A 238,061-nucleotide genomic window follows, 5' to 3' on the forward strand; every position below is an offset into this window, starting at 1 on the left:
CTAATTAGATGGATGGCCACACGCATTCAAGGCACATACAACATTGAAATCTATCTAAAAATAGAACAGGTTTTTCCGAATTGGTCACCTGGTTTTACCTCATCAGGTAATGGGATAACCACATCAAAGAATGACAGGTCCACATCAAAGAATGACAAGACCACATCAAATAATGAAACAAACACATCAAGTAGTGTAAAATCGTCACATTTTGAAACATCATTACGTAATGTTAAAACCATATAAAGAATAGACGAATCATCTATACGAAATAACAAAACCACATCATGTAATGAAACAACTACATTACGTTAAGTCACAACCACATTGACTAATGACACAACCATATTAGATAATGGTGAAACCACATCGAGTAATGACAAAACCATATTGAGTAATGACATAACTATATCAAGTCAATCCGAAAACATATCGTGTAATATGGAAATATCATTAAGTAATGAATATTCCATATTGAGTTATTTTAAAACATCATTACGTAATGTCAAAACCATATTAAGTAAAGACAAAATATCATTAAGTAATAATAAAACAACATAAAGTAATATCAGAGTTCCACATAAGACAGCTGTGGCGTTCCATAGTATATAGATCTATGGTTTATTATACGATGTGATGATTTTGTATTTCATTTTAAATACGCATTCATTACTTCATATCACTTTGGCGGATAGTTCAAGCATATTATGCAAGGCTCTATTCTTACGGTATTAAATTAAAAGATAAATGTTCATCCGATTAAAATCGAAAACAGTACACTTATATTATTCCTTATAAACTGCGACATTTCTCACAAGTATTTATTTATAATTTAGTTCCACACATGCAAAAGAAATAATATTCGCCGATGTAACATGGTCAGGATAATAACGTAGCGCTAGTAAGAAAGAAATTTAAAATGGTTCATAATTATTATATGCATTCGTATAAAAGCGGCACATGTATTTTATTTTATCCATATATTTTTCAAAATTCGATACAAGATAATTGTTTTGCGGCATGCATAAACTGAGAACAAAGAATATTAATTTATATAAATATTTCGACCCCACTATTTGAAATTCACAAAACATTTATCTAATTTCTTTTGACTAAAGATTTGTAAACTATTTACGTTCGTAGTAACATAGTACATTCCATTGTCGGTCACGTGTGTCAATTCACATGCATACTACGATTGTTGTTGAAATTGAATCTTTCGGCCAATGAAATGAGACGTTACAAGTTGTTTGTTTGTGATACGACAGAATGTTATCAATGAACTATAAAACTCTAAACTTGACTGCATTTTAGTGTATAACATGTGTGAGTGTGAATACTTGTGAATAGGGCTTGTTTTAACAAATGATCCTTTTCTAAACCATTAATTCTGTGCAAAAACTTACAAATAGAACAAACAATGTCAATATGCAATGGAGTACGACAAAACTCTCCAATTACAGCTAAATTACATGACTTTTTATTTACCTCGAGATGTATTTGTAAATCTTTTAAGCAAACTTACTAAATTATTTAAGGCATAGACCCTAGATAGATAAAATTCAAATACAGGCGCTGTATTTTTACATCCTGTCTTTGTATTATTGTGTTATATGCTAATATTTTGTATTCTTGTCTTTCATGTTTTCTAATGTGTTTTGCCTACATGTCTTTTTGTGTAACATAATGTTGACTGCTGTACCCCAATGTTTGATAATTGTACTTTCTATGTATGTATGTTTGTTTTGTTTTGCACATCGTTGTCACAATAATGGAATTTTATGCGACTGCCATACAAGTGAGAGGTTTAGCTAGCTACAAAACCATGTTCAATACACAATTGTCTGCAAAAGAAAATGCATGTACCTTCTACATAAGAAAATACATGTACTAATTCAGGAATATGACAGTTTTTTTCAATTCGTTTGATGTGTTTGAGCCTTTGATTTTGCCATTGATTAGGGACTGTCCGTTTTCAATATTCCTCTAATTCGATGTTTTTGTGATTTTACTTTTATGCTATAAAAAATAAAAAAAATCTTACTAAATGTTGATATGATCTTAATGCCGTCGCTGCTGAAGATGATAAAATTGAGATCGGTTGAGTTTTGCTTAACATGTTCCACCCAATGAAAAAAATTAAAATAAAAAAAAACTGAACTCCGGGGAAAATTCAATCGGAAATTCCCTAATCACATGGCAAAATCAAATGACAAAACACATCAAACGAATGGACAACAACTTGTCATATTCCTGACTTGGTACAGGCATTTTCAAATGTAAAAAATGGTGGATTTAACCTGGTTTTATAGCGCTAAACCTCTCACTTTTACAACAGTCTCATCAAATTCCGTTATATTTACAAAGATGCGTAACAAAACAGACAAAATAAATAAAATAGTCAAAATATGGGTACAGCAGTCATTTCTGTGTTTTAATCTTAAATCAAACAATTTTACAAAAAAACACAATTATATAGTTCATATCACTAATTATTGTTAGTTATACATGTCCGTCTATTGTCAATGTCAAAATCACACCCATTTTAATTTTTGTTGTGCGTGATGCTCAGTCTTTGGTGATTTTCCAGTTGTTTGTCTGTTTCAATATTTCTTTTTAAGCGTTTTCACTTAATTCTCGACTTATGAGTTCGGATGTCCCTTTGGTATCTTTCGCCACTTAAAATATGTTTTCTTTTTACACTTTGTTTGATAAGAAAAAAAATTCCCAATACTTGTACATATGAAATATGTGCAGTTAAACAGGATAGTAATGTCAATACATTATCCGATCTCTGTATCTAGAAATATTTCAAAATCTAATAAACCCTTTTTGTTATTTTGTAGAATAATCAGTTCCTAAATTGAACTTTAATTTCTAAACAGCTTTTATACAACAATCGTTTCTGCAATAAAAACTATTTAGGGAATGACTGCAAGGTTGACTCCAGTTAGGAATTGCTTTAGTCACGGTTTTGTTCTATTCTTATCGTGTGTTTTAAAGACAGTCACAACTGTTTGGTCATTGAACAAATTCTCTAAATATATTTGAAGATTTAAGATTTTCAAAACCACACAACTGGGGTTTATGAGTCACAGTATCAAATAAAGGGGAATCAATGGGTTCTACAAAGACAAGACGAAGCAATAATCAATGTCTTAGCCGATGAAATAGATACATTACATTCAATAAAGTATGGATGAAATTCATAACTTTTGTTGTTGTGGGGTGAATCGTATCTATAGGTTACAAGAGCGCAATTATATGTTTACATTTTACCGGCAAGTTCTTTACCCCCAAGATGGTACTCACAATAGAATCCTATACGGCGTCATTAAGCGAAAAAAGTAGACGATCTTTTTCAACAGCATTTTAAGTCAATTTGAGCCGAATGACCCTATATATTTTCCTGGTTGTAATGCAACACTGGCATTTCTAGTAACAGGAACTGCTACCCGTTTTTCCCTAGTTTGTGTAGTCTTCGAGAAAAAAAATACGGAACACTAGTGGTACCCTATGGAAAATGCATTACGAATAATTGCGCTCTTGTAACCATTAGCATTTAAATTACTGATGACATAATTATTTTATTTATCTCCGAGTCATTATTTTGTGTTTTTTTTTCAGTATAAAGATAGCAGGTCATGTAAGTATTCATCAGACAAATTGCTGAAATGATAAGCAATTATTTGAAATATGAACTATAATTGATTGTAAATATTATTCTCATTTTTTAAAATGCGCTTTATTCCATATATACTAGTCAACAAAAGAAACGATACACGACTTTAGAATAAAATTTATCAAAAAGCATTAAAACTAACACAAAACGAGATACACTATTGTAAAAAGCTTTCATTTGCAATGTATGCACATATGATAATGAAAATCAAAACCTGTCGGAAAGTAACTAAATTCCATGTAAACGATCATAGGGTGCAAATAATTTTTGTGGAACAAACACAAAATCGACACATAATTTTTAAGTTCTAAATGAATTTTCAAATTTGTTTAAAAATATTCAATATCCTAATCAAGTAATGTTCATATTGTTACTAATGAGTTAAAGTATTGGTTTTTTTTTAATTTTTGGTACAAAGTGTTTTTTTGAAATCTCAAAAAATAAAAGAAAAATAAAAAAAAATGTTTTCGTCTCAAATCAATGTTTTAGATATGAAATTAACACCCTGTAAATTTGGAACCTTTCGGATGAGTTTTAAGAGTATTAACGGTTTTTTTAAATTCTCTTAACACAAACTGACAATGGTAAATCAATTGATAATGTTTACATTTTAACGATTTCTTGTTGCTTTACAAATAAACAAAGAAACTACCGTAACGATTTAAAAAGAATTGATGGCAAACATTGTCTTTATTTTTAAATGAGAGGTTGGCATCATTAGTTGGAACTACTGTTTTTAAAATTGTCGATTTATGTAAATTTTGTCACAAAAAAAAAATTTCGCCAATTGACGTAATGAGAGCAAAAAAATATTTTTTTTAAACGGATCTATATTTCAATGGTCATTAAATATTACTACCTTCAATATTAGTTCTATAAACGGAAAACTTCATCTTTAATTTGAAAAAAAGTCGTGTATCGTTTCTTTTGTTGACAAGTATAGATCTGAAACATGTATGTATGAATATACTGGAAAATACCTGTTAAGTTCAGATAGCTGTCAAATTTTGAAATTTTGAGAAAAAAAAATAATTCTGAAACACATATCAGCAGCAAACATGTTTTCATGCATAGAAATAAAAAAAAATATGACATTTCTTGTGAATATCTAGAAGCTACCAAAAGTTCTTGGTATTATTAAAATGACGTTTATAGTTGTGATAAACATGACCCTAACACCAGCAAACATTTTAACAAAAAACCAAATACCATAATTACTACAAAATGTTTGCTAAAGGAAGTATTTATCAAGTTAATTCGAAAAGTTACTACGGTTGTTAACAAAAATGAGTTAATTTATATACGGCATTTAACCGAAACAAGACCTTCGGGCCTCTATTGCGTTTATATTTCAAATTTCCCTATTCTACTTTTCTGAAAGATTTCAATTCAGTGTTATCTGTTTGTTAACAGTTTTGTCGCTATATATTCCGTGCTTCAAGACATTTTTGGATAGCAACAACCATCTATAAGCCTTAGCAGTACACGTAAAGTTGTGATTTAAAATTTAAATCAAGCTTCATATAATGTGTTTTGTTTATATTTTAGGTCTACAAACAATGCTACCGATGTCTCTTCCGATGATACAACAACGGGCCTATCATTTGGGGCACTGGGCATAGCTGTAAGTAGATTCACATAAATCAACAATATAAATGACAATGTCCTATGCGGTAAAAAATACAGCAGGTTAAAGTTTTGTAACGGTACCTTGTCAAGAACTTGAATTCACTAAAATTGGTACATATTTTCATTTTAAGGTTAACATTTGTCCCAATGATCCCAAATTGGGTTTTACTCTGATTTTACTAATTACTGTAAAGACAAAAACGAGGCGAGAATGGGGCATGAATTCATTTGGATTCTTGCTTTAAGTATTTTTTTAGTAAACTAAAAAAAGATGTTTATCATACCTGAATTACTATCAAGATCGTGTTGAAATATATTTGAACATCATATAAGTATCTTTGCACATCATATAATGACAAGTGCTCATCATGTAAGGGTAAATGCACATCATATAATGAAAACTGGCATAACAAGACAGTTTTTGGCGTTCCATACCCTAGGTTATATAGCAACTTATGGTCTTTAACCATAGATACGTGTTTATACTGGAAATTTATCCGAGTTTTGAAAAAAAATAATGAAAATAATTTTAACAGAAACAATAAAATTATAATTTAAAAGACTAAATAATTAAACATTATCATTTGTATTTTCACATATTTCAATTATTTCACATATGTCAGTATAAATATATAGTTTAAAAGTAACAATGTTAGACCTGTAAATTTGCTTTCGCTAATTTTTTGTTCTTCTCTCGCCGGGATTCGAACTCGTGCTACTAAATATAGTGACACTAAATCGCCTTGCACTATATCCGACGTGCATTTTTTTTGTATCTGTATTAATATATCCGACGAGCTAGACCACACGACCACCTAGGCTTCATAGATATATATATGTTCCATATAGATGAATGGAACCGTTACTTTTCCAAAGAAAGTTGAAAAGTTTGTTTGGCCTATATAAAATTGATAAGTATCAACCCATTTTGAAAGGTACATTCCTCAAAGCCCCGGTCACACCTTATCGGATAGCGCGAACGTACCCCGAACGGATAACTTTTTTTGAACCCGTTCATGTCTGTAAGACGTCCGTTCTAATCCGTTAGTTATCCGTCCATATCAGTTTCATGTCCGTTTAGTGTCTGTCTTATCTGTCGACGTCCATTATGTCCGGTGGAAAAGTTTGAGCATGTTCAAACTTTTGAACGGACGTCAAACGGATAAAGTGTCTGTTGAACGTCCGGTAGGCGTTCGTTTTTAAGGTAGTCGTCCGTTCTATTTTCGTTTTGTATCCGTTGCTTGTCCGTTATACATCCGTTGGAGGTCACACTTATAGTCTCCTCAGTGATGATTCAGATATTCACGTTTAAAAATCCAGAACTTAATACATCCTCTAAAAAGCTTATATAGGCTTATAAAACCGATAAAATAAAAAACTGTAAAAAAACTCGGACACAATAAAATCAGAGAATGCATGCAGGAGTAACATTCTTTAATTGAAGATTATATTCGAAGATTTAGAACAACAAAATATAGACCAATAAAATAATTTCCGTATTTACGTGACACTCTCAGAGATTACTGTTAGCATATTTTATTAAAGAAATTTATATATATATATATATATATATATATATATATATATATATATATATATATATATATATATATATATATATATATATATATATATATATATATATATATATATATATATATATATATATATATATATATATATATATAGCTACAAGGGTAAAGACAAAAATACGAAATATACATTATATATGGGATTAGGAAACAAGAACAGTGCTCTAATAAAAATCCGTCTCCCTAAATTCATAAATAACATAACGAGCTATGAATACATGCTGAATAGCAAACGAGTATGTATGTAACAAAATACAGCCAATGATTACAATAACATAACATCACCTTCAGAGATTTACCGTGAATCAACCAGCAGATGTATCGACTCAGTTATAATGATAATAATTAATTTCACTGCACCAGAGAGATGATGAGCAACGAATGTTAAAACACCACCCGAGGTAAAGCATACTCTGACTTGTAGATCCAGAGACAAATGCGAAGACATACATGTATAGGTTTTCGGTTAATATATAATTTATCCGTAAACATGTACTTGAATACGAATCTGAAGTTAAAGAATGCTTACATTCAAGAATGTAAGCATTCTTTAAGAATCTCTGACTTATAGTCCTGAGAAAAATGAAAGGACATTTTCATAAGGAATATATAACATACAGACAGGATTGAAACGGTATATCCCCTTTTTATAAGTGGACACTCTGGGATCGTCAATTGTAGTCACATACCAACCGCATTTATCTGTGTAAGGATAACATTATTTCCATAATCCATGCCACAAAAACTTGAAAAATCTATGTGGTTATTGTCACAGCATTGTAGCATGTCGCTTTTATGTTAAACTATCGAAATAATATTGCCATCTTGCTATTTCAGGGATTAGCTGTACAAAACTAATGTATATATTTTGAAATAATGCTTGTAATTAATTGAAAATGATGCGACTGTCATACAAATTAGAGGTTTAGCCAGTTATAATAAAACCCGGTTAAATCCACTATTTTCTTTTTCAGGAAAATGCCTGTACCTAGTCAGGAATATGACAGTTGTTATTCATTATTTTGATGTGTTTGAGATTTTGATCTAGCCATTTGATTAGGGACTTTCCGTTTTGAATTTTCCTCGGAGTTCAGTATTTTTTGTTTTTACTTTTTTTCCATTACTGGTTTAATATAATTTCAGAAGTGTAGGCATATGAGCAAAAAAACGAAACATAGGGTAATAATATAAGGATATATAAGTTGGAGTTTATGTCAGTTTCTTAAGTGATATATGTTAGTTACAACCTTATAAAACACAATAATAATAAAATGCGCTTTAGTGACTTATGGAGATTTAATGAATCTTATTCTTTATGGCCGACATGCATTATATATACAATTGTACCTTCTTCTGTTTTGTATCTTTGTTGTAATGCTGTATAAATGTTTTTCTACATTTCATATCATTGGATTGTACCTATATTAAATTATTATTTGCAAATCTATCACATCTATATGTACTGTATCAAACAAAGAAGAGCTTTTCTACATCCTCAAATGAAGAAGGTATCTTAAATCTTGAAGATGCAAGCTTCAACTGTGCATTCATCATGTTCATTCAAAGCATTCTTGACCCCAAAAAATAATACTTACCAGAACCATCTAATTTTTGTACGCTTTTTTGTTTTTGATTTTTTTTCCTTTTTTTGTATTTTTGCGTAGCTAAAATTTGACTTTCTACAAAGTGGGTATGCATCTTAAACTAGTAATCGAATTAATAATAGACCTGTCATTGCATTTGTACTGTGGTATTGACCTGAATGATTTAGTATATTATTGATAAACAGACTTTCCCATTAAATGCAAATTGTAAAGGGGACATACCTTTTTTTATTCTTTTGCAGCTTCCCATTATTAAAAAAAAAAACTGAATCTCTAGAAACACATTTAATGCTCCTTAGAAATAGAACATGTGACCGTGCTCAATTCTGTAAAATATTTTCATTCAAAGGTAACATCAAGACAATACCACCGAACACTTGTTAACGCGCATTTACATACATACTCTGATACAACTGTACAACAAGATATTCTTATTTTTCAGATTTTACTTTCAATTTTTCTTTCCTTTTTTGAAACAAACAAACGGGGAGGAAGACCAGGTATTGTAGTGTAAGTATTCCAACTGAATATTCATCTTCTATAACATTTGTATAACAAATTAAAATGATTTAACAGATGGGTATCAGACATCGTTTGCAAACAATTCTGTTCCTGAAAGAATGGATTTAAAATGAATGGAATAGCGTACTTATTATTTATTTCAGAAACGAAATCTTTACTTTTTTTTTATATAATGACAATTATCTGAATTTTTATTTCATAAAACCGACATAAAATACTAATAAGGCAAACAAAACAAAAAGCCAATGAAAGACACTGATAAAGAAGGTAATAGACACCATAATAGTGTACAGTACAATGAACATCACACACAAAACTATAGATTCAACAATTCAAACGCATCAAATTGTTACCAAGGACTGCAATATATCATGATATAGATGCCCTTTAATAGTCCACATAATATAATTATATTGCCCGTTAAATGTGTGAAGAGATGATTTCAATTTTAACTTAAGATTATGTCTTGAAAGCCACTTTATCAAGATATTTTTTGCTGGAAACGAGGTAATTTTTTTTTCAACATGGAGATATTCATCCAATACACAGATGCTGTTGAAAAAGAAAGAGACGGTATATTCAACGAGACATTTATAACTAATGTTGATAAAAAACTGACAGCCCCAAAAATCGGATAACGGAGAATAGACCATAACACACTTCATAGAAAACTGAAGACTTATAATCACGAACCTAAATGAAATACAACACAAAGATAAAACAGCTTTTCACTGTCAATTTTCAGGATATGAGATAGATATACTGTTAACTTTGGTATCTTTATTTTAATTTCAATGGGATATTTTCAATTTACAAGATTAAACATATTTCTATAGTGTGATAAAATCATCATTATCCCAGAATGAGAAGTGCATGATGATGTTAACTTTTTCTACTTGATTTGACTGTCTTCAAGAAGATTTGTGCCATATAGAATTGTAGCACGTTGTGTTCCAATAAACATACTGTGGATTCATTTATTTTCGTTGGTTCCAATTTTCTTGAATTGTTGAGGAAAAAAATCCTGAAATATTTTTGATTTCAGCTTATAGAAAATTCCTACTTCGTTGAGTTTTGAAATTCGTGGTTCAACCATGAAATCTTACAAAATTAATGAATACGCCGTATCATGTTTTTATTTTTCTAATTTTTGAAGAATGTAACGTGCCCGATAGTTGTTGTTATCTATAAAAAGAAAATATGATTTTTGTTTGACTTTTCTTTTTTTTTTCTTTATATAAAAAAGGATTGAATAATAAAAATGTTTCATTTTTCATTCTTTTACTTGCCATTATGAATTCCGCCACTTTATTTTTTTCAATAGAAAAATGACCGGTCCCGCCGTATTTCTGACATAAAGTGCTAGCAAAGCAAATTGCAAAAACAAAAAGACCTATACAGTTAATTTAACATTTCCCTTCATAGAATCTGTGCATTCATACTTCAAAAGACCATGCACCTTAAATGGGTTTTTAAAACTTTTTTTTTATATTTTTACAATGCAGAAAAAGAAAAAAAGTCTCAGTGACTCTTTTGTGCATGACATAAAAAAACTAGAAACGCTTACTGATTATTGCAGAATATAATAAGTTAAAATATTTCAGGCCGATAAACTTCCTGGAGGATGACAATTTAGCCATTATTTATACAGCTGCGTTTGGATGTACTTCAGTGAACCTGGTGTCTTTAATATTTCAAAGCGGATTAGTTTTAGACTCGTTGAATATTCCAACATTAGTAAGCCCCTGGGTCAGAGGTAAGCGATCAACGTTTTTTTAAAGTTTATGCTCAATACAAAGCAATAACATGTTGAATCGTTAATACGGTTAGATATATATGAGAAATTGGCTACACATGGCATACATTATACAACTCACATATCTTCGCTATGTTGTATGTAGAAGTCCCCGACTTTTTGTGCAATTAATTGCACTTTGTTAAAACAACTGTTTCACATACAACGCCTCTTTTTCGGAGATATTGTTTATCTACTATTTTCAAAGTATAATCTCTATGTTTGACCTTATAGAGACACAATATAGGAGTTTTACCAGTATTTACATTTTGTATATACATAGATAGCGCTCGAATTTGAATTTCTTTCTTCTTATTATCATATTTTAGAATAAAAAGTAGAGCTCTAATTACTATCCTTATGCTAAATTATATCGATGTCAAACATATTATTTGGAGGTTTCCTTATATCTGCAGTTAATTCGGGATAAACTAGTTACAATAAAACTTGAAATCTAATAATTGTTTGTCATTCTGTCATACTAAGTGCTATGTGTTTCATTATTCTACATTGGCTAGATGTATACGAGGAGGGTTGAGATCTCACGAAACATGTTTAACCCCGTCGCATTGTGGCGCCTGTCCCAAAGTCAGGAGCCTCTAGTCTTGAATGTTATTTTTTTAAATTTAGTTCATTTATATTTTTTGGTATTTATTGTGACGTCCATTTTCACTGAACTTGTAGACAATTTTATGTAGGGGCCAACTGAGGACCGCCACCAGGTGCGGGATTTTCTCGCTGCGTTGAAAAGCAATTGGTGGCCTTCGGCTGATGTCTGTTCTTTGGTTGGTTTGTTGTCTCTGTGACATATTCGTCATTTCAATTATCAATTATATGAATTCATTCGTGACAGTTGATCAATTCAAAGATCTCAATTAAATTTTAGTTCCAATATGTCTTTTGACTATATATCACCACCGTGTACAATGATCACATAGGTCTTGCCACTAATGCCAAAAATTAAAATAAATAGCCTAGGCTAGAAAATATGCTACTAAGTCAAACCTGTTCAGCCACTAGGACACATGCATTACGTCATATTACCATGCACACCGGCTCAGTATACGCCTGTTTGCTTACTTTGGGCAGACAGATTCAGACAGATTCACCTTGGCATCAAATGACATTCCGCAATTCGTTTGTCTTTAATACAAGTAACATTCTAAGTTGGACAAAGGTGTTGTGGTTGCGGGCTCGGTATTTAAAGGAGTAATAGGGTGTAAAAAAGACGGAGTTTAGCCATAGTCGTAATGAAAATTGATTTGTAATATAAACATTTTAATTTAAAATACCAGTTATCTAATTATCACTATCAAATGCATGTGAGTTAGAATACTCTTTCATGAATATTTGAAAATGGTGCTTCAGACGATTATATGTTACAGTTTAGACCTTTTATTTGTTTAAACTATAATTAGCTTTCTAAATTTAGTATTGAACGGATATTCCCTATGTTGTACTAGGGATAACTCCTGCCTTACTAATTTAAAGGCATTTGACTGTCTGTTGTTGTCCAAGAGATTTAAGAGTAAAGACAAAAAAATGATTATCGAAAGCATTATAATTATGTACCACACTTCAGTGCCTAGCGGGGCCAGGGAAGACTCTGTCCAATACTTTGTTCTTCCTGTTTATTACGAATTAGCGTTTGAAAGAATTACTTGCCAAAGAATGGAGGTTTGGAAGACTTTTGTGTTCATCTTATACGTTGTTACTTTTAATCATACCATTGTTTTTTTCAGTTTTTGTTTGGCTGCTGATGGCACTGTTTGTGACCCTAAAATTTTATCCTGTATTTGCTGTTATAAGATGCAAAAGAATTATCATTGAACCTTTAATTGGCTTTTTCTACACTACATTCATGTAAGTCAGTTACACTTATTTTTTTAAAATACACTATGATATAAAATAGTTAGAATTTTTCCACGGTCAAGATAGTTTAGCAAATAAACAATTTCTTCACTCTTTTAAGGATTAAATTTAGATAAGCACATACCCTTCTTTCTTTCTTTGGGGAAACTCGAATATCAATATGAAATATATTTTCCTTAAACACTTAACAAATTGTATAGACTACTCAGTGATCCTCTTAACAGAACCTAATTATACGAAGAAGAAAAACTATGAAACCATTAACTTTATAAAAATACGTTGAATATATTCCATTGAATGCGAAAGACCGGTCGCGACATTCTGTTGTTATTTTGTCTCCTTTTGAACTTATCATATTTCATTTTTGTCATTTCTGAGTTCCAAGTCGTTATTTATTTTCTGACATGAATGTGTTTGTTTATTGTTATCGGCATACATCAGTCCGTTTGTTTCCTCTTATGAATTTCTCATCATACAGGGACCTCAAATGAGCTTTTCTTTAGTTGTTGACATTCTCCTCTTTTGCTTTAAAAAAAGAGGGACGAAAGATACCAAAGGGACAGTCAAACTCATAAATCTAAAACAAACTGACAACGCCATGGCTAAAAATGAAGAAGACAAACAGAAAAACAATAGTACACATGACACAACATAGAAAACTAAAGAATAAACAACACAAACCCCACCAAAAACTAGGGGTGATCTCAGGTGCTCCGGAAGGGTAAGCAGATCCTGCTCCACATGTGGCACCCGTCGTGTTGCTCATGCGATTACAAATCCGGTAAATAGTCCAATTCGGTAGGTCACATTCATGAAAGGGAAGGGGACTGCAGTTACGACGTAAGGAACATATCCGATATCATTTGTGAAACGGTTATTCCATAACGGTCACGGGGACAATGTCTAATTGTCAATTTACAAAATACCTTTTATTTTTATATTATAAATAACAATGTGATGTTAGGTGGTGTTGTAACATCTTTTAAACATCTGTGCCTATTGATGAGTCCTGAGTGTAAATGATCATCCACTTATTTTTTTATTTTTTTTTTCAACTCAGAATGTATTTTGCATTATATGCAAGTTATAAATAACTGAACAAAATTAAATGCATTTGACGAACATCATACAGATTATCAAAATGGAGACATAAACTGAAAATTATTACTGGTTTGCTGGTATTTATACTTGTCACACCCTTTGGAAATTTAGAGTTATGCCAGTTCACATCGCAAATAACTATTTTTATTTGGCATATCTTTGTAATCTTTGCGCCGTGTTTTGAAATTTTAAAATTGTACCAGCGTCTGTGGTGTTCACTTAAATTGTATAAATTTCAAGATTTTGATAGTTTCTCAGTTTGAATATATTGACATGATTCATTTGACATCGTGCTATTATTGAAGAAGGATATCTGTTATCCGAAATATCTAATATTTGTTCATTTTATAGTTATTTAATGGTGATGTTGTACCCTTTTTGACTTGTTATATATTATATTTTATAGTGTACAGAATCATATTACATGATCCATCGCCCTGTAAGATTAATCGTTGACTATTTATTCAATCATTTTATATATATATAAGTACGTCTGAGTCAGTGACAACTCTACAACAGATGTATCCATCGGATCGCCATCAATGATGGTGATACATGGCTGTGTACATAATGTATATACAACTCGTCTAAACATCAACCCAACAATGTTAGATCTGTAAATTTGCTTTCGCAAATTTTTGGTTCTTCCCTCGCCGGGATTCGAACCGTGTGGTCTAGCGGGACGGCTGCAGTGCAGGCGATTTGATGTCACGATATCATAGTAGCATGGGTTCGAATCCCGGCGAGGGCAGAACCAAAAATTTGCGAAAGCAAATTTACAGATCTAACATTGTTGGGTTGATGTTTAGACGAGTTGTATATACATTATGTACACAGCCATGTATCACCATCATTGATGGCGATCCGATGGATACATCTGTTGTAGAGTTGTTACTGACTCAGACGTACTTATATATATATATATATATATATATATATATATGTGTGTGTGTGTTGTTGTAGAAGTTAGAAAATAAAGTGCAGGTTCCAGCCCCGGCGCCGGGGAGGAAGTTACGAATCAAATCTACTCTAACATCGTTAGGTTGATTTTCTAGGCACTTTATACATATATATATATACAAGAGTCTAAATTGAAAACTACGTTCAAACCTATATAAATATATGAACTAACACTTGGAAATCTAGGGATTTAGTATAGTTATAACATTTTCATTAATATAGCAATAATAGTAATAGTAGTACAAGAAATATATGAGCATACATATATGGTATGGTATAACTGTATACAAATAATTTCAAATTCTCATATACACACATGTATGTACATTTTCCTCATTTAAATTTAATTGATGACCTTTGCACAGGGGTTTCAGTTTAAGTTGTGTTCTTCCACACTTACATATCTCGAAGAAATATGTTTCTCTTAAATCAAGTTTTCTTTTATATAATTTTGAAGACCTTTTATATGAGGTTTTATATCTTGCATCTTATATCTATAAATGAAGTACTTTGTCAGTTGGATAACTTTATTTTTAGTAAAATTCAGTTGATAATTTTCATAGAGGCCAAAAATTACAATTTTCAAATTTAGAGGAATTTCGATAAGAACCTTATGAAAAATCCAAGAATTTAGATTGTGCCAAATGTCGGCTACAATATGACAACCCCAAAGTGAATGTTCAATAGTTTAGGGCTCTTCCTTTGTTAAATTAAACAAATTACAAAAAACTCATTTTCGGACATGATGGTTTTTTTTTTTTTTTTTTTTTGTATTTTTTTTTTTTATCTCTTTCAATGATGATTCCAATGACATAAATTTGTTATACTTCATTCATGTTTTTCTAGCAGAATGGCTTGCTCTTTAAGGTCATCAATTTGCTTTTGTATCTCAATTTTTTTTCTTCAAGTTTATCATTCTCTATGAATTGTGCATCCATACCTTGAACACCTCTTTCGAGCTCTGTGAAATCATTACGAAGAGTGTTTTAAAGCCCTTTGTGGGAGGTTTCGTACTTAACATTAATCACATTTACATCAGCCTTTACCTCATTTATCATACTTGTCAAGTTGCGTTCAACTTTATTCAGTTTGTAGAAAAACAGTAAGTTTCTTATCTATTCCCATAATAAGAGTCCTCAAATCATCAAATTGTTCTTGTGATGCCATGTTGGATTAGAAATAATCGAATTTTACAGTTTCATCTGACTACTGGTACTGCACTACTACAGGTACATATATGACGTAGTTTTCTTTTGTGTTTAGAATTGTATCGTTATAATACCACTGGTTATATGATTATAGAAATCTTTAGGTTATGTCAGGGAATATATATATTTGCCTTTGGTTCTTGTAATAATATAGAAAAGTAAAAAATTACGGTCAATAATTACTTCATTACTCATTATGTAATATACTTTTTGCTCAGCTCATCCGTGGTGCATGGATATGGGCCTATATTGCCTAATAGTGATAACACACTATGTTTATGTATATAGTAATGTCAATTCATTGAAACAAAATCATATGTACCACTTTTTAAAGACTATACATCTCCGTTATTTCTGCTACAAATTTTTGTTCATGGACGCAGCCATTACAGGGGAGGTATTATCTGTTACCATCAACTTATACTTATCGGTAATACGAGTAAGTATAAATAAAATTGTTCAATCCTTTTTTTCGTCAGTCCTATTCATACTTTAAAGACTTTTAATCAGTTTGAAGAAGGTGTGAGCATCTGTATTGGTATGTGCCATATCTGGTATATTGTCGTTACTTAAAACCATACTATATCTTCATAGAAACAATGTTACAAAATATTTTACTAATGATACTTGGAATATTTTAAAAGAAATGTATGGTGGCTTGAATTTTACGTGATTATACAACGGGCTGGCTCTTAATGTTTATTCAAGTATCAGCATAACGGACCAACCCGTTGTAAAATTGTAAAAACAGTTCTTTTAAAATATAACAAGTGTGGACACATATCAGTATTGATAGTATGTGTGGATGTTTGACAGTGTTTTCCGACACAAAGAGTTCTCTGGTTTTTCCCCATATATTATATGTTGAACAAATAAAGCTATAAACTGAAAATTTGTTCAGGATCTTCCAAGTATCATTATTAAAATATTTTGTTAAATTGTTTCTATGAAGATATAGTATGGTTTTAAGTAACGACAATATACCAGATATGGCACATACCAATACAGATGCTCACAACATCCGATGGATACAATCTGTTGTAGAGTTGACACTGGATATGACGTACTTATGATATAGTTATTTTTGTGACTGCATCTTACATTCATTTGTAGAATCTTTTACAATAGATAATTCATCCGATTTGTAACAATTCCATCTGTATGCCTTATACATTATGTACTGTATAACACAGCGAGATTAAAACTGACGAGGAAAGGTAACACCCGGCCAGCGAAAGCTTTATTATTGAAGAGCCTTGGTGGTCGAGTGGTTTAGCGCGTCGGAAACAGTGTAACGCGATTTAGTGCCTATATATCTCAGAAGCATTAGTTCGAATCTAGGATAGGGAAAACAATCCTAACGTAAATTTACAGTTTTAACATTGTTGGGCTGTTATATAGAGAAATTATATATACAGAATGTCTTTTCAGCCTTGTATCACCATCACTGCAGTCTACTGGTGATCCAATGGATAAAATCTGTAGTAGAGTTGTCACTGATTCAGACGTACTTATAATATAATTTGTTTATGACTGCATCTTACAGTCCTTTGTAGAATCCTTTACAATAATTATGTAAAGTTTACACTGAATCAATCAAAGCAAGCTCCAATAATGTTACAATATGTGTTGACTTTTACTTAAATCTAAAAAAGAAGATGTGTAATGATTGCAAATGAGACAACTGTCCACAAGAGACCAAAATGACACAGAAATTAACAACTATAGGTCACCGTACGGCCTTCAACAATGAGCAAAGCCCATACCGCATAGTTAGCTATAAAAGTCCCCGAAATGACAATTTAAATAATAATGTGGCAATTAAAGTTTCCCAACTCTAATGCAACAAACCGGACATTTTGATAAGAGATAAGGTAGGTTCCATCATCTATCCTAACAATGATGCAAAGTTTGATGCATGAAATTAATACAGGAATACTGGAGTAAATGTACTAAAAAATTGCCTTAAACGTGAGAGTTAAAAATCTGTAACTCTGGTCCGATAAACCGGAAACTAAACCAAATCAAAAGAAAGCGTCCTTTTCTCAATCCCCACAATGGTGTAAAGTTTTTGGGAAATCCAACAAGGTATATTGCAGTGCACCACTTATAAAAAAATGTGTGAAATCTAAGTGCCAAATTTCCGTTACTCTGAATTCAGCTGTAATACCGCCATTGGTTTTCCCCTATTAGTCTTTGTTAATTTGCGCTTTTCAAAAAGTTGTGCAGAATTTATCTTTGTTTCAAATAAAGAAATACTTGGCATGAGTAAAGTTTAATCCTGTCCAGTACTATAGAAAAAAAATTCACATAACATTTCATGGCATATAAGAAAATAACCATCACTGTAAGTTAACCAATCAAATCTCTCTCTTTATTTAACCTGTGGACAAGATTTAGTAACCATGTAACCCCAGGTTTACAAAATATTATATAGAAACCCCCCCAAAAAAATGGTGCTTTGAAATAACCAAGACATATGTTTATGACACAGAAATGTTTTACTGCAATAAAATGTAGGATTAATTACCTACAACTGTCAAATTCAAGGGAATATTTTTTTCGACCTATTTTCGTATACAACAGGCTGTGACGTACCATAATAATTTGGTGGTATAACACCAGAAACAACAGATCCAAAAAAAAAATAAAAATCAAAAGTCAATCAATTATAATGTCAAAGTTTTGGTTAACGCGAGTTTCAGTTATATAACGAAATATCAACGGACGAACGGACGCACCGACATTGGTATTCCATAATGCGTCCCGTCTTAGACTGGCGTATATGTCGTTGTTTAAAAATGACCAACACAATAGAATCGATAAATGAGTCAATATGGTCAAATTTGTCAACCCACTCCTTATACTAATTCTTATTATTCATAAGTAAAACTGATCATCAATACAAGATCTACAAAAATGTAACTTAATAAGCAGGTATAATTGGTAACATGTAATTTCAGTAAATATCAAAATGGCAAATTTCTACCTCCGAGCGATTAAGGCTCATACAAGCCTCTTGTTTACCTTGAAATGTTGAGATTTAGGGGGATGTTATAATTATTTTATGTTTTGTCATATGACTTTGATCTTGTAATCTTGATTCTGTGGGAAGGGAACTTGCTTATTAGAATAGAAATAGTTATTAGTACGAAATAACAGTAACTTCAAACATTACAATTGTAATAATATCATTTTTTCATATAGATTTTCAATCTTAATTTACCAGCTGACCGATTCTGTGCTCGTAAGTATACCCCTTAATATATATTATTCAGACAAGTTCTTACCAACCGAATGAGACTTAACTTATCCTTGAAATTGATATAAACACAACTCGTTCTTTATAAGGATAAATATATTTTGATTCTAATGAATTAAATACATTCAGCAGACTCATTTACTCTCAGGTATCATGTCAGGACCAAATAATAAACTAGCTATTTCGAATGAACCTTTCATCATATATCTACAGTCCGTTTTATATACATAAATGTGAATGCAAATATTTTTGGGAAATCAGATTTAAGACAATGCTCACTTTGAATATAGTATTACCATTAGTGTAATGCTAGCTACATGTAAAATATATGAGTTACACATATATTTTAATTTACTACACGAATATACTCACGCTTAATATGGCATGCGGTCCAATAACACCTTAAGTACATAAGATACAGTTACAATTGGGGTCGGAAATCTAATTTGGTATTTCGGTTAGAGGTTTCTAGACATCCCGTTTTTCAATTTCATAATACACAATGGCAGTATCATGCTTTACATATGTTAATTATTGTGGCTTTATTTTTCCATCACTATTCACTTATCATGAAAGACTATATACAGTTTTACAATCACTTCAATTAAAGGAAGCACAAAACAAAGATTTTTTCATCCCAATCAGACTTCAAACTGATGTATTATTTGAGAAAAGTACATGCGTTAAATATCAATATACAAATGTGTTCATTTGATTTCAAAGACGAATCAGTATATTGATACAGTTTACATGTTTTGTATTTTAAAACATCCCGACGAAATAAGTTTCAATTTGAAAATTTAGATTTACAGTTTTTATCATTGATAACGTTTTGTCTGATATTTGTTTTAGATACGAAGCATAGACGCCTACTTTTTAATTTATATGCCAACGATATTGATTGGCTATTTTCTGTACAAGTCCGTTCGACATACATATAGTTTTGTTAGACGTCTTAAACAGGATACAGATTATGAGGTAATAAAATATTTATTGTACTTTTAGTATGTCATTTAAACAAGTTTATGAAAATATGTTAAAACGTCGTTTCCTTAGATACTAAACATTTTCATACACCAGCATTGCAGCAGCACGATTACATATGGGTACTCGTACAATATTTGAGAATATGTGTTTTCTTACATGTAATTCTTGATAAAGCATTGTTGTTTCAATTGAGCAGTTAATGAGTTCTTAAAAATAAAAATTGAAGTTTTCCAACGCAAGCTAGTATGCTAAGCTTCAAACTTATGGTGTCTCACATAACCTTTGATATTTAACATTAAAGTCATAGCCACAACCTGTCTTCATTTGTTATAACTCTGTTGGAACAAGTTTTGTGTAATGATCATATCCCTGTTAATGGGTTGGGTGTGTACAAACAGGCTTAACGTACTGAACAGGGAGAGTATTTTTGCTTAGAAAATTTGGAAATTATAAATTTTCAAGGTTGTCATAGCTTTTTGTTTAAAGCAGGCCATCTAGATCAATATCGAGGGAAATATATATAAAAAAAAACACCCAGCAAACTTTCTACTTTCGGTTATATCTTTCATTTTAATTCAACTAGGACATGAGATGTCAGCATACAATGAAATTTAGGTTATCAAACTTAATATATAAAAAAGAAACGGCAATGGGGTCAGTTGAGTACAAAACTTTACGACAAACGGGATACTTTCAGTTTTCCAATTGAGATTTTTCCATTTTTATGTAGTAACCTTTATGTAGCGCTTGTTTATCGATTATTAATCTCCAAATTAATACAATATTCCAGAGGTTGGGTATCCAATCGGGATTTCCTTAACAAGGGGTTGCTTTTAACATGGAAGCCATCCTATGTCAAACATAGCCAACTTTGATTCACATGTCACAGTCTACACGGTGAAAGCGTTTTCCGGTTTTACTTTCATCAGAGACACCCAGAATACTTGAATGCCAAGTCATAAATCACGTCAGTACTATATTACTCAGTACTGAGCTGATGATACAATCGGGATTTATGTTTCATTATCTCTCTTTGAAAGAGAACGGTGTTGTACCTCTATTTATCCTGCAATTAGGCAGTGTTAGGTGTCCTACTATACAGATACAACCCTACAGATATCGCTATGCTGTATCTGTATACCATACAGATATCGCTTAAAAGCTCCGCCCACTGCCGGACTGTGTATTGTAGGAACCTGCGTGACCTCAGAATGTGTATTGAAGTCGAATTCCAATAACGTATCAATTGCGAATTAACGATTACTTTATACGTTCTGTTTGTTTTCTAACATTTCTTTAGAGCAATAAGAATCCCACCAATTTTCTGATAACATACACACAAGAACAGCAGTCTTTTCTACGATGACAACTATCGATTTCAAAACTTGAATGTGTATGATTGTGTAACAAAAACAACCATGTCAATTTCAGCATGCATGTTTAGTGAATGTCAAGTCTAAAGCGTAGGACAACTCGTACACTCATGTTTCAAATTGGACAATGTTTTGTTATTTGTTTTTATTGTTGAATTTAGTTGTTATGTTAAAATAGATAATTATTCACTTTGAGCGATGTATTATTGTTGAACATTCGAGATTCTTTTTTTGCGAACCCGTCTTCAGTTGAATGTGTGATTACTGTATCGTATTACTACACGGGCCTCAAGGGATTTCAAAGAAAAATCAATGCAAAACATGTGTTTTGTGTCTCTAAAACACAAATAATATACAGAAATAATTGCAGGATAAAGACAATAACTGTTTAGTGTCTTTAAATATCAGCTGTATTTGTACTCGGCTCGAAACAGGTGTAATAGCTCGCTAAAAGCTCGCATACATCTTGTTTCCTAGCCTCGTACAAATACAGCTGATATTTAAAGACACTAAACAGTTATTGTCTATATAAAACCAGTGACAGTGTCACAGATTATCGAATATGTTTCATTGTCGTGAGCATGATTAAGTCCTCTTTTCTTCATCATCGAATTTGTACTTCTCGCATGAGCAACACGGCGGGTGCTTCTATTGTATATATGGCTTCCCTTTCGGAGCACCTGAGATCATACCCAGTTATTGGTTGGGTTCTTGTTGCTCATTCTTTAGTTTTCTATATAGTGTTGTGTGAACTTGTATGTCTAATTGTCCACTTTCGTTTTGTGTCATAGCGTTGTCAATTTTCCTTCAACTTATATGTTTTGAATGTCGCCTTAGTATTTTCCACTGCTTTACACATTTCGGTGTTATCGAATCTTTATTAGATGCAGTTTTCCTGCAATTTCATGGCTGATTGATTACCGATTTTCTGAGTCATTAACAAACTTTTGACTTTATTTTTCTAGTGGACTAATATTTAGCCAATGTTTGAATTATATCAGGTATGCAAACCATGTGCAAGTCCGCCACAATATAGTTACGTTAAGTGGTTATTGAAAAAACCAGAAAGGGACATTAAAGAAACATGTACGGGGTTGAAGAGGTAAGAATTCACAATACAAAATTCGTTATGCTTTATTAAAGATTATTGATTATCTAACGTAAGAAATACATTTACGTTAAGTGCTCCTATTAAGAAGTTTCACTCACAGCTGATTTACATGATTTTCCGTAGTAAGTGCGACATCTTTCACTACATGTTCTTTCCTCCTAAGAATTATATACGTTATAATTGCCTGTGTGTTTTTCCATAGAAATATATTTGTTTATGTACGTCATGTTATACGTTAAGCCCCAGTCCCACTAGACCCCGATCGTACCAAGCTCACCGCGATCTAAATAATTTCAGATCGTAGCGAGGTCGCGGTATGAAAATGTAAATTTACGTTGCTTTCACGATGATACGACGTCCTCATTACGCTTCTACAACGATCCCGCTACGATTTAACCACGTTCTCACCGCGCTTATTCTGCGACCTCACTACACTTATCAAGATCTTTCTACGCTCATCACGTTCTCACTACGATCATACCACGAGTTACCCGATTGCAACACGATCGTACCACGCTTCTACTGCGATTGTAGCACGTTCTTAACACTATTATACTACGTTCATACCGATCTTACCACATTCTCAGCAATTATATCATAATCGTGTTCCATATCAATACAGGTCCATTCCTTCTATTTCTGATTAATACGTAGATTTCTCGGGAACAATACAGTCATGCCACCAAAATCAACTAGCACACGTGCGAGTGGTGGTAAGGGTTGATTCAGAGGCAGTGACAGCTCTGATTACGAACCCTGATCCAGCAAAGATGTCGGAACGACCAATACAACCCGAATTACAACCATACCTGGTTCATCAAGCTCAAATGACGATATTTTAGTGAACGATAGTAGAGATGACGCAGATGTGTGAATATACAAAAAAAATAGAAAATGTGGTATGATTGCAAATTAGACAACTCTCCACAAGAGACCAGCATGACTCAGAAATTAACAAAATTACTAACCACGACCGTAATACGACCTTAATGCGATCTACACGATCGCACTACGATCGTCAAAATTATCATTTTTTTCACAGATCGTAGTGCGATCGTGGCCTAGTGGGACTGCGGTATTACCTATACACTAGTAGTCGGACTTAAAATTGTTTAACACCTTTTTCTGTGAGAAGAAATAAAATGTATGGAAATGAACTGTTCGCCTCTATTTGTCGACCGCTTCATATTTTCATTTGAATCAGAGTTCCTTCAGACACTTATCAAAAACAAAAAGATCATAGACGCCAGTTCATTTAATTTCACTTTCAAATATATTGATGATGATCTTTCCATTAATTTTTCTGATTGAATTTCATTGATATATCCCAAGAACTTGAAATCAAAGAAACAACAGACACGGCTTCCTCCGCCTCATTTTTAAACCTATACCTCGAATTTGACATACACGGTCATTTCAGTGCCAAAATCTATTAATTTTGAAATTATCAATTCCCCCACCTTAGTAGCAATATACCAACTTCACCTGCATATGGGATATACATTTCCCAACTTATTTGGTATTCTAGAGCTTGCATATCTCGTCATTTCCCCCCAAAAAGGTCATCGTAAGGTACCAAGACATTGTTGATAAATATTTCGTATCAATTTCACAAATAGTACACAATGGTCTTGAAGTATAGAATCTGGGTACTGACGTTGTTTATATATATTTGATTTAATGAATACTACTTTTACTGTTTAGTCTGTTTTTATTGATATTTATTTGACGTGGCTCGGTACTTGTACATCCTGTCATAGTGTTATTGTTCTCTGATACTTCTTGTATTCTTGTCTTTCACTTTTGTTAATTTGCATTGTCTATAATATGTCTTTTGGTGTTTCTTTGATACAAATGACGTTGCTTTGTACTTTACATGCCGGAAGTGTGCTATTGTAAAACATTTTTGTGTTCTTGTCTTTCTTTTTTACCCATGTGCTTTGTCTGAAATGCCTTTTATATTCCTTTGATACATATATGTCGTGGCTCTGTACTTATACATCCCGTCACTGTGTTATTGTACTATGGTACATCTGTGTATTCTTGTCTTCAATTTTTGCTAATATGTTTGGTCTATATGCCATTTTGTGCTTCTTTGTTACATATTTGTTTGCTTTCATAGTGATTAAGATTATAACACAATGTCGACTACTGTGTCCCTATTTATGATATTTTTAGCTCACCTTGCCCAAAGGGCCAAGAGAGCTTTTCTCATCACTTGGCGTCCGTCGTCCGTCGTCCGTCGTCCGTCGTTAACTTTTACAAAAATCTTCTCCTCTGAAACTACTGGGTCAAATTTAACCAAACTTAGCCATCACGATCATTAGGGTCTCTAGTTTAAAAATGTGTCCAATGACCCGGCCAAACAAACAAGATGGCCGCCATGGCTAAAAATAGAACATAGGGGTAAAATGTAGATTTTGGCTTATAATACTGAAACCAAAGCATTTAGAGCAAATCTGACATGGAGTAAAATTGTTTATCAAGTCAAGATCTATCTACCCCGAAATTTTTTAATGAATCGGACAACTGGGTGTTGGGTTGCTGCCCCTGAATTGGTAATTTTAAGGAAATTTTGCCGTTCTTGGTTATTATCTTGAATACTATTATAGATAGCGATAAACTGTTAACAACAATAATATTCAGCAACGTAAGATCTACAAATATGTCAAATGACTAAAATAGTCAGTGACCCCTTAAGGAATTATTGCTCTTTTTATTAATTTTTTACCAATTTTTCGAAAATTTTTGTAATCTTTTACAAAAATCTTCTCCTTTGAAACTACTTGGCCAAAAACCAAACTTAGCCACAATCATTATTAGGGTATCTAGTTTAAAAAAATGTGTGTGCTGATTCAGCCAACCAACCAAGGTGGTCGCCATGGCCGTCATGGCTAAAAATAGAACATAGGGGAAAATGTAGATTTTGGTTTATAACTCTGAAACCATTTTGAAGCATTAAGAGCAAATCTGTCAAGTAGTTGTAATGTTTATCAAGTCAATATCTATCTGCCGTGAAATCTTCAGATAAATTGGACAACTGGTTGTTGGATTACTCCCCCCAATTGGTAATTTTTAAAGAAATTTTGCCGTTTTTAGTTATTATCTTGAATACTATTATAGAAAAAGATTACTGTAAACAGCAATAATGGTCAACAAAGTAAGATCTACAAATAAGTCAACATGACCAAAATGGTCAGTTGACCCCTTAAGGAGTTTTTGCCCTTTATATTCAATTTTCATTAATTTGGTAATTTTTGACGTTTTTTTACAAAATCTTTGCTTGTAACTAAAGGGCCAAGTTTATTATAGATAGAGAAAATTGTAAGTAGAAAGAATGTTCATAAAATTTAGTTCGTCGTACGTTCATGAATATTCATGACAGGTGACCATTTGTCCGCACTTAAAAACCCGTGCGGTCACCTTTCTGACCATCGACTTTCGCTATGGCCTAAAGAAGACACGTGTATTCACGGATGATTAAATGTGAATTTGTAATTGGAATTATGATATTTTTTATTCTGTTTGTATTTGATAAATACATTATTGTATTATATAGAATAAAGGATATAGCGAGTAGCACACCTACATTATGTCGTTTGTTCTTTGTTAAGGCCATAGAATATAATTACTTTATATTCGGACGAACGTAGTGAGGGAGAATATAAAGTAAAGTAATATCTACAAACACATCACCATCACAAAAACACAATTTAGTCATAAATCCATCTGTTTCCTTTGTTTAATATGCACTTAGACCAAGGTGAGCGACACAGGCTCTTAAGAGCTTCTAGTTACCTATTGTGTTTGTTTGTTTTGTTCACACATCATTGTCAGTAAAACAGAATTTCATGCGACTGTCATACAAGTGAGAGTTTTAGCTAGCTTAAAATCCAGGTTTAATCCATCATTTTGTACATAAGAACATGCCTGTCAGGAATATGACAGTTGTTATCTATTCGTTTGATGTGTTAGAGCTTTTGATTTTGCCATTTGATTACGGATATTTTTTTTGAATTTTCCTCTCAGTTGAAGTTTATTTTTGATTTTACTTTAAACTCCTAGTAAATTAACAGAAATATGCGAATACATAGATGCTGACAAATTTATATAAATATATAGCCCTTATCCATTACACACCAAAGAAAGATTGACCACATATCCAAAGGAAGCACCTTTGTGTATATCTTTGGTTCTTATATCGTGAATCTATACTATGAAAGATACCATCATTATGTTATTGTTCTATTATATGTCATTATGTAACAGTTACTGTTCTATTATAAATTTGGAAATACTTTAAACGACAAAATTATTCAACTCGCGTAGTGGTATTAAACATATGTGGATTCTTAAAAATTCTAAAGAACTTCTGGACAATTTTAAATCTCGGTCTATTTCTTAGAAATTAATTCTAACATAACTTTTGATTTTTTAACCCTGTACACCACCATTCCCTATGTGACATTATAATTGTTTTGAATATAAACATTGAACGAGTCGACAAAATTTCTTCCTATGTGACGTTTACATTTTCTGACGTCAGAAGCAATAAATGTGTTTTTTTTTTTAATTTGATAGATGTTTTTGTGTTTTTTTGTAAACGATTGTTTGTTTTGTGATTGTAACACAGTAATGACTGTTGTACCTATATTTTAACTATTTAATTTATTATGTCTGTTTTGTTCATGCATCGTTGTAAATATAACGTAATTTGATTCGACGGTCATACAAGTGAGAGGTTTAGCTCTATAAAACCAGGTTTAATCCACCGTTTTCTACATTTGAAAATGCTTGTACCAAGTTAGGAATATGACAGTTGTTGTTCATTCGTTTGATGTGTTTTGGTATTTTATTTTGCCATTTGATTAGGGACTTTCCGATTGAGTTTTCCTTGGAGTTCAGTTTTTTAGTCATTTTACTTTCTGCTAACATTTTGAAAATCTATTGTTAATTTCTAAATTTACAAATGCAAAAGAAAACTCAAATTCTATTTTTTTTATACTAGAATTTGTGGGTAAAAAATATAGATAGATCAGAATATGGTGAACCATTTCTCTTATTTTCAGATAAAAACATTTAAGAAAGGCAAAACCTAATCGACCATAAGGGATACTGGGATATGGTAGTATGCCACATTGGCAGTAAAAGCTTATTAAAGTTAAATGTCCGTTTGGCTGAGCGTGAATTTCATATCCACATCCGGTCTGAATGAGCTAGGGCGTTTAAGACGATGCCTCGTGTAGAAATGGTGTCACGATATCTGGATGTTAAAAAGCTCTTAGGGGTGCGTAGGAGGCAAAGGTTAATTTGTATCTCTACCAATTTATCATAGTTAATCAGTAGAATTAAAATTTTATGAGGTCAATTCGTATTACTGATCATTACTAGACTTATGCTTTTTTACACAGGAACTATTTGCGAATGGAATTTAACAAACCACAACCAATTAATCAATACTCAATTTACCTTATTAGTTCAAAAACTTGTGTTGTATAAGCTGTAACCATTGTCGAGATACCAAAACGTTTCCATCTGCAAAATTTGAAAAAAGACCTGCCATAACTAAATTCTACTGAACAAGAATAGATGCGATGCTCTGTTTCGCTAACACAGTTACACCATTCTTAATGAAAATTAAAATCTCGATCAAACCCTTATTGAACATTATTTATTTACCCAACATCACATCCTATAAATGAACAAGACCGAATACTAAAGATATGTCTGCTTTTAGAATTTTGAAATGAACACCGTTAACATGGAAATAGCAAAAATATGAAAATTTCAAAATGCTACAAACTTGATGAGACTTTCGAAATATGTTATTTGGCATGTATAGATAAGCTGTTTGGCATTGGAACTTTCAAATGGCTTCCATTATCCTGGCAATGAGGGGAACAAGGGTGCCATCTGTTATTGCTAGTTACAAATCTAGTTGAATATACTGTTTGTTTTCCTAGGTAGTAAATCTATGTTTTGATGGCTTGGCCATGTCAACATTATCGCAGTGCATTTTGGGTTGTTGTTTTGTGGTGCTGACGGATATTATTTCTATCTAATACGTTTCTGAAGTAGATGGTTTTGATACAGTGAAATATGACTCATAGACATATTTTTCAGGACCTTCTTGGTTCATAGTAAAGGTATCAAGAACAAACTTGGTGTGAAGTCCCCCTTACATGCATCTCCAAGAGTAATTGCAACATTAGTTGTAGCATCAATTACTTTATTTCAGGTAAATATATTTTATTTCGTTTTCGAATATGAGAGGCAAGGGTTTCACTTTTATGTAGATTGTTATATACACACAATAAACCACCCGAATTATCATAGAAATACATTAACAAACAATCACAAAGAGACAAGTAATGACGGAACTACACAAGGAATATTAATAATGGACGGTGAACCGGTTGGAATATATACAGAAAATACAATGACTGCTAGATATTGTTATGTGTCCCCAATTTAACTGGTACTTTTGATACTATATATTCATGCACTCAATTTTATACATTGTATTTCATTTGACCAATCCAATTTAATTTTTAACTCCAATAATAATAAAGGTCTTACGACTTAAAAACGATTTTAATGACCCTACTACTATTCATAGAATCTAATCCGAATGAGAGGCGTATTTGAATATTCTGCCCAAATTTACGATTTCTGACTAACTGAAAAGTAATATACACATTGTGTACGATTAAATAAAACAAAGTTTACTAATTTGTTAATATTTAATTCAGTCTTCTTTTTCAGCTCGGTGTTGAACTGATAACTGTTTATGTACAAATAAGACAGGCAATGCAATTGTTATCCATAAACGGAACATCTGATATCCCGTTAATACAACACAGTAAAACGTTATTAACTGTTCTAGATGGTATTTATATTTATATTTCTACATTTTTAGTTTTTTTCAAGAATAAATAAAAATGATAAGGTCCAAGTAACTGTATTTATCGGTCGTCCAACTGTCTATATCAATCTGCTCAGCTCTTAATAAAACTCCATAACACGGCTTTGTGACGTCAAATACGTTGACCTGGCCTTAATAACTTTGACCCGGACATATCAGCGACGTCATAATGTTTGAACCGACGTTGATAAGTTTGACCCGAACTTATCAAGTCAACTTCCGGTTGCTGGTGAAACTAAGACAATACTTCCAAAAGACGCAAATACAGCCCGATAAATCGATTATCAGGTTATCGGCATATTAATATTGTAAAATATCAGCTGCTCGACATAATATGAAGGTTTTTTGATCTCGTTCGCTGCGCTTACTCGACAAAAAACTTCATATTATGTCTCGCAGCTGATATTTTACGATATCAACATGCAGACAACCTGATAATCGGTACAGATCTGGATATATAAATATGATAATCCCTTGATTTCTCCGTCCGACAGTTTAATATAGCGAAGTGGTGACTCTCTTTTTTTGTGCAGGAGAGGCAAAGACGTACACAGAAAGATTACAAATATATTTCTAAATTACATCCTGACTCAAAATATCTTGATGGATACAGCCTGCCTCGTATCTAAATATCTAAACGTCACTGACGAGTCTTATGTAGAAAAACAGCGTGTATGGTTTTTCAAATATTTCTGTACAACAGTTATAGTTGGCCTGTAGCATTCAATAAATGATGATTTCAAAATAGGTTGGCACTAAATGCAAAAAAAAATCATTTCAAAATGTTTATATAAAAAATATTTAAAAAATTTAAAAACTGCTTTATTGATGAGTTATGTCTTAGCACCATTTGAAGTATAGTTATTTGATAAATCATTATTTTTTCATGAAATATAATAGTCACTCATTGCTCAAAGATTGATTTTTTTTAATCTTTCATACAATAATTGCACCAACCAGACATCATGAAATAAACACTCGCGGCCTTCAATAAGTGTTCTACAACTGATCTTTCAGTGCTTTTAACAAGTTCCGTAACTACTTTCAAAGAACTTATCATAAACTATTACAATAAAACATATGAAAAAACTAGAATTATCTATTTTTGGAGTGAACAAATTCTTTGGATGTTTTATAAAAAAGTCGTGCTTTTGATGGTCCTTTTGATTCGGTTGGCTGCTTTGATTTTTCTACTCTTTACACTACACTTCTACACAATCTTATCAAACAAAAGTTTTCCTATTTAATTTTTATGACCAAACTCAGTAAAGACCCGTCTAAATTGTATTTAAAATTCATAAATTCTACAACACTTACAGTTATCTGGATGAATTATTTCAATAAATAATCAAGAATTTTCTCAATTATACTGCCGAAAATTACCCAAAGGAACTGACTTTAAATCAATTAAATTTAAAAACGGTAATAACTGTCCATTCCTAGATTTAGATATTCCGGTTTAAAACGGGAAACTCCACCTTAAATTTACGACATCATCATACTTTATATCCTCCTAAAGGAGATTGACAAAAGGCAAAAAATTATGTACAATTACAAAGTTTTGAAATTAAATAATAGAATTAATGACACTTAATTTTTTGGATTCAAAAGTATTTCCAGTCTACAGTATTTAAGATAGGACAATCCTTCGTAAAGGACGTCTAAACAATGCTCTGAAAAAGTTCAAGAAAGCTTCATGATTGCCAAGCAGAAAACAGGACACGTACTCGTCTGATTTTGAAAGCAGTGTGTATTAGAAGTTGTCACTAGTCATTTCTGATAATCTTTTATATAGCAAGTGTCTTTGTGTTTGAAGTTCTGTGTACATTCTAATTTGATGGTAAAGTGTATCTTTAACAAAGTGTCCACACAAGTTGCAGTTTCCGCTAGTCGGGGAAGTAGACCAAAGTTTAGCTACATGTTTAGCGGTTCGAAGTCTGCCAGTATTTTTTGCATATTGCCAAATAAAATATAGCCATTGTTCTCAAACAATCTTAGAAATCGTGTAAAATCGTTGTCACTACGCATTTATCTTCTTTTCGATGTTTCTCATCCAAGTTAGACTACTTCTCATCCGAATTAGACTATTTACCGGATTTGTAATCACACAAGCAACACGACGGGTGCCACATGTTGAGCAGGATCTGCTTACCCTTCCGGAGCACCTGAGATCACCCCTAGTTTTTGGTGGGGTTCGTGTTGTTTATTCTTTAGTTTTCTATGTTGTTTCATGTGTACTGTTGTTTTTCTGTTTGTCTTTTTTATTTTTAGCCATGGCATTGTCAGTTTGTTTTGGATTTATGAGTTTGACTGTCCCTTTGGTATCTTTCGTCCCTCTTTTTTTAATCGCATGGTGATAAAATTGAGAATGGAAATGGGGAATGTGTCAAAGAGACAACGACCCGACCAAATAAAAAACAACAGCAGAGGGTCACCAACAGGTCTTCAATGTAGCGAGAAATTCTCGCACCCGGAGGTGATGTTCCTTTGACACCATCTTACGGTATTTATATTTCACAACTCGTTCTCTATGGTCTTGTCTGTGGGATATTTTTTATTTTGATGAATATAATCTATGTATTACTGGTAAATAATTAAGCCAGGGATTTCGTTACCACTAATTACTTAAAACCTGTACTAAATTCTTAAAATAAAATTGAGAATGGAAATAGGGAATGTGTCAAAGAGACAACAACCCAACCATAGAACAGACAACAGCAGAAGGTTACCAACAGGTCTTCAATGCAGAAAGAAATTCCAACAACCAGTGGCGTCCTTCAGTTGTCCCCTAAACAAATATATATACTAGTACAGTGATAATGAACGCCATACTAAACTCCAAATTGTACACAAGAAACTAAAATCAAAAATAAAGCAAGAATAACAAAGGCCACAGGCTCCTAACTTCGGACAGGCACAAAACTGCGGCTGGGGTAAACATGTTTATGAGATCTTAATCCTTCCCCTATACCTCTAGCTAATGAAGGAAAGTAAACGCATAACAATACGCACATTAAAATTCAGTTCAAGAGAAGTCCGAGTCTGATGTCAGAAGATGTAACAAAAGAAAAATAACAAAATGACAATAATACATAAATAACAACAGACTATTAGCAGTTAACTGACATGCCAGATCTACACTTCAATTAAACTGATTAAAAGATGTGTCCTCATCATATGTATATCAGGAACAATCCTTCCCGTTAGGGGTTTAGTATTATACCATCATAACATATATGAAAAGAACACAACCCGTGTTATTCCAACAACTGGATTTTAAATACATGTGTTTAGTTCCGATGCAAAGACCCTATAAGTGAATCAATATTAACGCCAAAATATGCAATCTTTAATGACCTGACAACAGTATCGTAACTATATCCCTGCTTAATAAGTCTGTTTACAGGTTTTGTTTGCTTCTGAGGTGAACACAGATATTTTTGTGCTTTATGAAGAATAATTCCATAAAAAATGGATGTGAAATACATGTACCTGAACGTATAAGAAGTCTGCATGTTGAGCTATATTTATGAATGATGTCCTTATACCGATAGGAAAATTTAGTAAATGTTTTGATTAGTTTGTGATATCGAAAATCCTGGTGGAATAATTTTCTACAATAATACATAAATTTCTCTCGTTGAAATCTAAAACATTGTTACATGCACGAGCGAATCGTACAAGTTGAAATATATAAACACCGTAAGATGGTGACAAGGGAACGTCAACACCTAAAAATGGATAATTAACGATAGGAAATGAAAAATAATCTCTTTTATCATAAATTTTAGTATTAAGCTTTCCGTTAATGATATATCTATCAAGATCGAGGAAAGGGCAGTGGTCATTGTTAGTATTAGCTTTAATTGAAGTAAGTTCAACAGGATACATTTCTTTAGTATACATACTGAAGTCGTCATTATTGAGGGCCAATCTTTGCTGATTATTGTCATAAATTGTAACTCATAGCAATACAAAAACAGGTCCGCAATAAGTGGTGCACAGTTAGTCCCCATAGGAATTCCAATAGCCTGACGATGTACGGAATCTCCGGAGCGAACAAAAATGTTATCTAGCAAAAATTCAAGGACAGATATAGTATCAAAGCATGTCCAATTGACATAGTTTTTTGTTTATTGCTACTAAAAAAATACCTAAAAGAGTTTGAACATATATAAATTCACATTCTGACTTTTTGAATGCTCATTTAATTAGGTGTGTGAATTTTTTCTTAATGAGAATGTGAGGCAATGTGGTATATAGGGTAGAAAAATCAAAACTTTGAACAGATTTAAAATCACCAATATAAGCTGCAACTTATCAAGTACTTCCAACCAGTTCTTGACACTCCAAAAGTAATTAATTCCACTAATTTCGAAGGCCTTTCTTGAACAATTTATTATCAGGTTTTTGTTTGTACCAAGTGTACTGGTAAGTATAATAGACAATTTAGTAGTGGAAAAATGGCTTGAAGAGGATACAAAGATTTGGTATTGAAGTTTTATTAGTGGTTGTCGTTTGTTTATGTGTTGAATATTTGCTTTTTCGTTCATTTTTTGTACATAAATTAGGCCGTTAGTTTTCTCGTTTGAATATTGTTTAACATTGTAATTTCGGGACTTGTCATTGCTGAATATGCGGTATGGGCTTGGCTCATTGTTGAAGATCGTACGGTGACCTATAGTTGTTAATTTCCGTGTCATTTGGTCTCTTATTGAGAGATGTCTCATTGACAATCATACCAAATTTTTTTTATATACTCATGGTACACATAAGTTTTCTCATGAAGTAAAAATTCTGTTTCACTTTTAACATTCATCTTTTCAGCTGGATTTTATGTATCATTCTCTCTGTCCAGTATATTCATGGTATTTTACGTCCTTGCAATCTTCATTGGTTATCGTAAAGATCTCGAAAAGATGCAAAGAGGAGACTACACATTCTTGCCAATGAAACTCAGAAAGAGTTTAAATGATAATCTAGTTGTAAGTAAAAGAAACTTTTTTGTATAAGTGCAGTGGAAACCGGTCAATAATAAATGTGTCAAATACAAATACAATGAGCAAAGATTCAAAACAAAAACGTTCTGTCATGTATAATAAACATTTTGACATACCAATTAATGGTCAACATATTAATGAAAGTCATTGTTAACAAATATTTTGACATATCAATTAATGGCCAACATATTATTGAAAGTCATTGTGAACAGGTCCATTGGTATTTTGTTGACTCAACTATGAAATCTGTTTTGATAATTTCAATTGTGTCATAATAACAGTTAATTCTTCGTTAAGGGACCAACAGACTGGATGAAGATTGCGCTACGATTTGAAAAAAGAATTTGTGCAGATCGTGACAGATCATTGCATAGAGTACCATATGTTGATCAGGATTTGCCTAACCTTCCGGAGCAGCTGCGATTACCCCAAGTTCTTTGCGGAGTTAGTGTTGCTTAGTCTTTATTTTTCTATATTGTGTGTTTGTGTACTATTGTTTGTCTGTTTGTCTTTATCTTTTTTAGCCATGGCGTTGTCAGTCAATTTTCTATTTATGAGTTTAAATGTCCTTCTGGTATCTTTTGCCCTTCTTTTACAAGGCGTGGCGAAGTATATAAGAACCGGATATGCAACTTAGTTTGGTCGGCTTTGTGCATGGTAGTGCGAAGTGAAGCTACGACAATATGCACAAATCCGGTTATAGTCTTAATTGGTTGTTACATTTTTAAGAAATAGAAATACATTTTATAAATAAGAAAATCACAAACGGTTCAAATGTTTACACTGCAAAATATGCCTATTTGTCTAACAGTATGATGCTATCATTGTCTCAAACTTTATTCTTGAGTAGAATGAAAAATTATCAGTTTAAATTGCGATTTTATCTCATCATTTCAAATACAGAGAACAAGCCAAAAGCTTCCAGTCTGATCAAATCCTGTCTTGATTGTATTGAACCAAGACGACTGTTGAAATATAATCCTCTGTCTCTTGCCTGTCGTAGTGTCACAGTTGGGTCCCAATACTGTATGCTGTACAGTACTGCATGTTAGCCTGATTTCTCCATACTCCATGAATCAGGTTGTACTGATCGTCTTCTCGGTCAAGAATTGCATTTTACTGAACTAGATACCGTGTTCGCTAAAGAAAGATTTCAAATACACACACAAGAGGAAATTACATCTCCTCGTTAATCAGATACAATCTGCATAGTGGAAGGCAAAACTAAAATCTCCAAAACCATTATTAACGACACGTCGACCCCTTGAAATTTTGTAGTTATGCTTGCGTTGTTCTATTGTAAAGCCCCTCTGTAAACAAAGTGTCACGTGAAACGTTCACAAAACGAACGCATCATCTCTTAGAAAAAAAGAGACATATTGAAGACATTGGTTCAATTCAGACTAATGAAATACTAGTATCTGACAGTCCGACATGGACCCCAGACAACCGATTTCTCCCGCATAAAAATGACACAGATGAGGTTTTTATAATTGTTATAAAAAATCCAGAGTTTGAGTCCCTAAATGCAACCTGTTTGTGGTCGTTGACAGAGCTCAGGCACGTTAATGCAGATGGGGTTGTCGGCTACTCTAAACCGATACCGAAGAGTTTGGTATTTATCACCAGTAGTCGTGAAAATTATGAGGCAAAACCTGATTCTCTTGCTGGCAGCAGAGTATTTCGATAGTATAGCACGTAGCAGTATCCAAGCATAGTCTTATGATATTAAAAAAATATCGGGTTCGCATCATGTTTTTTCGGATGTATAATCGTACTGGGAAATTATCGATGATATGGTATTAGCGCAGGAGGACTGCGTGGTTAGGCAAAAAACAGCACGTCGTCATGACATGCTAGTTCGTGCGTAGTAGCAGCGTAGCAATGTCTTGTTAGCCTTCGGATTGATCGCAGTTTTATACGACCCTGCTACGCCTGTTCAGTTTATAGAGATAGCAGAGAGTGTAGTAGATTTTCATCCACTGCAAAGGTGCCTTTAAAATAACTCGAATTGTAACGCAAGTATTATTTGATTACCATGCATATATTTTCCTACATTTGCAAACATTTTGTTCAGTATTGTGACACTGAATCAAATCATATAATTGTATACGCTATAAATTTTTTAACGACAACGATATTCGGAAACGCATTTCACATTATATTATTCTTATTTTAGGCAGCAAGTTTACGGTATTCGGGTGCACAGATTGTATACCTAATATGGTGTAAGTAAGCGTAAATAAAGGCCACAGAAACATACCTCTACCGCTAGAAAAGAAATCCGTATTACAAACTAAAACAGAGGGAATCACGTCAACTATTAGAGGTTAAAAAACGGGACACAGAAACACTGGAGTGCATGCAACAAAAACAAACGCCAACAAGCATAGAATCAAACTATTTGATAAAAAATGCCATATTCCTGAATTTGTAAAACATTTTAAGTAAATATGGTTTGTTGAACCTTGTTTAATTTGCTAGCTAAAACCTTCTGATTATATGGATGGATATATTAAAATAAATTAAAATGCAAGAACATTCAGCACAGAGAAAATCACAAATAAATAATATAATAGACCTTACAACATGTAAACCACAGAATAACAACGAACATCTTCCATTTACGACGTCACAACAGGACAAAACAAATAGTGAGGTAATTTTGTGACGAACATATAATTTTCAACTTCATACAATTATTTTTACAACATTTGTCAAATTAATTATTATGATTATGAAAGTTGGTGCTTTATCAAATCAAAATAGCTGCCTCTCGAGTTTATAGGTCCGCTTTGTGGTACAAAAACTGTGCATTTGTCTTTTAGAAGCGGTAAAAATGTAATGCATACTCTAATTAAAATGAGTATAGAACATAGTATTATAGAATTATTTATTTAATATAAAGCGTAATCATGTTAAAATAGTTTAGGTTATATATGTTGACGATGCAACTGATGAGGACATTCATGCTATAAAGTCTTCTTAAACTAGTTGATGTTTGTCTAGTGGTAGAGACAGTTCAATATTTAATTGGAACTGTTGTATACCGCTGTTAAAAAGAAATAACTCGATTGAGAGAAAACAAATCCGGGCCACAATATTTATTATCAATAGTTGTCAGAGGACTTGGCCGGCACAAGCTAAATTTTATTTGTTCAAAAATGTATATGCTTATCTTTTCGAATTGTTTTGTAAATGAGCGCGCATTGAAAGTCATGGGTATAAAACTTACCTCAATCCTTGTAGTACAAAATTTGTGCTCCAAATATTGAAACCAATTAAAATTATGAGTTTCCTTGTGATAGTTGTATTTGATTTTTATTATGACCGTACTAACTGGTATCTTTGACAATATTGTATGTATAATTATCATAACTTCGATTATTTCCTTTAATTTTTCGTGTTTTTTTTCAGCTTATTAATGTCAATTTTATTTTGATTTAAAAGTTCGTGTTTTCCCATGGAATGAGTCTTAGTGAAAGGAAGGATCATAACAAGGCTAAATAAAAAGAATGCAATTCAACGAAAACATCATGCAAATAATTTTAGGCAGTATTCCTCATGAAAAAAGGGATAGAACGAAATCTTCTCCGTTATTTCTGATGATGATATTAAAAACGTACCAGTCAAAAAGACGTATACAAATTCAATTATTATTTTGATTTATTCCAGGTTACTTATTACTTCTTCTGATAGCATGGATGGCATGCATTGCGATTGCCTATATTGTAGTGTTGCCTCTAATGGGAAATGTCCCATTTTGGTTTTTTAATCCAGTTCTTATTTTTCTGTGAGTATAAAGCATACATTATAAGTTTCATGTGAACAGAATCTAAACTTATCGTCGAATGTTTTGTAGAGTAATGATGTATCATGTGGTATTTCATATAAAAAGGGTGTTAGATGAATATAACGTATCGCTTCCAAAACCATTTACAGACTTATAGAGTAGAAACACTGGAGGAAAAGAAATTTGAAACTTATTGCATTCAGTTTTTTTAATAAGCAGGTTTTCTTCAGCATGAAACAAAATATTAAACATAAAACAAACCCAGAAACATCATTAGTCATATACTCAACGCTTTATTGCATCAGCATTTACCAAGCTGACTCTAGGCACAATGATTAGATGTATTGGGGTCCAAATTGTATTTTTGTAGCAATAAAGAAAAAACTATCATTTATAACACTCACCAATACGACATCTTGTTTTAAAAATTAAATTATCCAATTCAAAGTTCGATGGAAAAATGATAAAGACACCAAGTTATTTATAGGAAATTTATATTTGATATAAACAGACAAAACATAGTTAAACGTCGCAGTGTCGTTACTATTTCCTAATTATGCCCCACCTACGATAGTAGAGGGGCATTATGTTTTCTGGTCTGTGCGTCTGTTCCTCCGTTCGTTCGTCCGTCTGTTCGTTCGTCCGTTTGTCCCGCTTCAGGTTAAAGTTTTTGGTCAAGGTAGTTTTTGATGAAGATGAGGTCCAATCAACTTGAAACTTAGACCACATGTTTCTTATGATATGATCTTTCTAATTTTAAAGCCAATTAAACGTTTGACACCAATTTCACGGTCCACTGAACATAGAAAATGAAAGTGCGAGTTTCAGGTTAAAGTTTTTGGTCAAGGTAGTTTTTGATGAAGTTGGAAGTCCAATCAACTTGAAACTTAGTACACATGTTCCCTATGATATTATCTTTCTAATTTTAATGCCTAATTTTATTTTTTACCCAATTTCACGGTCCATTGAACATAGAAAATAATAGTGCGAGTGGGGCATCCCTGTACTTTGGACACATTCCTGTTTTTTAATGCTTTGGCAATATGTATTTGAGATAAAATTTTATAAAAAGTATTCTTAGAATAAAATACAATAGGAAATAACCTGATTAAAGTATAATCATTTAGTTGACAAGCAACGAAAGACCTTATAAAACAGAAAACGATAAACAAATGGATCCATATTTTTTTAATTAGAATGTCCTAATAAAACTATTTAATGTTATCGAGAACGATTATGACAAAGTGACGATTTTGCAGTTTTTACTTTTTGCTAAATATGTTAGTATACCTTGTATGTTCCAATCGATAAACGGAATGTATGGTCCAAAACCTCTTCCAACCGAGGATAACACAATTTCTTTTCAAGTTACTAGGACCTAATTTTATAATGAACTAACTATCCCAGAAAAAAGTAAACATATCTCTAATACTGGTATTTTTTTTGTGTTTCGTGCTGTTTTGTTTCAGTGTCGTTGTATACCTTCAATTCTCCTTTTGTTCATACTTTTTATCCTTGTCATTTTCAGACCATTGATGCTAATGAATTTCGGCTTTATGAAACTGCAAATCTTCTTATCAAGAAGATTCTTTCTACAGGATTTTTCTGTCATGATGCCTAAAGGGTTAAGGACTCAGAAAGCGCTTGCATTGGATAATATGTAAGTTTATGATTTTGTTTAATATATTCGTAACTGAAATAAATGTGTCACATTTTGTTTATGGTTTAGGCGTCGTTGGGATATCTACTTTTTTACGGATGTCATCTCGAGTAGGTTGACTGTTAACGAACATTTGATTCACAGATGACGACGAAATCAAAAATCAATCAAATCAATATCAAGGATTGACATTTTTTATATCAACAAAAATTAGACATTTTTAAGGAGAACACATCTTTTTTATTACAGAAAACGTACAGTGTCCTTATCTTTATTATTGTCATGAGTTACCAACTGGTATTTTAAAATCGATTCAAATAAAGATCGGTTGAATTTCGTTCAAGTGTAAACGGGGCCATATGATTCCTCTCAGTTTTGACTTATATGCAGGATAAGGATACGGATATATTACTGTTACATATAAGACGAAATTTCGACATACTGAAGTATAATTAAGCCGTGTGTTTGAGTGGACACAGGAAAAGATTTACATAAACCGAGTAAATTGGCTTATAGATTGTTTGTTTTTTACATTTTATTTTACATTTTATTTATTATTATTTTAAATCAGCGCATTGTAATATAAAAAAAAAATAGTTTGCAACATTGCCATTCGTGTATACTTTTTGTGTTCATAATTGAAACATACGATATTTTCATTTTCACGAACATAATTTCACTATTTTGGACAAATACAAAAGGTTATATTGATTAAGTTTAGGAGATCTGGAACTCCTTGTATTACATCTTGTAAAAATATTTTGTCTTACAATTTTTATATAGATAACACCAGGAATGCTTAATTGTTCTACAAACTAATTTAACCTGTCTTTACATGTTTACGAAATTGATATGGCTGTTTTAATGATGTGCATTGTGACACTATTAAATTATAACTTTGTCATTTTTTTTAGAAAAGTGTTCAACATATTGTCCTTCTTCATGTTCTTCTTCCACGTCATCATTGGAGTTGTTGGCTGTCTTAATCGGATTATGATTGGTCTCGCTATTGGTTTAATATCCCTTGCCAGGTTAGATAGGTGTATGCTTCCGATGGGATTTGAAAAGTATGACAAAGGTAATTTTTATTAATAAATATTGAAATCATATTTCGATGGGTTCTTCGACAATGTTTATGAGCTCATACTGCGTAAAGATCAAAATTCATCTTAATGCCAGCAATAAGGACATAAACCACAAACTTAAATTTAAACAAGACAATACAACAAAGTATGTACCAACGGAAATTAAAAAAAAACAACACTATTTTATCTTTGATAAACGTTACAAAAAGCAATTTCAGCTGGCAAAAACCGGTCACTTCATTCATTTGACAATACTCGTAATAACTAAAATAATAACAAGTGAAAATACCAACAGTATCAGTTGAAAGTTTAGGTATGGAAAAAGGTAATGAAAGAGCTGCGAAAATAATGAATAATTCCCCATGAATTTATTACATATTACTTGTTAAACATTCTTTCAATCTACTTAAATTCACACTACCACAGTGTCATGTGTGTTCATGGTTCTACAAACAATATGATTAAGCCGAAGACCATATCAAACACGTAAGAAGATATATCAAAACTAAAATTATGTTAGACGTAAAGTTGCATTTAGTCTTTTTGAAATTCATGTTGATTTAGAACGTCCTTTGAGGTCATATTTTACAAAAAAAGTAAATTAGCAATGTATTTGATATGATTCTTATTCTTATTCCGAAGAGCAGAAAACAGCAGAAGGCCACACCTGGGTCCTCAATACAGCGAGAAAATGCCGCACCCGGAGGCGTGCTTCAAGTGACCCCTAAACCAAAAACAGTGATTTATAACAAAATATGTATTTACATGAGCAACATGAAATTTGGTCTTAGTACAAGAACTTGTTAGATGACTTGATTTTTTTATGGAAATCATTGAAAAATAACCGCACCTTATCAGTATGTATGATCAGTGGATTTCCCCCTGCAATGTTTAAAATAAGATTTTGAATAAGACAAATCGTTGCAAAATACAATTTCAATATTGAAGTCTATCTTATATTTATGTCTTTAAAGAAGGCATGTAGGACTGTGCATCATAGTATTATTATAGTCGGTGTTCAAATGATTGATTAGCGATCATTACATGTATTATAATGAACTTTTATAATCAACATTACTATTTGCCAGGTTATTCGACTTATCTTGGTATGTTAATGGTAGAAGTTCATCACAGAAATCCAGTAGCGTCCGTATTTTGTAACGAACTACTAGTTAGCAACAGAGAAAAGGGTTGTGCTAACGTTTTACTAGCACCTGCCAATAATATACAAGGGAATGTCGAAACAATCAGTCAAAAATACAGACGTATCTGCCGTAAATGGGCTAAGCTATACACACTAATTAACAATCCATCGGTCAGACATGTAGTTGAAAGACCGTGTTGATGAAATGATTCATAAAGGAGTGGAATTGTTGTAATTTGGAAATGGTCGTTATTTCAAGGATTATTAGCAATACTTACAAAGAAGATGATAACGTGTACGAAAATTGAGAGATACAGTTATAATTTGATTAAGGAAACGTGGTTTTATTACTAATATATATTTTTTATATCATATCTACCTCCGGGTATTGATATAGTATATTATATACTAGTAGGTCCATACATGTATCGGATAATCTGTTGGCTCTAAAGCTTTTGATTATTATGTGAAAGTTATATCTGGAAGTTTGTTAAGTATAAAACCAGGTTTAAAGGGACACTAGCTATGATATATTTAAAAAAAATCTAAAGTATTTTTTTTTGTTCGATCAATATCTACAGTGGACGTGTTTCCCTCGGTCATAAAGTTTAAATTCCATAATAGTTTAATGTAAACCTATTGCACAAACCAAATTGACACAACAAGATATTTCAAAAAGAACTATGTTATCACGATTTCATTTATGAAAATAAAAATTCATATTATTTGTAGTGTAGTTAAGATAAAAAAAATATGGTATGTATAAAAAAAGGCACAGTAGTTTAGCGCAGTTAAAAATGCATTAATCGATTGAAAGAAAACAAATCCTGGTTATAAACTAAAACCGAGAGAAATACATCAACTATAACAAAAAAAACCCCAGAACAATAGAAAAACTGAAGTGCAACAAAAACCAACGACAATGCAACATACATAAAAACGAACAATTAGATATCAACTGCCATATTCCTGACTTGGTACAGGACATTTTTAAAAACCATGGTGGACTGAACCCCGTTAACTCGTTAGCCAAACCTTGTGCCTTATGGTAACGTTAAATAAGTAATATAACAGTACATTTCGAGATGTTAACCACAGAATAACAACGAATAACTATATATATATAACTAAAACTAATTTAGGGCAGTTAACAGAAACAGCATATCAAAAGAATTTCGAAATGTGCATTATACCAATATATATCAACGCCACAACAAGTGACGTCACTGGTAAATTTCAAAAGATTGGATATAAATTGAGGTTAGGTTTGTAATTATGGGTTTTAATGTATTTAAACACAATAAAAGAATTGCGTTTGTAATTGTGTAATCATTGTATTATCAAACTATGTCGGTTTTCTTTAAACTGTGTAAGACAAATACATTCTGTGCTTTTAGTTGCTTTAAATTAAATCATATAAATGTACTTGGTGATCTATTATCTTTACTGTAACAAACGAATATAAAATAACAAATAGAATTACTACAAACAATAAGACATAAAACAATATCTGATCAGAATTAATAATAAAACATCATATCTCAATACATGAATGTTGGATATACTGACACATGTATTATAGCAATGCGAATTCACACTCAGCATTCAGGAAAAATTATTATTTTTGTGATATCTGATGCCATAATAATTACCCGCTATAGTTACAGATTGATATTTTTGTCTAAATTTATAGTCTATTTACAGAAAACATCCCTTAAAAAAATCCTGTCAGCTATTTCATGTTTTAATACTGTACTTTTGATACACTCGGGACGAAAAGTCCACCAGCAGATGCATTACCCAATGCAGAGGTCAAAAGTGATCAAAGGTACCATGCTCACTATTCAAAAAGTAAGTCACGCGCTTCTCCTGCACAAGACTTGTCGGCTGCGCTCGGAACAAACTGATGGTTTTCGAATAAACAAAGTTTTTGGAAGGGATGCAACATTTGTCGAGTAGTTAATGTGTATAAAAAATAGTTGCATTACTAATAGTTCATGTCGATATTGGTGTGTTGATTATTGGCATATAAATAGTGAACGAAACATCCGCCAGCTGTTAAATCATTCTGGTTCAACAAATTGATAGCTATGTCTATGAATAGCACGAATTGAATTCAAAATTGAAGTAATAAAATTGTAATATTGTTTTCAATATTTTGCATGGAATATAATGTATGAAACGTCAAAATTTCAAATGAAAATTCAATCCAATTTTTATATATGAATATTAACAATCAAATATATCTCCTTGTTTTAGGGAAGCATAGAAATTAGTACCATAAAATCTTTATTTTTCGACTACACCTTGTTCAAAAGACTAAGCTTTTGACTGACAAGTAGCAGCCAAGTTGGTTTATTTTCTTAGTTGGAAGAACAAAATAGGGACGATAGATACCAGAAGCACAGTCAAACTCATAGATTGAAAATAAACTGACAACGCCGGAGCTAAAAATAAAAATTCAAACAGAAAAATTATAGTACAGAAGAAACGACATAGAAAACTAAAGACTAGGCAACACGAACCCCACTAAAAATTGGGGTGATCGCAGGTGATCAAGAAGGGTAAGCAGATCCTGTTCCACATGTGGCACCCGTCGAGTAGCTTCTTTTATAACAAATCCGGTTAAAAGTCAAATTCGTGAAAAGGGAAGGGTTTTGTAGTACGAGATAAGGAACATAGCCAATATCATATGTGAAACGGTTATTCAATAACGGTCAACCAACTCGTGCTGGCGTCCGTAAAATTTACGAAGGGATGATTTCAACTTCACCATTTGGAACTCTTGGTTTAATAGCTTCCCAGTGAGCAGCAATCCTCTATCGAGGAAATCATGATAGGAAACAAAACTCCGGGAATATCGTATCTATTGGGAGATATATACTCCTTATGCAGACGATGCTGGAATATTTCTCACAGAAATGGAAAGTTCACAATTTATATAGGTCGATTTATTTGTGTTAATGATGTATGAAAAGCAATGTAATACTTATTATAATACATAATGGTCGTGGAGTGAAGTCGTCACCAGTATTTTGTTTAATCTCCTTCTCCATCTCCTTCTCTATCTAGATGAACATTTAAAATTTGAGTGATATCATATTTAGAATAGACTATTTCTGTTTTATTGTCGAAATCATCAATGTAAGAACAGATAAAACAATTGAAGATTTATAACTAAATTTAACAGCTTTTTACTATGCGATGTATGTGACAATACGAGTTTTGTATTTTATCGATCATTTTAAAATATATCTATATATAAGTAGGCAAATATCGAAAACTAACGTGTTTGACTACCATTTTATATAGGTATAACATAATAATCTTTACTATTACAGTTAAACGATTTAAGCTTAATATTGTGTGTAAGTTGAACTATATATTTCCGCTTTCTGATTTATAAATACATTTGGAAGTTACAATTTTAGAACCAATAAAATTGAGAATGGAAATGGGGAATGTGCCAAAGAGAAAACAACCCGACCATAGAAAAAAACAACAGCTGAAGGTCACCAACAGGTCTTCTATGTAGCGAGAAATTCCCGCACCCGGAGGCGTCCTTCGGCTGGCTCCTAAACAAATATATACTAGTTCAGTGATAATGAACTAATAATGCATGATAATGCATGATAATGCATGGGATAAACTGTAAAGAAATACGGTTGAAATGGATTTTTCAAGAGGACGTAAACATTGCAAGGTAGATTGTGACAGTTAAACAAGTCATTTACAACCAATGCATTTATTGGTCTCTTATATTATAAGTGCATGTTTTACTTTCATATGACATTTCATCCAATCGGATAAAATATCTGTATCTGTGTCAGATATTAAGACATGCATAGTCGTTTCAAACGTAGCGACCGTATCAACATAAGGACGACATCACCAAGTAAGTTCAAATCTAACAAGATTTTTAACAGTCCTACATTAAAAAACTGCTGGTTTTTTTTCTTTAAATTTTGATCCTGGTATGTATTATGAATTTATTTTATGTATTGTTGTGTCTTATTGACCATTCCTGGTAACCATTTTTAAATGAGAATTGCGTTTTTTTTTACATTAAAAACTTCCACTGACCGAATCATATAAAGAAACATAAGTCGTTTTAACAAATTATAACCTCAGATTAATTTAAATTGATATATACATACTACTGTAATATTATTTGTTACGATATATTAAATGAGATACAGCGTTATTTATTGTTTATAGCATTTTCTGTTTCTATGCCGACAAGTATTCACTAGATCTCATTGAATAATAATTACAATCTTTTTTTTATTGTAACAAATAGATTAGCACAACATGTATGAACAAAGGTATACAGAATGACATTTTCACACAAAGGAAATATTAAATAATAAAACAACAATTGAATATATATGATGGTGCAATAAAAGGTTGAAAATAAATAAATATTTTATAACATTGAAATCTTATGTGTTCTTGCAATATACATAAGTGGTGTTTCAATCAAATTTTAACATTTATTATTTATTCTATGATAGGGGCCCAGGGACTCCAGTATTTGTTTTATTCCTCTACAGAGAGGTTTTTAAATGAAATGTATTTTTCTAAGTTCAAGTGTTCCTTTAAATGTTTTTTAAAGCATTTAGATTTGGCAAAACTTCTTGTAGTTTTGTTCTGTAAATGTAGTATTTTGAAAGTAGAATAATCTTGTTTTTAACAAAATTAAATTTAACATTTTCGTAGATACCAAATAAAATAATCATAATATTCAAAGGCAGTTCAATATTTGTCCTTTCAAAAATCCAGATGTTAAGTGCATGCCAGAGACTGGCAACCATCGGACAGCTCCAAAATAAATGTTCTATGGTCTCTGGTCCTTCTTTACAAAATGTACATATGTTGCTTCTATTTATTTTAATCTTGTAAAGTAGTGAATTAGTTCCCAAAATTCTATGGATAGTTCTATATTGGAACCAGCAAAGCTTAGTGCTTTTACTATATTTTGTACACGAAGTGTGTATTTTTTTCCAGTTAATACCAGTCATATTAAGATGGTTCTCCCATTTTTCCTTTGCAGCAAATGTAACATATTTTTCATTCAATACTTATGTTAAAAGGTAGTATTGCATGATTTTTTTCTCTCTTTGATTTCAATATTAATCGTGTTTAACCACTCATTAAGCGAGTGCGCTATTCCATAATAATGTAAAATATTTGGCCTAAATTGATATAATTGTTGGAAATTTTGAAATGACATAACTTTGCCCTGGTCATCTAACAAATCCTGTACTGTCCAAATTCCCGCATTTGCCCAGTTTTTATAGTAGACTCTTGAACTACCAATTTTAAAGTTTTCTACCTCCCATAAAGAATACGATAGAATTTCATCAATACATCTTGGTTTTCTAATTTGATTAAGGGTTTTCCAAGTATCAAAAACCTCTTGCCAACATTTATTTGTTGACCTTTTAATAGGCCCAATAGAACTTATTTCAATAAAATTTATTTGCTCCACAATAGAGACTAATCTCACCCACTTTGTGTTCGAATTATACAGACGTTTTATCAATGTAAGTTTTAGCCCCTGTATAAATGCTTTTAAATTTAGCATTTTTAAACCACCCTTATAATAATCTTGACATAAAAGATCTCGCTTGACCTTATCTGGTTTATTATCCCAGATGAAAGCATACATTTTATTTGTTAAGTTACGTAACATATTCTCATCTGGACTAGGGATAGATAGAAACAGATGATTTAATTTAGCTATGACCAAAGTTTTTAAAATGGTAATCTTTCCAAAGGGGGTGAGATACTGTTTTGACCATTTTTTCAAAGTGTTGTCTATATTATATAAAACTGGTCTATAATTTAAATTAATCATTCTATCTAGGTCGACTGAAAACGTAATTCCAAGCAACTTAAATGTACTGGAGCCCCATTTCAATCCCCACTTTACACAAATTTGATCCTGGCTATGTTTTTTGCTACCTATCCAAATAACAATTGTTTTTTCTATATTAATCTTAAGGTGGTGTAGGAGTCTAAAATAAAAATGATAGAATTTGTTCATACTTTGCCAAAACGTTGTATCTATTGATACATGTTGAAAAATATAATAAAAATGATAGGTCACCGCGCATTTTCTCAAGCTACAGGACGGGACAAAATGACACATTTTGTATGGATTATACAGGAAAAAACACCATTTTGTGATTAGAAACTAAACAAAATGATAGAATTGTTAAATACTTCAGGAAAAGATAGCTTTCAAACACTGCTTTCAGAATATCAAAAGAAAAGATAGGGTCACCGTACGTTTTTTCCGGCTAAAATACAAAATAGGAAAATTCCATACAGAATCCTTCGGAAAAATCAATTGATACATGTTGAAAAATATAATAAAAATGATAGGTCACCGCGCATTTTCTCAAGCTACAGGACGGGACAAAATGACACATTTTGTATGGATTATACAGGAAAAAACACCATTTTGTGATTAGAAACTAAACAAAATGATAGAATTGTTAAATACTTCAGGAAAAGATAGCTTTCAAACACTGCTTTCAGAATATCAAAAGAAAAGATAGGGTCACCGTACGTTTTTTCCGGCTAAAATACAAAATAGGAAAATTCCATACAGAATCCTTCAGAAAAATCTATTGATACATGTTGAAAAATATAATAAAAATGATAGGTCACCGCGCATTTTCTCAAGCTACAGGACGGGACAAAATGACACATTTTGTATGGATTATACAGGAAAAAACACCATTTTGTGATTAGAAACTAAACAAAATGATAGAATTGTTAAATACTTCAGGAAAAGATACCTTTCAAACACTGCTTTCAGAATATCAAAAGAAAAGATAGGGTCACCGTACGTTTTTTCCGGCTAAAATACAAAATAGGAAAATTCCATACAGAATCCTTCAGAAAATGCACTTTTTTTTAGAGTGACCTCCCCTTAAAATGCCAATTAAAAAAAAAACAAAAAAAAACAACCAAAAATAATTAACATTTGCAAAAATATCAATATTTAGAAGTTATATTCTTATAAATTGGTACTTTTAAATGAAAATGTACATTAAACATCTGCATTCCTGCATCAAATTTTGCTAACTTGATGGAAAATCTGGACCCTTGATTCTCTGTTTTTTACAATCCAAGATGGAGGAAGACACTCATACCACCTTAAGTCCCGAGATTTCAGCATACAATTGGAGAACACGAAGAGATGCATCGAGCGATTCTGGCGAGCCATCTAATATCAATGATGTATCATCCGCATATTGAGAAAGTACAAATTCTGTATCATCTATAGTAATACCCTTTATCTCCCTACTATTTCTTACCAAAATGCCTAATATTTCTGCACATAGCAAGAAAATATAAGCTCTCTATAGTGAAGAATTCTGACAGACAACAGTTTTGTGTCACCGCAGCTGTTATATTGTTATAGAAGGTTTTAACCCAGGATATAACGGATTCACCAAAATTAAAATATCTTAATGTATCATAAAGAAATGACCACGATATGGAATCGAATGCCTTCTCAAAATCAATCAGCAAGAGAATTCCTGCAATATTATTTTCTTCATTAAAATGTAAAATATCATATATTAAACGACAATTTTCGCCTATATATCTACCTGGAACAAAACCAGTTTGATCCGAACTTATTAATTTTGACAAAACAGATTTTATTCTCTCTGCTATACAGCTTGATGCCAATTTATATGTAGAATTTAGTAGAGTAATAGGTCTCCAATTTTTAAGAAATTGTTTTGGTTTACCTTCTTTTGGAATACATGTAATCACTCCCTGCCTCTGGGTGACAGATATTTGGCCCTTCCCATATCCAAAATTTATAGAGCTAAGGACAAATTTACCAATATCAATCCAAAAAAATTTGAAAAATTCTGCAGTGAAACCATCAGACCCCGGACTCTTGTTATTTTTCATCCTCTTTAATTCTGCAGTTAATTCAGAAAAAATAATATTTCCCTCCAATAACTGCTTTTCATCCTCGCTAAGCTTCGGTATCTCGTCATAACAAAAGTCCCGTGTTAAATCAACCTTTGTCAAACAATCTTGTTTTCTATAAAGTTTTTCATAAAACACCTTTGTCTGATTTAATATTTCTTTTTGTTCTTCCACTATAACAACATTTTCTAAAGTAAGTTTTTGAATAGTCTTATTTATATAATTTCTAGTCTCTAGATTTAAAAAGAAATTGGTAGGTTTTTCTCCTTCTTCAATCCACTGACTTCTTGACCTAACATATTGTCCCTGAACCTTCTTTTGTCTATAAATTTTAAGTTCTGCTTTTTTCTGATCAATCTCTTCCAGATTTTCTACTGTTAGAGCATTTTCTTCTAATTGTTTTAATTTTGAAATTATTTCATTTTCAATTTTTATACCCGCCTTTTTTTTTATAAGAGGCATATGAAATAGTTTTACCGCGTATTTCTGTGAGTAAAGTTTCTAAAAATAACTGGTCATCAACAGTAAATTCAATTTCAGAGTTGTCAATATTTTGTAAATTTTCATCTCTATATATCTTGACAGCATATTGTTCTTTTACTATACTTATGAGGTTTTTTATCTCTTTAACATAGTCAGTATCATGTAGAAGGGAATTATTAAACTTCCAAAGGCCTCTGCCTTTTATAAATTCATTAATCTTGAAAGAAAAGACCACAGGTGAATGATCAGACCTGTAACTATTATCAATTTTAACATCGCTAACAAAGTAAAAAATATTATCAGAAATCAGAAAAAAATCTAAACGAGATTGTTTAAAGGTTTTTTTTCCCTCCAAGTAAATCTTTTCAAATTGGGGTATAATTCTCTAAATGGATCAACTAGATTAAAGTCTTCCATTAGCTGTAATACTTTTTCTCTAGACTTTGGGTTGTTGATATTAACATAATTATGGGTGTCAAGATTTAAACTTTGAATGAGGTTAAAATCACCACAAAGAATACAAGATTGGTTATTAAATTCCTCAATAATGTCTGCCAACTTTTGATAAAAGCAAGGAGTGTCTATATTTGGCCCATAAATATTTACTAAGGTAATTCTTTGTTCTTCAATTGTAATGTCCAATCCAAGAAGATTTCCACCCTCATCTTTTTTAACTTTGTGAATTTGAAGATCAAAGTTTTCATTAAAAAAGATGGCCACACCTCTTTGATTGGATGTAAATGAATTGAAAAGGCATTCTCCCTTCCACTGATTTTTAATGTTTAATTCATCTTGTTCTGTAAAATGTGTGTCCTGAAGACAGTATATTTTAAAATTCTTTGACTTTAAATAGTTCAAAACATCTCTCCGTTTCTCCTTTGTATAAAGACCTTGACAATTATAAGAAATTATTTTAAGAATATCACCCTTCATGCATGGATTTAGCTTTATCAATATTTATAACTCTAATGATGAGTGAGTATACATGAATATACCATGAAATTTGTGAAATCAAGGGACTTTTAAAATTCTTTTCCTTTAAAACTGTATAGTTTTTCCAGATCTGTGAAACCTTAAGACATATTTGTAATTTACAATAAATACATATATATGAAAGCATAAAATACAATAGCAAGACAGAGTCCAACATTAAAATCAAATACTAAATCTGCACTCTGAGACATTCACTGTTGTTGTATAGGATATTCACTCTAAATGGTCTAAGGGAGATAACTCAGAAGAAATTTTATTAAATACATTGGATGCAGATGGAAATTTAATTTGAGCAAAACCAACAGTGAATATCTGTATAGTTCATGCTATGTACATATTTTGAAAGATTATTTCATTCCTATAATTTCATATTACATTTAATTTCCTTACTGTCATTCTTTCCAACACACAAAGACACTTGTCCATTATATGTGGTTATGGCAAAAAAGAAAAGATCACACAAGAAGCACAAGTATACAAATGTCCATTGTCTTCAAATCTGATCCATTCAGATTTGTCAATATTTTTATCATAAGATGTTGTCTGTCTAACGCGTTCATTCTTTTTGAAAACAGTTTTAGTTAAATGAACTATATATAATCGAAATAAGCCTATTATGTACAATTTTTCAAGACTGTCAGAGTTGTTCAATTGACTACATGTAGATATTGAAATTTCTATGTTTGTCCTTTGTATCTATGTATTAAAACTCCCATGTCAAATATACAGATTGATATGATCCTATGTCTATTTACAAGGCAAAGATGTTTTATACTCATTATATCTCTGATACATTTGTACAATTAAAGATCAATATTCTTTATGCGATGTAACTGTAAATATATAAGATTTATCTAAATGTTAATATTTCTTGTTTAAAAGAACAGTGCGTAGTTGAGACACGATTAAAAACAATTAAGAACTCTGACTGACTTCAAATGTAGTATCACTATATATATATATGTAGCAATACTTTTGTATCACAGTGTAAATCAAAATAATGCATGATCAATATATCTTAAAAACTAACAAAACTATCTAACAATCGAACACAGACTGCACATCCTGAGTGTGTGAATGCTTATCATATTAATGAGTTAGTTTCAGCAAAGATTGTGCAAAGCTTACTACAGTAAGGTCATTTCATTATAATGTACATGTACCATCAACACAAACGAGGAAAGATAATTTTAAACAAGTGTCTCATTCTTAATTTGAAATAAACATCACTTTAAAAGTGGTCTGTACTTTACATATTCTAACTTCAACTCATTTGTGTCAGTCTGCATTTGATTAAATAAAGTAAAGCATATAGCAACCACAGCATTAAGCACATTATAGCAGTTTAGAATAAAACTAGCAAGAGCAAAATTATAAATAACTATATTAGCAGCAGAGAATAATTACAATCTTTGATTAAAATGGCCTTGCATGTAATAAGAGCTTTTACAATAAAATATGTTATGTACATGGTTGAGTCTTACATGTCTTAGTTCTTTGTCTCTCATGACGTTCATCATTTTGTAGTTTACACTATCAGGTCATTAACTAGGACAATTGTCACTAACTTTTTCTCTTTTTTTGAATGTTGTATGGTCGATTTGCATGTTTCGAATACTCTTCTTAGTTTGAATATCGGTGGTTTGTTTTAGGAAATATTTTTTGTTGGTTTATATAACTTTAATTAATTTTTTTGAATTGATAGTTTTGTTGTTATATACAAATTAAATCCTTCGGTCACGTTTCAGACCCGGAATATGGCACACATTCACAGTCCTGTTAAAATATGTCCATCAAGCCCTAAACGAAGTAGCAATGAAATAAGTGTGTTATATGTAAAGCTGGGGTCGCACATTCACGATTTTTACTGCCGTCCTTGACAGAACCATTCCCGATTAAAATTTATCAGATGTCTGATCAAGATCCTATGAATCGTGGATGTAAATTCAAACTTTAAAAATTTAATCACGACAACAAGCAGATATTGTTCAGGAAGCGTCGATATTCAACCGTTTCCAAGGGAATTTATCCCGATAATCCCGTTCTAAATCCGCTTCTTATCCGATTTTTATCTTTCGCCAGGTAAAATTCGACCGAGTCTGTCACGACTGCGTCCCGATTCTACCGAATGTAATCCGACAGAGATCAGATAGTGACAAGACAGTGAACCGACGCTGACGGAAGTTATCCGTTCGAACAAATTTCTCCAGATTATTCCCGTTCCACAGGACACCGTTCCGAATACACAGAACATTGTTAGGAATTCGATCCGATACAGCAGAATCTGTCACGACATAGGCACGATTGTAATACGACTAGACAAAATCGGCTGAGTTTCCCCGAATGTTACGGGACGCACCTAACTGTCGGGGTGCTTTGCCGAACTATTCGGACCCTTCCCGACCAGTAGGAATCTGTTACGAACTAAAACGACTGCATTCAGACAATAATAGGACATTCCAGATAATTGAGGATACTAATCCGACTTTTTCACTTTTCGTGTCGTATCGCTGTCTGATCTCAAACGGGAGGTATAATCGGCAATGTGTGAACCCCGCATTAGGATTCTTTTACTGAATTACTTATTAATATGCGAGGAATTAGTACCAACAAAAGCGTTATCGAGGCTATTTGAGCACGGAAAGATCATGTATATTTAAGTATATTGCATGATGCTTCAGACCTCGACCATCTTCGTACTGATAATTGCAAAATATTGTACCACCATCATTGCTATAAATCTTACACTAGCAGACAAAACTGAAGTTACTTTAAAGCTGAATCAAGTTCTTTTTCGTCTGTAAAAGTGTTTCAGGTCATATATAGAAGGTCGTCAAATTCCTGACTGGAAAAAAGTATCTGTGAGAACCATCAGGCCTTAATCAGATTTCTTGGCGAATCGATTGTTCAGCATCATGGTATATCAACAGTTACTATGATACTTTAGGAAGTTATTTATCTAGTTAGGACTTCCAAGGACCCTTAATCTGCTCAGAAAGAGTATTCAGGTTTTAAGAATTATTTTGTATACCCGATAAAGTAGATACCCGCATGATTTTACATGATATATATTCATGTAGACAAAGAGTTCTGTGTGACAGGCATCAAGGGTGGGATAATAATAAAGTCACGAGATACAGATGTTCTGGTTTTATGCGTTCATTACTTCCCCTCCATGCAGCATACGCGTGAGCTATGGTTTCAAACAGACACTTTAACTTGCACACAAGATTTGTGCCGCTATATACCTGTCCACGAAATATGTAAAAGTCTCGGGTTTGCCATCTGTTACATTCTTCTAGCCGCACATGTTTTAACATGATACGATACAAAGTCATCCCTGTTTGGGATCGATAAGCGCACTGTTTTTTTAGTCTTGAAGGACAACCCATATGATTTTTACGATTTGTCAAACCTTTCTAATTGTGACATTGATGAATCTATAGATGCAGCTCGAGATCTTATAGTTACGTTGAATGATCTCAAGTCAAAACTCAAAATAGATAATTGTGAACTAAACAAATTGAAAGTAATATTGGCTAAAATTGTCTGTTCTATGATCGCGTACATCCCCCTGTTCAATTCTCAATTTTACAATTTTTAAAAGATTTCTCCCTTGTCAAACTGTGAATCTACTTTTTAAACATAAATTTGATGTCTTCCCATATAGCAAAACTATCCCACATTCTCCTTTTCAGTTCGATGGGAAAAGACGAATGACTTGTTCCTTTCGATCTCGAAGGTCAAATGTCGTATGAATTTCTGCAAAATCTACCATGTCAGGCAAATGACATTTGTCAAAATATAAATACTCGTCTGGTTGCAGTTAGAAACATTGATGACGACGAAGATGTAGATGTATAATACTTCATTTTTCTGTTTGTACCTTATGAACCATTGTAAGCTATGTAATGAAAATTAAACGGTCCATAATCCTTTCTAAAAAAATAAATATAACATCTACTCAATTTTGAAATCGTGGGAAATATAGTAATAATCTATCTAGTGGGGAAAGATATGTAAAAAAAACCAACAACAAAAAGCCCTGTCGTATGGTCTCTGACCTTGACGTGGTCGGTGGGCTTAAACTACATGAAACCATAGAACGTTGTAGGTTATACCAGCTTCAATCATAATTTTCTATTTGCATTCCTTCTTTTTTTCGTGTTTTTGCAATGCTGTTGTCAGCTTGTCTTCATTTTATAAGTTTTTTTATGTCCCTTTGGTTTCTCACGCCTTATTTTTACAATTGTTTGTAAAATACATCTTTGCTGTACATAACCCCTTTCCCTTATTATATTTTTGGAATACTTGTAACATTATAGCCAAATGTTGCTTATTTAGTCATCTGTATATGTAGGATGGGATGTTTTATCCGTTTCTAATAGACGTTTTGTGTTATAACTTTAACCCCCCCTTTTCTCCATTTGCATTAATTTTTACTTCTGTAAAGCAAAGCTAAACACAGAGCTTTATATTCAACCAATTTTGTCGTTAATGTTTCACAAATTTCGAAACAAATCATTTATATATACTCTTTCATAACCAATAACAGAAATTTGATATTTACCTAGAAATTGACACCTTACTACCAAAAGACGTAAAAAAACACATTTTGTTTTAGACAAATTATTAAAGTTAAGATCTAAAAAACATCTTTAGATCTTACTTGTAATGAATTGAGTACAACAATTTCAAATTTAGAACTTGAAATAGGTCAAGGACACTGTTATTTAACAGCTGTTTGAAAATTTCAAATTTGCACCCTATAAGCAAAAAAGTCAATCTAAAGTAATTTTTGGCGATAAAAATATGAAATAAGTTTTAAATGTAGAAACGAAAGATATTTTTCTGTAAATTAGGTGGTTTGTTTTTGCTCCAAACGCATTTATGTAGGAGAAACAAGCTATCTAAATGTGACTGTGTATTTTTCTGAAATGTTTGCTTTGACCTTTAACCCTGATTTAAAAAATAAAACGTGACCACGTCAGACAACGACGACAACGGTATTTCGATGAGGTTTGTTCTCCTCTTCCCAACGATATAAAATGTAGCCGTTTGTTATTCCGTTACGGCAAATCGATCAAATTTGTTGATTTGGCATCCTACTTTAAGTACCGCGCTCATCATAATTATGCTCGATTTGTATGAAAAGAAAATCAACTTTTTACTTGTGTCACTTGGGCATATCGTATGATTTTTTTCAGTGCTTTTATTCTATAGAGCGAACATTTAATAAACGATACATACAGCTCGCGAACGGCACTAATTATTAATTTGATTATAATTATGACTGTTTATAAAGATCTATGTAAATCAAAATTAAACTGCGCTACAGTAGTTTAAAACGCAAACTAGGGTTGATAAATAAACGTGAATCCTGCACGCCATATATAGTTATGTTTTGGCATTTGCATGAATAAATGAAAAAAAAAATTTTAATTGGCTTCTTCCATATAAATCCTCGTCAACCCGGAATGCCATTATGCAATTATTTTGGGTTATGGTTGTTACCGTGTGTGGTATTGATAAGCAAAATCACATATTTTAAACAGTTATTTTTTTGTTGAGAGATGATGAAGTTTGTGAAACCATGATTGATATCGATATCACGGATGGCTGATATAGAACGACTGTGCAAATTCTGTTAGGCGAACAAAAATGCCTTGACATCTAGTAGTTGTCTTTTCTCTCTAAAATTTCTTCAGTTTCATATCATCTATAATTTGAACTCTTGTATTGGTGTGCATGGTTGATGAAAATAAGCTATGGTTTTCTATGCTGTGTTTTTGTTTTTTGCCATAGCGTTGTCAGTTTGTCATTGCATTTTACAGTGACTTGACTGTTAGTGTTGCTATTCACCAATTGCAACTCATTCAAAATTTTGCCCCAATTGCAATTTGTTTTATTAAATCAAATTGTTCAACTGGTCAAAAATTTGAACAAACTGTTCAGCCAAAATGTGAAAGTGCAAAGTGATAAAATAAATCATACTTACAATCCTATAAGTCTGTAACTCCACTGTATTGATGTAATTCCTAAATCAGTCTATCAATCTGTATAGTTATATTACAGCCATTACCATACTAAAGGTGAACTGTTTTATTTTGAATTGCTATAAAAATGTCAAAACTAAGCTTTTATAGAGTTTTTCTTTCGAAAAGTATTCTATATTTATCAGAATCACACATTATGTGAATAAAAAAATTTCATATTCAGTAAAATATTTGAAATTGCAATATGTTTGTAGGAAGGGGAGATAATCGCTTTTTGGTTTCAAAAAGTCTTTATTCAAAAGAATAGTATTTTAGGTTATCTCCCCAAGGAAGCATATTGTTATTTCATACATATTTTACTGAATATGAAATGTTTTTATTCACATAATGTGTGATTCTTATAAATATAGAATACTTTTCGAAAGAAAAACTCTATAAAAGCGGGTTGTTGTCTCTTTGACACATTCCCCATTTCCATTCTCAATTTTAGTTTTGACATTTTTATAGCAATTCAAAATAAAACAGTTCACCTTTAGTATGGTAATGGCTGTAATATAACTATTCAGATTGATAGACTGATTTAGGAATTACATCAATACAGTTGAGTTACAGACTTATAGGATTGTAAGTATGATTTACTTCATCACTTTGCACTTTCACATTTTGGCTAAACAGTTTGTTCAAATTTTTGACCAGTTGAACAATTTGATTTAATAAAACAAATTGCAATTGGGTCAAAATTTTGAATGAGTTGCAATTGGTGAATAGCAACACTAACAGTCAAGTCACTGTAAGTTTGAATACCCCTTTGGTATCTTCCGCATCTTTTTTTCGTTTATCAGCATTGAATGTTCCTTAACAAAAACGACGTCTTAAATTGTGTTTTTCTTGCATGAAATAAATTAGTAATCCTTTTTTTTTCTCATTTCAGCAAATGATGTAAACACAAATTTTGACGGAAAAGTGACAATCTATGAATTTATGTCTGAAATGACCAATAAAGGCAACAGTAGTATACCGCTGTTCAAAACTCATTAATCCATGGACATTAAACAAAATCGGGGTAACAAACTAAAACTGAGGGAAACGCATTAAATATAAGAGGAGAACAACGACACAACATTAAAATGTAACATACTCAGAAACGGACTACGCATTAGACAAAATCCTATGAGAATAACAAATATAACATCAAAACCAAATACATAAATTTGGGATAGATAAGTACCGTGACACGTCTTATAGTAAATTGAATTCACACTAAAAAAGAAGAGAAAACAAACGACACAACGGAAACACAACGTTAAAATATAACACACACAGAAACGAACAATAATATAACAATGGCCATATTTCTTACTTATTACAGGACATTTTTAAAGGAAAAAATGGTGGGTTGAACCTGGTTTTGTGGCATGCCAAACCTCCCTCTTTTATGGCCATGTGAAATATAACATTAAAATGACAACACAACATTATAGGACTACAATATAAATAAATAGGAGAACACAATTGACAAAGAAACACACGAAAAATAGCTAACAAAAGGCAACAAGTTTAAAATTTTAATACGCCAGAAGTGCATGTTGTCATCACAAGACTTACTGGTGACGCCCAGATACAAAAGTTTGAAAGCCGAAACAAGTAAAAAGTTGAACAGCATCGAGGACCAAAAGTTCAGAAAAGTTGTGCCAAAAACGGCCAGGGTTTTCTGTTTGGTACCAGAACATCCCTATTGTTTAGAATAATTTATACTTTTGCAAACAGTAAACATTAAACAAAAAGAGACCCAAGAACAATGAGGCAAGTATCCTTTCGACTTTTATTTATATATCAAGATAATTGTTTTATCTAAATGTGTTCGTTATTGCTTAACTATATATAATTTTGATATTGATGGATTTTTATAAATATTATACTCCTAGGACATATCACATATTTTCTTTAATATATACGAGTCATTAAATACAAAAATAAATCTTCAAAACCCAAATATATTACTAATTATATACGAATAACAAAGTTGCAGTTTTATTTATCAAAGTTGTTGCATTAAGTTGCATAAATTTTTACATCAACCATAATGTCATATAATTTATACAACACCACGTCCATGCATAATGTATGACATATTGACAGAAACTATATTTTATTTAAGACCGTATGTCATTTCTGAAATGTGGCACTATTGGACATTGAATACATAACAAAGGACGAGCTCGGAAAAACACTGGACGGAAGTAAGATTCGATGGACACATTTTTTTTTATTGAAAGACATTATCAGAAAGACAGATTTTGATGATGATGGCAAAATATCATGGGATGAATTTCAAAAATCTTGTCATTATAAACAGATCATAGTGTGAACAGGACTGGATTTCAATAGGTGTAATCTTTTTAGACTAAAGAAAATCACAATGATGCGTTTAACAGAATCCAGTATATATACACGAAAGCAGCTAATCACCATTCCGAAAATTATATACGTTTATATAATGTATTTATCAGGTAGATTTGGGACAATTCTAAAATGGAAGTTTTGCATCCTCAATGCATGTTATTCATTTAAAAAAAAAGTATTAATGCTTATTTTTGTTCCTATGTTTTTTTTCTCATAAGGAAAGAATAAAGGATATTACTTTGTTTCAAATATGAAGAGCGTATAGCAAAGATATATGTCAATTATTGTCAAGTAACAAACATGGGGTTTAACGATTTATACATAGTATGATACAAGGCAAACGTCCGCACAGCTTTGCAACCAATCAAATAAACCATACAGGATGTTAACCAGTCTCCAGAACGAAAACAATACTTAATTCTGCGATACCCCCCTCCCCCTTTCCGAAAAAAAACCAAAAAACTTAACAAACAAAACAACATAATATCAGGGAGATAGCAAATAAAATTAAATAGCAAATACCACATGCATTTGGTGCGTCTGAAGCAATTAGATAAAATATAAATGGGGAAATCGGGCATGCTAAGAGACCCGTTTGTGATCTACAACTATGAAAGTGTGTAAATATGATGAAACCAATCTAATATTCGAGTCTGGTTAAGGAATTAATGATACGATAGTCTGACGCGTAAAAAGCAACAACCACCAGGCGCAAAAAGGCTTTACTCACCAGAACGATATTTAACCCACCAAAACGCCTGTTATATTGAAGGTCTTTTAAACCCGTGTATTTCTATAACAGATTCTTATTAACTATTGCCTGTTGCTTCGACTATTGCAATAATTGGTCAAATGGCATTTAACGTAATGCATGCACTTATCAATCAACCAATCAATCAATCAATCAATCAATCAATCAATCAATCAATCAATCATCGGTCTATGGCCTTGCTTTTCTCATGAACTTTGTGAAAGCCGGGTGTTTTAAGAATCGAATGCTTCTTATTGGGTTGTAAATGCGTTGACCGCAGTTCAATTTGTATAAAGGTTTGGTTTTTCAGACCAAAAAATTTGCACACGTTAAATAAACTCATCATAAATACCAGGATTGAAATGTTATACATCAGACTCGGGTTTCGTCTAAAAATACTCATTCGTAAAGGCAACAGTAGGATACCGCTATTAAATAGTCATTATTCGATTGAGCAATACGAAAATTAAAAACAAAACGGGTGACAAAATAAAACCGAGGAAAACATAAACAATAAGAGGAAAATAAAGGATCAACAAAAACACTGCACTACAACAGCAAACACCAACATATATTGAACAGGACTGCAGATAACATGACGTGGCTATAAGTGTCGCTTGGAAAGTTAAAAGTTAAACGCTTGAACAGCACTGTTAAATTACAAAAAGAATCTTTCAATTCATACAATTTCTTTTTTTATGCATGAAATTACGAGTTCAGTCAAGACATTCGTTTGTTTATCTTCTATTCGTTGTTTAAATGTTCTCACAAATAGCACGTGCAATAACAAATGTTGCATTTCAACTGTTTCTGCTCTTATACACTAGGGCTATTATGCTTTTAATTGTAAGGTTTGGTTTGGTTACCTTGCGTGCTTTGTTTGTTTGAATTTTGACCAATCATTGTAATTAAGATTAAGACAACTGCAATCAATAGATAGGAGGGGCTTCAGCTTGTATACGTTATACTGAACATCTAATAACATTTAATTACAAATTATATAAGCATATCTTATGATTGCAAATGTCAATCTTAATTATAATTGCTTGAGCAAAGTTTTTTTTGCAAACAAAGCAAGCAAGACAACCAAACCACTGAATTACAAGCATTAGGAAATTAGCTTCACTGGCTTTCAAATATTCACCTTTGAGTGTGTCAGGTGAAGGTAAATTCAGAAAAAAAACTCTATTAACCCATTACAATCGATAAAGTGTTGTAATAACATATATGCGAAAATACCTCTGTAATGCTACGTCCAATATCACAGAATCGTACGAGACTTCTACGAAAAGTCGCGTAAATATTGTCATTTAACGTGTGACTGTGATATATACTGATATAATACTCGTCAAATATGTCTAATTGTACCAAAAAACACTGCTTTATGTTTATTACTTACTATTGTTGACAAGTAAAATGTAAAAATGAAATACTGTTTTTATATTTGAGGAGGAAAAAAGGTGTATTCAAGTTTGTAGTTGTCAATACATAGTTTCAATTGTGTGACTATCACATAATTATACATTTTGAATATACGGATGGACATTGGCGTATTATGGTAATATGAGGCAGGCATTACCTGTGAATGAGGACGAAGTTTGTTAAAATTATTTTTTTTGTATTTCAAATATTTGTTAAAAAAAAGATACGGAAATACCGTAACGTTTCCGATTTTGGTTCTGTTGTTAGGGATTTTACTTGTGACGTTATTTAAGTTATGACGTCATCTTCAATGTAAACAAAGAAACGCAATGCACCAAGTAGGCCTAAAGATTATTCCTACCAAAGACAAAGAATGATTAAAAATGAAATATTGGTATTGTGTTCCTTGAGTTCCTATATTTTACTAGACTAATCAAAGTCTCACGACAACAAGACCGGAAGAAGGAAGTAGAGTTATGTGTTCTGCGCAGATCCAGAAATTAAAAAACACGACAAAAAAAAAATTGAACGATTTTGAGTTCATTTGTACAATGAAAAATTCGGGAAATTTTCCCGATTTTTTTTTTTTTTTTTTTTTTTTATTGAATTTTCTACTTTTATAGGGGACTTCGTCCCCATATTAAGTTCATCTACTGTACAAATATGTTATAAAAATTATTACCCGGATTTTAAGCAGCAATCTAATTTATGAATAGTTAGATAGTCCACACAAGTATGATTTTAACCATGTCAGTACCGAAGAGCTACGAATACTCTCTGGTACTTACAATTATCTGATCAATTGTAAATATATGCTTTGCTGATTTTGTGTCGTTTGGTTGCTAGTTATTACACATTTCCACTTATCTGAATATATGCTTTTACGGTAACAAATGTATGCTGTTTGTAACGATACTTGTATAACAATTTTGTTTATTGTCAGCCATTTAAAGATAAGAACGTACTGACAACCCAAACTTGGAAAAATGAAATTAGAATTATAAGTTTAACATTGTGCATGGTCAGCGAAATAATTAGTACAATACTTAAACAGTAAGTTACATACACACATCAATGTTTATTTTGTACCCGAATTATGTATTGTTTATAACAGGCTCAAAATTTTAAGACGTATACACATATATAAATATTACATTTTATCAGTAGACTGTAGATTAAACAATCACACATTAACTGGAAACATTTACGTCGACAGTTCGTATGAGGAATAATAAAGGCAACAGTAGTATACCGCTGTTCAAACATCATAAATCAATGAGAGAAAACAAATCCGGTTAACAAACTGAAACTGAGGGAAACACATCATCTATAAGAGGAAAACAAAGAAGTAAAAGAACACAGAAGTTCAAAAAAAAAATCACACACAACAAATAAACATTTAAAGAAACGAACTGTTAGGAACAGGAAACTGATTGAATGAATAAAATTATCAATTTTCATGTATTTTGTTAACCACCGTTTGTTCTGAAAACCTATTACAAAAAGTTAGCAATATGACAGTTGCTTTTTCATTCGTTCTGTTGATTGACATCGTTTGATATTGACTTTCCCTGTTTGAATTTTACCTGGGAATTCATTTTTATTTGTAATACTTTATAGATGACCTTGTTAACGATAATTACGTATATTCTAATAAATGATTTTCACTAAAAGGGGATGACATTATAGGTCAAGTGCGTCATTTTCGTTGATATTCACTGATGAAACCCGATCATAAGCTCGTTTTATAGCAGCACAGCATAGAAAAGTCCTTTGGTCATTCATTGCTCGATAACAATTTATTGTATTTATAAGGGTAATATTGATAGCTTACTAATAGATTAACTGAAATACTGTTTATCTTGTTATATGAATACACACCTTAACCTGATAAATACTGTTAATAGCTTTCAGGGAAATGGCAAAAAAAATACAAAATTATCTTTAAAGGGTAATTGCTCTGATCATATGACAATTATTAACGACATATTTTATGTTGTCCAATTTATCATATATTCTCCGATAAGATTAAACATTTGCTTTTCTTAAAGAATGGCATAGTAAATAAGACCGAAAGCCTTACTGAAATGAGGCCCCTCAAGGAAGTGTCCAGGTTATCACATAATCACAGATTGTTTGCCAATTTGATAATCATAAACAAGATATTCAAATAATAATAAATACAGTTGTATATTATCAAATAATCAAATAATCATGAAACATTTTGCCTGGTAATCCAATAATCACTATAAAAAGGCACATTAATCACATAATCAAAATGAAAGTCCGTAAAGTGTAAATTTCAAATATCAAATTGGCGTCAAGGGTAAAAAACTGCGTTGGGTGGGGTATTTGAGTGCAACAATTAAATTGTCTTTTATGGTTAGGTTGTCAGGCGTTGTCAGTTTATTTTTGATTTATGAGTTTGACTGTCCCTCTGGTATCTTTCATCCCTCTTTTTTTTCCTTTGTCGTATATCACATGAAAGGTCATAATGTGTACATTTCAAATATCAAATTTCTGTCCTCCAAAAAACGAGTAGAATGGGGTTATTTAGTGCAAAAATCAATCTTTCTAGAAGATTGTGCTGTCGCATAGCAAATGAAAGGTCATTACGTCTATATTACAAATATCATACTTCTGATCCCGAAAATTTAGGTGGATATTGTAATTAAGTGCGAAAAGTGATTTTTTTTTTAGCAAGTATGTGTTTCGCATATCAAAAGGAAGGTAATAAAGAGTTATTACAAATATGCATCATTCTTTAATGGGGAAAGACTTTTCTAGTTTATAGCTTCCTGGTATATCTCTTGTTGTTAAAATATAGGACACAATCAAATATCTGATGACTGACAGTTTTGAGGAAATTAAAAAAAGATAAAATGTTCGGTGGATGGTAACAAACTAGGAATGTTTGACAAAAGATGTTTTAGTCAGTTTGATGTGAAATATACGTAATACAAAATTTATAACATTACATCATCATACGAGCTATAACAACGCACAGTCAGATACGGAATACTTAATTACCCTTTTAAACTTTCTTAATTATGTTCATTGCACAAATAAAAAGAAATTAAATAAAAACAAATTCGCATAATATATTTTTTCCTCATAATTCTGTTTTTGACAAAAGTTGTATAGTATATAATATATTGAATCTTCACACATAAATTTCACTCATGATACTGAACAGCAGACATATACAATATATTTGATAAACTTTCAGTGATGTTCAAGTCAGTTTCAAATCCTAGCACATCGGCATTTTACAGTAGCACTGACAAGCGCATGTTTTACACCCAATTTAATACATGACAATTTTACAGGTGAATTAACCACAAGAACCACGTAGATACATGAACCAGTTTTCTAACGGTAACTGCAAACTTCATTTTTAAGGTGTTGAGAGAGTTTTAAAAAGTAAGATAACAAAGTGACAAGGAAAATTATAATTGGAAATTCCATTATCAAAAGGCAAACGAAATGGAACACAACTGTCATATTGCTGATTTGGTACAGATATTTCCCTAGGTAGAACATGCAAAAATTGCTCTTCCCGGTATTTTATATTTTAAATTCACATCTTTGATAACTCATTGCTATTCATTTAATAATTGTTAACTTTATTTTATTTTATAAAATTAGTTGAACATACGCGTTTCTTGTTTGCAATGTAAAACTATTCAACGTTACATCACACGCAAATGCATCAAGACATCTTGAATATGAAATATTACCAAATTTAATGTTCATTGATATGTGTAAATTCCGTTAAGGATAAAAGAAAAAAGTTATCAAAGATAACAGGCTTAAACCCATTTAAGATATAGCACTGGGGTATATTTCAATTCTGTTATGAATGTTAAATTTCAGGTTTATTGTACTTCGAAGTTTATTGTTTATAAACTTGGAATAACATATCCCTATATATGAACTATTAAAATATACACATCACCTTCACCTCATTATGGAGTTATTCTTATTTGGGGTGACGTTTCAAAAAGCAATTCTCGGATCGTGAAGCAATTATTTGTTGTTGACACCAAGGAAAAATATCAGCTCATTACGAATTAATTTATAGATAGATTATATCATCAAATTGTGAATATCGCATATCTTTATATTAAATAAGTTTGGAAAATGCTTTGAAAGCAAGGAAACCCAATGTAAAAGTACGAATGGCACGAGAACTCCGATATCTTTACCAAAAACTAGGCTCTAAGAACATTGTTACAACAACTTTAAAATAACGACTGTATAAAGATTTATCAATATTAAGCAAAACTTTTGCAAAATGTATGAACTTGTCAGAAAAAAAACTCGCCACCTAATTTAAAACATCTGAAAAGCAACAATGTATTAGTTTGTGATGGTGAACCACTAGTGGTAAGTCAAAGATATTTGGTATGCAGTTGTAAAATATTGGTACATCTCATTACCATGGAGGTTATTTGACCCCACCCCTTCAGTCATGGTCTATTTACTTTAGAACCTTTGCTTAGTTTTAATGTATTAATTTCTGATTATGTCAGTTTTTGGGGAACCACTTGTGGTAAGTCAGAAATATTTGGTGTACAGTTGTATAATAGTTATCAAAGGTACCAGGATTATAATTTAGTACGTCAGACGCGCGTTTCGTCTACATAAGATATATATGTCTGTATAAGCATTGGCATATCTCATTTCCATAGAGATTGCTTGTCTATGTACCTCCAGTCTTGCTTCATTGACTTTGAATATTTGCAAAACTTACAAGCTTAAGTGTTTAATTTTAACATTTGCATTATCGAAATTACAAAAAAGCGAGAGATATCTCTGTGATAACAATTTATTTCTTGTTCTTTAACGAATAAAAATATCAACATATACTATGAATTAACTTTTCTTTATATTTTCTATTATTGATTGTTTTTATAACAATGCACACATGATAAAAATCGTTGCTCAGATTCTTAAGATAGGCTGAGCTGATTTGTCTGTAGTTTATCGCTTACTCGTTACGCTAACAATCATACATCAGATTTATACGGTTCAAAAATTATACTTCCAACATTTAAAAACAATTTTGAAATATAAAAGGGTTGACCTACATTTCCATGATTTTGATAGGTATCACGTTTGTGCGAATTTTGGTCAAAAACTGATAATATTTATTCTAAACAGAGAAGTCTTTGTTTGTTTAAATAAACATTAAACAGCACTACATTTATTACAACAAAGTATTTCATAAAATACAGTGTGTATTTCCTGAAAAAATTACGTATTTTAACCATATTCTCTGATCATATTTAATACATATACACAAAACTTTCTACCAACAGGAACAATCTATAAGCCGGTTCATGCTGTGGTAAGACCCTAGTCTATTGTTACTACGTCTTGTGATTTCATTTGTAACAGATTAATTCTTGGCGGAACAAAATAGTTTGCTCACTTGTGGCGTAACCAACAACTTAAAGACTGGCAAGTCTCCTTGTTTTTGTAAGACTTAAAAGCTAACGTGATAAACAATCAGTTCATGTAGTAATAAAATCAGCATCTGTCCTTTTGTTGGAATGCTAGTTGAGTAGAACAATATATATCCGTATTTCAATATTTTATTCAGATTTATCTGGGATATATACAGATATTCATTTTCAAAAAATACTTATTTACATAATAGGTAAAACCAAACGACAAAACGATTGACATTGATATCCAAAAAGGAAGTATAACCGAGAAAGGTAAAAAAGATAACAAATTCTTTTAAAAACGACATATTGTTGTTCTTATAATACATTAAATAACTGTATTTAAGGATTTTCATAAGACATTTCTTCAAATTGGATTAACATATCTGTGTTAGTCATTAAGACACATTCATAGCAATAATTTTATATACATGAAAACAAGGACGATTGCAACAGGTCAGTTTAAATTGAAAAAATATGAAAAGGCATCATACATTACATATACTACATAAACAAAGACTACTGATACCTCTATGGACAAATTTAAACGAAGCAGTTCATAAAAATACATCTGGTGTTCTGCGCATTTTTAAGCATAGTCAACTAACCAATCAACATCTTAGATTACATGTTTGCGATGTAGTCTCCTTTTTTCAAGAGCTAAATCAAAATGTTTAAGTGTGTTTTTTTTATATTGTAACAAACAAAAAATGAGGGAATCACATATACCCCTTACAAGATGTAAACCCGGATGCGTTCGCAAGGTGATCACTCAGTCAAAAAGTCAAAATCGGTCAAATTACAGAACAGAGTTATATTGTGGTACCTCACGATCTTAGCCTGCGAACAAATGTTCATAGTCAGTTTCGACACAGACACATCGTATGAGTTAACTATTTCGTGACCGTGACCGTAAATCTTACGCAATGTCGATTTCATCCGTTTTTGCACAAAACTATGTTTGGGTAGTTCAACTTTTTAGAGCACTTTATAGGTTGTATTTGATTTTCATATAATGAAGATATAATCTTTCAATCAGATATTTGAGGTGTGGAGCTGGCATGTCAGTCCTTTCTAAATTTATGTATCATTGTCAGTTTGCTAGGTTTCTTCTGTCAATGACGTTTTAATATCTTGTTTTGGGCTGGAATTCAGCTTATTTTGTGAATATCATACAGAGCCAAGGAAAAATATACCGACGAGGATATCACTGCCATGCTGGACTTTTTAATTGACAACATATTTGTTGAATTTGAAGGTTTGGTCTTCCAACAGACTATTGGAATCCCAATGGGTACCAATTGCGCTCCTCTATTTGCAGATTTGTTTTTATATTCCTATGAAGCAGAATTTATCCAAGGTCTTGTACAGAAAGGAGGAAAAGAAATTAGCCCAGTCTTTTAATTTCACCTTTTGGTATATTGATGATGTACAGTTTCTTAATAATAATAGATTCAGTGATCACTTACATTTAATATATCCAAGTGAACTTGAAATTAAAGATACTACCGACACAGATAAATCTGCTTCATATTTAGACCTTTTTCTCGAAATGACTACTGATGGTAGGATGAATACCAAAATTTATGACAAACGCGATATTTTAATTTTCCTATAGTCAACTTTCCATTTCTGTGTAGCAACATCCCAGCGGCACCAGCATATTATGGAGTATATGTGTCTCAATTGATACGTTACTCTAGAACTAGCTCAAAGTACGTTGATTTTGTTGAACGAGGAATACTGCTTTCTCAAAAGTGGCTAAGACAGGGCTATGAATCAATCAAATTAAGGTCATCACACAAGAAATTTTACGGTCGCCATTATGAGCTGATTGGCCATTATGACAAAAGTGTGTCAGAAATCATATCTGATATTCTTCCTCAGTCATAATAACCTTCCATCATTACCGAACTGAACAAAGAAATAACACGACGGGTGCCGTATACGGTGCAGGAAATTCTTACCCTTCCGGAGCACCTGATTTCACTCCCGGTTTTTAGTGGAGTTCGTGTTGATTCTTAATTATTATTTATAACTGTTGATGTAAATGTCCTATGGTTTTATGAGTCTTTGTTTACTCCTTGGTTTTGATTGTAATTGTCTTTCTGACATCGAACTCGGACTTTCTTTGTCTTGTATATTATATTATTTTTAGTTCATTTATATGTTTCGGAGTTAAGTGTGAAGTACATTTGTACTGAACGAAAAAATTTAAGGGCCAGCTAAAGGAAGCTTTTAAACCAAAAGTTCCGAAATGGTGAAATTGAAATCCTTCCTTCGTTAATTTTACAGACGCCATCGAGTAGTTGACCGTTATGGAATATTCGTTTCACAGATGATAGCAGTTACCGGTATTTTCTTATGTCGTAACTAGAATCCCGTTCCTTTTTCATGAAGGTGACATACCGGATTAGACTTTATACTAACATTACCAATACTACGGTTGCAATATGTGGAGACGGATCTACGTACCCTTCCAGAGCAGATGAGACAACCCCCAGTTTTTAGTAGGGTTCGAATGTCTTAGTCAAGAGTTTTCTATGTTGTTTTTCTTTTTCCTGTTTAGCCATGTCATTGTCAGTTGTCAGTTTATTTTCGATTTATGAATTTGAATTTCTCTCTGGTATCTATCTCCCTCTAATTAAGCCTGGCTGCGGGTACAGTAAATTCTTGCTGTGTTGAAGACCAGTTGGTGACCATTGAATGGTTCTGCCCTTTGGTTCCTTTGTTGTCACTTGAACACATTCTTCAATTATATTTTCATTTTTATGAACAAGCGTAACGTTTTAATTGAAATATGTAAACAATATGAATGAAACAGAGAGTATGTTACTGATGAAAAATGAAAAGTTTCTATAATATCCTTATCTTTAAGATCACTACTGAGGTATATGATATGTAAGCACTAACTGAAATGTACGAAATTGAACGACAAGACATCATCAATTTATCTAAAAGTGAAACGAAAGAACCTTGCATTATGCTTTTTCTGTAATATTTCAAATAAACAAAAACGAAATTGGTCAGTAGTTATGCAAAACATATATAAGCATTGATCAATAGAGTGCCTGTTACAAAAAGGTTGACAAGAACACACCTGCGAAATCGCAGGTATTGAGAGCGTATTTGAAAGTTTGTAAACTGTTGTAGGGTTTATCGATTTGGTAAAAGATGTAATGACTCGAGAATTTCGGGATAGGTATCATTTTGTTGACAGGATACATTATATTAGCCCTCTCCCTTCTATCCAAACTCCGTTTTTGTTTTCTTTTTTCTGTATACTATAAACATACCTATACCATAAATAAAGTCATTATAGAGACTCTCTATATAATATATTGGTAAAACCGGCGGATAGTAAACTTGGAATTAATAGTAAATGGATGATACACTTTATTTATAGTAAATGTGTATTCATAGAAAAAAAACACAAAACAAAAATGCGTGTCCTCAAGAACTTGTGAAAATTATGTGCAATAAAAAAAACAGTCTTAAACGGAAGTATTGTCCATAACATTAAAGTCCGTCCGATGACGGAAACAATATTCGGCAGCCTTTATTTTTGCTTTCTCCCAAAAAAACTCACTGAATAATCATAATCGAGGGGGACAAATACGATTATGCATGGTACCCATAGGTCAAAGGGGCATACAGATAAAATTGTGGAAGAAAGAGAAGCGACACATACAATAATGTCTCCCAATTTAATTGTAAAGAAGATTGCGGGTATTTTAAAACGCAAGAAGGGAACACTACTGTTGAAATATACATTTATATTCATTTCTATCTCATCCTTCTTTAATTGTTTGTTATTTGTTTTCAGTATAAAAGAAACAGGCCATGTAAGTATATACAAGATAGATGACATAGATATAAGCAGATGTGGTACGAGTGCCAATGAGCCAACTCTCCATCCAAGTCACAATATGTAAAAGTAAACCAGCATAGTTCAAAGTGCGGACTTCAACACGGAGCCTTGGCTCACACCGAACAGCAAGCTATAAAAGGCCCAAAAAATTACTAGTTTAAAACCATGCAAACGGGAAAACAAAATTTTGATCTATATAAAAACGAAAAAAATATGAACCACATTAACAATCAGATTCTGACTTAGGACAGATGCAAACAAATGCAGCGGGTGTAAATATTTTAAAAAGTACCAAAAGGATATCAGAGGGAGAGTCAAACTCATAGATAGAAAATACACTGTCAACGCCATGGCTAAAAATAAAAAGACAAACAGACAAATAATAGTAAAGAAGACACACCATAGAAAACAAAACGAACCCACCCAAAACTGGAGGTGACCAACTTTCACCCTTATACAACAATAGTATACCATCACAACATATAAAGACACACTATAAAATATCAATTAAAATGGCTTAACTTAATCAAAAGACATATTACCACAAGTGAATATACACTGAACGAATAAATTTAATCTATGACACACTGTCAATACAAAATCAATAAAATAAGGGGTTAAATATTAAACAATTTCAGAAAATTAACAATAACCTTGAACAAAATGCCACCAAATAGAATAATGTAAACAGGTAAATGAAAATATTTTGTCGTAAGATATACAGTACAAATGGAGGTCTGAATTTTGTTTTTACAAAATTATTCATAGTTCGAGAAAAGAAGTGAAAGTTTATAGTCATACAAAACACTTATCAAAGGCTAAGCTTGTATATAAAAAATAGAGAGATGAGACACAACACCGAATTAGTAAACATGAAATAACAAAAAAGCATTACAATTTGTATTAAAAGGCAAAAAAAACCAAATAAAGTACGATTAGAGAGAGGAATTTATAGATAACACCGAATCAAAAATCACAAAATATAATATATCGCGAAGAAAAACATGCTACAAAGCCAACTTACATTAAGGATGAATAACTCTAGTCGTTTGGAAAGATATGATGTTACCAGAAACGTAGTTTTAGTTCAATTTATCCTTTCATACTATATTTGAAAATGTTTTACGCATTTGTATCTGTGTTTTTATATTTGTTATGGTTGAGGAATTTTGAGAAATCACATGATCTTTTGTTTCAATAAGTGAACTTATTTATTAATACACAATCTGTTTTCGATATAAATCAAAGCTTCAGAGTGTGCATTAGTTTGTTTAATAAAGTTATTTTTTTATTGAAGGTCTTCCACTACTGATGATGTAGCTACCAATGTTGCTGTGTGGTTGGATGTCGGAGCATTCTTCATAGCTGTAATTTAGTTTTGCATGTTTACAGTATCAACAATATAAATGAACTCATTCAAGATTATAATTTGCAGTAAAATGTATAAAATATTTTCTTCATTCTTAATATATTAATGTCTGATATTTAGTGTTATCCATTCCTTTTTGTGTCGACAAAAAAGGCACATGTTACACGTCTAAGGGGTATAATTTTAATACGATCGTTTGACAAATTTTAACATTTGAATTTGATTTTACTTAAAAACAAAATGTCCTGCTTTTGTTTTCTTAAATCTAATTAAAGATGTTTCTCTTATTTATGACATTCAGGCATTTATACATATATATATATATATATATATATATATATATATATCTTGGATATGCATTTCAATCACACACAATTCATTATCTTGGTTAGGAAACCCCTTTAAAAAATTCTATACTGAAAAATACAAACTTACAGCTAGCATTTCAAATGTTTTGGTCAAAGATTCTGGTAGACCGGTTGACAAAGGAAATGATGTAATGTGCAAACAAAGTTTTGTTTAACTTTCCATTACAAACAAAGATAAGCTGCAATCAATTAAGGCAATATCCGTCGTCATAAATTGGTCTTATTGAAAATGCCCAGTCCTTACTCAGTTACTAAAGATCACTCGGTTCCTCTCGTCTGCTTAACCTTTACTACACCTTTTGTTACTTAATTGTTCTATATGTTGCAGGACTTCAATATTGACGACTTAATTTTCTGATTGTACCGGTGATAGCTCCCAATTCATGTATTACACTTTCGGGGACAAATAGTCCACCATCAGTGGAATTGATCTAATGCTAGTAGAACAAAAATTAATATACCTGGTATAATAAATTGCACTTGTCCAAAAATCACAAATAAAAAACATGTTTCTAAGATATGCTCCTATGAACACATATTTGCAATAAGACGTTAACACACATATACACAAACAAACAACAAGCAAATATTTTATTTGCCAATCATGGCGCCCAAAATGAGCGGAATAATTACAATATAATTTTCAAGTAAATTAGAAATAGGTTAAACAAAGTACATAATATGATTGATTTAGATTTAATTGATTAATATAAAATATCAAAGCAAATAAAGTAAGTAATTTGTAATAATAAAAATATATAATATGATATGACCCATTGTTTGTTACTCTGGTTCCTTTATTGGACAGCACACCTCATAGTTTACTTATAATTTATTAAATGTAAAAGAAATAACTATGTAAATGAATATATGATCATAAATATCATTCTATATCTTTATATAGAAAAACTAATTAAATATTGTATTCCTGTTTATATTTAAAACCTCTAATAATTGACAAATTATTATCAAAATATTTTTATCTTCATTTCCCATTAGCCAAATAAAAAGAGATTTAAATTTTGTTATCCAGTTTTGAAATATTTTTATTTTTACTATATATTTTGCTATGAAAGGGATTTCTGACATTATCATAAGTTTTACATGTTAAAAGAAAATGCATCTCACCTTCTATTTCCTCATTACAGAGTTTGCATATTCTATTTTCTAGTTAAAGTAACGACATTTTTCTATTTTAAGTTTGTGAGCTCCAATTCTAAATCTGGTTAAAACACATCTTTGAATACATGTTAATTTCAATAAGTAAGGCTCAAAATTAAAATTTGGTTTGAATAATCGATAAGTTCTAAGTTTTTTTCCAGATGTCTTATTTTGTCTTTTATCATTAAATTATTCTTTCTTCCATATGTTACAATACTTTAAATATAATTTCTTTTTCGCCATATTTTTAATGTTTATTTTAAATGAGAGTACATGGTTCTCTTTTAGATTTAAGTAATTTTAAGATAACATCAATACTACTAGCCCAAGAATTCTTTCCATCTTTAGATAGTGTATTTGAGAGAGATTATGCATTTGTTAATAAGATATTTTTTTTAACCTTAATTCTTTTCCAATATTTAATTATGTTTGTTCTATTTTTTTCAGATTTTTCTCTCAATTTTTCTTTCTTGCTTTGAAAGAAATAAACGTGGCGGAAGACCTGGTATTGTGATGTACGTATCCTTATTTTATTCTACTTTTTATATAAAGTAAATGTTACTAAAATGAAAATTAATAACATTTAGCTTGAACCAGAGATGGAATTAGGTGTTCAATGCTTTGAATTAATTTTATCAACTACATGACATTTGAACCTCAGATGAGTAATGCTGTCTATCTTACTATTTTGACGAGATACATTTTATTTACAGCTAGATGATGATAACAAACGATTTAAATTGTAGCACGCATTAAAGTCTGTTGTATATATAACACTTCAAAAATAACTTTGGAGTTAAATCATTGTTATGTTCATTGAGGTCAGTTAGATTCATAAAAACATATTCTAGCAAACCGAACAATTTTTTTAATGTACTCGTCAAGTGGAACATCACGATCTGCAAAACAGAAAGTGTCGTATAGTATTGATATCCTCTATCATATATCTTAATTCTATTTGTACCATACACTCATCATAGATGCGAGGCCAAAATTTAGCATTTCAGACGCGGGTTTTAAGAATTTAATGCATAAATACACGGAGTAGGAGTGATTGTATATGTCTCATGGATCAAAGTGTCCGTGTAACACCCGTAAATGTACTGTTTTCCTTAGATCTGCTCGTACAACAGTGGTTTAAAGCAGGTCTTATAGCGAGTTAAACCTCATTGACAGCTGTTGAACAACAACATGTTGATTATAAAAATCAACAAATCAACCGGATTGAAAAAGAATAACTCTGTTTAAAGTAATAGAATGTTTTTTTAGTTTGATCTTATCTAAGAATTATAATCTTTAAATAACGATAAGAGTTGCCTTTGGTTAAAAATAAAATTAAATTTCTTTTTGATCCTTACTCAACACTAGATTGACTTTAAGTTGGAAATGGGTTACGTGTACCCTTACCGTGTTCAATTATAAAGAAGAAAAGAATGCCATCACATTAAAAAGTGACATAAGCGAGCCATCAGCAAAACCAAAAAACAAAATAATTTTGTTTTACTGTTCGGCCCACAAGAACCATTTGTATACAGTTAAAACCTTTTTTTAAATCTATGACATGAAATCAAACATACCTGGAAAATTTGTTCCATATCCTCTTGTATACGTTTACGCTCAACGCTTTTTAACCCAATTGATGTTATTAAAAGAAGCATTTAATTCTTAAATGAAACGGATTTCTTGCATTTATAATGATGAAGATGTTTTTGAACCAAGGCATGTGTTAAACACTGAACTCAGTTAATTCCTACAAGGAAACTTTCACAAAAGTAATTCATGATTAACTTTTATTTAATATTTCAGACCGATAAACTTTTTGCAAGATGATAATTTAGCCATTGTTTATACAGCTGCATTTGGATGTACTTCAATTCAACTGCTGAATTTGATTTTCAGGAGGGGATTAGTTTTAACTTCGTTCAATATTCCATCATTAGTTGTCCCTTGGGTTAGAGGTAAGATATGAATAAATTTACGTTTATCTACTCAGATGGAAACATTAGTTATACAATATAAATATGTTAAGCCTTTCCAAGTGATATTTTATCGTATGTTTTATGTTGTGATGTTATGCTATTGTTTCAGAAAAAAGGGAGAAGGTTTGGTACCATTAAAACGTTAATCCCGCTGCAAATGTTTGCACCTGTCCTAAGTTAGGAATCTGAATTACAGTATTTGTCGTTTGTTTATGTAATTTATACGTGTTTCTCGTTTCCCGTTTTTTATATAGATTAGACTGTTGGTTCTCGCGTTTGAATGGTTTTACACTAGTAATTTTGGGGCCCTTTATAGCTTGTTGTTCGGTGTGAGCCAAGGCTCCGTGTTGAAGGCCGTACATTATCTATAATGGTTTACTTTTATAAATTGTTACTTGGATGGAGAGTTGTCTCATTGGCAATCACACCACATCTTCCTATATCTAAGTACGTCAGAACCATTGACGACTCTACAACAGATTTTATCCATGGGATCACCAGCATTGATGGTGATACAAGGCTAAAGATATATTCTGTATATATAATTTGTCTAAACATCAGCCAAACAATGTTAGATCTGTAAAATTTTTTTTCTTACCTCTCCGGGATTCAAACTCATGCTACTGAGATATCGTGGTACCAAATCGCATTGCACTATGCCCGACATTTTTGGGCTGATGTTTAGACAAATAATATATACAGAATGATCCTTTATTTAAATAATAATATTGAGATGTAGTATGATGGTCAATGAGGAGTCTATTAATACCGTGAAGATGGCTATAAAAGGCGGCGGGGTTGAACATTCTTGAAGGCGCAAACCTCCATCTTCGACTAGAGAAGGGTTAGGCTAACCATTTATTATCATATTTGAAAAAAATACTATGTAATATCAATATCTTTTCAACACTATAAACAGATTAAAAGCACCAAATATTTGTAAGTAATTACAGTTGGTATTTTTTTTCAGTAGGATTTCATATAGTTCAAACGATTACTGTCGGGTTGTTAAATTGGTTTTTTTTAACAAGGTCCTAAACTAATATTTGATTTATTGTGTGGTGATATTTTTCAAGCAATATACTGATTAAGTTCCAACAAAAAAGACTATAATATAAGTTTTTTATAATTTACTAATTGCATTTTAATGCAGAAGAAGGGTGCAAAAATTAAATGTAGTTATTCCTTAGAAATCGTTCCCATTATCAATTATAATAATTATAATTTTCATTTTCAGTTTTTGTTTGGTTAATTATGGCCCTGTATGTTTCGCTCAAATTTTATCCTGTATTTGCTGTAATAAGATGCAGAAGAACTATAATCGAACCATTGATTGGCTTGTTCTACACTGCATTCATGTAAGTATGTTATATTTTTGAAGAGTGAACACTTAATTTCAAGTCGCCTTTGCTATGTAAAAATATTCTGAATTTAGAATGGTTGCAATTCCCAGAAAACAAACACAGCCGTTCACTGAACTCTGTTGTTTTGTTTGAACATCGGTGTCAATGTAATGAAATTTGATGCGACTGTTATACAAGTGAGAGGTTTAGCCAGCTATAAAACAGGTTTAATCCATAATTTTCTACATCAGAAAATGCATCTATCAAGAAAGGATTATGACAGTTGTTATTCATTCGTTTGATGTGTTTGAGCTTTTGATTTTGCCATAATTATAATGAGTGATTTTCCGTTTTGCATTTTCCTGGGAGATCAGTATTTTTGTGATTCTACTTTTTTCTAAAATAAATCCTTATGTTTTTCATGTACAGATTTTAGGACTTCAAATAATGTACAGATTTTAGGACTTCAAATACAAACTTTTGGATAAAACCCACTTTTCGGCGATTTATTTCCGTACTAAGCAATAAAATGAATTTAAATCATAAAATCAAACATCCCACTAACATGTTTAAATCTACCACATTCCGTATACATATGCCTGTCACAAGTCAGAATCCTGTAATTCAGTGGTTGTCGTTTGTTGCCGTGTTACATAATTGTTTTCCTTCATATTTTGTACATTAATCATGCCGTTAGTTTTCTCGTTTGAACTATTTAAGATTCGTTTTTAGGGGCCTTTTATAGCTGACTATGCGGTATGGGGTTTGCTCATTTTTGAAGGCCGTATAGTGACTATTATTTGCTACTTTTTCTGTCATTTAGTCTCTTGTGAAGAGTTGTATCATGGGCAATCATACAATATCTTCTTTTTTTTTATATAATACAAGCTTTCGGGTCAACTTTTCCTGGTTTTAACACTTATTTTTTGCCACGGGGTATTGCTTTTATCAAAGCAATGATCAAGTTGCTTGTAATTCTACCTAAATCAAAATGTAAAAGGGATATACTACATGTATTAACAGGCTGTACCTTAAATGTCAAGAAGAAAATCATATTACAAATCTAGTGGAACAAATTTTCATATCTTTGAATTGACAAATTGTTCTGCATTCCAACTTTACAAATCTACGAGATAGTAAGCAAATTTACATAGTTTCAGTTTTGTTACATCGTTAATATGTGACTACAATTTTAAATTTAAGTCAGCAAGTTGAAAATTGTAAAGTCCATAATGACATAACTTTCAAAGGTGGGTGTTGCTCCTGCTTCAGTTATAAGTGTCATTCTTCGTGCTGTTTTTAATTTCTCATCTCAGCAACAGTTTTGTACAAGTTCTTCAGGCAAAACGTGCCTTATTTTCAAAGTTTCAAAACATACAATTTACGTTGGCCGATGGTTTACGAATTTGGTAATGTCTTAGGGTTAGATTATAGTCAATTAATAATCTGTCATTGTGTGATCACTTATCAATGTATGTTCTATGAGTAATACGTCAAGAGCACATACGATCACTTCGATTTGTTAGGGTTTCTTGTAGATTAGTCTTAATGTCTTATGTTATGTTTTTAGTGTATTGTTTGTCGTTCCGTCCTTTTATTTTCTTGGACGTTTTTAGTTTGTCTTTGGGTACCTTACACATAAAAAATAGCCATAAACATGAAATAAAAGGAACATCAAACATAATAACTGGATTTGATTAAAATGACGATTATTGTTTTTTGCAGATTTACATCCTTAATTTATCAGCTGGCAAATTCCTACATAGTAAGTTTATCTCTTAATAAAGGGTTTCCAATGATGGGTTGGATCAGGTACGTTGGTACGTATCTCAACCATAGGTGTGAGTTTGGAGGACTCACTGAATAAATACAATCATCATATTCATCGAGATGAATTAAAAAGAAAAATTAAAGGCAGTTATAGATATAGGAATAAATTGGAAATAAATCATTCCAAAGATGTTACATATTTTTCAAATTTTACTCAGACTTAAGATTTGTAACATAGATTGTCCTCTCTGATGTTTCTTCGTCTCTTTTTTTTCGATAAAAAAATACGAAATGTTTTTGGAAGAACTATTGCATAATAAATTAAAAAGCTATTTTCTTAACCGTTGCATTACTACTGATATTGTATTGTCATGACGAAATTCTGTTAAATTGTCAACAGTTTGCTCCTTTCTTTTATCTTAAAGCACTAACTGTTGTCTTGCAGAATAGATAGCAGTGCTGGGATTTTATATTTAGCGCAATTTTGTTTGGTTGCAAAACCACAATATTGATTTGTTTTAACTTTTTTTTCTAGAAATGCATGAATAAATTGATATTGATAATATAGTATCGTCTATGTTCTTTCAACAAAAACAGACAACACCGTGGCAAAAAAAAAAGAAAAAGGTGAAAGGACAAACAACAATTAACAAAACATTCCATATTAACTGAGAGGCTGAGCAACACAAATCCCTTCAAAACGGGATGATATGAATTCCTGCTCTACAAATGACACCCATCGTGTTCCTCAAGGAAGTGTGAAACGGACAATAAATCTTGCTGTCAACAATGTCATACTTCGAAAAGAGAATACAGTATTGTGGTTATTTCATATGGATCATATACAGTCATATGTGATACAGATAATCCATAACGGTCAATCAAACCATGAAGCCATCCGTCAAAATGTTCGAAGGAATTTCTTCAATTTATCAACTTATATTACTAGATGAGATAGCTCTATTATAAGCAGTAACTATCCAAGCACTTGAGTATCGTATCCGTATGCAGGCGCTGCTAAAATGGTGAAACAAGGAAATGAAAAATTCACACAATTGAAAAATAAAAATTATTAATTTTAGTTCTTATCTGACCTAAATTATCATTTCTTATTTCTGTATGCAAGTCAAACTATGAGACAAAATTTACTTTATTTTAATTTCATTAAAGTGCATAACAAGATTTTTTTTAGGTAGACAAAATTGACCCTTAAACGATCGTTTTGAATTTTGATGTCCAAAAGTAGACAGATCGGACATATTTTGACTTCGTTTACTTGCTTCTTTTGTTTGGAATCAATCGTCATTGTAGATCTAGAATGGTTTATAAGATAAACATTAATTTTACCTGGCTTAGCCGTGCGTTAAATGTATTTCGAAATGTCCTCTTCAAAAACTACTTGTTTAATGAAATGAAATGTCTAATTTGTAAACCTGCACTTTTGATCTCTGAAATAGTCTATTAAAAATAGATTAATATGTTCATATGACTACGTCTGTTCGGTATTCAAACTCAAGAATTAGAATTTTATTCTTTTTAATGATTGCAAAATTATAAATGTTATACTTAAGCTCAATCAGTTTATCACAGTGTTATTATTTTTTTTTCTTCTTTTAGATTAGAAAAGTAGATGCTTACGTTTTAGTTTATATACCCACATCATTATGTTATGTGATTTTGATTGGATATTTTCTGTACACGTTAGCTCGTCATATTTATAGTTTTGTCAGACGTCTAAAACAGGATACAAATAATGAGGTAAATAAATATTTATTGTAGATTAGCAAAACACAATATTTGAATGTCATCCTTTCGTGAAGACAATTGAAAATTGAAAACAAATTTAAATGAATTGTTCTATATCAACATTTTAAATGACAATGGTCAATTTACGTTTCGGTCTCGTTTCTTATTCAAAGACTGACCACATTAACAAAATATATATTGATTCACTTTTGCCATTTTTTCCACCTGTAACGTTATTATGTTCAGGATGTCATATGGAAATAAAAAGGTATGCAATCATTGTCATTTAGATAACTCTCCACCAGAGACAAATTACGTAGAAGTTAACAACTATAGGTCACCGTACGACTTTTAGCATTGAGCTAATGCCATTACCAATAGTAAGCTATAAAAGGTCACAAAATGACAAATGTAAAGCAATTCAAACGATAAATCTAACTGCTTGATTGATGTACAAAACTATAAACAAAAAACAAGTATGATATATACAGCAACAAACGACAACTTGTGTGTATGCTTGTGCTTAACAACACTGACATTACACATATATTCTGAGTAACCATTTCTTTCAGAGTAATAAGCAACTACTTTCTATGACTGCATTAAACTTTTTGTATTTAATATTACCATTCCAGAAATGGTAACTTCACGTTTCTGTGTTTTAACAGTTTTTTTCATTATATCAGGGCTCAACCCCATGCTCAAGTCAGCTGCAATATAATTATGTAAAATGGCTTTTGAAAAAAACAGAACGCAACACTGAAACAGATACCGGTCTGACACGGTAAGAATCTGAATTTCATCAACGACAAAAACTGTACCACATGTGGTCCGAGAATATAGTCCCTAGTGTTGAAAGTGGGTTATTTGCCATTAATTTTTATATCCCTTCCAAATTTATTTCTCCATGTTAAATGCCTAAAATTGCAAGAAGGTGGGTGAAATTACACTGTAAAAATCTTTGGGTCCCGAATTTTAAAGGAAAGTAGTGATTTGGTCCAACTGAAAAAGGTTATAAATTTGCACTTCGGAAGCTGTCAAAAGATTTCAAGACGCCGTAAACATAAAATTGTCCATATTTTGAGTTAGAACAGATGAAGTTTTCTATAATTTTGATATAACTTGTCCCAAAAGTAGTACAACACAGTGTGAAAATTTCATTGAGAAAGCGCAGGTGGGATTTTTTTAATTTTCATTTATGTTTTAAAAGAAATGCACTACGAAATAATTGGGGTCTCGGACCATGTACTACAAAGTTTCGTAATTTATTTTATCCTAGAATAGACAGTTGGTATGCACTTCCTTTTCTTTTTTAATCAAAGGGTCAAAACATAAGGCTGTGCTGCATATTTTCAACATTAATATGCCCCGAACTTTTAAAAGTTTAAACTTATAAAAATATTCTGCTCTATCCCTAACTTCATTTTACATCTTTCTCAGAATTCATTTTCACCATGACAGGATACGTATTTCAATATAAAAAGTTACATTTTAATTTATGATTATAATATATGCGTACAAAAAATACTACATCTATTGCTTAAACACTTAAAAAAATATAAAAAAAACCAATTCAAATCCATAACGTTAAAACGTCCATTAAAACTGACAAAATCTAATATGTAAAGCTTTAAATGGGCCTGACAAGACTAGCAAAAATGTATTCCCTCAACGACATATCATCAGACTTGATTAAATAACAGCTCTAATGAGTTTATTAACTTAATTAGGCCAGATGCTATCAGATGCATGAACAAACTGGTTTCTCGATATTTCAAACCTACCCATTTAAATATTATTGAATGGAGTAACATATATATCATTCAACAAAAGTCAGTAATTGAAAAGCATAATAATTAAGGCTTATTGCCTTGACTGAAAAAAAATTCACATATATTAGTACCGTTATTCTATCTTGTGTCGTATTGTGTAAATTGTCAAAAACAGGAGTAACACCGTTAAAAATGTCCACTAAAAATGTAAAAATATAAGAACTTTTTTAAGTCAAAATGTTCAGTAAAGTAGTACTTTTATAAGCTGAATGTACAATTTTCATTTAAAGGATAAATTAATAATGCTATTATTTAAAAAAATTGGTTTTCTGGGCGTTTCTTGACCTATTTTTACATCTCTTGGGTGAAAAATTGTGATTATTCCATGAAAGCAAACATTTGTTTTTTGATTAGTATTCAAACACGTTAATTCCAGTACTATTAATGTTCTTGTCTAGGGTCAATGTTAACGATGTTTCTTTTTGTGTAGGTCAATCCAGGCTTGCAGTAAAAAGATAAAGAACAAAATTGGTGTGAGTTCACCTCTACATGCCTCACCTAGAGTGATTGCAACATTTTTTGTAGCAGCAATTGCTTTATTTCAGGTAAATTCATTTGATTTACTTCCGATTATTGTATTGATCGTAATGTGAACAGTAAAAAAAAAGAAGCAAAAATAGCAAGAGATTTATAACTTGCTATGATATTTAGGTTTTATCGACGTCCTACAGTGACCTAAAGTTCCTAACGTCTGGTTGCTTGGTGAGAGTTGTCTTATTGGAAATTATACCATATACTATTTATATTTTTTGTATTGTTGCTTGCACTGTGTGGATTCAGTAGAATATTTCCTCGTTTTGTTTGTGTGAGAGTTGTCCTTTTATACCTAACAAGGGGTTATGGGTTTTGGTCATTGATGAAGGCCGTACTGTGAACTGTAGTTGATTACTTATACGTATATTATAAGTTTCATTGATTAACACTTCGATATCATATACTCCCCTTTCCTTGTTTTGTTCAATAATGACTCATGAGTAATGATTAGCAATTATTCTCATTAACTCATTTTGTGTTATGTTAAATAAACCTGTTCCTTTTGCCTTTGGTTAAAGTACTATGTTCGTCCTTCTTTGTCTTATGATATTAATTACTTATGTGATATTTTCTTACGTATTCTTATTTAATTTGAAAATACCTAATGGTTTTGATTGATAATGTAGTTTAACAGGAAAACAATCTAATGATAATGATTATTGAAAGGGATTACTTGTTAAGGTAAAATAGAAACACGTAGTTTTGCATTGCACTAGAGAAGTCCCTTTGATGGGATGTTACTCGTGACAAATCAAGGCTACGGTAGTAAACTGATGCTCAACTCGCATTATAAAAAAATAAGATACAAAAAACAACAAAACCCTAAGGAAATTGCATGAACTCCAACAGGATCGAAACCGTATAAGATTTAGAATAAACTCATCATAGATACCAGGAAAAAAATTATTATTTACGCCAGACGCGTGATTCGTCTACAAAAGACTCATAAGTGACGCTCGAATCAAAAATGATATAAAAGGCCAAATAAAGTACGAAGTTGAAGAGCATTGAGGACAAAAAATTCCTAAAAGTTTTGCCAAATACAGCTAAGGTAATCTATTCCTGAGGTTGAAAAGCCTTAGTTTTTCAAAAATCAAAGTCTTGTTAACAGTTAATTTATAATCATGAACATATTAATGATAACTCAAGTCAACACAGAAGTGCTGACTACTGGGCTGGTGATACCCTCGGGGAAATAAATCTCCACCAGCAGTGAAATCGACCCAGTGGTTGCAAATAAGCTCATGATAGATACCAGAAATAAGATTTAATATTTACGCCATAAATAAGCATTACCCTGTTAATAAAATCCATATAGTGTGAACGATGCAGAGATACTAGGTTCGATATATATTACGTAATGTTTTTATATAAATTGATGGATAATTGTAATATATCTAATGTTGTTTTAGGTTGGCATGGATTTACTCACTGGTTATATCTTCTTGAAACCCGGACTTCTGTTTACCACATTCTTCAAATTAAAATTCTTCAACACATCTGGAGAAGCATTTTTACCTGATATTGAAACGTTTTTTACTGTTGCAGATGGTATATATATATTTTTCTTCTAATTCTTCTTACACGATTAATCCTTTTCCTGACATGTGATTTATTTTCATTTATTCAACTAGTGGTGTTTAATATCAATTCTTCATTCGATTATGACTTCCATTTTTTTTTTTTGCATTCTTCTGAATTTCCTATTGTGACGGCATGAAAATAGGCTACCATGCATGGTGACGTCACAAAGAACACTTTTGTTTGCAAATCATTTAGTTTGCCTGCATATTGTTTTATCAAATCTTTAGAGAAACAGATTTCACAACCATATCTTGTGTTAAATCACAAAAACATTGAACGCCGAGGAAAATTCATACGAAAAATACCTCATCAGATACCATCATCCCGACAGCTCAATCGAATTGATAACAACGGTCACATTCCTCAACTGGTACAGGCATTGTATCGTGTTGAACCCCTTAAAGATAAAAAGCAACGATATATTGTACCTTCAAATCTATGTCATGAATCCAACCAGATCAACTGTTAAAATGTATATTACGGACCGAAATATTTTTTCACAGATTTTGTATTTGATATGTTTTAAACTTTCCTCTTTTTAGCTGGTTTTTACACATCAATCTCCCTGTCCAGCATATTCATGGTTGTTTATGTCATTGTTATCTACATCAGTTATCGGAAGGATCTAGAAAAGATGCAAAGAGGAGACTACTCATTCCTGCCAATGAAACTCAGAAAGAGCCTAAATGACAACCTAATTGTAAGTGCAATAATCATGACACAATAAAGGGTTCTTGTTGAAATATTTACATTATGAATAGATTCAATGTAATTAAGATAAAATTGAGATTGAAAATAGGGAATGTGTCAAAGAGACAACAACCCGACCATAGATAAGACAACAGCAGAAGGTCACCAACAGGTCTGCAATGCACATGGAAATTCCCACACCCGGAGGCGTCCTTCATCTGGCCCCTAAACAAATATATATACTAGTTCAGTGATAATAAACGCCATACTAAACTCAAAATTGTACACAAGAAACTAAAATTAAAAATATTACAAAACTAACAAAGGCCAGAGGCTCCTGACTAGTACAGGCGCAAAAATGCGGCGGGGTTAAACATGTCTATGAGATCTCAACCCTCCCTCTATACCTCTAGCCAATGCAGAAATATAAACGCATAATAATACGCACATTAAAATTCAGTTCAAGAGAAGTCCGAGTCTAATGTCAGAAGATGTAACCAAAGAAAAAAAACAAAATGACAATAATACATAAATAACATCAGACTCCTAGCAGTTAACTGACATGCCAGCTCCAGACTTCAATTAAACTGATTGAAAGACTATGTCTTCATCATATGAATATCAGGCACAATCCTTCCCGTTAGGGGTTTAGTATCATACCATCATAACATATATGAGAAGAACATAACCCGTGTCATGCCAACAACTAGTTTTCAAATAAATGTGTTTAGTTCCAATGGAAAGACCCTATAAGTGAATCAATATTAACGCCAGAAAACCTACATATTTATTAACAATTGTCTATCGTTGAATATCGGATATTTGGATATTTCAGAATTCTTTATTTCATTGTGGAATGTATATTATATAATACATTTATTATCTCTAAAAACATAATAAAAACAAAGCTTTAACTTTGAAAATTCATTGTTTACGACATATTACCCTTGTTTTCAGTCATTAAACTAATAACCATTGTCCAGAGGTGACATTTCACTCATCACTAGTACATTTCAAGTGACACTTGACTTCCAATCCTTGATTGCACTTAAATGTTGTAGATTTTATGTGTTACATTTTGGTTGTAATGCTCATATGTTTTATTGCCTGGAAAAAGTCATTCTTATGATGTGCTGTTACAATTGTGTTATAGATTAATTGGAGGTTTGAGAGCTTAAAATCATTTTGAACATTATTATGTGCATTACTATGTGCCGGTCCAAAACTGAAACAAATAGTTTAGTGCTTGTGGTTGTAAATGTCATGTCATGTTAGTTTTTCGTTTATTCGTAATGTTTTGTTATAATACCCCAGTCCCACTAGGCCACGATCGCACTACGATCTGTGAAAAAAATGCAAATTTTGATGATCGTAGTACGATCATGTAGATCGCAGTAAGGTCGTATCACGGTCGTGGTGAGGTCTTCAAGATCGTGATGAGCGTGGCAAACTTTGAACATGTTCAAAACAATCGTGGTGCGGTCGTGGCGAAATCAGGTCGTAGTAGAAGCGTAGTGAGAGCGCACTAAGATCGTAGTAAGATCGCAAAGGTCGCTGTACCATCGTAGTGAGAGCGTAGCGAAAGTGTGATTCTATTCGGAGAAACTGCGCTACAATCTCATTGCGACGTTATTACGACCTCACTACGATCATCACGTTCTCACCGCGACCAAACTACGCTTCCACTACGACTATACCACGGTGTTCACGACCATAGTACGATTCTAGCACGCCCTTGCCGTCCTCATCACGCTCTTCTTACGTTCTGACTACGTTCATACTAAGACCATTATTCTCATTGTCATTTTCCAATAAAATATATTAATTCTCTCCAGGTTTTGTTTGTTTGTATGTAATTGGGACTTCTTGTCAATTTTCTCTAACGGCTCAACCATGCTTCTTGTTTTCATATAGATTAGACCGCTGGTTTTCCCGTTTGAATAGTTTTACACTAGTAATGTTTTGGGCCTTTTATGTCTTGCTGTTCGGTGTAAGCCAAGGCTCCGTGTTGAAGGCAGTATCTTGGCCTATAATTGTTACTTTAAAAAATTGTTACTTGGATTGAGAGTTGTCTCATTGGCACTCATACCACATCTTCCTATATCTATTGACACATCTGTTTCATATCTGCTATCGTTCACTAAAATGTCGTCATTTCAGCTTTATGGACCAGCAATAGGTTGTAATTTAGGTCGGATTGGTCGGTCCGACATCTCTACTTGATCAAGTTTCGTTACTATCAGAGCTCCATCCACCTCTACATCAACCCTAACACCACACCCACGTGTTCTAGTAGATTTTGGTGGCATGACTGTATTTTTTTTCTCGAGAAATCTACGTTTCAATCAGAAATAGAACTGAAGGAATGATACTGTATTGATATGGAACACGATGTTGACGTTATTAGTGAGAGCGTAGTAAAACCGCGGTTTGAACGTGCTATAATCGCAGTAGAAGCGTGGTAATATCGTGTTGCAATCGGATAACTCGTGGTATGGTCGTAGTGAGAACGTGATGAGCGTAGAAAGATCTTGATAAGCGTAGTAAGGTCGCAGAATAAGCGCGGTGAGAACGTGTTATAATCGTAGCGGGATCGTTGTAGAAGCGTAATGAGGACGTAACTTAGCATCGTGAAAGCAACGAAAATTTACATTTTCATGCCGCTCATACCGCGACCTCAACACGATCTGAAATTAATTAAGATCGCGGTGATCGTGGTGCGATCGTGGTCTAGTGGGACTGGGGCTTTAACTAGGTTGTTTGCTTTATCATTTAAATTGTTTCATATTTTGCCATGTCGGTGCCTTTTTTATCGGACTTTACTGTATGTGATTTCTCATTATTGACTATAAAAGCAACAGTGGTATACCGCTGTTCAAAAGTCATAAATCTATGGAGAGAAAACCAAACCAGGTTTCAAACTCAAACCCCGGAAAACACACCTACTTTAAGAGGAAAACAATGAAACAACCGACGTGCACTTGAGACAGGTGCAAAAGATGCGGCGGTGTTAAACATGTTTTGTTTAAGATCTCAATCCTCCCCCTTTTCCTCTAGCCAATGTTAAAAAAACACACTACAATGCGCACAGTAAAACTCAGCTTAAAAGAAGTCCGAGTCCGATGTCAGAATAGGTAGCAAAAGAAACAAAACTAAATGACAATGATACATAAATTAACCAAGGACTACTAGCAGTTACTGACATGCCAGCTTTAGACCTCAATTCAACTGATTGAAAGATTATGTCTTTATCATATGAATATTAAACACAATTCCTCTCGTTAGAATTTTAATATCATACCATCATAAAATGCATGAGAAGATCATAACCCGTATCATGCCAACAACTGGTTTTAGAATACATTTGTCTTTTTGATGCAAAGAAATAAGTGAATCAATATGTCAATTTTGTGCTTTGTAAAGAATATAACCTTTAAAGATAGGTTGCGAAATACCTGAAAGTAGATGATTTATATTTAAAATTGATGTCCTTGTACCGATGATAAAATGCAGTAAATGTTTGACTAGTTTGTGATATCAAAATCGTGGTGTAACAATTTTTCAGTAATAGATATATTTCTATCGTTAAAATCTAATTGATTTACTAGTTACAATATATGGGCTGTGCTTTAAACGTTATTGGGATTGATAAAAAGAACTTAACTGTCTATTGTGTTTAAAACACATCGGATTTCATATTCTTAATTATATTTTTTTTCTTTGTAGGCCTCAAGTTTACGATATTCTGGGGCACAAATTGCATTCCTTATATGGTGTAAGTAAACGTAATAATGAAATATAGTCAAAGCGAAATACGTTTAACAGCATCATATAAAGCAGCAAAACCATCAAACTTACAAACTGCATGTCTGACACCCCTGGAATGGAACATTTTAGCCATGGCGTTGCCGGTCTATTATCGATTTAAGAGTTGTAATGTCCATCTGATATCCTCTGACGCTCATGTAACATATGCGTTACAGTGTTATTTTCGTTGTATGTTGGGTATTTCAATAGTTCCTAATCGAGATATCAGATATCGAAATTTAACAAGCCAGTCTGACTCTATGTCAGCTCTATGATCTTGGATAAACACTGTGAAAAACTGTTTTCTGCTCTTTGGTCGTGTTGTTAACTCTTTCACACATTCCCATTTAAACTCTAAATTTTATTGTATATGAACCGTGACGTCATACTTTAACATAATACTCAGTGATAATCAACAATGTAGCAGCGTGAGAATGTAATTTATCTTAGGTCCACTCTTATTTAAGTTCAAACCATATTTAGTAAAAAATTATTATTTTTGTGCAACAAGCAAAGTCTTTTCAAACACTTTCCACATAACATAACAAATATTAAACGAGCACATGATATGCCATATATGAAAAATAAAAATCACAAAAATACTGAACTCCGTGAAAAAATTCTAAACGGAAAGTCCCAAATCAAATGGCAAGATCAAATGATTAAGCACATCAAACGAATGGACAACAACTGTCATTTTCCTGACTTGATACAGACATTTTTAAATGTACAAAATGGTGGATTGAACCTGGTGTTATAGCGCTAAACCTCTCTCTTTTAAGTACATATTAAAACAAGTAATAGCCTTTCAAAAAGGGCTAGTCGACTATTAGCTGATGAAAATGGAAAGTGCTTTCGCTTTGTAGATTAATTCATTTACTAGAATAGCCACGTGCATCAATCAACAAATTTTACCACACACGTTATGAAGTAGTATGTATCGTTTAACGTTGTTGTTCACGAAACTCCAGAAGATTCGACTATTTATAGATAAAAGTTACTTGTGTACCAATATCATGAATATGCATGATTAATGACCAGGCAAAATCTAATTGCTAAATTAGAGAGGCCAAATCCGACTCTACGGGATTGAAGGACATTTACTAGGTTTGGATTGTCCTAACCAATCAATAAACTTTGATTATTCACGTCTTGTAATATCTTCCAATCAGGTAGCAAGAAAAATTCACGCACTAACTGTCCATCGTTCAATTCTTAATCTCGACTCCTAGAAGTCGATAACAAAACTTTTTATTTTATTTCAGGTTACATATTGATAATACTGATGTTATGGGTAGTATGCTTTATGATTTCCTACATTATAATTTTGCCTTTAGCTGGAAAGGTTCCATTTTTATTTTTTGAGCCAGTTCTTGTTATTCTGTGAGTAAAAATTGGTATGAATAAGTTTCAATTTTTTCCCTTTTTATCAAAGATATTGGAAGATGTGGTATGAGTGTCAATGAAAATTACTAGTGTAAAACCATTCAAACGGGAAAACCAACGATCTTATATATATAAAAAACGAGAAACGAGAAACTCTTATGAACCACATAAACAGACGACAACTACTGAAAATCAGATTCCTGACTTAGGACAGGTGCACACAATTGCAGCAGGATTAAACGTTTTAATGATACCAAACCTTCTACCTTTACTGGAACAATATTATTACATCACAACATAGAAAGACGTACTATAACATATCAATAGACCACTTTCGAGTTGATTCGTCACCGGAAAAAACTCGTCAATTATGCGCGCCTTTATGACGTCATTAACCAGATAGAGGTGATCGCCTGTATGCCTGCACTATAAACTTCATCAAGCGTCTTAGTGGTCGTCATTGAGCAGGATCAACTAAAAATTATGTTTGTTTTGTAAGTACTTAATCACAATTTCTTAATGACAGCAGTGCTTATTGTCAATTATGAGAATTTAATTTGCCGATTAATACGTGCAATAAAGTATTATAGTTTTCCAACCACTCGCTCAACATTAGAACGGAAGTGACGATGCCCCTAAACGCAACAATGATGTTCACTAAAACCATAGTTTTTGACGGAAATGCATCGAACTCGAAAGTTGTCTATTGGAATGGCTAACTCAATCAAACACAAATAAATACACAATGAACGAATAAACCTTATCATTGATACAATGTAAATACATAGTTAATAAAAATAAGGGATGAATAGTTTGAGTGAAAGTATAAAAACCCTGATACAATCGCTGTGAAATGTTAAGCAATATTAGAAAACATCAACTTTGAAAATAAATTACGTCATAAAATACACAGGTAAATGAAAATAATATGTGGCTATGACGATTGTATCGAAAGTTAAAAATTGTGATCAATGAATATTTCATATTCTTTGTAGCCAGGATGGTAGATCAGGTAAAGGAAACAGTTTATAGTTTTTCCGTTTCGGGGATACAACTCCCCCCGCATAGTAGTCTGACTATGTTGGATGTTTAAATGCGTTCGTTGGAATGGTGGAATTGAGTCTTAGATAGGGGAAAATATATTTCAAGAAACCATGTAAAAAATCTTTGCGGGGTCCATTGATAGCCTATTGTAAGATGATTGTTGTCCTTTACCAAACTAAACATTATGTGCATGTGGAAGTCCAAATCTTTAGATCTTTAACCCCGATCAATACACGACTACTTAACTTGACCGTTTTATTAATTTCCAATTTATTCTCGTGCTAAAAAGGCATGACAAAAAAGTTAATAACAAAAATAACAAACTCAAACGAAGGTGCATTTGAGGTGTTGTTTCTAATTTTTGATGTACATTCAAAAGTTATTTAGAATCTAAAGATACTTGCTTAATTTGGTATTGAACATATATATCAGGTTTAGATCAATATCTAATCAAATGGTTGATAAAAGAAGAAAAACAATCTACACAAATCCAAACGTATGTCAACAAGGATTTTTAAACTCCATACATGTAAGGAGACAAGACGAATGAAACTTGCCATTTCCATTGAGAGATTTTCTTTTGGCTGTAGTGAGAAAAATTATTAAAATAAAACCCAATCAAAGCGAAAAAGTATCCTCGTTTGCAATTACTTATTACAGAATGATATTAATTAAATCAGATGAATTACCGTGACGACGATTTAGGATTACCATGTTGCCTGCTTTACTCGAATGGTCTCTCTTTATAAGAACGATAACTATTTTGGTCGGATAAATCAATTTATAAACCTGTTATCATGAGGGAAAAAAAGTTGTGACCAATTTTTCCTTTACTGGTTACTGTTATGCACTCTTAATAACCAATTTCCACATACAAAAATGCCTGTTCGTAATTTTTGCTATTTTACTTTTTAAGGTATTCAATTTTCTAATCGTTTTTATAAGAAAAAAAAAACAAATTAAGATGACAATATTTATTATCCTCCATAGCAGCTAAGCTCGTAGCATAAAGTAATCAAAAGGCAAGTATTTTTTCAATAACAACGCGTCGAAAGACAGTCAAGGCAATGCTTCTTTTTCTACTTTTTAAAATTATAACTTGCACCTTCATTAAAATTTTATATATTTCTCAATGATTTTCTGTGCTGTCTGATAAAATGATAGTAAAACGTTGACTTCCAAACTGGGTCGTGTTTTTCTTTCCATAAATTTATTTATTGTTGATAGAATTACTAAACTTTTCACGTTTTCGTCTATTATCCGGATATAAACTTATTAAAATTGCAAAGACCAAGTTCAGCCACACCCACCTATACGACGGCATGTTTTAAAATGTTATCCGATGTTACTGGCAACAAAGTTAACTGACACACATTTAAAACAAGCACTACAGTATCTAAAATTTAGGATTACATACCAAAAGTTATGGGAATAATTGAATTAAAATGCCTTTTTACTTACTGTGTCTTTTGTCATTTTGTAGACCGTTGATGACGATGAATTTCGGCTTCAAGAAACTGCAAGTGTTTTTATCAGGGAAATTCTTTCAACAAGACTTTGCTGTTGTTATGCCTACAGGACTAAAAACTCAGAAAGCTCTTGCATTAGACAATTTGTAAGTATTTCTTTTATTTAATTTTATGTATTCGTAACTGAAATAAATAAGTGATAAAACTTATAAGTCGCGAACTGATAATGCAATAGGAAGAACAATCAAAACACACAATAAAAAACAATACGATAAACAAAACAAACATGATTATGTTTTTTTTTTCTTCAGTTTTTAAATCTCTAAAATGATTCAAATAGCATCATCATTTATTCAAATATGTTTAGATCATTTCTGTTTTGTGTTGTATTTTTTCTAAACAGTAAAATTTTGTTTTTTCCTATGAGCTATATGATAATTATATGATTTTTAGGAAAATATGTGTGTAAATTACAAGAAATCACAATATTCCTCTTGGTATATAGTATAAACGTTCAACAAAATAAAAAGAATAAAGGAAAAAAAATGTTTAGTGTGAGTGCTCGCGAGAACAAAATAATTAATTTTTAACTGTCATGTTTTTTTTCTTCAAATCTACAAATCTGTCGGCTTAAAAAGTTAGAATTAAATGGAATTACGTGTATTCTTTTTATTACTCAAAGCTGATTTCTTAAAAAATTCAAACAGATACATAATTTCGTTTTTTTCATCAAAAAATTTATACTTTTAGTCGTTATAGTAAACTTTTTATCGGGTATTTTCTATAGAATATAATATATAATATACAATATAGAAATTTATTTAAAGGAAAGGTCACTCTAGTTATTTTTTTATATGATCATTTTAACAGTATGTTTATCTTTCTTATTGTGTTGACAAAACAAATTTGAAATATGATCCTGTTTTTTCCTTTATTCTATTTAAAAAAAAAACAATAATGTTACCTCCTTATATACTGTTTTTGTAAAACTGTTGTAGTTGGGTTTTTTTTTTTTTTTTGACTGGTTGTGTTTTCTTTAAAATCCTTACCATAAAAAAGAAATTTTGCACAGTTGTATTTCAAGAATTAAAGTAAGATACTAATATCCTTGTTATACTAACCTTTTTAACAGCATAATACGATACTACTTATTTAGTTAAAAGTTTCGTCATTCTTTATATTTCATGTTATCATCTCTATTTTTTATTTCATTTCAACACAAATTACCTCCTGTGATGAATGTTTAGAAATTACAGTCTAATTAAATATTTATGAAATGTACTTTTAATGAAATTTACGAATTCAGGGCCGGTTCAAGGATTAGAAAAAGGTTGGTGCAAACCTTAAAATTTGTTGACGTTTTTTTATGCCAAAAATATATACAAGAACGTCTGTTTGAATTATCTTATTGGTACTATGAACTTGTACTCTTTCTATTTTCTATCGCTATCATCTATCTAATATTTGTTCATTTGTATTCATTTGTAGGAAAATGTTCAACATATTGTCTTTCTTCATGTTCTTCTTTCACGTCATCATTGGATTTATCAGTTGTTTGAATAGAATTTTGATTGGTCTTTTAATCGGTCTGGTATCACTAGCCAGGATAGATAAATGCATGCTTCCAAAAGGTTTTGAGAAGTTTGACAAAGGTAATTCACGTACTATCATATTTTATCAACCAGTTTAATACAATATGCATGAATCTGTCACTTTATCACAAAAGCAAAACTGGACTATTACAATTAACAGGGAATTAAGACAGGCATAATGCGAAAACAACAGGGCCAATATGAATAATCAAGGCCATTACAGATTTTTCAGTTGTTATCAATTTAAATACATTTCTTGGGATAAGAAACATCAAGAAATTAAAAGTTCCCAAAAAATCATGACTTACAAATGTACCTTATTTGACCCAGTTTTTAAGTTAATACTTACATTATAAATTCCATGATGTCTACCAATTTGTTTAATTTTGAGTTTTGAAATCCAGAATGAAATCTTGTATTGTGTATGCCATAGATTGCTTTGAATAGGTCAAAAATTAAATTTTATTTACATTTACATATTATTCACTCACATTACTTTACAAGTTACTTTTTTAAAATATTGAATTTTGGTAAAATTATATATATTCAATTTCTCCTGACACATATGACACATTTGCGATTTGGTGAATGAAAGCGCTAAAAAGGGTTTTTTCAAATTGACCCTGATATTTGTCCACGGTCGGCAATAATGGCAACGGAGGCTGTTGTGTAGGGCCATTATGCAAACGCCCATTAATTAAACCGTTCATCTAAATTAGCTCACATAAATCATTATTTACAGTACTACTAGTATTGAAAAAAGACAAGCAAATATTCAAACCTACGTTCATGTATATACATTATTTTGTTAAAATCAGAATTGGCTATTACTACTTAATGTGAATTAAATGTAAAAGAAGGAATATTCGTTGATGGTACATACAAACATACGTGTACACCCTTTTGTTCAACTGGACGAAAATGTCAGGAACAAATACGATGTGGCGCAGTAAGTATCTTAAAGTCTTAAAGCGAATGTCAAAATACAAAATACAAATTATTTAGTTTGACAATAAAGCCGATAAAATTCTAATGTTCCAAAAGTTCTAATAGGATAAGATATATAAAACCTGTAATTTTTTTCCCTAGGCTATTCAACTTATATTGGTATGTTGATGGTAGAGGTTCATCACAGAAATCCAGTTGCGTCAGTATTTTGCAACGAATTGCTTGTTATCAACAAAGAAACAGGATGTGCTAACGTTTTATTGACACCAGTTAAAGCAAAAAAAGGGAAAGTCGAAACAAATAGCCAAACATATAGACGAATTTGCCGAAAATGGGCTAAACTATACACCCTTATTAACAATCCATCGATCAGACACTATTATAATAAACATAACTCTGAATGTTCAATCGATCAAGTTGAAATCGCCATGTAGTTGCACGACAATCTTGAGGAAATGAATCATAAAGGAGTGGAATTTGGAAATTGTCGTTATTTCAAGGATTATTAACAATACTTACAAAGAAGATGATAACTGGTACGAAAATACAGTGACAGTTATAATTTGATTAAGGAAACGTGGTTTTTATTATTCATATATATTTTTTTATATCATAACTACCTCCGGGTATTGATATATTTCTGTATATTACGTGTATCGGTCCATGTATCGGTTAATCTGTTGGCTCTAAAGCTTTTGTTTATTATGTGAAAGTTATATCTGGAAGTTTGTTTAGTACAGAACTTGGTTTAAAGGGAGAGTAGCTACGATATATTTAAAACAATCTAAAGTATAAATTTTTGATTGTTCAATCAATATATTTAGTGGACGTGTTACTCTCGGTTAGAAAGCTTAAATTACATTAGAGTTTAATGTAAACATATTGCACATTCCAAATTAACACATCAAGATATTTAAAATAGAACTGTGTAATCACGATTTCATTTTTCAACAAAAAAGTTCATATTATTTGTAGTCAAATTAAGATAAAAAAATATGGTATGCAAAAAATAAAGGCACAGTAGTTTAGTGCAGTTAAAAATGCATAAATCGATTGAAAGAAAACAAATCCGGGTTATAAACTAAAACCGAGAGAAATACATCAACTTTGAGACAAAAACAACAGAATAACTGAAGTGCAACTAAAAAAAAAGCCAATTCAACCTACATAAAATACGAATAATTATATATCAACTGCCGTATTCCTGACTTGGTACAGGACATATTTGGAAAAAATGGTAGTCTGAACCTCGTTTATTGGCTAGCCCAACCTTTTGCTTTATGGGTAATGTTAAATGTACCTCTAAAATGAAACATTACATGACAGGTTTGCAGTGCAATGCAAGAACACTCATTATAGAGAAATACATAAAATAAGTAATATAATAGAGATTATAAAAATTTTATATTTTCAATAATCTGGTTTAATTCAATCGAATATTTGTGTGGGTGCGTGGGTGTTGCAGTCTGTAGCTCATCGCCATATTCGGCATGGCCATAGATGGCGCTCGCAGCTTGAATCAGAATTTTGGAATTTCCGTATCAGCTTGAATTAGAATTTTGGAATTCCCGTATCGGGCACTTGTTAATTTGCTGTCGACTTGAAAGCAGGTGTTTCACAAATAAGTTAAACTATTTAAAAGAAAAAGAAATGATGCCAAACAAGAGAAATGCCATAGGATCGCCATCCAGGGCCATGGGAAAGAAGAGAAGAACGGCTAACAGGACAGGCTGACAGAGAATGCAGAACGAGGAAATCCCACAAAAGAAGGACGGAGCTGGACGGAGAAGAACTGCAAAAAAAACACAAGGGGTCGGACACGTGGTGGCAGAAGGACCGGTGGAAACTACTGATTTCTCATCAGGTAATGAGTCGGAGGAGGATGCACGAGCGTTCCCCTCTTTAAGGCACGACCCGTTACACCAAAACTTTGAAATTGCAAATAATTCCATTGATTTCACTCCGTCACAAGAATCTAGCATTCATGACACAGTGGGGGAACACGTGTCTTTTAAAATTAAGAAAAAAATTTGGGAGGGAAAGTTTATTGAGCTTCATTCTCTTTTGAGAACGCGAAAAGCAATGGAAGAGGTGGACGAGGGCGATTTGAAATTAAAAAGGGGGAAAATTTGCATTGAAAAAAGATCGTCGAGTGTTTATTTGTCCATAAATGAATGGACTTCAGCATTCATGGTTTTTATGAGTGTCTACATTGAGAAATACAGCACACGGGCACAGGAATTATTAAAATATATGCGCGATATAAGACTAGCGGCAACGAGGTCAGAAAACTGGGCCACCTATGACGAGCAATTTAGGCTAAAAATAGAAAAGAATCCAAATTTATCTTGGGGAAATATACACGGTGAATATTGGCTATTACACATCACATCAAACAGTGTGTCAGTGCAATCATAGGATTATAGAACAAATACACCACATCCGCTAATCTGATGATTATAAATTCCTAACTGTCAGTATTAATTATAAGTCAATTCAACTATAAAAGTGATAACGAATAATGTTAACATAACAATCCTCCCTCTTTTAATTTAGAAGATCAAGATAAACAAGATTAATCTCTAGTGAATGAAAGTAATAAATTCAATTTGCAATCAATTGAACTAAATAACTACAAGTTTTACTATCTATATTTTTAATGTTCAATTATGAAATCCTAAACCTACAGTGATATCACTACACTAACTTAACCACAAATATTTACAGTCATATGTTTCTAATAAGTCTCTCTGGTGCCTTTCTTACTATTTCTGTGCGGTGCATAACGATAGTATCATCAGTATTTTCAACTGTTTTATTTTTAGTTATTTTAGTTTGTTCGGATTCATTGTTATTTTCAGAGTTTTCGGTATCGCAATTGAATTACATGTTGGTATTGTTATGAATTCAGTGTCAATATCAGATATGGTAATTTCAAGTATGTTTGGTATGTTTTTTTTTTCCTGCGGTACGAATTCACGAATCTGATCAACATGTCTCTTCCATACTAAATCTCCAAATTGGACTTGATAAGTTACTGTTCCGAGTTTATAACGATAGTTTCTTGTTTCCACTTGTTATTGTCTCTATAGTCTCTTTAAGATTTGGACTCCCTAATGGATGCAAAAAGAATATTTGTTTTTTACCATCTCCTCATTTTATTATTATTCTCTGTGGAGCTAATGATTTGACAGATTTAGAATTGACAGGGAATGGTTTAATTGAAAATGTAAAAATGGTCTACCCTACGTTACCAGGCTTTATTTAAAAAGGTTATTATAATATGGTCTTTAATGCTACAGTGCGATACTGGCATGTTGCCCCCTTGAATGCGGGTGCAATAATAGAACAGAACAGAAAAAGAGAAATTTAGTGGCCAAAAACTTTGTTACAGAAAATGGGGGTAAAGCTATATTACATGAGAACATTAAGGCAAGTGAAGTGTCTTTATACAGAACAAATGGAACTAATTTGTCACAAACTGGAAATCAGGTTTTCTTGAATAATATACAAGGGTGTGGGGTTGAGTCTTTCCTACGCACACCATAATCAACTTTTCCTAAGATTCAATAATGAAATTTTGTGGAGGTGAGAACCCATGTCAGATTTGGTAGCTGACTTGGGCCCTCATGTGGCGGTCCAGGGAGACTGGTAGTGATTGGGGGATTATTTCACTCGGCCCTTGCTCTGGGCCTGACAAGTTCTAAAACTTGCAGGTTTGGAAAATGTGGTTAGTGGTAACGGTGGGGTCTACAGATGGGTGACTCTGGGACCTCCTCCACCTCATCTTATAGAGGGGAGGCCTACACCTGCCAACAGGTGGGGCACTAATAACTGGAGCATTGGTAATACGAGTGTTTTCCCCGGTCACTCCCCATGGTAGGTGGTGGTGTAACCGTGTTTAACTACCAGGGGTTTTATGACACTATGTCAACATAGGTCAGCTGATAGCCATTGTGTATAGGTAATCAGTAGTCACCCTGGCGCCTCAACAAAATATTATAGAATACTCTGTAGCCAAAGTAATGCCACAAAGTAAAAATGTATATTCTAGTCATGAAAATGTAAATACAAGTTGGTGTAATAAAATGTATTTTTAATTCAAAGGATTGTTTTTGTATAAGTTGTAAATGAAATACAGAGGATGGAACCTCTACACAAATGAGTATAATATACATTAAGTCTGTACAGTATTTTAATTTTGGTATTTGTGAATTACAATTAACAACACACAAAGAGAGACAACTCTAGTTTAATTTTTATCATAGTTTAGAAAATACGTCAACAACTCTTGATCGTTGTTCTTCGTCTCATTGTTATTCGTTCAGTATTGATATAGGGTCTTCTTATATGAGTATTGCAATTAACAGTACATTTCGAGATGTTAACCACAGAATAACAACGAATACCTAAAATTAATTTAGGGCAGTAAACAGAAACAGCGTATCAATATAGAATTTCGAACGGTGCATTATACAAATAAATCAACGCCACAAAAAGTGACATCACTGGTAAATTTCGAAAAATTGGATATAAATCGAGATTAGGTTTGTAATTATGGATTTTAATGCATTTTATAACAATAAAACAATTGCATTTGTAATTGTGTAATTATTGTTTCATCAAACTAAGTCGGTTTTTCTTCAAACTGTGTAAAACAAATACATTATGTGCTTATAGTTGCTTTAAATTAAATCATATAAATGAACTTTTGGCGATCTATTATATTCACTGTAACATACGAATAGAAAATAATACATAGAATTACTACAAACGATAAAACATAAAACAATATCTGATCAGAACTAATTATAAAACATCATATCTAAATACATTAAATGTTGAATGTACTGACACACGTGTTATATCAATGCGAATTCACACTCAGCAAAACAGTCATATTCAGGAAAAATGATTCTTTTTGTGATGTCTGATGCCATAGCAATTACCCGTTATAGTTATAGATTTATATTTTTGTCTAAATTTATGAAACATTTACAGAAAACATCCCTTAAAAAAAAATCTGTCAGCTATATCATGTTTTAATACTGTTCTTTTGATACGCTCGGGACGAAAGTCCACCAGCAGATGCATTACCCCATGCAGAGGTCAAAAGTAATCAGAGATACCATGCTCACTATTCAAAAGTTAGACACGCGTTTCTCCTGTATTAAACTTGTTTGTTGCGCTCGAAAAAAAAACAATTGTTTTCGAATAACCTAAGTTTTTGGAAGGGATGCAACATTTGTCGAGGTGTTAATGTGTTTAAAAAAAAAGTTGCATTAATAATAGTTCATGTCGACATTGGTGTGTTGATTATTGGCATATAAATCGTTAACGAAACATCCGTCAGCTGTGAAATCATTCTGGTTCAACAAATGAATAGTTATGTCTATCAATAGCACGAATTGGATTCAAAATTGAAGTAAGAAAATTGTAATATTGTTTTCAATAATTTGCATGGAACTAAATGTATGAAACCTAAAAATTTCAAATGAAAATTCAATTCAATCTTTATTTAGGAATTTTAACAATCTAACATATCTCCTTGTTTTAGGGAAGCATAGCAATTAGTATCACCATAAAATCTTATTTTTTTTCGACTACACCTTGTTCAATAGACTAAGTTTTTGACTGACAAGTAGCAGTCATGTTGGTTTATTTTCTTAGTTGGGAGAACAAAAGAGGGACGAGAGATACCAGAGGGACAGTCAAACTCGTAGATTGAAAATAAACTGACAAGGACATGGCTAAAAATAAAAAGTCAAACAGAAAAATTATAGTACAGAAGAAACAACATAGAAAACTAAAAACTAAGCCACACGAACCCCACCAAAACTGGGGGTGATCACATGTGCTCCAGAAGGGTAAACAGATCCTGTTCCACATGTGGCACCCGTCGAGTAGCTTCTTTATAACAAATCCGGTTAATAGTCCAATTCGGTAGGTCAAATTCGTGAAAAGGGAAGGGTATTGTAGTTACGAGATAAGGAACATATCCGATATCATCTGTGAAACGGTTATTCAATAACGGTCAACCAACTCGTGATGGCGTCCGTAAAATTTACGAAGGGATGATTACAACTTCATCATTGGAACTATTGGTTTCATAGCATTCTAGTGAGCAGTAATCATCTATCAGGGAAATCATGATAGGAAACAAAAGTCCGGGAATATTGTATCAATTGGGAGATATATACTCCGTATACAGATGATGCTGGAATATTGATCACAGAAATGGAAAGTTCACAATTTATATAGGTCGATTTTTTTTTGTGTTAATGATATATGAAAAACAATGTAATACTTATAATAATAATAATACAGAATGGTCGTGGAGTGTAGTCGACACCGGTATTTTGTTTAATATCCTTCGCCATTTTCCTCTCTATCTAGATGAACATTTACATTTTGAGTGCTATGATATTTAGAATAGACTTTTTCTGTTTTATTGTCGAAATCATCAATGTAAGAATAGAACAATCAATTTTCGATTGATAATTAAATTTAACAGCATTTTACTATGCGACATAAATAAAGGCAACAGTAGTATACCGCTGTTCAAAACTCATAAAGCCATGGACAAAAAACAAAATCGGGGTAACAAACTAAAACTGTGAGAAACGCATTATCAGAGGAGAACAACGACAAAACATTAAAATGTAACACACACAGAAACGGACTAAGCATTAAACATAATCCGACGAGAATAACAAATATAACATCAAAACTAAATACATAAATTTGGGATAGACAAGTACCGTTTCACGTCTTATAGTAATGTGTATTCACACTCAAATATAAGAGAAGACAAACGCACAGCAAAAACACAACTTAAAATGTAACACACACAGACACAAACTATAATATAATAATGGCAATATTCCTGACTTGGTACAGGACAATTTTAAAGTAAAAATAGTAGGTTGAAACTGGTTTTGTGGCATGCCAAACCTCGAACTTAATGGCAATGTTAAATATAACATTAACATGACAACATAATATTACAGGACTACAATACTGTAACGCCGCCTCCCTGGTGCTAAAGTCGGCCACCAATGAACACAGGGTCACAAAAGAAAAGGGATTTAAAGGATCTATAAAGTGTAAGGTTCGACGTCCACTATTAACCGTCGGACCAAAACACGTTACAGAAAGGGAAAATGTATACTTGTATTTATATATAATTCTCAGTTATGAAATAAAATATCTGAATAAAATAAAGTTTCATATTTTATTAATATCAAAATAATCCACGCCGGAGAGAATTGCAGGGTACGTCACTGTTCTGGTCAGGTCCCCGGTTAAGGTTGGTCTTACATAGACACACACAACTAGTACATGTTTAATTCAACAGTCAAGTAACAAGGTTGTCACTTATTTTGTATCTTTCTATAATCTCAATTAAAGGATAAAACACCCTTCTACATTATAGAACTAAGAAGACAACAAATTAGTATAACACATTCAATGACATATTAATCATGTCAGAACTTCCAACAGAACTCTTAATGTGCACCTTCATTAGCACTGTCACCGTCACCGGTAACCGACAATCTTAAATTAAAACAAAGTTAACTTTCAACGCGTGTCTGTATTTCTCAGACATATTCAGCTTTTATTTAAGTTTGTCACTACCCATTCATTGTCAAACCCAACACTCCGTCGATTCTGTTGTTGTTTTTGTATTTATACTTTCGACTGACCAATGGCAGATCTTGTTACATTTTGTTTACCAATCGGCAACCATGGATCACACAATGGAAATTCCCGTTTTGTTGATATTGTTTGTAAACATGGATTGATCTTCATCAATAAAGATGGGTTTTGACTTTAAATTTATTAGTAGATCATTAGAAGAGTTTCATGTCAGTTTATAGTCAAATAAGGTAACTACCGCCAAAATATAGAATCAAGACGTGAAATTAAACTTCTTAACAAACTAACATACACAAATCTGTCGTATCATGGAAAGAACAGCCAAAATAACAAATTACAAGTCTTACATGACTTGCAACATAAGACATCTCACTAACATCTATCGTTTATCCTCAATAATTTCAAGATAATAAACAGACATAGGTTTACTATAAAAGGAGGGGAATGCCGGCATTGCATTGCCCCCCACCTTTAATGATTTGGTCCCCAAATAAATTCGTCTGTAAAGTTTAATTCAACCGGAACCAATTCATTGTTATAATTTTTCTTAAGCTGACGAACATACAAAAGGAATTACACGAATAAATTCATTCATATTTACCACGTACACTTACAGAACTTTTGTCCTTTGATTTCTGTCAACTCTGGTTTCAGGTTTTTTTTTATTCTAATATTCAGGCTTGCAAACATTGTGAAATATTTCTCCACAAACTCATTTGATAATTCTTTGCTCCATAAACACTGACCAGTAGTTAGGTCACTCATGTGTATATCTCTATTGAACTAATATGTCGTTTTTATCGATTCCTAAATAATTATTACTTTTTTCCCCTTAGTTTCCTTTACAGCCCTTTTTTGTATTACATATTCTTATTTTACTTATCATACATTATGGCTTGCAAATATTGTAAAGATATTTAAGCAAACCCGCTTTTACTAAGCTTTACTCCATAAACATCGACCAATAATGTGGTCACTTGTGTTTATCTCTTTTGAGCAAATTTCTCTTTCTATCAATTGATTATTCTTTACTATTCTTCCAGTTTTGACATTATTTGACATCGCCTAGACTTTTCTCTATTTTATACAAGTACTTATATTCGGGCTTGCAAACTTTGTAAAATGCTTCTCCAGCAATCCCGTTCTTGTCAAGCTTTGCTCCATAAACACTGACCATAAATTAGTCAAACCTCTGTCTATCTCTTTTGAACAATCAATCACAATTTTAATTACTATCTGATCTGGGAAATATGACATGTACACGCAGCCTTTCTTTCGGAAGGTGCCTCGTTGTGTACCTATCATTATCTTCTGATTTACTACATTCTTACTGCTCAAGTCTCAAGAATCATACCTTCAAGGTATATATTTGACTGGCCAGGCCAACATATCTACATTAACAGTATAAAACTAAGACAGTCTTGTCATTTATTGAGCTTTCATCATCTAGCTCAACTCTACATCATATACTTTTATATTATTATTTTTTATACTTTACTCTATTTACGAGTTTTGAGAACAATTCTCTTGACAGGGCCATCGATTAAGAACGTAATAATCAATTTTCATCCTGCTAGTGTGCTGAACAATTGTATATAGCACTACCTATAACCAGAGTTTCTAACCATATTATCAGTTGACCTTCTATATATATATATATTCATATATATTTTCTAAACAAGAAGTGACCATTACAGATCAGTATATTCACCGAAAGTGTTTATAAGTTTTACACAAATGCAACAAAATATTTAGCGCCACTGCAGGCCTTGTCTTTATTCAATATTTATATCTAGAGCGGAACTTCTACAATCTCTGCTACGGAGATTCTACAGTAAGAGGCATGACTTCTGATTTTGAGACAAAGGACAACATCATCTTTAATTATTAAACAATCCTTAGTGAATGGAAATCAACATAATATTTATACATATAAAAAAAGTAAAATCACATAAATACTGAACTCCAAGGAAAATGACATAATTAAGATCTGTTTCGGTATAATGATTGTCCAAAACAAATCTGTCTTCAAAATCAAACACTAGCACCAACTTAAACGAGCGTAGGAACTTTTTATTACATATATAAATCTATAGTTGCCGAAACAGAACAACCGTCGTGCTGGCACAACACAATATTAAAATAATAGTATTTATAGTGTCGAGAAATCATTCTCGCTCCTGACTGGACATTTGTCCGTTTTCCTAACGACGAAATGCTCCTCTATTGTTAAAATTTCTATTGAAATTATTTTTATTTCCTCTATAATTATTATCTCCTCGGAATTGCTGATCATTTTGATTTTTGATAATAAGTACTTCACTCATCAGATTCAATACTTTGTTTGATTTCATTTATTTCCCGTTTCAGATCAGGCTCTTGAACGGTTTCAATATCGACAATGCGAACATTTCGACCTTTCCGTATATCGCCAACTCGTAATGCTTCGAGTCTAACAGCAATATTTTCTGCCTATTTTATTGATTTTGGTCCAACCTCCCTTAATCTGAGACGTACTTCTGTCTCAGGTATTGCATCAATAAAAGAATCTAAAGCTAATGTAACCCTAACCAGTGGAGAGGTACCAGGATAAGCCCTATGAGTCAGTTTCTTAATAGCCTGAGCTAATTCAGGCAGACTTTCATTTTTAAATCGTACCCGTGTTTGCAACTCTGCTCTAAACACTTCAGCTCTATTGACTGAACCAACCCTATTCTTAAGAGACATGACTAAACTGTCAAAATCATGACGATCAACGTCCGTGATTTCATTAAGAATTGCCCGTGCTCCGCCAGACAAACTACTAGCCAATAACAAAGCTTTTGTTTTTGAATTCCAATTGTGCAATTCTGCTAACAAATTAATTTGAGTTAAATACTCTTCTTAATCATCATTACCGTCATAAACTTGGGGTTTTATTTTACAACTCAATTCATAGTTGCCATTTGACCTATGGCTATCAACTGAATTACTGTTATTACTTATATCATCCCTTTCTCTAGAACTTACTACGTCTCTACTAATATTTTCGGATGGTTTACTTGATATTGTTGAGACAAGTCTCGTTTTAAACTTTGATAACATTTCTTGCATTTTATTAGTGAAATCTGACATACATTGGTCTAAAAACCTTCTCATTTCCACTCTCGCCTCTGTAACTATTCTATCCGTTTTTCCCTCACTTTCAGACATTCTAACAGGGGAACTTTCAAAATTATTTTCAGGTAGCGTTTCTTCATCGTCTTCCCTATTGTCTAGATGGGGCTTGAACGAAATTACATCCGAATCGTCACTATTTTACAAAATAACAGCCTAATACAACCAAGCTGTATCAATTCCAACTTTCAACTCCACTCTAGTATTAAATCGCACCGCTGCCACCAAATTGTAACGCCGCCTCCATGGTGCTAGAGTTGGCCATCAGAGAACACAGGGTCACAAGGAAAAGGGGATTTAAAGGATCTATAAAGTGTAAAAGAGGGACAAAAGATACCAAAGGGACAGTCAAACTCATAAATCTAAAACAAACTGACAACGCCATGGCTAAAAATGAAAAAGACAAACAGAAAAACAATAGTACACATGACACAACATAGAAAACTAAAGAATAAACAACACGAACCCCACCAAAAACTAGGGGTGATCTCAGGTGCTCCGGAAGGGTAAGCAGATCCTGCTCCACATGTGGCACCCGTCGTGTTGCTTAAGTGATTACAAATCCGGTAAATAGTCTAATTCGGTAGGTCATATTCATGAAAAGGAAGGGGATTGTAGTTACGACGTAAGGAACATATCCGATATCATTTGTGAAACGGTTATTCCATAACGGTCAACCAACTCGTGATGGCGTCCGTAAAATTTACAAAGAGATGATTTCAACTTCACCATTTGGAACTTTTGGTTTAATAGCTTCCTTGTGAGCAGTAACCCTCTATCAAGAAAATCATGATAGGAAATGCAAGCACGGGAATATCGTATCAATTGGGAGATATATACCCCGTATGCAGGTGCTGCTGGAATGTTGCTACTTAGAAATGGAAACTTCACAATTGGAAAGCTGAAATCATCTCTTTTGTCGTAAAGTTTTGTTTTCAACCGACCCTCATTGTCAATTTCTAGATGTAAGTCAAGATATGACTTAACTGTATCTGTAGTATCCTTTATCTCCAATTCGATGGGATAGATGCGTTCCACATAGTCACCAAATTTTGAATTGTTTAGCAAAAGAACGTCATCTATACAGCGGAAATTAGAGTTAAAGGATATTGCTAACTTCTTATCTTTCTTCCTAAGAAGTTCCTGCAAGAAGTCAGCCTCATAATAATAAAGAAACAAGTCGGCAAGTAGAGGGGTACAGTTTGTTCCCATTGGGATGCCGACAGTCTGTTGAAAAACACGTCCTCCGAACGTTACAAATATGTTGTCAATCAAGAAATCAAGCATCTTGATAATATCGGTTTCAGAGAATTTTTTGTTTGAATCAGAGTGATTCTTTACAAAGTATGATTTATCCCTCCCTAAGACAAGATACTTGTATCTACGTTGGCCATTCTTTTTTATGAAGCAAAGTAATACCAACTCTTTCAATTTGTCTTTTAGTTTGGAATGTGGAATATTTGTATAAAGCGTAGAAAAGTCAAATGTTTTAATACTGTTACAAGATGAAAGAGAGTTAGATTGTATGTACTCTAAAAGATCTTTGGAATTTTTAAGTATCCACATCTGATTCACGCCACCTAGAATAGGCAGTTTCACAATAACTTTGAAGCCCGTCTTTGATTGCTGATAAAATAGATGTTAATAATTTAGAAAGAGGTTTCGTGGAGCACTTAGAAGACCCAGCAATATACCGTTGTTTGTAAGGACACTTATGTAGTTTAGGTATCCAATACAGTGATGGAAGATCCAGTTCTTCATCTTTGGTTGAAATACCAAAGAAACAAAGAACAGACCTATGATTATCCAGGATTTCCTCTTTGGTAAGTGTCGTGAGGGTATATGTTGAGTTTCCAAGTGAATTGTCTATACCTAATTCGTTTATCAAGCAATTAATGTAGTGACTTTTACAGACAAAAACGATGTTATTTGGGGCTTTGTCTGCGGGGACAACAACATATTTATCATGGAGGTCGGATAAGTGTTTAGCAACATTTGGGTCTTTAAAGATTGACGTAGCATGGGCATTGATGGACCCATTCAGTTTCTTGATTCTGATTTGTATTAACGACCTCACTGCCTTAATCCATTCGGATAGAGTGTCTACGTCTTCCTTTTCACGTTTAGCCCATTGCCTGGCATAATCCTCGAGTCCATCAAAATTTTAAAGTTGTATTTCCAATTGATGGATTTAGGCTCACGATATTTCGGACCTTTCGATAACACATTTCGTAGAGAAGTGTTATTAACAATGTTAAGGTCACCGGTAATAACGTGGCCAGCAGGATTATATATGAATTGGGAACTAGCACAAGTGCAATCAGGAGGTTTAGACTTGAAGTCGTCAATATCGAGATTCTGCAAAACGCGTTTGTAATTGAAAATTTTAGTTGCAATAGGTTTGGTATAGGTATAAGAAATTATTGGTACAGACTGGTCTTTGAAATAAGGAGGTATTTTCGATTGAACTAATTTATGATGAAGGATATTGCCTATGTTGACGCCATCGAGACCTTTGTTGGCAAAGGAAAGATTTAGAAAAGATCTTTTCTCTTTTTCATCTTTTCCAATGCGAACTGGCTTGAAAAGTCTGTGACTTGCAATATCCGAAATTATAGCTTGAAGTTTTTATTGGTTTGAATGAGGGTTTGAACCAGTGGATTCCAAACATAAATTGAACAGAGAATGAGGTTTTGTAAGGGGTAATGAATAAAGTTTCGTGCGAATGTGATGAATACCTAACGGCTTGTGTATGAATGACAGCAAGTCATTAATAGAGACATCATGCAGAGAAGGTGATATATAATGACGATGACCATGACTGCGTCTACGTCGAGGAGTCGAGTTGAAAATATTCATCACATTCACCGAGCTACACGAAGTCTAATCCAGTAGTCTTCTTTTTGTCTACGGAGAGTCGTTGAAAGATTAGGATTGTTAGAGCTATGGTATATCTTTTCGATAATGCGAACTGTCATAGAAACGATGGAATGATCAGGCTGATTGAAATGCTGGTATACAATGTCGTTAGCATTGAGGTTAATGTCTGATCTATGACCGCACATACGTTTGTTTAGCCTTCCTTTCGTTTCACCGACGTATACCAATCCGCAAAGGTTGCACTCTAATCCGTAGACGACATTTATCGATTTACAATTCAGATCATCGTAACTTCTGATAAAATATGACTTCTTCGTCAAATTGCTAGTGAATTCAGCATCTGTAATTAAAATAGCACATGTTTTGCAGCATTTGGTCTCACATTTTGAAATGCGACAGTGTTGTACTGTGTCATCAAAAACCAAAATGTCTTTAAGGAGAACTGAACATGGCTGTATATGTGTAATATTGCTAATGTCACTAGGACGATGATCTGAATGAGTCATGTTTGAGATATTTGTCATGTCTGGTGATGAGGGGACACCTGCCATATCAGACGACACCGTGTCCATGGTGACGTCTGTTTCGGACCTTTTTATACTGGGCGACGTCCGAGCCAGTTTCCTGTTTGATCTTCGTAAGTTCATGCAATTGTAGTTTTGCTACTGGGCGGATGATGTCCTCGGGGACAAAATGTCCACCAGCAGAGACATCAACCCAGTGGTAATAAAAGAGGGACGAAAGATACCAAAGGGACAGTCAAACTCATAAATCTAAAACAAACTGACAACGCCATGTAAGGTTCGACGTCCACTATTAACCGTCGCACCAAAACACGTTACAGAAAGGGAAAACGTATACTTGTATTTATATATAATTCTCAGTCATGAAATAAAATATCTGAATAAGATAAAGTTTCATATTTTATTAATATCAAAATAATCCACGCCGGAGAGAATGGGTCTTGCAGGATCCGTCACTGGTTTGGTCAGGTCACCGGTTAAGGTTGGTCTTACATAGACACACACAACTAGTACATGTTTAATTCAACAGTCAAGTAACAAGGTTGTCACTTATTTTGTATCTTTCTATAATCTCAATTAAAGGATAAAACACCCTTCTACATTATAGAACTAAGAAGACAACAAATTAGTATAACACATTCAATGACATATTAATCATGTCAAAACTTCCAACAGAACTCTTAATGTGCACCTTCATTAGCACTGTCACCGTCACCGGTATCCGTATTTAGCACCGTCAACGTCACCGTCACCCGTATTAAGCACCGTTACCGGCACCCGTGTATAACACCGTCATCGGCACCGACAATCTTAAATTAAAACAAAGTTAACTTTCAACGCTTGTCTGTATTTCTCAGACATATTCCAGCTTCTATTTAAGTTTGTCACTACCCATTCATTGTCAACCCAACACTCCGTCGATTCTGTTGTTGTTTTTGTATTTATACTTTCGACTGACTAATGGCAGATCTTGTTACAAATTGTTTACCAATCGTCAACCATGGATCACACAATGGAAATTCCCATTTTGTTGATATTGTTTGTAAACATGAATTGATCTTCATCAATAAAGATGAGTTTTGACTTTAAATTTATTAGTAGATCATTAGAAGAGTTTTATTTCAGTTTATAGTCAAATAAGGTAACTACCGCGAAAATATAGAATCAATACGTGAACTTAAACTTCTTAACAAACTAACATACACAAATCTGTCGTATCATGGAAACAACAGTCAAAATAACAAATTACAAGTCTTACATGACTTGCAACATAAGACATCTCACTAACATCTATCGTTTATCCTCAATAATTTCAAGAAAATAAACAGGCATAGGTTTACTATAAAAAGGGGGGATGCCGGCATTACAATACAATACAAATAAATAGGAGAACATATATATAAATAGGAGAGACAAAGAAACACATGACAATAGCTAACAAAAGGCTTCGTATTTAAAATTCAATAAGTGACAATACGAGTTTGTATTTTGTCGATCATTTAAAAAATATATCTATTTATAAGTAAGCAAATATCAAAACTGACCAAACTATCAAAAACGCTAAAAACAAGACATCAACCGACTCCTCGAAAAAAATCAGACATACATTTTGAACTAGCTTTTTGTAATTTGGATGTCTTACAGATTGGTAATTTGTGTCTGAAATGTTTTTTTGTGCTTTATATCAATATGATAGGTCAGTCCATTTTAACTGAGATTTATCGCTAATTTTGTGCTGTTACAACACTGTGTGATAATAAGGGTAGAGTTTATGCCCGCAAACATGCTTAAAGTCAGTTGCATTCTGTTAATGTCTGGCCCATGTTAGAAGCCTGTAATAATATGGTTATCGTTTGTTGCTGTATATGATATTTGTTTTTGTTTTCCCTTTGTTGTTTTGTAGATAAAACAGGCTGTTGGTTTTCTGATCTAAAATTATGATGATCCAAATAGAGATTGTCGCACGATAAAACAGTATTTGAAATCTGGAGAACTTTTGACAAGATATTGACATGATTTATTCACTTGTGATTACTTGTTATTGCACGCGACAACTTCTATTTTGGAGTATGTTGAAGTTTGAACTTAAATACCAATATTCAAATCGTCATTTAAGACTCTGTTTAGAAAATGTGACGTTTTCAAAGGTCAAATGTCTCACCCATCCTTGATTTATTTCCAAGGATTCATGGTGGTCTTTTTCAAAGATAAATATAGACAAAACAGACATATATTATTGATTTATAAGTACTTGGGGAAAGAAAAAGCTTGTTCGCAGTCTTGTTATCTGTGACATTGACCATGATTAGAAACATGAGAAATGCAGAAAAACGTAGACTGATAATAATGAATCGTTTCGATAAAAGTGATCGAAACGGTTGATAAAAAGGTTTTTTTTAAAGAAAAAATCCAAGCAGTTTTTTTATATGGTCGCTACGTTTGAAACGACTATAAAGGTCTTAATATCTGACACATATACAGATATTTTGTCCGATTGGATGAAATGTCATATGAAAGTAAAAAATACACTTATAATATAAAAGACCAATAAATACATTGGTTGTAAATGACTTGTTTATCTGTCACAATCTACCTTGCAATGTTTACGTCGTCTTGAACAATCTAGGTCAACCGTATTTTTTTTTAGAATTTATCCAATGCATTTGTTCAAAACATGTAAATTCCAAATAAAATTGAGAATGGAAATGGGGAATATGCCAAAGAGACAACAACCCTACCATAGAGCAGACAACAGCAGAAGGTCACCAACAGGTCTTCAATGCAACGAGAAATTCTCGCACCCCGAGGCGTCCTTCAGCTGGCCCCTTAACAAATATATACTGGTTCAGTGATAATGAACACCATACTAAACTCCAAATTGTACACAAGAAACTAAAAGTAAAAATGATACAAGACTAACAAAGGCCAGAGGCTCCTGACTTGGGACAGGCGCAAAAATGCGGCGGGGTTAAACATGTTTGTGAGATCTCAACCCTCCCCCTATACCTCTAGCCAATGCATAAAAGTAAACGCATAACAATGCGCACATTAAAATTCAGTTTAAGAGAAGTCCGAGTCTGATGTCAGAAGATGTAACCAAAGAAAATAAACAAAATGACAATAATACATAAATAACATCAGACTACTAGCAGTTAACTGACATGCCAGCTCCGGACCTCAATTAAACTGATTGAAAAATTATGTCTTCATCATATGAATATCAGGCACAATCCTCCCCGTGAGGGGTTTAGTATCATACTATCATAACATATATGAGAAGGACATTACCCGTGACATGCCAACAACTGGTTTATTAAGAATAAATGTGTTTAGTTCCGATGCAAAGACCCTATAAGTGAATCAATATTAACGCCTAAATATGCAATCTTTAATGACCTGACAACAGTATCGTAACTATATCCCTTCTTAATAAGTCTATTTAAAGGTTTTGTTATCTTCTGAGGTGAATACTGACATTTTTGTGCTTTATAAAGAATATTTCCATAAAATATTGGATGTGAAATACCTGAACGTATAAGAAGTCTGCGTGTTGAGCTATATTTACGAATGATGTCCTTATACCGATGATAAAATTTAGTAAATGTTTTGACTAGTTTGTGATATCGAAAACCCTGATGTAATAATTTTTCAGTAATACATAAATTTCTCTCGTTAAAATCTAAAACATTGTTACATACACGAGCGAATCGTACAAGTTGAGATATATAAACTACGTAAGATAGTGACAAGGGAACGTCACCATCTAAAAATGGATAATTAACGATAGGAAATGAGAAATCATCTCTTTTATCATAAGTTTTAGTATTAAGCTTTCCGTTAATGATATATATATCAAGATCGAGGAAAGGGCAGTGGTCATTGTTAGTATTAGCTTTATTTAAAGTAAGTTCAACAGGATAAATTTCTTTAGTATACATACTGAAGTCGTCATTATTGAGAGCTAAAATATCATCCAAATATCTAAAAGTATTATTTAATTTGTGTATCAGATGTTGTTTCGATGGGTCTTTGCTGATTTTTGTCATAAATTGTAACTCATAGCAATAAAAAAACAGGTCCGCAATAAGTGGTGCACAGTTAGTCCCCATTGGAATTCCGATAACCTGACGATATACGGAATCTCCAAAGCGAACAAAAATGTTATCTAGTAAAAATTCAAGAGCAGATGCAGTATCAAAGCATGTCCAATTGACATAGTTTTTTTGTTTATTGCTACTAAAAAATGACCTAAAAGAGTTTGAACATATATATTCACATTCTGACATTTTAAGTGCCCATTTAATTAGGTGTGTGAATTTTTTCTAAATGAGAATGTGAGGTAATGTGGTATATAAGGTAGAAAAATAAAAACTTTGAACAGATTCAAAATCACCAATATAAGCATGCAATTTATCAAGTTCTTCCAACGAGTTTTTGACACTCCAAAAGTAATTAATTCCACTATTTTCGAAGGCTTTATTTGAACAATTTATTATCAGGGTTTTGATTGTATCAAGTGTACTGGTAAGAAGAATAGACAATTTAGTAGTGGAACAATGGCTTGAAGACGAAATAAATCTATATTTGTATGGTGTTTTGTGTAGTTTCGGAAGTCAATACATAGTTGGGACTTTCATTGTTTTTGGTTCTGCTTGTAAAGCGGTAGCTAAAAGTTTATGTTTGTTACAGATGTCGTTTTCTGAAAATGGAGTCAGTTGGAATGTTGGTGAATTGGTGATCTCTTTTTGTAGAACCTCAATGTAAAATTTACGTCAAACAATAATAATATTATTAGCAGCTTTATCGGCCGGGACAAAAACAAATTCCTTGACTAGTTCTTTTAGTTTATGTTTGATACGAGAAATAGGTTTATTGTGGTTATTTTTAAGATTAAAATGTTCTTTAAAATGTTGAATACGTATATCAACAATGTTTATTACTGAATTATAAAAAGAGTCCAAAGATTTTTTGTCAGCTTTTTCCCGTTTTATCCATTTCAAACAGTAAGTACGGAGTGAGTCGTGGATGATATCACGACACTCATTCCAATTAATAGTTGAAGGGGGACGATATTTAGGTCCTTTACTGAGGAATGATTTCAACTCTCGGTCTTGAACGATGTTAAGATCTCCTGTTATAACATGGGAAATGGGTCCATAAATGTATTTGGAATTACTGCAATTACATGAAGTAGGTGTATTTTCACTGATATTAACATCTTTACACAATTGGCTATAATTAAACACAAATTTCCGGGTAGATTTCTTATAAATATAACAAATAAGAGGGAGCTCAGTATTATCAAAATATCCAGGAATTTGTTCTTTAACACAATGGTGGTTAAAAATACCAGCAATATTAACAAAATCAAAACCTTTATTGACATACTTTATTTTAATAAAATGTTTTTTTTTATGATCTTCAGGACGATCAATTACAATATGCCATTATAATTTGAACGATTTCATACTTAGGACTGCTATATAAAATTGTGTTGCAATCCTCTAAAATTTTATTTAACTTATTTATCGGTAATGAACAGAGCTTTGTTAACAAATAATGTCTGCCGTTGTTTTTTGAAATAGAAATTAGATCCGAAATATTGGTATGATTTGTCCGAAATTTTCTTTGATTGCGATTTTTTCTACGACCATGAGAGCGGCTTTTTCGAACAGTTTTAGAAACAATATCCAAAATGTTAACAGAATTGGTTCTTGATATTATGTCAATTCCCATGATATTATCATTGAGACCGAGAGGGTAGACTGTCTGTAATTTTTTAATCCAATTTATTTAATTCAATTATTTTCCGTGATCGTACAAACTTTGAATGAGATTCACCAGGCTGCTTATTTACTACTTCCAAAGGTTGAACTGCTAAATATTTGATAGGATGATTGTGCTTCTTTTAAAAAGGTGTTGATAAATGATACTTTTGAATTTATTGGGTCTTTTAAAACGGTACAGATGTTCTTGAGTGCGTTTCGATAAATACCGTCCAGTTTCACCTACGTACTGAATACCGCATCCCGGTTTGTTTCATGTGAGTAAATAAATAAGACTGTTTTTTTCAAGTTATATCAGTTTCAAATTTTAAAGAAAATGTGCGATTATTAAATGTGGACCTTACCGTATTGTTGGTGAAAAGACGGGGACATGTAAGTCATTTTTTGGCATGACACTTATCGATAGAAGGGTAACCACGATTTGTATTTGTATACGAAATATATTTATAAAATCAGAAAGCGGAAATATATAGTTCAACTTACACACAATATTAAGCTAAAATTGTTTTACTGTGTTAGTAAAGATTATTATTTTATACCTATATAAAATTGTAGTCAAACACGTTAGTTTTCGATATCTGCTTTTTTAGATATAGATATATTTTAAAAATGATCGATAAAATACAAAACTCGTATTGTCCTTTATTGAATTTGAAATATGAAACCTTTTGTTAGCTATTATTGACGTGTGTCTTGGTCTAATATGTTCTATTTATTAGACATGTTACGAAAAGGTCTATTCACGACGCTGAGGTTGACAAATTACACTTTAAATGTGGGGACTGTGTCAAAACACAAAAGAGATTACCTGTGTATACATTGTATATTATTTAAAAAAACTGCATTGATACTTTGAGAGGCAATTCCGCCGTATGGAAAGTATATTCAGAAACATTTTTACCATAAGAAATATAAGAAATAGATATCAATAAATTCCATAATATTTTTAAGAAACTCTAATGCAAAAAAAAGGGGGGGCGGTCATGTAAATGAAACGGAGACACGGGGTACATACGTCTGTAAATATTTCGGCGAGCCCTTGCAAAATGGATAGACCTTGCACATAATCTTAAGTATTATAATCTGCTTTATACCCGCTCGTGAATATATATGTAACGGTCATTTTCATATACTTATGAAAAGCACACAAGAAGTGTATGTATTTTGATCCAGTTGTTTGCCACCTAAATTTTTATCTGACGGAATCTCTTTTAAAACACATAAACATGATTTTTATACAATTTTAATTTGAAACATGTTGCATTCTAGTTTAGAATTTTTTTACTCCCGGTCACATAGCTTCGAAGGCATGTATTTTCTTCCTTTTTTTTCTAACTTTGTCTTAATCTAAACATTTTTAGCTCAATTTTTATTTTATTTATAAGGTGTTTGTGACTAAATGACTATTGGTTGCATAAAGTCCAGTTGCAAATATTTAATGCTTGTTCAGAACGATAAGAGGTTTGTGTAAAGTATGACTGACTACTCATCAGTTGAACATTCCCGCAGAGTTTCAAAAGCATTACATATTGACTTTGCATTTACACCTTAACACCACCTTATGCAGATAGTTTGTATTTTATAAATTCCTGGAAAGTTTTGTTGAAATTCGCCAACCGTTTCATAAGAAAATAACAATAGGAAAATTAACACCGATGACCGATGGGTCTTTTCTCTATTTAAGCTAACAATGCTAGGGGTTTCCTAAAAAAAATATTATGGCGTTTTTATAGATGTGTACCTATTACTACTCTACGGAGGTACCAGGGTTTTTTTTTCAGGGAGAAGGCGGGGTGCTAGGATAAGATTTGAAAAAGGCATCAACTAAGAGCTAAACCACGAGCAGAAAGAAGAAAATGTAAAAAAAATAATTTGCGTATATCAGAGTGGCGGGTATATATCGAACACGATATAAGGCGCTTCAATACTTCCAGGGTCATTGGAAGCTGATGGAGACACCCGAGAGAATAAATCATTCAGACTGTAGAGCTTTGTGTGGGATTAGTATAGCGATAGATTGAACTTTTTCAGGAACTGTAATACAACAATAAAACTATTATCTAATTGGCTTACTATGTATATAATATCAAACTAGAATCGAATGAACTTGTATAACTCTCAGCCACCCCCCTTTTTTTCTAGCCCACCCACTCTTGCACGCGTACACCTTTCATGTCGTATGATAGCTAACAATATCACAAAAGCAATTGCCATAATATTAGGATGTTACATAATGATGTGATTTGAATTAATCAAGACGCACATGATTTAATTTTTAACTATAATCAATGTTTTGACACCGTCCCCAAATTTAAAGTGTAATTTGTCAACCTCACCGTCGAGAATATACCATTTCGTAACATGTTTATTTGTACTGAATTGTAGTCCTGTAATTGTTTTGATTTCGGCGCCATTGATTAGTCGTTTATAGACGAGATGCGCTGGTGGTGTTCACAATTTTGATCCTGGTATGTATTATGAATTTATTTTATGTATTGTGTATTATTGACCATTCTTTGTATCCCTTTTTAAATTAGAACTGCGCTTTTTTTTACATTAAAAACTTCTACTAATAAAATCATATAAAAAAACATAAGTCGTTTAAACAAATTATAACCTCAGATTAATTTAAATTGATATATCCATGTATGATTATATGTTTGTATACATGTTGTTACTGTTTAATAAACCTCTGAATGCTGGCTGATATAATATACAATTGTTAATGAACTGAGTTGTAATTGTGGTGTTATATGGTACATCTTTGTTCAATATGCACTTTAAATAAAACATATCTATCTATATCTTATAATTGATTTTATCCAGTATAATTAAAACCCAATAAAAAAAATGTTGACGATAGAGAAGATAGACCTACATTTTAACTCAATGAATGAAAGATAAGCATAAGGAAGTGTAAATGACGAAGTGAATCTAATATCAAATAATTTGGTTCGACGATACGTTGCGTTCTCTCTGAAAATATGCAACACTACAGGCTGATTGCCAAATTAAGAGAAAACAATCAATTATTTATTTTACCAATGGCAGAATTCATGCTCTTAGAAAATGACACTAATTTCGATTTAATTCATTGATATCTAGTTGTGTGACAGATGTTTTGCATTTGTTTGACAATCAAAATCATTGAAAAAAACATAGAAAACCATTTTGAGTACTTATTGAATTAATATTTTCTTATTAGCGGTCTATATTGTTATTTTCTAGTATAATGATAATAAAGTCAAAAGAGTCAAAAGAGTTTCAATACTTGAATACTACGCTATATAAACACATTTTTTTCGGTCTCAAAAATAATTTTAGGTTTGATTCCTTATGATTATTATGAAACATAAAATACACAATAGAAAATATTTATTTGCACAAACCCATTTACATTATACTAATAGTGGTATTTATTTACGTGTCTGATGTAGATAGAAAGATTTATCTGTTCAAATATCAACATAAAACATTTCAAAAATAGTATAGTATTTAGACATATAAACATATTAAAATAATGAAATATACTAATCTTGATTGCCCAGGAAAGCCATACGGCATATTTAAAATGGGTCCATTTATGTAACATTTTCAAAATATTGAATTTGTCAGGTTAATAATGATTATGTTAAAATTATAATTGACAATGACATTGGCTTGAATACTGAAGCAAGTCAATAAAATAATAATTTACATTTTTTTTTTCATAGAGAACCTTTTGCATCAAATTTATAAGATTCAAGATTTGTGTTGCTCATTAAATCATTTGGCAACACGTTCTAGGACTTTTTGAATTATAATAAAAAAAAAATAAAGGTAGTTGCTCTTTTAAAGGTGGTATAAAAAAAAAAGTAGTGTTCTATAGATATTTTCTTATATAAAGACTCATAAAACTCTTTATTACACTTCTTATTGTATTAACAAAATACATAATGTGCAACATTCCACCAAGTATCACTGTTATATTTTTACTGAATAGTCAGTAAATCTTATTTTATACTCTATTTAGTCATTCTAATACATTTCTATTATTTTTTCTTATATTTTGTATAATCATAATATCGTTATACAAATACGATCATATAAAATTATAAATGTTACACACGTACTGTTATATTATTTGTTACGATATATTAAATGTGAGACAGCGTTATTTCTTGTTTAAAGTATTTTCTGTTACTTTATGCATTTTATACCCTGACAAGTATTCACTAGATCTTATTGAATAATAATTGCAATCTTTGATTAAAATTGCCTTGCATTTAATAAGAGCTTTTATGATAAAATGTGTTGAGTCTTAGTTTTTTGTCTCTGTTTTCTATATTGAAAAAGCAATACTATTCATTATATCAAGAACTACAGAAGTTGATCGTTAAATGATTCGAAAAAAAATTATAACACTACTGACTGACCCATTCTTACATGTCTATTTCACTATGATCATTTTATTTTCATTATTTCTTTAGTAAAAAAGAAACAGACATGTAAGTATATACAAGAAATATCACTGGCAGTCTTCATACTGTTTAACACTTAAAATGGTGCGTTTTACATTTAATTTTCACTGGCTAACGCATAAGTTTTCTTTTGAAATGTTTAAAAAAAGAACAAACCAAAAAGAAAGAAATTACAAAAAATTGAAACCGAAGAAAAACAGACGACCACATGGTTTAAAGAGAAAAAACGACGATATGATGAAAAGGCAATCCAGAAAAAAACTTCATTTATAACCAAAGATACAGAAATTCGACACCAACTCAAACCGGGATGAACCCAGGTGCTTTGACAAAATAAGACGTTTGACCCCAAAAAGTATTTTTGTAGTGCTCGTGGCCAGGTATACATCATGTTGTGCAACACTCGAAGCATAGAGGATGGAATTGCGATTAGGACAAGCAGAACATAACCGTTGTCCCAAACTTTTACTAATGAAATAATTGCTTTTAAAGAGAAAAAAAAACACAATACAATTGGACTTTTCCTGATGGCGGTACACCGATTGTCTCTATAAACTTACAAATTATTTGAACTGAAAAATATTTTTTCTAGTGTACATAGCTCATACCGAGTTAATCAATGGTTTAGTTCATAACCACATCAAGGTTTAAGACATGGTTATCAAAAACCTTGTTAATTCATTTTTAAGCCCGCAATGGGATGGCGATATGTCGTAGTTTTTAAATTAGGGATACATTAATAGCCTCGTACGATCAGGGGTGTATGAACAAATTTAATAAAATATTAAGGAAAAACAACAACATTTTCCTACTTCATTAAAAGGGTAGAGAACTATAGTATGCAGTTCTTGAAAATTCTTCCTTGATATAGGACCAAGCCTATAATATCTCTAACCATTTTCTTCATTGGTAACGTATTCTCAAATCTCATCTTTACAGTATTTGTGGTTCAAGTACTTTATAGAAATCACAAGACATTTTGTCCTAATGATAAAACGTAATGATGGAAAATTTATTTTTGAAATAAATCAAAGTCTCGAGATGTGTTTTAGTATGTTAATTAAGTAACTTTCTATTCAAGGTCTTCCAATAATTTTGATGAGGCCCCTTCCGTTGATGTAGTAACAGGATTAGAGTCCGGAGCAGTAGCCATAGCTGTAAGATAGTCCTGCATTACAAAACATTCGCAATATAAATGAATTCATGAGAATTATCTAATAATACAATAAATTTCTGTTCAGTGAGAATTGAGGTGAGAATTGAGGCCTAAAAATGTAAAAATCAAAAACTTGATAAAAAATACAAAAAAGAATATCTGAAAAATCTTCAAATACATAAGATGTGAAAAAAAAAATAACAACTTATATGTTGTTATTGTCTGTGAGACAATATATCTATAAAATTCCAACAAAATTAAATGACGATTGTCATACAAACATGATCAGAAATTAACAACATAACAATTATAGCATATTTATGAGGTAAATACAAGGATATATCGACCCAAAGAAGTGTATAGCCCTCGGTCTTCGTCTTCAGTCAATATACCATTTTCAGGTCAATATATCCTTGTATCAACCTCATACAAAGGCTGTAATTGTATAATATTGTAACAACTTCAAAGTGCACAGTACTATGATATACATTTTAATTTGTTACCTGACAGAATCACGTTATAAACATTTAACTGAGACAGTTATGGACGTGCTAGGAACTGATATACTTTTAAAATATTCATTATTTGAAATTGTTTAAATATTCTATTTCTGCTATAATAATCTGAGTCAAATGTCTTGACAAATCTATACTACTGTTTGAAAATTAAAGCAAGGTAAGATAAATAATTAAAAGTAGGCAAGCAAATTATATCTAAAACAAAAGGTTATTTTTAAATAAACAAACAACTCCAAAACTAACGTAAATTGTTTCGTGGGTTTTATTGGTGAACCAGTACAGTTTCTTTAGAAAATTGTATCATTTTTTTTTTAAATTCTAAAGAATGTATATGAATCTTTTGAAGATTCAAAAAGGTAAACACCTGTTTGAGGTTAGGATTAGATTTTATATAACGTGTCTTTTAGTCTTTTGTTTGTGTTTTGTTCTTTTTTTAGGGTTTTATTTTGTCATAATATGTCAGTCGTTTTCGAATATGAATTCCACTAAGTATTTTCTACTCCTATTTTAATTAATTTTGTGAACGCAGTAAATAAACTCATCATAGGTACCAGGAGTAAATTGTGTATATACGCCAGATGCGCGTTTCGTCTACAAACTACTCATCAGTGACGCTGGAATCCAAAAAAGCTAAAAAGGCCAAATAAAGTACGAAGTTGAAGAGCATTGAGAACCAAAATTTCTAAACGTTTTGCCAAATCTAGCAAAGGCTAAGCTAACAGTAGCCACTCATTTTGGTTATGTTTGTTATAAATTTCATTAGGTTTCAGTTTTAAGACAAGTGCTTCATCCTTTGAGATAACGAATAATCCATATTTGGATATTATCATAACAAACACATTTTTTTTTATCAATTTGGAGACTTTGATTCGTACCACTGTTTTGTGTTTTCTATAATTTGTGATGATGCATTTATAAAGACTAATAAAGAGGCAACTGTGCCTTTTAACTCCCGTTTAAGCATATCTAAAACAATACATATAACATGTCAGTCTTCATTTTTTCAGATTTTACTCTCAATTTTTCTGTCTTGCTTTGAAAAAAACAAACTAGGTGGTAGACCAGGTATTGTAATGTAAGTATCCTTACACTACTTTTCAATTGCATACATTATAGTTTTAATGTATCTTTAAAATAATAATTTTATTGACGATATTCAATTTTCATTTGAAAAGTTCCAAAAATGACTGTTATGACTGATCCATATATATAATATATATATATATACAGTAGTCACCATTTTTATGTTGACATAAAATATACACTCCTATTGCATGTAAATCTTTCTGTAAGTTTTCTTTGTCCTTTTGGTTGTCTTCTCGCCTTGATAGTATCTTATGCAATAGATTCTACATATACTCGTTCACTTTGTCTCATCAAGCTAAGGATTTACCTGCAATATTGATGCATTTATTGCGCCCATAGATTTTTTTCTTTGTAATCATAACAAAGAGGGACGATATACACAAGAGGGACAACGCCATGGCCAAAAATAAAAATTCAAACAGACAAACAATAGTACAGAAGAAACAACATAGAACACTACAGAATAAGCAATACGTACCCCGCCAAAAACTTTGGTTGATCTCAGGTACTCCGGAAGGGTAAGCAGATCCTGCTCCACATGTGTCATCCGTCGTGTTGCTTATGTTATTACAAATCAGGTAAATAGTTTAATTCGGTAGTTCACATTCATGAAAAGGGAAGGGTATTGTCGTTACGACATAAGGAACATATCCGATATCATCTATGAAACGAATAAGTCATAACGGTCAACCAACTCGTAATGGCGTCCGTAAAACTTACGAAGGGATGATTTCAACTTCACCATTTGAATCTTTGCTTAATAGCTTCCTTATTTGCAGCACTCCTCTGCCAAGGAAATCATGATAGGAAATACAAGCCCGGGAATATCGTATCAATTGGGAGATATATACTCTGTATATAGGCGCTGCTTGAATATTGCTACATAAAAATGGAAAGTTCACAATTGGGAAGCTAAAATCATCTATTTTGTCGTAAAGTATTGTTTTCAACCGACCCTCATTATCAATTATAGATGTAAGTCAAGATATGAGACAGACTTAACAAAAGTTGTGTCTTGGATTTTTTATGATGGTAGATGTAAGATTTACATTCATACGGAACTTAATTAACGACAAACCAGGTTAAACCAACCCGTTTTTCTTAAAATGTCCTGTATCAAGTCAGGCATATGGCAGTTTTTATCATATGTTGTAACTGTGTTCCTGTTGTTTCTTTGTTTTCCTCTTATAGTTGACATGTTTTAGTTTGTAACCCGTATTTGTTTTTTCTCCATTGATTTATGACTTTTGAACACCAGTATACTACTGTGCCCTTATTTAGATATATATGCATGTTCTACTTAAATCTTTATCCAAACATAGTCATATTTGCTTGATTTGACTTCTTTTAACTCACGTTTTAATATACCTGTTATGCTTCCCAACAAAAACAATTTCATTAGCGATTATCAGAGGCATCAATATATTTTTTTTATATATATATTTCAGACCAATTAACTTTCTGCAAGATGATAATCTAGCCATTTTTTATGCAGCGGCGTTCGGATGTACTTCAAATGAACTTGTGACTTTGATATTTAATACTGAAACAATTATACATTCAATGAAAATTCCAACATTAGTTGTACCTTGGGTGAGAGGTAAGTATTGCATGCTTGTTATGTGCTAATACACAGAAACAGAGATATAAATCATGATATATATATATATACAACAACAAAAAATATTGTATACCAAAGTATGTTGAAATCTGTAAAAAATTGTTTTGTACATCATGCACTATTTTCATCTGATAACTTGTATTGATGGTAGACATGGAGACAAAGTTTAAAAAAGAAAAACAAGACCGTGTTAGAAATTAAAATATATGGAACAGTTATTCTTTCTAGTTTTTTAATTTTCAATATTTTAATTCATCATTATTTCAGATCGTTGGTCTTGTTTTTGTATTGAGTTACACAGGAGAAGTAGTTCGTTAATCGTAATCATATTTCATGAAAATCTAAATTAAATTACATATTCATTACATTCGATTTAATAGAATTTTAACTATTTAAATCTCTGAATATGTATCAAAGCCTGTTTGTGAATTTTTCTTATTTACTTCTTTCTCAAATAATATATTCGTGAATTTCGAAAACACGTCACTTTGAGTTGTATGAACATTTAGGTAAAACACTGCAATATTAATTGCAATATTCACTTTAAAATCCCTTTTTTGACAGTTATATCATCATAAATATGTAAAAAAAAAAAATTAAAAAAAAATAACCATATATTAATCAAATAACATTAAATGAAGCTTATGACTTATTCAATGTGCAGGGAATAATAAGGTACGTGAATTTACATTATAAGCATACTCATTGTTGACAATACTTTACATTGTTGTAAGCATAAAAGCAACACAAGAATACTCTCAAGTTATAAGGATGCTATTAAATCATAAAAAAAATTCAAAATTTAAATAAAAACCCCAGATGTGTTGAAGGATTCCTAATAGTAATATTTAAATACATCAGAAACATCTGCAGTAAAAAATTGAACCAAAAAATTAGCTCGCAGATTTAAAAAAAAAAGTCTCATCCTAAGGGCATATATAACAAGTAATGTTAACAAAGGGTGACGGCTGTATCAAATATTGCAGGTCTGTAGAAATAATGCACGAGCTGTTCTCCTTGCCCTATCTACAAATTGTCATGTTATAAAAGCTTGAAACTGTCAAATAAAAAGACGTATGGTTGCATATTATTAGTAACATCGTGTGTTAGTGACCTAATACGATATATACGGAGTCAGTAAATTACATATTGGCTGAGAGCGAAATTCGAATCCTCAAATGGAATTTACTGACCCCATATATATCGTATTAGGTCACTAGCCCACCGTGCAACGAATTTATCTTACTGACTATATTCACATGTGGTATGTTGACTAGCAGCCTACCAAAGATATCAAGTCTTCAAAACTTAGTATTAAGATCCAACTTCCATTTGTCTATACAGAAAACAAATGCCAACAATAACAACTTTTTAGCTTTAAATTTGTTTTATGAAATGTTTTTCAATCGTCCATTACATGTATCAATTTCTTCGTTTGATGAATCCTTTCAGATTTTTCTTTTGTTTTGAAAGGGAAGTAACTCCGTTATGCCAACAATAACAACTTGTTACCTATAATTATGTGATATGAACTTATTTCAATCTTTCATTGTCAATGTCTTAGTCTGTTGAATCCTTAGAGATTTTTCGTCAACACCATGTTGTTTTGATAAAGGGTTGTGGCATCTTTTTTTATTTTGAAAGGGAAGTAACTCCTTACTAACCCCATATGGCAACTAACCATGCATGGTAACTTACCTTATATATTTTAGGACACCCTGTATCAAATAAACATGTCACCACATGTAGTTCTTTAACCAATCATGTCTCTATAAATCTATAGAAGGTAAGATATTATTAGTTACATGGTGTGTAAGTGACCTAGTACGAGATATATGGTCTCAGTAAATTTCATATGAATCCCCATGTGGAATTTACTGACCCTATATATCTCGTATTCGGTCACAAGCACACCGTGTAACGAATTTATCTTACCGACTACCTATACATGTGGAATTTTTACTAGCGGCCTATCAAAGTGATCAATATAGTTGTCAATATTTAGTATTAAGATCCTATACTTCCATTTGTCTATACAGAAAACAAATGCCAACAATAACAACTTTTTAGCTTTAAACTTGTTGTATTAATTTATTTCAATCGTTCAATACATGTATTTATTTCTTCGTCTGTTGTATTAATTTATTTCAATCGTTCAATACATGTATTTATTTCTTCGTCTATTGAATCCTTTCAGATTGATTAAAACGATTGAAAGGGAAGTAACTCCGTTATGCAAATAATAACAACTTGTTAGCTTTAATTATGTTTTTTTTTTTAACTTGTATCAACCTTTCATCGCCAATTTCTTTTTTTTTTTCAAATGTATTGGGCTAAGTGTTAAAGTCTTCAATACTTAGTTTTAACTAGTTAAGAACATACTGCCATCTGTCTATACAAAAATAAAATGCCAACAAAAACAACGTGTAGGCTTTAAATTTGTTTTATGAATGTATTTCAATCGTTCATTATCAGTTTCTTAGTCTGTTTAACCCTTTTAAATTTCTTTTTTGTTTTCCAAGGGAAGTAACTCCTTGCTAACCCCATATGGTTGCAAACCCTATATGGTAACTAACCGTGTATTTTTTAGGGCAATCTATACCAAATATATACAGTCATCACGTGTAGTCCGTTATCAAATCGTATCCCCATCAAACTACAGGTGATCAGATAAAATTGCTGACATTGAATTCAATTTAATTGTGATTGATAGCTTTATCATTGGCAATCATACAACATCTCCTTATTTTTAATATTAACAGAAACTAAAAATGCAGCAATGACACTGAAAGTTTTTTTTTGCAAAACTCTGAATTTGTGAATCAAAAGTTCATTATAGTTTTTTTTTTTTTTTTGTAAAAGAGTGACGAAAGATACCAAAGGGACAGTCAAACTCATAAATCTAAAACAAACTGACAACGCCATGGCTAAAAATGAAAAAGACAAACAGAAAAACAATAGTACACATGACACAACATAGAAAACTAAAGAATAAACAACACGAACCCCACCAAAAACTAGGGGTGATCTCAGGTGCTCCAGAAAGGTAAGCAGATCCTGCTCCATATGTGGCACCCGTCGTGTTGCTTATGTGATTACAAATCCGGTAAATAGTCTAATTCGGTAGGGCACATTCATGAAAGGGAAGGGGAATGTAGCTACGACGTAAGGAACATATGTCATACATACTAAAGTGAACTATTATCTCAGAATTAACATCGCAAGTTGGTACAAAGTTCTCAAATGATAAATAATTCATATTGATGCAGCATATTTGCAGTAAAGGTCTGCTATATTTGCTAGAAGATGTTTATGCGTAATTATAACAAAATATTCTTCAGGCATAATTGAGTAACTTTGTTGAAATTTGGTAATACATTCTCTCTTCAGTTTCTCTTCTTCTCTATCGAACTAATGTTGTCTTCATTACAAACCATGTACTCATGTTTCTACGTGATAACATACTAGTGCATGAAGTATTTTGTATATTAAATGGGGTCTAAAAGTAATACTTTTAAAGTTTTTTTTTTAAGAGAAGGCTTGGGTTTGTCATTGACAATAATAACGACAACAGTAGTATACCGCTGTTCAAAAGTCATAAATCGATTGAGAGAAAACTAATCAGGGTTACAAACTAAAACTGAGGGAAACACATTAACCATAAGAAGAAAACAACAAAATAACAGAAACACTGAAGTACAACATACATAGAAACGAACGATTAGATAAAAATTGCCATTTTCCTGACTTTGTACAGGACATTTAAAAAGAATGATGGGTTTAAACTGGTTTGTGGCTAGCCAAACCTCGCGTTCCTATTGCAACATTAAATGTACATCTAAATTGACAATTATTCTATTGAACATGCTAAGTAATGATATAAATAGATTGATTAAACCGAATGTATATTAATAGATACGCAATCATAAATTTTTCTTTTTCTGTTTTCAACATAAAATTGAGAATGGAAATGGGGAATGCGTCAAAGAGACAACAACCCGACCAAATAAAAAACAACAGCAGAGGGTCACCAACAGGTCTTCAATGTAGCGAGAAATTCCCGCACCCGGAGGCGTCCTTCAGCTTGCCCCTAAACAAATATATACTAGTCCAGTGATAATGAACGCCATACTAATTTCCAAATTGTACACAAGAAACTAAAATTAAAATAATACAAGACTAACAAAGGCCACAGGCTCCTGACTTGCATTTTATCTAGATATGTTTACACAGGACAACTTGATATTGTAAACCTCTTGCAAAGTTATTAATTGGCTTATTATTTTTTACTGTATTGTTGGAATTGAACAAACCGCTAATCACATAATGTTTTCCAAGCAGTATGTTTGTGCAGTTCCTCTCAGATAAGTCGGGTCATCTCCCATATCATGTCACTTTTTCTTTTATTAATCTGCAATTAATATTTTAAGGAGGCGCAATATTAGATGGAGAAATTCACTAAAACATCATACCTCATTATCACTTGTTTATTATCATACTTCACTTTTTCAGTGTTTATTTTGCTGATTATGGCACTGTTTGTTTCTCTGAAATTTTATCCTGTATTTGCTGTAATACGATGTAGAAGAATTATCGTTGAACCATTGATTGGCTTGTTCTACACTGCATTCATGTAAGTATTTTTATACTTTGTTTCAATTTTGATATGATGTGTTATAAGATTGAATATTATAAGATCAGAAAAAAAACGACAAATGATCAAATCTTGTAGACAATAGATATGTCCTGCAAAAGCACCTAAGTGCCATATAGAATTACTGTTCAAACTTACAAAGCTGTTTGAAAATGATATATGTTGAAACACTCTATTCACTACATATTCAACGAGCAGTGTATAGCTAAAATTTACTTTGTTTGGTTAATGAAGAATAAATGTTTTATTGGCATTTAAATCACATCTTCTTTTTCTTATACATATTTCGACATTTTTTTAAAGAAAACCTCTACATTTCAAAAGTATGAATACAGATGCTTAGGAATCACATAAACAACAATGGGCGGGGTCATACATGATAAAATAAAGGGACTTAAAAAAAAAGAAATTAAACAAATGTATACCTAAATAACGAAGTGCTACTCAAACGGGTTCAACCATCAACAGAATGGGAAAAAAATTCACCTGGATATATTTGTAATAATGTATTCGTGTTTTTGGCATGACCAGAAGCGGCCTATTACCGGAAGTTACTCGGATAAACAAAAACAGTTGAAACTTCCGACTCGGCTGGGGTTGTTCCTGTTTTTCAAACAAAACTCGTTGTTTGTTAAACAATTTCTTTTGACCATTGTTTTGCATATTTTTTACACCGTTATTTTTGTCATTTTAATATCTTTTTTATTATATGATTTCGTGCCCTTTCGATATTCCTATGATATTCTTTAAAAAAATCAATTCAGCTAAGAGGACATATAAAGGTCTTTTAGCATTTGGTTAAGAAGAAAATATGAACAATTTGACTATTCCCCTCCACCAGTTAGTGTTATCGTTCGATGCTAACCGTTTTATTCAGAAGAATACATAATAACACAGCCATTACCGATCCGATTGGAGCAGTTTAATCCGATGTCTCATTTAAACAGGCAATTTTTCAAGGCACAAACCGACTGCTCTGCCTTCAATTTCAGTCCATCCATCTAATAGTTGAAGATATTCTTGTTCTAACTAGTTTTCAGGGTTTTTTTTTATCTTGTATCTCTACTTGATTCGATTTGTCTATATATCTTTCCTATATGAAAATATTGAGATTAAGGGGAACGGATCAATCTGCAATTTTGCAATTGCTTTTTTTAATATAACTGTGATAGAATTGTTTCAATTCTATTTCTTAAAGACACCTTTGATATATCAATTATGCACATAAATAGTTATGAGTAGGACAAAAAGCATATTCAAACATTACAAAGGCATTTTATCGAAATAACTTCAAAGTAATTTTTTTTTTTAGATTTTCCATCTTAATTTACAAGCTGATCAATTCTCCGTATGTAAGTATTTCTCTCAAAAAAAAATAAAAAATAACAAAAACACCAAACCTTAAGGGAAATTCAAAACGAAAAGTCATTATAAATCGGGAAAATGCAAAACCCAAAGACATAAAACGCAAGTAAAACAACTGTCATATTTGCGATACAGACATTTCCTAATCTAGAAAATAGTGAATTAAATCTGTATCAATAACTAGCTAAACCTCTCAATTGTTCGACAGTTGCATGTGTGAACATAATAGGTAAAAAGAAATTTCCAGATTTGGAACTGATCAGGGCGGTATGTCTCTAAATCATACAGGTGTTTTGGAGGTTTCATTCCATACTTTGGATTATAAAATGCAATAACAGAAATTAAAAGAAATATAAGAAGCAGATATGGAAATGCATTGTTTTCTAATATTTTATATTAATTGACTGTTATGACTCTATTCTAAATTACTTCCTTCGTGTAATAGTCATCTTATCACACAATTTTCCCGGATCAAACTTTTTGTTTCACTTGGCCTTAAAAATTTTACATAAATAATTGTCTTTCTAAGGTCATTCTTTATTTTTCTTTTGTGTCGCCGCGACGGAATTAAAAAAGTGTGGCATAGTCTAGGCATTCCGTTTCCAGAATTGTCGGCCCCGACTTCAACAATTTATACGTTTGCGGTAAGGTTAAGTTTATGGTGAACGTCTAAGGGTAGGTAAACGATATTTGGTATGCCGTTCTATTACCATTTGCACATCTCATTTCCCTTGAAAATGTCTGACCCTTACCCTTAGTTATGACCTATCGACTATGAAACCTTTTCTTTTTTGTCATGTATTAGTTTGTAATTAGTTCAGCTCATGCTGAACCACGAATGTCAATTTGTAGTAGTTGTATAAGCATAAGCACTATCATTTACCCGTCACACTTTTGTTTAGTTTACATAAAATTGAGAAAGGAAATGGGGAATGTGTCAAAGCGACAACAACCCGACCATAGAGCATACAACAGCCGAATATAAGTTTGTGACAAGATCAGTTTAAGATAAACTGATAAGGTTAAGTCAAAGAAAATTGGTATGCAAACGTATTGGCAAGTTTCGTTTCCGAGGAGATTTTATAGCCCCACCAACTCATAAGGGTTCATTAACTTTGAAACTTTAAAATTGAGAATGGAAATGGGGAATGTGCCAAAGAGACAACAACCCGACCATAGAGCAGACAACAGCAGAAGGTCACCAACAGGTCTTCAATGCAACGAGAAATTCTCGCACCCGGAGGCGTCCTTCAGCTGGCCCCTAAACAAATATATACTGGTTCAGTGATAATGAACACCATACTAAACTCCAAATTGTACACAAGAAACTAAAAGTAAAAATGATACAAGACTAACGAAGACCAGAGGCTCCTGACTTGGGACAGGCGCAAAAATACCGCGGGGTTAAACATGTTTGTGAGATCTCATCCCTCCCCTATACCTCTAGCCAATGCAGAAAAGTAAACGCATAACAATACGCACATTAACATTCAGTTCAAGAGAAGTCCGAGTCTGATGTCAGAAGATGTAACCAAAGAAAATAAACAAATAAACATTTTAACATAGTTTACAAGTTAGCGTTTAGATTTAGGTATGTTTAAAGGTGACTGTTAATGATAAGTCAAAGGTATTTGCTATAGTTTGTATTATTATTGACATATTTCATTTCCAAGGAGATTATAAAGCTATGTATTGTCAGTCACGGTTCATTTTCTTTGAATATTTTCATAACTCACATGTTGAGGTATTGCTGCTTAAATTTGAATACTTACAAATACTACAAAGGCGAAAAAATATATGTGTTAACAGTTAATTATTGATAATTAGATTCACATTTTTTTAATAAACTACTATTTAAACTACGAACTATTTACGATACTTGTGTTGAATTGTTATGTCTAAATTATATTATCTCAATTTCTTGTACTTAAGCACCAAAGGTTTTCCTATCTGAAAAGATAGTGGAAGCTTAGAGTTGTTAGTTCGTGTGCATTGTTCGTTAACATGCCACGATATTGTTTTTGTGTGCATATTCAGGTTTTTCTTTTGTAGTGCATTAAGAACTGTTCAAGTTTTAGAATTTTCAAAAGATGCAAGTTATCGTTTATCCCTTCCATATAAAAATAATTTCAGCTTGCGACAGTTCCAATGTTTTTTGGGCAGGCGCCTTATTCAAAATTAAGAACGTTCAGGATGAATTCCCTAAAATGTAGAATCCTGTACAAAGTAAGGAATATGGCAGTTGTAATCGTATTTCGTTTCCATGTATTATTATTTGTTTGCATATGTTGAAGTTCTGTGTTTCTGTTGTTCCGTTGTTTTTCATCTATAGTTGATGTACTTCTCTCGGGTTTTAATTTCCTTACCTGGATTTGTTTTTGCTGAATAAAATTATATCTATTTTACAGCGGTAGACTACTGATGCCTTTGATAAGATCTACAAAAAGATAAAATAAGAACAAAAACGTGGGACATTTTTTTTTATTCTATAGGTAGCAATACACAGTAAGGACAAAAACTTAAAATTGACACTCATAATTTTTGAACACGGGACCAAATTTAGACTGATGTCATGCTAAATTGAAACTGAACACCCTCCTTTCTTTCCTTTCTAACAATTAAGGCTTAATATTTGTGTTATGCATGTGTATATTGGAAAGATAATCTTCCATAGATTAAATTTCCAATAGTTATAATGGTGAAATATACTCTCTTTTTGGTGTAACCTTGGCAACAATCTGCATTTATTTGAACCAAAATATTGCAAAAAGGGGGGTGAACATGTCATAAAAGTCACAAAAATTTGGTCCAAAAGAAAATTTTTATCAATCAGATTGATATCTTTCCTGAAACCATAGACATATATCTATCAAGAGGTAAAAAAAAATCAAATGCATTTCTGCTCGTATTTTAATAAAAATTGAATTGAGAAGATCGAGCGTCAAATCTTTTTGTTGAAAAACACTACAATAATTTTTAGACCTATGGGCGGTACAAATAGGAAAACAGAGAAATTGCCTATAAAACATCCTAAAAGCAATCTAAATGGTCACATAAAACCGCTAGAATGGTTGTATTATTCTTCAACTATCTAAAAATCATTTTTATTGTACAGAAACTTGTATATTGTAAAAATTCACCATGGCCATAATGCGAAACTAAACTTCCAACTGTGTATTGCTACCTTAAAATTAAACATTTTTCCCAATTCCACTTTAGATGAATTTCTGTGTTCTGCTAGCTAAACCAAACAAATTGTCTAGCTAGTTTTGAAAACAGGTTCAGAAATAAATATTTTATGAAGTTTAGCAGTTGTCACTGAAATGCTACAAAAAAGTAATTTGTAGTAACATGCCATGTCAAAGCGTAAATTCTTCTTTTTCAGTCAAATTTCTAAAAATATACCTTCTGTTCTTGTCTTTTCTTGTTTAAAAACTTAAATTAACCTTAACAGTAGACACCATTTACAAATTGAAGCTATCTTAAAGCTCGATAATGTCAATTTTGTTGTGTATTAGCATACCAAAGCCTTGGTTAAAATTTTGCAAATGCTGAATTAATTTATAACAGCGGGACCAAATTTAGACTGAGTTCATGCTAAATTGAAACTGAACACCCTCTTTCCTTTCCTTTCTAACGATTAATGCTTAATATTTGTGTTATGCATGTGTATAGTGGAAAGAGAATCTTCCATAGATTTTATTTCCAATAGTTATAATGGTGAAATATAATGTCTTTTTGGTGAAACCATGGCAACAATCTGCATTTATTTGATACAAAATATTGCAAAAAGGGGGGCGAACATGTCACACAAATTTCAAAAAATTGGTACAAAAGAAAATTTAAATCAAATAGAGTTATACCTTTCCTGAAACCATAGACATATATCTATCAAGCGGTCCAAAAATATCACATGCATTTCTGTTCGTTTTTTCATAAAATTGAATTGAAAAGATCGAGCGTCAAATCTTTGTTGAAAAACACTACAATATTTTTAGACCTATGGGTGGTACGGATATATGCCCAAATTTATGAACACATGAATAGTTTTATTTTGTAGATATCTTAAACTTTGTTTTCAAAAAAGAAAAATGAGCAAAAAGCATTAAGTACTGAATGAAAAAAAATATCTTAAACTTAAAATTGAGAATGGAAATGGGGAATGTGTTAAAGAGACAACAACCCGACCAAATAAAAAACAACAGTAGAGGGTCACCAACAGGTCTTCAATGTAGCGAGAAATTCTCGCACCCGGAGGCGTCCTTCAGCTGGCCCCTAAACAAATATATACTAGTCCAGTGATAATGAACGCCATACTAATTTCCAAATTGTACACAAGAAACTAAAATTAAAATAATACAAGACTAACAAAGGCCAGAGGCTCCTGACTTGGGACAGGCGCAAAAATGACATACCTACAACAAAATTATACAAAAAAATTTATATACTTAGGATGCAATAAAAACCTGTGATAAGTCTAATAAGAAAAAAAGACAATACAATACTAAACAGAAAAAAGGGAAAAAATAAAAATAACGGGAAACAAAAATACATCAATCCATATTGATACATGGATGTTTCCTTACTTTCAATTTGTGGCTATGTTGTCTGCTCACTGTCTTCTTATCACATATGTCATTTACTGATACTGAGGCATCGTAACTTTTATGTTTATTGTAGGGCTGGTAAACAAAGAAACGATCAATGTAAACATTCATAGACTCCAATATAACTGATAGAAATAAAAAATGTATTCAAATCGGAAATAACCTTCTCAAATCGGAAAGCACGTTCTTAAATGGCATAATAAAAAGCTCAAACACCAAACGAACTGTGAACAATGCCATAGTCTTGACTTGGTGCAGGCATTTCCATATATAGAACATGATAAATGAATCGGGTTGTATAGCTTAGTTAAACTCTCATCTGCATGACAGTCGAGTAACATTCAATTAAATTGACAATGATGTGTGAATGAAACAAACAGACGTAATGCGTTAAAGTGTTAAAAAAATTGGTACAGTAGTCAATATTGTGTTATAACCAAACAAATATGTCAACAAAGAAAAGCAAAATGGCATTTAGACAAAGTACACAGAAAAACAATGAAAGACGAGAATACAAAAAATGACTACAGCACATTGTCCACTCCAAAAGGATATTTCCAAAAATAGACTAAACAATTATTTATTTCCAAAGACAAATAAAAGAACATTACAACACTTAATCAAGCTGATCAACAACATCAGTACCTAGATTTAATACTTCAAGACCATCATGTATTATCTATAAAGTTGAAACTCAAAATTTATCAGTAATGTCTTGTAATATCTCCCGATGAACTTTTCTTAACATAGTGATAATCTCACAACAAGTACATGTTAATTAATCGTGAAATGTGTAAAATGTCTGAATAATCAAAAAAGAGTCAAATTATAAACCTATTCAATCCCATTGCTGTACTTCTGCAAAATATTGAAGATTATTTTTTCATGGATCCCCTACTTATGGAAAAGTGTCTAATTATTTAACTAAAATATTGAATTCATTTTACACTATATGCACCAATGATTGTTTAACTATGATTGTTTCACACAGCCTATACCAGTGTTGATGGCCTTTTTTTTATCTTTTAGATTAGAAGAATAGATGCTTACTTTATAGTTTATATACCCACATCATTATGTTATGTGCTATTGATAGGCTATTTTCTGTACAAGTCAGTTCCTCAAACGTATAAGTTTATTAGACGTCTTAAACAGGATACAGATTATGAGGTAATGAATCTTTCATGTATATTACCCGAGCAAAACCATATATTGTAACAGTTTGTTACAAAATGAAAACTCTAGTTAACTTTCTATTTTTTCTGCTTACCAATGGTAAAATGAGAACGCTTGCGTTAACTTAAAGAAAATTTACCAATATAAGTCTTTTTCTGAATGTAAAACAGATTCTTCTAGCTGAGTTACATAAAAAAAGATGCGGTAGACCCAAACAAAATGTCTCCTACCATTGATAAATGTTGCCCTTAACGATTATTCGAACACGTTGGTTATACACATTGACAAATTTCAAGGATATTAATCTGACATGCATTTAGTTTGAGCATCAAAGATGAACATTACATTGTTATTCGTTTTAAAGAAGGAAACACTTTATACTTGCTATTGCATATGTTTGTGTGGATAATGAGTCTAACAACGCAATGAATTAAAGTTCTTGGAATTTATAATTCCCTTTAAAGAAATTGAACTTTCATTTCGATTTAGTACGCCAGATAAAAAGCGCGTCTGGCGTACTAAATTATAATCCTGGTACTTTTGATAACAATTTCAACGGTTTTTATTTTCAGAGCTCAAAACTATGCGCAAGCCAGCTGCAATATAATTATGTGAAGTGGTTATTGAAGAAACCAGAATGTGACATTAAAGATAAAGGCAGAGGATTGAAGAAGTATGAGTTAACAGTGTTTTTTATAAACCTCGTGAAAAGTAAAATCACAAAAATTCCAAACGGAAAGTCCTTTATCAAATTGCAAAATCAAACGAAGAAACATATCAAACGAATGGACAACAACTGTCATTTCTTGACTTGGTACAGGCATTTTCAAATGTAAAAAATGGTGGATTGACCCTGGAAATATCACGACTGTAAAAGACGGGAGTGATTTAAATCTTGTCATATTGTATACCTGCCATTTAACAATGACTTTATAATGTTCTTTATATACATTATGTTTCTTTGTCTGGTTGCTAATTCATCAAAGTGAACCACAAATCTCTTTTTGTTATTATGAAAATGTGGGTATTGAAATAGATGGAAATCGGATTTGTTTTTTAAAAGATAAATGCTCATTAATTCAACCTTTTCTTGTCTTTATAAGTCTGGTGTTATCATCCTTTTTGAAGGATACCAATACTAAATGCATGTATGAAGTTATAGACTTATTATTATTACTGATTACTTACAATGTAATCCCGTCCAATTCACACAGATAACATTTTATTAAAAGTCTTTACAAGTGAATCTTAGTTTATACAATATAACATGTTGTTTTTAATCTTTATTGTATTTATAGCTGCCGTGAACAAAAAAGAACCAAATTAAAGGCAGTTACTATTTAGGACCGAAAAAATGAAGCAGGAGCTGCTCTTTAACAAATGACCATAATAACCGCATTTCCCAAGCCGTTACCATATTTTGTTAATCAACTGTTCCAACACATGGTTTTTAGGCAAGACCTCATCAAAATACAATACAATGAAAGTGGTTTCATACATTGTAACCTTATTGAACCATCCAGATCAACGTTTTTTTTTTCCATTTTTGTGTTTGTTTTCTATGATAAATATATCTAATGTACGAACCATATCACAGAAGTCATCACCACGAGAATAATCTGAGGGAAAATCTTTCTTCAAGGGGGATTTAGCGTCATAACCTTTATTAACGATTTAACTCAAACTTGATAATCTGATTTTAAAAAAATCACCAAATACTGAACTCCGAGGAAAATTCTAAACGGAAAGTCCCTTATCAAATGGCAAAAGTAAATGATTAACCACATCAAACGAATAAACAACAACTGTCATATTCCTGACCTGGTAAAGCCATTTTCAAATGTAGAACATGGTGGATTCAACCTGGTTTTATAGCGCTAAACCTCTCACTTTCATGACAGTTGCATCAAATTCCTTATATTTACAACGATGTGTGAACAAAACAGACATTATAGCTAAAATTATCACAATATTGGTATAGCAGACATCATTGTGTTACAATCTCAAAAAATAATTCTGTCGTTTAAAGTATTTTCAAATTTATAATAGAACAATAATATTATGACATATAATAGAACAATAACATAATGGCAGGATCTTTAAAAGTACACGTCATATGGACCAAAGAAACACAAAAAGTCGCACACACAAAGCACACCAGCAAAAATGAAAGATAATATACTAACACATTTCAAAGAATTTTCAAAGAGTTCTACAAGAAACAATAACAAATGCATGAAAAATCATAACAATGTATAGACGTAGCTAATGTCCCTTTTTGTAATTTTAAATCAAACGAGATAACATTAATTTATAAAGAAAGCAAAAAGTAAAATAACAAAAATACTGAACTCAGAGGAAAATTCAATCGGAAAGTCAATAATCACATGGCAAAATCAAATGACAAAACACATCAAAAACGAATGGACAAGAACTGTCATATTCCTGACTTGGTACAGGCATTTTCAAATGTAGAAAATGGTGGATTTAACCTGGTTTTATAGCGCTAAACCTCTCACTTTGTTGACAGTCTCATCAAATTCTGTTATATTTACAATGATGCCTGAACCAAACAGACACAACAAATAAAACAGTCAAATCATTGGTACAGCAGTCATCATCGTGTAACAATTTTACAAGGAACAATTTAACAGAACACAAAAACATCTATCTACAAACACATTCATGTAATCTTCAAATCATAAATTATCAAATACAATTTATGTCGTCGATTATATCTTTTCTTGTCAATTGGAGAATGTATAGGTCATCTTTTGTTTTACTATGATCCATGAATTTGATTTTGAGATTTTCCAATATGACTGGATGTTTCTTATAGCCCCTACCACAAATGGGTTAAAATTTTGAACTCACAATCCTAATTTTTAGTAAGAGACCGGGCAAATTTGAAATATTATATCATGACAAGTTAACAAACACCTTCTTAAACTAACGGTGTCAGGATCCGTTGCATTGTAGAGAATGAAAGACCGATACAATTTGTAAACAAACAGGTAATAAATTCTGATTTAAACTAATTCTGAAAAGAAAATAGGTATAAAACATTGTATAGAGATGAATTATCACAAAGAAAACCACTCAAATCAGTGACTGTTTTCGATACATTTTTTTCTTGATTCGAATATAAGGAGCTTGTAATAAACAAATTAATATAACAAGGGTAGAGTTTAGACTATGACACTTTATGGACTTTCAAATAGTTTTGCCTGTTTCCGTTAATACTGCGCTACAGCAGTTAGGTCCTTTGCCTGTATCAATCAAAGCTACAAAAATGAAATGAATAGTTATCAAATGTTCCAGGCTTATAATTTGATACACCAGACGCGCGTTTCGTCTGCATAAGACTCATAAGTCACACCCAGATCAAAAGAGTTAGAAAGCCAGCAAGTACAAATTTGAAGAGCATTGATGACCAAAAAATTCCAAAAAGTTGTGCCAAATATGACTAAGGTAATATCTGCCTGGGATAGGAAAATCCTTAGTATTTCGAATAATTTACACTTTTGTAAACAGTTAAATTTATAAAAATGACCATATAGTTGATCTACATATCAACTTTGAAGTTCTAACTACAGGGCTGCTGAAACAATTGATATGATATAATTAGGATATGAATCAAGTTACACATGTGATATTGGAAATTGTTTGTAATACATAACTGTTGCTTTTCGATTAAATCTCCCTGATTATCCATTCGTTTATTTGGCGATCGTTGCTTTTTTACTTGGTTTTGTTAATTTCTTCAAGATTACCAGATCGAGATTAATGCAAATGAAGTTAAAAGTCCTTTGTTTATTTGAAATTATAACCCCAACTTTTGATATTGATGGGTGGAATAAAGTACATCCATTCACAACAATCAGAATAGTAAAAACAAAACACTTCAGTCTATTTTTATTTATAGGCCTATATCGTGACAGAGAAAACTATTAGCATATTGTACTCTTTGTATACTTATTCATATTTATTGCATGTATAAAAAAATTATGGATAATTTTTTCTGTTTATTTTCGACTTACGAATATGTATGTCCCTTTTGCATTTTTCGCCTCTCTTAAAAAAAAAGAAAAATCGGTTTGATTTGTGTTTCTTGACAGATCTTATGGTTCAGAAGATGATAAATATAAAAACGGGGGTGGGGGGGGGGGGATTGGCACCAGGTTGAAAACATTGTTCTTTGTCTCTGATGTGTACAAAATCAACAGTTTAAATTAGTACTGTCAATGTTTTAGTACTGTCAATGTTCTTGTCTTGCTTAATTGGTAATCTCTGTATCTTTTTTTAAGGTCAATCAAAGCTTACAGTAAAGATATAAAGAACAAAATTGGCCTGTATGGTCCACTACATGCTTCACCTAGAGTAATTGCAACCTTTGTAGCAGCAGGAATTGTGTTATTTCAGGTTATATACATTTTATTTCTGCAATAAGCCTGGAGGTGAAAAGATATTGAGATTAACTGTTTCGTCGTAAATAAGCTTAATCATTCCAAATGTTATGCTAGTATCTAAATTGGAGAGATGTTGTACATCTTTTAACAGCAAGGGCGACAAGCGTTGTCTTTTAACTTTTTCGGTTAATATAAAAAAAAATCGATGGTCAAGATAAAGCCCGTTAGGTTTTTTGGACCATTTGCTGCTCTTTGTTGTTCGTCTTTGTTTGTATGTTTTTCAGAGGAGTCTGAAGTTGGTGGTTTTTGTGATTTTTTGTTCGTAAATTTACAATTGGGCAGCTTATGTTTACTTTACTGATTTTAAATCATCATTCCTTATAAGGTTTATGGTTTGTATTAACAAAATCATTTTACTTAAACAATAGCTTATATTCATTATGATTGAAAGTCATTTAATGTTAAGGTAAAAAAAGAATACGCGTTTTGGTATTGGTGTAAATAAGTCCTTTGGATGGAATGTTATTGGTGTCAAATTAAGGCAAACGTATTTGACAAATGTTAAATTCTCATAAATCGAGAAGAAAGATAAAAACGTAGGTATCAAACTAAAAATGAATAAATAGCATGAAATCCAATAGAAATAATACAATGTATGCCAAAAATTAAGCTTGTCATGCAATGTAAGTATCCTTCCTCCCTTGTTTTGTGAATCCACAGTCAATCAAAATAAGTAAAATAATCAATCAGTGGCATGCTCTTGTGTCTTGATTTCAGACCAAGAAAACATAGCTAGTGGTTACAGACAAGCTCTCATCGTATCAGTCAACCACTCGGTGAAGATGTACTTTGCCACTTATTAATTTGCAGATTCTTGTTGCTCTATCCTATAACTCTGTTGAAGCAGATTTTAATGTAGTGACCACGACCCTGATTATGACGTCTGTACATTTAAATATGCACGAGCGTGAAGTTTCTGTTCAGTGAAACGCCATACGATGGAGAAGAGGGTATATGTAATATAACCGGTGAGAAATTCAAATTGGAAAAATAAAAACAGATTTAAATTAAACATCGTCAATCAATGTTTATATAGAATGAAATATCAAGATATGAAATAGACATTCTCGTTTTTGTGGTATCCTTATTCTCATGTTTACTTGAGTTGAGATGCAGGCACTCCTTTATTATATTATGTCAAATTCTCGACGCATTACTTTTTGTTGAAGAGATATTTATATATTTGATAGATATTTAAAATATCATTTATGTTTCTGTTTCAGGTTGGCATGGAACTGCTCACTGGTTATATTCACTATAACCCTGCAGTTCGGTTAACGACACACTTCAAAACTCAATACTTCAACACATCTAATAAAGCATCAATACCTGAATTTGAGTTATTGTTTACTGTTGCAGATGGTAAATATATATATATATACGTCTGAGTCAGTGACAACTCTACAACAGATGTATCAATCGGATCGCCATCAATGATGGTGATACATGGCTGTGTACATAATGTATATACAACTCGTCTAAACATATATATATAAAACACTCGGTCACTGGTTCAGACGTACTTATAAATATAATTATTTCTGTTACTGTATCTTGCATTTTTTTAATGATCCTTTACAGTAGATAATTCGGCTAATCTGTAACAATTCCATTTTCATACTTTATATATCATGATCTGCCTACCCTTCCGGATTATCTGAGATTACCCCTAGTTTTTGGTGGGGTTGATGGGGTTTATTCTTTAGTTTTCTAAGTTGTGTCGTGTTTACTATTGTTAAAGATGTTAATATCAGTGAAAATACACCTACTTCATGTAATTGCAGTAATTCCGAATATATTTATGGACCCATTTCCCATGTTATAACAGGAGATCTTAACATCGTTCAAGACCGAGAGTTAAAATCATTCCTCAGTAAAGGACCTAAATATCGTCCCCCGTCTATTATTAATTGGAATGAGTGTCGTAATATCATCCACGACTCACTCCATACTTACTGTATGAAATGGATAAAACGGGAAAAAGCTGACAACAAATCTTTGGACTCTTTTTTTAATTCAGTAATGAAGATAGTTGATATACGTATTCAACATTTTAAAGAACATTTTACTATTAACAATAACCACAATAAACCTATTTCTCGTATCAAACATTAACTAAAAGAACTAGCCAAGAAATTTGTTTTTGTCCCGGCCGATAAAGCTGTTAATAATATTATTATTGTTTGACGTAAATTTTACATTGAGGTTCTGAAAAAGGAAATCACCAATTCACCAACATTCCAACTGACTCCATTTTCAGAAAACGAAATCTGTAACAAACATCAACTTTTAGCCACTGCTTTACAAGCAGAGCCAAATACAATGAACGTTCCAACTATGTATTGGCTTCCGAAGCTACACAAAACCCCTTACAAATATAGATTTATTTCGTCTTCAAGCCATTGTTCAACTACTAAATTTTCTATTCTTCTTACCAGCACACTTGGTACAATTAAAAACCTGATAATAAATTGTTCAAATAAGGCCTTCGAAAATAGTGGAATAAATTACTTTTGGAGTGTCAAGAACTCGTTGGAAGTACTTGATAAATTGCATGCTTATATTGGTGATTTTGAATCTGTTCAAAGTTTTGATTTTTCTACCCTGTATACCACATTGCCTCACATTCTCATTAAGAAAAAATTCACACACCTAATTAAATGGGCATTCAAAAAATCAGAATGTGAATATATATGTTCAAACTCTTTTAGGTCATTTTTTAGTAGCAATAAACAAAAAAACTATGTTAGTTGGACATGCTTTGATACTATATATGCCCTTGAATTTTTACTAGATAACATTTTTGTTCGCTTTGGGGATTCCGTATATCGTCAGATTATCGGAATTCCAATGGGGACTAACTGTGCACCACTTATTGCGGACCTGTTTTTGTATTGTTATGAGTTACAATTTATGACAAAAATAAAGCTAATACTAACAATGACCACTGCCCTTTTCTCGATCTTGATATCTATATCACTAATGGAAAGCTGAATACTAAAATTTATGATAAAAGGGATGATTTTTCATTTCCTATCGTTAATTATCCGTTTTTAGATGGTGACGTTCCCTTGTCACCATCTTACGGTGTTTATATATCTCAACTTTTTCGATATCACAAACTAGTCAAAACATTTACTAAATTTTATCATCGGTATAAAGACATCATTCGTAAATATAGCTCAACATGCAGACTTCTAATACGTTCGGGTATTTCACATCCAATTTTTTATGGAAATATTCTTTATAAAGCACAAAGGTGTCAGTATTCACCTCAGAAACTTACAAAACCTTTGAATAGACTTATTAAGAAGGGATATAATTACGATACTGTTGTCAAGTCATTAAAGATTGCATATTTTGGCGTTAATATTGAGTCACTGATAAGGTCTTTGCATCGGAACTAAACACATTTATTCTAAAAACAGTTGTTGGCATGACACGGATTATGTTCTTCTCGTATATGTTATGATAGTATGATACTAAACCCCTAACGGGAAGGATTGTGCCGGATGTTCATATGATGAAATCATAATCTTTCAGTCAGTTTAATTGAAGTCTGGAGCTGGCATGTCAGTTAACTGCTAGTAGTCTGTTGTTATTTATGTATTATTGTCATTTTGTTTATTTTCTTTGGTTACATCTTCTGACATCAGACTCGGACTTCTCTTGAACTGCATTTTAATGTGCGTATTGTTATGCGTTTACTTTTCTACATTGGTTAGAGGTATAGGGGGATGGTTGAGATCTCACAAACATGTTTAACCCCGCCGCATTTTTGCGCCTGTCCCAAGTCAGGCCTTTGTTAGTCTTGTATTATTTTAATTTTAGTTTCTTGTGTACAATTTGGAAATTAGTATGGCGTTCATTATCACTGGACTAGTATATATTTGTTTAGGGGCCAGCTGAAGGACGCCTCCGGGTGCGGGAATTTCTCGCTACATTGAAGACCTGTTGGTGACCCTCTGCTGTTGTTTTTTATATGGTCGGGTTGTTGTCTCTTTGACACATTCCCCATTTCCATTCTCAATTTTATTTGTCTGTTAGGTCTGTACATTTTTACCCATGGCTTTATCAGTTTATTTTCAATTTGTGAAATCTTTAGTCCCTCTTTTACGACGCTATATTGAAACTGACCAGGAAAGGTAACACCTGGCCACCGAAATTGTTATTTTTGTAAAGCCTAGGTAGTAGTCTAGTGGTCTTGCGCGTCGGATACAATGTAAGGCGATATGGTGTCACGATATTTCAGTAGGGTGAGTTCGAATCCCTGGAGAGAAGAATAAAATAATTCGCGAAAGCAAATTAACAGATTTATCATTGTTGGGCTGATGTTTAGACGAATTATACATGTATATATTATAATTACTAGAACAGCGCTCTAGGCCACTCGACCACATCCACTATATACAAATATAACTTCAATAGTCATAGTATTACCTTGTCACGGAAAACGAATCTAGAGATAGACATAAGACATGTGTTTTAAGCGTGTGAAGATGTTATATTATTATTTTATACACAAAGCATTTTATATACAGTAAAGTCTCATACATGACAAACTAAGCATTTTGACCTAATTCAAAAAAGAACGTAGTAAGAAAATTATTGTCCGCAAGGTTCGAGTTTATCAATTGTGACATTCTATAACATTGACAGACGAATAATGTAATTGGTAGTCATACAAATAAACTCATCATAGATACCAAGATTGAAATTTGTTATATGCTGAAGACGCGCGTCTTGACTACAAGAGACTCACCAGTGACTCTTGAATAAAAAAAATTACGAGTTGAAGAACCCCACCATCTAAACACTTCCCTTTGCCAGCTTTCGTTCTTCCCCTATAAGTAGACAACATGTGTTTAAATAAGCATCGTTACCATTTAAGAGATTAAAACATAAAAATATATTGCAACTACGAATCCTATTTCACCTACCTAACCTTTTCAACAGCTACTATCGTAGATTCCCTCACGAAAATGTTGTATTCTAGAGTTTTAATATGTTATTTGCTTCACTTTTCTCTTTTTCAGTTGGTTTTTACGTTGCGTTATCTTTGTCTAGCATATTCATGGTCGGTTATGTCATTGTTATCTTCATCAGTTATCGTAAAGATCTAGAAAAGATGCAAAGAGGAGACTACACATTCTTGCCATTGAAACTCAGAAAAAACTTAAATGACAATCTTGTTGTAAGTGTTATAATCTCATTATGAGCATTGTCTTTGTTGAAATATTTACAACATGCATAGATTTAGGGTGATTCTGATATAATTTTTTAAGCATTTCTTTTTTATCCTATCAAAAGTATTGAAATTATTTAATACGAGATACACTAAACGCTTAAATTGAGCAATATATTGCATTGATATTGATAAAAAGAAGGGATCTTTGTTTAAAAAAAGGAAAAGGTATAGGTTAGTTGTCTAGTTTCAAAATTAGAAAGATAATAACTTGAGTTCTCTAAATAAAATAAAATTCTAGAAAATTGAAAAAAAGCAACAACATAGAATAACGTTTGCTGCAAGAACAGCGACAAGGGCACCTCAGTTATATAGAAGCATTGGCTTATATATCATGCTGTTGAATTCTCAATACTAGCCTTTTATGGTTAACAGGGTTGATAACGTTCTATGGTTTTTATTATTTCAATTAGTAACTTTTCACTTTTTCATTTTAGGCATCAAGTTTACGATATTCTGGTGCACAGATTGCATATTTGATATGGTGTAAGTTGGCGTATTATATCTGAAACATATCCATTGTCTTTAAGCGAAATATATTTTTTATTTCTGGAAAGGAAAAATGAAATCAATCTTAAAAAGATACTTCATATTCAGGACCAAATACCGAACACTTTTGTTATCCCAAAACAGAATTTAGAGTTCCGTGCTTAATCCGAAACAATATTCAAATTAAATTATTCTACCGTTTTAAAAGTTCCTTGAAGATATCCCTACGAGCCTTTGTGGTCTATCGCGTCGTGTATAGTGCAATCGAGACAATTTTAATTTTGAAATTAGGAATTTCCCCGACCATAGCAGCATTATACCAACTATATATTTCAATACTCATTCAAATCAATTATTTAGTGCAGTCGGTTGCTAGAATAAAACAAGGTTTTTACTGGTTTGAAATAAATAAGAGGATGTTGTATACGAAAAACCATTCACAGACATATGTAAAACAATTCAACCGCGAAAATAAACGTCCTGACTAATGTATAAAAGTAATCCATGAAAAATAAATATGATATACGGCAACACACGACAACTTCTGAATTTGAAGCTTCTGACTTGTAACTACAAGGTTATAACACTGTTGCTCTCCATACTTCTTCTTTAAAACTAATACGCGTATACGTATATTTTTACGGAATTAAGTATATTATAATGTCGCTTTTGTGTTTTTTCTTTACTTAAAGATACACAGAGAAGTGACATAGCTTAAACATTACTGGCAAAGTACAAATGAATCAATTGAAACTAACGATTGAAAATTTGATTATTGGTTATTGTATAACAGATTATATCAAAAGAATAAGATGATAGAAAATGAATATGATTTTGATTTATTTCAGGCTACCTATTAATAATAGGGATGTTATGGATAGTTTGCTTTATGATTGCCTACGTAATAATTTTACCTCTTGCTGGAAAAGTTTCATTTTCTTATTTTGAGCCGATTCTTGTTTCTGTGTGAGTACACATTCATATAGAGATACTGGTAGTCTGTTCCTATTATCTTTTATACCTATACCGAACCAATTGCAAATTAAATATTCTAAATTACTTACTAGTGTTGCTGGATTCTCTAACACATCAAACGAATGGATAACAACTGTCATTTATATTACACAAACTGCTTGATAATATAATTCAGTACTGACCATAAAACTGGAAATTCAACAAGTATCTTTTATGCACTTAACGAGGACAAAATCCTTTAAAAACTTTACGGACATGATCACTAGTTGATTGACCGCTAGAATATCTGTTTCACAAATGACGATGGATATGTTTAAATTGTCAAATTATACTAATTACCGAATTTTTATTCACACGAGCAACACAACAGGTTCAACATGTAGATCAGAATCTCTTTATCCTTATGTTGCACCTGTATTTGTGTGCATCCGTCATAAAATTTCTTTGGTGTGATTTTTACAGTTTTGTCTTTTCTGATTGTTATAGTGATGTAAGTTACAAACTATGCCATTTAGAGCTTAAGAAGCTCGTCAGTTGTAATTATCTATAATAAAAAGATATACTAAGATCAATTGAATAACAGGGATTATCATGTTGCCTAATTTACTCTTATGTTGCTAAATACAATAGTTATGTTCGTCAGTCAGCAAATAAATCAATTTTGAAAACAGACATTTTGAAGAAGAAGAAAAAACAAATGTTCACTAAATTACCGATTCATTGGTTAATCACTTTTAAAGCATTGGTGTATTTTAAACCACTTATGTTATGAAAAATTGCAAGGAAATCAGACACAAAGAGTTTTCAACTTTAATGGGGTTTTTTTTGTTTTACAAATTGTGACTTGGATGGACAATAATGGAGAGTTGTTTCTTTGGCACTCATGCCACATCTTCGTATATTTATTTACAATCAAAACTTAAGATTATAATCGTATTTATCCCTCATAAATAACAGCGTGAAGTAATCGAAATGCAAAACTGTTTACATCAAAATTGAATGAGCCAAAAGATATTCTACACAATGTTGTTTATTCTATCATATTATTTTAGATCACAACCAGCTCCATCATTCATATTTGGTGTATATTTTAGGAAATGTTTATACATAATTATATTATAAGAGAATTTCTATCGAATAATTGTTCGATTTTCCGTCTACAATCCGGGTATAATCTATATTTAAATCTCAAGGACTAAGTTCATTCACAATTTCCCCTGTAAGACCTTGTTTTAATTCTGTTAAATAATACTGTAGCCATAGAAAATGACAAACCTTCATACAAGAACAAGACCATCAACCGCAATAAGATTACAAAATTTGATCAAAATGAAAAAATGCTGCATCCTTATCTTTTTAGTTGTTTGATGCAATATAAAGAAACGAAGTTATTTACCTAGAATTTGTTTCGCTTTAAACATACTGCTATTAGTTTTTGATGTTCGAGGGAAATAATTTTGATACATTTAAGGTATTCTCCTTTGTGAAACCAACAATTTAATGTGAAAAACTGACTTAACTATTTTATTTTTTCTAATAAAATGGATGGTGTTTTGATATTAAGAATATACAATTTACAATACATTAAAGCAAATTAGCATAATATTTTGAGACATGGTTATACAAAGGAATAAAGAAGGCAACCTAAGATACACCTATTAATCTTGAAAGGGGTAAAATAACAAAACAATAAATCTGAACCAGAGATGCTGCAAAAACAATGAATTATATGATCCAACATGATATCGATTTTTAATTTTTACCATCATTCCCATTGTAAAGATAAGATCAATGAACAAACACAGCGTACCTATTTCTTTGTGTCTTTTGTCTTTTTGTAGACCGTTGATGATGATAAACTTCGGCTTTCATAAACTGCAACTTTTTTTAACAAGAAAATTCTTCCTGCAAGATATGCCTGTTATTAGGCCTAAAGGGATAAAAACTCAGAAAGCTCTGGCTTTGGAAAATTTGTAAGTATTGACATTATAGTTTAAAAACCATTGTAAGTCAACACAACACATGCGTTGATTCAAGTGACGTTTTGGTAATCAATCAGTAAATAAAAAATGTTCGATGAGATCCAACGGCAGTTATAAACCCTAAATCTAATTATAAGCAACACGACGGGTGCCGCATGTGCACCTGAGATCACCCCTAGTTTTTTGGTGGGGTTCGTGTTGTTTATTCTTTAGTTTTCTATGTTGTGTCGTGTGTGCTGTTGTTTGTTTGTCTTTTTCATGTTTAGCCATGGCGTTGTCAGTTTGTTTTAGATTTATGAGTTTGACTGTCCTTTTGGTATCTTTCGTCCCTCTTTTATAGAAAACTGTAGATTGAATAATGCGATTCACTATTTAATACGGTTGAAACAATAAACTACCTGTTTCACTTCTTATGCAAACTTTTTTTTAAATCTCGATAAATTAACAATGTTTCAAAAGCGTCAACAATTTCAACAGGTTTATAACCCTTTTCAGATTAGTATTGCATTTGGATACCGAAACTGTTTGTCATTCCTATCAAATACTGGTTAACTAACAGAACTGGTATAGTGTGCATAGAACACTTCTTTTTTCATTTATAAATTGCCAGTTATCATCATATTATTCCTCTAGTGATACATTAAAAGCGTTGACCAATTATGAATAGAGATGTGACCCGGATGATAATTTCAATCAAATGAAGAGCTGTAAACCTGCATGTAAAGTGTGCACAGGAGAACAAAAGATTCAAAAATGGAGAACACATTTGGAGACTACATTATTAGATTTTTTTCTAATATCGAAATTTGCAATTGAAATTATCAAATAGGTTGCATAGTTTGATACGTATGCTTGATTTTGTATTTTTGGTATTTTATTAGTACTTGTCCACATTTTCTATCAATATTTATTTTCTTTCAGAAAAATGTTCAATATATTGTCATTCTTCATGTTCTTCTTTCACGTCATCATTGGATTTGTCAGTTGTTTGACGAGGATTACGACTGGTCTATGGATCGGTTTAATATCACTAGCCAGGATAGATAAGTATATGCTTCCCAAGGGTTATGAGAAGCAGGACAAAGGTAACTTAATTTTAAAACTATGTTAACGCTGTTTCTATTTGTGGCACCTTGCTGTGTAATTTTAACGTATATAGATATAATACCTGATTGTGTAATTCCAACTTATATTCCATTTCCCTTGTACGTTAATACTTACCTTTTTAAAGACAGCTACATGAGCTCAAAGATTAAAACATATCTCAACGAAATAATTTTAGAAATAATTTAAAACAAAAATTCAAAACGTTGAGGTAACCCGAATGTTGCTTCTTCTGGCAAAAACATAAACGGAATGACTTCTAATTCTGATATACATATGTTTTCCTAATTGTTTATATTAACTGACCCTTTATTCGACAAGCACTTCTATGATGTCATGAATTATCATTGATATGGTCATATTAATGAACTAACTGTGTACAAAACTTTTAAATGTTTGAAATACTAATGCTTTTCCACCTCAGGCATAAATTACTTTAGCTGTATTTGACAAAACCTTTAGGAATTTTGCTTTTCAATGCTCTTCAACTTCGTAATTTATTTGGCTTTTTTTTTAAACTTTTTTGGATGCAATCGTCACTGATGAGTCTTTTGTAGATGAAACGTGCATCTGGCTTAAATAAAAAATTAATCCTCGTATATATGATGAGTTTATTTGATATTGAACTGATTGATATATCCATAAATTGAAGTGTTACCATCGTAAAACACTTTTTTTTTTATCTCAGGCTATTCGGCTTATATTGGGATGTTAATGGTAGAGGTTCATCACAGAAATCCAGTAGCGTCAGTATTTTGTAACGAATTACTACTTATCAACAAAGAGAAAGGGTGTGCTAATGTGCTACTAACACCTGTCAATGATAAACGAGGAGATATTGAGTCAAAAAGCCAAAAATACAGACGTATTAGCCGTAAATGGGCTAAGCTATACACACTCATTAACAATCCATCGGTCAGGCGTAGTTGTGTGGATCGAAAATCGGAATGTTCAATCGAACATGTCGAAATCGCCATGTAGTTGAAAGACCGTGTTGATGAAATGATTCATAAAGGAGTGGAGTTGTTGTAATTTGGAAATGGTCGTTAATTCAAGGATTATTAGCAATACTTACAAAGAAGATGATAACGTGTACTAAAATTGAGAGATACAGTTACAATTTGATTAAAGAAACGTGGTTTTTCTTATTCATATATATATTTTGTATCATATCTACCTCCGGGTATTGATATAGTATATTATATAGGTCCATGTATCGGATAATATGTTGGCTCTAAAGCATTTGATTATTATGTGAAAGTTATATCTGGAAGTTTGTTAAGTATAAAACCAAGTTTAAAGGGACAGAAGCTATGATATATTTAAAAAAAAATCTTAAGTATATTTTTTTTGTTCAATCAATATCTACAGTGGACGTGTTTCCCTCGGTTATAAAGTTTAAATTCCATTATAGTTTATGGAAGCTCGCTTGTCATGTTTTAGAATTTTGGTCAGATTTTCGGAATCCTCTGATTTTATCCATTTTAATGCCTTAACAAATTTCGCCCGGTGACCCCCATTTTTTTATTTATAATTCTTTTACATGTATAATGATAAGCTGTCTGTTAAAGTCTTATAGAATTTTGATTATTTTTTAATATTTTTTGGGGGCTAAAACTTGTCAATGATACAGCTATGAAAAGTTAAAAGAGAACATTTTTCCCGCCAAAATCTCAATGGCTAATATATCGAAAACAAGCACGGTGACCTATATATTTTTTGTACTCTTTGGATTACTTTATAAATCCCCTATCAATATAAACTAGTTTTTTGAAAAGTTAATTACTTTGAAACTGAGAAGCGAACTCCCTTAACGTAAACATATTGCACAAACCAAATTGACACATCAAGATGTTTCAAAAAGAACTATGTTATCACGATTTCATTTATCAAAATAAAAATTCATATTATTTGTAGTGTAGTTAAGATAAAAAAAAAATATGGTATGTAAAAAATAAAACCGACAATGCAATATACATAAAAACGAATAATTAGATATCAACTCCCATATTCCTGACTTCGTACTGGACATTTTTGGAAAACATGGTGGACTGAACCCCGTTAACTGGCTAGGCAAACCTCGTGTCTTATGGTAATGTTAAATATACCGCTAAAATGAGAAGATTACATGACAGGATTGCAGTGAAAATCAATGCAAGAACACTCATGGCAGAGAAATACATAAAATAAGTAATATAACAGTACATTTCGAGATGTTAACCACAGAATAACAACGAATAACTATAACTAAAATTAATTTAGGGCAGTTAACAAAAACAGCAAATCAATAGAATTTTGAACGGTACATTATACAAATATATCAACGAAACAACAAGTGACGTCACTGGTAAATTTCTAAAAATTGGATATAAATCGAGATTAGGTTTGTAATTATGGGTTTTAATGTATTTTAACACAATAAAAGAATTGCGTTTGTAATTGTGTATTCATTTCATCATCAAACTATGTCGGTTTTTCTTCAAACTGTGTAAAACAAATACATTCTGTGCTTTTAGTTGCTTTAAATTAAATCATATAAATGAACTTGGTGATCTAATATTTTTACTGTAACAAACGAATATAAAATAACAAATAGAATTACTACAAACGATAAAACACAAAACAATATCTGATCAGAATTAATAATAAAACATCATATCAAAATACATGAATGTTGGATGTACTGACACACGTGTTATAGCAATTCGAATTCACACTCAGCATTCAGGAAAAATTGTTATTTTTTGTGATAACTGATGCCATAATAATTACCCGTTATAGTTAAATATTTACATTTTTGTCTAAAGGAGTAGGTTCAGTAACACCCCTTTTTGGCCTCAAAATAGAGCAGTTTTAGAAAATTGTGAAAATGTAATCGTTTGGATATTTATTGCAAAGTAGAATGCTTCTGCTACATAAATATGGGCTGTATATGACAACACAATGCACATATATCGGGTACTAGCATCATTAAGTCATGCTAAATTACTGAAATCTTCACAATTGTAGCATTTTAGTTAAATTTTAGACGGTTTCCGTCTGAAATGAAAGTGGCCGCAATCGTGTTCATTCATAATATTGAAATGCAAGTTGTATTTGATGATAATACATAATATATATAAAGGTTGAGGATGAACACGGATGCGGCCACTTTCATTTTTGACAAAAACCATCTGAAAAGTGACGATTTTTGGCATATTTGATAGATTTTTCATATTTAAGCTTGAATCGGGGCGTTTAATATGACTTATTACGTTAAAATCTTCCACATTAACTAATTGAATCAATTGAAATAGACATATAAGTGTTTAGAAAGTGTATAAAATCTTTCGTTAGTTGAACTTGAAAATTGAGGCCGAAATCGGCCCTTACCGGACCTACTCCTTTATAGTTAATTTACAGAAAACTTCCCTTAAAAAAATCCTGTCAGTTATATCATTTTTAATACTGTACTATTGATACACTCGGGACGAAAAGTCCACCAGAAGATGCATTACCCAATACAGAGGTCAAAGATACCATGCTCACTATTCAAAAAGTAAGTCACGCGTTTCTCCTGCATAAGGCTTGTCGGCTGCGCTCGGAACAAACCGATTGTTTTCGAAAAGTTTTTGAAAGGGATGCAACATTTGTCGAGTAGTTAATGTGTAGAAAAAATAATAGTTCTTGTCGACATTGGTGTGTTGATTATTGGCATATAATTTAATCGTTAACGAAACATCCACCAGCTGTGAAATCATTTTGGTTAAACAAATTGATAGTTATGTTCTATGAATAGCACGAATTGGATTCAAAATTGAAGTAAGAAAATTATAACATTGTTTCAATAATTGACATGGAATATAATGTATGAAACGTCAAAATTTCAAATGAAAATTCAATCCAATCTTTATTTATGAATATTAACAATCCAACATATCTCCGTGTTTCAGGGAAGCATAGACATTAGTATCACCATAAAATCTTAACTTTTCGACTACACCTTGTTCAATAGACTAAGTTTTTGACTGACAAGTAGCAGCCATGTTGGTTTATTTTCTTAGTTGGAATAACAAAAGAGGGACGAAAGATACCAGTGGGACAGTCAAACTCATAGATTGAAAATAAACTGACAAGGACATGGCTAAAAATAAAAAGTCAAACAGAAAAATTATAGTACAGAAGAAACAACATAGAAAACTAAAAACTAGGCAACACGAACCCCACTAAAAAATGGGGGTGATCGCAGGTACCCCAGAAGGGTAAGCATATTCTGTTCCATATGTGGCACCCGTCGAGTATCTTCTTTTATAACAAATCCGGTTAATAATCCAATTCGGTAGGTCAAATTCGTAAAAGGGAAGGGTATTGTAGTAACGAGATAAGGAGCATATCCGATATCATATGTGAAACGGTTATTTAATAACGGTCAACCAACTCGTGATGGCGTCCGTAAAATTTACGAAGGGATGATTTCAACTTCTCCATTTGGAACTCTTGGTTTAATAGCTTCCTAGTGAGCAGCAATCCTCTATCAACGAAATCATGATAGGAAACCAAGGTCCGGGAATATCGTATCAATTGGGAGATATATACTCCGTATGCAGGGATGCTGGAATATTGCTCACGGAAATGGAAAGTTCACAATTTATATAGGTCGATTTTTTTTTTGTGTTAATGATATATGAAAAGCAATGTAATACTTATTATAAAACAGAATAGTCGTGGAATGTAGTCGTCACCGGTATTTTGTTTAATCTCCTTCTCTATCTTCCTCTCTATCTAGATGAAAATATACATTTTGAGCGATATGATATTTACAAAAGACTATTTCTGTTTTATTGTCGAAATCATCAATGTAAGAATAGAACAATCAATTGAAGATTTATGACTAAATTTAACAGCCTTTTACTATGATACGAGTTTTGTATTTTATCGATCATTTTTAAAATATACCTATATATAAGTAAGCAAACATCGAAAACTAACGTGTTTGACTACCATTTTATATAGGTATGAAATAATAATCTTTACTAATACAATTAAACGATTTTAGCTTAATATTGTGTGTAAGTTAAACTATATATTTCCGCTTTCTGATTTTATAAATACATTTGGAAGTTACATTTTTTGAACTAATACATGGGATAAATTCTAAAGAAATACGGTTGACCTAGATTTTTCAAGAGGACGTAAACATTGCAAGAAAGATTGTGACAGTTAAACCAGTCATTTACAACCAATGCATTTATTGGTCTTTTATAATATAAGTGCATTTTTTACATTCATATGACATTTCATCCAATCGGATAAAATATCTGTATCTGTGTCAGATATTGAGATCTTTATAGTCGTTTGAAACGTAGCGACCGTATTAAGATAAGAACGACATCACCAGGTAAGTTTAAATTTAACAAGATAAAATTAAATGTATTTTTAATAGTCCTACATTAAAAAATCGCTTGTTTTTTTTCTTTAATAAAAAAACTTTTTATCAACTCTATCGACCGATTTTATCGAAACGATTCATAATTATCAGTCTTCGTTTTTCTACATTTCTTATCATGGTCATTGTCATAGATAACATGTCTGCGAACAAGCCTTCCCTTTCCCCACGGAACTAATAAATCAATTGTATCTTTCTGTTTTGTCTATAATTATCTTTGAAATAGACCACCATGAATTTTTGGAAATAAATCAAGGATGGGTGAGACATTGACCTTTGAAAATTTTCTAAACAAAGTCTTAAATGAAGATTTTTAATATTGGCATTTAAGTTCAAACTTCAACATACTCCAAAATAGACGTTGTCGGGTGCATATTTCACAAGTGAATAAATCATGTGAAGATCTTGTGAAAATTCTCCAGATTTGAGATACTGTTTTATCATGCGACAATCTCCATTGCGATTATCATAATTTAGATCTGAAAACTAACAGCCTGTTTTATCTACAAAACAACAAAGGGAAAACAAAAACAAATATCATAAACAGCAACAAATGATAACCACTTTATTACAGGCTCCTAACATGGACCAGACATAAACAGAATGTTACTGACTTTAGCATGTTTGCAGGCACTCAACTCTACCCCTATTATCACACAGTGTTGTTACAGCACAAAATTAGCGATAAATCCCAGTTGAAATGGTATGACTTATAGTCCAGTCAATCTAGCATAAATGTTACCCTAACCTTAAAGTAATTGCAACAGAAGATGTTTAAGCATTCTCATTTCTTAAGCATTATACCCAAATTATACACAAAAAAAAGTCCCATTAAATCTAACTTAAGGAAGACCAAAAAAAATCAAGATTTAAAATTCCTATGGAGATTTGGATTGAAAAGGAAGATAACTCTGCAAAAAAGGCATAAAAATCAATTTAAATTGATACAAAATTATAACTTTACCGCTTCTATTCAACAGAATGTATTGATTCTTGATAATTTAGCCAACTTTAGAGTATGCCAAACAACTCTAAAGGTGTTTTCATATCTTTTATCAAGCTACAATCTAGATTTTGTTATTCATTAGTTGACCATTTATTGAATTTTTTCAACATGTCAAGGTAAAGAATCTCAAATTTAATAAAAATAATTAAGCATATATTCTACTTTTTGTGGTTTAAAGTTCCTTTAAACAAGGAAGATGCTAAACAAATATAATATACAGATATAAAGAATACCAAATTTTCACATTATTTTTTTCAAAATGGTCACAAAGCCACAAATTTGCAATTTTTTTGATGAAAAATGCACCAAAAAAAATCCCATAACCCATAATACGGTTTAGTACATTTCGTGAGCAGACGATTATATAATATAGTCAAATACGAACTTATAACCCCATCAAAGTATCATACTTTACATAAATTTTACGAAAATCAACCAAATACTGGCTAAAAAAGAGTAATTTTAGCAGAGTTATCTCCCCTTCCAATGTTAATTTCCATAGGAAATTAAAAATGATGATTTTGAGTTTTCCTCAAGTTAGATTATATGGCACTTTTTTCTGTGTATTTGTAGGGATTAATGTTATAGATTAGAACTTAAACATTTTCTGTTGCAGTAATTTGAGGTTAAAACTTAGTTTGACTGGACGATTATCATATTGATATAAAGCACAAAAAGTAATATTTCAGACAGAAATTACCAATTTGTAAGTCATCCCAGTTACAAAAATCTAGTTCGAAATGTATGTCTGATTTTTTCGGAGGAGTCGACTGATGTCCTGTTTTTAACTTTTTGGATAGTAATGTCTGTTTCAAATGTTTTGATTTCGGCGTCATTGGTTAGTCGTTTATAGATGAAATGCGCTTGTGGTATACACAATTTTGATCCTGGTATGTATTATGAATTTATTTTATGTATTGATGTGTATTATTGACCATTCCTGGTATCCCTTTTTAAATGAGAATCGCGCCTTTTTTACATTGAAAACTTCCACTATTCAAATCACATAAACAAACATCAGTCGTTTTAACAAAACATAACTTCAGATTATTTTAAATTGATATATACATGTATGATTTTATGTTTGTGTACATATGGTTACGGTTTAATAAACCTCTAAAAGCTGGCTGATATGATAAACAGTTGTAGATGAATTGAGTTGAAATTGTGGTGTTATATTGTATATCTTTTGTTCAATATGCACTTTAGATAAAACATATCTATCTATCTGTCTATCTATATCTTATAATGGATTTTGTCTAGTATAATTAAAACCCAATCAAAATATATTTTGGTAACGATAGAGAAGATAGACCCACATTTTAACTCAACGAATGAAAAGTGTAAATGACGAGGTGATTCGAATCTTATATCGAATAATTTGGTTCGACGATACGTCGGCCTCAGTGAATATCAGTTTTTCAAAAGTCAATAAAACTGCATATTTAGCATATTTACCTCATCAAAAGACAGTAGTTGTATAATATCAAAAGAGTTTCAAAACCAGTTTCAAAACCTGAATACTACGCTATTTATTGTTTCAGTCTCAAAAATTATTTTAGGTTCGATTCTTATAAAATTGAACTGTTTACCTCATAAATTGCTGCAGTTTTTTCAAGGTTATTATGAAACAAAAAATACACAATACAAAATATTTATTCGCACAAACAGTATTGATACGATGAAATGATAATAACTAAAAAAAATCATGAGACTGATAGTGGTATTTAATTACATGTCTGATGTAGATTTATCTGTTCAAATATCAACATAAAACATTTCAAAAATAATATATTATAAATTAACAGTAAACTAAACTTTAAATTTTTGAAAAACTAAGGCTTTTCTACCCCAGGAATAGATCACCTTAGCTGTATTTGGCAAAACTTTTAGGAATTTTTTGGTCATCAATGCTCTTCAACTTTCTACTCTATTTTACCTTTTAAATATTTTTTTATTCGAGCGTCTCTGTTGAGTCTTTTGTAGACGAATCGCGCGTCTGGCGTAAATATGAAATTTTAATCCTGGTATCTATGATAAGTTTATAGTATTTAGTTGTGTCGTTGTTGTCCTCTTGTATTTAATGCTTTTCCCTCAGTTTTAGTTTGTTACCCCGATTTTGTTGTTTGTCCATAGATTTACAAGTTTTGAACAGCGGTTTATTACGGTTGCCTTTATTTAGACATCTAAACATACTAAAATGATTAAATATACTAATCTCGATTGCCCAGGAAAGCCATACGGCATATTTAAAATGGGTCCATTTATGTAACATTTTTAAAATATTTACTTTGTCTGGTTAATAATGATTATGTTATAATTATAATTGACAATGACATTGGCTTGAATACTGAAGCAAGTCAATAAAATAATAATTTGCAATTTTTTTTCCATAGAAAACCTTTTGCATCAGATTCATAAGATTCAAGATTTGAGATGCTCATTAAATCATTTGGCAACACGTTCTAGGCTTTTATTGCATTTATTAAAAAAAATAAAGGTTGTTGCTATATACGTAAGAGAATAATAATCCGTTTCTTCATGGTTAAGTAAGAGCGATAGCGAGTGCTTCACACGAAGAAAGGGATAATCATTCTCTTACAAACTTAGAATATTGTAAAAAGTAAAATCGCAAAAATACTGAACTTAGAGGAAAATCTAATAGGAAAGTCCAGAATCACATGACAAAATCAAATAACAAAACACATCAAAAATGAATGGACAAAAACTGTGATATTCCTTACTTGGTAAAGTGCTCAAGGATTAATGATCTCTTTATTGGTTGTATTTAAAAATTAGTTTCATTGTCATTGCAATGTTTGTAATTAATATATGACTACCTTTATTAGCTATTTCATTTATGGATTAGTTTTAGTGGTGTAAGGACTGTCTTTTAATTTTGGAAAATAAAAAAGATTGTGACTTAGACGATAGATGACGCAACAGTACAATGAAATGATAAGAAAATTTTCCTGATTGCGAGTTAGTATGAATGTAAATCATGTAATATCTTAGCGAGGAAATGTTTTGTTTTTGTTTATATGCAATTTAAATCATTAAATTCTAAATTTGAATAAGAACTTAATTTTATTTTACAGCCGTTTTAGTAAATACAGCCCTTCACATAAGATAAAGGGAAGCTAGACGCACTCATTTTAAAATAGCTTATTTAGTTGAAAAGATTAATATATTGTTCAATCTTTTCTTTTCTGGGATTGCTTTGAAATTGTTTGATATGTTTTAGTATAGATTCGAAGTTATTTTAATATTCTCATATGATATTAATAGTACTAATGTTACTGTATCAGTAAACTTCATATTAATTTGATTTAGTTGTCTGTTTCAAAATTTAACTTTTAGACGGTATTAATCACGAATTCTTTTTTTAAGCTGATAAATGTGCTTCGGGCATTTGTAACTCATCCATATACACTCTTTGTTTTGAACTGTAAAAAGGCCTAAACAAAAGTCAATCCGATACTAAGAACATGATTTCATTCATTCTTCACAACTACGAAATACCGAATCCTACAATTTCATTGGACGAGAGCACTTTGCTATATTCTTATTATAGGTGGTATAAAAAAAAAGTAGTGTCACTAGATATTTTTTTCTTTATTAACACTCATAAAACTCTTTATTGCACTTCTTGTTGTATAATCAAAATACTTAATGTGTAACATTCAATCAAGTTTCCCTGTTATATTTATAATGAATAGTCAGTTAATCTTATTTTATACTCTATTTAGCCATTTTAATACATTTTTATTATTTTTTCTTCTTTTTATAATCATAATATCGTTATACAAAAAAGATTATATAGAATTATAAATGTTACACATGCTGTGTCGTACAATTTACCGAAAATAATTGTTGGACCTACTGTTATATTATTTGTTACGATATATTAAATGAGAGACAGCGTTATTTATTGTTTATAGTTTTTTCTGTTACTTTATGCCTTTTATACCCTGACAAGTATTCACTAGATCTCATTGAATAATAATTACAATCTTTGATTAAAATTGCCTTGCATGTAATTAGAGCTTTTATGATAAAATACGTTGAGTCTTAGTTACTAATGCTTTTCTACCTCAGGCATAGATTACCTTAGCTGTATTTGGCAAAACTTTTAGGAATTTTGGTCCCCAAAGCTCTTCAACTTCGTTCTTTATTTGGCATTTTTAACGTTTTGGGATTCGAGCGTCACTGATGAGTCTTTTGTAGACGAAACGCGCGTCTGGCGTATATACTAAATTTAGTCCTGGTATCTATGATGAGTTTATTTAAAACCACTGGGTCGATGCCACTGCTGGTGGAGATTTATTTCCCCAAGGGTATCACAAGCCCAGTAGTCAGCACCTTTTTGTGATGACATGAATTGTCATTGATATGGTTATATTTATAAATTTACTGTTTACAAATTTTTGAATTTTTTGATATACTAAGGCTTTTCTACCTCAGGCATAGATTACCTTAGCTGTATTTGGCAAAACTTTTAGGAATTTTGGTCCTCAATGCTCTTCAACATCGTACTTTACTTGACATTTTTAACTTTTTGGGATTCGAGCGTCACTGATGAGTCATTTGTAGACGAACGCGCGTCTGGCGTATATACTAAATTTATTCCTGGTATCTATGATGAGTTTATTTACAACCATTGGGTCGATACCACTGCTGGTGGAGATTTATTTCCCCGAGGGTATCACAAGCCTAGTAGTCAGCACCTTTTTGTGCTGACATGAATTGTCTTTGATATGGTTATATGTATAAATTTTCTGTTTACAAATCTTTGAATCTTTTGATATACTAAGGCTTTTCCACCTCGGGCATAGATTACCTAAGCTGTATTTGGCAAAACTTTTAGGAATTTTGGTCCTCAATGCTCTTCAACATCGTACTTTATTTGGCATTTTTAACGTTTGGGGATTTGAGCATCACTGATGAGTCTTTTGTAGACGAAACGCGCGTTTGGCGTATATACTAAACTTAGTCCTCGTATCTATGATGAGTTTATTTAGTTATTTGTCTCTGTTTTCTATATTAAAAAAAATCAATGATATTCATTATATCAAGATTTAAAGAAGTTAATTGTTAAATGATCTGAAAAATGTATAAGCCGTCTGACTGACCCATTCTTTCATGAATATTTTACTATGATAATTTTATTTTCATTATTTCTTTAGTTAAAAAGAAACAGACATGTGAGTATATACAAGAAATATCACTGACAGTATGCATACTGTATAACACTTAATATGATGCGTTTTAAATTCAGGCATAGATTACCTTAGCTGTATTTGGCAAAACTTTTAGGAAATTTGGTCCTCAATGCTCTTCAACTTCGTTCTTTATTTGGCATTTTTAACGTTTTGGGATTCGGGCGTCACTGATGAGTCTTTTGTAGACGAAACGCGCGTCTGGCGTATATACTAAATTTAGTCCTGGTATCTATGATGAGTTTATTTAAAACCACTGGGTCGATGCCACTGCTGGTGGAGATTTATTTCCCCGAGGGTATCACAAGCCCAGTAGTCAGCACCTTTTTGTGATGACATGAATTGTCAGTGATATGGTTATATTTATAAATTTACTGTTTACAAATTTTTGAATTTTTTGATATACTAAGGCTTTTCTACCTCAGGCATAGATTACCTTAGCTGTATTTGGCAAAACTTTTAGGAATTTTGGTCCTCAATGCTCTTCAACATCGTACTTTACTTGGCATTTTTAACTTTTTGGGATTCGAGCGTCACTGATGAGTCATTTGCAGACGAACGCGCGTCTGGCGTATATACTAAATTTATTCCTGGTATCTATGATGAGTTTATTTACAACCATTGGGTCGATACCACTGCTGGTGGAGATTACTTTCCCCGAGGGTATCACAAGCCTAGTAGTCAGCACTTTTTGTGCTGACATGAATTGTCTTTGATATGGTTATATGTATAAATTTTCGGTTTACAAATCTTTGAATTTTTTTGAAATACTAAGGCTTTTCTACCTCAGGCATAGATTACCTAAGCTGTATTTGGCAAAACTTTTAGGAATTTTGGTCCTCAATGCTCTTCAACATCGTACTTTATTTGGCATTTTTAACTTTTTGGGATTCGAGCATCACTGATGAGTCTTTTGTAGACGAAACGCGCGTTTGGCGTATATACTAAACTTAGTCCTCGTATCTTTGATGAATTTATTTAGTTATTTGTCTCTGTTTTCTATATTAAAAAAAATCAATGATATTCATTATATCAAGATTTAAAGAAGTTAATTGTTAAATGATCTGAAAAATTTATAAGCCGTCTGACTGACCCATTCTTTCATGAATATTTTACTATGATAATTTTATTTTCATTATTTCTTTAGTTAAAAAGAAACAGACATGTGAGTATATACAAGAAATATCACTGACAGTATGCATACTGTATAACACTTAATATGATGCGTTTTAAATCTAATTTTCACTGGCTAATGCATAAGTTTTCATTTGAAACGCTTAAAAAACAAAAATTCAAAAAAGAGAGAAATTCAAAAAATTGAAGTCGAAGAAAAACAGACGACCACATGGTTTCAAGAGAAAAAACGACGAAATGACGAAAAGACAATCCAGAAAAAAAACTTCATTTAAAACCAAAGAAACAGAAATTCGACACCTACTCAAACCGGGGATGAACCCCGGTGCTTCGACAAAATAAGACGTTTTAGCCAAACAAGTGTTTTGGTAACTTTTTACACCACTGGGTCGATGCCACTGCTGGTGGACGTTTCGTCCCTGAGGGTATCACAAGCCCAGTTGTCAGCACTTGGGTGTTGACATGAATATCAATTATTTGGTCATTTTTATAAATTTTCTGTTTACAAACCTTTGAATTTTTCGAAAACCTAAGGATTTTCGTATCCCAGGAATAGATGACCTTAACCGTATTTGGCACAACTTTTTGGAATTTTGGATCCTCAATGCTCTTCAACTTTGTATTTGTTTGGTTTTATAACTATTTTGATATGAGCTTCACTAATAAGTCTTATGTAGACGAAACGCGCGTCTGGCGTACTAAATTATAATCCGTGTACCTTTGATAACTTTTTTGTTGTGCTCGTAGCCAGGTTAATACCAAGTTGTGTAACACTCGAAGCATAGAGGATGGAATTGCGATACGGACAAGCAGAACATAACCGTTGTCCTAAAATTTTAATAATGAGTTAATTGCTTTTAAAGAGAAAAACAATACAATTGGACTTTTCCTGATGGCGGTACACCGAATGTCTCTATAAACTTACATATTATTTGAACTGAAAAATAAATTTTCTAGTTTATATAGATTATACCGTTTATCAATTGTTTAGTTCATTACCACCTCACGGTTTTAGACACATGGTAATAAAAAACCTTGTTCATGCATTATTAAGCCTGCAATGGGATTGCCATATGTCGTAGTTTTTAAATTAGGGATACATTGATAGCGGTGTATGAACAAAATATAATAAAATATTAAGGAAAAACAAAACATTTTCCTACGTTATTAAAAGGCTAAAGAACTATAGTATGCAGTTTTTGGAAATTCTTCCTTGATATAGGACCAAGCCTATTACATTTCAAACCATTCTCTCCATTGGTATCGTATTCTAAAATCTCATCGTTACAGTATTTGTGGTTCAAGTCTTTCAGAGAAATCACAAGACAGTTTGTCTTAATAATAAAACGTAATGATTGAGAATCTATTTTTGATATAAATCAAAGTCTCACGATGTGTAATAGTATGTTGATTAAGTAACTTTTCTATTCAAGGTCTTCCAATTATCTTGATGAAGCCCCTTCCGTTGATGTAGTAACATTCTTAGAGTCCGGAGCAGTAGCCATAGCTGTAAGTTAGTTCTGCATTACACAACATTGGTCAACATTCATTATATAAATGAATTCATGCAAATTATCTAATAATACAATTAATTTCTGTTCAGTGAGAATTGAGGTGAGAATTGAGGCCTAAACATGTAAAAATCCAAAACTTGATTAAAAATACAAAAAAGAATATCTGAAAAATCTTCAAATAGATAAGATGTAAAAAAAAAAAAAAAAAAAAGTGACAACTAATATGTTGTAATTGTGATATCTATAAAATTCCAACAAAATCAAATGACGATTGTCATACAAATATGATCGGAAATAAACAACTTAACAATTATAGTATATTAATGAGGTCAAAAAAGGATAAATCGACCCAAAGAAGTATATAGCCCTCGGTCTTCGCCCTCAGTCAATACACCTTTTTCAGGTCAATATATCCTTGTATCAACTCATACAAAGGCTATAATTGTATAATATTGTAACAACTTCAAAGTGCACAGTACTATGATATACATTTTAATTTCTTATTCGACAGAAACATGTATAAAACAATTTAAATGAAACAGTTATGGACGTGCGTGGAACTGATATACTTTTAAACTATTCATTATTTTAAATTCAGGTAACGTTAAATCGTCATTATGTTTAAATATACTATTTCTGCTATATTAATCAGAGTCAAATGTCTTGACAAATCTATATTACTATTTGAAAAATTAAAGCAAGTAAGATAAATTAATTAAAAGTAGGCTCCAAAACTATCGTAAATTGTTTCGTGGGTTTTATTGGTGAACCAGTACAGGTTCCTTAGAAAATTATATCATTTTGTTTTAAATTTTAAAGAATGTATAAAAATTTATTGAAGATTCAAAGAGATTTTAAAACACCTGTTTGAGGTTAGGGTTAAATTTTTATAACGTATCTTTTAGTCTTTTTATTGTGTTTTGTTCGTTTTTAGTTTTTTTTTTTGTCATAATATATCAGTCGTTTTCGAATATGACTATTGTTTAGTATTTTCTACTTCTTTTGTAATTAATTTTGTGAACTCAGTAACAGTAACCACTCATTTTGGTTATGTTTGTAATAAATTCCATTAGGTTTCAGTTTTAAGACCAGTGCTTCATCCTTTGAGATAACGATTAATCCATATTTGAATATTATCATAACTAACACATTTTTTTTATCAATTTAGAGACTTTGATTCGTAAAACTGTTTAGTGTTTTCTATAATTTGTGATGATGCATTTATAAAGACGAATAAAGAGGCAACTGTACCATTTAACTCCCGTTAAGGCATATTTAAATCATTACATATAACATGTCAGTCTTCATTTTTTCAGATTTTACTCTCAATTTTTCTGTCTTGTTTTGAAAAAAACAAACTAGGTGGAAGACCAGGTATTGTAATGTAAGTGTCCTTAGACTACTTTTCAATTGCATACATTATAGTTTTAATTTATCTTAAAATTAATGAATTATGTTGACGATATTCAATTTTCATTTGAAAAGTTCCAAAAATGACTTTAAGATTGGTTGAACAGATCCAGAAATATATATATTATGAAATAAAATGTTGGAAAATAACAATTGTAAAGTTGTATTGCATAAACGGAAAGTCAATACAAACAAAATCATATCCGTAAGTTGAAGAAAGACATATATCGAATTGACTAAACTATCATGGCGAGAAGACAAACAAAGGGACAAAGAAAACTTACAGAAAGAATTACATGCAATAGGAAAGTATATTTTATGTTAACATAAAAATGGTGACTTCTTGGTAGTTAACTCCGACTACCCTACAAGTACTGTGTAAGAAACTTTAGGCATTAAGCCTTAACTTTAAACTCCCTCTATCTCGGTTCTTCTTTAATTTGAAAGTATTATAGTATCACCTCCAGTATCTAATACAATATCTTCTACATATACTTGTTCACTATGTCTCATCCCGCTAAGGATGCAATTGATGCATTTATTGCGCTTATAGATTTTTTTCTTAGTAAGCATAGCAAAGAGGGACGATAGACAGAAGAGGGACAAGGCCATGGCCAAAAATAAAAAGACAAACAGAAAAACAATACTACAGAAGATAACAACAACAACAATACTTTATTTTAAGAGAGTTACACAGTTAGCTATATAACTAATCTTCCCTGAGACCCTCATCATGAAAAATCAAACAAAATGCAAACATATACATTGCATACATTAGTATAAAAAGTCAAGTATGATAATAATGTTCAGTACAACTTGATAAAATGTGATGAAAAAATAAACATGATGACATAATCAGTTTTTAATATTATTTATACAGCTAGGCTGATTTCAATAAATGATCTGTTATTTTGTATTTGAAAGAATTAACATTTGTAATATTTCTTAACGGTATTGGCAAATTATTCCACAAGAATGGTCCAGAATACATAAAAGATTTTTTGAACAATTCAATTCAGACACACAACATAGAAAACTAAAGAATAAGCAGCACGAACATCACTAAAACTTGGGTTGATCTCAGGTACTCCGGAAGGGTAAGCAGATTCTGCTCCACATGTGTCACCCGTCGTGTTGCTTATTTTATTACAAATCCGGTAAATTGTCCAATTCGGTAGGTCAAATTCGTGATAAGGGAAGGGTAGTGTAATACAAGATAAGGAACGTATCCGATATCATCTGTGAAACGGTAATTCCATAACGGTCAATTTAATAGCTTCCTTATGAACAGCAATCCTCTAACAAGGAAATCATGATTGGAAATACAAGCCCGGGAATATTGTATCAATTGGGAGATATAAACTTCGTATGCAGGTGCTGCTGGAATGTTGCTCCATAAAAATGGAAAGTTCACAATTGGGAAGCTGAAATCATCTCTTTGTCGTAAAGTATTGTTTTCAACCGACCCTCATTATCAATTTATAGATGTAAGTCAAGATATGAGATAGACTTGACAAAAGTTGTGTCTTGGATTTTAAAGATGGTCGATCTCAGAATTAAATTGATACGGAACTTAATTCACGACAAACCAGGTTTAACCCACCATTTTTCTTAAAATCTTCTGAATCAAGTCAGGAATATGGCAGTTGTTATTAAATAGTACATTTCTATGTATGTTTGCGTTTGTTTTGGTTGCGTGTTCATTTTGTTCCTTTGTTTTCCTCTTACAGTTAAGAAGTTTGAGTTGGTAACCCGGATTTGTTTTCTCTCGTTCGATTTTTGAATTTTTTGAACCGGTCTACTACTGTGCCTTTCATTAGATATATATGTGTGTTCTCCTTAAATCTTTTCAAAGCTTAGTTTCACTTGCTTGCTGTTTTTTCTTTAAACTCAAGTTTTAGCTGATATGCTATCCATCAAAAATAATTTCATAATAAATTAAAAGAGACATCAATATTATTTATTTTATATATATATATTTCAGACCAATAAACTTTTTACAAGATGATAATCTAGCCATTGTTTATGCAGCAGCGTTCGGATGTACTTCAAACGAACTTGTGACTTTGATATTTAATACTGAAACAATTATAAATTCAATGAAAATTCCAACACTAGTTGTCCCTTGGGTTAGAGGTAAGTAATGCATGCTTGTTATGTGCTTACACACAGAAACGGAGATAGAAATCATGAAATATATACAACAAAACAAATATTTTATCACCAAGAATGTTGAAATCTGTTTAAAAGGTTTTGTACATCATGCACTATTTTCAATTGTTTTTTTTAACAACATAATTAAATATTTATTTCAAATATTGGCTTGTTACAATATCCTTCAAGAGTCCAAGCTCCTCCTGATGTTCCCTGTCAGGGTAGTGAAAAGTTGTAAAATACATATTACATTTGTATAGCAAATATATATTAAATAATACACTTAGTATGACTATTCATATGTTTTCTAATAGTTGCTAAGAAATTACTTTTTATATGTAGACATACTCTTCTATTGAACTCATTGAGAAAAATTGAGAAAACATTGACATTTTTTGTCTTTTGATCAGATATGTAATAGGATTTGTAAATTGAAAAACCAACAATTGTTAAAAAATAGTTAAAGTCAAAATATTCTTCGTCAGAAGTTTTATATCCAAATATCAAGTGTCTTAGTTTTATCTTAAACGTTATTCTACTGTTCTTTAAAACATCATCTATTTTATTCCAAAAAAGTTTTAAATACGGACACAGCATAAAGAAGTGATCATAATCCTCTTCTTGTGTACAAAAATTACAAGAACTATTGTTTGCAATTTTCCACCTGCATAAAAGTTTCTTTGTAGGTAGAATATGTTGTAGTAATTTCCATCTAAAAATTTTAAGTTTATTTTCTTTTAAATATATGAATAAAAATTTATTTAAATTGTTTTGATATAACACATCATCTATATTAAATATACGTAGCCATTTTTTAGGTCCAATAGCTGGTTCAAATTTTTTATTTATCAGAGACTTATATAAAAGTTTATTTGATAGTGATTCTAATTTTATAGGTAAACCTTCCATTATAAATTGGTTTCTTTTTATATTAACAATACTTTTTACAGAGTTTTCCGATTTTAAAGTTGCTACCCAATCTTTCGGTATTGATTTCTTTATTAAATTAATTTCAGCTATCCAATTTGATTTATTTTTTAGTTTATTTAAAATGATGTCTTGAGAAATACAGCCTTTTTCATCTATGATATCATTTACATAAACAAGATCGCTTTTAATCCAATTTTTTAAAAATATAGCTTTATTTTCAAATTTAATAAATTTATTGTTCCATAATATTTGTTTTCTTATGGCTATAAATGTTTCTGGTTTTTTTGTTAGTCCTCCACCAGTTAATTTCCAACATTTAATGATATCTTTATAAAAATCTGGGATGTGTTCAATGCTTTCGTCTGGCTTATCCCCACTGTTTGTTTGAAACACTAACCAATTTGACCCAAAATTATAAAAATAGTGCTGAGGTATAATTTTCCAACCTCCTTCACAATCATTTACTAATCTTTTTACCCAAATAGCTTTTAAAGCAGTGAAATAACTCCTTATATCTATCATATCTAATCCCCCCTTTTCATATGGACCAATAATTGAATTTCTTTTTACTTTATCTGGTTTATTATCCCAAACAAATTTAAAACAACTTTTTTCTATTTCTTTTAAATATTTCTCTGGAACTATGCAGGCAGATCCCACAAAAGTAAAAATGGGCATAATTAGTGTTTTGATTATCAAAATTTTTCCTAAAATAGTAAGATTTCTTTTTTGCCAAGAACAAAATAATTTATTCATCTTTTCAATTTTATTTTCCCAATTTAATTTTTCACATTCCTCCCTACAATGCCCAAAGTATATACCAAGAGTTTTGACTGGTCCATTACTCCAGTTGATTCCCTCAATTTTGTCTTTACATGATTTAAGCTTGCCTACCCATAACCCCTCTGTTTTATTTCTATTTAATTTCAGTCCTGAATAAGAACCAAATATTTCAATTTCGTTCATATTTTCAATTGTTAACTTGTATTGATGGTAGACATGAGTATTTCATGAAAATCAAAAATGAAATTACATATTCTTTATATTCGATATAATAGCATTTAATTATTTAAAACTCTAAATGTGTATCAAAGCCAGTTTGTGGATTTTCTTCTTTACTTCTAGGTAAAAGGTAAAGTAAAAACTGCAATATAAATCGCAATATTCACTTTAAAAACCCTTTTTAACAGTTATATTATTATATACAATGATAATAAAAAAAAAAGGATGAAAGTATTTCAACATATATAAATCAAATAAAATTTAATGAAGCTAAGGACTTATTCAATGTGCAGGAAATAATGAGGTACATAAATTTACAATCAACAATAAATTGCTCTTTGAAACTTTAAGTATACTTATTGGAGAACCAGGACTTATATAGAGATAGCAGAGCTCATTTTGCTCGTCATTGTTTAGAATACTTTACATTGTTTTAAACATAAAAACAACACGAGAATGCAGTCAAGTAATAAGGATGACGGCCAAAATGTATTCTGGGCCCAGAAGTAATGCTCAAGCTGTACACCTAGGCCTCGCACTTAAAGTCACTTATATATTCATGTAAAGAAAGCTTAAAAATTTCATGTACAGTTTTGAACATGATTCTCAAATGAATACATATGAGATATTAAAACACATATCAATTCAGATAAACGTTTCAAAATTTGAATAGAAACCGCAGATGTGTTTAAGGATTCTTTAATAAAAATATTTAAATATATCAGAAACATCTGCATTAAAATTGAACTTAAAAATAAGCTCGAAGATTTAGACAAAAAGTCTCATCCTAAGGGCATTTATAACATTTGAAGCAATTGGAAGTTTTATTGACCTTAAAGCACAGATAGGAAACATCTCTTTAGACAACCTAAAGGAAACGGGAATAGCCACTAGTATTGTTGACGGCTGTATTAAATATTGCAGGTCTGTAGAAATAATGCACGAGCTGTTAACCTTGCCCCCATCTACAAATTGTCATGTTATAAAAGATTGAGACGTATGGTTGCATATTATTAGTAACATCGTGTGTTAGTGACCTAATACGATATATATGGAGTCAGTCAATTCCATATCGGGTGAGAGCGAAGCACCGTGTAACGAATTTATCTTACCGACTATCTTCACATATGGTATTTTGACTAGCAGCCTACCAAAGATATCAAGACTTCAATACTTTGTATTAAGATCCTACTTCCATTTGTCTAAACAGAAAACAAATGCCAACAATAACAACTTTTTAGCTTTAAATTTGTTTTATGAAATTTTTTCAATCGTCCATTACATGTATCAATTTCTTCGTCTGTTGAATCCTTTCAGATTTCTCCTTTTGTTTTGAAAGGTAAGTAACTCCGTTCTGCCAACAATAACAACTTTAGCTATAATATTGTGATAGGAACTAATTTCAAACTTATTTCAACCTTTCATTATCAATTTCTTAGTCTGTTGAATCCTTTCAGATTTTTCTTCAACACCGTGTTGTTTTATCTATAGGGTCTAAAAGTAATACCCTAAAAGTATTTTTTTAAGACAAGGATTGGGTTTGTCATTGACTATAATAGCGGCAACAGTAGTATACCGCTGTTCAAAAGTCATAATTCGATTGAGAGAAAACTAATCCGGGTTACAAACTAAAACCGAGGGAAACACATCACCCATTTGAAGAAAACAACGAAACAGCAGAAACACTTAAGTGAACATACATAGAAACGAACTATTAGATAAAAACTGCCATTTTTCTGACTTTGTACAAGACATTTAAAAAAATGATGGATTTAAACTGGTTTGTAACGTTATTAATGGGCTTATCATTTTTTACTGCATTGTTGGAGTTGAACAAAGCGCTAATCACATACTGTTTTCCAAGCAGTGTTTGTGCAGTTCCTCTCAGATAAGTCGGGTCATCTCCCATATCATGTCACTTTTTCTTTTATTAATCTGCAATTGATCTTTTAAGGAGGCGCAATATTACCTTGGGAAATTCGCTAAAACATCATACCTCTCTTGTTTGTTATCATACTTCACTTTTTCAGTGTTTATTTTGCTGATTATGGCACTGTTTGTTTCTCTGAAATTTTATCCTGTATTTGCTGTAATACGATGTAGAAGAATTATCGTTGAACCATTGATTGGCTTGTTCTACACTGCATTCTTGTAAGTATTCTTATACATTATTTCAATTTTGATATGATTTGTTATAAGATAGAATATTATAAGATCAGAAAAAAACGACAAATGATCAATTCTTGTATACAATAGATATGTCCTGCAAAAGCACCTATGTGCCATATAGAATTACTGTTCAAACTTACAAAGCTGTTTGCAATTGATATATGTTGAAACACTCTATTCACTGCATATTCAACGGTCAGTGTATAGCTAAAATCTACTTTGTTTGGTAAATGAAGAATAAATGTTTCGTTGGTAATCAAATCACATCTTCTTTTTCTTATACATATTTCAACATTTTATAAAGAAAACCTCTATATTTCAAAAGTAGGAAGACAGATGCTTAGGAATCACATAAAACAACAAAATGAGCGGGGTCGTACATGATAAAAATACAGGAACTTAAAAAAAAAAATTAAACAAATGTATACATAAATAGCGGAGTGCTACTCAAACGGGTTAAACCATCAACAAAATGGTAAAAATTTCCACCTAGAGGTATTTGTAATAATGTATTCGTGTTTTTGGCATGACCTGAAGCGGCCTATTAACGGAAATTACTCGGCATGACGAGAAACACTAAGGGATAAACAAAAACAGATTAAACTTCCGACTCGACTGGGGTGTTAAACAATTTCTCTTGACCATTGTTTTGCATATTTTTCACGCCGTTATTTTTGTCATTTTAGTATCTTTTTGATCATATGATTTCGTGTCCTTTCGATATTCCTATGATATTCTTTAAAAATTTGAATTCAGCTTAGAAGAAATATAAAGGTCTTTTAGCATTTGGTTCAAAAGAAAATATGAACAATTTGACTATTCCCCTCCACCAGTTAGTGTTATTGTTCGATGCTATCCGTTTTATTCAGAAGGATACATAATAACACAGCCATTACCGATCCGATTGGAGCAGTTTAATCCGATGTATCATTCAAACAGGCAATTTTTCAAGGCACAAACCGACTGCTCTGCCTTCAATTTCAGTCTATCCATCTTATAGTTGAAGATATTCTTGTTCTAACTAGTTTTCAGTTTTTTTTAATCTTATATCTCTACTTATCAATGGTTTGTCTATAGATCTTTCCTATATGAAAATATTGAGATTAAGGGGAACGGATCAATCTGCAATTTTGCAATTGCTTTTTTAATATAACTGTGATAGAATTGTTTCGATTCTATTTATAAAAAAACAACTTTGATGTATCAATTATGCACATAAATAGTTATGAGTAGGACCATGCAAGTAATATTGAAAGGAATAACATCGTCGTCACTTCAAAGGTTTCATCTGCCATATTGCCCATCTTTCGATAACTCGTTAATTGGTTCAATAGCTGGCATGGAAGTTGATTCTCCGCATGTGATCGATCAAATCACTGACACTTATCGGTCATTTTCGTGTTCACGGAGAATTACGAACAGACAAGTTTTTGTCGTATATACGTGCGAGGTAACCCGAATAGTCCATTCGTTACATTTCGTTGATGTACGCTGCCGAAAAGAGTCATTCGTTCAATTTTTATTTTAGTCCATTTTTTCCTTTTTTTGGTTAGTTTGAGTCTTAATAGTTTAAACCGACACCTATCACATACGAAATTGGAGAACAAGGCTGGGTCATTTTCAATTTTAATATTTACATACAGTTAAAAAAACATTTCCGTAAGTTAGGAAGATGATTGTACAAAAAATACATTTGGCCCCCTTTATTAAATACGAAAAATCTTAAGTCTTTCGTGTATTAGTCAATTAAAATATTCACAATTCTAAACGGTTCTATCCTTCAATTTAAGTTCTTGATACAGAAAACTAATTTGTGTAAAAATGAATTTGCCGTAAGACAGATAGATTCAAGCCCATTTCTTCGGTTTGTTATAATTTTTGCTGTAGCTTGTTATATTAATACAAGCATTCCACAATAAACAATAAAAAATAAATATTTACGAAAATATTATCCCCGTTTTAGTTGTCCAGTTTCAATAATGTAATCAATGACATTTATGACATATACATAAATTTAGAATACTTGAAAGTAAGTATCCTTCTTTTTCAATCTCGATAAACTTTGCAAATTTCAACAGTAAACAAATCTATGTCTAGATTTGCCTACATTATTTTGTTAAACATCATGTGAAACCTGATCGATTCATCGGTATTTAACTGTTTAACTCGGGATCCGCTTTTGACCGGAAAATACTTTTAGAACAGTTTAAAACAAACGGTAGAAAGCAAAAATATGCTAAATTAAATACAATTTTCCATGCTAAACTGCTGTAGTTTGAACAATTTTCGTCCGTTTTTCAAGTTTTTTTTACATCAAACGACTTCATCTGAAGGTAGAGATTTTATATGATTAAGTGCCCCCTTCTTATTAATAAACCACGGATTTCACACAGGTACTTTATAATTACCGGACTCGATAAAATCACGTGACTGATAAGAAATTCCAGATGCCATTTTACAACCGCGGTATCACAGATAGTAACCAAAGGGGTCTTACCGCTGAGACTATAATTGGATAAAATCATATGACTTTAGTACAGGGCTCTTCAGGCCGTTAATACATGCTAATTAGTCGATGTTATTCCTTTGAAATATTACTTCCATGGTAAGACAAAAGGCATATTCAAACATTACAAAGGCATTTTATCGAAATAACTTTAATAGTAATTTTTTTTTTTTTAGATTTTCCATCTTAATTTACCAGCTGATCACTTCCTCGTATGTAAGTATTTCTCTTAAAAAAAACCAAAAAAACAAAACAAAACAAAACAACACCAAACCTCAAGGGAAATTCAAAACGGAAAGTCATTTATAGAACGGAAAAATGCAAAACCCAAAGACAAAGGCATTTCCTTATCTAGAAAATAGTGAATTAAATCTAGATTAATTGCTAGCTAAACCTCTCAATTGTTCGACAGTTGCATTTCCGAACATAATAGTTAAACGAAATTTGATTTTGGAACTGATCAGGGCGGTATGTCTCTAAATCATACAGGTGTTTGAAGGTTTCATTTAATACTTTGGATTATAAAAAAAATTTCAAAAGAAATTAAAAGAAATGGAGAATGCAGATATTTTCTAATATTTCAAATTAATTGACTCTATTGGGACTCTATTTTATATCAATTCTTTCGTGCAATAGTCATCTCATCGAACAGTTTTTTCTTTTTTTTTTAGTTGCACCTCGTCTTTTAAATTTTACATAAAAAATTGTTTTTCTAGAGTCTTTCTTCCTTTTTTTCTTCTTTTTATTTTGCCTCGACGGAGTCAAAAAGTGTGACCTAGCCTAGGTATGCCGTTTCCAGCGATGTCGGCGGCGGTGGCGTCAACAATGTATACGTTTGCGATAAGGTTAAGTTTATGGTGAACTTCTAGTGATAGGTCAATGATTTTTTGTATGCTGTTGTATTAGAATTTGCACATCTCATTTCCCCTTGAATTTTTTTTTACACTAACCCTTAGATATGGCCTATTGACAATGACACTTTTGCTTGGTTTACATGTATTAATTAGTAGTTGTATAAGCATAATCACTTTCATTTACCTATCCTCTTAGTAATGGTCTATTAATTTTCAAGCTTTCACTTAGTTTACATGTTCTAGTAGTAGTTGTGACTAGATAAGTTCAAGATGAACTGATAATGTTAATTCAATGATAATTGGTATGCATATTAATTGGCAAGTTTCGTTTCCATGGATATTTTATAGCCCAACCCACTCATAATGGTTAATTAACTTTGAAACTTTTACATAGTTTACAAGTTCATTTTTTTTGTTTAGGTTTGTTTAAATATAGCGATTTATGATCAAAGTCAAAGGTCTTTGGTATGTTTGTATTATTATTGGCATATTTCATTTCCATGGAGATTATTAAGCTATGTATTTTCAGTCACGGTTCATTTACTTTATTACTCACATGTTGAGGTATTGCTGTTAAATTTCAACACTTACAAATAATGAAAAGGCGAGAAAAATATCTGTGTTAACAGTTCATTATTGATAAATGAATTCATTTTTTTTTATAAATTACTACATAAAGAACAAACTATTTTGGATTGCTCTACGATACTTGTGTTGAATTGATATGTCTTAATTATATTATCTCAATACTAAGGTTTATTTTCTTGTACTGTTTTGTTTTTATACTTTGTTTCTAATAAAGCACTAACGTTTTCCTATTTGAAAAGATAGTGGAGCTTATAATTGTTAATTCGTGTGGATTTTTCTCTCACACGCCACTATATTGTTTTTGTGTAAATATTTTAAAAGGTGTTTTTTTTTGTAGTGCATTTTGAAGTGCTTAAGATTTAGACATGTTGAATTCACTCTAACAGTAATAAAACATACTCTGTAAGTGTTATATCTAGACTCGTTTAATTTCCTAAAGATGCAAGTTATCAGTTATCCCTTCCATATAAAAATGATTTCAGCTTTCGACAGTTCAAATGTCTTTTAAGCAGGCGCCTTATTAAAAAATAAGAACTTTTAAAAACTAAAATGTAAAGTCCTGTACAAAGTCAGGAATATGGCAGTTGTAATATTCAGTTCGTTTCCATGTATTTATTTATTTTTTTTTGCGTAAAGTTGTTGTTTAGTGTTTCTTTAGTTCCGTTGTTTTTCATCTATAGTTGATGTACTTCCCTCGGTTTTGTTTTCCTACCCGGATTTGTTTTTGCTTAATCAAATTATACCTATTTTAGAGGGGTATACTACTGCTGCCTTTGATAAGATCTAACAATAGATGAAGTAAGAACAAAAACGGGAGACATATTTCTTTTCATTCTATAGATGGAGGCACAAAACGTGAATGTAATAAGTTTTCATCAGGATTTTTTGATAATTGTGCTAAGATATAATTAATAAGATTCTAATTTTTCGTCCCAAAATATATAACAGAAGTAACAACATCAAAATACATTTGTTATCAAAATAAATGGGCCTACTAGGTATTATTTGATAGACACAAAGACGGATGCGGTAAGTTGGTGTTACTATTATATAAGTCGTTTCGTGATCAAGAAAAGGTAGATAACTCTTGTACTGTATGATATAATGCACATCAAATAAATTTTATCAATAAAGGAACAGGTTAATATAATGTGAACACTTGAGCGCAAAAGTTTACTTGTGATGTCCTCATGACGTCAGAATCGTAAACTGGACAATATCTGACGATAAAGGACAATTTTACACATTTTTGAGGGATAAACTAGATATGACTAAAGACTGAAGCAAAAGAGATATATTTGACAAAACAGATTTTATACCAAAAAATCTTTTTGAGAAAAGCTTTTGCTGATCTTTAAATATTTATAACGAAATCTTCAAATTAGGTTAGTTAGACCGTTTTGCTCCAAATTCAACAAGTCTGGAGGACACTTAATCCAACTATCAGTAACAAAATTCACACTATGCATAATGAAATATTTTTATAGGTCTCAAGATACCAGCATATTCCTTTTGTCTTTAATTGTATTTCTTGTGACATTTCTACTGATTGTGTACTCGCATGGCAGGGATGTTTGCACAGCAAGTGAAGTTCACTAATTTGTATTGTTCTTTTTAAAGTCATTTTCTGTTTCTGACTTTTTTAACATCGGTAAACTATTACCGCCTTATTTTATGAACACCTGAATAGCTTATTTTGAAGATAGATTAAATTTACAAAAACATACAAAAAAATGATATACCTAGGGGGCACTAAAAACATGTGTTTAGTCTATAAGAAAAGACAATACAATACTAGAGAGGAAAAAGGAAGAAATGAAAAATAAGCGGCAACAAAAAAACATCGATCTATATTGATACATGGATGTTTTCTCACTTTCAATTTTGTAGCTGTGTTGTCTGTTCACTGTCTTCTAATCACATATGTCATTTACTGATACTGAGGCATCGGATCTTTTATGTTTATTGTTCACAAAGAAATGATAAATGTAAACATTCATAGACTCCAATATATCTGATTGAAAATGTATTCAAATCGCTAATAACCTTCTCAAATCGGAAAGCACGTTCTTAAATGGCATAATAAAAGGCTCAAACACCAAACGAACTGTGAACAATGCCATAGTCTTGACTTGGTGCAGGCATTTCCATATATAGAACATGATAAATAAATCGGGTTGTATAGCTTAGTTAAACTCTCATCTGCATGACAGTAGAATAAAATTCAATTATATTGACAACGATGTGTGAATGAAACAAACAGACGTAATGCGTTAAAGTTTTTAAAAAATGGATACAGTAGATAATATTGTGTTATAACCAAACAAATATGTTAGCAAAGAAAAGCCAAATGGCATTTAGATAAAGCACACAGACAAAAACGAAAGACGACAATACAAAAAATGACTACAGCACATTGGCGGGATGCATTAGTATTTAGCCACGTCAAAAGGATATTTCTAAAAAAAAACACTAAACAGTTATACAAATTAATTATTTCCAAAGACAAATAAAAGAATTACAACACTGAATCAAGCTGATAAACAACATCAGTACCTACATTTAATACTTCAAGGCCATCATGAATTATCTATAAAGTTGAAACTCAAAATTTATCAGTAATGTCTTGTAATATCGTCCGATGAACTTTTCTCAACCTATTGATAACCACACGTGTACATGTTAATTAATCGTAAAATGTGTAAAATGTCTGAATAATCAGAAAAAGAGTCGAACTATAAACCTATTCAATCTCATTGCTTTACTTCTGCAAAATATTGAAAATTATTTTTTCATGGATTCCCTACTTATGGAAAAGTGTCTAATTGTTTAACTAACACATTGAATTCATTTTACACTATATACACCAATGATTGTTACACTATGATTGTTTCACACAGTCTATAACGGTGTTGATGGCTTTTTTTTTTTTTATCTTTTAGATTAGAAGAATAGATGCTTACTTTATAGTTTATATACCCACATCATTATGTTATGTGATATTGATTGGCTATTTTCTGTACAAGTCAGTTCGTCAAACGTATAAGTTTATTAGACGTCTTAAACAGGATACAGATTATAAGGTAATGAATCTTTCATGAATATTAACTGAGCAAAACCATATATTGTAACAGTATGTAGATCAGTTATTACCATAGATAATATGCAACATCATAGCAGCACCAGCATTTCAAGTAGATTTTTCTCAGTTGAAATGATATTATAGAAGGTTTGTTTCGTAAAAGGATTGACAAATATAGATTTATACTTACACAAGGAAAGTTTAGAACGAATAAGTCTGCCTTTTATTATGTAGGCGTTTTACGGACGTTATTAGAACAAGGGTTGACATAACGGAAGAACTATGTCTATATTTAACAAAAAATTAAAATAACTTAAATACAAAACTCTAAGAAAAATACATAACGGAAAGTCCTTATCAAATGGCAAAATCAAATGCTCAATCGTATCAATCGAATTAGAAAACAACTGCCATATTCCTGACTTGGTACTGCAATTACTTATATAGAAAAAGGTTCCTTGGAGATGATTCTACTACATATAACTGAAGTAAGTCGAATGGTGTCTTACAATTAATTAATTATCAAATTACTGCATACAATATGGTTGAATGTTTTGAAGATATCTGCTTGAAAGTCTGAATGTTTAACTATTGTGCTTGTTCTTTCAGGATAAAATATTTGAGTTATTTGTCATAATAAGGGATGAAGATGTCCTTTAAATGTTTAAATCATAGCACTGTTCATTCTTGAATATAACGATAAATCTGTGTCTTGCAATGCAGTACTGTGTCAATAAAACTCATTTGGTAGCACATCTTAATTTGCACAGCCATATCTGTTAACAAAAATGATTAAGATCTACAACAATAATGAAATTTTCAAAGTTTACAAGTCTATCTTCTTTCTCTCTACTCACAAGGAAGAGGTTATCTACTGTCTCCGCCAAAATCGTTTCCAGGAAAATATCTATCCCATGGCGTTTCCCCCTTTCCTATAGCTTAAATGTTAGGATTGAGACAGTCTCAACCTCAAACATACATATATGTTGTGATGTTATAGTATCGTTTCATTTAAGGGTAAAGGTTTGATACCATTAAAAAGTTTACACCCTCGACAGTTGTTTGCACCTATCCTAAGTCGGAATCTGATGTTCAGCAGAATCAGTTTCTTGATATGGTTAATAAGTGTTTCTCGTTTCTCGTTTTTTTTTATACATCAGACAGTTGGTTTTTGTATGAATGGTTTTACACACGTAATTTTTTGGGGCCCTTTATAGCTTGTTGTTCGGGTTGAGCCAAGGCTCTATGTTGAAGACCGTACTTTGACCTATATTGGTTTACTTTTATAAATTGTGACTTGGATAGAGAGTTGTCATACCACATATTCTTATATCTATTGACAGTTTACACCTTTTTCTTCTCATTTATGATTTTCGAACAGCGGTATTCTTATGTTTCCTTTATTTAGATATTCCCTCATGTACATCATTTGTCAAGTAACCCAACGTTTTGTCTAGTAGAGAGCGTCATCGCCAGATAGCAGGAATTTCATAAATACAGTCATAATTATGAATATTAACATGTGGCATAGTAAGCAAAGTTGGGCATATATTAGCAAATGATTTTATGTTTATATAACAGAAAGTTGATCATCAAAGCATTAATATAAGAGAAAATGAAAACACTAGTTAACTTTTTATTTCTTCTGCTTACCAATGGTAAAATGAAAACGCATGCGTTTATTTAAAGAAAATTTTCCAATATTAGTCTTTTCTGAATGTAAAACGAATTTTTCTAGCTGAGTAACATGAAACAGATGCTGTAGACCTAAAAAAAAAAAAGATGTCTCCTACCATTGATAAATGTTGCCCTCAACGATTATTCGAACAAGTTGGTTATACTCACTGACACATTTCCTATCGAAATATCTCAAATATTGATCTGACATGCATTTAATTAAGCCTCAAAGATGAACATTACATTGTTTTTCGTTTTAAAAAAGGAAACACTTTATGCTTGCAATTGCATGTGTTTGTATGGATAATGATTCTAACAATGCGGGCGTTACGCATATAGCTACTTTTGTGAATCAATTAAAGCTCTTGGAATTTATAATTCCCTTTAAAGAAATTGAAACTTTCATTTCGATGTTTTAACGGTTTTTATTTTCAGAGATCAAAACTATGCGCAAGCCAGCTGCAATATAATTATGTGAAGTGGTTATTGAAGAAACCAGAATGTGACTTTAAAGAAAAAGGCACAGGATTGAAGAGGTATGAGTTTACAGTAGTTTTTTTATAATCCTCGTGAAAAGTAAAATCACAAAAATATTGAAATCCGAGGAAAATTCCAAACGGAAAGTCCCTTATCAAATGGCAAAATCAAACAAAAAACACATTAAACGAATGGACATCAACTGTCATATTCCTGATTTGATACAGGCATTTTAAATGTAGAAAATGGTGAATTGAACATGGTGTTATAGCGCTAAACCTCTCACTTGTATGACAGTTGCATCAAACTCCATTATATTTACAACGATGTGTGAACAAAACAGACATTATAGCTTAAATTGTCACAATATTGGTATAGCAGTCATCATTGTGTTACAATCTCAAAACAAACAAATCTTTAACAAAAAAGCACAAAATCAAATTTTAAAACCACATTTATTGTTTCGCGTGTATGACGTCAGAAGATATAAAAGTCACATAGAAAGAAATGTAAAACAATTTTGTCGTTCAAAGTATCTAAAAATAAAAATTTCACATGAAAAATAGTTAAAAAAAAGTTATGTTTGAACTACTTTTAAGAAACAGACCGAGATTTAAAATTATCCAGAAGTTCTTTAGAATTTTTAAGAATCCACATTTAGTTAATACCACTACGCGAGTAAAACAATTTTGTCGTTCAAAGTTTTTCCAAATTCATAATAGACCAATAACAGTACGCCATATAATAAAACAATAACATAACTGTCGGATCTTTAAAAATACAGAGTCACGTAATATGAACTAAAGAAACACAAAAAGTCGCATATACAAAGCACACCAGCAAAAATGAAAGATAATTATACTAACACATTTCAAAGAATTTTCAAAGCGTTCTACAAGAAAGAATAACCAATGCATGAGAAATCATAACAATGTATCAACGTAGCTAATTTATAAAGAAAGCAAATTGATTTAATCTTCAGAACATATAATATCAAATACAATCTATGTCGTCGGTTAAATCTTTTCTTGTCAATTGGAGAATGTAAAAGTAATCTTTTATTTTACTATGATCCATCAATTTGATTTAAGTTTTTCCAATATGATTGGATGTTTCCTAACACCCCACCTCCAAAACGGATGAAAAATTTGAACTCACAATCTGAATTAAAAGACCAGGCAAATTTAAAATATTGTATTATGCCAAATTAACAAACCCCATCGTACACTCACGGTGTCAGGATCCGTTGCATTGTAGAGAATGAAAGGCCGGTAGAATTTGTAGACAAACAGGTAATAAATTCTGATTCAAACTAATTCTGAGAAGAAAATAGGTATAAAACATTGTATAAACATGAATTGTCACAAAGAAAACCACTCAAATCAGTGACTGTTGGATACATTTTTCTTGATTCAAATATAAGGAATTTGTGATAATAACAAGGCTATAGTTTACTATATCACTTTATGGACTTTCAAATAGTTTTGCCTGTTTCCGTTAATACTGCGCTACCGTAGTTAGGTTTTTTGCCTGTATCAATCAAAGCTACAATGAAATGTATACTTATCAAATGTACAAGGCTTATAATTTGATACGCCAGACGCGCGTTTCGTCTACATAAGACTCATAAGTTACGATCAGATCAAAAGAGTTAGAAAGCCAACAAGTACAAATTTGAAGAGCATTGATGACCCAAAATTCCAAAAAGTTGTGCCAAATACGACTAAGGTAATCCATGCCTGGGATAAGAAAATCCTTAGTATTTCGAATTACACACACTTTTGTAAACAGTAAAATTTATGAAAATGACCATATTGATATTCAAGTCAACACCGAAGTTCTGACTACAAGGCTGCTGATACCATCAATATGGTGTAATTAGGATATGAATCAAGTTACACATGTGATATTGAAAATTGTTTGTAATACAAACCTGTTGCTTTCCGATTAAATCTCCCTAATTATAAATCGGTTTTTTTTACTTGGTTTTGTTAATTTCTTCAAGATTACCAGATCGAGATTCATGCAAATGAAGTTAAAGGTCTTTTGTTCATCTGAAATTATAACCCCAACTTTTATTATTGATGAATGGAATAAGGTAAACATCCAATCACAACACTCAGAATAGTAAAAGCAAAATACTTCAGTCTATTTTTATTTATTGGCTTATATCGTGACAGAGAAAACTATTTACATATGGTACTATTAATATACTCGTTGTATACTTATTTATATTTATTGTTTGTATAAGAAAACTTATGGATAAATTTCTCAGTTTATTTTGGACTAACCAGTATGTATGGCCCTTTTGTATTTTTTGCCTCTCTTCAAACATATAAAAATAATCGGTTTGATTTGTGTTTTTTGACAGATCTCCTGGTTCAGGAGATGATAAATATACAAAAATTGGGGGAAATAGTCATCAAAGGTACCAGGCTGAAAACATTGTTCTTTGTCTTTGATGTGTACAAAATCAAGAAGTTTAAGTTAGTACTGTCAATGTTTTAGTACTGCCAATGTTCTTGTTATGCGTAATTGGTAATCTCTGTATCATTTTTTAAGGTCAATCAAAGCTTACAGTAAAGATATAAAGAACAAAATTGGCCTGTATGGTCCACTACATGCTTCACCTAGAGTAATTGCAACCTTTGTAGCAGCAGGAATTGTGTTATTTCAGGTTATATACATTTTTTCCTGCAATAAGCCTGGAGGTGAAATGATATTGAGATTAACTGTTTCGTCGTAAATAAGCCTAATCATTCCAAATGTTATGCTAGCATCTAAATTGGAGACAGTTTGTACATCTTTTAACAGCAAGGGCGACAGGCGCTGTCTTGTAACTTTTTCAGTTAAAATATAAAAAAAATCGATAGTCAAACGATTCAATAAACTAACTCACCTCTCACACGTACTTCTTATTTCAGTTGTTGTTTCTTGAGTAGCTGTATTTAAGAAAACATTTTCTACCTTAGCTATATATGTCGTATTATTACTCTGTTTTACAAATTATATGAAGTATTTTATTTAATTGTTAAATATGGTGGTCATGTTCTTTAAGTTGAATTTGTAAGTGTGGCTTCTTTTACAACCTTTGGTCCTGAAAGGCAAATTTGTGGCTTGTACGCAACGTAACAGATAAAGTTCGTTAGGTTTTTTGGACCATTTGCTGCTCTTTGTTGTTCGCCTTTGTTTGTATGTCTCCAGAGGAGTCTGAAGTTGGTGGTTTTTGTGATCTTTTGTTCGTAAATTTACAATTGGGCAGCTTATTTTTACTTTACTGATTTTGATTTCTCATTCATGGTGTGTATGGTTTGTATTAACAGAATCATTTTACTAGAACAAGAAATTATGCTCTTTATGATTGAAAGTCATTTAATATTATGGTAAAAAAAAGAATACGCGTATATTGGTATTGGTGTAAAGTATTCCTTTGGATGGGATGTTACTGGTGTAAAATTTAATCAAACGTATTTCACCGATGTTCAATTCTCACGAATCGAGAAAGAAGATACAAACCTAGGTATCAAACTAAAAATGAATAAATAACATGAAATCTAATAGAAATGATACAATGTATGCCAAAAATAAAGCTTGTCATGCAATGCAAGTATCCTTCCTCCCTTGTTTTGTGAATCCACAGTCAATCAAAAAAGGTAAAATAATAAAACAGTGACATGCTCTTGTGTCTAGATTTAAGACCAAGAAAACATAGCCAGTGGTTACAGACAAGCTCTCATCGTATCTGTCAACCACTTCGTGAAGATGTACTTAACTATTTACTAATTTGCAGATTCCAGTTGTTTTTCCCATACCTCTGTTGAAGCAGTTTTTGTTGTAGCGCATGCAACCCTGTTTATAACGTCTGTATATGTTAATATGCACGAGCGTGAAGTTTTGTTCAGTGAAACGACACACGATGGGGAAAAGGGTATATGTAACTGTTGAGAAATTGAAAATTAATCATTGCAAAAATAAAAACAGATTTAAGTTTGAAATTGATATTCATCTAGAATTAAATATCAAGATACAAAATAGACATTTTAGTTTTGGTGGTGTCCTTAATGTCATGTTTACTTGAATTGAGATGCAAGCACTCATTTATTCTATTATGTCAAATTATCGACGCATTACTTATTGTTGATGTTATATATAGATTTGATAAATATTTGAAATATGATTTATGATTTTGTTTCAGGTTGGCATGGAACTGCTCACTTTTTATATTCACTATAACCCTGGACTTCAGTTAACGACATACATCCAAACACAAATCCTCAATACATCTACAAATGCATCAGTACCTGAAGTTAAATTATTCGTTACTGTTGCAGATGGTATATATATATAAATTTATCCATTTAAAGTATCAGTGTATGTAAAGTGCGGATCCTAAAATATCATTTTCACTGTATATGCCAGAAATTTTTGATGTAGAATGATAAATAAACAGACGACTTTTTTTTATTTTTGAAGAAAATGAAGAAAATTAGTTAAAAAGTATATGTTAAGAAACACATAATACTAATAAAACAAAGTAAGAGATGCGAACGGGGTTTTTTTCGCGCCTAAATCCAAATAGCTGTGAAATATATACCAAAATAGGTGAATATTTAGGACATTTCACGAACAGATCGTGCAGGTGTTTTATAACTAACAGGTAAGATGTTGTTGCAGAAAAAATATTCATTTCAACACAATTATTAAAGTTGTATAACGTAGAATAGGTTTTGTCATTCAGTTTCTTCACATTGAACTGAATTCCACTATGATGATTTCTTTATGCGAGTCATGTTTACTGTCGAATAATGATACTATTCTTTCATTTTCACTGTAGAGCGATTCATTAGTATTGTATATGCGGCGCATTTTCACTGTATGATATATTTATTTTTTTATCTATTACAGCGTATTTTTTTAAGCATGTAAAGCAAGACTTTAGTTAGCGTGCTTGCTTTGTTTTTTTTTGTACAATCATTATGATAACACCCAATTTAATTCAAATATAATAATTATATAAATACAGGTTAAACTATGCCGATACATATTATTTAAAGATGTCAATCTTATTTACAAAGTTTGTATAAACAATTATACAAACTAAGCAATCAAGTCAACCAAAGTTTTGCTTTACATGCATTAGGAAATTAGCTGTAAAGTCTTAATTTAGCCGACTTGCTCAAACAATAGATAAAGTAAGAGACGGATTTAATAAAAATTTAACTTACGGAGGAAAGTTTGGTTTTAAAACACTCTAAATAAATTCAATAGAAATAAAATTTATTTCAAATGTATTCTATTTTTAAAATTTCTTATGAATCGTATAGGGATCTTTATCCTTGTTTTTTTTTTATCCATTTCCATATCCTTGTTTTTTTTATCCATTTCCATGACACTTCACCACTAATTACGTACATCTTGATAAAGATTGAATCGTTGGTTTTCCCGTTTAAAAGGTTTTACACTGGAGCCCTTTATAACTTGCTGTTCGGTGTGAGCCAAGACTCCATGTTGAAGACCGTATTTTGACGTATAAAGGTATACTTTTATAAATTGTGACTCGTTTTGAGAGTTGTCTCATTGTCACATATGACATCTTATCTATCTGTGGCTCAACCCGAAACGAGACGGGATAAAAAGGGATAAAAAACACACTTTTTTTTATATATTTATAATGGGCTTAATATGAGTCAGAAAAGAGTAGAATATTGGGTCGCGTTGGGGTATAAGCGTGACGCGGAATTGCCGATTTGTTTTGTAAGCGTGACACGTGATAGTCAAATGATTGTGTCGTGAAAACGAAAAATAAAGTATAGCGGGACACGGAAAATTTAAAAAAATGAGAACTGCATAGTATAAGCGGGATACGGGAATCTGATAAAGCAGTAAGCGGGATCAGGGATCAGACCCCCCCCCCCCAAATGAGACCCCAGAATAAGATATTTTTTTTTATCTTCATCCTATTGTTACAGTCATGCCTTCAATAACAAATGTATCCCATGCATGCATTTTTATAGACGAAATACCTTATGGATATTTGGGGTTCTTTGACATGCTGAATCTAACCTTGTATCCAGTTTGGGGATTTTTACCAAGTTACCGAAATAGCCCACATAGAGGTCCAAAGGGTCTAAGATCATCAAACATGAATTGTAGCATGCATGTTGTGTACAATTACCCAAATGTGCATTGTTTGACCTCTGTGGTAGTATCCACTCGCGGATCTAGAAATTTTTATAAGTAGGTGTCCAATGACTACCTAAGAGGGGGCCCGCTCCAGTGATTCCATATAAAAGTAACCAAATGTTTTCCCAAAAAAGGGGGCAACCCCCTGTCCCCCTAAATCCTCCTCTGGTATCGAGCTGTTCATTACGGATAATTTTTTTTTTGTATCAAGGGTGCTCTACTTCACGTACCAATGCAAACAAAAAAGTTCGCCCACACCTTACATTTCATGTTTTAATGACTGTGGATAATTTATGTCACATACCGTTTCACCTTATACAGTTAAAATCACACAAGCAACAATCGAGTCAAGAACATTTGTTCTACCAAAACTGTCTTTTTCAGAATATGGAAATTGAAGCAGTTGAGGGTACAACTGGGGAAAGTTAATCTTTTATAAGCTTTTCTGTCACCATTGCGTTTCAAGATGCATATTTCTCTGTTCGCAAGTGTATTTATTGCGTGGAAGATAACGTCCTCAAATGTACTCGTCTCTATTTTACACAGACTGCATTTAAACTCCGCAATATCAATCTTTGACTTCAAAAAAATACAGAAATATCTTTTAATTTTTTTTTTAAATCAAGGAAAAACGTAATTTGAAGAATACAATATGACATTTTGAGAAGCGTTTTTGTTACAAGTTTGAAAAGCTATATATTTGATAAAGAATGAATGAGGAGTTTGTATTTCAATTTGAAAATACATTTATCATAAATTCTAAAGTCATCAACTAAGTTTTGTCATTTGTTTCAAGTGCATTTATCACATAATTCTAAAATAAAAATTCCTCGCATCTTCGAAAATTCCACATCAGAAATGACTGCACTAACAGTGATAATTCATCGCATCTATAGTTAAAATGGATCGTTTCAAAAATCTATATGCTATATTATGTTGCTTTTATAACACTTATTTGAACTTTAATGCTATGTTTGTACATAATAAAGACATATCACAATGAAAATATGTAAAAACTTTCCTTCAAATCAATTAATTTGGTATTTTCAAACGGTAAACAAATACAGTTTTCCCATGATCCTTTATTCTACAATAGACATACCCGCATATGACAGTGAAAATGAACTAGCTGGATTCGCACTTTATATATACTGAGTATTATGCAGCATGTCGTATAGAAATATTTTGCAAATACAACTGATTTATCAACCCTCTATATGAATTAATCCATTATTGATCAGATCATCAGCTTAGTTAAATCTACCGCAAATAAAACTTATTCGATAGATTGTTGGTTTGTATTAGATATTCACTCATAAAGACTTTTCAGATCTACTAGTAATTTTGTTTCAAGATATTTCATGATTTTGTGAGCACACTATTATGATAACATTTGGGATAACTGAGTTTGTTTTGTCACTAAAGTAACTATAGTTTTTTTGTTTTCTCTCAACTTGAACATTATCTGTTTGTTTATAAAACTTTCAAGTAGTATTTTTGTTTTTATTAATTTTCACTAGCTATTTGGGGCGCTCAATCGCAATCCCAGTTTTCTTGAAGTAGCTTATCTTGGCGATTGAATCATATTTGAATTTGTAAAATATGGTAAATTGGACGTTATTATTTGCCACCTTTTGTCGAGTGCAAAAAACGTCAAAGTCCTTTCAAGTTACAATCAAGTTGCGTTCGCTAATGCACACCAACAATAGGCTATTTGGATTTTAAGCATCTTATTCATATATACAAATTGCAACCGATAGCAATTCCTATTAACCAGTTCAAAAAAACTGCACCTACAAAAGAGGGACGAAAGATACCAGAGGGACAGTCAAACTCATAAATCGAAAATAAACTGACAACGCCATGGCTAAAAATGAAAAGGACAAACAGACAAACAATAGTACACATTACACTACAAAGAAAACTACATAAAGCCAACATAAAACATTGCATACACATGATCCTGTGACTGTATAGTAAACTTTCAGTGGTCGTTTACCTTCAACACAGAAGTCTCATATATGACAAACAAAGCTTATTAAAAAAGAACGTAGCAAGGAAATGATCGTCCGCAAGGTTTGAGTTCATCAATTGTGACATTTTATAACATTGACAGACGAATAATGTAATTGGTAGTCATGCAAATAAACTCATCATAGATAATACCAGAATTACATTTGTTAGATGCGCATGACGCGGATTTGGTCTACAAAAGACTCATCAGTGACGCTGGAATAAAAAAAAAGATGAAAAGGATAGATAAAGTACGAAGTTGAAGAACCTAACCATCTTAACACTTCCCTTCTGCCAACTTTCGTTCTTTCCCTCTTAGTAAACTTCTTCAACAGTATGAGAATAAAACATAGGAATATATTGCACCTTCGAATCCTATTTCACGAACTCAACGGTTTCAACAGCTACTGTCGTAGATTTCTGACCGTCACAAAAATGTATTCCAGATTTTTATTTATTATATGCTTAACCGTTCTCTTTTTCAGTTGGTTTTTACGTTTCATTATCTGTGTCTAGCATATTCATGGTCGGTTATGTCATTGCAATCTTCATCAGTTATCGTAAAGATCTAGAAAAGATGCAAAGAGGAGACTACACATTCTTGCCATTGAAACTCAGAAAAAGCTTAAATGACAATCTTGTTGTAAGTGTTATAATCTCATTATGAACAATGCTTTGTTGAAATATTTACATGTATAGATTCAGGGTGATTCTGTTATAACTTTTATAGCTTTTCTTTTTTAATCTGTCAAAACTATTGGAATTATTTAATACGAGATTCACTAAACGCTTACATTGAGCAATATCTCGCATTGCAATTGTAAAAAAAGGGATCTTTGTTTTAAAAAAAAGGAAAAGTAAAATAAATTAGAAAGATAATAACATGAGTTCTCTTAATAAAAAAAATACAAGAATATTAAAATAAGCAACAACATAGAATTAAATTTGCTGCAAGAACAGCGAGAAGGGTTCCTCAGTTATATAGAAGCATTGCCTTATATATCATGCTGTTGAATTCTTAATACTAGCCTTTTATAGTTAACAGGGTTGGAAACGTTCTATGGTTTTTATTATTTCAATTAGTTACTTTTCGCTTTTTCATTTTTAGGCATCAAGTTTACGATATTCTGGTGCACAGATTGTATATTTGATATGGTGTAAGTTGGCGTATTATAAGTGAAACATATCCATTGCCCTTAAGCGAAATATATTGATCATTTCTGGAAAGGAAAAATGATATCAATCTTAGCAAGATACTTCATATTCAGCACCAAATACTCAACACTTTTGTAATCCAAAGACAGAATTTAGAGTTCCGAGCCGAATCCGAAACCAGATTCAAATTAAATTATTCTAAATTAAAAGTTCCTTGTAGATATTCCTAAGAGTCTTTGTGGTCTAGCACGTCGTGCATAGTGCAATAGATGACAAACGAGACAATTTTAGTTTTGAAATTATGAATTTCCCCGACCATAGCAGCATTATACCAACTATATTTCCAAACTCATTCAAATCAATTATTTAGTGCAGTCGGTTGCTAGAATAAAACAAGGTTTTTACTGCTTTGAAATAAAATAAGAAGATGTTGTATAACTGCCATTGAGATAATTATCCACAAGCGACAATATGACATAGACGTTAACGACTCAATGTAACCGTCGGATTTTAACAATGAACTATTCATTTACAGCATAGTAAGCTAAGAAAGACCATTTACAGACATATGTAAAACAAGTCAACCGCGAAAATAAACGTCCTGATTAAGGTATAAAAGTAATCCATGAAAAATAAATATGATATACGGCAACAAACGACAACTTCTGAATTTGAAACTTCTGACTTGTACCTGCAAGCTTATAACACTGTTGATTTCCATATTTCTTTTTTAAAACTAATACGTATACGTCTATTTTACGGAATTAGGTATATAATAATGTCGATTGTGTGTTTTTTCTTTACTTAAAAAATACACAGAGAAGTGACATAGCTTAAACATTACTGTCAAGGTACAAATGAATCAATTGAAACTAATGATTGAAAATTTGATTATTGGTAATTGTATAACAGATTATATCAAAAGAATAAGATGATAGAAAATGAATATGATTTTGATTTATTTCAGGCTACCTATTAATAATAGTGATGTTATGGATAGCTTGCTTTATGATTGCCTACATTATAATTTTGCCTCTTGCTGGAAAAGTTTTTCATTTTTTGAGCCAGTTCTTGTTTCTGTGTGAGTACACATTTATATACAGATACTGGTATTTCTTCTTTAATGATAAGTCTGTTCCTATTATCTTTTATACCTATACCGAACCAATTCAAATATTTAAATTACAAACACGTGTTGCTTGATACTCTAACACATCAAACGAATGGATAACAACTGTCATTTATATTACACAAACTGCTTGATAATATAATTCAGTACTGACCATAAAACTCAACAAGTACCTCTTATGCACTAAACGAGGAAAAAATCCTATAAAAACTTTATGGACATGATCACCAGTTGATTCACCGCTAGAATATCTGTTTCACAAATGACGATGGATATGTTTTAAGGAGCACTAGCTGCCAAATTCATATTCACCGATTTGACTCAAGTTCTCTATTTTATTTATAACAATGTAAAACATTTTTTAAAACTATCAAAAGTATAAAATAAACAATTTACATGACATGGTCTCAATTAGATGTAGCTTCTTTTCGTGTGAATTTTAGCCAAGATGCCATCTAATTAACTATCGAGTTGAACTTATATGACCATATAAGCGATGTTAACATAAACATAGGCCACATTTCTTTCTAACGTTGTTGTTTCAACTTGCAAGTGAATAATTCATTATCAATGTTTATTAGCTCAATTTGACAAAATTGAACCATTTTAAAATGATAAAAGCAAATTATTATTTCACTATTTTACTTTCAATAATGATATAACAAAAAAAAATCATACTTTAGATGTTTTTATATATCGCGTAGCTAGTGCCCCTTTAAATAGTCGAATAAGACTCATTACCGGATTCTTATTCAAACGAGCAACACAATATGTAGAGCAGAATCTTCTTATCCTTATGTTGCACCTGGATTTGTGTGCATCAGTCATAAAATTTCTTTGATGTGATTTTTAGAGTTTTGTCTTTTCTGATTGTTATAATGATATAAGTTACAAACTACGCCAATTAGAGCTTAAGAAGTTCGTAATCAGTAAGCTATGTTCGTCAGTCAGCAAATGAATCAATTTTGAAAATAGACATTTTGAAGAAGAAAAAAACAAATGTAATGTTCACTAAATTACTGATTCATTGGTTATTCACTTTTAACGCACTGGTGTATTTAAACTATTTATGTTATAAAAAAGGCAGTAAAATAAGACATAAAGAGTTTTCACCTTCAATGGGTTTGTTTTTTTTTACAAATTGTGACTTGGATGGACAATAATGGAGAGGGTTTTTTTTTTTGGCACTCAAACCACATATTCGTATGTCAATGAACAATCAAAACTTAATATTATAATCGTATTGATCCCTCATAAATAACAGCATGAAGTAATCGGAATGCAAAACTGTTTACATCAAAACTGAATGAGCCAAAAGACAGTCTACACAATGTTGTTCTTTCTATCCTTTTATTTAAAATCACAACTGGCTCCATCATTCATATTTGATGTATTATTTTAATAAATATTGATATGAAATTATGTTATAAGAGAATTCATATAGAGTAATTGTTCGATTTTCCGTCTATAATACGGATATAATCTATATTTAAATCGCAAGGGCTAAGTTCATCAACAAGTTCCTCTGCCAGGCCATGGTTTTGATTCTGTTTAATGATACTGAAGACATAGAAGAATAACAAACCTTCATACAAGAACAAACTAAAACAGTAATAATAGTACGGCGGCTTGGTGAAAAATTGTGCACATCCTGCTACAAGCATGAAATTTGGCATAGACCTTCCACAACTATAACTCTTTGATTTCAGATAGGGAGGCATTTGAAAAAAATGTCTCACTTCCGGTAAAATACAAAATGGCGGACATCATACTTAAATCAGCCAAATATCAAAGGCTAGTATGTGAATAGGTGTTATTATCATGCTACTATCATAATTTTTAGTACAAACCTTTGTTTTTTACTACTTTTGGATATATTTCATAGATAGATGTCTTTAAAAACTCTACTTCCGGTAAAATCCAACATGGCGTACGTTGTACTAAAATATGCTCATTTTTTAGGAAGGGAAATTGAAGTGTGTTTTAACGTAATGCTACTATCTTCACATTATGCAGGAACCTTTCTTTAGTGCTTCTTTTTTTTCCCCGATTTTCCCCATAACAACGACTGCGGCATCCTTTTTACATCCACAATGTACAAACTTCTAACAAAAGGATGAGGCCTCAGAAAGAGTTTTTTTTTAAAAGGAATCTTCTTTGTCCCTTCGCCATCCATTAGCGCCTGGACTGGGTTGCATGAGAGGCAATCTCAAGCTCGTCCCCCTAAACACCCGCCTGAGTTTATTGCATGTTTAACATGCTGGAAAAGACTACACACAGTTCAGGGAACAGCCTAAATTAGCCTTCCCCTTTGTGCGAATAGTTATTTTCTTGCTTCGTTAACCATGTTAGCCCCATCTGATAAGTTTGTGCGATCTTACAGTAAAACCCCGGTGATTTAGGCTGATTAATCACCATTCTTTACGTTAAAGTCACATCTTCAAATGCCATCAATGTCTCCCTCGCAGTCTTTTTTTCTTTTCAAGCAAACAGAGAACCGTATCACAACCGGTAAAGACATGGATAACAATAAGTGTGTGTGATCACTCATTGCCTAGTTCATTTGAAAGGTCATTGATAGATATTAATCCAAAGTGTTTTGCCTTCCCAATCACAATCCATAGTTCGTCTACCCCTATGTCACGGAATAGCGAAACAGTAACGACTGTTCGAATCATGACGCGTTTAAGTTCGTGTTTCACTGCATAAGACACTTGCACAATGATTCTAGTGTCTGCCCTGCCTCTTAATGTGAACTAAGTGCTAAGCTTGAAAGACATCATGTGGTGGATAAGATAGAATATCCTGAGCATTCGTTGCTACAAATACCATATGCAGCCAAGACTTCATCCACTCTTGTTACAGTTTCAAGTTATTTTATTAAGGTAAGGACATAGTACCCAATCAGCATACTTGTAAGGCCGCAAATACATGTTTATTCACAATCGGAGAGTTGAATTTCCACATTTACAAAGACAGTGGTATTGTTTTTTACATTCATAATGTACAACCTCCTGATAAGATGAAGATACCTCACAAAGAGTTGTTCAAAAGGTTCCCATGGATCATATTTGTTCATTCGCCATTCATAAGCGTCTAGTCTAGTTAGCATATGAACCAATTCCAAGATTGTTACTCATTCACACCCGCTCTATGGTATTTTGCACGCTTTACATGCTGAAAAAGACTACACCCAGTCGTGGGAATAGCCCTCATAACATGCATAAGTCTTTCCTCTTCCAAAAACACATTTTGTCTTGCTTTGTTAACCGCATCTGATAAGTTTTTTCGATGTTACAACAAAACAAAATATCGCTTTATCAATGTAATTATCAAATCCATATCTGGTGATGTTGACTGGTCAATCATCATTCTAAATGTTAAAGTCACATATTCATCCATGTCACCAACACAGTTCCTTTTCAAGCAAAAGTGTAAACTCTCAATGCCTAGTGCATTTGAAAGGTCATGGATAGTTATGTATCTAAAGCTTTTCCCACTTCCAAATGCAAATTAAATTTTGTCTGCCCCTTTGTCACGGAATAGCGAAACAGCAATGACATCATTATCGACTGTTCGAGTTATGACTCAGTTAAGTTTGTGATTCACTGCATCAGACACATCCATCTTGATTCTACTGTCAGTCTCTCCATGTAAACATGGTGCTAAACTTGAAACATTAAGTGGTGGATAACACTGAACATCCTGAGCATTTGTTGTTACAACTGCCTTTTCCTCAAAATTTTATTGAGCAAGCTGCTGTGAATGAAAATTAAAAAGTTCTTTCTTTTTGTCGTCATCTCTCAGAAAACTTTGCCAATTTTGAGGAATTTGTTTTGACCCTGGATTCGTCTGTGTATTCCCTTTCCCCTAAATATAGCTCTTGCTTCTCGTAGCAGCCTTCAAACTACCAGTATATGTACGCATCCGAGACTACATCCACTGTTGTTACAGTTTCAAGGTGTTTCCTAACGAGTTTACTGATTGAGTATTATGTCTTTACTTAAATAAAATACCTTGAAACTGTAACAAGAGTAAATGAAGTCTTGAATGAGTATGGTAGTTGTAGCAACAAATGCTCAGGATGTTCAGTGTTATCCACCACGTGATGTATTTCAAGTTTAGCACTAAATTCACATTAAGAGGCTGACACAAGAATCATGGTGCATGTCTGATGCAGTGAAACGCGAACTTAAACGAGTCATGATTCGAACAGTCGTTACTGATGATGCTGTCATTACTGTTTCGGTAATCCGTGACATAGGGGTATACGAAGTATGGATTGTGTTTGGGAAGGCAAAACACTTTGGATTAATATCTAGCAATGGTCTGTCAAATGCACTAGGCAATGCGTGATCACAAACACGTATTGTGATCTTTGCCTTTACCGGTTGTGATACTGTTCTCTGTTTGCTTGAAAAGGAAAAAAGACTGCGTGGGAGACATTGATGGCATTTGAAGATGTGACTTTAACATAAAGAATGATGATTGATCAGCCTAAATCACCGGGGTTTAACTGTAGGATCGCGCAAACTAACATGGTTAACGAAGCAACACATAACTATTTGCACAAAGGGGGAGGTTAATTGAGGCTGTTTCCTCAACTTGGTCTAGTCTTTTTCAGCATGTAAAACGTTCAATTAACTCAAGCGGGTGTTTAGGGGGACGAGCTTTGAATTGGCTCTTAGCCTCTTATGCTAGCCAGTCCAGACGCTAATGGATGGTGAAGGGACAAACAAGGTCCCTTTTAAAAAAACTCTTTCTGAGGCCTCATCCTTTTGTTAGAAGTTTGTACATTGTGGATGTAAAAAGGATGCCGCAGTCGTTGTTATGGGGAAAATCGGGTCTCCTGTGCACTGCCTTGTGTGATGTGGTGGTGACTGAAAATAAACATATATTTTTGTCCAAATAAAAGTAATTTTAAAAATGTTTTAGTAATTTAGTGATTTTATTTTGTTTTAATCAATCTATCCAAAACTCTACATCAAAGATATGGATTGAGGACTTACCTTTGAAAATTTACGCCATATTTTTACCGGAAGTGTCAGCTTTGTATTTAAACACATACAACAGAATAGAATTAGAGGTTTTGGGGATAACTTAAAGCCAAAAGTTTAATGACCAGCACAAAAAACAACATTTTCTTTACATGTTGAAAAAAGTTGAATATTTAAATAATAAATCGATATTTCTATGTCCGCCATTTTTATATATTACCGGAAGTAAGGGTCTAAAAGATATACGTCTTTTACATTGTGTCCATGAGAAGCACTAAAGAAAGGTTCCTGCATAATGTAATGATAGTATCAATACATTAAATCACACTTCAATTACCCGCCCTAAAAAAATAAGCTTATTTTAGTACAATGTCCGCCATGTTGGATTTTACCGGAAGTAGGGTTTTTAAAGACATCTTATCTATATAATATATCCAAAAGTAGTAAAAAAACAAGGTGTGTACTGAATATTATGATAGTAGCATGATAATAACACCTATTCACATACTAGCCTTCGATATTGGGCTGATTTAAGTATGATGTCCGCCATTTTGAATTTAACCGGAAATGAGACATTTTTTTCAAATGCCTTCCTAAGTAATAATTGAGGAAGGTCTATGCCAAATTTCGTGATTGTAGCAGGATGTGCACAATTCGTCTGATATATGCTTGTAGCCGCCGGACTAATGGTGTTTTGATGTTAAGAATATGCAATTTACAATACATTAAAGCAAATTAGCAAAATATTTTGAGACATGGTTATACAAAGGAACAAACAAGGCAATTTAAGGTGCAGCCATTAATCTTGAAAGGGTTAAAATAACAAACAAACCAATCTGAACCAGAGATGCTGCAAAAACAATGAATTATATGATCCAACATGATATCGATTTTTTATTTTTACCATCATTCCTATTGTAAAGATAAGATCAATGAACAAACACAGCATGCCTATTTTTTGTGTCTTTTGTCATTTTTCAGACCGTTGATGATGATAAATTTCGGCTTCCATAAACTGCAACTTTTTTTAACAAGAAAATTCTTCCTACAAGATATTCCTGTTATTAGGCCTAAAGGGATAAAAACTCAGAAAGCTCTTGCTTTGGAAAATTTGTAAGTATTGACATTATAGTTTAAAAACCATTGTAAGTCAACACAACACATGCGTTGATTGGAGTAAAGTTTTGAAATAAAAAAAAATTGATGAGATCCAACGGCAGTTATAAACCCTAAATCAAATGCCAAAAATAGTAGTCAGGAAATGTTATACAATAACCGAAATTATAGAAAACTGTAGATTGAATAATACGATTCACTAATTAATACGGTTGAAACCATAAACTTCCTGTTTCACTTTTTATGCAAACTTTTTTTTAAATCTCAATAAATTAACAATGCTTCAAAACCGTCAACAATTTGAACCGGTTTTCAACCCTTTTCAGATTAGTTTTGCATTTGGATACCGAAACTGTTTGTCATCCCTATCAAATACTGGTTAACTAACAGAAACGGTATGGTGTGCATAGAACACACCTTTTTCATTTACAACTTTCCAGTTATCATCATATTATTCCTCTAATGATACATTAAAAGCGTTGACCAATTATGAAAAGAGATGTGACCCGGATGTTAATTCCATTCAAATAAAGGGCTGTAAAGCAGCATGTAAGTGTGCATAGGAGAACAAAAGAATCAATAACGGGAAACAAATTTGGAGGCTACATTATTGGATTATTTTTTGGTTTCTATATCAAACTATGCAATTACAATTATCAAATAGGTAGCATGATAGTTTGATACTAATGCTTGATTTTGTATTTTTGGTATTTTATTAGTACTTGCACCCATTGTATTATATGTCGACATTTTCTATCCAATATTTGTTCTTTTTCAGAAAATTTTTCAACATATTGTCATTCCTCATGTTCTTCTTTCACGTCATCATTGGATTTGTCAGTTGTTTGACGAGGATTACGGCTGGTCTATGGATAAGTTTGATATCACTAGCCAGGATAGATAAGAATATGCTTCCCAAGGGCTATGAGAAGCAGGACACAGGTAAATTAATTATAAAACTATGTTAAAGCTGTTAATGCTGTTAACGCTGATTCTATTTGTGGCACCTTGCTATGTAATTTTAACGTTTATAGAAATAGTACCTGGATGTGTAATTCAAACTTAAATTCCCTTGTCCTTTTACGTTAATACGTACCTTTTGAGAGACAGCTACATGAGCTCAAAGATTAAAATATATATTAATGAAATTTTAGAAATAATATAAAACAAAAATTTAAAACGTTGAGGTATCCCGAATGTTGCTATTTCTAGCAAAAACAGGAACGGATTGACTTTTAATTCTGATATACATAAGTATGTTACCTTAATTGTTTGTATTAACTGATCCTTTATTCGACAAGTACTTCTATGATGACATGAATTATCATTGATATGGTCATATTTATGAACTAACTGTTTACAAAACTGTTGAATGTTTGAAATACTAATACTTTTCCACCTCAGGAATAGATTACCTTAGTTGTATTTTGGCAATACTTTTAGGAAATTTGCTCTTCAATGCTCTTCAACTTTGTAATTTATTTGGCCTTTTTAACGTTTTTGGATCCGAGCGTCAAATATGAGTCTATTGTAGACGAAACGCGTGTCTAGCGTAATTACACAATTTAATCCTGGTATCTATGATGAGTTTATTTGATATTGAACTGATTGATATATCCATAAATTGAAGTGTTACCATCGTAAAACACTTTTTTTTTTATCTCAGGCTATTCGGCTTATATTGGGATGTTAATGGTAGAGGTTCATCACAGAAATCCAGTAGCGTCCGTATTTTGTAACGAATTATTAGTCAGCAACAGAGAAAAGGGTTGTGCTAACGTTTTACTAGCACCTGTCAATGATAACCAAGGGAATGCCGAATCAATCAGTCAAAAACATAGACGTATTTGCCGTAAATGGGATAAGCTAGTCACACTTATTAACAATCCATCGGCCAGACGTAATTTTGTGGAAGAGAAATCTGAATGTTCAATCGAACAAGTTGAAATCGCCATATAGTTGGAAGACCTTGTGGATTAGAGAAATATCAAACTAGAGGAATATTATCTTAAAATGGCAATTGTTCAAAGAACTCACAACGATGTTAATAATTTTGTTAGAAGCTAAGACAAGTTGCGGTTACAGGAATATGTATGTTTTAATGAGAGAGAAAAATTTTTGGCATTAACGAAGGCAATTTGTTCAGCAGAAATATGTATTAAGACGATTTAATAACATCTAAATAGTATATTACAATCTGACATTATTATGTTTTATTATTGAATGTAAGTTTGAACGTAGTTTTCAATTTAGACTTGTATATATACGAGTCTAAATTGAAAACTACGTTCAAACCTATGATTGCGTTGGATAAAAACCGCAATTTTTATACGTGTGCATGTAAAACAAATTTCGTTGTAGAAGGGTCTAAATACAGCACAAACAACATTTTCAAAAAGACCAAAAAAGCGAAATTGCGGTTTTTATCCAACGCAATCATAGGTTTAAAGTAGTTTTTAATTAAGACTTGTTTATATTTTTTCGTACAACTTTTGTGATGACATATTCCGTTCGTATCTTCCACTTTTCTTTCTGTTGTACTAATTCAAATCTGGAGTTTCTAGGCTACAATCTTAAAGAAGAACGAAAACTCTGAAATGAGATGTAGACGAGCAACTGACTTGAGTATAGATTTTCTGTGTATTGCATTGATTTATCTTAATTTGTGAATTGATCTCTCGGTGTGATGATATATTTCAAGCTTCTCGCTTGCAAATGGATTTTCTCAGTCGAAATGAGTTAAAACGCTATGCATATTGAGTCAAGGTCATTGACATTGTTAAAAAAAAAATTAAATACAGAATATCTCTGGTCTGCCAACTCGAGGATATATGCCCGCTTCATCTCATCTGAATCTAACTTTCTTTGGCATATCAACAAAGAGTATTGTTTTTGCTAGCGCTCGTCACTTTCGTAATTTACGAAACGGTTTTCGCAATGACGAAAGTATTGCAAAACAATTTCGTCACTTAAATTTTGAAAGCCTAAAAATATTTTCTCATCAAAATACTATAAATCTACCTGTCTTTATGTTTTTGACCCCCAGTTAATCAACATTTTCAACAGGTGTTACAAGTTGTGATTACAACTAATCTGCTTATCGCCATCGGATGGGTCACTTATCCGTTAATTATTAATAAACCTCATAATTCACCATAATAACTATTAACAAGGAAACTCATTCAGACGGCATTTCAATAACAATGAGTATAGTTTTGTCATTTGATCAAAATTGCTTCCCCCTGGACAGTTTGCATTTGAATTTCTATATTTCTCAAACCATTACAATTTCAAGTTCGTTGGTCGTAGATTCGTCATTCGAACGCATTTCGTCATATTTGATATAAATTTTCCTCAAAAAATTTCGACAATTTCCATTTAACATATAGAACTTTATTCAAAACGTTCAGAAATCAAACAGATGCTTCCTGTACTGTGTATATATAGACATCAAAAACGTAAAATACGAAATCATTTAGTATCAATTAACCGAGAGATACAAATATATATCTCTTACCATGGAAGTATTATAATATAATGCTTCCAAGCTCTTGCTAAAGGAATTTAAATCTAAAAATGATAATTTCCTGCTTTTATAAATCACAAACCAATACGTAGATGAATTCGGACTCGTTTTGAATTTATTATCCCCGTGTCACTTCCCGTTTTCATTTTATTTTAAAACCGAAGGTAGTAACGTTAAGGTGGCACGGTAGTATTTGCATTCCAGAATTTAGGTTGCTCTTTTGTGTACCCTACTTAGGTAAATGTATCTAAACAGTGTGATTGGACAAAAAATACAGTATCAACTGAACATACTTTCCCAAACTGAAGTATGAATCAGGTGTAGAAAAATATGAAATAATTTTACATACAGATGAAAATGAATTTTTAGGATTTTTTTATTTTGTATTCACTGCACCGTAAAAGACCTAAAAGTACTTTTTAAAAAAGCAAAAAAAGTAAACGGTCATGATACATATTCAAATTCATTTCTGAATAGTAAAATGAAAGTACTTCAGTTAACTGTGAATGTAGAATTTTTTGCAGTGTTAGAAGAAAGTTCACCGTGCCACCTTTATCTATTCTTCTTTTGTTTACAACCTCCTTACAGTCATAATGTTATCTATTCTTCTTTTGTTTACAACCTCCTTACAGTCATAATTATCGTTTCAAAAAGGGTTTTATACAGTTCCGACTTAATAAACAATAATTTCCTCCAAATATCGATTTAGACGTTTTCCTATAAGGATACTGATTATGCAGTGAGATGATCGTTGCAAGTTAATGTCTGCTGTGGTTCCCTGTTGAAAAAAAACAACTTTTGTTGATCAGGAATGTCCCCTCTAACAAACCGAAGAGAAGAAATTGTGAACTTAATTTTGAGATCCCATGTAAGAATCTTTCATAATAAGGGACATTACAGTCAAATCATACAATACCTTGGTCCTTTTAATGTCTGACAAAGTCCAATATGTAGCTAGAAATTTTCATCCTTGGTCCCGTGCTGTTACACAAAAAAGGTTGATTCTAATAGCTCACAAAAGCGACTAAAGCCCTCAAACTCCTAGCCTAAAGTTCAAATTGAAGACACACACCCTCTTGGTTATTAAGAATCATTAAAAAAATCTGTATTTAGACGAAAGAGAGGCGAAAGATATCAGAGATATAGCCTTGGAACTACTAAATATGGCTTAAGATCGTTTCGTTATAATGCTGCACAAATTTGGAATGAGCTACCGAACCATTGTCGATTGGAAACATCTTTCGACCAATTCAACAAATTGGTACAAACATGGGATCCAAGTAACAGCTCATGCCAGTGCAGTGCATGCATATACTGTTTTATTTTACTTTTATTTTCTGTGTGACTATTTGATTTGTGCAATCTTATTATTAACTTGTGCTATGTTTTAAGTGTACTATATGATTTTAACTTATATATGTCATTATGGTATCTTACTATGCATTATATGTTTAAAATTGTGTTGTTTTCATGACTTTTGTATGTGTGTATTGTATTGTGTGTGTGTGTGTGTGTGTATTGTATTTTGTTATTAAGTCGATTTGAAAAGCTCACTAGAGCTTGTGTTATGTAGTTTATTGAATATCGACTCTAAATAAAACTTTGAATTGAATTGAATTGAATTGAAAAAGAGAAACATTAAAGTCGAAAATAAACTGACAACGCCATGGCTTGAAAAGAAAGAAAAAAATCGTAATTTTCGAAAGCAACGTCATTGACGATAAACTATGACATCATCGTTGTCCTACTTCACTCGACTGAGAAAAACAAATTTGAAGAAGAAATGCAATAAAGACTCATTATGTAAATCAAAGATAAGTTATGTGGCTTCTATGGTCCTCAGTAAGAATATGTTTCCAACCCAGAACTACTGTTAGACAGTCTAATGAAGTAGAAAATCGACATGATGAACAATTAGGAAGATACAAGTAAGCCAAAATGTGAATTGTGGAATTAATTGTGAATTGTGGAATAACTTTATATGAAAATCAATTAAGATATGTTAAGTACATTGTTTCCAGTCCGAGGCCAATCATTGGCCTAGTATCCATGTATAGATATTTGAATGGCTCTCATATCAAATGACAAAACCATAACACATGATCTAATTGTTATTTTTATTTTATAGTAAATTGTAAAATATTTCACCATATTAACAGTTGAGAATTATATTTACTAGATTTATAAAAAATTAAAAAAATACTTTCCTATTGATAGTGAAGTGAGGTATTAGTAATTGAAATGTTATCACATAAACGTTATTAGAAATACTGTCAACAATAAATCAAGCACATTCGTTTTTTCACCTATTAATCAAAATTGATTAAATGTTCTAGTAATAAGGTTTGTTGTATATCAAATAAATTGATTATGAATACGAATAACCTACAAACAACGATGATCGCAGGCCTGGGTTCAAATGACTAGCATTTCGAAGCACGTGATTTCACTTATGAATTTCACGCCCATAACTGTCTGTATTTTTATCAATTTTGAAACATATGTACAACTTCTAACTAGAATCTATGACACGTGATGATTTCAACATACAAACTTTCAACTTTACATTTATCAACTGTAGCTTGCCCTCTGTTTTAACAGTTATCAAAGGTACCAGGATTATAAACGAGAAGGAGAAGATACCAAGGAACATTCATAAATCTTAAACAAACAGACAACCCGTTAAATAAACAGACAAAAAGCAAACAAACAATAAACAAACAAACAAAAAAAACAAACAAACAAAAAAACCAAACAAACAAAAAAATAAAGACTTGGCTGTGCAACACGAGCACCACCAAAAACTGTTAATGATCATGTTGCTCAGTCTTTAGTCAACCAAATTTGGAAAAACGTTTTTGGTTCTAAATGCACTTCAACTTTGTACTTAACTTAAGAAAAGAAGATGGGGTATGATTGCCAATGAGACAACTCTCTTCAATTTCTTAAAGAGACAAAATGACACAGAAATTAACAACTATAGGTCACCGTACGGCTTTCGACAATGAGCAAAGCCCATATCGCATAGTCAGCTATAAAAGGCCCCAAAGTGACAATGTAAAACAATTCAAACAAGAAAACTAACGGCTTCATTTATGTACAAAAAATTAACAAAACACAAATATGTAACACATAAACAAACGGCAACCACTTAATTACAGACACCTACATAGAGAATGTGGTGGAGTCAAACATGCTAGCGGGATTCCAACCCATAACTTGCCCTCTTTTAATTGTTTTATTCGAGCCTGACTGATGAGTCTTTTGTATAGGAAACACACGTCCATTTAATACGTTATGCTTATGTATTTTAACACTATTTTGACGTCATTCTCAGAGATGTGCTCCTTATACATTCAAAAAATGTTAACGGTAAACATCACGGATAGGCATGATAGGTGGACCGATGCTATGTGTCGGTGTCTCAACATGTTTTCGCGGTCTTAAATCTTTTTGTTTTACTTTATACGGATTGTTTCGCTTTTCCTATTGCGACATTATGCCCGAGTCGTCATCTGATGCATGCATTGCGAGAGATGCTAAACTACTTGTCGTTTTACATTTACAACCAAATAGACATTGCTCTGTTGTATTCTAAAGGTTTATCACTCAAAACATGCCAACTAAAACAAAATAAACATTGAACTTCGATGTCGAAACCAATGAAGGGAGAAAAAGGTGCACCAAAATGATTAATCTTTTATTGTTATATTCTTTTGTTTAATTGTTACATTACTATAAATAAGTATGCACTTGTAGAGAATTCTCTTCACGGCTATGTTTTTTTTTCTAATCGTCTAATTGTGAACCACGAGGGGAATAATGAACTTAACATTATGTTAAAGCAACAATATAACTCCAATCAATTCTTGTGTTATATTTTTGTAAATGTTGTGATTGGTAAAAACAAAAATATTCGTTGACACTAGAAATTCAGGCAGTGACGTAAATTTATTTTCATTTTGGGGTACAAATAATAAAATTCATCTTATTCCTACATAGGTTGGGAAACGTTGAATTTTGAGATAAATACTAGTACAAGTATAAATTGCATTTGTCCTCGGTTCGAAAAATATGTTGCATTTGTTCGAATCGTTCTATTGTTATGCATCTGACAACCAAACGATCCGTTATTTTAATCAACCTCGTAACAAGAAAAGAAAACTAAAACTTTCAGTACTTCAGGCATATGCAGCGTGGTTACGTTTATCGTCACACGAAATCACATGTAATTGATCAATTTTGTTCTTACATACGTTATTAATTAACAGGACATTCCAGATTTTTATCAAGACTATATCATAATTCAATAATTCATTTGTGACGATGAATTAACAATTTATTTCCGGTGTCATATTGCAGGGTATTTCATTTCATTCCTCATTGTGACATAAAATGGCATGTTAAATACTGCCATTTGCTTTGTATTTCAATGTATGTATGATAAATCTATTATCGCAGTTTTTGTTGAAATATCTGAACTTTCTTTTATCTGATATTAAGAATTTTCAAAAGAGTCTTCTTAGCTTCCATCGTAGGACATTCGGATTAAATCATATAGCAAGGTCTTCAAACTCAGCGTTTAACATTTGGTAGCATTGAATTTCCTCTTATTTTCGTCATTTGCTTTGTATTTCAATGTATGTATAATAAATCTATAATCGCATTTTTGTTAAAACATCTGAACTTTCATTTATATGATATCAAGCATTTTCAAAAGAAACTTCTTAGCTTCAATCGTAGGACATTCAGATGAGTTCATTTAACAGGGTCTTCAATATCAACGTTTAACATTTAGTAGCATTGAATTTGCTCTTTAAAAATATTTTCGCATTTGCGGGACGTTTAGTTTAAATTTCTTCTTTTACTCCGTCAACAAAACATTTCGCAGATATATCAATAACATATCATAACATATGAAACATGTTCTTTTAATTTTTGGCAATAAACGTGAGAGACCAAATTAATTACATCTTACTTTATCATATACAAATATCGTTTCATATTAACTGCAAATGTTTATACAAGAGTGCTTATAAACGTGATGTTCAACATTATCTTGGACAGATCTCTGCCACAAAATTTCCAAATACGTTCAGTTCATATAAAACAGAGAATGTTATCACAATTACATAGGCAGATAAACAAACGATCCCAAAAGGTTTACTTAACGTCCATTTGGTGAAGAACATGGCCAGCAATAAAAACACGACTGTTGATAATAGAGTTATAGATGAGTAGATTAGTCCTTCACTGCTTATTTTGACGTAGTCACCGTGATTGACTGCCGCTGTCTCAATCAGCCAAGGAAGACCAAGGCAAACCAATATATCAAACACATTACTTCCGATAGAGTTTGCAACTGCCATATCACCAAATCCTATAAAAAAAAACCAAAAACTGCAATTAAGAGATAAAGAGCAATTGCTTTAAAATAAGGCCCCAGTGGTTACCAGATGCTGAAATCTCAAAAATTCAATAGAATAAAAAGAAAAATCAACATAAAAAGAAAAATTATAAAAATACTGAACTCCGAGGATAATTCAACGAAACGTTTTTAATCAAATGGCATATGTTTTTATTTTATTTTTTATTTTTTTGTCAACAAACAAATACCAAGGGAATCACATGAACTTCAAAGGAGCGATTCAAATGTGTACTCATCTCCTGCCACGCATACATGACACGCCTTGCAAATCCACAATCAGTCAAAACGCCTAAATCAGGTATATAACATAAATTACATATTAAACGACTATTCTGAGATCTAAGAATGTGCCCCCAGTACACGGGTGCTCCATCCGCACTATCCTTTTCTATGTTTACTGAACCGTGAAAATAGGATAAAATCTCTAATTAAAATTAGAAAGATCATATAATAGGGAATATGTTTACTAAGTTTCAAGTCGATTGGACTTCAACTTCATCAAAAACTACCTCGACCAAAAACTTTAACCTGAAGCTGGACGAACGGACGGACGAACGAAGTGACGGACGCACAGATCAGAAAACATAATGCCCATAAATGGGGCATGAAACCAATTCGTTATGGTGATTGCTAAACTTGTGTAGTGTCAATTTCAGTCGTGTATTCTCATAACTCTGTTTGGAGATGTTTTATCTATGGCATGAGCATATATGTAAACGCCATACAATGGGAAGAGAGTATTGTTATTGCTAAAATTGAGGTCGACATTTGGATAGTTGAAATCATCACATTTGTCATATATATTTTGTAATAGTTGTGCAATAAGATCAAACTAATTTATTTATTTTCATTCTTTTAACATTTAAAATTGCACATATCATATCATGACAGATATAGTAACCTATAGACCTTTTGGGAGATAAACCAGAATTGACATCAATATCATTCTTATATTACGTCAACAGGAAACTGGTAGAAGTGGGCAAACTTGTGTCGTCACCAAACACCCCAGATCTGTATATAAGCCTGGTATCCTTGATGAGTTTCTATAACGTTTTACATATTTCATTTGAAATAGGAAGTACGTTTATAATCTGAAACCAGTGATCATAATATCAGATTTTAAAGGCCCAGATAAGTCGACGATGTATAGTCAAGCGTTTAGAAAATGTGAATGCAGGGGCGGATCCAGTCATTTTAAAAAGGGGGCGGGGGGTTCCCAACCCAGAGTAAATGGGGGTTCCAGCTATATGCTCCCATTCAAATGCATTGATCGGCAAAAAAGGGGGTTCCAACCCCCGGAACCCCCCTCCCCCCCTGGATCCGCCAATGGAATGCCAATAAAACTAAAATAAATTTCTTGAAGATAAAAATAGTTTAGCCTACACTTGTACTTTGTAAACCCCAATCAAAGCGATGGTTTTCAAGTACATGAACTAACTATGGCCTGTTCTACCTTATCTGCGCTGAGTTCATTACAGTAAACGCTTACATTTAGGTGTTGACATGGATATCAAAGATATGGTCAGTTATACACCGCTGAAACGATATCACTGCTGATGGACGTTTCTTCCCAAGGGAGTTCACCCGCCCAGTAGTCAGCACTTCGGTGTTGAAAAGAATATCAATTTTATGGTAGTTTTTATAAATTAACTGTTTGCACCAGTATGAATTATTCGAAATACTAAGAATTTTCTTATCCGAGGCATCCATAACCTTAGCTGTATTTGGCACACCTATTTGGAATTTTGGGTCCTCAATGCTCTTCAACTATTTACTTGTTTGACTTTCTTATTATTTTGACATAAGCCTCACTGATGAGTCTAATGTAGACTAAACTAGCGTATTGCGTATCAAATAATACCCCTGGTACCTTTGATAACTATTTACGCCACTGGGTCGATACCACTGCTAGTGGACATTTCGTATCCAATGGTATCACCAGCCAAGTAGTCAGCACTTCGGTGTTGACACAAATATTAATTATATTATATACTTGTTCGACTTTCTATTTTGATCTGATCGTTACTGATTAGTCTTATGGAGGCAAAACGCGCGTCAGGCGTTTGATAACTAATTACCATGAAAATTCAACCAGGGTTACTTTTTTTTTTGGGGGGGGGGGGGGTTCATGCAATTCCTTCAGATTATTTTACTTGATAATCAGCTTGATATTAGAGCAGTTTTAGCTTTTTCATATCTCTGTTTTTAAATATTTACAAGCCCAACCCACCATTCATACAAAGAACGGCTACTAGTAAATCGATTTCTTCAATTTCAGCTTACCGTCTCTTGATACAAACAAGCTGGCCAAACAGTCGGGGACACTTGTTCCTGCCGCTAAGATTGTTAACCCCATAACGGTATCTGCAATGCCTAAGGAATCTCCTATAAATAATAATAACATAGTGAAATAATGAAGCATATGAGAGGACTAGAAAAAAACCTTCCTTTTCTCCCATTACACCATCAGTAACTAGGACATCACACATTATGGTATGATATCGTAAATAACAAATGTACCTGCAATTTTTATAGCTTGTATGCATCACGTGTTTCACAATCTCACATATTGATACAAATGTATTAAGGTTTTTATGTTTCTTTTGACACATATCTTATTTTGCGTTTTTTTTTTTCTTCCTGGTGGTCACTATAACATGAACTCAATGAAGTCCTTTGGCGTTATTTTTTCTTAAAAATATTAAGCAAACTTAGCTGTGCGGAGGTAATAGAATATCGTGTGATCGGTCTTGTGAGCGTTACCATAGGTACAATTCTTTTCATATTTCTTTTATGAAATTTACATTAAAGGTCTATTATACCAGCCTTTAAGAAAGGAACTCAATGATCGGCGTAGCTTAGCTATTTAAAGGAGTAATGCTCCTTGGAAATGAATTGTTAGCACTATCATGCCTGCATTACTTTTAGAATGTGTTTTCGTGTAAAATATTAATTTTGTTGATTATCTAATACATTTTCAAGATTACCTGCTATTGTAATCATCCAAACCATTACATATGAGAAACCTGCAATCCACACTACTGACATGATAAAAGTCAGAGGGTACATCTTCCTCCATCGCCCTGGTAGCCTGCAGTCTGGTATACTTATATATAATATTGCCTTTACGGGTAGCATGGTTACCCAGAGGATACGAGCAGGGAAAGATATCGGTATCAGCCATGGTGATTCATATTCTTTACCTTCAAGAATTTCACAATTTATTATAAAATGAGAAAAAAAACAGATGTAGTGTGAATGTTAACAGAACTAAATTTCATTAATATGTGTTGTGTTTTCTTGTTTACATCAAATATAGTGTTACTGACTAAAACAGCAACATTATCACAAGGCCGTTGTAGACAAAGTTGATAAAATTTGGTTGGATACTTATCAATTATATGTAAGGGGTCAGGAAACACCTCTTGTTGGGATGATGTTTAGAAAATAAAAGCTAATGATTACACTTAAACGTGAATCACGATTCTTTTTTTCTTGCTTGAACTGATTCATATTGTGTCATGTCAGGATATTCTAAAATTGTCTACGGTATGGGGTTTTACTAAGTTGTTCAGTTTGTATAAATTTATAGCATTTGGACGTTAATAGATAGTTGACACCCCATCTCCTTATTTGATTTGATATATCTATATCATGAGATCAATATAGTCCAGTGTAACATGCATAAGTATTTATTATCGTAATATCATGTGATACGTTCAACTCTTTCGCTGAAAGAACGATTATTTATTTTGTCTAGATTTTTTTACAACATCAAAAAGGACATTGTTTTAGTTACAATATGTCAAAAATTAATCGCGAGAAGGTAAAGATTTTTAAGACACTGTTACACTGCAAAATAAACAGTGTAATTCAAAAATGTAGTAGAATATTAAACCGTATAGTGGGTTATTTTCGCGGATAGACCAAAATCACAAAAATAAATTCCGCTAATTTAAAAATGTACATGCAAAGGTTTTGATAAAAGTTTAATAAAAAAAAAAATAACCGCCAAGACTTACTATCTTTATGTCCTTCGTGGGGAACACTCTCGTGTGTTCCTGTAAAGGATGTTTCTACCTCATCGTTTTTGCCGTCTTCCACATCTTTGACGGAATCTTTAGAAGTATTATACACACCATTGCCTATCTTTTGTGAACCTGTCAAGGACTGAGTTTCATTTTGTGATGGAGGATCTTCTGGAATATGTCGGAGTTTTCGATAAAGTCTTTCAAAATACTCTTCGAGATCTTTATTCCAGTACATTATAAGAATGTAGCCAAGATACAATAAAAACATAATCAAGGCTTCATACCTGTAAATTAAAGATTGAGAGACGTTCAATTATGAGTTGTGCGTGTCTTTTAGTAAGACTTTCATTTCTATGTAAACTTTGATTAAGTGGTAGTGTGAAAACCTTCTAATCATTCATAAGAAATACTTTCTACATTATCGCTTTATATGTCGCAGGCAAATTACTTTGTCACTTCGGAAAAGTTCCACAAGCATGTATTGTAAAAGTTAACAAATATTGTAAATCTTGTCTTTTTTTCCATTTAAAAAAAATATTGAAAAAACTGATTCCATAGCTATTATTTAGTTGTCTTTTTTTTTCAAAAACTCTTTCTATAGATACGCTTTTATTTCCATGTCAATAAAAAAAAACGTAAAATGATCGACTAACTGATTGCCAAATTTGGCAGTTAAATTTGTGTCAGCAAAATTAATAACAGTCGCCAAAAATCAAAAAAAAGGGATCTCGCAGCGCAAAAGGTGGTAAAATGTGATAACCTTAGGGTTCAATTTATATTTATCAGTCTTAAATTATGTGGCTCAAAAGAAGATATTTTCAGTTCATGGTGGTGTCTGTAACATTTTAGAATGGTTGACTTCTACTAGACTTCTTTATACCCTTAGTATGATATCGTCCTTGGTATGATATCTTACACAAAATCCAAGATCAGGAATATCACATCAACTATGAAATTCAAACTCCATATGCGGGTGCTGATGGAATAATTTTACATAGAAACGATAAGTTCAAAATTAAAAGTGAAATAATCTGTATTGTCGTTAAAAAAACGACCTCCATTGCCAATATGTTGATGTATGTCAAAACATGAAGCAGACATAACTGTATCTGTTGTATTTTTAATTTCAAATCAATGATATTTATACGAACGACATAAACACCAGTTTTGAATTATTAGTGAGAGAGCATCATCTATAAAGCGGAATGCTAGCTTCCAAATTAATTCTTCCAAAAGAAGTTCCTGTATGTGTTTTCTATGAATAAATGAATATGTTGATAACAAGAGGGGTACAGTTGGCGTTCAAATCTTAGAGTGTTACCGATAATTGTAAATCCAGAAAAGCGCTTCGGACGCATGACAAGTATGACGTGCTGTTTTATTTTTTCGTATAGTTTTGTAAGACAGAAGTAATAAAACAGATATATATTTTACCAGTATATTTACGGTTTCGATACATCTAATTGGCATGGTTTTGATAAGTAACATTCAATGATACATGAATATATACTTTCTGCGTACTTAATCATTTTTCAGTTCATTTTTGTAAGTAAATATTAGATTTTCCAAAAAAACTTAATATTGATATGTTTGAAAATTTAACCTTTAATTAAATAAACTTACCAGTGCACTTTGCCATTTTGTATGACAATCACTAGAGTAGCTACAGCAAGGATATAATATACACAGTCTCTTAACATTGGCCACCATGTTAGATTAACTACCTTCAAATATACCAAATTATGAGATTTGTGCAATCTACAGTTCAATCTACAGTTTGAATTCCAGATTTATAAAAGTAGTATCGAATTGCTGTGTATGTACGAACGCTTAACTCAACCAAAAGCTTGAACTTTATTCGACTTAATAGTTTTTTTTATTGATGGTCTTGAAGGAAAGAAATCAAAATATGTTTTGACTAGCCGTGGTGTAGTGGTTAGTGCATCGGACTCCTAACACAATGGTTCCTGGTTCGATTCCCGTCAGGGATGAAAATTTCAGGGACTGAAATTTCGGCTCTCCATTGACACCATTTGCGAGTATGGTCTTGAAGAAACGATGATAGTCTGTCAGTAGGGGACAATAAAAGGCTGACCCTTGTTAAGAGAGAGCCATATCTCTTTCACGTTAAATACACCCTTGTAGATTTCGAGAAAGCAGGCTAATGCCGCTACAAGGCAGCACCAGCAAAGTGGAAAGGGATTAAAATAAGTTGCAAAACTCGTTTCCCAATCCACTTTAACTAAATATATTTGAACTAAACTTAAAATATTAAAAAAAAATCTCAAAACATGGTAGGATTTTTTATTTTTCTTTCATCTAAAAGAGCGTTGGTAACGTAATATTGATATATCCGATTGTCAGGAACTGTCGTTAGACTATTTGAAAAATGGCAAAAAGCTTTGTCATCTGAGTCTTTATAAAATGATGTAGAGGCCTATCATTTAACTTCCGGATAATATGAGCTCCGTATCTAAACAATACTTTTATGGTAAAAAGCATTTCAATCTATCGATGAACTTACCATTCCAGAGAATAAAGCACAAACTCCAACAATGAACAGAATGTTAAAGACTGCCGATCCAACAATTGTACCTACTCCTACGTCGCTCTTTGAAATAAATACCCCTACAAGGAATAAGCTATATTATTGGACATCAGTTTAAGCTCAAACATTCCGGTTATTCTCACTTCATTTCTTGACTTAACTCTCAAAAATATAAAAAATAAAAAGATAAACGACCAACATCATTTTCTACTTAGTATAAATTATTACAAGTCGTTTCAGGTTTATATAATTATTTGTTTTTTTTTGTTTTTTTTAATTTCTTATTTGTAAGCAAGTTTGACCTGATCTAAAATTTAAAAAAAACAATCTCTAATCTATTTCACTGAATAAAGCATTATTGAATAAATACTGGAAAAGAGTCCTTGAAACGATCTTTCAATTTGTGTCCTGCATTACCAGTCCAAATATTTCACTTCAAAATGAAAAGATGTTGGTAAAAAATAATCAGAGGGCCACCGACTTCATATTTGTTATTGTTGTTGTTGATTTAACAATTATATATATGTTGTCGCAGACACAACTGTCGAAAGAATGTCCTGTGAATGTTTTTACAGCGTGACACCTTTTCGCTTGATAGTATTTTTAAACATTTGGTGTAATTTGAATTAAGAACTCAACAATGATGGTTGTAACTATTAAAAAAAAATCTAAGTAGGTGACTCTATAGTCATTATTTATCTTTAAAACAGACATTTTGTTACCAACCTTTTTGTATGTAAAAATAAATTATATCTATTTAGGAAAATCCCATATCATTACAGAACAAAACCTTAAACTATTTATTTCAGTTAGAATACCACGTTTCCAAGTTAAGCCAGAGTTTCGGTGCCTCCATTGTATCCGATATCATCACAATGTCATAGAGGGGTTCGTGTTGTTCAGTCTTCAGTTTCCTATGTAGTGTTTTGTGTACTGGTCTTCTATACGTTTTTCAGATTAGTTAGTTTTTTGCCATGATGCGTTAGTTTCTCGTCAATTTATGAGTTTGAAGGTCCCATATTCATCGTCCAACTTTTTTTGTATGGTATATCAAATCAAACAAAACAGAGCATCGGTTACTTTCTTACCTGAATCTTAAAATTGTGCGTAAGTTTAAGGTAGTAAACCTGATTTTGAATTATGATTAATCATATTACCTATCAGCGCTGTGAAAAATTCTGGTGCGGAACTTCCTGCGGCCATAAAAGTGGCACCAGCCACATCCTCTTTCAGTTTTAATTCTAAAAATGGATAATAAATTATTTAATAATTTGATATGTAATAAATTAAAGGAAACAGTAGTGTATTGTTTATTTCGAGTTAAATATACTCAGCAGAATATCTTTGTGTTTATGAATATAAATCTTGTTTGTACTCGACTCAAAAAAGGATGTATTCATGTTATTTGATTCATACAAAAACAATGAGTCGGAAGTACATGATAATTATAGATTTTCGCTTGAGCTGGTACAGCGAAAGTGAGAAAAGCAATCGAGTTGAGATGACCAATGATAATCTGTTTATCGCTATTTTACCTATGACGACGTTGTCAATTTCATGTCAATTTCGTTAGCAACGCCACGTGGTCTCCTTAGTTTCTAGCGATAATTTTTCCATCTCAAGCGAGAAGCATGATATGAAAATTATCAAAAAAAAAAGATCAAAAGAAAAATGCACAAAATAGCGATAATCTGATATAATACATATCCTGTATCGATATTGGCCCATCATTTCATGCAAACCATATATCATGTATCATATGTCATAACATATATCAGAACCAAACAGAGGACGTATTCCAGTTATGGCTTGAAAATATATACAAGGTTGAATGGTTCTTATAAAAAAAGAAATTCCAAAAATATATCCTATATGTGCATAGTGCATTAATCGACTTTGGTAAGACTACCAATGACATTGAATGTGTTAACATTAAATATACAGATGACTGCATTAGTGAAACTTACTTCATATAAGAACAGGAGATGTATATTATTGGGCTTGTATAGTCAGACGAAACGTTCGAGCATAACCAAGTGGTTGCAAAAGCCCTTAAAGATATCAGGTTTATAATTTAAAACATTAAGCGCGCGTTAAATCTACACAAAACACGTACAGTTTGAACAGTGGTATACTACTGTTGCCTTCATTCATATAAAAATAAATTGTCCAATCACGGAAAGAGAATTGAAACCTATAAATTCCAAAAGTTGTGCTAAATCTACTCAACATAAAAGTTTCGAATGATTTTTCAATTTCCACAAAATGATCACCTTAATGATATGTCATGTCAACAGAGGAGTCGGTATATCTACGTGGAAATATATCCTTAAGCAGATCGAGATATTGACCCGGTGAATTTAGAAAAAAAAGAGTTTAGTTTGAATACGCAAAACGCTCATTTTCTACATTATTAAGAATTGTTTATGTAGGTAAATTTGAAATAAAAGAAAAGAAAATCAATAAACATGGAAATCTGAAACCATTTCGTTTTTTTTTTTTTTCTACTGATAGTCGTAAGATAAACTTTGGTTTAATAATTATTTTTACATTAATTATAACATAAACGGTACCAATGTGTCTGCACCAGATGCGCATTTCGAAAATTACTGTTAAAATAATGTACATCATTTATTTAGGTATTTACCATACAATTATGCAAATAATAAAGTAAGGACTAGGTTTACATTTCTTTCATTATAACTAATGAACTATGTTCAAAGAAATGTCATAAGATTGATACTCATCACAATAACAATCGTTTGTAGGAAAATAATATCACCGAAATCAATGATGATGTTCTTTATTTTAACAAGTCAAAAGTAATTTTATAATATTTTTTTCAAGATTATTTGTGTTTTTGTGTTCTCTACAAAATGTATTGCAATATTACCATTTTTATCTGCATGTTTTGTGTATGTATATTAAATGGTTATCTCGATTTTTATATCTTTGGTAAATAACATTGGTTTATTTACTTTAATAATGAAGTAAATCAACATAATCCTAGATATTCGACGTATTTTCTACCCTTGTATATATTACATGTATCTATATCAAATATGTGTGCCTTTAAGATTACAATTCTATATTTATTATTATTATTACTTTAATAAACAAAATGTTTATCAGCAAGATTTGGTCATGTGTCATATCTTTCGAAGAAATACAAAAACAGCATAAAAGTTCGTCAATATATTCCTTGATCGACTTTGGTCAAACTTTTCTGTCCTTTTTAGTTTATAAAAAATATAACCGATGGAATTGCAAGTATGTTGGCTTGGAAGAGGCATGATCTGTCGAAATGCGCATCTGGTACAGAAAAATTGGTACCGTTAATGTTATTCACCTTGTATATTATAAAATGTGTGGTAAAAGATATAGGGTGTGCTGCGAACACGTTACCTTACGTTATATCTTCTTGGTACATACTGAACGATTTGACAGAAAAAAGGAAAATCACAAAAAAATGGAGAATAGGTACTTTTACTAAGTACGCTTATAACAGAAGCATGCATTTGATGTTCAGAAGTTGATGTGGCTCATAACTGTTTTTCGTTTCTTTTTTTTTATATAGATTAGACCGTTGGTTTTCCCATTTGAATGCTTTTACACTTGTCACTTTTGGGGCCCTTTGTAGCTTGCTGTTCGGTGTGAGCCAAGGATCCGTGTCAAAGACCGCACTTTGACTTATAATGGTAAACTGTTATAAATTATGACTTGGATGGCGAGTTATCTCATTAGCACTCATAACACATCTTCTTATCTCTATAATCTACAAATTAAATCATTTTACTATCTAAGACTTCTATGTTATTGTACAGTTTGACATTACTGTCATTAGTATGCGCTTTACAATACAATGTAGGTCTATTATATAGTTTAAACACATTTTATTTGCTGAATTAAAGCAAAATGGATTAGACACAAGTAAATCATACTTATGAAGTCTTCTCCATAATACAATATAAAGTTACAATAATAGTATAATATAATGGACATGCATATAAAACAAACAGTTTATACAATATAATACTAGCTTTCATAGGTGAACAAAGAGGAGACAAAGTAAAAAAGGAAAAAGAAAGTTTGAAAAATCGTATACTTCTGTGACGATGACTTGTGGATTGATGGCAACGATGACGTCCTGTGTCAGCAATAATAACGCTCTATCAAGGCATAAGAAATCTGTTTGACCTTTTTATGTAATTCTGAACATGTTTGAATATTTGAATATTTTGTTCGTTCGAAAGTTCCAAGTGTCCGCAAATTAATAGTTTTGTATCTAAAACAAAGTTTTCAGATAGCCAGTTAAGGTTATCGAATAAGTTTTTCCTACATAATGTGTATTTTGGGCAAACGAAAAAGTAATGGTAGACATCCTCAATATCGGACCCACAATGACAAGAGGGATCATTTATAATGTTAGCTCTAAATAGGTCATTGTTTAAGGATGAAGCGGAACATCGCAATTGCGTTAAGATAATATTTAATTTCCTTGGGCCGTACAAATAAAACGTTTCAATTTTACATACTAGACTATCGTTTTTTAATTCTTTCTTAAATTTAGAAATAGAGTCGACACTGCGAATTTTTGGATCAAGTTTATTCCATTCACGTATAGTAGAGGGAATAAACGATTCAGTAGTAAGGGAAAGTCTACAAAATGGAACAATAATATCTTGACCATTTCGCAACGGGTAGTTGGTTGTACTTTGTACACAAGGAGGTACAAGATTACATAGATATTCTGGTGCATGCTTTTGGTTCATGTTATAAAACATCTGTAATTTTCTTCTTCTTCTTCTTTCAAAAAGAGATTCCCAGCCAACCTCAGAATATAAAGTTTCAGTTTTTGTAAATATTGGTAGACCTGTTACTATTCTTGCGGCCTCCAATTGTAAATTTTCTAATTTATTTGAGTAGCCTTTTCCACAATTATCCCACACTTCCGTGGCATATTCGAAAATGGGTCTAATAAAAACTAAGTATAGTTTTTCTAAATTATTTCGAGATAATCGATATTTAAGTTTACGTAAAACATTTAAGTGTTTCTTTACACTTGTAATTATACTTTCAATATGATTGTTCCATTTTGCGTCACTACTGAAATTAACTCCCAGGTGCTTATGAGATGTACTTAAAGATATATTTTTACCATTTAAGGAAAAGCTGAGGTCTGGAGTCTCAATATTTGAAAAAATCATAATTTCGGTTTTATCTGGGTTGAATGACATAAGCCATTTAGAAGACCAAACATCCAGCTCTTTCAAGTCGCGATCAATAACAGATCTAATCTGTTCTCCATCGTTACCAGAATAGTTGAATGATGTGTCGTCAGCAAATAGCCGACACAGTGAAGTAAGCTTATCAGCAATATCATTAATATATAAGACAAAGAGAAGAGGGCCCAGAACTGATCCCTGGGGGACACCAGCTGAGACATTACAGAAGGAAGAAGACGAGTTATTTAATACTACTCTCTGTTTTCTGTCGTGTAGATAATCCTGAAACCAATTCAATACGTTTCCGTCAACACCATAAGCTTTCATTTTATATATAAGACCCCTATGCCAAACTTTGTCAAAAGCTTTAGAGAAGTCACAGAATACAAAACAATTTATATCTTTTTTTTCCAAAGAGTTTAATATGCAATTATATATTTCTAAGAGTTGATGAACAGTTGAATTTTTAGGGAGGAATCCTGATTGATACTCATAAATTAATTATATAACAACGTCATAGATAACGTGGTTAAACAAGTGAAGTCGGGATTAAATTAAATTATCTGTATTTTCCTATCTTATATTCAAATTTAGAAAAATAATTATGTAGATGAAAACTCACCATCACAAATTACTTCTAGGGAGGCAACAAAATAGTCGTCACAAACAATTGCCAGTGCACCAAATAAATACAAGGCAATAAAAATGTGGAGAAATACTCCGCCATCTTGTGTCTGTTCTAATGTGAAGAAATTGCCAGGAAAATTGTCCACAGATCTTGGGATGCAATCTGTAGTGTTATCATCGTCTGTAAAAGATAATTTGAAAGTAATAGTACATTTATCCTCCAACTTCGACAAAAATAGCTAAAAATAAGAAGGTGTGATATGATTGCCAATAAGACACGCATCGACAAGAGACAGACGAGGATGGGTTCTTGTAAACAGTTACACTCCACCTTGTGGATTTCAACAATGATCAGATGTCTCATTTTCACCCTACGAGTTATTTTTGAACAATCGCTTTTTCAGATTCTAACTATATCTTGTCAAATCTGTTGCCATTTACTACATTCCTAATATTTTATATCAAAGAATATATGTTTACAACATGACACATACTAAACTACAGAGAAAAATATATAAAATACATGATTAGAAAACAAGCGACATTAAGTAACGATATAAGTTCTGTTTGCCCATGCCAGTGGTTGATCCAGAGGGTGGCGTAGAGGGCGTACGCCCCCTTTGCTTGGACTTTTTTTTGTAAAATGATTTTAAAATCAGACTATACTTCGTGAACTTTGCCATTTCCGAATATTTAATTTTTATGCAACAATTCTTTACTAATAAAAAGATATTTTTCGCTGATATTTACTAAGTATGTCAAAGTCATGTTATTTGCTATGGTGGAGTTGACCAGTGCGTCAAAAAAACGTCACTCGGTTATTTTGAAATTCAAATTACAGTACCACATTGCTTAGGCTTGGGATGACAACCATGATACTTTTGTAAGCAACACAGGATTGAGCAAGAACGAAGTGACTTCTATTTCATAATTCAACCAAAAAGAAAGTAAAACTCTATTACACTCTCATGAAGAAAAAAAATCCACAGCAATATTTTTTACCTACTAAAACATGTTTAACCCCAAACGCCCCAGCCTGGTTTAAATAACATGATAGCTGAATAATGATCCCCAGTCAGTATAAGCTCTAGATAGATTTAAAGTCTAAAGTAAGAACCATTTGATTTGAGGACGCAGTCTAAGGTATTTGAGAGAAAAAAAATCTGACTCTGATTTTTGCATTAAATAAAAATTATGGCCGTATCTGGATTGAAAACAATAATCATGTCCACTTTTTTGCTATTAGAAACGATAATTTCCAACAAAATTATTTAGCATTAAATGATAAATAAAAAACGGGACGTATTTTTTTTAGGCCGGGGTTTGCATGTCTGACGGGAATGTCTGTTTCGCCGAACTGATATATTGAATACTAACTGAATACTGCTGAGTGTAACCTTGATGTCTCCATTTGTCGACTGTCATTCATAAATTCGTTGTCATTTCAGACTCATTCGTAGCCTTTGGTTGATTTGGAACCCCTCAACTCCCTTAATTTTGTTGGGTGAAACATATCAACCAAACATTTGGATAAAAATTGCTTGTTTGATTTTTTAAACTCGTGTCGATCGTATTGTAAATTTCATGGAACAGCCCGGCGTATTTCTTGTTAACTGACAAATCCCACATCAAATATATCAGTACATAGCTTTAGATCCATACTAACATTTTATGATAGACAATCAATAGGGAGAATACAGCATACAAACATGTTCAACCCTGATACTAACACAGCAACTATAGAATATACATGCCCCGCGTCAGGAGCCGTTTAAAAAGTGAATTTTACACTTATTATATGTTTTTTAGCCAAAAAAAGGGTCCCAAAATTTAATAAAAAATCCCCCCCCCCCTTTTCAAAATTCCTTGATCCGCCCCTCCATGCATTGTTGATGTAATTACACAATGTCTTTATTGTTGAAACGGATGTTTATGATTTAAATAAAAACTTTAGATAAGTAGTATTTGGGCCAAGAACAATAAGATTTTGAAAAAATAGTATAAATTGATAGATTGACTGGGCATACCAATAAAAAGAATTATATATTTTCAATGCACTACATATTACAACATTTTAATCTTTAGTGTATCATTACGCAATAAAGTTAAAAAGTGTGAAATGTTTCAATAATATAAATAATCATCAAACCTAATTATTTACCTTATAGATTCAATGATAACATACATACAAAATGACCTAGTATTCCAAATAAAAGACAGTTGGACACAGTTTTGCTAGCTTTCATAATTTTGAGACAAAAATAATTATGAATTATCTCAACCTTTTTTCCTCGATTAAAACCTAATATTTAAGAATCATACATCAGAACAGATGCTACCAAGCTGTCAAATAGTTCAAGGTTAATTTTTTTTTCGACAATCACAGATCGTTATTTGGAGTTTAACAACGACGAAAAAGTTCGTGAAATCTGTATTGTTATAAGTTCCTGGGTATGTTACTACTTCCCATTAAAAGATATTAGTATACCTATACATATGCAAAAGAATTAACAATTTGTAGCTTTGTTTTCTTAGAAAAAAATGGACATTTACTGATTGCCATCAATTTCCGGTCAAATACAACCAATTTCGTAAAATATTTACAATATCACATGAATGTACATTCAATGCTCATGATTTTTTTTTTTTTATTTTAATATTGGGATAATTTTTTTATTATTAATCAATCTTTAACTTTTTTTGCATACATTCTATCAATCTTAGTATTTCACGATAAAGCAACACTTGCTTATGCGAAATAAAGAATAGTCTTAACTTATTTTATTTTTTTTTCTCAAAACAGAATTATTACTGTAAATAAAGACTCATCAATATGAGAAATATGTAGATTTTAAAGAAATATTTAAAAATAATTTTTTTTTTTTTTCATATAAAATATACGTTATGTAATTTAGTATATTCTAAAAAAAAACTCTACACTTTTATTCCCATATTTTTTTAATATATATGAATTTATTTCGATTTAGATAACATGAAGGTAAAATAATCAAAAGAATAAACTATGTGTGTGGGTTGTAAAGGAAATTAGTGCCTTTTTACGTCAGTCCCAAGTCAGCAGCCTCGATCTGGCCTATGTTAGTCTTGTATGATTTTTAATTTTAGTTTCTTGTGTATAATTCGGAGTTGAGTATGACGTCCATTATCACTGAACTGGTATACATACTTGTTAAGGGGCCAGCTGAAGGACGCCTCCGTGCGCGGGAGTTTCTCGCTGCATTGAAGACCCATTGATGGCTATCTAACCCCGCCGCATTTTTGCGCCTGTCCCAAGTCAGGAGCCTCTGGCCTTTGTTAGTATTGTATCATTTTAACTTTTAGTTTCTTGTGTACAATTTGGAGTTTAGTATGGTGTTCATTATCACTGAACCAGTATATATTTGTTTAGGGGCCAGCTGAAGGACGCCTTCGGGTGCGAGAATTTCTCGTTGCATAGAAGACCTGTTGGTGACCTTCTGCTGTTGTCTGCTCTATGGTCGGGTTGTTGTCTCTTTTGCACATTCCCCATTTCCATTCTCAATTTTATTCGACTGTTGTCTGCTCTATGGTCGGGTTGTTGTCTCTTTGACACATTCCCCATTTCCTTTTTCAATTTTATTAAAGACTGTTTTAAGATAAATCAAATCTCAATAGCCTAAAAATTGAAACCATTCGGGCATTTCCGGAAATTTTAACATTTTCTTCCAGTAAGGATTTTTTTGATAATCATTACAATGTCTCATATAGTTTTGAACAGACAACTAAAACAAAAAGCAACAAACAATAACTACGGAGCCCCTTAAGTGTCAAAGATGAAATTAAAATATTTGTGCGCGCGACTTTAAATCTTGTGCGAAAAACTTTAAATCTTGTGCGCACAACTTTAAATCTTGTGCACACAACTTTAAATCTTGAGCGCACAATTTTTTTTAACCTGTGCGCACAACTTTTTTAATCTTGTGCGCACAACTTTTGTAGACTTGTGCGCACAACGTTTTGAAACTTGTGCGCACAACTTTTTTTACTTGTTCGCACAACTTTTTAATCTTGTGCGCACAACTTTTATTCTTGTGCACACAACTTTTATAATCTTGTGCACACAACTTTAAAAACTTGTGCACATAACTTTTTTAAACTTGTTTGCACAACTTTTAAACTTGTGCGCACAACTTTAAATCTTGTGTGCACAACTTTTAAACTTGTGCGCACAACTTTAAATCTTGTGTGCACAACTTTAAATCTTGTGCGCACAACTTTTGTAGACTTGTGCACACAAATTATTAAAACTTGTGCGCACAACTTTTTTTTACTTGTTCGCACAACTTTTTTAATCTTGTGCGCACAACTTTAAAACTTGTGCGCACAACTTTAAATCTTGTGCGCACAACTTTTATTCTTGTGCACACAACTTTTGTAATCTTGTGCGCACAACTTTAAAAACTTGTGCGCATAACTTTTTTAAACTTGTTTGCACAATTTTTTAAAACATCTTTAAATTTGATGCAATGTTTATAGTAGACTTGAACGTGCGACTGTTTAAACTGTCCACAAAACTATAAGTCATATATGTCTATAAACTTGCTTTCATTTGCTAATTAATCAAGCAAGGATGGACCTGACTTTTACGTGTATTATTTTGTGAATAAATCATAAGGAAAAAAATATACTGCATTGTCTTGCATTGTAGCTAATTCGAATAGTTAAGCTGTTATCAGAAGGACCATATGAGCTAGTGTCATCAATAAGCCCCAGTCATGTTTTGATAATCAATGCCCAGTGATCTTTGGGTACCAGCATTTATGAGGACAAAACTTAGAAATGTGATCAATATACAAACGCTTTAAAAATATTCTCTAGAAATTAGAATTAACAATGATAATGCAGTCATATCTTAAATGAAGCACATGTAAAATACATAGGTCTTGCACAAGGTCATGTTTCTCTCATTGGCAACCATACCCCATCTTCTTTATATCTAATTGGAGAAAATATGGATCTATCCGATACTAAGTCGATGTTTGCCTGCTTTTATTTTATCGTTGAAAATATCTAGATCTGGTAAACATCGAGTGCACAACAAACACAACTTCATATTTAGAAGAAATGTGTATTAGGGAATTATAACGACAATGTAACATGATAAAATATTTAGTTGTTGTGCGCATGTGTTTTATACTTGATGGTATGTTTATATGTTTGTAACAAAGTTGATCCTTATCGCCCCTTCTCCTCTACACAGATGTAGATATATCGAGTCCTTGTTTAGGGGGTGGGATGCAAATAATCATGTAATAACTCATTGTTGTGCTTGGGTAATCCCATATAAATGAAATTTTATATTGGGTAGTCATTAAACCATTTCCTTCAGTAATGAAATCATATACCAATGAAATAACGCAACTGAATAATTATTAAAAACGACACATTGTGATCAGTAAATAAGCCTCAAAACGCTCTGGTAATCATGCAATCAAAAACCCTAACATATATATAGTTTTAAAAAGTTGTGCGCACAAGTTCAAAAAAGTTGTGCGCACAAGATTTAAAGTTGTGCGCACAAGTTTAAAAAAGTTGTGCGCACAAGATTTAAAGTTGTGCGCAAAAGATTTAAAGTTGTGCGCACAAGATTAAAAGTTGTGCGCACAAGATTTAAAGTTGTGCGCACAAGATTAAAAGTTGTTCGCAAAGTTTAAAATTTGTGCGCACAAGATTTAAAGTCGCGCGTACAAATATTTTAAATTTCATCTTTGGCACTTAAGGGGCTCCGTAAATACCAGAGGGACAGTCAATCTCATAGATTGAAAATAAACTGCTCAATAAAACTTAATGTGAACTAATGTGCTCTGGATTTTTCTGCTCCACTACTGGTGTTCCTGTCGTTTTGCTTACTCGACTAAAAAAAATGTGACTAAGGTATTGGAAATGATAAATCTACATCACTAGATAAGTTGAAAAATTCTACTTCATATGATGAGAATGAGGGAAATACTAAAGTGCTTTAATTTTGCGACTTCAATTTTTTTTTACTGTTATGACAATCATTAGTGAATATTTTAAAATTCTAAATATTATATAGTTATAGTTATGCATAAGATTGATTAATAATAAACATCATCTGGTATCCCTGTAATTGAAATCGACAAAAACAACTAATTTAAATTAAATTATTTAGAAAAAAATTCTTCGAACGTTTTAACATTACCAGAATTTAATTTCCGCGATATACATGAAATTGTATTATATTCGTCAATTTGAATTTGAAATTTAAAAGTATAATCAATTCTTTAAAATTAAATCTTTCGGATGTTCATAAGGCACTAGTCAGTCGTGTATTAAACGAGTGACTGGTGAAAAATAATGTTATTCCAATTCTTGAACCAATGCATACAAACATCATAAACTTAGTCTTCTGTGCACGATTTTATCATTTTTTTCCCATAAATTTCGTATAATCGTCAATTTGTTTTTCAATCGGTCAGTGTTGTTGCGAAAATATGGCAGGTAATTAAAGTTCGTGTTTTGAAGCCGAAGTTTAACGATTGTCACCTGTTTGTCAACAAACAACAAAAAAACATGGATATTGAGCACGTGTTTAACATGTACGATCAGATAATAGTTTATTTTAAGGACATCCATGCGTATTGCGATCACCGGATTTTTACGAGATGGGTCACATTGAGGTCAATTTGCATACGGAAAATATGTCGGGGAAGCAATTAAAATAAAGTAAACTTCTACTAGATATGAACAAATTAAAGAATTTTCGTTAGAAAAAAAGTATATGCTCATAAGTTTTATAATGAAAACTATCCATTGAGTTATAAAAAACATATGCATTATTTCTTTTTAATTTGAGGTTTTAAATGACTTTAATAATATTAATATTTTTAAATTTCGTCCTTCGTGTATATTTTTCCAAAATGCCTTAATTTTCTTGCTTTTTTGTGCAATTTGAATAAACAACTGACCAAGCAATACTTTGTGGTTATTATCTTTAATAAAAATATAGGTGGAGATAAACTGTAAACAGCAATAATGTACAGCAAAGTAAGATCTGCAAATAATTAATATAACTAAATTGGTCAATTGCCTCCCAAAGGAGTTTTTGCTTTTTATAGTAAAATTTTTACATCTTTTTTGTATTTTTTGTCAGTTTTTACAAAAATCTTCTCTACAAAATACAGGGCCATATTTGTCCACAATCATCATTGGGGTATCTAATTTACAAAATATGTCCGACATGGCTAAACATAGAACATAGTGGTAAAGTGCAGTTTGTGGCTTATATATATATTGTAGCTAAAGAATTTCGAGCAAATCTTATAATGGGTAAAATGTTTAACAGGTTACGATCTATCTGGCCCAAGACCACAATTAATGATCCCGCTTTTCGTATATAGTTTCCTTTAATTATAGTATATTTTTTCTTTATTTTTTTTTTCTTTCCATTTCTCATACATTTCTTAGTTTTTATTGGGTGAAAATAAAAGACGAGAGCTGAAATAAACTTTTGGATGTTTAATTTTAACTGATTTTGATATGGAAAGAGTGTTAGGCCAGGTGCTAAAAGGTAATATTGACACTTTTCGGAACATCTCTTGACTTGCCTATAGGGGTATAGATGTGTATTGGCCAAAATTGTATGATGCATCTTTACATATATATTTTTGGACTTGTACTATATACATTACGCACACCATAAAATAGACAAAAAACAGGAATTTTAATGCATCAAAACGTTATAAAGAACTGATAGAGAAAATAGTTGTGGTCACGGGCCGTCCTGAAATTGTCGACACAGACAATCCGTTGTTGGGTTGTTACCCCATTAAGGGTAATTTTAAGGAAATTTTGAAGTTTTTGGTTATTATCTTCAATATCATTATAGATTTAGATAATCTTTAAAACGCAATAACGTATAGTAAAGTATGATTTACAAGTAAGTCAAGAAAAACAAGGGGTTATTGCCCTTTATGAGTTATACAAATTGTCCATTTAAGTCGAAGTGTTAGACGATTCTCTGTCAGAGTTATTTACCGCTTTTTTTCATTTTTGTCTATTATCTTGCAAACTATTATAGATACAGAGAAAATTTGAAATGCAGGTTAAAAATCTCCTTAGAGCCTCTAGTCTAATTGAACTTGGAGTTTGGTATTTCAAGATATTACTACTATTACAAGACAACTTACAATAGCTTGAGAAGATCTTTGAACATTTCATTTCACTTTTATTATGTTTGGGGTTGTTTTTTTTTTTTTTTTTTTGTATGCTAAAGTTTAGGTTTTAAAAAAAAATCATTTATTTAAAAAGCAAGCTTTAAGCTTTTTAATTAAAAACGTGTTTCCATTTGCACCGGCAAAAAATCTTAGACTGTATAAACAAAATTTCCACAGATTGCCGGAAAAAGAGTTTATCAGTATTTTTAATTCTTTGATGTTTATATTTACAGACCGTGTTATAAAGCATTGGTTCAATGCACATATTCTGCCCTTTGAGAACAAAAACCTTACACTAATGACGAATAAACGATTCAAGGGACACGCTTCACAGACGGCAACCAAACATCACAGAAAGCAAAAAATATATAAAAGATGATGCAAAACTTTTAGTAATTTTGTAAAATTAAACATGCGTAGGTCAGTTATTTATTTTTTTTTCGAACAAATTATGTCAAGTTTAAATGAGTAACAATCAAATGCTGAAGCCAGTAAAAAGATGTTTTTATATAACCATGCAAATTGACGAATACATTATCTTTACTAAAAACGTGAAATATTAAAATGTAAAAAAAAATAATAACTCTTTTTACCAAAACGTTCCAACAAAAAAAAGTTTATATGAAAAGAGTCTAAAAACTTTCATATTTCAAAATTACCGTCCAGTCTTTATCCATCTTCCTATTTCACTTTTTTTCTTCTTTCCTAAACCCATATCTACGCATGTAATATATATCATTGCATTATTATATTTTTTTACCACGAAATATTTATCTGGTTTAAACATTCCTACAATAACATGTAACGTCTTTGACGTTTTGGATATAACAGTAATATTACTTGTTCAAATATCATTTTAAATGTTCATACCTGACCTCTTCCCTCGTTGACAATTATCAAACATACAGTTTTTGCACAATTTTTTTTTTTTATATTAGTACCATAAAAACTGTATTCAGACCTGATTGAATTCGATTTTTAGTTTGATTTTATTTCATTGTTTGACAGACAGTAATCACAGAATAAGATTTTTCATGTGTTTTTTTTCTGTATTAATTGCTTCAGGTTATACACTTCAATATGCCATTTTGCGGTTTTTGAGGTTAATATAACAATTAATATTCAATAAAATATCATTTATGAACAGTATTATGTAGTGCATGGGAAGTTTACTTGATAAAAGTTTTCGGGAAATCCAGAATGCGTTAGTACATTCTACGCAAAAACAGAATAGATTTGATTTTATAACTACAGTTTGATGAATTTGTATTCACATACATTTAAATCGACGTTGTCAATGCTTACATTAGATTACATGAAATTAAACTCATTATGGGTCGACTGATCTATGTTAATAATGTTTGTCTGTATGTTTCAGAGAATCTAAGTACGTAAGATTGGTCTTCTTAAATATTATTATCCATTTAAAACTACTTCAATGAAATATTTCAAACTGAAATTAAAAAAATTCTATGAACCCAACAATATTTTCTGTAAGAACAGAACGAAGCCTACTATTCGTGAAAAAAAAACAGAGAAAAAAATATAACATTCAACGACAGACAAGCGTAAAATGTTAAGCTTTGTTTTGTATTTTTTTGATTTGATTTGATTTGATTATTTTCTACCTCAAACGCATTAACCATCCTATACAATCAAAAATGACGTTGAGGAAACAGCAACTACCAAGTCCTATCAAACATTTTAAACAATGTAAAAGCCGTTAATTCAAGTTTAGGTCAGATTGCAGGCGAACTATTCAAAATAACATAAAAAGGGAAAAGTATTCCACATCTCTCTCCACAAAATACCGAAAATCTTTAGGCCAAATAAGATCAGCAACAAAAGAGGTCGAAAGGTACCAAAGGGACATTCAAACTCATAAATCGAAATTAAACTAATCTAACGTCATGCTAAAATAGAAAAAGACAAACAGAAAAACAATAGTTCACAGAAAAAATAAAGACTAAGCAATAAAAACCCCTACACAAACTGGGGTGATCTCAAGTCCTCCGGAAGGGTAAGCAGACCCTGCTCCAAATGTGGCATCCGTCGTGATGCTCATTTTAGTACAGAAATGCAATAAGTCTAATTCGGTATGTCAAATTCACGAAAAGGGAACAGGATTGTAGCTACAACGCAAAGAACATATCCGCTATTATCTATGAAACGGATATTCCATAACAGTCAACCAATTCGTGATGGTTGGTTTAATAGATATCTTATAGACTTTGTGTTGCAAAATTAAATCCATCTTATAAAAACATAATATATACAACTTCTTATATCTAAATATGGTAGGTATAAAACCGATTGATTGTTGTGTAAAAAATGTCCAAAAGACTGGCCATCACTAATCTTGTCTGTTCGGGTACTTGTGTCTATACTAAATATATCATATACAACATCTATAGTTACCTTCAGATAAATCCCTCTTATGCCGTTGATGTGTGTGATGTTGACTACCACTAGCCCTATAAACAAGGGTGCCCAAAACAACAAGTGTATAGAGAATCACTAAAATCCCAAGTTTTAAATAACGTCCGTTTCTTTTACAGTGATATCTTTTCATTTTCCGTTTCTTCACAAATCATATAATTACTATAAGAATTATCCTCCATATAAATATAGAATGTTATCTGATACACATTGTACCCGGTTGATAATAGAAACATCTCAGTGCAAGATCATGTGTTATAACAATTTTATCATCGTTTTATATAATTAATTCACTGACATAAAGGTTTGCATGCTATAACAATAATTGAAAACGACGCACAAGTTGGAAAAATATAGCACGACAGGTTGCTACTATTGTAATGGAGGCGTTTATAGGATAGTTGCACATCTATCTAATAATATAGATACATAGTAATAACTCTCATTTAATATACCGCACAAGAAACGTTCATGTTAATTTAGAAAATGTATTTACAAATATGAAAATGGTAGTTATTCGTCGTAAACTAAACCAATTCCCCCATTGAGCCTCAATGATATGAATATCTTCACTTTGATTATTTTCATATTTATAAAAAATGAACTAAAGTATTCAATCACATTGAAGACAACAAAAGATATTAATTTATTTGATAAAAAGATCTTTATATATTTTATTATTACCCAATAGACAAAGAAAACCTTGTCACATTAACATAAAATCAATAAAGAACGACCTGGTTAACCAAAACACAGTAATCAACAAGATAACAACAGCTATTTATACCTTACACGGATGGAGGATGATTAAAAGTGGCTATTCTACTGCCAAATTCCTTATACGGTAGAAAAGGCAGGTTTATTTATACAAAGCAATCATAAGAAAAAACACTAATTAAGAATACGAAAAGAGCTGTCGTGTACGTCAATGTTACAGTAAAACAACAAGGCATCTAAAGATATACATCAATTATAGTATCATCCTTAAACATTCGTTTAATTAGATTTCTCAAGTAACATAATGTTAGGAAATCAATGTCTGCAGAGTAATGGCCCTTATACAAACATTTGCATCAATTCCGAATTAAATAAATCCGTAAGAAAGAAGAAACTAATCAATATACCAATTTATACAACCAACAAAACTGATATGAAACTATATAGATACCGACAAAATAACGGAAAACGTTTGAAATATAGTGTGATAAAAAATAATAGGATTTTAAGCAAATAGCTTAGCTATTACTAAAAAACGATATTGAAGATTATGAATATATCGTTCCTAACATAAAGGCAGGAAAGTTCTTCATTCCATGCTTAAGCAGTTAAAGTTCCACTGTTTTGTCAGAATTTTCTCTATTTTTGAAATAAAACAAAACAATTCTCATCGGATTTTCATGAAAAATAAATAAACATTTAAGATTATATTATATCTCGTTATAATATTATACTAAAGGTTCTGACATCATAGTAAAATAATTTACCCGCAAACACAGGGAAGGCAAATAATTTTTATAAATTATTTGCCTTTCCCTGGGCTGTGTTTACGGGTAAAATTCATTGCGTTTTTAAAAAGTAAAACTATGTGTAATTTCATATCAAATCAATTCACCGTTTCAGAAAGTAGTTCTTTCCTTGAAATATTTTGAAGTTTACACCAAATATTGTGCGTTAAAATTTCCTTACCAGGTGATATTTTCTCAAATTATTGACATGACGTTCAAGAATACATACTATATTTTTGAAAGATAGATATAAATGTTTCCTATAAACGCCCCAATAACAATAGTAGCAACCTGTCGTGCTATATATTTCCAACTTGTGCGTCGTTTTCAATTATTGTTATAGCATGCAAACCATGTCAGTGAATTGATTAAATATAAGGTATATATTTCAGACCTTTTTTTATAAGGCTTAGAAGTTGATAATTTTCTAACATTGATAATACTGTTTTTATATCGCACCTAAACAACAAAAAAAAATAATAATAGCCATTGAAAACGCAACACATAAAAAAGAATAACTTCCATGCTTTATTAAAGCACCTGATTGTCAAAAATATGAGACATTGTACACACTACTCTTTTAGCTGCAGATTTCGATGTAATATACTTTGAAAAAATTTGGTTTCTGACATTGGGTTGCTGATATTTCAAATTAGAGTAATTATATATAGAAATATATACATAATAGCAATGTTAAATATATACATAATAGCAATGTTAAATATATACATAATAGCAATGTTAAATCTGCAAATGTTCAAATCTGCAAAGCATATAGTTAACATTTTTTTTTGAATATAAGATATGGAGCTTCTGTATGATGACCAATAGAACAACTATAAACTAAACATCTAATGGGGTTTATGTGACACACAAATCAATTGTTGGCCGATATCTGCAATTAAAAAGTGATATAAATTTTTAAAAAATTAAGTCTGATGTTTAGAATACAAAAAAAACTAAGGAATTTAAGATATTTCAAATAATCGCTATTCTTCATCAGAAGGGTGATTATGGGGATGTAAAGTTAATCATATCAATCTATCCTGGTTTAACTAAATCAATGCAACCCTTGCCATTCCCTATTATAATTCAAACTTACAAAATGACGTACATTAAACAGATCGACAACAGGGACTACATAGATATGCATTCGAAAAAAAATAGTAATGAGCGATATGAACTGGTACATTTCTTAAATTTCACAGGTGGCGAAGGTTAATTTATAACAACAGACTGCGTAGAAAATAAATGGATAGCACTGACCGATTTGAACTGGTAAAATATCAAAATTTGGAATTTGACAAAGGTTGAGTTATAACAACAGAGGCTGCGTCTTTATGCATCCCAAATAAATAGCATTGTTCAATTTAAACTAGTTTATTGTTAATATTTCAAATTTTGACAAAGATTTAGCAATCTCAATGATGCTACGTATTTGTCCATTCCATATTGAATCGCATCGTGTTATTGAAACTGTCCAAGAGATTTTATTTGAATTGTTTTGGAGGGATGGGCATCGTTGGCATGTTGAATGAACACATTGACTTCTTGTGCAGCATTATCGCACTTCCTGTCAATATCGGAGCCTAGATAGAGGTTAAATAAAGGCAACAGTAGTATACCGCTGTTCGCAATTCGAAAAATCAAATCCGGGTTACAAACTAAAACTGAGTGAAAACGCATCAAATATAAAAGGAGAACAACAACACAACAGAAACACAACATTAAAATGTAACACATAAACGAACTATAATATAACAATATAAAAAAGAAGATGTTGTATGATTGGCAATGAGACAACTCTCCTCAAGAGACCAAAATGACACAGAAATTAACAACTATAACAACTATAGGTCACTGTACGGCCTTCAACAATGAGCAAAGCACATACCGCATAGGTCAGCTATAAAAGGCCCCAAAATGACAATGTAAAACAATTCCATTTTCCTAACTTGGTACAGGACATTTTAAGACAAAAATGGTGGGTTGATCCTGGTTTTGTGGCATGCCAAACCTCATGCTTTTATGGCAATGATAAATATAACATTAACTTGACTGACAACATTACATGACAGTATAAAAAAGAAGATGTGGTATGATTGCCAATGAGACAACTATCCACAAAAGACCAAAATGACACAGACATTAACAACTATAGGTCACCGTACGGCCTTCAACAATGAGCATAGCCCATACCGCATAGTCAGCTATAAAAGGCCTCGATAAGACAATGTAAAACAATTCAAACGAGAAAACTAACGGCCTTATTTATGTAAAAAAAAATGAACGAAAAACAAATATGTAACACATAAACAAACGACAACCACTGAATTACAGGCCCCTGACTTGGGAAAGGCACATACATAAATAATGTGGCGGGGTTAAACATGTTAGCGGACTACAATACAAATAAATGGGAGAAAATATAGAACAGAGAAACACACGAATATTAGCTAACAAAAGGTATAAGGTTTAAGATTTAATACGACAGACAGGCGTTTCGTCCACATAAGACTAATTTAAAAAAAGAGGAATTAATAATTTGCTGTTATGATTTGCCCCTAAAAATATAGGCCATTGTTTTGTTGCCATTGCTGTTCCATTGACCTGTAGTTAGTGTTTACTGTTCAATGTGATTGTATTTCAATACCAAAATTAGAAGCTGGACTAAACTTTCAGTTGCTAAGTATAAAGTGCTGCTACATTATATGACACCATTCAATAACATATATTCTGTACTCTTCGTTTCGAATTTATCACAGCAATGATAGATCGGCAAAGACAACTGTATTATGCATAAATATACATTAAGGTGATGTGGTATGACTGCCAAAAAACAACTATAAATTAGAGTTCAAATGACGTGAATGTTACAAATAAAGCAATTGTTTAACCTTGAATTCGTAAATTACAAAAGTGTTATGAACTTATAATAGCTTGTTTTTAGAGTCCATAAGACATAAAACTGTCATTCATAAGTATTTAAACTTCCTAATTTGACTTACATATTTGGACTAGCTTTCATTCTTTTTGCAATTAATATAACGGAAATATATACGACTTTTATAAAGGCGAAAGGTTTAGCTAAACATAAAACTATCATTTTTTACTTAAGGAAGTGCTTATACCTTATTAGGAAAATAAACTCATCATAGATACCAGGACTAAATTTAGTATATACGCCAGACGCGCGTTTCGCCTACAAAAGACTCATCAGTGACGCTCGAATCCAAAAAAGTTAGAAATATATAGTCTACAAAAGACTAATCAGTGACACAAAAATTCCAAAAAGTTTTGCCAAATACGCTAAGGTTATCTATTCCTGGGGATAAGAAAATACTTAGTTTTTCAGAAAAATTCAAAGTTTTGTAACAGAAAATTAATAAACATGACGATATAATTGATATTCATTTCAACACCGAAGTGCTGGCTACTGGGCTGGTGCTACCCTCGGGGACAAAACGTCCATCAGCAGTGGCATCGACCCAGTGGTGTAAATAGTTATCAAAGGTACCAGGATTATAATTTAATACGACAGAAGCGTGTAACAGTTCTTTTCAAATGATGAGTTTCAGCTTTTGATTTTACCATTTGATAAGGATATTTTCGTTTTGAATTTTCAGAGTGCGGTATTGTTATTTGCGACACGTTTAAGACATCACAATTATAGCAACTTTTTGCACTCATGCACTTAAATGTTATATAAAACGGTTTATCAATGAATAAGTTTGAATAGATATACAAATTATCTATTTTTATGGACCCTCCCTCTGTCAGCTTTGAATATAAAAGTCGTGCTCCTGTGACATCTAGGTACATGGTCTGTACTTTGTCCAATTACCTAGACTACTAAGCTGGTTTGGCTCTCTACTACACTTGTGTTCATAGTTTGACTCGACCACTCTGTTATTTATTTACATATATACACATAAAATTTAATATTTGTGCACTGATACTAATAGAACTATTCACGAATGAGATAAAATGATGTCATTTAGAGAAATATATTGGCAACAACAGTAGACCCTCGTCAGTGTCACACCTTTTTTTTTCAAATCCGAAAGTCCTTCAGAAAGTAATTGTGTTCAGCCGTATATTAATTATATTTTATTAGTATTGGTGTACACATTTTTAGAGTTGTAATAACTTCTTGTTTAACAGTATACATATTTGCAAATGTGATTAAACATGTTAATTATTGGGGATTTATAATCAACATGTTCTACAAATTATTGATTAGACATATTTCTATCAGTATAATCCCATAATATATTGGTATGACTATTTATCGGTGTTTGTTATCTAAATCATGAATGATTCGAATTCAACTTTTTTCATGTGGTCATTTTTATAAATTTCCTGAATATAAAACTTTAAATATTTGTAAAACCTTAGGATTTTCTTATCCCAGGAATAGATTACCTTAGCCGTATTTGGCACAACTTTTTGGAATTTTGGATCCTCAATGCTCTTCAACTTCGTCCTTGTTTGGCTTTATAAATATTTTGATATGAGCGTCACTGATGAGTCTTATGTAGACGAAACGCGCGTCTGGCGTACTAAATTATAATCCTGGTACCTTTGATAACTATATTCATCATTCGAAAAAAATAATAATTGACTGCCTACACCCGTTGTGGAAAACGAAAAAGGTTCTGCTTGTATGTCACGGTATATGAATTTCTGTATTTACAGGTGCATAAAACTTTAAAAAGTTTTAAAAACAAATTTGCAACCAATGAAAAAACTCTTTGTACTGATTAGTCGAGAACAATTATAGAGCAATGTCTTTTGTGATTATTGTAATTAATACATATTTTCTTACATATTTTCTTCCCTTTATTCTGCGTTTAGAACTCTTTCCAGTTCAAGAATATCATTCCTAAGCTTACAGACAACCAATAACACTAGTACTTCGATATTAGCAGAACTGTTTAAAAAAATGCCTGCAAAAGCTTAACAATTAAAAAAAGCATGCCTGCAAACGAAACCTTTTTAATAAAATATATTATCAAAATGGCAAATTACTTTTTTTATAATCTTTGGAAAACGCTCCATTTTTTTAATCATTTATGACAACGCTTTGTTTAGATGATCTTTTGTAACTTCAATAAGCTCTTAAAAGTATAGGCAAATACGGAAAAAGTTTAGCTTTTTTTAACTCATTTGAATCTGAACTATAAGGTTAGTATTGATTTTCTAACTTATCAAAATGCCTTGTTTTTATTTTTAAACTGATCTTCTAAAATATGGATACCTTACTTTACGAGTAAATTTATGAGGAAGATACGCCCTAGATTAATGTTCAAAAGGAAAGTTTTCTTTGATGGAAACAGTATGGCGATTTTCTATCTTTTATGATGATGGATTAAGCAATGTACAATACACTAACACTAAATATAATCTAGTCTATAATGTGTACCGTAAATGATTGGACCACCCAATCAATATTCATCTCTAGTTGCTTAGATATATTATTTAAAGGTAAGATTACATGCATACCTCATTGGAAATGGGGGGTTTTACATCTCTTCTGTTGCACCCCGTTGTAAGAAGATTATTTTTTTTCTACCTCAGAAAAATAGTATTTAAGATTAGAT

General features: G+C 31.8%; 5 protein-coding genes and 1 long non-coding RNA gene across 9 annotated transcripts; 5 read left to right on the top strand and 1 right to left on the bottom strand.

Annotated features, from left to right (window-relative positions):
* The first annotated feature begins 3,623 nt into the window (after positions 1-3,623).
* Positions 3,624-19,215, top strand: LOC143064758 (uncharacterized). The gene is made up of 6 exons (XR_012975320.1): positions 3,624-3,646; positions 5,231-5,306; positions 8,950-9,017; positions 10,634-10,785; positions 12,567-12,687; positions 19,173-19,215. It is a non-coding gene; the product is annotated as an uncharacterized LOC143064758 (long non-coding RNA).
* Positions 19,216-28,825: 9,610 nt separating this feature from the next.
* LOC143064759 (stimulated by retinoic acid gene 6 protein-like) lies at positions 28,826-43,730 on the top strand. Its single transcript, XM_076237832.1, has 8 exons — positions 28,826-28,936; positions 29,464-29,587; positions 34,451-34,608; positions 36,803-36,851; positions 38,299-38,416; positions 39,945-40,076; positions 40,991-41,154; positions 42,250-43,730. The coding sequence occupies exons 2-8, from the start codon at positions 29,509-29,511 to the stop codon at positions 42,504-42,506; spliced, it is 957 nt and encodes a 318-aa protein (XP_076093947.1). The 5' UTR covers positions 28,826-28,936; positions 29,464-29,508; the 3' UTR covers positions 42,507-43,730.
* Positions 43,731-67,934: 24,204 nt separating this feature from the next.
* On the top strand, positions 67,935-96,837 carry LOC143064760 (stimulated by retinoic acid gene 6 protein-like). Of its 2 annotated transcripts, none has more exons than XM_076237834.1 (17): positions 67,935-68,041; positions 71,595-71,613; positions 72,937-73,006; positions 74,985-75,052; positions 76,344-76,495; positions 77,754-77,874; positions 79,585-79,624; positions 81,247-81,387; positions 82,062-82,159; positions 83,638-83,752; positions 85,154-85,292; positions 85,868-86,025; positions 89,742-89,790; positions 91,088-91,205; positions 93,736-93,867; positions 95,210-95,373; positions 96,403-96,837. In XM_076237834.1, coding segments are annotated over exons 2-17 (1,860 nt in total). In that variant the 5' UTR covers positions 67,935-68,041; positions 71,595-71,611; the 3' UTR covers positions 96,696-96,837. The 2 variants fall into 2 exon arrangements, with proteins under 2 accessions (XP_076093949.1, XP_076093948.1); XM_076237833.1 differs by lacking the exon at positions 67,935-68,041 and adding an exon at positions 68,070-68,224.
* A 21,743-nt stretch (positions 96,838-118,580) lies between these two features.
* LOC143064761 (stimulated by retinoic acid gene 6 protein-like) lies at positions 118,581-153,717 on the top strand. Of its 3 annotated transcripts, XM_076237835.1 has the most exons (17): positions 118,581-118,734; positions 120,736-120,753; positions 121,808-121,883; positions 123,408-123,475; positions 124,935-125,086; positions 129,620-129,740; positions 131,074-131,113; positions 136,763-136,903; positions 137,482-137,582; positions 141,217-141,331; positions 142,602-142,740; positions 146,415-146,572; positions 147,061-147,109; positions 147,961-148,078; positions 149,929-150,060; positions 150,991-151,154; positions 151,862-153,717. In XM_076237835.1, coding segments are annotated over exons 2-17 (1,869 nt in total). In that variant the 5' UTR covers positions 118,581-118,734; positions 120,736-120,751; the 3' UTR covers positions 152,155-153,717. The 3 variants fall into 3 exon arrangements, with proteins under 3 accessions (XP_076093950.1, XP_076093952.1, XP_076093951.1); XM_076237836.1 differs by lacking the exons at positions 118,581-118,734; positions 120,736-120,753 and having other exon boundaries at positions 121,848-121,978; XM_076237837.1 differs by lacking the exons at positions 146,415-146,572; positions 150,991-151,154; positions 151,862-153,717 and having other exon boundaries at positions 118,582-118,734.
* A 2,826-nt stretch (positions 153,718-156,543) lies between these two features.
* On the top strand, positions 156,544-204,056 carry LOC143064763 (stimulated by retinoic acid gene 6 protein-like). The gene is made up of 16 exons (XM_076237840.1): positions 156,544-156,550; positions 165,391-165,466; positions 166,788-166,855; positions 168,866-169,017; positions 172,998-173,118; positions 175,819-175,858; positions 180,027-180,167; positions 182,279-182,379; positions 184,883-184,997; positions 186,516-186,654; positions 191,002-191,159; positions 191,625-191,673; positions 192,639-192,752; positions 198,779-198,910; positions 199,692-199,855; positions 200,580-204,056. The coding sequence occupies exons 4-14, from the start codon at positions 168,981-168,983 to the stop codon at positions 198,784-198,786; spliced, it is 1,023 nt and encodes a 340-aa protein (XP_076093955.1). The 5' UTR covers positions 156,544-156,550; positions 165,391-165,466; positions 166,788-166,855; positions 168,866-168,980; the 3' UTR covers positions 198,787-198,910; positions 199,692-199,855; positions 200,580-204,056.
* A 2,070-nt stretch (positions 204,057-206,126) lies between these two features.
* On the bottom strand, positions 206,127-231,520 carry LOC143064762 (sodium/potassium/calcium exchanger 5-like). Its single transcript, XM_076237839.1, has 9 exons — positions 230,933-231,520; positions 220,297-220,482; positions 215,607-215,690; positions 214,426-214,529; positions 213,525-213,625; positions 211,893-212,185; positions 210,858-211,073; positions 210,154-210,255; positions 206,127-207,819 (listed from the first exon to the last, which is right to left on the bottom strand). The coding sequence occupies exons 1-9, from the start codon at positions 231,084-231,086 to the stop codon at positions 207,494-207,496; spliced, it is 1,566 nt and encodes a 521-aa protein (XP_076093954.1). The 5' UTR covers positions 231,087-231,520; the 3' UTR covers positions 206,127-207,493.
* Between the last annotated feature and the right edge of the window lie 6,541 nt (positions 231,521-238,061).

Source organism: Mytilus galloprovincialis, chromosome 2 (genome assembly GCF_965363235.1).
Source record: "Mytilus galloprovincialis chromosome 2, xbMytGall1.hap1.1, whole genome shotgun sequence".
NCBI classification, from domain to species: domain Eukaryota; kingdom Metazoa; phylum Mollusca; class Bivalvia; order Mytilida; family Mytilidae; genus Mytilus; species Mytilus galloprovincialis.

Coding starts and splice junctions, on each gene's coding strand:
- LOC143064761 (XM_076237835.1), top strand. Junction 136,904..137,481: donor AACAGGATACAGATTATGAG/GTAATGAATCTT, acceptor TTTTATTTTCAG/AGCTCAAAACTATGCGCAAG. Junction 147,110..147,960: donor GATTGCATATTTGATATGGT/GTAAGTTGGCGT, acceptor GATTTATTTCAG/GCTACCTATTAATAATAGGG.
- LOC143064763 (XM_076237840.1), top strand. CDS start 168,981: ATGAAAATTCCAACACTAGTTGTCCCTTGGGTTAGAG. Junction 175,859..180,026: donor AGCTGATCACTTCCTCGTAT/GTAAGTATTTCT, acceptor TTTATCTTTTAG/ATTAGAAGAATAGATGCTTA. Junction 180,168..182,278: donor AACAGGATACAGATTATAAG/GTAATGAATCTT, acceptor TTTTATTTTCAG/AGATCAAAACTATGCGCAAG.
- LOC143064762 (XM_076237839.1), bottom strand. CDS start 231,086: ATGAAAAGATATCACTGTAAAAGAAACGGACGTTATTTAAAACTTGGG. Junction 213,626..214,425: donor GTGCTTTATTCTCTGGAATG/GTAAGTTCATCG, acceptor GTATATTTGAAG/GTAGTTAATCTAACATGGTG. Junction 207,820..210,153: donor CTTGTTTGTATCAAGAGACG/GTAAGCTGAAAT, acceptor TTTTTTTTATAG/GATTTGGTGATATGGCAGTT.
- LOC143064759 (XM_076237832.1), top strand. CDS start 29,509: ATGCAATTGTTATCCATAAACGGAACATCTGATATCCCGTTAATACAA. Junction 29,588..34,450: donor GTTATTAACTGTTCTAGATG/GTATTTATATTT, acceptor TCATCTTTTCAG/CTGGATTTTATGTATCATTC. Junction 36,852..38,298: donor GATTGTATACCTAATATGGT/GTAAGTAAGCGT, acceptor GATTTATTCCAG/GTTACTTATTACTTCTTCTG.
- LOC143064760 (XM_076237834.1), top strand. Junction 75,053..76,343: donor GGAAGACCTGGTATTGTGAT/GTACGTATCCTT, acceptor TTAATATTTCAG/ACCGATAAACTTTTTGCAAG. Junction 86,026..89,741: donor GCCTAAATGACAACCTAATT/GTAAGTGCAATA, acceptor TTTTCTTTGTAG/GCCTCAAGTTTACGATATTC.